General features: G+C 42.3%; 1 long non-coding RNA gene and 1 other non-coding gene across 2 annotated transcripts; both read right to left on the bottom strand.

The window, feature by feature from the left end:
- Nucleotides 1-47544: 47544 nt before the first annotated feature.
- LOC126481473 (uncharacterized) lies at nucleotides 47545-155153 on the bottom strand. The gene is made up of 3 exons (XR_007587574.1): nucleotides 155070-155153; nucleotides 51220-51453; nucleotides 47545-48199 (listed from the first exon to the last, which is right to left on the bottom strand). It is a non-coding gene; the product is annotated as an uncharacterized LOC126481473 (long non-coding RNA).
- Nucleotides 50599-50673, bottom strand: Trnas-cga (transfer RNA serine (anticodon CGA)). The gene has a single exon. It is a non-coding gene; the product is annotated as a tRNA-Ser (tRNA).
- Nucleotides 155154-288358: the final 133205 nt, after the last annotated feature.

Here is a 288358-nt window from a genome sequence, read left to right on the forward strand (position 1 = left end):
CCTCTCGAACAGACTCATCAGCGACATTTCAATATTTGTAAAGCTACCCAGACCCAGTGATTGTGAACTGGAAACGCGAAGAAACAATCATAGCTAAACCAAGACTGGATAGACCTCATATACTGACGGACAGGGACTTCCAAACACTGCCTGGCTGGTTGTAAATAATATCATGAAATAAATGGAAAAGATTACTCGTGAGTTCCAAAGTGCTACCAGCAGACGGTCAACGACTGTGAGTATGGAGTTAGAAGGAATGGGCTGCAGTGGTCGAGCAGCTCACCATGCCACGCATTGCTGCAGTCAGTGCCAAGCGACGTATGAGGTGATTTAAACGGCAACGCCACTAGACACTTGATAACTGGAATGACGAATAACGCTCTACCCTGTGGTTATCTGATCGAAGGGCTAACACTGAAGTACAGAAGAGATGGTATTACATTATGCAGGTGTTTTTCGTTTCGCGATTTGGGTGTGGCATCTTATTTCACTTAAGAAAATGCTAACCACAGAAGGATAATAAAATAGTTATGCAGTACCAATTCCATATATAAAGGGAGACTCATTCCAAGATAAGGGTATTTATAGGGACAGATATCGTGATTTAAACGGACAGTAGGATAGTAGGACGAGTTCTGGCTCAAATTACTGTGTCACTTCCAGTATGACGTCACCTCCAGTGGAGATTATGTAGTTGGGAGAGTTATATTCAAGACCATCCAGTGGAATTCCCATCCAATACATGCACTTCCAATGTCATATTACACAACTGTGCGACTCTGGAACACAGGATGCCGTCACCCTCTTCGCCTCTCCCCATCTGCACACCTGCTAAGGTCTTCAGATGTCAGCTAACACTTTGACCTAAAGATATGGGTATCATGTTACTGCTGAGGCAGTTAAGCGACTGATATTCAAGGTAACCCCTCCGCCCCCAGCCTTGACCATGCATCTGATAATGACTTCCGGCGTCACGTTAATCTTAGTCTTGAGTATCAGGTTTAACATCCTGCTCACGTACACTTCCTCCACCCCCTCACCCTGGACTAATAAGAATAAAGCTCCCACCTCTCTCCTTTTATTACTATAGCGGTCGTGTGGGATGCTCCTTTCAAAGTCTGTGCGCTACAGGGAGAGGACTACCAGGTTTGTTTGGGGGTCAGGATATTGACATTATAAGTTGTATTTATTCTTGTTATAGTAATGTAAGTTTAGAAATTTCTCGAAATTAGAGAGAGAGGACTACCAGGTTTGTTTGGGGTCAGGATATTGACATTATAAGTTGTATTTATTCTTGTTATAGTAATGTAAGTTTAGAAATTTCTCGAAATTAGAGATGGAAAGAAATATTTAATGATCAAGGTCGCCTTCAGTGCTATTTATTCCTGTACTATTTATTTCAACAGTCAAGGCTGAAATTTTCTGATCTTCAAAAAATTTTGTTGTTATACATCCTGTTCCATTATGACTGTATCACACATGTCATCTTGACGTACTCTTCTTTATAATGTCAACACGGCATGTGTTGAGTTCCGTAACTCATCTGGCACTTATCACTCCAAGTGCCATCTAATGGCATTTGGCAAAGCAGACATGTCATTCTGTCCAGTATATTCCGCTCCGTATCAGAAAATATTGTAACTTGGTGTGTGCAGAACTGGACTGTCCGGGCCCTTTGTACGCACAGGTACGACCAGGCATCTGTTGAGAGCGGGTACCTTAGGGTAGCCTGGAGACACTGCAGAGAGCAGACTTACGTCTCGGCCAGGTAAGGGTACTTGTAAGGTGGTACAAAATGAAGTTTTTTAGCGTAAAGGTTTTTCCGTCTCATCACTAGTGAGTGGCAATAAGGAAAGAGCAGTGAATCCTCTCATACTACACACTCCGGACTTAAATTTACATGTGCAGGACGAGAGGCCTGCATGTGAAATGCCTACATTGTTTCGTCGTCCAGGCTGGGAACTGTGAGCACGCGGAATAGTTACGTTCGAGCACGTGTTTGTTCCGGTATTTCTGAACGTTTAAAAAACCGCGAGAAACTACTACGTGTGAGTTGCACGCATTCTCGGTTTCGTCGGTAAGCGCTACCGAGTGTTCCAAGGCCTGTTCGGAACTTCGATAACAACAGCCTTAAAGCCAATGTTCGAAACATTTTTCGTCCATTTTAATGTGTATTCTCGAACGCAACCAATGAGGAATTCAGACACGGACAGCGCCAACCAGCTCCTGTGACGTCATCTGCTCCCACCGAAACTTCGCGCCAGCTGCTTGCGTCTGAAGCGCCACTGCTGTTCCACTTCGTGCCGACTGCAACCTGCTAAGTGCAGCTCTTGGCTTACTGTTTCCATCTGCCTCTTCCTGAATGGATTCATTTGAGAGAACACGGTTAGTCAAACGGAGAGGGACTGCTAAGGCCGCCCCTGAATGAATAAGGAGTTTCTTGCAGACTGCAGACAGTACTAGCATTGAAATTCTGGAAACAAAATTAAGAAGACTGACGTATATTAAGATTGATTTTGAGTCGTCTCAAGTTCGGCTGGAAATCGAAGACGAATCTGCGGATAATAGTGGAGACAGGGGAGAATTCAAGAGTTCCTCTGACCTCTTTGCCCCCACTATCAAAGGTTTAGTGAAGAGCGACGTACAGCTATCAAAGTATGTGGAACTGAATTCTTCAAGCAGTGTCAATATTTTGAAACTACATGCTGTTGTCAGATTTAGAAGGAGACAAACTTAAGTGGTCGCTGTATGGAGATGCCTTTCTCAGTCTAATTATGAGCAATAATTCAAGTAATGATGTGCAGATGCTTCACTAGCTCAGTTGTTCTTTGCGATGTGAACCAAGGGACCTGTCACGTCAGGAAATCTATCGATTGCTTGGGGGCGTATCATGCAGAGGTGTGACAACCCAAAATTAACTGCAGCCAGACATGCAAAGGCATTTTTGCCGTTACCCACAGTCGCCCATAGCACAGCAACCAATTATAGGCACTTAATTAATCATGTGTGTAGTCATTTGAAGGCCTTAGAAGCTCTTGAACCTGGCGTCCCATTTCACGAAGTGATTCTTTCGGAAGGAATTCTGTCTGGTTTACGAGCACAAATATATGAGTGCATGTTCACCACTCTAAAGTTCTTGGAAACAAAACGTCAGGCTGTCCAATGGGTTTGACTCAGGAAGAGCATTTCAGAATATTTTCAAGGCAGTTATGTTACAGCAAGTCAAATGAAACATATGGGGAAGTCACGCCTTGCTTATGCTGATACAAAAGAGAACCGCAAATTTTGTAACAACATCACACTGTCACCAAATGCAAGGCATTTCAAGAAATAAGCATCGACGACCGATGGCCGATTGTCACGAAAAATAAACTGTGTTTTTTATGCACCGGCCCTGATCACTTTGCTAGTAAGTGCAAGGCTCCTACTTGTAAGATCTGTAATTGAAGGCACAATAAATTGCTTCCCTAGTCAGCTGACACAAGATGTAGTCATTCTGATGGCTCTCGAGATTGCTCCTTGTCGCATCGGGTTATTAAGTGGAGACCGCATAGCAACTGTGGTGCATTGTTAGCAACAGCTGTTGTCAGTGTTAAAGACAGCGTGAGTTGACAGCAATCTTGTACGGTGCTTCTAGACAGTGCGAGCCAAAGGTGCTTTATTTCCAAGGACACGGCAGAGAAAGTGAACCTGAAACTGAGAAAACGCTCATTCGCAGTGAATAGCATAAACAATCGTGATGCCACTTTTGTGTCACATACTTGTAAGGTCGATGTGTTTCCAAGCTTAATGATTCTCGTATTATAACCACGTGTGCTGTCATGGACAGTGTCAACAGTGAGTTGCCATCTAGTTATACATACACAAAAAGCTGAAACATTCCATTTTGTCTACCTTTAGTTGATCACGGCTTCTATAAGCCTACTAGAATAGATATGGTTCTGGGGCAAGATGTTTTCTTCGATATCGGGCAGAACTCCATGCAAGGCTGCGTGCCAACAAAATAAACCGTCTGGGAAACACGTTCACCAAAATACAGCTATTATGCAAATCGGAGATTTTTAGGCCGGTTTGGCGAATCTCGACGACTGGAACATCTGGTATTTAATGGGTAACTCTCTTCAAGCCTATCCAGAATCGTCTATCCTTGAACCTTCTATCCTGGAGATTCCCATCACCGTGTTGCACAGGTGGCAACTTGAACAGCAGTTGTATCATTACTTTTGGAACAGGTGGTCCACTGAGTACGTGATCAGCTGCACTAACGCAGAAGATGGACATCGGAAAGAGCATAGCACCCCAGATTCGCGATCATGTTTTGGTTGAGGAGGATAACTTACCTCCCATGGTGTGGAGGCTCGACGAGCAACTGTTTCCAGGATCTGATAACGTGTGCGTGTGGTAACGTTCAAAACTGCTAATAGCCATACTAAGAGGCGTGTAGCAAAATTACGTCTCTTGCCTAAGCAGTGAATCAGTCACGTGTCCTCTCTTATACGTGTGGTGCCACGTACATGGTACAAGCCCATCGCCAAATTACTATTTGTAGCAACAAAATTTTAATTCGTAATATCAGCTTGAGAAGCTGTGTATGTTTTCTTGTGGACTGTCAGCATTGACTTCCTGAATTTCATACGCAGTGTGACAGTAACGTTTTGTTGGCATTGTGTATTCTAAATGTTAGTGTATTTCATTACTTTGTGCCTTGAAATTATGTCTAGTTGTATTTTTATTGTTTTGTTCTTTGGGATTTACTTTTTAATTTTGTTGCTTGTTAAATTCATGCGTATCTTGTAAAATGAGAACGCTCATTTTAGAGAGGGAGTATACTGAGTTCCGTAATTCACTTAGCACTCGCCACTGGAAGTGCCATCTTGTGGCATTTTGCACGCCAGACTTGTCAGTCTGTCCAGTATAATCTGCTCACCGTCAGATAATAACTGTAACTTTGTGTGTGCGGCAGTGGACTTTCAGGGTTCTTTGTCTATTCAGGTACTGCCAAGTATCCGTTGATAGCGGATGCCTCCTAGTAGCCTGGAGACACTACACTGGTAATAGAAAAAGGTAGTACGGAATAAAGTATTTTCACGTAAATGTCATATTCCATCTCACCATTGGGGAGTGGAAATATGGGGAGGACATGGAGTCCTCTCCACTACACACTTCAGATTTAAATGTACCAGTGCAGAACTATAGACCTGCGTGCATCATGTGTGATAGTCATAAAGGAACAGACATATAACAATAAAAAAATTTGTAGAACAGAAAACGACAATTTTCGCTGTTGAAACCAGTCATCAGGAGTAAATAATACTGAATGCGACCTTGGCCATTAAAAGTTTCTTCAACTACATAAGTTTAATCATTCGAGTTCTAGGTAGAGGATCAGGGTGTAGATTTTTGTTCTGAATTAATTTTCTCATTATTATAACTATGAAAGTTTCGTCATTCAAGTTTAGGAAGTGGGCCAGTGAACAGATGTTTAACAAAAAATTAAATTTAAAATTTTTAGAACTACATGAATGTTGTTACTCGACATGTCAATAGAAAACAACCACCCACCCTAGGAGGAAATATAAGTACACTCACTTTCCGTTTTGCCCACATGTTTCGTATTTTCCATGTTTTCCATAATTTCACCACTTTTACATACTTTTACATATTTTTACCGTTTTCCGTGTCTTTCCAAATTTTTCACAATATAATCATTATTTACATATTATTCCACCTTTTTCCCAGGCTATCCACGGTCTATACACTGTTCAGCCAGAAAATTATGATTGTAAGACGTCGTGGTCTCCTGACCTTCATTGCTTACATATTCAACACTCACAATTATATTCCGCACATCAAGACACATCATTCGAACCCAAACTCGATAAGATAAAGTCACTGTTGTATGAATTCGTGTAAACGTTAGGCAAATAACAAGTAAATCGCAAATGCGCACCGAGGTTGAAATACTCGAGGCTGGCGTACACACACACATTCAAGACACGACGGTCACAAAAGCTTTTAGTTTGGGAGAGGCAAACCACACTCCAGGAGGCCGGTCCTTTCAGAAGACGAGTCAATCTATCTACGTCGCCCGGCGACCGCCCATAAAGTAGACAGCGTTTGCCCAAGTGAAAGGAAGAACGACCACGTGTTCGGCTTAAAAGCAAATTCCGCTACATTGTGTGGGAGCGCCCAGCATACGCATTCTTTACATAGCATGCAGCTTCAGAGGTTTTCACAGGGAGACAGCAAACACCAAACGCCAATGCTACAGATTTCTGGATTGGTCGCCTTAAACGAAGCGTCATTCTCCCGTCTTAGAAGAGCAATGCTGATTGGCAAACGATATTCCTGATGCCTTGAGCTGAAGGAGTAATGGAAGAAACCGAAAGATATACCCCTTCACGTCTGGTGTGGAGAGGAGCCATTTCGTTGTCGCTCTTGGAGCGAGAACACGTAACAAGAGCGTGTGCGCTCGTACGTGTACTCAAAGAGTGTGGAACAAGTCTCTTCTCAGTACTTCACTGGGAGAGCACCTCTGTTGAGACCGAATCTGAGTGCGACTCTATATTAAGTCCAATTGGACATCGTAAACGTTGACAAAAAGGTGGAACGTTGTACGAAAAAAGCCATTCGAACAGCAATACAAATTTCGGGAGAACAAGCAATTCATAGCAAGGTCGCAAAGGTTGCACTGAAAAAATATGATCAGCGGATCAATAAAATAGAACTTAAAAACAAAGATCAGTTTGAAAAGCTTCGAACAGAGTTGATACAAACTATTGAAGAAAAGATTGAGACCGATTACACCTGTAGCGAAACAACTGAAACGTCAAGCATTAATTCAGTACACGAACACGCGCCGTCTAAAAAAGTTCAAGTAGAACCAAGGCTAGACGTAACACTCGTGAGGAAATCGAAACAGAAATCCCCGATTAAAGTAATATATGACATGCCACAGGACCAGGCACAGTATCTAGAAAAACTGGAACACATACATTCAGCTGATACCAATCGAAAGACAGGCAACTGAACCAGTAAATCCAATGACACAACATAACAGCAGCACAGGTAACAGTTACTATACCGCGAACGACGAGAGTAGAAACACACGAACAACACTTTTGTTCACCAATGATACGATATGACGCGGATATGAGTCAGGAAATTGAGAATAGGCAGACAGGCAGTAGATTACCAGAGAATAAACATGATGACACAAGCAATGGCAGATTATTTGAGTCCATGAATCAGCCACAAACCGGATTTATGAGTAGATATGATACAGAACACTTCCTTACAGTTAGAAAATTTCAACATTTCAAGGAAGAAGGCGGTAGCTTGCATGCACGCACATTCATCGATCAGTTTCAAGTAGGCTTACCAAACCACTGGAGCGTAGCTCACAAACTTGACTTCATTTGTGCACACATGTCATCGACAGTAGCAGAGGTGATGCAAAAGATCGCGGCTACCTGTACGTCTTACCTACAGTTCAGAACAGCATTTCTCGAAAGATATTGGTCTAAGGAGGCGCAAAACAAAATGAAATACTAGTTACTTCAGATGACACTATATGAAAACTCAGGAGAAAAGCGTGGTAAAATTATTTGATACAATGGACAAAAAGAATCAATGCCTAGACAAACCATACAGTAACGGAGAGCTGATACGTCTGTATAGAATGAAATTACCGGTAAAGTATCAACAGGCGACAGTAGGAAAAAATTAAAATACCGAAGAATTCAAAGAGGTTTTAAGGGAACTTCAATTTATGTTTAAAGAAGACGAGGTGAAAGGAAAAAGAAAGGAAAGGGAACAGCGCTACGGTCGCAGGTTCGAATCCTGCCTGGGGCATGGATGTGTGTATTGTCCTTAGGTTAGTTAGGTTTAATTAGTTCTAAGTTCTAGGCGACTAATGACCAAAATTCAAACAGAGACTTACGAAAATTTCCGATAAAGAGTCAGCACCAGATAAACTTGAATTACGCTACATAGCCTAGGAAAAGAGCATAAAATGGGAAAATTCTGAAAGCGTGGATAAACTGCCACCACTTCCGTGTATTAAAGAATGAAGCGATGAAGAACTGTTCACCGGATTTAACAATATATTTGACGAGAAGCAAGTAAATGAACGCGATAAAACAGAGCAGAGTATCCTAGATAAAACCAAAACACAGACGCCACGAACACAAAAGACGTATAATGTTTACAACATGGGCGATTATGAGGAGATAGAGAGAGAGTACATTCGGGAATGTTTGGAAATGAAGGAAAAGGAGAGACAGGAGCTCGAAAACAGACAAAAAGAGCTAGATAGGTCGCAAACGGTTTTTCTCACGGAGTTGACACCAAAGCAAACACAAACGGAAAGGGAAGGTGCAATTACCCACAGGTTAAGCTATGAATCTATAGCAGAGGATATGATGCAAGAAAAGGAAATCGTAACATCCACAACTGTACGACCCATATTAAAGATAAACATTTGTGAAATCACGACACAAGCAATCATAGATCATAGCAAGCCTATTTGAAAGGTGCAATAGAGAGAAAGAATTACCAATTTTAAGGACAAAAAGAATAAAAGTTTTTGGAGCCTTAGGAAAAAAGCAACAGAGGTGAAATACGAAACACGTCTTTCATTCAATTGCCAAGGTTATGAGTTTGAAAACAATTTTATAATCGTACCAAAACTTACGGCTTATATGATAATCGGTTTAGATTTCATTAATAAGCGTAAGGTTCACATTTGCGTACCATAAGGCTTCGTAACAATAGATGATGTAATACTATATTTTATTCAAACTTTGAACGATGAAAAAGAACAGGGAAAAGTAAAGCAATTGCATTTAAGTCAAGAAGGGAATGAAATAGAGGAGGAGAGACACCCTAGATATAAGTTTGAGGAAAACCTTGACCCACTCCCACCAGAAATAATAGAAGAAATTCATGAAGAGATTAGTAAGAAGATAGAGGAAATAGATGATATTTCGCTCCATGATAAAAAAAATTTAGAAGGCATATTGTGATCACATGCGGAGGTATTTGCACCAAAGACAGGTAGCATTAAAGATTTTCAATACAAATTTGAGCTCAAAGATCATAAACCCTTTGTGTTCCACCTTATTCCATACCATATAGTCATTAAGAGCAAGTATTTCTTGAAATCAGAAATATGTTGGATGATGACATAATTGAACCCTCCAAGTCACCATATAATTCACCCTTACACGTTGTAAGTAAGAAGGATGGGAGCATACGTTTAGAACTCGATTCAAGACAAATAAGTACAATTATAATTTCGGAAACAGATAGACCAGAGAAATTGGAAGAGTTCATTCAGAAGTTTCATGGAGTACAGATTTTTTCATCCATCGATTTGCGTTAAAGTTTTTGACAAATAGAATTGGAGCCTGCGTGTCGAAAATACACAGCCTTTATTGTCTTTGGTCGTTGCTACCAATTCAAACGTTTACCGTTTGGCCTCAAAATTTCGTCAGCTGCCTTTATTCGCGGTCTGAATTCTACACTGAATCTCGACATACTTCAGAAAATTACATGCTATGTGGACGACGTTCTTGTGGCGGAGGCAACTTGGGCAGAACATAATTATATACTGTATAATTTCCTACAAATTATGAAAAAACATGGGGTCACCGTCAACATTACTAAATCGCATTTTGGAAAAATCAGAAATTAAATTTTTAGGCCATAACATATCTGCAAAATGTATAACGCCAGACGAGAAGAAGATAGACGTTATTCGTAATATTCCTACTCCCTACAACAAGAAAAGTCTAAGGGGATTCTTGCGGTTGATAAATTTTTACAAAAAATTTATATGGATAGACACACTTGCAGCACCTAGACTGTGTGCACTGATAGGAAAAAACACACCCTGGATATGGGATAAACAAGCAGATGAAGAATTTCATAAGCTGAAGGAGGCATTGAATAATGCTCCAATTTTATCACACCCAGATTTAAGTCAGGAGTTCTGTTTCGTAACTGATAGTGCAAAGACGGGGCTAGGGGCAGTACTATTTCAACACATTGAGGAAAACGGTAAGAAAATACATAAAACAATAGCCTTTGCAAGTAGAGTACTATCGAAAGCAGAAAAGAATTACTCTATAACAGAATTAGAAGCTCCAGCAATAGTATGGGCGTTTCAAAAATATCGGCATTTTCTGTTTGGCAGAAAAACACAAGTATACACAGACCATAAAGCATTAGAGTCTTTAATCTCCTCCAAATTAACCCACGGACGTTTGGCAAGATGGATGCAAGTACTGCAGGAGTATGACTTTTCAATCACATACATACAAGGACCTGAAAATATTTTTGTTGCATTGTCTCGTTCACCACAGAGAATGGCAGAGGACCAGAAAATCAACATTGAAGATGAAGAACGGACTATCCATTATCTAAAAAACGTACCATTTGAAAATTTTATCACAAATGCGTCAAAAATTTTTTCTGAAGAACAAAATAAAGATCAGACCCTTCCTCAAGATTAAACACCAACTTACTGATAAAACCAACACAGAAATTAGAAAAAATTACATAGTAAAAGGTGATATCCTATTTTTCAAACGTAATGCTGATACTGTACAATGGTTAGCATGCTTCCTTGACGCAGTTATTAATAAATACATTTGGTATACCCACTTTAGCAGTGGATATTTTGGACCCAAGAATTGGTATCTAAAAATGAAACAAACAGTACACTTCTCAAATGTGGAGCGACATATTCGACACATTCTTAAAAGCTGCAAAAAAATGCATACAGTCAAAACATGTGACATATCAGACCACACCCCCAATGTTCCCAATTATCCCTAATAAATTAAGACAGATTGCTGCAACTGATATTTATGGTCGAATTCCATGAACAAGGAAAGGCTTCACCTACACATTTGTTGTAATTGAACTAGCATCAAAATACACTACACTTGCACCCTTAAAGAAAGCCACTGGATTTACAATTAGTAAAGCGCTTCAAAAGGGCTTTATACAACAAGTTGGGAGAGTGAAAAGAATCAACTCAGATAATGTGCACCAATACAGATCAGTGCATTGGAAAAACACATTAGGCAAATTAAAAATCAAACCCAACTTTATTTCCAAATATAAACAAAGTGGAAATCCAGTCGAAAGTACCGTGAAAGATTTGGGAACACTTTGTAGACTATTTTGTAGAAAGAACCATTGTACTTGGGACCTATATCTACAATACTTCCAAGAAGTAATTAATGAGACACGTAGTACCACAACTTATCCACCAATTACAGTATTAAAGAATATAGATCCACCAAAAAAATTAAAGGAATCATTAAATTTCCAGTTATTCCCCGAAAGCAACATAGACAAATCGTCGCTTCTGCCCTAAAAAACATTCGCTCAGCAGCAATGAGATGTAAGATCACTCAAGACAAATCTGCCACAAAGAAACGCTTCACACTGGGCCAAATGGTATTCATAAAAACTCATTACCTTTCACATAAAAGCCAAAATAAATGCAGAAAATTTTTTTCAGTATATAAAGGGCCAATGATAATGTCCAGGATCCCTCACGAAAATGCCGTAGAGCTAACGGACCAAAAAACATGTAAAAGTATTGGCATCTACCACTGAGCCACCTAAAAAAGAATGAGAATGAAAGAAATGGTAAAAGAGAAGAAAGGGAAGGAGACAGAAGGGCAATAGCAAATCGTGTACTAACCACTAAATAAATTAAGACTCAACAAAATAACACATTAATTAAAAGAAAAAAAGACGCAATACACACTAACAATCTCTTTCAGTATCAAGTACACTACACCATGCACACAAACAATAAATGGTACACAACAATTAAAAGAATGAAGAAGTGGTAGTAATTAAATTATCATATGAGAAATAAATAATAATTTTCTCCATTTTTATAAACATTGCATTGTATAGAATCTAAATCTCTTGTTGTTTGTATAAAACAAAACATTGTAAAAAATTTCTCTATACAAAAAAGGAACATCGCCACCAACACCAATCACCAGCTCCCTTAACACCAGACGCTTCGAGATAGCGACAGAGAGGGTACAGACATGTTGAGAAAGCACTGAGGGCAATAAAAACAACATGAACACCAACACCACACTGGAAATGAAGGTTGCAACCAGCTTAGACTTCAAGAGAACAACACGCAGCACGGACATTTCATATGTCACGACACTGCTACACAATGGAAGAATGTGAGGACAATCATAATACAATGAGACAATGAAGGTACAAAAAATTACTAAGATCTACAAACTCATCAAGTAACAGTTGGAAAGGCAGTCGGATCCTACAAATCCTACATCACTCCTACAATATAATTCACATATTCCTAGCCCAAGAAGAACAGAAGAATGCAAGAAAGAAGAGAAGAACAGAAGATGCAAGATGAAGAAGGGCAGAAGACAGCAAGATACCTTTCTTTCCTACCCTATGAAGCAAATTGCTGCAAACGTCTTTCCATGAACTTTGAGGTATAGCAACTACTACAATCACCTCTCCAAAAATAAACCTCGAATCGTCAAACAAATACAAGCGAACGGCAAACGGAATATTAAGTATCTAGAAATAGATTCAGCAAAATGAACAGTATTCTCCCCATCACATCATCAAATTGCCATACTGAAACAGGTGTGAAGTACCAAGGTGTCACAGCACAATATTGGGTGACGATCATCGGTAGTCAACTACAATCATCGAACTGCCATACCGTCCCAGGTGTGACAGCAAAGGAGTACCAAGACATCACTGTTTATGCAGTAAACCACAGTCATCATCACCGGTTAAAAGTACCACTCGATGATGACAGTGTCAACAAGACCCGGCATCGCACGTTAGAGTGCTTGTCTCATGATATGTGACACCCATACAAATGAGTCGACACCTTCCAGTATTTCAGTAGGGGCCGTCGAGCACAGATACTGACAGCACAAAACGAAAAGACTGATAAAATACAAATGTAGAGTTAATAAAATGATATATTTGTAAAAATATTTTTTCCTTTTTTGTAAAAGTAATTATTTCATCATATATGTAAAGCCCATAATGTGATAGAGACCTTAAAGTATTATGTAAAGAAAATTAATTAGTATAAGTAGATAATCTCAAAAATCCCTGTAAAGCCAAGTTAGTTTTTTATATAAAAAAAGTTTTGGTTAATCATAGGTTGAAAGAGGATAGAATAAAGAAAAAAACACTTCTTCACTCTTAAAACAGTGACACAAAACAAGAAAAAATAATGCCTAAATAAATAAAACAATCTCACACAACAGAGCTTTTGCAAATATTCACACGAAGCTTAACTAAAGCAAAGATATAACCACACTAAAACATGATACACTGTATGCTAACGAGTTTAGAATAATTAATATTGTAAACACAATTTTTGGTAATGAAAAAGAAAAACAGAGACACATACTAGCAATGACAAAGAATAACAACCTTTGTAAAGTCTATATTTGCCTAACAACAAAATATAAATCGTAGAATTAAAAAATGGAAACCATAGCTATAAAAAAAATTAGAAAAAATTGTTAAGAATTGCTGAGAAAAATTTATTGGAAAATCTAAAAGAACAATTTTTGCCTGACTTTGTCAATGTTTTCCTCTGCATTGACAAACCCCAGACAAAAATTTTGTCAGAAGGAGGGAGGTATGTAAGATGTCATGGTCTCCTGACCTTCATTGCTTACATATTCCGCCCTCACAATCATATTCCGCACATCAAGACACTTCATTCGAACCCAAACTCGATAAGATGAAGTCAACGTTACATGAATTCGAATTCATGTAAACAATAGGTTGAAATACTCGAGGCTGGCGTACACACACACATTCAAGACACGACGGTCACAAAAGCATTTAGTTCGGGAGCGGCAAACCACATGCCAGGAGGCCAATCCTTTCAGAGTACGAGTCAACCTATCTACGTCGGCCAGTGACCACCCATACAGCTGACAGCGTTTGCCCGAGTGAAAGGGAGAACGACCCTGTGTTCGGCTTGAAAGCAAATTCCGCTACATTGTGTGGGAGCGCCCAGCCTACGCATTCTTTACAAACATAGCACGCAGTTTCAGAGGTTTGCACAGGGAGACAGCAAAACGCCAAACGCCAATGCTACAGATTTCCGGATTGGTCGCCTTAAACGAAACATCATTCTCCCATTTTAGAAGAGCAATACTGATGGGCAGATGATATTCCTGACGCCTTGAGCTGAAGGAGTAATGGAAGAGACCAAAAGATATACCCCTTCATGTCTGGCGTGGAGAGGGGCCATTCCGTTGTCGCTCTTGGAGCGATAACACGTAACGAGAGCGTGTGCGCTCGTACGTGTACTCAAAGAGCGAGGAACAAGTCTCTCCTCAGTACTTCACTGGGATAGCACGTCTGTCGTGAGCGAATCAGAGTGCGACTGTATATTGAGTCCTTGCGATTAAGCGTTGTTCACTGTGTTGGCCGCCAAACTTATTGTGTGGTGTGAATAGACAGAGCTACAGTTAAACGCCTGCGAGCGAATTTTTGAGTGGCATCATGGTGAACTGGTTATCTGACCAGTGTACCATGCCAATTGTTAGACTAGGGGAGAATAGGAGTCCTTGACTTCAGCAAGGCGTAAGGAGAGTTTGATTGGCGAAGGTCAATCCAGATAGAACGAGAATTATCTTATTTGTCAGCAGCGAGCGGCGCAGACAGCAGTCGTAGCAGCTTACGATATTGTGCGCTACAGCTCTTGCGAGCCCCGTATTTCCTCCACAACAGTACGCTTCACTGCATTTCACATGCGACAGCCTCGACCGTACCTAGCAACATTCTAACAGATAATTATTCAAGTTGAGTAGGCGTGGCTCTCAGCCATTGTGCCAAGTCAATAACAATCTCAAACTTTGTGTAGAAACTTCATTAGCGAATCCTATCCTTAAGAGGTAACTTCACATTCTGAAAAGAACCCGGAAACAACTTGTTCAGTTCAAAACTAAAAGTGCCATTGTGATTTCTCAGAATTTTTTTCTTACACTAACTAGCACTACTCCAGCACCCAAGTATCCCACTAGTTAAATAAGAAATTTCGTGAATTTTTGTGTCATTTCTTTACAGCGTACGACTCCAGAAGATATTTATTGCTGAAAATTTTTCAGGCATTTCTCTTTAGAACGTTAGGAGCGTCTGTCTGACTTCTGTAGTAGTGTCGGGGTGGAAATTGCATCTTCCAGGAGCCACAGGGTAAAGGGTACATCACAGATTAATCCGTTGTGCAGAATGACAGAATAGCACCCTCACATGATCACCGACCTAATGTCGATATAAACCTGTCCAGGCGATAACAGGGTCACATGGAAAGTAATGACAGTCAGGCACATACACAGTGCATGTAATATCAGCAAGCATTGGCAACTAAGACTGAAATGGGCACATGACCATTGGCGCTGGATGTTGGTACAGTGCCACAGTAGTGCATGGTCTGATGAATCGTGATACCTTCATCATGCAGGTAGGATGACGCAAATCCGTGTCTTCCAGGGCAACAGCTCCTTGACACCTGTGCTGTGAGATGGAAACAATCTGGCAGTGGGTCCATGACACTATGGGGAACATTCACATGGGCGTCTATGGATCCAGTGGAGCTCATGCAAGGCACCATCAATGCCAAGGAGTATCACACACTGGTGGCAAACTATTTGCGCTTCTTCATGGCGATCATGTTTCCTGATGGAAGTGGCATATTTCAGCAAGTTAATGCGCCATGTCACAAGGCCAGGAGTGAGATGGAGTAGTTCGAGGAACACAATGACAAGCTGCAAGTGTCGTACTGGTGCCCCAGTTTGCCAAATCTGAATCCAATCGTACACATCTGGGATGTGATTGCATGACGTCAGAGCTCATCGCCCCCCTCCACGGAATTTAGGGGAATTAGATGACCTGTGTGTGCAGATGTGGTGCCAGCTCCCTCCAGCGACCTATGAAGGTCTCACTGCAACCATGCCATGATGCATTGCTGCTGTTATCCATGCCACAGGTGGACTTCCTAGCTATTAGGTAGGTTGTCATAATATTCTGGCTGATCAGTGTATGTAAATGTACAAAACCATATGCTCTTACTGTAACACATTATTTAACATTGAACACACTTTTGCAGAAAGTTTAAATGTTAAATAAATAACACATAGCACCAGATAAGCTAAATAAACACTTGCTATGTCATCCTAAAATTACTGATGTGTGTGACTTCATACTGTATGCGTTCTCATAACATTTACATCATGACAAAATCTCGTTAGATATAAACTAAATTTATGATAACACAGCAAAAATACTGAGGTTTACCGATGCCCAAGATACTTGAAGTATGGAATGTATAACGAATACTACAGTGCTACAAGTACACACCTATATTACAAAGAACTCGCAGATAAATGCAGATCATATGCCACCAGTGAGTTGCCTGTAAGATGGGAAACACTTCAAATGCCGATGCATAGAGTGATTGCAATGGACAGCAGACACACTGCACCAGCCCATCTCCCCATGAAATTTACGTTATTTTAACAATGTATGTGTAATCATCACTGACACAACCAATGTGGTTGCTAGTGGGAAAGATGTACAAATGCGTGCACTTAGGGAGAGTCATTCCACTCACATAAATATCGAGAAAACAGGGCTTGACAATCCAATGGAAATATTCTGGCGGCTTTATAGTTAAGTGCAATCCCCCACTTTCCATTCTGTGTGGACCAGTAAGAAATTAGCTCCCAAAAACAAACAACTTTAGTATCAGAGAAACTGTGTAAGAGAAATCAGTATTGGTCAGCTAATGCTCCCAGGGAAACTAAAACAGGATAAGAAGACAATTAAACTACCACAACACAATATTTCAAGCAAATAAACTATGTGTGTTATGTCATATAAGACTTGTAAGTAACTACGGAAAACAGACCTGCCAACAAAATGAGACAGAGCAATGACCATGGTGCAGCAAAAGTAAACTATTTCTGCACATCAACTCATCAATTCCCTGATATCACCACACTTCTTCCAAGATTGCAACTATAGGATAAATGCATATGCAGCATTCATGTACCATCTTTTGATAAGGAGTCATGGCATGCAGTCCACACAAAATCTCATATTGGTAATAAACGAGGTTTGCTTTGCTGTCAGTTACCTAGTTTCAATTACTTTCCAAGGTTACCCAACTATTCATTCCCCATACACATGATTCACCACAAACAGAATACTTCTTAGTGTTTTTGGCAGGGTAGAGAATGTTGTTGTTGTTGTTGTCTTCAGTCCTGAGACTGGTTTGATGCAGCCCTCCATGCCACTCTATCCTGTGCAAGCTTCTTCATCTCCCAGTACTTACTGCAACCAACATCCTTCTGAATCTGCTTAGTGTATTCATCTCTTGGTCTCCCTCTACGATTTTTACCCTCCACGGTGCCCTCCAATACTAAATTGGTGATCCCTCGATGTCTCAGAACATGTCCTACCAACCGATCCCTCTTCTAGTCAAGTTGTGCCACAAGCTCCTCTTCTCCCCAATACTATTCAATACCTCCTCATTAGTTATGTGATAAACCCATCTAATCTTCAGCATTCTTCTGTAGCACCACATTTCGAAAGCTACTATTCTCTTCTTGTCTAAGCTATTTATCGTCCACGTTTCACTTCCATAGATGGCTACACTCCATACAAATACTTTGAGAAACGACTTCCTGACACTTAAATCAATACTTGATGTTAACAAATTTCTCTTCTTAAGAAACGCTTTCCCTGCCATTGCCAGTCTACATTTTATATCCTCTCTACTTCGATCATCATCAGTTACTTCGCTCCCCAAATAGCAAAACTCCTTTACTACTTTAAGTGTCTCATTTCCTAATCTAATTCCCTCAGCATCACCTGACTTAATTCCGCTACATTCCAGAGCGAAAGCTCTTGTACGAAACCTTTGCTAGGTTGTATATATGCTTTTACACACAGAAAATAAATCATTCTTTATTTCTGTTTGGAATTGATCAAATAAAATCCACCTTAATTTTTAACTTGTAATTTAAATCACCGTTGTTCCTTCCACTAGTTCTTCTATGGTGAGAGACATTTGGGGATTTAAATTTTCCCTCTCATTTCCAGTACATCACTATTGCTATAACACACCTCATATCTCTGGTTGTACACTACCAACTCTTCTGCAGCACAATCTTGTGGAATTTCTATACAGAAATCCAGGTTTACAAATTTTGCAGACGAGTGGTTATTAAGTATTGTTATTCCATTGGTTTTAAGCTCTGCAAACAGTTGTTCTCTTGCTAAGTATACAACATTCAGTCCCCAAAATTTGATACAATGTAGCTATACTTTTTAAGCAGAGCTCAATGGGAATGGAGCTTTATAAACAAATCTTTAGTATGTCCTTTAATGTAGTAAACGTGATACAATACATTATTTTCGGACAGGAATCCTCCATATGGCCACTTACCATCTGTGCAGATATTTTATATTCTCCAGTTGTAGCCATATTTCACCATAAACCGTTTTAATGTAATATGTATCTTATCTGGACATCTGTAATAGCTTGCTCTTTTTCCCATTGTAGTTTATATTCTTCCATTATGGCAGTTGTCTTCACCATATGCTCCAGTGTTCGTCTCTAGACTTCCACCTGTTCAATTTGCTGTTTTCCTTTTCTTGAAGGTAAAACATTAAATACACTTAAAGGCTTAATTTCTATAATGGGGAATGGTTTAAGTCTGTTTTATACACTGGTTCTTTTTTTTAACACCTGTGGATAAAATTATTTATGGTTATCAATCCTAATTCAGCGATATCTGTATCTGTCAGCATCGTGGAGAACAGTGTCCTAGATTGAGAGAAATATGTCTCTCCTGCTTTTATATAGCACCTCTGAATAACACTAATATAGTCCTTTTGGAGTCAGTGATAAGAATCTCCATGTAGTTTACATGTAGATAATTAAAACTATATGCAGATAGAGCATAGTTTATAAACTTTTGTAGTCTTGAGCATCTGGTAGGTTACTTGTACACCAGTCAATTTGTGGGTATTCTTATTATCCCAGGAGTTAAACTGGAGAACAGTGCTCAACAATACACATCTGCTGTTCTGTAACTTGTTCATTGATTGGCACAAAATCGAAGCAGTTAGCAAGGGGTACAGTGAAGCATATTTTAGATACTGTTTGTTAGTGTTTAATACATTTCAAGTGTCTGTAGATTTATATTGTAGCCCTACCCTTGTAATACGACGTTCTTTAGTCACAAAGGGCATAAATATTTCTCACAGATGCATGTCTGGACACACTGTAAAATCGATAAAGTTATTACTGATAACGTTGTTCACTCCTGGGATTGTGATTTGACACATAAATTCGTTACATATTTTTACGCTACAATTGGCAGTCATCCACATCATCCACTGTGTACTGTGTACTGTACTGTGAGCTCGCCCACCTCCTTAAGGAGGACAATGATACTCGTAAGAAGAAGAGCGTTACTCAAATTTTGAGGAGAAATGGCATGTATCATGGGGTGTTTCAATTGCAGAGTGGTCTGAACTTCTGCAAAGAGTGTCATACTCGACAATTTTTCCAAACAACAAGAAAGATGGTCAGGTAAGGCACTCTGCTGTGAACACCAGATTGATGTAAGTAGTTGGGCACAGAGAGTCTGATATGCTAATTAATTAAATTGATGATATAATCCCCTTAACCTTTTCTTATGCTAATCAACTTAAGATAATAATAGGTTAAGGGGATTATATCATCAATTTAATTAATCAGCATATGAATTTTATTTCGAAAGTGGTGCAGAAAATCTCTTTGCCCTACTACTGATGTATACTCGTATGTCTTTCATCCACTTAATGGGGAATCCAGTTTCATCCTTCTTTTGAAAGGTATTGCTGATAAAACAGCATATATTAATGTCCAAATTCTAGATGAGTGGTATGAATATCGCTTTGCATAGTTAATTCTGGCTAGCAACAGAAATTACTCTACAAATACAGTGCTTCCTAGTACTTACAAGACACCTGATGTCAGCAAGCATTATAATTTCAAAGGCATCTCATTCTATGTAAAGCTCTAGGACCTAAATTCAAGAGCCAGAACTCTTATTATTTGTACAAATTTACGGTCTGAATGATGATGACAGCAAGTTAGAAGAAGAAGAAGATGACAACGAGCACACTGTGCAGAACAAAGAGGTCAAGTATAAAGTAGTTCGATTTTTCTACTTTTCAAGATTCGCCAGCTGGCGCCCAAAATATGTAAAATTTTTTGCTATTATCCAGGGGTGAGTAGCAACACTACATTTTGGCTGAAAACATGTCTAGCCTTTTTTTCCAGTTGAATAAAGACAGATCTAAACAACTCTTTTACAATGAGTAAGTCTCTTGAAATGCATCTGATAGATAGCTTGAATTAGGAACTGGTATGTGCGGAAATGACAACCAGGATAAAAAGTTCTTGAAGTTTAAGAATGCCCATGAGCAGGAGTTACCTACACAGACTTTGAATGCATCCTAAATCCTGTACTGCGATGTGAAAGCGATCCCAATGCCTCTATCTGAAAAAAATCTCGGTAATAAGACAATTTTTTACATTTGCTCATAAGTAGACATGAAGAAACACTAGGCATCTCCATTGTTAGTTAATCAAAACATTGTGATGTCATTATTGGTAAAGATTCTAATCACCCTACTCAGCATAAAATGGTCTCTTTCACTCCATGCTTATGCGACTTAATAGACTACTGCTAAGTAACGAGGAGAAAGTTAAGGAATTAAATATACTCATATTACAGGAGATATGTGTTGCTAATGGCTATAAGAAATCTGTTGTTACCCAGCTGTACAATAAGCAAAAGCAAGTTAAGAATCCGGGTGCAAACAAGGATAAAAAGCTTTAAATATGCAGTACTGGGCCTCAATGTTGTCTGAGTTAGCATCATGTTTTCCTAAGAGATTTTAGTATTGGCTTCCAGACCTCGGGTATATGTTGAGACATACTAGGGAAAAGGAGAGATGGATTGAATATGAGGAACATATAAACTAGTCAGGTATATATAAGCTGCAGTATGACACATGTAATTCCTTTTACATCGGTCAAAAGCGCGGAACATTTATCACCAGCTTAAGGCCAGCTAATAAGATGACATTTGGTCAGCAGCTAAGAGACAAAATTAATGTATCTGGTGCCACTGAATGAACGATGAAAGTACTACATCACACATCTGAAGGCTTGCATCTTAATGTATTGGAAGAGTCAGAGTTATATAGGAAAGAGATAAAAGAACCTGATAAGGTATTTAATGAGCAGGTTGGCTTTCGTTTCCACTGTTTTTCTTTTGCACTATTTAGAAATGAGATACAGTGCCTCCCTGTGCATTTGTCATTCTAAAATATTTTAGAATGAGTAACTTCTGATTTCTAACGGTCCCACTATACTTTGTGATGATGCACTTCTGATCATTACTCGACCATATGTACTCTACATAATCCTGTCTTCATCGCAACCTCCCTCTACATAGCACTCTTTTTGTATCCTATGTGACTATTTTCTCTTGTTGTTTTTATAAAAGCGTCTACAGGAATATTAAATGTGAAAGTAGTCAGAACAGGAATTAGGTAGTGAATAACTCATTTGAACAGCAATAAGATTTGCTTCTTGGAATGGTGTGTTCCAATGGTTAACTACACTTCTTTTTTACACTGCATAATCCTTCCTCCCACACCCCTAGTAACCCCTGTAGCCATGTATATTCCGGTCTTACACCCCCTTCCTACCCTCCCCTCCCCCTCAAACTCCATCTTTCCTAATACTCCTTTCACTGTGGACAGCTTTCTAGATTCATATTCCATTATGTTGCTTCTATCTTAAATAAATCACTTGCACTGGTTAACGAGGTAGAGGCCTGGATAGGTCTTTGGGTACAGATTCACCTAAGCCATTAAACATAAAAATTGCCAATTTGATTTATATACCCATTTTATGTTGTTTAAGTAACAAGTACAGAAAGAAAATAAATTAACCCATTAGCGCCATGCGTTGCATATGGCAACGTTTGTAACACTTTCTTAAAATCGTTGATTCCACGAGATAAACGAAGCAAGAGTGTTGGCAGCACTGGATTCCATTCTGCGAGACTGTAAAGATCACTACAATGCAACAGTTTTAACAATACATTTAAATTCTGCGGCGTAAGCAGTGTTGGAAATCGTTGTTTCCTGAATGATGAAGAAAAATGGAGTATAAGTTCGAGTAAGTATGTTTTACACAGTAACTTACCATATATAATTTGGTTTTGTAGTATGGTTGTGCTTTAAATACTCAAATATATATTCTTTGGAGGTTACTGCTTGCTGTGAAATGAATTACGTTCATTTAGACCGTTTGAACGTCGGTGTTGCCATATGGCAACGCTAGGCGCTTGTACTCAGTAAAAGGACGAATTTTCTCTTTTTTGTTTTAGAAGAGGTTTCTCGCTTGCTGAGGCGCTGGAGATTCTTTATAATGACGAATATTGAAGGTGATGTGTTTGTTGAGCCCCCAGATCCAAATAGAGAAGAATGATGGATTATTGTATGTGCGGTGGCTGGACAACTCAGTTGTCACAATGATCTCTTCTTCATTTGGTGCACAAGAAGTTGGCCAAGTCAAGAGATTCTCACAAATAAAAAAGCGAAATATAATGATTCCCAGACCAAAACTGGTAGCCAAATATAATACATATATGGGAGGTACTGATCAGATGGATCAGAATCTAGCATGCTATCACATTGCAATAAGAAGCAAGAAATGGTACTGGTGTTTCTTTACATGGATGTTAGATGTCGTCATAGAAAAAAGTTGGATTTTGTATAATATAGCAAGAAACCAAACTATTTCTCAGCTTGATTTCAAGAGAGAAGTAGCAACAGTGTACTTGCAAAGACAGCAAGCTTTACCAAAAGGCGCTGGGAGACCATCTGCATCAAGGGCATGTTCTGACAGCTGCGTGTCAGATTCCGTTAGGTTTGATAAGACTGACCACCTCGTCCAGCACACAAAAGGAAAGAAGAAGGAAAGGTGTGCACACAAGGACTGTAAATCTATTGTGAGAACAATGCATTCAAAGTGTAATGTGGGATTGTGTATTGACTGTTTTATTCCATTTCATGTAAAATAATGCTGAGTTCAAGGCTTGATTTTTGATTATTAATTGTACTGTGTTATAAAGTATCAATTGTATGATGAAGACTGAATAATAAATTTGAACAAAACTTGTATATGTAATAAGAAATTTCAATAACCTACTTATTTTAGTTGAAGTTGTAATCCATATAAATTTAGGTAGTGAAAGCGCCTAGCATTGCCATATGGCAACATCAAATATCTCGCTAATAGCGGTAATGACTTTCGTTGAAACAACTCTGTTGTGTAATTTATGCCTTTTACAGACATAATAACGCAAATATTTTAAAAAAATCATTAAATAATAAATTCCAGCGCTAATGGGTTAATATAATTATATGGAAACTTTCTACATATATTGCTTACATGGTCCAACATAGGAGTTCAATAACTCTGATTTTGTCTGATACTGAGAAACCATTATTTACAAGAATTAGATTAATCGTTTCGATGTATCTATTTTTATATTGTGCATATAAGGTTGCTTCATGTAGTACTGATATATTCTCTTTCCCCTTTCTCCCTCTGCCCCTAATTCCCCACCCATTTGTACCCTTTCCCCTGTTCCTCTCGCCTCCCTCTATCCCTTCAGCTGCCCTCATTTCCATTCTCCCCACCCCCTTCCCTAGAATGAAGTTCTAATTTTTGCATGTGACAGTTTTGGAATGACTTTGGAAGATGACAAGTTGCATGATCCCTTTGATCGTTAACAATAGCCATCAGTATCTTACCAGTGAGAGGTTTGTGTTCATTGTGAATAGACTCTACAGGCAATCTTGGTATGTATTTAATTCATGGTCTGCTCTATTCAGTTTTTGACAGTTGTTTTAAGATTATTAGTAGTTGTACCACTAGCGATACATTACTCACCAGTATGAATGGAATTTAAAGCATGACGTTATACATTTTATTGACGTAGTGCAATGCATGATGGAATATGATGTTCTATTATGTGCTATATTTGGCTCACTGAGTGATTATATATTGCAATATGTTTTATTGACACTAAAAATATATTGGAGCTATGTTGTGCCCTTGCTTAAGTGGTCTTAGACATTTTAGTGTATGTGTTTAAATAACTTGGATTGTGTACCAGTCTGTAAGGTACATTCATTTGCTGTTATACTGACTGATCACTAGTGATACTACAAGCTGTGACACATATGCATTTGCAAAATCCTTTCGGTACACACTACCTTTTGTATTGTGACTTGGGAATTTGTAGTTTTTATGTACAAAATTTTGACTTCTGTACCATTATGTATGGTACAATAATTTTATTGTTATATTGACCAGCCACTGATGGCAATAGGAGGTGTGACATGCATGCATTCTTGAGATCTCCTTTATACATGCATCTTACATATTTGACTGTGTTTTAACATGAAGCTAAAATGGATACTGTTTAAGGTCATATGTAACCACTGTGTTGCAGTTTTGTAAAATAAAATAACTGAACTCCAGTGACGCACTCCCTTCAGTGCCTCCCTACTTCAGTTTACTTTACGATGTTCAATGATCATGTAACACTGTTTTGCTGCATGCATCACTGGATGGTCATATGCAAGTACTATTTTGAATTCAGCCACTTATACAAGCAATGTGGTCAGTGTGCATATATTACAGTGTTATGGTAGGATCTAAAGTGATATGTGATCATCATGTCAAATTTATTTGTACTTTGGTAGACCTAATGTGTTGTAAATGTTATTTGTAACATGGTGCACTCTGTTCTACAGGATGGTTTGATAGTGCACAGTGACCGAAGCTAGTCACCATTTACATAAAAACGAAATTATGTTCAACTTTGACAGTTTTGTAATTTTTTTGAAATAGAAATACATTTTGCAGCAATGTCACAGGTAGGGGATGAAACTAGTTAGAATCACCCACAGTCACGCAGCTTGAAGAAATACATTGAATTAAACACTGAAATGACGGTACTGTGAAGTGTGATTTCAAAAATGATTTTTATAAATTAGTGAACGACCAGTTTTCAGGAAACCAATGGAAAATGAAAGGACTATGGTGAAAGTCATTTAGTTAACCATTTGGATAGGCATTATGGCGCAAAAGATTACATTGTCAGACCAAATTTCAACTGGGCCACTATCATCAATCAATCTTTAAACATAAAAATGATCAGAAACAAATAAATAAAATGTAAACAATGCGTATAGAAACAGAAAAAATTGTAAAAATTTATTGTTAACAAATTGTATAATAAAATTACTAATTAACCATAAGTTAATTTGCTATAAATTTGTTATTATTTTCTGACCATTTCTATTCAGAGAGAAAATTATTGTTTATAACAAACCTGATTCCCTAGTGTCCAACACTAGAATGATGTCACCCTCACACGAACGTCATTGATATAAAACTAGGAGATGACAAGAAGGGGGAGTTCGAATCCGATTGGTCCAGATGGTGGCCATTTTCCCACAGAGACACCATGTGGCTGGTTCCCAGAAGTCCTTATCAATGGATCGCACAGGCTCAAGGCAGTTTGTCAGGTAAGTTAGTGGTGACTTAGAATGTACCACATTCATATGCCTTCCCAGAATTCGTTATCAGGATCATGTGATACCTTTCAAGGTCATTTGCACCCAGGCTTATGACCAGACCTGTGGGGAATGGCAGTTACCCTGAATGTAAGTCATGCAACGGCCTCAGCTTTAACATGATACATACTCCCAATGCCAAGTGTAATGTGAGACCACAAGTCTTTGCCAAGTCCATGGACAGGTCTTGGGGGAAGTTGAAGGTGACAGCATCGTTTGTTTCTGAATTCGTGCAATTGTGTAACATGTCACTGTCAGTCCTTATCAGGTCTTTGGATACGATGGGGTTTCCCCTGGATGAACCTGAATATAACTCGTCGAATAGTGGAACCTGACACCTGAAATGATGTCATCAGTGACCTTGAATTTGTGCTGGTACTTGAGCTGCTATCCCACTCTTCCTTTAAGTCACGTTAGCTGTCCCTTTAAGTCCCATTATCTTAAGCCAATTATGCCCTTAAATCTAGAACTGGTGCTGAAAAACAACTTATGAACACATTTTACAACATCGTGTGCTGCACACAGTAGATGTACAGTTCATAGACGATAATCGTTCGTATCAGCATGACAACGCACTGTGTCATAATGCAGCATCTCTGAGACAGCTGTTCGTTGGCAAAAACATTCCTAAAATGGAGCCACCTGGTCAGAACACCGACCCCAACCCAATGTAACGTGTTTTGGATGAGAGAGCGTCGACGTCGGTCCAGAGCCCTGTGTCCATCATCACTAAGTTCTGTAGCTGTAGATCTTGAGGACGAACAAACTGCTATTCATCTGCAGACATTCAGACACCTCACTGAAATTAACCACAGTAGAATTCAAGCTGTCATGAAATTGAAGGGTGGACACACCCCATATTAACGTCCATTAATGGAAGTATGGATAATTTTGACCAGATTGTATTCAGGCATGACTCATGATGCGCACTGGCTTCTTTATTTCCGCCAGTAACTCTCCACAACCATCTAAAATTCGCAGAACCTCAGTACATATTAGCACTTACGAAAATATTGCGGAGAAGTGGCTTATCCACTGCGTAGGGGAATGTTATCAGAACGAATCTCTCACTCTGCAGCGGAGTGCGCTTTGCTCTGAAACTTCTGAATAAGATGTAAGGTGAAAGAGACAGACTGTTGGAAGTACAACTTGTGAGATTTACATGGATAACTGGCACTTGTTCCTTGCTTGAGGTTCTTGTGGTAAGACACATTGTTAAAAATGAAAGCTACTTGAAAGGTTTTCTGTAAGACTTATTATAAAACATCTGCAGCAGTCTTTATCGGCAGTCAAGACCAGTACAGTAATGATAGTGGTGACTCAGCGAAGAGGGGAGCTAAATAATGTGGTGGTGGTCTTGGAGGCGCCTTTGGGGAAGATGGAGAAGTTTTGGAAAGAAGGACGCAGCAAATGAAGAAGAATATTTCTATAGGAAGCGAAAAAAACCAACATCCAAAACTAAAGTTAGATCTTGATGATAACATTCCATGATGAATAAACAAAACGCCACCAGGGAGCAATTAGACATAAAAAGAGGAGATTTGAGGACGGCAGTTAGCTATCTTCATGCAAATGCCTGCCTACCTGGAATGGATGTTTTAAATTTTTTGCTCACTTGCGAGCCTCACGTAAAACTACAGATTTTTATGTACTTACCAGTTTTACTCTGTTGTACAATTGTGCCAAAGCCCAATATGGTGTGCAATTACCATTTTCGACTTACAATGGTGTACACTTGATTGCTGACTGATGGTAATAACTAATTAAATTTTGAATGGTGTATGAAACAAGTGTTGGTTGGATCATTGTCAGTGAAAGACAAGGATTCTGGTTCAAGTCCCTGTCGCACAACAGCTTTTTCTGCCACGATGTTTCAAAACACCTGTTCGTGTTATTACCTCTGTTCTTTTCCGCCTCATACAAGTAGAACCTTCAAGGAAACAGGGCACAAGAGTTACCTTTTAAGTTCTGACAAACAACCACTATATGGTGCTACTGCGATGTGACATTAATACGTTTAAAATTTACCAGCTAAGAAACTGTGCTTGTTTACAGTGAGCATTTAAAGAAACAGTGTCCTGGAAAATAAAATGAAATCTTCATGCAAGCACTTTCGTTGGACGATTGCTCAAGTTTCTCACCAGGCCTAACACATCAACAGTACTTTAGTAGTATACATATGAGACTATCAGACCAAATGCGACATTGTTTTCTGTAAGTAAACAAAGCAGCGGTTTTCGCTAGCCTAATTTAATGGTTCGTTTGGATTACTTAAGTCATAATTAATGGGCAGTTACTGTCATGAAAGTACCATAATCTATATGCAAGATAACTATTTTTACTCAGGTTTTCATTTAGCTTAAAGTGATACTGTCATTTCTAATTGTGCTAGTTTACAGCCCAAAGAAATTATGTTTTCTCACTCCCACTGCCTCCACTCCCACTGTACTGCTATTGGTCATACGACCAACCACACCCACTCTCCTCCTTAAAGTCTTTCCAGCATCCCAAGACTATTATTTTTAATCTGGACCTCACTGGAGTAGCAGCACAGCAACATAAGTAAAACAGACGATGTTGCAACTCTCCAACATAGTACAGCACCCAGCGGTATTGGCCACCGTTTCCCAAATGTTGGGCACTCAATGCTAGTTTCTGCAACATACAATGCTATTTACGATTTTGTGGCAAATTTTTAAGAACACTCATATTTTGTTGCTATTTTACTGATTTCCCAACTTTTTAAGAAAATACAGATAAATCTAGATTTCGTTGCTATTTTCCCACACTTTTTAAGAAGATACACTTAAATATCGGTCGCATAACTAATTTTACCGATTTTTAAGACGAGGCATATGATTTTAGTTTCGTTGCTGTACGTGGTTTTAAATGTTTACATAATTTTTTCCTGGTATTCAACAAATACTTACTTTTTTTCAGAAAGACGGATGTAAAAATATCGTTCAAACAATCATCACACCATGGAAATTAACAAATTACGTGGACATTCAGCTTTAAACAATTTCTATTTAATAACAAAATACACACCAAGCATACGAGTCACTAAAGACAAAGTTATCACACTGAGTGCACCTGGTTGGACGTAAACTACGTCATGTGTGTCTCCTCTAAACTGAAGCAGATTAGGCAATGCAGTTTCCTGCACTAACCTCTCTGTGACCACCTACCGCATCTAAGCGTCACTCCCAGTTCGCAATTTAGTACTGCCGCGAGATAACCGCCGGCATAGTATACAAATAATTACATTGTCGTCCGCCCCTGGTAGCTGAGTGGCCAGCGCGACGGAATGTCATACTTGACGGCCCGGGTTCGCTTCCCGGCTGAGTCGGAGATTTTCTCCGCTCAGGGACTGGGTGTTGTGTTGTCCTTATCATCATCATTTCATCCCCATCGCCACGCAAGTCGCCGAAGTGGCGTCAACTCGAAAGACTTGCATCAGGCGAACGGTCTACCTGACGGGAGGCCCTAGCCACACGGCATTTCCATTACGATGTCTACATGTAAACAAACACTGAGGAGCCAAGGGGAAGGCCTTGCGTGTAATGAGACGATGCCACTCGCAGCAGCCTCACCATTCCCCAACGCCTGCATGCATCAGGCGTAGAGACACAGGCGCTTTGTGCGACCAGCGGGGACTGGCCGCACCGCCCCCAGAAGCTGGCTGAGCTGCCCCCGGCCCCATTTCCACGAGACAGCACGCACCTATGTCCAGATCTGTGGTGGGGACTCCATCAGCGACGTCCGTCCATACATATCTCAATTAAAGATTAAGTGATGCACCTCCTTTCCACTAGCCCTAGTTACTCGGGCAGACATACGCGGATCTACATCTCTGCTAGTCGTTTGTAGATCCCCCACGCAATTGCCAGCCCATCATGTGCCTCAGTGCCTGTGGGTTGCTGCAGCACGCCATGGTCAGTCAGCCAACGACAGCCGCACTATTTGATTATGCACAAACACTCTAATAATTGTTAATGTAAAATACCTCGTAGTTACCTACCTCATCGCAGTGACACATTTTTCCTCTGTAACAAGACACGTACCATAGGCTTTGTTAAGTCATCTGTAATGGTTACGTCATTGTAGTAGTGCACAGCTTACACCTTATCAGTGCACTGGTATATCATATAAGTCGAATACAAGATAGTTTACGTGACATAAAGCTTGTATGCGTTTCCAGAGGTTTGTGGTTCAAATGGCTCTGTGCACTATGGGACTTAACATCTGTGGTCATCAGTCCCCTAGAACTTAGAACTACTTAAACCTAACTAACCTAAGGACATCACACACATCCATGCCCGAGGCAGGATTCGAACCTGCGGCCGTAGCAGTCGCGCGGTTCCGGACTGAGCGCCTAGAACCGCTAGACCACCGCGGACGGCCAGAGGTTTGTGACTCCATATGTTTTAGGAACTGCGGTTTGATAATTCCAATATTTATTTTCCCTCATTCCTGCATAATGTGTTTCAATTACGCTCAAGTTACTGCGTATAGCTCTCCGTTCGCCTCAGTTCCACTGTCGAAGCGATCAAATATACACTGCTTCACTTCTAGGAGTCATCAAACATATTTACTCTCCTTTGTAGTTAGAACCATTCAAGATTTGTGCATGGAAAGAATGTCTGTCTGCCGATCAAGTGTTTTGAGATGCAGGGCAAAGCTATAACTTCATTCACAGAACTGTGTTTTTAGATTTCCGGAAAGCGTTTATGCCCAAAAGCAGGCAACTAACGAAGGTAAGAGTGTGCAGAATAGGTCTCCAGAATGCGAGTGGCTCGAAGACTTCTTTAGTAACGGCACGCAGTACGTTGTTCTCAATGGCGAATGTTCATCAGAGGGACGGATAACGTCGGTAGTGCCCCAGGGAAGTGTGGTCATAGGCGGATAAAAGAAGAAATTGAAATGGCTCTGAGCACTATGGGACTTAACTGCTGAGGTCATCAGTCCCCTAGAACTTAGAACTACTTAAACCTAACTAATCTAAGGACGTCACACACATGCATGCCCGAGGCAGGATTCGAACCTGCGACCTTAGCGGTCGCGCGGTTCCAGACTGTAGCGCCTAGAATCGCTCGGCCACCCCGGCCGGCGATAAAAGAAGACTTAGGCAAAAATTTTAATTGGTAGCTACGTCTAAATGTAGAAAATATGTAAGATATGCAAAAGAGTAGGACAAACAAATCTGTAATACTCGGATACGGTATTATTTGTGTCCTCCTTGAGACAGCCACCTCATTTAAATATTTGGGCGTAATGTTGCAAAGCGATGTGAAGTGTGAAAGGGTAGGCGAGTGGACGACTTCAGTTTCTTCGATGAATCTTGGGAGAGTGTGGTTGATCTATAAAGGAAATGGGATGCCGCTCAGACCCATGAGTACTGCTTGAGTGTCTGAGGCCTGTACCAAGTCGTATTAAATGAAAACATCGAAGCAGTTTAGAGGTTAGCTGCTAGATTTGTTACTGGTATATTCGAACAAAATTCAAGTATTTTTAGCATATTACAGCCGCGTCAGCAACTTTGATAGACTAATATATTGAAAAATCCGCCTCAGTTGCAAAAATTTACTGGTCTTTACCCAGGTTTCGGCTAGAATAATCTAGTCTTCTTCAGAAGCATAAAATTACTATAACATGCCAGAGTAAGGCACAGTCAACATTAAAAATTAAAACCTATAGTACCGTGGTACCCTGTCCAATTAAAACTACTTAACTGAAGATCAGCCCCGGCATCACTTCACCACGCGGTCGGTTGGCACCGGCAACTACGTTGGCAGCATTCTTTATTCCACCCCCCACCACGCAATTTTCCATAGTGGACTTACCATTATAACCACATAGACAATATGCATATGGGTTGTTGTAGTTATTTATTCAGAAGCAAACCCAGCACTTACATGCTTATCCGACTATCGAACATCGAAAGCCAATCAACCAACAAGTACAACCCAGACCAAATCAATGTTTGTGATATTTCCAACAACAGTAGTCATCTTTGCGCCTCTTACACTTCGATTCTAACCGTAGTGCCACAATCTCTAGGTGACAAACCGACAGGATTTGCGACATCTTGCATCCTACTCTGCCACTTCTTAAAAATCCATGCAAATGAATTTGAGCCTGACCTATTCATGAATACGAGCCCAATATATGAATTCTTCTTCAGCTCGCTCCAGATGCTTACTGCTACTCACTTTACTGCAGTGAATGCTCCCGATGGCAGTGTACGGGATTTCTAGTCCTATTAATGTGCAATAGTTTTAGTTACGTTCAGGTTAAGTACCAGACCCACCACAGGTCTTTCCGATTTCTTTATAGACAACTCATCGCCATTGAAAATCCTGCATCTACAACAAATACGCCGCGAGCCGGTGCACTGTGTACGAGGAGAGTACATAACACAGGTACAATCTATTACCCTTCCATCGCAAACTCAATAGCTGGACGAGTAAAAACAGATTGTCTATATACCTGCGTACGTATCCTAATCGGTCCTTACACTTCCAGAAGCAATACGTCGCCTCTCCCAGAGATTTTTTCTTTTCGTAACATATTCTAGTGCAGTATGCCAACCTATATCATACTAGCCGCATCCAGATGATACATTTACTCCATGTTGTGTAACATTAACAGATGTTGACGCACATGGTTGGTAGACAGTGAGCCGCGCGGGATTCGCCGAGCGGCACTGCAGTCATGGGCTGTGCGGCTGGTCCCAGTGGAGGTTCGAGTCCTCCCTCGGGCATGGGTGTGTGTGTGTTTGTCCGTAGGATAATTTAGGTTAAGTAGTGTGTAAGCTTAGTGACTGATGAAATTAGCAGTTAAGTCTCATAAGATTTCACACACATTTGAACATTTTTTTTTTTTTTTTTTTTTTTTTTTTTTTTTTTTTTTTTTTTTTTTTTTTGGTAGACAGTGACTACGAAGTAGTGCACTGTAAAATCGATGGTACTGTTCACCAGTACGCATTATTTAACCACAAACGGGTCTATGCATGTCAATGTCGGATAGCAGCTGACAGTGACCTCAAAGTTATAGCGGAAATTGATGGTGGGGCTCGTTCAGATAGAGTGGGAAAAGCTGTGCGGCAGACTGGCATATATCGATACGCAGTTGAGGGCTAAGCACGACACATTCTGTAACGGCATTCCCTTCTTCGACAGCAGCAGCATCATTACACATTGTGCTTGGTACTGCTAAGTTAATGTTACTAGCTCAAGAGTGATCGCAGAGCGTACTTCTAAAGCGACAACGTGTCATAAACATACTTGGTCTGCAGGAAGCGGTATGTGCTGCAGTGAAACGAGAGTAGATTTGTGGTATTCTCTTGCTTAAGATAGTGAGAGCATTGAGATGAAGATATGCTTTTTTTGATTTCTGTCACTGAACGGTATACTTGCACCAACAGGATTTGTATGCAATAAATGTGGAATTCAAAGCATGTTGTTGTTGTTGTGGTCTTCAGTCCTGAGACTGGTTTGATGCAGCTCTCCATGCTACTCTATCCTGTGCAAGCTTCTTCATCTCCCAGTACCTACTGCAACCTACATCCTTCTGAATCTGCTTAGTGTATTCATCTCTTGGTCTCCCCCTACGATTTTTACCCTCCACGCTGCCCTCCAATACTAAATTGGTGATCCCTTGATGCCTCAGAACATGTCCTACCAACCGATCCCTTCTTCTGGTCAAGTTGTGCCACAAACTTCTCTTCTCCCCAATCTTATTCAATCCTTCCTCATTAGTTATGTGATCTAATCTTCAGCATTCTTCTGTAGCACCACATTTCGAAAGCTTCTATTCTCTTCTTGTACAAACTATTTATCGTCCATGTTTCACTTCCATACATGGCTACACCCCATACAAATACTTTCAGAAACGACTTCCTGACACTTAAATCTATACTCGATGTTAACAAATTTCTCTTCTTCAGAAACGCTTTCCTTGCCATTGCCAGTCTACATTTTATATCCTCTCTACTTCGACCATCATCAGTTATTTTGCTCCCCAAATAGCAAAACTCCTTTACTACTTTAAGTGTCTCATTTCCTAATCTAATACCCTCAGCATCACCCGACTTAACTCGACTACATTCCATTATCCTCGTTTTGCTTTTGTTGATGTTCATCTTATATCCTCCCTTCGAGACACCATCCATTCCGTTCAACTGCTCTTCCAAGTCCTTTGCTGTCTCTGACAGAATTACAATGTCATCGGCGAACCTCAAAGTTTTTATTTCTTCTCCATGGATTTTAATACCTACTCCAAATTTTTCTTTTGTTTCCTTTACTGCTTGCTCAATATAGAGATTGAATAACATCGGGAAGAGGCTACAACCCTGTCTCACTCCCTTCCCAACCACTGCTTCCCTTTCATGTCCCTCAACTCTTATAACTGCCATCTGGTTTCTGTACAAGTTGTAAATAGCCTTTCGCTCCCTGTATTTTACCCCTGCCACCTTTAGAATTTGAAAGAGAGTATTCCAGTCAACATTGTCAAAAGCTTTCTCTAAGTCTACAAATGCTAGAAACGTAGGTTTGCCTTTCCATAATCTTTCTTCTAAGATAAGTCGTAAGGTCAGTATTGCCTCACGTGTTCCAGTACTTCTACGGAATCCAAACTGATCTTCCCCGAGGTCGGCTTCTACTAGTTTCTCCATTCGTCTGTAAAGAATTCGTGTTAGTACTTTGCAGCTGTGGCTTATTAAACTGATTGTTCGGTAATTTTCACATCTGTCAACACCTGCTTTCTTTGGGATTGGAATTATTATTTTCTTCTTGAAGTCTGAGGGTATTTCGCCTGTTTCATACATCTTGCTCACCAGATGGTAGAGTTTTGTCAGGACTGGCTCTCCCAAGGCCGTCAGTAGTTCCAATGGAATGTTGTCTACTCCGGGGGCCTTGTTTCGACTCAGGTCCTTCAGTGCTCTGTCAAACTCTTCACGCAGTATCATATCTCCCATTTCATCTTCATCTACATCCTCTTCCATTTCCATAATATTGTCCTCAAGTGCATCGCCCTTGTATAGACCCTCTATATACTCCTTCCACCTTTCTGCTTTCCCTTCTTTGCTTAGAACTGGGTTTCCATCTGAGCTCTTGATATTCATACATGTGGTTCTCTTATCTCCAAAGGTCTCTTTAATTTTCCTGTAGGCAGTATCTATCTTACCCCTAGTGAGATAAGCCTCTACATCCTTACATTTGTCCTCTAGCCATCCCTGCTTAGCCATTTTGCACTTCCTGTCGATCTCATTTTTGAGGCGTTTGTATTCCTTTTTGCCTGTTTCATTTACTGCATTTTTATATTTTCTCCTTTCATCAATTAAATTCAATATTTCTTCTGTTACCCAAGGATTTCTACTAACCCTCTTCTTTTTACCTACTTGATCGTCTGCTGCCTTCACTACTTCATCCCTGAGAGCTACCCATTCTTCTTCTACTGTATTTCTTTCCCCCATTCCTTTCAATTGTTCCCTTATGCTCTCCCTGAAACTCTGTACAACCTCTGGTTCTTTCAGTTTATCCAGGTCCCATCTCCTTAAATTCCCACCTTTCTGCAGTTTCTTCAGTTTTAATCTACAGCTCATAACCAATAGATTGCGGTCAGAGTCCACATCTGCCCCTGGAAATGTCTTACAATTTAAAACCTGGTTCCTAAATCTCTGTCTTACCATTATATAATCTATCTGATACCTTTTAGTATCTCCAGGGTTCTTCCATGTATACAACCTTCTATCATGATTCTTAAACCAAGTGTTAGCTATGATTAAGTTGTGCTCTGTGCAAAATTCTATCAGGCGGCTTCCTCTTTCATTTCTTAACCCCAATCCATATTCACCTACTACGTTTCCTTCTCTCCCTTTTCCTACACTCGAATTCCAGTCACCCATGACTATTAAATTTTCGTCTCCCTTCACTATCTGAATAATTTCTTTTATTTCATCATACATTTCTTCAATTTCTTCGTGATCTGCAGAGCTAGTTGGCATATAAACTTGTACTACTGTAGTAGGTGTGGGCTTCGTATCTATCTTGGCCACAATAATGCGTTCACTATGCTGTTTGTAGTAGCTTACCCGCATTCCTATTTTCCTATTCATTATTAAACCTACTCCTGCATTACCCCTATTTGACTTTGTGTTTATAACCCTGTAGTCACCTGGCCAGAAGTCTTGTTCCTCCTGCCACCGAACTTCACTAATTCCCACTATATCTAACTTCAACCTATCCATTTCCCTTTTAAATTTTCTAACCTACCTGCTTAGTTAAGGGATCTGACATTCCACGCTCCGATCCGTAGAATGCCAGTTTTCTTTCTTCTGATAACGACATCCTCTTCAGTAGTCCCCGCCCGGAGATCCGAATGGGGGACTATTTTACCTCCGGAATATTTTACCCAAGAGGACGCCATCATCATTTAATCATACATTAAAGCTGCATGCCCTCGGGAAAAATTACGGCCGTAGTTTCCCCTTGCTTTCAGCCGTTCGCAGTACCAGCACAGCAAGGCCGTTTTGGTTATTGTTACAAGGCCAGATCAGTCAATCATCCAGACTGTTGCCCTTGCAACTTCTGAAAAGGCTGCTGCCCCTCTTCAGGGACCACACGTTTGTCTGGCCTCTCAACAGATACCCCTCCGTTGTGGTTGTACCTACGGTACGGCTATCTGTATCGCTGAGGCACGCAAGCCTCCCCACCAACGGCAAGGTCCATGGTTCATGGGGGGATTCAAAGCATACAAAAAACAATTATTTGCAAAATACTGACGCATATGTTCCAGACGTCTGTCAAGCTCTACTATGTGATCAAAAGTATCCGGACACTTGGCTGAAAAATGACTAACGATTTCGTGGCACCCTCCATCGGTAATGCTGGAATTCAATATGGTGTTGGCCCACCCTTAGCCTTGATGACAGCTTCCACTCTCTCAGGCATAGTTCAGTCAGGTACTGGAAGGTTTCTTGGGGAATAGCCAGCCACCCATTCTTCACGGACTGGCGTACTGAGGAGAGGTATCGATATAGGTCGGTGAGGCCTGGCACATAGTCGGCGCTCCAAAAAATCCCAAAGATGTTCTATAGGATTCAGGTCATGACTCTGTGCAGGCCAGTCCATTACAGGGATGTTATTGGCATCCAACCACTCCGCCACAGACCGTGCATTATGAACAGATGCTCGATCGTGTTGAAAGATGCAGTCGCCATCCCCGAATTGCTCTTCAACAGTGGGAAGCAAGAAGGTGCTTAAAACATCAATGCAGACCTGTGCTATGATAGTGCCACGCAAAACAACAAGAAGTTCAAGCCCCTTCCATGAAAAACACGAGCACACCATAATACCGTCGCCTCTGAATATTACTGTTGCCACTGTACACACTGGCAGATGGCGTTAACCGGGCGTTCACCATACCCACACCCTGACATCGGATCGCCATATTGTGTACCACCATTCGTCACTCCACGCAACGTTTTTCCACTGTTCAATCGTCCAATGTTTATGCTCCTTACACCAAGCCCGGCGTCGTTTAGCATTTACCGGCGTGATGTGTGACTTATGAGCAGCCGCTCGATCATGAAATCCAAGTTTTCTCACCTCCCGCCTAACTGTAATAGTACTTGTGGATCCTGATGCAGTTTGGCATTCCTGTGCGATGGTCTGGATAGATGTCTGCCTATTACATATTATGACCCTCTTCAACTGTCGGCGGTCTCTGTCAGTCAACAGACCAGGTCGGCTTTTGTGCTGTACGTGTCCCTTCACGTTTCCACTTCACCATCACATCGGAAACAGTGGACCTATGGATGTTTAGGAGTGTGTAAATCTCGCGTACAGACGTATGACACAAGTGACACCCAATCACTCTATCAAGTTGGAAGTCCGGAGTTCCGCGGAGCGCCCCATTCTGCTCTCTCACGATGTCCAATGACTACTGAGGTCGCTGATATGGAGTATCTGGCATTTCCATTGAAACTACAGTCTTCCGTGCCATATACGCGCGTGTAGACACCTAATTTGGAAATGTAATTTGCTTACGAGGAAAAAACTCATTCATCCAGTGGAGCAATAGAGTCAGATGTGTGTACAGTTTCCAAATTCCTTTCAGGAAGAATTTAAGGACAATGATGCTGTCTTGGGTACTCCTTGCCATCATTAAGAAATGTTCCATTAAAACTACAGTCTTCCGCACAATATACGACCCACATTGATTTTTGAAGTGTGCTTCCGTCTTGCTAGCATCTAGACAGAAACAAACTCGAACAGTCTACTTCAGTAGTTATTCATCAGAGCTTAAAAAACCTGGTTCTTTTTAGGAGAAGAAGATGTACACGTTTATGACAGACGGTAGGTCTGAAAAAAGTTGGGTTTAATCCGAATCCACATGCTCGTAGCGCTGCATCCATACCAATTTCGCCTAATATGCCTCCTGACTAGGAAATTGTGCAACGCCTCTAGAATGCATTGACTACCCAAATTAAATTACAATTTATGATATCGTCCTAACGTCCTCCATATAGTGTATGCATTAAGAAACTAAGTGCCTTCTACCGCCAATTCCGATTACGTCGGCTGCGTAGTGCTCTTTACTGAAGTAATATGACACGTGGTTGTAGGCAGCAGTCAGAGTTTCTTTTCCTACCTGTAATACACTCCAATATTGAATCTAGTTGCAACTAACTCAGTGGGATGTAGACGTCGCAAAGCAAGTGTAACCGGATCATGTGTAGCTGTGTAGCACATGTCTTAACAATAGTAACATGCTGGGGGATCAGCATGGGATGTATACTATACTTAAACAGGCACTGAAAGACGATTCGGAACTGTTACATGGATCTGATTCCATTGCTCCATCGTATGAATGGGTCTTTTGATCAAAGGCAAATTACATTTCGAAATCAGGAAATAGTCTATATGCACATACACAGGGTGGTCCATTGATCGTGACCGGGCCAAATATCTCACGAAATAAGCATCAAACGAAAAAACTACAAGGAACGAAACTTGTCTAGCTTGAAGGGGGAAACCAGATGGCGCTGTGATTGGCTCGCTAGATGGCGCTGCCATAGGTCAAACGGATATCAACTGCGTTTTTTAAAACAGGAACCCTCTTTTTTATCACATATTCGTGTAGTACGTAAAGAAATATGAATGTTTTAGTTGGACCACTTTTTTCGCTTTGTGATAGATGGCGCTGTAATAGCCACAAACGTATAAGTACGTGGTATCACGTAACATTCCGCCAGTGCGGACGGTATAATCTATCTGAAAGCGTTAAGTATCTCCAGGCCTCTGCCAAGTATACAACCTTCTTTCATGATTCTTGAACAAAGTGTTAGCTATGATTAAGTTAAGCTCTGTGCAAAATTCTACTAGGCGACTTCCTCTTTCATTCCTTACCCTCATTCCATATTCACCTACTGCGTTTCCTTCTCTTCCTTTTCCTACTATCGAATTCCAGTACCGCATGACAATTAAATTTTCGTCTCCCTTAACTATCTAAATAATTTCTTTTATCCCATCATACGTTTCACAATCTCTTCGTTATCTGCGGAGCTAGTTGGCATATAAACTTGTACTACTGTAGTAGGCGTGAGCTTCTTATCTGCCTTGGCTACAATAATGCGTTTACTATGCTGTTTGTAGTCGCTTACCCGCTTACTTCTACTTGTTTATTCATTAGGAAACCTACTCCTGCATTACCCCTGTTTGCAAGGGGAACGTTCACAATTAGCGCACATTAACATCACGTACAATCAGTGATGCGAAGAACCTTACATTCTATTTGGTGATGTATGTGGCCCTATGAGTCTGTCAGCGATAATTCGTGCCCATAAATTGACACTGAAGGGTTCCTGAAGCCTTACCCCTATGACTGGTCGAGGATTTACATCTGCCCTCACGAGCATATTGTGGTAATCTGCTATGCAATCACCTGTAAATCCTGTCCTATCTGCAAATATTGTACACTTCTCGTCACAAGAAAAGTGCCTCATTTCTCAACAAGTGGGATAGGTGGATGTAAAGCCCAAAATTACCAGTGTTTCTAATGGTGTGGTCGGTGAGGGGTAGGCTTTACAGCACTTTCAAATTGCAGTCATTGACTGAGTTGTTACCCATATCTCGCCCAAATTCCAGCTCATTCTGATAATTAATTACAGAGAAATTTGCAATTAGCAAAAAAGTGCAAGGCTGTACCTCACTTTTACTACAGCGGAGTCATTGAATGGAAGAGAAATCCCATTCTTCCTTGAAGTCCTATGCTCTTGTTCTTATTCTTCTGACAGTTCTTTGGCATAGTAACTCTACCTGAGCTAATGTTATAATGTCGGAAATCTGAATCTGGCTCTGAAGAATAGTCAACTGGCTGTTTGACCTGTTTTCTTTCTTTTTGGGTACTCATGTAATGGGATCTAGCTTATATCGTTTTCTTTCTATGGTACGCACGCTCTTCTTTGCCACGTCTTTCCTCCGCGGCAGCAAGCTATCCTTCTAGCATGCATTCTTCTTGCATTCGTTTATTGGGTATCGACCTTAGAAGCACAGATTTCAGTGCTTTGCTACAACATTTTTCTTAAACCTATATTTTAGACAGTGGAATTATATCTTCAGGTGAGACAGTATCACGCAGTGTGGGTTGAATGTCATCTTCTGTGGCGGTTATCATTGAAGAATTATGATCAGATTATTGAAGCTGCGGGGATTTGCCCCAAAACACGTGCGTGGATTTGCCTCATTTCCCCGTTTTCTGATAAACACGCCACTTTTTTATTTTGGTAATCGACGGGAACAATTTTTTTCTCGTGAAACTGAAGCTTAAATACGGTAGTATCAACGAGTAATTCGTTGATTCTTCTTCTCAAACCATACATTATAAAGTGTCCAAGTAAAGCATCAGAAAGTTACATGTAAGTAGTAAAAGACAGACTTACCTCATTTTCCCATCTCTGGAGCGACCTGCCGGGACGAACTTTCATGGAACAATGTGTTACAATAAGAGAAACCTGCCACCCGGTGGTCAACTCCTGAATCGATGGCGGTCAGTTCAGTCATGTGTTGTTTTACCTCCACCAACCCTATTGGTTTTCGAAACATTTAATTATCACAGTTTTTCTCCTAGACTTGACCAATACTATCTCCTGTAGCAATATGTGACACTTTTTTTAAAAACACCCTGTATGGTGTCTAATAACAGGTGGAGCATCTAGGAACAAGAATAATGTGTTAGGAAGATGTAGAACATGAGACTATCAGTTGGGAAAACGAGCGTACTGTGGTCTGATACCCGGATGACATAATAATTGTAATTTAGATTTAGATTAATTTGAAACTTATAATCAGTTTCTATTGCTAGAACTTATTTCGTTATGTGACCAATATAATTTTTCCTTTTCTGATTTTCGTTTATATAACTGTATTTTTGTTGTAAAGTTTGTTGTGTCTAACTAGCAAAACAGAGATATGACAACAAATAAGAAGAATAATGTAACAAAAATATACGCATTCATGAGTGTGTGAAAATATGCTTTTTTTTAATTTGTTTACAGCATGAGAAGTGAACAACGGAATCGTCCATGCTGTTCTTTACTTGGAGAATAGCTTCTGTCCGATTGCCAGTTTCAAGAAACGATCAAAAAACTTTCTTTGTTAATGTTACGTCTTGAAATCAACTGTTATGCCTGTACAGAATAGATACTGCAGCTTATCTGATACAAGCGCAAACGGAGATTTACCCAGATGCGGTCATGCACAGTAGTGACAGCTGGCTACGTTAAAAAAAGGGAAGTTGGCACATCACGGTTTCTTTCGCCCCGGCTGTATCACTGACTCGACGCCGTCAAGAGGCAAAACGTTAACGTAAGAGGAGCGGGGACTGCAGACGGCAGTGGTTAGCGTTACGTAAGCGGGAGGAGGCGCATGGCGGAGCTGCATTGAGCAGGGTCGGCGGCCGGCAGTGGGGCGCTCCAGTCACGCGGGGCCGCGCCGGTCACGACCACCGGCGCATTATCTCGGCCCGCTCCATTCACTGCGGCGCCGCAGTTAGCGCTGTAGATCCCGCTAACCGATTCCCCGCTGTCTCTCCACGTGCGTCCATAGCGCTGCGTTTTAAGAGACTGAAACCACCGCCTGATCAAAAGTATTAGGACACCTCTATACAATGCAGAATTCACCACTAGATAGCTCGGGAGTCCAGAGTATAAAGAGGCGAGGAGTACTGTGTTGCCAGTAGAGAGGCAGTAACAGCAGGATGGATCCGTCGTGAGAACTCAGTCACTGCAAACATGCAATGGTCACTGGATGTCAGTTGAGTAACATATTCAGCAGGAACTCTTCGATTCTTCTAAAGCTACCCAAGTCGACTGTTGGTCATGTAACTGTGAAACAGAAACGCGAAGAAACAATCGTAGCTAAACCAGGACTACGCAGACCTCATGTACTGACAACAGTGACAGTCGAGCATCGCAAAGAGTGGTTGTAAAAAACCACATTAAATTAGCTGATGGCATCAATCGTGAGTTGCAAGTTGTTACCAGCAATCCGCCTAGTACAGTAGCTGTGGGTGGAGAGTTAAAGTGAATGAGGTGCAATGGTCGGGCAGTTCCCCATGAGCCCCATTTCTGTTCTCAGTACTAAGCGACGCCTCAGGAGGTGTAAGCAGCCTCACCACTGCACACTGCACGACTGGAGAAAAAAAATTTGCGATGGTGAATCACACTACTTCCTGCAGAAATCCGATGGAAGGTTTGGGTTTCGTCGAATATCTCGACAACGATATCTGCGATTACGTGTATTAGCAACAGTGAAGTGGGGAGGCAGCTGTTTTACAGTATGCAGGTGTTTTCCGGGGTAGGGTTGTGGTCCCCTTACTGTGCTTACGAAAATGCTAAATGCGGAAGAATATGAGCACATTTTACAGCGCTGTGTACTGCGTGCGGCTGAGGAACAGTTTGGAGTCGATGACAGTATCAGCAAGATAATGTACTCCGTCATAAAGCAGCATGTGTGAGCCAATGGTTTGTGGACAGTAATATTCCTGCAGTGGATTTGTCTGCCCAGAGACCTGACATGAACCCAATGGAACGCCTCTGAGATGACTTAGATCGCCGACTTTGCTCCAGACCACAGCAAGCAACATCACTACTTTCTCTGATTTCGGCTCTTGATGAAGAATGGGCTACCATTCCTGCACCGACATTCAGACGCCTCACTGAAAATGTCCCAAACAGAACTCAAGTCGTCATAAACCTGAAGGGTGGAGACACATCATATTAATGTCAAAAATGTTCAAATGTATATGAAATCTTATAGGACTTAATGAGTCCCTAAGCTTACACACTACTTAACCTAAATTACCCTAAGGACAAATACACACACCCATGCCCGAGGGAGGACTCGAACCTCCGCCGGGATCAGCCGCACAGTCCATGACTGCAGCGCCCTAGACCGCTCGGCTAATCCCGCGCGGCATATTAATGTACACCAACAGATGACCGAATACCTTGGAGCAGGAAGTGCTTGCCGTACGCTGTATCACGATCCTCCTACCTCATACATCGCGACGAGACTTCGTGCGTCCATCACATGAACGTCCTCAGGACTTGAAAAGCGTGATTTTCTATTACGTATTCATAGTTGCCGAACAGTAGGACGCATAGAGCAGGACGGTTAGAACCAGAGTGCTGACAGAGCGCGGCAGTGTTCGTTACCGTGTCTCGTGCAATAGATACCGTGTTGCAGCATTCAACTGGCGCAGTCGAACTTCCCGCCCACCGATCCGAAGTCAGGCGTGGTTCTGCTGTTTCTGTGCCACAAAAATCAACAGCGAGGCGTGCCTTGCTCTGACAGAGCTGTACAAAACAAATGAGGTGTTGTGAAACCCAAACAACAGAGACCATAAAGAAAGAAAATCATGTGAGGAGGCATCAAAGCACATAAGCAGCGAAATGACTAGGCCAGTTCAGGAGCTGAAAAACAAAATGATATCTTTATTGACTTTCTACGGAAGAGAGAAGTGCCGAATGAAGAAATATCATCCAACAGGATCCTGTGTGAACGTCCAGAAGACATGGTCAAATGCCAGTGTCAAACATATACGCATCATTGGCGGGTATATAAATGATTACACTCGCAATTCTCTGTGAAATGTAAAACGCCCACCAGATTGCATTTGTGTTGCTTGTCTTTACTGTTGCTAACAGGCCCTTGTAAGAGTATATAAGGGCCGTGAACAGCGTTCGCTTCTGAGAGATCGCTATGAAGAACACGGATATTCCATGCACTCGTCTGAGACAGCATTATCAGCATTTAACACAGTGCGAAAGTGGCCTCATTGTGGGCCTCCATTTGGCCCGCTCGTCAAATTGCGCAGTATCCAGATATCTCGATATCACGGTGGCCCGACATTGTACAGCAGGTGAACGTGATGGCAGCCAGACTCGGCGTCAGCGTTCCGATCGGTCACCTCTGGCCTACTGGAAGGTAACTGTCATATTTGCAATTTAGATCTTCAAGAAGTTTTGAACGTAAATGTAAAGGAAGATGTGAATCTGACGAATGTACTCAACCTCCATAGTATCGATATGCCCATTTATTCTTTATAAGTCCCTTCTTGAGACGTTGGTCAGAGAGGTTGCTTCTTTTGAAGAGAGTAGCAGGCACTGTGTGCTCGTCTGGAAATGTACTTAGTGCGAAAAGGATGGAAGCCGGCCTGCCGTGCAGTGGAGGCAACAGTATTTAGAAAGATTTTGCAATAATACATTTTCATGAAAAAAAAACCTCAGTAAGTGGGATTGTACTAAAAGAGAAATTATGTAAGCCAACGTATACGGTAACCTAGTTTTTTTTAATATTTGTTATTATGCAGTTTCTTATTGTTAGAACATTGCGTATTATTGAAGTTTACTGTAGAAATGTCATAATTCAATATACAGTTTTGTCTTATAATTCAAACAAGGGTCAAGGAAAGTAATTGTACACAAGAAAATTATTAAGAAATTGAAACCTGGTTTCGCAGGACAGACCGAATCAGGTTGTGGAAAGGGGACAAGATCAGTTCCTGATAGTTATATAAGAACACACACAACTTTGTTCGTCAAGCCAATGCACAGTTTTCTCTTTAAAACAACAAAGATCAGTTCACGGCTGAGGGCCCAAGTAACTTCTCCAGAATAAGTTTAAAACATTGCTTTTAAAACACCAGGATTTAGAGTAATGGCTGAAGGCCTTACTTAAGTAAAATTTACAATATCTTCTCGGCTAAAGACCGAAATAATAGTTCAGATCAGCTAACGAAATTCCTTAAAGCCAAGCATTTACAAATTCCGGCTGAAGGCCATATTGAGGAAAATTTCAAGTTAATTCTTCGCCTAAAAGCCCAATTAAAAAAAAATCACTTTACATAATACAAGAGAGACTTTAAAGATAAGCCTTTAAACAGTACAACAGAAAAACATCTTAAGAAAACTTGAAGTATCTTGTCGGCTAAAGGTCCAAACAATTACTCAAAAATAATTACAGACAACCTTAAGATAAACATTTACAGAATACGGCTGAAGGCCGTTTCAAGAATTCAAGATAATTAAAGATAAACCTTATGGACAAGGATTTACATATTAAAGCCACAGATTCTGAAACAAATGCGGCTGAAGGTCTAAATGCAGAGCAACAAGAATTTTAAATGAAACACGGTTGATGGCCTAATCTTAAAGTTGAAGTTCGGCTGAAGGCCATATATTAAACATAAAACAGACAATATTAATACACAGCTGAAGGCCTGGTTCTCAGAAGTGTTTTAAGGGTCGGCCTGGGGAGGAAACTCTAACCACAGTTTAGGTGAGACAGGCAGCCAAGCATAACATTAAATAATCGGTTTGCACCACGACCAACGGATGGCTGACGAACCAACCAACCGCCTAATCAGTTCCCTTCCACCCGACCAACAGCACGACAACCAAAAGTACCAGCGAGGACGAGGATCGCAGCAGGATTTAGTCTTAATAATTGACGTATAAACACAGTCAAGGCACAATAAACACTCAAAGAGAAAATTATAGAACAACACCAATCTGTCGAACTACACGCCGTGCCGGACAGCATCAACACGGCGAGGAAAACACACTGCCACAAAACTACGCTAACGACCAGGGCAGGTAACTGGAACGTTAACGGCCGCAAGGCAGAAGATACCGCTGGGGCACTTCACTAATAAATTATAATCAGGTTGCAACAACCAGCAATCAATGAAGAGATGTCACAACGGTTGACCTTTCATGACAGGTTCACTGATTGCTCAACTCCAGTATGCAGGTGCGCTGGGCGAAGAACTTAGCAGTTTTTGCAGCTAGTGCCATACAACTCCGGCCGTGCATGCACGCCGCCAGCTGTCCCGGCCTGATTACGTGCTGCAGAGACTTCTTGTTGTGGAGTTGATTGTGTTTACTTAAACTTAAGGCTTGACTTTTTTCAGGTCCATAAACATTTTATTTTTATGTGTTATTACTGTTATGTTGTAATTTGATGCACTAACACGTTCCATGACCTTAGAGATTTGCTCTTTAATTACGCCCTACGGAACTTGATGTATAAATAAAACAAAAATAAAATTCATAAAAATTAAGAACCATAACATACCAAGGAACATACAGAAAAGGTAAGACATAAATATACCACCAGCGGCAAACCTCATGTTCTTTGACATCGCATCTATGTACACAAATGTGCCAATAGAAGAAAGATTTAGTGTTTTCAGAAACAACAACAGAAACAAGGAAACCCAACAGACGTGCATGTAGAAGGAACTGAAGCCATTCTCAAGCTTGTAACAGATCAGAACTGGTTCACTGTCAGCTGAGAGTTCTCAAGGTCCCTGCTAGGCTTGAAACATGGGTTACCTATGGAAGTGAGTCCGAATATGCCCTGAATTAAGTAAAAAATACCCTCTCACATACACTGTTTGGACCCATTAAAAGAAACTGATAAAGCAATATGAATGCAAAAATGTTACAGAATCTTACCTAGGTAGAGAATACTTACCTTGCCCAACAATTTTGTAATGGTCATAGCTAAACAGATTGAATTTATGTTAATGTAATCACAATCAACACTTCACTAAGCACGAAAATGTGTAATGCAGCATGGCTTATAGACCTGTTCAGTGTTGTGTGCATGTTGATCCATCCTATTATGATAGAATACGAATATAAGACACTGAATAAACACATTGTCTGTAGAATAAATACCTATGGCCTGCTGCATCAACATTGACACTTACCTTTCATGCTGAAAAATCATGCACGGAGTGTGAAGAATAACATCCACAGTAATTACTGGTAGTTTTGATGTAAATCATATTAAACAAATCCCTTAAGGCAAGTATTGCATTTCACATCAATTGATCGTATGCTGACCGCTGACTGCTGACTGCAAAATGGTTGGTTCAAATGGCTCTGAGCACTATGGGACTTAACATCTGAGGTCATCAGTCCACTAGAACTTAGAACTACTTAAACCTAACTAACCTAAGGACATCACACACATCCATGCCCGAGGCAGGATTCGAACTCATCTGGACAGGAAACTGGTTGACAAGGAGAAATTGATTTGGAAGAACGCTTGATCGTTTTATTCATACAACGACTTCAAAAAGGTAATTAAATCACAACAGCACATGTATTAATAATGCTCAGAAAACACATAACACTCAGTGTTTCATAACATCAGAAAGTCAAACAAAACAAAATCAGTACAAATAACGAATCAGTGACAGGAAAAGTGACGAAATTAACATTTCTACTGTTTGTCTGAATTAATAGCAAACAGATTCTCTACCAATCCCCAAAACATACTCTCCTCATGAAGATACAAAGACTGGATTTCCTTATGTGAAACATGCATCCACATCATGAAAGATTCAGTAATTTCGCTATGTAGATTGAGAAAATTACCATGCGTAATCCATACTTCACTGAAAATTATTATAAATATCATATTGCAAATGGACTCTTTCCGCACACAATCAAAATACATCTTAAAAAGCCTTCTATAGAAATAGTTTTCTCTCCTCATCACTGGATCTCTTCGCATTAGTGTCATTCAGCACATCACATACCAGAACATTAGACTACATCACAGGCAACACTGCAGGAAGTGCACTTCAAAAATCTGCATATTACATACTCTGCAAACTGCTATCAGTTTTCTGCATATGTTACTTCCAGTGTGTTAAATCATGTAAATTTTCAGTTAATGATTCTCAACAACAACAGATTACATGTGCACATATACATCCCACTGCACTCGCATCAGGATCGGAACAGTTTTTGCTGAAAGTGAAATTTTGTGAATATAGAACACTGAATAACATCGTAGTATCTGTCATGCCAAATATTCCTCCACCTCATCTGAAAAAAGAGAACAACATTGTTACATGTACAACTTCTCTAACCATCACTACTTTTGCATTGCTTATACATTAGAAAGGGTCATTTCACATGTTTAACACATTTAAATTCATACAGATTCCAACCAAGGAAACAAAAGGATTACATAAATACATGAATATAATGGCACATCTTAGTCATTTCAGTGGCATGTGCACAGACTCATCATCTATAATCAGCTTAACTTAATACAGCATTATACCAGACAAAATGTGCTATCTGCATAATCTAATATAGTAATAAATTGTACTAGTATATCTCAGAATCCGTGGCTAAAATAACACAATCATAAAGTGTCCATACGCATTGCCTCAGTAGATATAGTTATCATAATATATGGAGACATTCATTCTACCACTGAAACAAAACATCCATACAAAAACACTGATGTTGTTTCATCACATAATACTTATATCAAATCACACACTATTGCAAGGAAAAGAAAGGTACCCAGAATACACGAAATCTTTCTGATCAGTCACTTCACTACACATGTTACTTTCAACACTGAAGATTACCAAAGATTCTCAATGTCGAAAATGTGATTTGAAGTGTTTCACCTTTTATTTTACACTTTTACCAGTTCCTATCTCATTTTCAAAAAAAATTAGCGTTACTTCACAATAATTCAGGAGGAGAAGTTTCTTCATATACATCTGACCTGTTCCATTTCTTCAGTCAGTATTTGTCCCCCAGTTAACTGTCATATAAACAACCCTGTGGTTGCTACCCTTCAGTTTTCATCAGCACCTTTGTACACCAATATATTACATATATGTTGTGGTCTCTCATATTCTCTAAAATAAATTCTAATTAGAATACTTTCAAATGTACAGTCATGTTCACAGTTAATTAATGGAACAGGCACCATATCCTCCACATCGTACAGTCAGATCATGCAGACTAAAAGACACCCAGCTGTGAGGTCAAAATTCATTTGTTGACATAAAAGGAATGAAACAGAACTTCATCCAGATGACTATTTTGAATAGTGGAAATAGGAAATCAAATACTGAAAGTTGCAAATATGACAGCTTATTTTCAAGTGGTGTTTACAAAAAGATGACCTGCCAATGGATCAGTACATCAGTAGTGCATCGCCAAAATATTTCTGAAACACATCTAAAACAACATATCCAGTGGAATTATATATCCAATACAGTACAAAGTACTGCAATGTGAACGATATTATTTGTTTAGTAAACAAAACCGACACTGGATAAAACAAGTACACGGAGATATAAACACAGTTCACCCAAAACACACAATTGAGTCTGAAGTAGACAAAATTTCCTGGACATCACTGTATACAAAACCAACAAGTTTAAGAAGCAATAGATCCCTCCATGTCATAGATCAATTGAAATCAATGTTGCAGTGCAGGTTAGAGACGTTTTAACTAGTTTTGGTTTTCTTAACAAGTTTAGTATAAAAAACTTCCTGGCAGATTAAAACTGTGTGCCCGACCGAGACTCGAACTCGGGACCTTTGCCTTTCGCGGGCAAGTGCTCTACCAACTGAGCTACCAAAGCACGACTCACGCCCGGTACCCACAGCTTTACTTCTGCCAGTACCTCGTCTGCTACCTTCCAAACTTTACAGAAGCTCTCCTGCGAACCTTGCAGAACTAGCACTCCTGAAAGAAAGGATAATGCGGAGACATGGCTTAGCCACAGCCTGGGGGATGTTTCCAGAATGAGATTTTCACTCTGCAGCGGAGTGTGCGCTGATATGAAACTTCCTGGCAGATTAAAACCTCGTGCCCGACCGAGACTCGAAATCGGGACCTTTGCCTTTCGCGGGCAAGTGCTCTACCAACTGAGCTACCAAAGCACGACTCACGGCCGGTACCCACAGCTTTACTTCTGCCAGTACCTCGTCTCCTACCTTCCAAACTTTACAGAAGCTCTCCTGCGAACCTTGCAGAACTAGCACTCCTGAAAGAAAGGATAATGCGGAGACATGGCTTAGCCACAGCCTGGGGGATGTTTCCAGAATGAGATTTTCACTCTGCAGCGGAGTGTGCGCTGATATGAAACTTCCTGGCAGATTAAACCTGTGTGCCCGACCGAGACTCGAACTCGGGACCTTTGCCTTTCGCGGGGAAGTGCTCTACCAACTGAGCTACCGAAGCACGACTCACGCCCGGTACCCACAGCTTTACTTCTGCCAGTACCTCGTCTCCTACCTTCCAAACTTTACAGAAGCTCTCCTGCGAACCTTGCAGAACTAGCACTCCTGAAAGAAAGGATAATGCGGAGACATGGCTTAGCCACAGCCTGGGGGATGTTTCCAGAATGAGATTTTCACTCTGCAGCGGAGTGTGCGCTGATATGAAACTTCCTGGCAGATTAAAACTGTGTCCCCGACCGAGACTCGAACTCGGGACCTTTGCCTTTCGCGGGCAAGTGCTCTACCAACTGAGCTACCGAAGCACGACTCACGCCCGGTACCCACAGCTTTACTTCTGGCTAAGCCATGTCTCCGCATTATCCTTTCTTTCAGGAGTGCTAGTTCTGCAAGGTTCGCAGGAGAGCTTCTGTAAAGTTTGGAAGGTAGGAGACGAGGTACTGGCAGAAGTAAAGCTGTGGGTACCGGGCGTGAGTCGTGCTTTGGTAGCTCAGTTGGTAGAGCACTTGCCCGCGAAAGGCAAAGGTCCCGAGTGCGAGTCTCGGTCGGGCACACAGTTTTAATCTGCCAGGAAGTTTCATATCAGCGCACACTCCGCTGCAGAGTGAAAATCTCATTCTGGAAGTTTAGTATACTTATCAACAAAGAGATAATTGCTGCAACTTAGAATTTAGTTGTCACACATAACAATCACTCTGATGGTCATTCAGGAAATATTACAGTTCACTTCAAGAAGTTTTATCATGAGTTTAAAAAATGGTACTTAGTCAGAAGATGTAGATGTAAAAACTTCTAAAATAAGTTTCCTTTCCTCATATCGAGAACGCTCTAAGAATATACCTGTCACTTACGATAACAGACAGCAGCGGAGAAAGGTCTTCTTCTCGTTGCATTACAGCCCAGCGTAGATCTTAGCCTGTTCAACAATTTTCCTCCATTCTGGCCTCTGCGAACCGATTTTCCGCTTCACTTAGACTCTAAGAGGTTTTGTATCTTCTTCCACATTGTCTACCCATTTTACTCTCTGTTTTCTTTCAGTTATTCTAGATTCAGAAACCATTTTACTCGTTCTTCCAGTACCCATCCTAAAGACATGTTCAAGTATCAGAAGTGATAATTTTAAGATAACTAAGTTATGAAGACGGTGTAAGTAGCTTCGTTAGTTTTCAGTGTAGACGCAAACCAATAAAGCCAATAAGATTATTTGTAATTTCATTGTCAACGCTGATTCTTTCAGAATGAGATGTAAATAAAATTTCTTTGCTTGTTCAGTACTTTTGTTATCTTTTATCTGCCTAACAAACATGTTATCTTATACCTACAATATGTTGTTTTTACAAACTAAATAAGACTTTGGCATAGATATGAAGCTCAACTTTTTGTTCTTTGTTAATAAAAATATACTTGTGCATAACGATTTGATGAATGATGTTCAATACATTTATTATTTCAATTCTTTTCATTTATTATCTCATTAATTCATTAAATCATAAATTACATAGCAAAATTTTATGTAGTTTAATAATAAACCTTAAGTACGCTGTTAGAGGCTTAATCCGAAAATTGCTCTAAAATGATTTATTCGCAGCTTAGTTATCCCGACATTTTTCGGGGGTCAGCCCAGCTGTCTTTAGATTGCAAATACGGCGCTGATGGAGAGTGTCTTGTAAATGAAAATAAAACAAGCTTAAAAGAAAGTGCATAATTATGTCAAGAAGGGCTAGGGAGGTATATGTATGTGTGTGTGTGTGTGTGTGTGTGTGTGTGTGTGTGTGTGTCTGTGTGTGTTTGAGTGTGTAATAGATCATGAAACGAGACGCTGAATGCTCTTTGCTTTGGTTAGAAGTAAAACACTTGAAAAACATAGACAGACTGTAGCAAGAAAAAATTTCCTGAATAAATGAAACAGCTTAACATATAATATAAATTTAACTGGCTGAAAGCCTTTTCGAAAATATTTGTTTGGTATGCAGCCTGGTATGTAAATTAAGCATGGACGACAAGACGAGAATAGGAGCTTTTGAAATGTGGTGCTACAGAAGAACTTAAGTTTGAATTGTTATGTCGTATAACTAATGGAGAGGTACTGAATCGTGTTGGGCGAACAAGAGAATTACTGTAGTACTTCCCTAAAACAATCAGTAGGTTGACAGGACACGTCTTGAAGCATCAAGAAATCGTTAATTCGTTAAGCTATTGTAATATGTGTAGTTCTAATTTTCAGAGGGAGACCAAGCGTTAAATACCGAAGCCAGGATCAAATACGTACTTGTAGAATGCGATAGTTACGATCACAACAACAATTGCTTCAGATTTGAACTTTGGGTATGCCCACATCTCGTGGTCGTGCGGTAGCGTTCTCGCTTCCCACGCCCGGGTTCCCGGGTTCGATTCCCGGCGGGGTCAGGGATTTTCTCTGCCTCGTGATGGCTGGGTGTTGTGTGATGTCCTTAGGTTAGTTAGGTTTAAGTAGTTCTAAGTTCTAGGGGACTGATGACCATAGATGTTAAGTCCCATAGTGCTCAGAGCCATTTGAACCATTTGAACTTTGGGTATATTTTCTGTCTAATGTTCTCACATCGTAACAACGCAGTGTGCTCTGTAGGAATGAACAGATCGATGAACGTCGCAAGAAATTATTCTCGCGAAGCACGAAAGATCGTCATGGGTCATTCTACATATGCTTCCAGGTAAGTACATCACTGCGCGCTGGCGTGGATTCATTTCGGCAGGAAGGCACCGTAACACGTTCCGGCATCTCCTAGGGAAATTTTCTTGAACCCACTGCCACAAGTCGCCAGCGGAAATTTAAAAAGTACACATTTGTTAAATCACAAAGTAACTATAATTTGCCACTGCTCCCGCACCACCAGTAAAAGCGACGATGTTTGACACATTGTGACGTTCGCGTTCAATTGTGTTGCCTATTTGCAGTAATAAATATGACCTCAGATGAATTCAGTTGTAATACTGTATGAGACAGCAAGAACTAGTAAAGATCCAGAAGTAGTTTTATACTATTAAAGTTATTGTAACATACTGAGAAAAGTTGTGAGGAAATCAAGAAATATGTATGTTAGAGAAGAAATTAACAACTCTGGCCACAAAACAAAATCAGTATGGAATGTTATTAGAAGGAAGACAGGAAAAGTAACCACTGGGGTAGGAAGTATTACTGTTAAAGAGAACGAGACCATCCTAACCAACAGTACACAAGTAGCTAATGTATTTAACAACCATTTCGTAAGTGTAGGAGAAAAAAATTAGTGAGAACAGTTCAAAAGAAAAAGCTAGGCATTACATGGAAGAGCCTATTTTGAAAAAAATTAGTCAGATTAAGTTTCACCTAACAACCTCTTGTGAAATAAGTAAAATTATTAAATCTCTGAAAAATAAATGTTCTGTTGGAGTAGATGACATCTCTAATAACATATTAAAACAATGTGGAGAAATTACAGCTAGTGTTCTGAGTCACATATGTAATGCATCACTAACTCAAGGTATTTTCCCAGACAGGTTAAAATATGCCATTGTCAGGCCTCCCTACAAAAAGGGGGACACCACAGATGTCAATAATTATCGGCCAGTATCCTTGCTTACAGCATTCTCAAAAATCTTTGAGAAAGTAATGTACTCAAGAGTGGTTAGCCATCTCAACAGTAATGGGATACTTAGTAAATCACAGTTCGGATTTCAAAAATGCTGTTCCACTGATACAGTTTTACTGTCCACATAATAGAGTCTTTAAATAGTAAGATGTCACCAATAGGAATTTTCTGTGACTTCTCCAAAGCATTTGACTGTGTGAACCACGACATTATCTTACAGAAATTACAATTCTATGGTATAAATGGCATAGCTTATGAGTGGTTTAAGCAATACCTACAGAACAGGAAGCAAAAAGTTTCCTTATATAGGTCAAGTGATTTAAATAACTTTACCACTTCATCTAACTGGGGTGAAATTACATTAGCTGTTCCACGTGGTTCAATCATGGGTCCCCTTCTGTTCTTGATGATGTGAATGACCTCCCTTCCTATCTGAAACAGGAAGCTGAACTGACACTGTTTGCTGATGATACAAGCATCATTATTAATCCAGTAAAAGAAAGTCAAATTGAAAATGATACAAATAAGATCTTTGGAAAAGTCGTTAATTGGTTTTCTGCAAATGGGCTTGCTCTAAACTTTGAAAAAACACAGTACATCCAATTTTCTACTGCAAAAAGTGCAGTTCCTTCAATAAATATAACACATCAACAGAAGTCAGTAGACAGGATAGAGCATACTAAGTTTTTGGGTGTACATATAGATGAGAATCTTAATTGGAAAATTCATATTTTGGAACTCCTAATGCGACTAGGTTCAGCAACTTTTGCGATCAGAATAATTGCCAATTTTGAGGATATAGAAATTAGGAAGCTAACATACTTTGCATACTTTCACTCTCTGATGTCATACGGAATAATATTTTGGGGTAACTCAACATTTAGACAAAATGTATTCACTGCTCAAAAGAAAGTGGCTAGAATAATGTGTGGGGTTCATAGTCGTACATCTTGTAGGCATCTTTTTAAAATATTGGGAATTCTTACAACAACCTCACGCTACATCTATTCGCTAATGAAATTGGTTCTCAACAACATGGACCAGTTTAAAAACAACAGTGACATTTATGATTATAATACCATTAAAAGAAAGACTTACACTATCCTTTGCTCAACCTATCTATGGCACAGAAAGGGGAAAAATATGCTGCTACAAAAATTTTCGACAAATTACCAGATGAAATAACGTGTCTGACAGACAGCAGTAATAGCTTCAAAAATAAATTGAAATCATATCTCCTTCACAACTCCTTCTATACCATAGATGAATCCTTGAATAGGAATAAATAAATCTATAAATATAGTAGATGCTTCAACTCTGTATTGTAATATATATATATATATTAAAATATTTGTTTCATATGGGCATTTCTTGTGCACTTGAGGCGGTCCTCATCATAACGGCTTCCGTTCCGTGCTGTTTGTCAGTGGAACACGCAACCAACCAACTAACTAACTATACAACTCAACGAGTAGAAGGCAAGTGACATTTAAAGCATTTGCTACCTGCCTAGCTCTGTGTCCCATGTCACACCTAGTTTCTTTTTTCCTAACTTTTCCGGAAGTCGGAATTGTACCTGAGTCCGATGTGCTACGAATAACTTCATCGTCATTCATTGCTAAATGCTTTGTTAATTAATATTGGACTATTGGCGTCCACTAAAATTTTTCCAGAGGGGGAGAGGCCGAGACCTTAAAACTTCCATTTTAGATAGAAATTACTTGATCAGTTGACAGGTGACACAAAAAATTTATTACATTCCAGAGAATTGGTGGTTATCCACACGATATGTATATTTGTTATAACTCGATTATTAAAAGGTAAGCGCTATCTTCAAAGCAGACCTTTTTATGTTATTAAATTAATTATGGATGAGACTCATTTTTGAAGTTGACGATCTAATGTTTATTGGTACTGAATGCAAAAGTCTTAAGTAGGGTATCATCAGAAGTGGGAATACTGTTGGTTATAAACAAAAATTACCAGTCGTAAAGAGCTTTTGAACAACTCTTTCTCGGAAGTGATAACGCAAAAACAAATTTTAATCCATAGCGTAGTGTAACGGCTCCGCACGTGGCATTCTGTGAAACCAAACAATGCTCCAGGAAGCGCTGCGTTTAACTATTGTTAATTACGTTAAGGAGACAGTGACAGGGCATCTGATTCGACAATAGTTAGGAAGCGCCTCGTAACTAACTAGACAACAATACTTCGAAGATAAAGAGAGTCGGCACGGCAAAGAAGAGCTGCTTTTAGCGACTTCTTTCGATCCGTGGAACAGCTGTGATCATTCGTTCTGTTATACACTTGTTTGAAAATTCTGTGATGAATAAAAAATTTGTACTCTAGATTCTGGGGGGGGGGGCAGGGGGGGGGGGGAGGTGGAGGGGGTCAGAGACCCTTTTGCACACCCACTCACCCTCCACTCGGCGGACGCCTATGATTGTCGTAACTTCGAGTGAACATCTCCATCTCCATCAATACTGACATTACAGTACAGAGGCTTTTAGCAATTACCATGGCTAGTAGAAAGTAGTGAATCCGCTGCTATCACCATGAGAATGTCGTCCTATGGCATAACGTTTTCTTAGTTGGTCGAATCATCCAGAGGCTCCATTGGATTACTATTGGAGAACTAATATTGGTAGTAGTAACGTCCCTGCTCTTCCTTGACGAAGTTTAGTGTCTCTAGAGTTGTCTGAAGTTGTCAAAAGAGTGACAATTTGTTGTCCATTTATTCTATAAGAGCTCCAATTTTGCACTGGAACTGAAATTCCCCTCCTTTCAGCGCATATATCTACTTCATCACTGATGGCAGTTTTTCCAGTTTGTCTCGTAGTGCTTATAGAATAAATACATCGCTGTTTAACAGTATTTGCATTAGAGTCACAGTGGTGAAGAAGTTGTCAAATGCTGCCACAAAGTGTACAACAATACGAGAAACTTCGCTCATCACACAATAAAAAAAATAAGTTGATGGAAGTCGCAGTAGCACATACCGTATTTTACGGAATATAAGACGCTACGGACTTTAAGACGCACCTTAATTTCGAAGGTTGCCAAGCCAAACTAAAAAAAAATTCTTAGTTTATAAAATCGAACTTACCTTCTAAATCCATGAAAATCGACATCTGAGCTTTCTTCTTCTTCTTCTTCTTCTTCTTCCCCTTCGTCGTCATCGTTGCTCTCTTTTTATATAAGATGGTCTTCACTACCATCGAGAGAGTAACTTATACGGCACTTCTTGAAAGATTTAGCGGTAATGCTTCTCTCATTCTAGTCCATGATTGTTTTATCCGCTGACACACTTGTCGCTTTAAAACTCCCTTCGGCGTGCATTCGTGTTGGGTTTCATCCATTATACATTTGTTCTATTCCCCTCTCTTACATACTTTAAATGGTTTATCTATCGAGACATCAAGAGGTAGAAATTTTGAAGTAAGTCCTGCCGGAATAATAGAAAGCTGTGAATTTCCATGTCTCAGTTTCTTTTTTACAGAATTCTTGGAACGCCTACTAAACTGATCTAGCACAAGAAGAGACTTTAGCAGAGCACCTTTCCTTTTCTCGCACTGTCTGTTAATCCATAATTTCATAACGGGCTCGTCCATTCAACCCTTGTTATGTCCGTGAATAACACCTGGCGGTATTTCAGAAGGTTTTGGCATTGTTTTTCGATTGAAAATGATCGTTGGATTAAGTTTAGAAGCGTCAGCACAAAACAAAAGCACAACAGTGTAGTGCTTTTTTTCATGTCCACTTGTTTTTAAGGTTACAGTTTTAGCACCTTTCATAGTAACAGTTCTGTTACTCGGAACGTCAAATGTCAGAGGAGCTCCGTTCACATCCTCTATTTGGGTTAGTTACACACTGTTTTTTTTTTCAACTTTGAATAATATAGCGATGGAATGAACACTCTTGTGGCATTTTCGGAGATAAGCCTAATTCGGCTTTGGTTCGCATGACACTTCATAAACCTGCAGAGTCGTGTGAAGTTAGCACCCCTTTTTCGAGAAATATACATTTTTTTCAGAGTTCTTGATAGATATGGCATAGTTCTAGAGTTCTTTGTACAAAATTTCAATAGTTCTGCACAATTTAGCGACGAAAACAATATTCGAAAAAATTTTCGTATCGAAGACATTCTTCGTCAATTTTCGCAAGTTGTAAATAAGTACAACAGTTCTGAGCACAGTTCTGAACAAAACTCCAAGAGTTCTATCGAAAACCCAATTAACATTTTTTTGTGCAGCTAATAGTTTACGAAATAATTGCTATTTAAGGAGAAAATCTTTTCATTTACTGTGAAGTTGGCACCCTTTTCTTCAGAAATGTATATTTCTTTCACAGTTCTTGACAGGTATGCCATAGTTCTAGAGTTCTTTGTACAAAATTTCAATAGTTCTGCAGAATTTAGGGAAGAAAACAACAATACTCGAAAAAATTTTTCTATCGAAATCATTTTTTGTCAATTTTCGCAAAAATTAAACTGGTACAACAATTCTGAGGACAGTTCTGAACAGAACCCCAAGAGCTCTATCGAAAATCCTAATAACATTTTTCTATGGCGATAATAGTTTGTGATAAATTGATTTAATGTGGGACACACTTTCTCTACAGAAAATATAAATATATTCGTACAACAGTTCTGATGACAGTTCTGGACACCACGTGAAGAGTTCTATCGAAATTCCTAGTAGAATTTTTTAGTGCAGGTAATAGTTTAAGAGGTAATCGCAACTTAATTAAGAACCCCATAAGAGCTCCTACTGTGAAGCTGGCACTCTTTTTTTCAGAAATATATATTTTTTTCAGAGTTCTTGATAGATAAGTCATAGTTATAGAGTTCTTGGTACAAAATTTCAATAGTTATGCAGAATTTAGCGAAGAAAACAACATTGTATAACAAAACTGATTCAGGAACCCTTTCCTTTTGATACAATTCTTCCTGTTGCCACAATAAATCACTTGTGCATAGATTCCAACTGTACTGATCATTACAAAAATACAACCATTGACCAGCGGCGCACATTTCTTACAGCGTTGTACAAAGCATTCGGCTTATCCGCTGTGAAAATACTACACTTAACGCTATTTTAAAATTTACGGTGGATGGCTTCCGTTTATCTACAATGTCAGCATCTATCGAATTATCTTCATGCAAACGTGATGCCTGGATCACTCACTTCCCCTTTTAGGTACGGAGGAAACTAGAGTTCAGTCTTGTGGAAGTCAAAAAAGGAAATGTGGGCAGCCCTTCTTTTACTGATAGCAAACTCTAGAGAAATCTCCACACTTGTTTTTCTTCATCATGCCAACAAAAGAAAAACTCTCCCTTCATAGCTCTATTATCATTCCAGTACTAGTAAACCAGTTGTCCGCTTTCACATTTCGACCTGACTGATATATAGGTTTACACAGTCACAGAACAACATCAAATTGTTTATTGCTCAGTTGGTAAATCCTTCTGGTTGCAACACAGCGTATATTTCCAAATTGTACAGGTAAAATACTTAAGAATCCACACTTAAGAATCCATACTCGTTTGTTTTGATTGATACATATTGGCGAAAACTGTACCTTCCACAGAATCCTTCCAGCTTCTTGCCTACTGTAACATTTTCTCCAAGGGTGTAAGATTTGTGGTAGTTGCGTACAAACACAGTAAATATTTCCCGAATAGCTGTTAGCTTGTCTAATTGTCTCCTTTCATCACGAATAGCGCGACTGTAAAATCTAAGGCTCTCCAGAATAAATTTGAAACGTTTTATGTTCGTTTGCGAGGTGAAATTTTTCAATGCCATCACCATCAGTTCCACACAGATCTTCCAGGCTTTATCTGTTACTTTTGTTAACAACAATTAAAAACAAGAGACTGATGAAGGCTTTCAATTCAATATCATCTATTGATTTTACCCCTCTCTCACGCTGAAATGAGGCTTTGATGCTCTCAAAATTCTGATCGGAATACAAAACTACAATAGACAAATATCGTTATCTATAAGGTAATTACAGCATCACAAATGCTGCTTTGGCTGCACCTACTGGTACAGGTAAATTTCGAATAATATTATGCTCTTCGAACAATATGCTTCGAATTTCTTCAACATTATCTAGTACTTCCCACTTAAAATAATAAAATTCCTATAAAATAACGCAACCAGGCGCAGTGTATTAATCTGATATTTGACGTTCAGACAGCGGACACTGACTATTAAACAGTTCAAATAGAATTTAAGTGCAGTTTACATTCTGGATTAGCTTTGTACTACTTACTACGTTGATAAACAAATAAACTAATCGCTGAAATGAAATACGAAAGGGCACAGTGGATAAAAACGAGCAATCGGCTCATATCTCATCAAGAGAGCATTAGCGTCGATACTGAATCATACATACAACAATGAAAGGCACACATGAAGTGTATATTTTTAGAATCAGGAAGAACCAGATGAATTTTATCACGTAAAACAGTAATTGTTTTGAACTCTCATGACATCCAGGACCCACTAACAGCTAAAAATATGCCCAGGACCCTCATGGATGAAAGTTATATTGCAACATCACCAGCCGCTAGGATACATAAAAACATGTGCTGTGTGTAACAAATAAATTTGAAATTGATGTCGTTAATATTGTTGCAAACATTTGTTCTAGTTAGAAAGGAAGTGTGGAAGTTTGATGAGTTATACTACAGCGAGAGTTAAAAGTCTTTACAATGTATAGAAATGTAAGTATATTTACTGAATATATCGTACAAACGAAGTAAGTAGTATGCTTAAATCCTAATTCAATACATGACTGATAGAGGTGTTATAATGTTGAGGGGATACAGTATTAAAGTTAATAAGAAGTTCGAAATTTGTAAATAAGAACCTCGTTTATTTGGTCCTCAATAATCCGGATTTCCGGTTTATCCGGATTCATATTTTGTGTCCCTTGGTATTTTTCTCTTTTTTTTCTTATAACACGAAGATGTGTAGTCGGTGAGGTACATAGGCTGCTTATCACCAGGCCGGTAATTTAGTCTAGTACTGAGTGATAAGGAACTCAGAGTGTGTGAATGACATTGTTTCTCAAGTATTGTACATTAATATAACGGTGTATTGATGCCCATCAAGTAAGTTGCATAGTAACCACGCCAACAGCACTCCACCACAGCTCATTGTACCTCTGGTGCGATTCTCGACAGGTGTGACACCATCTGGTTAGTGGCGCGTGTGAATGTATCTGCTCTCTCAGCCATCTGTTTGTTTTGCACTGACGAGCCTTCTCTCCTTGAATCATCTAAGCGTGCACATCCCACGCTTCCACCTACAGTTACTACAGTCAGTCTTAAGAAGGTGTACTGGCATTTGTATAGTGCTGAACATTTAGACTTTTTGTATTTAGTAGAATATACATCCGGTTTTCGATTTTAGGTTTTCCAAAATAAAAGTGAGAATTTACGATCGTACTCATAGCTGTACTTCCAGCAGTACTTCATCTCCTGCGTTCCCAATTTCGTAGAAGTTGTCCTACGAAAATTGCAGAAGAAGCACTCCTGGACGAAAGGATATTGTGACGATATTCTTTGGTCACAGCCTGGGGTTAGAGACCCGGTCCGGCACACAGTTTTTATCTGCCAGTAAGTTTCACATCGGCGCACACCCACTGCAGAGTGAACACACAATCTATTTCATAATCTACTGGCACCATAAAAATGTTATGAGGGTTTTTAAAAGAACTCTTTCGGTGCTATCCAGAACTGGCAGCAAAAGGGTTGTGCCAATTTATTATAATGTAGACCAAGTGGGTCTCTCGAAAATGCTATTATCTCATTAACTGTTATCCCCACAAAAAATGTTATTACAGTTGTCGGTAGAACTCTTAGGGTCGTATTAAGAAATGCCGTCAGATCTTTTGTACGAATTTATCACTTTTACATGACAAAAGTGAGTCCCACATTAATTATCTCATATAATGTCATCGTCACAAATAATGTTATTATAGTTTTTGGTAGAACTCTGTGGGTGATATTCAGAACTGTCATCAGAACTATTCTACGAATTTTGCTATATTAGATAAAGTGAGTATCAGATTAAAACAATTATTGTATAAACTATTATCGCCACAAAAATGTTCTTATCATTTTCAATGCAACTCTTCCGGTGCTATCCAGAACTGCCAACAGAACTGTTATACAAATTTATTTTTTCCAAACTGACAAATAATTTTTTACCATACCAAAATTTTGCCGTGTTATTGTTTTCTTCCCGAAATTCTGTAGAACTATTCGTGTTTTGAGCAGGGAAATCTAGAACTATTGTATATATATCAAGAACTGTGAAAAAAATTTATGTTTATCGTAAAAGGGGTTCAAACTTCATGGGAAATGCTCATAAGCATTCCTTAATAATGGCAGTTACTACGTAAACAATTACCTGCACAGAATATGTTACTAGTTATTTCGATAGAACTCTTACAATGCTATCCAGAGCTGGCATCAGAGCATACGAACAGACATAATTTTTTTTTTTTTTTTTGAGTAAGAGTGCCCCACAATTAATCAATTACCATACAAACTATTACAACCACAAAAAATGTTATTATGATTATAGATAGAAGTCTTGACGTGTTAACCAGAACTGTTCATCAAAACTGTTGAACGAATTTACTTTTTCTGTGGAAAAAGTGTGTCTAACATCAAAGCAGTTACCGTATAAACTATCATCGCCACAAAAAGATGTTATTAGGATTTTCGATAGAGCTCTTGGTGTTCTGTTCAGAACTGTTGTACGAATTTACTTTTTGCGAAAATTGACAAAGAATGTATTCGATACGAACAATTTTTCGAGTATTGTTGTTTTTTCGCTAAATTATGCAGGACTATTCAAATTTTGTACAAATAACTCTAGAACTATGACATTTCTATCAAGAACTCTGAAAATATATATATATCTCTGAAGAAAAGGATTCCAACTTCACAGTAAGTGAAGAGGTTCCCTAATTAAATTGCAATTATATCGTAACGTGTTAGCTGCACAAAAAATTGTAATTAGGATATTCTATAGAACTATTGGGGTTCTGTTCAGAACTGCCCTCAGAACTGTTGTCCGAATTTACTTTTTGCGAAAATTAATAACGAATGTTTGCTATACGAAATTTTTTTCGAGTATTGTTGTTTTCTTCGTTAAATTCTGCAGAACTATTGAAATTTTGTACAAAGAACTCTAGAACTATGCCATATCTATCAAGAACTCTGAAAATAATATACATTTCTGAAAAAATGGGTGCCAACTTCACAGTAAGTGAAAAGATTTTCTCCTTAAATTGCAATTATCTCGTAAACTATTAGCTGCACAAAAAAATGTTACTTGGGTTTTCGATAGAACTCTTGGAGTTCTGTTCAGAACTGTGCTCATAACTGTTGTACTTATTTACAATTTGCGAAAATTGACGAAGAATGTTTTCGATACGAAAATTTTTTCGAATATTGTTTTCGTCGCTAAATTCTGCAGAACTATTGAAATTTTGTACAAAGAACTCTAGAACTATGGCATATCTATCAAGAAATCTGAAAAAAGTATACATTTCTGAAAAAAAGGGTGCCAGCTTCACAGTAGGTGCTCTTATGGAATTCTTAATTAAGTTGCAATTACCTCTTAAATTATTACCTGCACAAAAAAATTTCACTAGGATTTTCGATAGAACTCTTCACGTGGTGTCCAGAACTGTCATCAGAACTGTTGTACGAATATATTTATATTTTCCGTAAAGAAAGTGTGTCCCATATTAAATCAATTTATCTCAAACCATTATCGCCATAGAAAAATGTTGTTGGGATTTTCGATAGAGCTCTTGGGGTTCTGTTCAGAACTGTCCTCAGAACTGTTGTACCAGTTTAATTTTTACGAAAATTGACAAAAAATGATTTCGATACGAAAATTTTTTCGAATTTTGTTGTTTTCTTCGCTAAATTCTGCAGAACTATTGAAATTTTGTACAAAGAACTCTAGAACTATGCCATATCTATCAAGAACTCTGAAAAAATATATATTTCTAAAAAAAAGGGTGCCAACTTCACAGTAAGTGAAAAGATTTTCTCATTAATATGCAATTATCTCGTAAACTATTAGCTGCACAAAAAAATTTTACTGGGCTTTTCGATAGAACTCTTGGAGTTATGTTCAGAACTGTGCTCAGAACTGTTGTACTTATTTACAATTTGCGAAAATAGACGAAGAATGTTTTCGATACGAAAATTTTTTCGAATATTGTTTTCGTCGCTAAATTCTGTAGAACTATTGAAATTTTGTACAAAGAACTCTAGAACTATGGCATATCTATCAAGAAATCTGAAAAAAGTATACATTTGTGAAAAAAGGGTGCCAACTTCACAGTAAGTGAAAAGATTTTCTCCTTAAATTGCAATTATCTCGTAAACTATTAGCTGCACAAAAAAATGTTGCTTGGATTTTCGAAAGAACTCTTGGAGCTCTATTCAGAACTGTGCTCAGAACTCTTGTACTTATTTACATTTTGCGGAAATTGCCAAAGAACGTTTTCGATATGAAAATTTTTTCGAATATTGTTGTTTTCTTTGCTAAATTCTGCAGAACTATTGAAATTTTGTACAAAGAACTCTAGAATTATGCCATATCTATCAAGAACTCTGAAAAAAATGTATATTTCTCGAATAAGGGGTGCTAACTTCACACGACTAACCTGCAGCACCAAACAACTCCACGCTTAAGCCTGTAGAGACGAGGACACATCCTGCGCCACTACAGGTGCAATAAGATAGTACAACTTGGTGTTCCAAGCTATCTAGAAGCTGCGTTTATACGCACATTGGCTGGAGTTGGCGCAGCAGTATTTTAGAGAACATCTAATGAACTGTGAGTGGCAGCTGCTGCTTGTACAGTATTTATTGCAATAATATCTCGGCGACGAAGAAATTTACGTTGGCATAATAGAAGATGGTGGAGTAGACCTTGGATTTTAAGACGTGACGACGGCGGTCGGGAATTGCACAGTCTATTACACGATGAACTGAGGATGGAGGCCGGCCGAAGTGGCCGTGCGGTTAAAGGCGCTGCAGTCTGGAACCGCAAGATCGCTACGGTAGCAGGTTCGAATCCTGCCTCGGGCATGGATGTTTGTGATGTCCTTAGGTTAGTTAGGTTTAACTAGTTCTACGTTCTAGGGGACTAATGACCTCAGCAGTTGAGTCCCATAGTGCTCAGAGCCATTTGAACCATTTTTTGAGGATGGAGGATAGGGAATCGTACAGCAGTTTTCTGACAATGGGAGAGATGGAATTCCTGACATTGCTTCGTTTAGTAGATCCAATAATAACGAAGCAAGACGCAGTTATGTGAGAATGTATTTCAGCTTCAAATAGGTGAGTAAGTACCATGATATAAGACCAGTATTCTTAGACTGCTGCACATACAGTGCATGCTTGTAAGCTGTAACTAATTAAATAATTTTCTTAATGTTAGTTCTAATACTGAAGTTTCTAGCTACTGGAGAAAGCTACAGAAGCCCAATGTTTTCATTCAGAATACCTGGAGACACGATATCCTCAATTATTTCTTACACGCGTTTACCAGTGCTTGAAAGATTCATACATGAAGGCAGGTTGATTTTGTTAAATTTCACGAGAACATGAGTAAAATAAGTTAATGTAATAACACATTCAAATAAACTAAAAAGTACAGTATGGGAACCATTTTTGTTCAGATGTGTTAGTCTCAGCAAGAAACATATTTCGGGGTGGGGGTGTATTCTAGTGCCTCTGCCACAACTCTTTGGTTGACTGATTGACTGAGGGGATTTTACGGGACTAAGTAGTGAGGTTAACAGTCCCGCGTTTCCAAAGTTACTTGTGGAAGAGAGGTGATTTCCTAGAAGTGGAGGATCGATTCAGAGGAGTCAATCCATAAAACGAGAAAATTAACACACATAGTAGAAGGTATAAAAGGGTACATCAAATCTAGAAACTGGGAAAACAGAACGATAAAAGAGTGGTGTTTGTGCGGGGGAGCAGTCAATGGCTCACAGACCGAAAAATCATGAAGAGAGGCCACAAACACAATCGCTCTACCCCTGCTCCAGGAGTACAGCAAAACTTTATAGCTGAATATAAAAACCACTGTTACGTAGGAATCGTCTGCTAATATTAAAGACAAAGAATCTGTAAGGCAGTACTTAATGCGAACGCCCAAAAGAAGGGGACATTCCACCAATACATGAGATACTGTCAGTCTGGCTTCAAAGCCACATTGTGGGGGTGGATCGTTACGCCACAGAAAAGAATGGTTGGGCTTGGTATGACCAATGCGTGGACTCATTTCGATAGGAGCAGAAGGAAGAGTGCCAAACTGCAATAGTGTCTTTGACTGTACAGAGTTTATTACTGAGAGTAATAGAGAAACAGATGTCATTCCACTTTTGAGCAAAGGGAGAATTGATGTAATTCCACATATCTGCACCTGGAATCATTAAAGGGAATGGCAGATAAGAATTGGCCTCGCTAGAAAAACGGTCAGCTAGTTCATTCCCTAGGATGCCCACATGACATGGGATCAACAGAAAGACAACTGAGAAGGCGACACGGCCAAGGGCAGAAAGAAGGTCATGGATAGCCGATACCAAAGGGTGACTACAGTAGCATCGGTCTACAGGGTGATGTTTTTCCCTGTGTGCAAACTCTAGGGATTTATCGGTGAGGATACGGAACAAGAAAGGTCTAATGAACTTATGTCCGGAAATACATGGTTTCAGTGCTAGAGACCATTTATTCAATCATACATTGCTACAGAGACTGCGGTCTAATATACGCTGTATCATGCAGCCACAGTTCAGGGTGTGTTGTAAATGGTTTCCATGTGCCTCAACGCTTGCGTGTACGCGCCGTATCATGTTCTGTCTCTCACGTTCGCATCGACCAGTGTGCATGCAAACAGAGTCAAAGGCAGTATGAATACGCTGCTCCATCTGGAGTGGACTCTACATGCACGATACTTTTGAGATGGCCCCACAACCAGAAATTGCACCGGTTTAGATCCAGTGAAGAGCAGCCCATGCAGTTAGACCCCTTCTTCCGATCCATCGACCAGGGAAGACATGACAGAGTCATCCGAGTGTTAATGGCGAAGTAGGCTGGAGCACTATCATGTAGCAGCCACATAACCCTCGAATCATCAATAACCCTTCTTCCAGCAGGGAAGGCAAAGTCACCCACAAGGAACGCCGATAGTTCCAGCCTGTTAGGCGGGGTGGAAAGAAGACTGGTCCCAAAATATATTAGTCAGTTATCCTGGCTCACACATTCCAGCTGCTCCGATGCTGATGATTCGCTGTCACTATACCATGGGCTTTCTGCACACTGTCCCACAGATGGTTGTTACGAAAATTAAAGACACATTCCGCATAAAGGTGGCCTCATCTGTGTGTAGGATGGATGAACAAATGCCCAAATCGGGGTTGCCTGGTGAAGAAACCAGTGGCAAAATTGCTCCCAATGTGGAAATCCGTCGCTAGTAAGCACTGCACACGCTTTAAGTGATAACGGAAGTAACAATTGTCACGGACAATGTTGCACATGGTCGTCTGGCTTACTCTATACTGGCGGGACAACTGCCTGGTGCTGACACGGCGGTCGCCTTCCACAGTGTTTATCACATTTCCGCCACGTGTGGTGTGCGAACATTTCTGGTACGTCCTTCAAGACTTCCTGCTTGCTCAAACGACCATGTCTAAGAAAAAGGGTGAGGCAGTGTTGCAAACCTTGAATGCTGTGCTTGTTGTCGTCGGGGATAGGTTTCTTGATACAACCTTGCTGCCCACTGCCCATTGTCATTAGCCTTTCTGTAAGAAAACTCGGTGTCTGTAAGCTCTCGATTCGAATATAGAATCTTTGTTTACAACGCTGCATCACAATCACTAGAAGATGAGTCAGCAAGAGCAGTGAATTGGGCACAACATAGTCAATTATTATTGCAAGAGAGGGCTCTTGAGGAACAGTACCACCCTCTAAGAGGAAACCATGCATACTGCAGCTATGGCTGCATAGTACAGTGCATATTAGACTGCAGTCTCTGTAACAAAGTGTGATTGAATAAATGGTCTTTAGCATGGAAATCATGCATTTCCGGACATAAGGTCAATAGACCTTTTTTGTTTCGTATCCTTTCGTCGATCAATCCCTAGAGTTTGTTCATGACGGAAAAAACACCCCGTATAGCCTGCAGGCTGCTTATTGAGTCGGTACATATTAAAACACTGTAGAGGGAGGAGTAAACAATGAAGGGCACTCTTAATGGCTAGGAGCTCTTCTGTGAACGCACTACATGAACCCCATAGTAAATGGTATTCCATGCCAGTAGGAGATGAGAAAGCGTATCCTGTCTCTTATATCGTATTAGAGCCATCAGTATAGAAGATGGTAGAACCTCGAAACTCTGCAAGGATGGAACATACAAGGTGCTGGAGTCCAAAGGGGCGACAGAGACCTTAGGATCCTGAATAGGTCGGTCCTAATCCGCTGTCTAGGCACCATCCAATGGAACGGGGTAATGCGGGAGGAATTACACGGGATACATTCCAGTGAGTGGAGGTGGATATCCCGACAGAGGCAAGTGAGACGTGTTCCAACTGACAATTCCACCCAGGGGTGTGTATCAGGAAGGAGACATTCCTCATTTGCAAAAGAGATAGGGTACATGGGATGGTCAGAGAATCAGCGAATGGCGATTGCGTAAGAATCAAGAGTCGGCCCCATCGGATTTGTAGAGGGGGAAATCCCCACGTCTGCGAGGAGACTGTCAACGAGCACCAATAGCTAGATGCACTCCACAATGATGAACAGCGCTGAGTAGTTTCAGAGTGGAAGGAGCTGCTGAGCCATAAACCTGACTACCATAATCTAGTCTGGATAAAACAAGAGCACATACGGATGGAGAATGGTAGCATGGTCTGCACCCCAATATGTGCGGGCCAGGAGGCAGAGAGCATTAAGCTTCGGCATGCATGGGGTCTCAAGGTGGAGTATAAGGAGTAGCCACGTCAGCCTTTCATCAAAACGCCCAATAAACGGGACTGCTACATTATCTAGGCGCTGGTCGTCTAAAGCTGTGGATCGGTGTGTACTGTGGGTCGATGGCAAAAATGCACAACTGGCGTTGTGGAGGGAGAAAATTGGAAACCATAGGAGAGGGCCGTCACAGAGGCCCATCCGATGGTGCCTTGGAGCTGGCATTCAGCAGATGCTGCTGGGTGGGACCTGCACCAAATGCAAAGATCGTCGACATACAATGATGGGGTAGCAAGAGGCCCAACAGAGGTTACAAGACTTGATGGTTATGAGGGAGAGTTTGACACTCAACACAGAACCCTGTCGACACTGTTCTGAGCCCGAGGGGTGCTGAGTGAAGTGCCATCTGGAACCTGAATGAGCCAATGGAATAAAAACTCGTGAATAAAAATCTGAAGGGGGCCACGAAAGCCCCAGTCATGGAGGGTAAGTAAAATGTGGTGGCTCCAAGCCATGTCATATGCCTTATGCACGACAAAGAAGGCAGCAACAAGATGCCAGCGGTTAGTAAAAGCCTGTCGGATTCCAATCTGAGTAAATGATCGTTGAATATCGTTCTTCTTGGAAGCCACGCTGATATGGGGACTAAAGACCCCGAGATTCAAGTACTCAGAACAATAGAAAGCTAACCATCCTTTAGAGCAGCTTACAAGTACGTCGGTCAGGCTAATCTGGCAGTAGATGTCGAGAGATATTGGGTTCTTGCTGGACTTAACGACAGAGATAATTAAGCTGTCTCGCCATTGCGAGGAAAGGCACCCATGAGCTGAGGAGATGTTGCCTCTGGGTAACTTCTAATTGTTGGATCATTTAGTTGTAGATGGAATCTGGACCTGGGGCCATATCTTGCGAAAAGGTACGATCCCAAGAGTTCCCATTCACGGTTCAACTCGGTGGAGGTTGAAAAAAAAGGGGGGGGGGGGGGGGAGGGACTGTTCAAGTCAGCGTTTCTGCTGGAGAAAGGTAGCTGTAAAGGAAGAGGATGTCGATGCTGTCGCAAAGTGTGTCACGAGGTGTTCTTCAAGGACCGATGGATCGGTACACAGGGCACCCTGGAGGATAAGCTGATTATTGTCGGCAGCCCAGAAGGAGCTTGGATGAAACCGCAGATGAAGAGGCCTATGTTCCCAGGAAATAAACATGGCACTCCGAATGTTCCTATTTACTCTGCTTAATCAGACAGCGATCCGAAGCACTGATATGCTTAAAAGCGATAAGGCTGGTCTGTGAAGGGTGGCGTTTAAATCGCTGCAGTGTCCATCGACGGTCCTGGTTAGCGACTGCTACGTGCTTGGTCCAGTATTGTACCAGTCGAAGATGATGGAGACCGGTGGATAGAGGGATAAGAGTGCCAGCAGCATGGAAAATAGTGGCAGAGACTGCCTTGCACGACCGCATCAGTGCAGTCAGAGAGGTGTCAAAGTGCACAGCAGATGTATAAAAGTGCCAACTGGCTCTGCAGAATGCCCAGTGTGGGAGTCTATTTGCCTGATGGTTGCAGGGGAACGACAATTTCACTGGAAAGGGATCATTGTCACAAAGATCATCATGAGGTGACCAATGTAGGGATGTCATAAGAGCAGAGGAGGAGATCGTGAGACTGATAGCAGTAAAGTGAATAGAAGAGCTGTCATTGAGGAGACAAAGTCTGTAATGAGTTGGTCAATTAGAAGACTCCTGTCTGTCGAAGTGGCATTACCCCACAGGAAGTGGTGTGCATTGAAATCCCCAAGGAGGAGAAACAGGGGTGGGACTTGCTGTATTAAGGTGGACGGTTCAACATGAAGTGGCCTACCTGGAAGGAGGTAGAAATTGCAAACGATGACTGCTGGGATCGTTTGCACACAACTACTATTGCTTCCAGGTTGGTACAAAGGGGGAGCCAGTCACTAATGACATCAGTGCGAACCAAAGTGCAGACCCTCCAGATGCTATCCTGAAGCCGGCACACTTCCGACAGAACGTCCAATAACCATGAAACGTTGGAGAGTGGTCATCGCAGAAGTACGTTACTTGAAGAGCAAGACAGAATGTAGAATAAGGAAACAACGTGTTTTACTTCCAGTAGGTGATGATAATATCAGCTGCAATTCCACTGGATTAGTGTGTGGCGAGAGTCCAGGTTAGACACAAAGAAACCAAGAAGAGTTCACATCACCGGGTCAGTGGACATCACAGACAAGAACAAGGTGACATCCATAAATAAGAAGTCAGGTTGCAAGGTATGATATGGCACCTCCAGGGGATGTCAGGGTGGGGGGCCTTGTCCTGGGACTCACGTTTCTTCTTCTTCTCCTCTTTCAGAGGATGAGAAGGGCAGGACACAGAGGGAGAGCAGGCTTTCCAAGATTGGGACCAAAACAGAGGGAGCAACCTTTGGGAGCACAGACGATATGTCTCATGGCCGAGTTGTGGTAGCAGGTTTACAGCCTGAGAGACACTAGTGGGAAGGGGTTCAGGCGAACTGGGGAGCTCCATCACCAGTGGGTGCCGAAGAAGGGGCACTTCTCGACTGGGGAGGGATAGCAGCACCCAGAGGGGAAAGGCGTGGGAATTGCAGGGGAGGGGGAGGAAAGACAGGGATGGGGCTGGGGTAAGGAAGAGTGAGGAAGGGAAAAGGATAGTGAGGAGGGGGAAAGTATGTAACAGAGACAAAATTCGAAGAAAGTGACATCACATGGAGTCCATCATTTTTAGTGGGCCTCAGCATAAGTGGTCCAGGGACTTCTGCTCTTTGATCTTCTTTTCTCTCTTGTGAGCTGGGTTGAGCATGGAGTGTGGCGCGCATTGCACTTTACACACACACAGGTGGCGGAACACAGGGCTACCCTCATGGAGTGGGTGTCTACAGTCATGATGAAGGGGGTCCTCTGTACAGTGGGAAGACGCCACATCGCTCCATTCCTCATCAGTTTGTAGGATGAGGTCCAATGAATAATCACTCGCTAGACCATAGTCGGTGACGAGTGAGGGGTAGTAGACACCAGAACGCCGCCAAGACGATCACAAGCACAAAGAGCTGCAGATTGGGTGGCAGAAGAAGACCAATAGGGAATCGGTAGCATCTAAATGAGAGACTCCACTTGGCCAAACCTGTCCTCCATGTTCTCGACAAAAAACAACGGCGTTATGGAAGTGAATGCGATCCTGACCATCCTAGTACAAACCAGGTAGCGGGGAAAGTGTTTCATTCCAAGATGGCGAGCCTGACCCTCCTCCCAGGGGCTAGCCAGAGAAGGAAAGGCTGCAAGGTTATACGGAGCTGCATTCAATGAACATTTACCACTTAGAGAGACAGCCTTTTGAGAAGAGTCAGATTTTTGCATCTTGATATGCTTCATGTGCCAAGCATCCGACCTGATACCATCCACTCCGATCAGGAGCTCTCTCCTTGGGACCCAATGAGCCACAGCAATGGCTGTCTGGCACAGTGGTTGTTGCTAAGAGTTCCGATGCTACAGAAAGACAAGCTACCACTCATTGGCATACATGGGGAAGGAACAGCTGAGGTATCACAGTGTGATCCTTGTGTTGTCAAGGGGCTCAGCCAGATGCGTACTTAACAACCCCACCACACGGACTGGTTACACATGCTGGTAACCTAGCAGAGTGGAGGGGGGCTACAGTAGGGAAGGAAGAGGGGAAGGAAAGGGGAAGAGGAATCCAGGCTGTAAACGCTATGGAGGGTTCTTCCACAGATGGCTCACACTAAAAGCAGAAAATTGAGAAGTGGAGGTCAAACCCCAAATGGAGAGCAAAACACCAAACAGGAGAACCCTCTGCCAGGCACTTAAATGTGATTTGCAGACTATCCATGTAGATGTAGACGTGTAGATGAACGATAACAGCCAGGAGGAACAAAACTGCAGGCAGAGAACTGGGTGAATAGTCAGGTCGACATAAATCAGAAGACCAAGAGAAGGGAAGCAGGGGGCAATGGGGAAGGAGTGAGAATAGAGAGGGAGGAGCACAGTGAATGAAATGCAGCCAGGGAAGGGAAATGGGCTGCAATAGCTTGGAGCCCCATGTGCACCACACCTATTGTTGCGTTTTATTTGTTGCATTTTGTTAATTGGCAAAGCCAAGGAATTTCCTGTATTTTGCTAAATTCATTAGAAATAGCAAAAAATTCTTTAAAGTGGCATTCTTAGCAATTTTCGAAACATATTTTCGGGGAAGGATGTATCTCTGATCCACTCTTCAGCTATGGCTGTGTCCAGGCATTATCACATATTTTTATAGTTTGGTAATTATATTCGACATGTAGCCCTACATTGTAAAAGTTTATGTTAAGAATTAAACCTTACAATTTATAGGCCAAAACTGTTTCAAACAAAATCAGTGCACTTCATAATTCATCATTTTCAATTAGAGTAAAATGTGTCTCATACATAGTGATTTTGGACTTTAAGATAAACTTACTTTTCAGTTCGCCTCTATGAATGTCACATTGACATATTCACATTAGATTGTCTTTCAGATACCATCAACAGAAAAATAATGGTAACGTATCTCAAAACAGTTTCAAGATATGTAGAATTTTCCAAACTGTCTTGGCGCTTTAGACAGGAAGCATGCGGAATTATGAGCACCAAGATGTAAGGGATCATACTACCACAGTTACAAAGGAGGTAATAGCATTGTGTTACTGGCACTTGTTGATGTACAGTATAAATTTACATGTGTGGATGTAGGTTATAATGCGAAGATTAGTGATGGAGGAATGTTCCAGAACTTTCCGCCCTGCGAAATTCTTACTGGTGCTTAAAATTTAATGAACATTCCTACATCAGAGATATTATCAGGAGCTCAAACTGCAGTGTCTTCTATAGTTGTAGCTGATGATGCTTTTCCCTTATCAGAGCATATAATGAAGCCATATAAGGGAAATCTAATGCAGCAACGAAAATATTTCATTACTGTTTGAGCAGGGCAAGAAGAATTTCCGAAAACGCTTTTGGAATACTAAGCAATACATTCAGAATTCTTCTTGAGAAAAGGAGCTATCTGTTGAAACTGTGGAGAAAATTTCTACTTGTGTGCTACATAATTTTATTTCTGGGCCCATGTGGGAAGAGTTATGTCGAACAACTGTAAAGGAAAGGGACACAGATCACTGTGTTATCATTCCAGGAGAATGGCTGCAAAGTTATCTCTGAGACACCGGAAGATTAGGTAAACACAAATCAGTTAAAGAAGTTAGGAAAGTGATGGACACTCTTCAGTAATATTTTAACACCACTCTATATGTACAGTGGTAGTGGGAATCTGTAAAAAAAATCAGTACTGATACAGAGCCAAATCTTGAAAATAAGTAACGTAAATTATGACTAAAAAGTTAATACAGTACGCAGGAGAGTGTATGGTATTCATAAATTAATTTAGTTGATATTAGCAATAAATTTTGTAATTTGAATTTGCTATAATTACAATCCACATTCAAGATAAAGCACTACATTCAACTTGCATTTTATAGATATCAAGCAATTAAATTTTAATGGAAATAAACAAATAAACGGACTTGTTACTCAAAATAAAGAAGTAAACAGTCCTTTTACTCAAAATAAAGAAATAAACAGCTTTGTTACTCAAAATAAAGAAATAAACAGTCTTGCTACTCAAAATAAACAACTAAACAGTCTTGTTACTCAAAATAAACACCTAAACAGTCTTGTTACTCTAAATAAGCAAATAGACAGTCTTGTCACTCACTATTGCCCAGGTCTTCCTCTTATTCAGTACAAAGTATGTTAAACAGCTCTCTCTTAGCTTTCATCACCAGAGCTTGACTTTTTATTTGCTGTAGAGAAGCAGTTACATTTGAACCAAATATTTAAGTATCAGTTGGAGCAGTTTTAGGTTTATTTATGCTGGTCAGTATATTGTCAGCTCTTTTCAAAATAGCATTTTTTTCTTCATTGTAAGCTCTCTTCCTTTTTGTCCCCTTGGCCATACCACTTCCACATGGATCGCTGTTTGTTGATGACAATGATACTGTTTGAAATGGCTGGCCATCTTCTGCAACTTCATATTGCCTATAATTAAGAACTCCTCACTAACATCAACGAGAGACTCTGGGATCTCACTGACAAGACAGTCATCCTAAAAATTAATGATAACAATCGTGCACAACCTGCAGTACGTATCTTATACTTTCTGTGATTGGATATTTGTGGCCAATACAGGACACTGTACGAGATCATGAGTCACGAAATCAGCCTCACATCGTATTTAATTTTAAGTTACAAAGGGAAAAAAAGGTTCGATCCACAATCTTCGAATTATAAACTTAACACAATAGACAACCGAGCTAATGGTCAGCATATCTGCCTAGTAAGCAAAAAGACCCGGCTTCGAGTTACGGCCGCAGCACAACTTTTAATTCACTTCTTCAGCTTCCAACGTTATCGTAGATAAATTAGAGACTTAAATGTCTCAAGTGACAGTATAAGAGGGGATGTAAATTGGAGTATTTTTTTGATGTTTATATAAATTTATTCACCAACGGGTATCACAAAACTTTTGGATTGTATTTAAATTAGATGTATACATGGCAAAAACATTGCATATTTGTTAGTATAATGTATCTTGTGAAGGTCACCAAGAAAACGAGTTATCAGCTTAGTTTTTTCACTTACTTTACTAACTGCAGAGGAAACTGAACGGAAAAGTATTACTTACTGTGACGTTAGTGTTTTTAGTGTAGTCCATGCTTTCTTGTGTGGACTCTGCGCTGCAAATTCCTTTCCTTGCCTGAACGTGGTCTCGCAAGACCATAAGTTTCTTAAAATACCACAACGTCGGCTCATACACGTCAGCATATCCCATACCCCTTTTTGTCGGAGTTTTTATTTTACTAAGTTCCAACACCAAAGTCTTGCGTATACTTTTCATCTTAGCTATAATTTCATCATGAGATGAAAATGAATCAACTATTTTGTCGAGTGAGTATTTCCTGGCGTGTTTGTCTGAAATGCTGGTAATTTTGTGTCATGAAAACATGTTTCCTGTCTGTAAGCCTCAATAAGAATTGATATAGCTTTCTTAAACCACTCCATTATCACACAGTGCACTACTCATAACAAAAGGTAAAAAAGAAACAGACGTGTGCACTCAAATGGCAGCCATATGGCGCGGAATATAGCTTCGTTCGATTGCATGCCATTTACCAGCAAAGCGATGGCACGCAAGGAAACTGTTCACACGAAGCAATTTACTCGCTAGGCCAGTCATGACACAAGAAATATCTCCATCTGCACAGAGCTTTAAGGTCAATTAAATTCCACTGAAGCGCTAGATCAAGAGCACCTATTTGAATCATTTTTCTATTAATTCCATTGCCATTTTGACGGTGTTCTTGAATCGATCTTGAATCAGTCCAAACAGTGCTCGTCACGTCTTTCATACGAGGCCCAGCATCGACGGGAAGCGTCTGTTACTTGCCCATTACAAACAAAATGATTTTAAAATCGAAATTTTGCGTGCCGATTCGACAGAGTGGCCCCAAATTAGTCATGTGCGATATTCACTATATCGATATATATTAACAGGGACAGCAAAACACGAAGAATAACCAGTACCCCAGTAGCAACAGAGCAGAACCTCTGGACGGCGGCATCAACACGGGCCAAGGAGGTGCTGTCGCCGCTGGGAACTGGGTATTTTTCCTGTTTTGCTGTCCCTGTTGATACTTATCGACAAAGCGAATATCGCACTAGACTGATATGTGGCCGGTCTATCGAATGGGCACACGCAAAATTCCGATTTAAAAATCATCTTGTTTGTAACTGGAAACGAACCGATGCTATCCGTCGACGCTGGGCGTCGCGTGAGACACCAAATCAACAGGATTTCTTCGGGCTGGCTCCTGACACACGTTGCGAAAACTAAGCTACAAATATCCGCTGAAGTATGAGAGAAATGCGCCTGACGACCCAGGAGAGAAACACCCGGTATTTACAAAGCGGGTCATGTGTGAAGAATTAGACAATCCGATTGCTAAATAAAAACTGTTTGGGCACACTGATGGCGGTTATCTTTTTGACATAAAGTACCCGAATTTCGTAAAATCTAAGACTCATTCTCATCAGAACACCGGGTAGGAAAGTGTGACATTTACTAAGGCATTTACGACTAGCTTAATTGGCGCCAGCATATGCAGTAGAGGAAGTGAGGCTATTTGCAGATAGTGTTACTGCATTTGGGTTTGTGACAGTAGCAGGAAATTCTATAGAAACGCACGAAGATAAGAACTGCGGTTGAGCGACACTTAGTGAAGGGTCTATGCGCCCAGAGCTAGTAGTGAAATGACCACATAAACCTAGTTGTAGAGATGTCAGTTGTCAGACCGGAATCCATAAGAAGAGTCCAAACAGAATGTAATTCATCCACGAGGGGCGGTACTAGTCTGAGAAATTCTTGGTTTGCTCGTACATTTTCCGTCTAGGATTTATAGCTGAGTTGGGGAAAGTACAAACAAGAGCAGCGCGATTCGTCTCACATTTGTTTAGTCTGGGGGAGAATGAAACGGAGATGCACATCCAGCTCCAATTGCAGAGGTTTGAAGAGAACGGGGCTAAGCCATAAAGATGTATACTATTGAAATTCCGAGAACACGCCATAAAGAGTGAAGCATGTGTTCTTTCTACCGCAAACACCTCGTCGAATTACGATGGCAAAAAAATCATAGAAAGTAAAAAACTTACAAACCCTTACAGAGATTCGTTGTACACTACGCACCCTTCGCTAGTGGAAATGGTTAGGGGGAGAATGTGTAACGTGGGGCATATCATTTTTATTTTTTTGTAAGATATCGATGTGCATGTCAGAGAGAGCAAGTTATGTTACTGTTAATCTTTGGCCTTGTTGTGGCACATCTTGGCCTTTGCGCAATCTGTTACATTATTAGTTGAAGTGTCGTAGATGATACACCTATTCAGTAGTGCTATGTTGACTCGTGATTGTATCTGTTAGATGAAGAAAGATTTGTTGTAAAGGAAAGCAAGAATGAATATGATGTCGGTTCTGAAAGGCAAAAACAATATACATTTTTTAAAATATTTTTTAAGAGATAAAGTTTGAGGAAGGACTGCAGCACTGCGCATCTGGTTTGTCAGAAGGATTTCTGTAGCTGGTTAACTTTTTTCACTTGCTTAAGCCTCAGAGCTGAGGTAAAGGTTACCCCGCTGCCCTAAGCCATTCATTAACATATCAACTCATTAAGCTGTTTGGTTTGTTTAGAAATTCTCTGTTAAAATTGTACCCTATTTTATCATTGTTCACTTTATTAAGCGTAGTATTGTTCAGACAAATCTTATGTGTGAAGATCACGCCAAGTTTTACTCTGTCTTTTTGACTTCTTTCTAAAATTCTTGCCTTGGAATATCATTTTATACGAATAGTTACTGTCCGCATCCCGTTGTTTAAAAAACGTTCACCGTTACGCATTACCTCGTTGCACCATGTGGTATGCCACAGTTTGAATATTGTTTGGAAATTTTATTTAAAAATAAAACTCTAGCTTAGCCGCTGCCTGCTTACTGTCAGCTGTTGTGCTTTCGAGAGATCTGCAACAATGTTGTCAAGGCGCTAGGTAAGTGGAAATTTTGATTATGGCTACATAATTGTTCTACTTCAGTTGCGCATCTAATGTAAAGACAAGTTGTATTCAGACCAGTTACAGTTCATTTCAAAAGAGGTTCTGTTTAGTCAAAGGTTAGCATTCGAGTTTAAGTTGGATAACTATTTGTGGGCACATAGTTTTGGTAATACGTAGACTTTTCATAGAGAGGGAGATAAATTTGGGCTAAATGTCATACAGAAACACATAGTGGGGAACATACACATGTCGACCTTTTCTGCCACGATTGGTTCTTTTGGTAATACGTAGTCAGATGGTGTCGGATTTTTCGAAAGAAAAAGTACAGTTGCGCTAATTTTACTGATATGTTGTACTTCTTGTTTAGGCAATTCATTAAAAATTTCATGTTTAACTTGCAAAATTTTGTGTTGTGTGACGATTATCGATTACTTTATTACGTAAACAGTTGGCATAGTAGTACAGGTTCTGTGAGGGTTTCATTCACTGCTAAGTATTTGCGTGCATGATAGTACAGCTTTGTTTGTTTGTTTTTTCGTTACTGCAATTTTATTTTTTCAGGAAATAGTGTTTCATCATGTCTGGCACAACCAAAAACAATATGAAAGTCTGTCGTAGCACAAGATAACATAGTGTGTTACAAAATAACGAGTCGCTATAGAATGAAATAATCCACCTTGAGCAATTAGCAGCTATCAATATTTTACATGAGACTGCAGGATATTGCGCTGATCCCTAATTATTAACCAGTTTAGTTGACAATAAGGAAACCGAACAAACGATGGGTAATGAACACGCAAATTCTGAAGTTGAGTCGGTCGGCGATAAGTTGGCACAGTCTAGTGAAAGCGTACAAAAGTTGCCACAGTCGTGGGAAATATTACAACAGCTGGTAACAGAGACCCCAGAATCATGTTCTGCGGCAATGTCTTTTAAACGAACACAACTCACATCACCTTCACTGACCCCAGTTATATAGAACCGCACTCCGCGAATCTGACAAATTTTCTAGAATAAATTAGTCAGTTTCTTAAAGAAACAAAAGATGAAACGAGGGAGAAAATCGACAAGTCACAGGAAGTGAATAGAAAATCACAGGAAGAGAATAGAAAATCACGGAAAGAAATGAAACTAAACAACAGACTAAGCAAATGTGAGACGAATCGCGCTGCTCTTGTTTATATTTTCCCCAACTCAGCTATTAATCCTAGACGGAAAATGTACGAGCAAGCCAAGAATTTCAATACAAAATTTCTCAGTTGATATTAAGGAAGGTATTAAAAATGACATTCTGCCAACAATTATCAGTTTTGCAACTAGATTATTTAACCTTGAAACTGAACACGAAAATATAAAAACGAACCAGCGTTATGACAAGGACGAATTGTTAGCTAATATCAACATTATAGATACGAGTGCGATAGTTTCACTGATGAAAGAACAGAACGAACAGCTTAACAAAGCGGTGAAAGAAATTAGCGAATAAATGGAAACTTTGACATTAAATTCTGAAGAACAAAAAGAACAATTCAGCACAATTTAATAAAAAAAATCATTACCTGGCAATGACAATTGCAAATTTGTCAACCAGTATAGACAGAGATTCAAATGACACGATAACAGAATAATTTTCTGACACAACAGAATATTAGTAACTAATAAATTTTATAGACAAAATTAATTAGGAAAATAAGCGTTATAGGAACACAACGACTGAAAAAGTCGAGGATATTGAAAGAAAGCTTAACCACGAAGACGAATTTGACCGTTTACGTTCGTATTCAGAAAATTTTGGTGACCATACAAGTTTATGGCATTCCACGGGAACAGTACCACACACCCAGATACGACAATGAGTCGCTGACGTGGTGCAACAGAGGACAATCTGGTTCACACGAACACTTTTTGACACTACGTAGTTTTCAGGAATTACAGTAACGAAATTCGTCCCAAGTTTGGATTGATCAGCTCCTATATTCAGTACCACCAAACTGACCTCTTGAAAAATTATAATTTCTGTGCGTTTATTTAGAAAATGAACCTGCAGCAAGAATGCGCTCAATACTGCCAAAGCGTAAATGATTTCTACTAAGCATTTTTCTTAGCCTATTGGTTGGGGGCTACACAAGATCGGGTGAAACATAGCATTACAATGTTACGAAACTTTGAACAATCTGACCCCTCTAGTCCAGCAAAATACTTTGTAGACATAGTACGCAGAAATCAGTACTTATCAAACCTGTACAGCCCGTTAGCGCTAATTCTCATTTGTGTAACAAAGTTACGAGGGTCGATCAATAAGTAAAGCCCCGCATTTTTTTCTCAGAACATTTTTATTGTTAAGAGTCAGAGTTGGGTGACAATATACGTCATCATGTCTTATCCATGTCCTATTCTTCTACGTAGTTTCCATCACGTTCTATGGCCGTACGCCATCGTTGTGGAAGAGCGTGTATTCTCTGCTGGTAAAAGCTCTAGTGCCGTAGGTGTATACTTGTTTTCACTGCATGACTGGCACTCTCGTCATCTTCAAAGTGTGTTCCCTGTAGAGAATCTTTAAACGGCCAAAAGAGCTGGAAGTCCGAGCGTGACAGGTCTGGACTGTAAGGTGGATGAGGCAATGATTTCCAGCCCAATTTGGCAAATTGTTCCTGGGTTCTCAGACTTGCGTGTGGGCGTGCATTATCGTGTTGGTGCAGGATTTCTGGTGGATTCTTGTACGATCGAACACGTCGGAAACGGTTCTTGAGTTTATTCAGAGTTCTCACGTATGCCTCTGAATTGCCATCACATCCTAACTAAGATACGAGCATATGGGATTGGTTCCCAAGTATGTGAGTGGCTATAAGACTTCTTAAGTAATAGAACCCAGTACGTTGTCCTCGATGGTGAGTGTTCATCGGAGGTGAGGGTAACATCTGGAGTGGTCCAGGGAAGTGTGGTAGGTTCGCTGTTGTTTTCTATCTACATAAATGATCTTTTGGATAGGTTGAATAGCAATGTGCGGCTGTTTGCTGATGATGTTGTGGTGTACGGGAAGGTGTCGTCGTTGAGTGACTGTAGGAGAACACAAGATGACTCGGACAGGATTTGTGATTGGTGTAAAGAATGGCAGCTAACTCTAAATATAGATAAATGGAAATTAATGCAGATGAATAGGAAAAAGAATCCTGTAATGTTTGAATACGCCATTAGTAGTGTAGCGCTTGACACAGTCACGTCGATTAAATATTTGGGCGTAACATTGCAGAGCGAGATGAAGTGGGACAAGCATGTAAAGGCAGTTGTGGGGAAGGCGGATAGTCGTCTTCGGTTCACTGGTAGAATTTTGGGAAGATGTGGTTCATCTGTAAAGGAGATCGCTTATAAAACACTAATACGACCTATTCTTGAGTACTGCTCGAGCGTTTGGGATCGCTATCAGGTCGGATTGAGGGAGGACATAGAAGCAATTCAGAGGTGGGCTGCTAGATTTGTTACTGGTAGGTTTGATCATCACGCGAGTGTTACGGAAATGCTTCAGGAACTCGGGTGGGAGTCCTTTCGTGAATCGCTACTGAGGAAATTTAGAGAACCAGCATTTGAGGCTGACTGCAGTACAATTTTACTGCCGCCAACTTATATTTCGCGGAAAGACCACAAAGATAAGATAAGAGAGATTAGGGCTCGTACAGAGGCATATAGGCAGTCATTTGTCCCTCTTCTGTTTGGGAGTGGAACAGGGAGAGAAGATGCTAGTTGTGGTACAAGGTACCCTCCGCCACGCACCGTATGGTGGATTGTGGAGTATGTACGTAGACGTAGATGTAGATGTAGAAAATGACACCATCACAATCCCAGAAGACTGTCACCATGACTTTTCCGGCAGAAGGGGGTTGTCTTGAGCTTCTTATTTTGTGGTGAATGAGGATGATGCCACTCCATGAACTGGCATTTTGTTTCCGGCGCAAAGTGGTGCACCCAGCTTTCTCCCCCGTAACGATCCCTGACAGAAAGGCCTCTCCGTCGGTCTCAAAACGCTCCAACAATTCAGATGAAATGGCCTTTCTTTGAATCTTATGGTCCCCTGCTAGCATTCGGGGAATGTATCGTGAGCGCCTCTTTGAATATCCGACAACTGTAGAGCCAACTGTCGTGTTGTGATGCGCCGGTCGGTACGAATAATGGCATCCGCACGATTCAGCGTGTCTGCAGCAGTGGCTGTGACAGGACGTCCCGAGCGTGGCTGATCATGGTGCTCTGTTTCTGAATTTCTTGAGGCTGTAGCTTTCTTTACTCATCGCCCAACTGTACTCCCATCAACTACAGCATCGCCATACACTGCACACAAACGTTTATGGATGTTCACTACGGTTTCTTTTTCTGCACACAAGAATTCAATAACAGCACGTTGCTTGTAACGTGGGTCACATGTAGACATCATTTTGACGCTGTACTACGATTCTTCTGTCTGCCAAAACGCTTCGAAACTTCACCGGCGCACAGAACAAACATCAAATGTGAAGCACCAACAAGGGCGTTTGCCTATGTATATTAACGGCTTTTTTTAAAAATGTGGGGCATTATTTATTGAACGACCCCTGTAACTACACATTTGAGACACGTAAATTTGGACGGCAGATGTAAAGATGATTTAGAAGTATTTCAAACATTACTTCAGGAACTGAAATGGACTGTGACAACAGCTTAACGAGAAAACTCGGTAACAATCACAACAGAAACTATGACACAGAAGATGCCTTTGCACTGAGTGAAAACAAAAACTGTGGGAACTCGCATAACAAACACAACTATAGAAACAATTACAGACGGGTAAAACAACATTGTCTGTATGACATACAATTTCCGCAGTTGAATAATGATTATTGTGATAGAAGTTATTTCCGGAGCTCTGACCATAAACATAATAACAGACATCACAGTAATTACGGTTATGAGAACAGGTGTAATCATAATTATTATAACAATCAAAATAATCGCAGACAATATTCTAACTCAGATGGTCATCATGAAAATTCTCATGGGCACAGTTGAGGTAGATTAAATCCGCAAAATACATGGCACAACAATAATTAAGCAAACAGCAACAAACACAGTCACAGTAATCATCATCATGACTTACAGTGGCAAAATTCTGGAAGGGAAAGCCCGGGGCTACAGATAAAAATAATTGAAGTGAGATCATCATATCCACGAGATATACAGCGACAAGGAAACAATAATACATAGGATAATTCTATTTACTAAAGTTGTACCCAGATGATAGAATAACATGTCACCTAGTTTGAAAATATTTCTTGCGTTGCAGCGCACAGCAACAGTTGGCAATAAACAACGCCACTGCACCGCGTACCAGAGAGACTCCAGTCGCGTGGCAGGCAACTTTTGACAAAAGTCGGATGAGTCTTGTCGCGCAACAAATCGAGCGATTTGCTGTCACAAAGAGTACTCAATAACGTCATCTAAAATCCAAATAACAACAAATAATTTATAATGTAATGATTATTGACAGTATCTTTTAACCAGTTCTGAGGGGATAAACAGGTTATCAGCAATTTGTTCACTTGAGAAATATTTTTTGGCTTCATACACCGATGATAATACAGAAATGTATAACAATTTCTACCACTTTTGATGAGATATACAGGGTATTAGAATGGTAATCGTGTTATCTGGAAAGAAGAGTAATAGGTATATTCGCGTAAGAAGTTTTTCAGGCTATATTGTGAGGTAGTGAAGTTGTGTTTATTGAAGTGAAATATTTACAGTTATATCTATGCGATGTTGTTTGTGTGCAAATAAGAGGACGAAAAAAGAGCAGGGAATTGTTATTTGAAGTGTATATTGATGCGAAAACAGCGAATGTGATTAGTGTTGTAATAGGCTAATGAGCTTTACCTTTGTTAGGTACACAGAATGATACTTATGAGATTTATGATGAATACTGTAATAGAATGAGCCAATGATTCTGATGATTAATGTAGAGAAGAGTAAGTGAGTAATGGTTAGGGCATAGGGACCCTATTTCTGGTTATAGTCAATTTTTGTGTTATGTGGATGCGTTTCATATTTTGAAACGTAAAAGGTAAGTTTTTGAAAAGACGTGGCTAGATGGCAATAGCGAACGAAGGTAACTTGAGACACCATAGTTATTTCTTTGATGTGGAGTTTATGATTATGTGATGCAAATTATTCAACCTTTCACTAAAAATAAGTGTAATATTTTTCATCGGAACAATATAACGTGAAACAGTTAAGCAAATCGTACAGTAATTCGAGAAGTGTACGTTTTTGTGTCCATTTGTCCACAGAAAATGTTTTGCAAAGATTTGGTTCGGCACTGATTGCTACTCTGTACTGTGACACAATGTTTTAGCGTATGGTACCTCTCTGAACTTTTTGTGCCTTGTCCTTGTGGTAGTGTCTATTTTCTTGTTTATACAGATGAATGACATTTTTTTTCCTGGTTTGTGTACAGTTACATGCAACCAATATTTAACTTCTACTGAGTTCTGTAGATCCAATCTACATTTGCATTGTCTAACAGATAAAGTTTACATATGTGTGAAACGATATTGTGCATTAGTCTACGTGCTTGGGCAATTTTGGAAGTGAAGATGAAATTCATGATTCGCAGGGTCGGACTTGGATAGACAATATACTTAGAAGGAGAAAAAAGGCGATGAGCTGCAAAAAGTATGTGGGATGCTAATAACAATTTTTTTTAGCTTTCTTCTTTTTTCCATGGCATAGGATAAGATTCTTTTATACATACACTCCTGGAAATTGAAATAAGAACACCGTGAATTCATTGTCCCAGGAAGGGGAAACTTTATTGACACATTCCTGGGGTCAGATACATCACATGATCACACTGACTGAACCACAGGCACATAGACACAGGCAACAGAGCATGCACAATGTCGGCACTAGTACAGTGTATATCCACCTTTCGCAGCAATGCAGGCTGCTATTCTCCCATGGAGACGATCGTAGAGATGCTGGATGTAGTCCTGTGGAACGGCTTGCCATGCCATTTCCACCTGGCGCCACAGTTGGACCAGCGTTCGTGCTGGACGCGCAGACCGCGTGAGACGACGCTTCATCCAGTCCCAAACATGCTCAATGGGGGACAGATCCGGAGATCTTGCTGGCCAGGGTAGTTGACTTACACCTTCTAGAGCACGTTGGGTGGCACGGGATACATGCGGACGTGCATTGTCCTGTTGGAACAGCAAGTTCCCTTGCCGGTCTAGGAATGGTAGAACGATGGGTTCGATGACGGTTTGGATGTACCGTGCACTATTCAGTGTCCCCTCGACGATCACCAGTGGTGTACGGCCAGTGTAGGAGATCGCTCCCCACACCATGATGCCGGGTGTTGGCCCTGTGTGTCTCGGTCGTATGCAGTCCTGATTGTGGCGCTCACCTGCACGGCGCCAAACACGCATACGACCATCATTGGCACCAAGGCAGAAGCGACTCTCATCGCTGAAGACGACACGTCTCCATTCGTCCCTCCATTCACGCCTGTCGCGACACCACTGGAGGCGGGCTGCACGATGTTGGGGCGTGCCTAACGGTGTGCGGGACCGTAGCCCAGCTTCATGGAGACGGTTGCGAATGGTCCTCGCCGATACCCCAGGAGCAACAGTGTCCCTAATTTGCTGGGAAGTGGCGGTGCGGTCCCCTACGGCACTGCGTAGGATCCTACGGTCTTGGCGTGCATCCGTGCGTCGCTGCGGTCCGGTCCCAGGTCGACGGGCACGTGCACCTTCCGCCGACCACTGGCGACAACATCGATGTACTGTGGAGACCTCATACCCCACGTGTTGAGCAATTCGGCGGTACGTCCACCTGGCCTCCCGCATGCCCACTATACGCCCTCGCTCAAAGTCCGTCAACTGCACATACGGTTCACGTCCACGCTGTCGCGGCATGCTACCAGTGTTAAAGACTGCGATGGAGCTCCGTATGCCACGGCAAACTGGCTGACACTGACGGCGGCGGTGCACAAATGCTGCGCAGCTAGCGCCATTCGACGGCCAACACCGCGGTTCCTGGTGTGTTCGCTGTGCCGTGCGTGTGATCATTGCTTGTACAGCCCTCTCGCAGTGTCCGGAGCAAGTATGGTGGGTCTGACACACCGGTGTCAATGTGTTCTTTTTTCCATTTCCAGGAGTGTATTTTTCTACTAACATGTGTGACATTGCATATTAACTGTCTTCTTGTATTTATACATGATATACTTTTGTGTATTCTATTGATGACCATGCATACATATTTATTTGAATAGATTTAGAATTTTTTTAGGTCATTCTGCACACATACAATAATTGTTTCTTATCATGCCTATTACTGTACACTGTTTCATATTATTAATTCGTTTGACGTTTCTATAATTCAGTATTATAAAAACATGTTGCCAATTTTTATTGCTTTTTTTCATAGACATAGAAATCTGTTGTTACCATTATACTACATGTCAGCCCATACGTACAGCTAATAAAATATTATTACTCCCGTCTTAATGTAGGTAATTGTATGTTGTAAATGTAACAAATTGTAACTGATTGACTATTCAACACAAGTGACTGAGACTTGCGAAGTCAGAAGAGATATATCTACTTACTATGTACTGAAATATTCTCTGCCAAATGTTAGCACTTCTCACCGATACAAGCTGCAGCTGGTTTTTGTAAGGAACTCTTCGATACTACAAGATGGCTCTGGAGTTCTCAATGGATCTGCAGTCTGCCTCAAGGAAATACTACGGGTTGGTGCATGTGTAGGGTTGTCACCTGAGAACTACGCTTAGTCTCACTGAGTTTGCTTCCACATAATTTCCAAAACAGTGACATAATTACAACGAGCTAGAGAAAGTTGAATCGTTTGTGACAAGGACACTCTTCTCCCCACTTCTGTTGTGCAAGTCAATACTGCCATATGTGACTGTCCTACAGAAATGTAGGCCCTGTGTGATGTAGAAACTCTCTAATCTATTTCCTGTGCGCTACAAAAACAGGGTAGATCGCCAATACTACTTACTGCAATATAAAATGTGACATATAAACTTTCAAAAGAGCCCTGTGCAGAACGTTCCCAAAGATGTCATGAAACATGGTAAACTGGTTGACGTGAATTCTACTGCTTACTTCATTCACATGTTCTTGAACTATGTAAATATTTTTTACTTATAGTTCTTTAACTCATTTTCTTGTAAACCTATTTTTCTCTTTGAATTTGTAACATGTTTTGTGTATTCCTTCCCATGACGTTTAGAATTCTGTCGTCGTAACATTCCTGTCTGAAATTATCCTTATACAAAATTCTACTCGGAGAAGGTGGAGGATGTGTAAGGTGGGCATGTCATTTTGATTTTTTGGAACTTATCGATGTACACATCGGAGAGAGAGCAAGCTACGTTACTGTTAAACAATCTTTCGCCTTGTTGCGGCACAGTCTTTGCCTCTGTGCAGTCTGATACATTATTAGTTGAAGTGCGGTAGGTGATGGACGTATTCTGTAGTACTGTGTTGTCTTGTGATAGTATCTGCTAGATAAAGAAAGGTTTATTGTAAAGGACAGCAAGGATGAATACGATGTAGATATTGAAAGGCAAAAATAATATAAATTTTGAATAGTGTTTTTTTTAAGAGAAGAAGTTTGAGATAAGACTGTAACACTGCCCAACTAGATTTTTGGAAGGATTATTGTTAGCTGGTTAACTTTGTTCACTTGCTAAGAGCTGAGAGAAAGACCACCCCGCTTCCATGAGTCATGGATTAACATATCAACTGATTAAGCTGTTAGGTTTTTATAGAAATTCTGTACTTTCTTTAAATCATTTGTCACTTTGTTAAGCATAGTATTGTTCAGACCAATGTTATGTGTGAAGAACACGCGAAGTTTTACTGTGTCTTTTTGATTTCATTCGAAAATCGTTGTCTTGGAATACCATTTCATCCCACTGTTTAAAGAAGGTTTACCGTTACGCATTACCACATTGCACCATGTTGTCCGAATACTGTTTGGAACTTTTATTTAAAAACAGACGCCTAGCTTAGTCGCTGCTTGCTGTTTGCTGTTGTGCTTTCGAGACATCTGCGACTACGTTGTCAAGACGCGAGGTAGGTGGAAATTTTCATGAGGGCCAGATAATTGTTTTACTTCAGTTGCGCATTTACTTTAAAGAGTTGTATTCGGACCAATTACAGTTCAATTCAAATAAGGTTCTGTCTAGTCAAAGATTAGCATACGAGTTTAAGTTGGATGACAGTTTGCGGTTATATAGTTTCGGTAACACGTAGACTTTTTACAGAGAGGGAGGTAAATTTGAGCTACATTTTATACAGAAATAGCTTACAAATGATAGTGGCATCCAAAGTACATAAAGATTGCAGAGAATTCCATTCGCGTTTATGTGCTGCAATGCGTTGCAAAGCCAGTGATTATAAAACAAGTGGAATCACCAAATGTAACTGTGTACGCAATCATCGCTGCGTTTGCAAGCTCGACTCATCTTTCATCTTCCGCTGTCTGAGCGTCGTCTGCTGTCTTTGCTTATTGTTCTTAGTACTTTTTACGTGTCCGTCTGTTATGTATCAATGTAAATTTTAAATGCCATGTACTTATGTAATTTTTTTACTTTTAAAGCATTTTTATGTCACTATTATTATTTGTTTCCCTCTGTCCGCCTTGGCGGCTTTCTACAGGCTCCTGCAGTAACCTTCCCTTCACTTGTTTAAGCACTGCCCCTCCACATGTCTCAGAAGTCTATCTGTAAACTCTCACGACGATAGACATATTCGAATAAGTTCATATTACAATGGCCTATGTTACTTTCTTAAATAGTGGACGAGTTCCAACACGATTTACTTTGCTACGTCTTTTTTGTGATGTTTGTAGACGAGCTATTATACAACATCACTTACATTACTTCGCTTATTTTGACGATGTTTGCTGTTACATTCTTTTTCATATAATTATCGTACTGTGCTTTGTTTTTCAATTTTGTGCAGACAGAAACTGGAAAACGATATTGGTGCATGAATTCGGTCGTGGTAATCAAAAACAAAAATAAAAGTGCAGCTAGTGGTTGTTGTTATTTGATCTCAAATAATGTCGAATGGTTTCTGTCAGGTGTTGGGCACAGATCTATTAACAGCGAGAAACAGTGGAGGGCTGACAACTATATCACTGATGTGCAAACTGTGGCGTCCATTCTTACCGCAGGCAGTAAGACAAAGACTTTCTGCTTACGCCAGACGTTATTTTATGTAGTGTGTTCTTATGTTTTCTCGATTTTGTACGAGTATTAGTTCAGTAACTTATTTTTGATTGTTTTTAACTTTTAAAATTGTCAAACATATCTGCATTTTTTTTTTTTACTTTTATTCGTTATGGACACATAAATTAAACTACATTACCCGCGAGGCAAATGGGGCGTATCTCAACATTCATAAGTCTGCCGTTTACTCATTAAACCTCTACTCAACATGTGACAGATACCATTCGGTATTACCTCTGTAGTCACGTCTCTCCTGCCTCAAGTGTTAGATACATTGAACTTTTTTTCACTTTCTATTGTATTATGTCGTTATTATGTTCCTGTTTTTATGTATTACGACTCTTATTTATATTCTCATTCGTCTGGTGATGGTCTATGGACTGAAAGCGCTTACAAAGGTAAATAAACGCGGTTGAAGCTTTCTTTTTACAATCAGTAAAATCAGCAACTCCCCCAGAAATTATCTCTAAAACTATTATTTATTAGAAACTGGATTTACCTCTGGCAACGACACCTCAGTGTAAGAAAATGTCATTATCCACCCTGTTTTGGATTCTGTGTCAAACTATAGACCTTTGCGCAACACATGAGGGGTGGGGGGGGAGGAGGGGAGGGGAAGGAAGCAAAGGGCATACTACCTTCCATGCAACCATATCCAGTAGAGAACTCTTCGCTTGTTAGACAGCTCCCCTTTCAAAAAATCACTTCTGTTAGCTACTCAGAGCAGAACGAGGACATGTGGCCCAACTCACCCATTTCCTGACAAGACGTCATGAATGGCATGGAGCAAGACAGTAAGGTGAACACGGTATTTGTTGACTTCTGGAAGGTGCTTGGCTCCGTACACCATCGTTTAGTAACGAAAGTATGATCGATTGGAGCATCAGTAAGGTACTGGAAATGTGCAGTCAACCTGCAAAGTGTCTGCTTACACTAAAAAAAGCTTGTACGTCCCTTGTAATTGTATTGCTCAATCTGTGGGTCCTATACCGAATAGAACTAAAAAGAGATATTGAAGAAACGTAAATAACCGTAGCGTGAGTAGTTTCAGGTTTGTTTAAACTGATGACAGAGCGTTATGGAGACATTGAAAATCCTAACTTTCAGACCCATTACACCAAATACTGCGAGAAAATCGGCTAATAAAGTTCCAAACAGCCCCCTTGATATCGCTGCTGTACGGTTCGTGAAGATAAGATTACACCAAATACAGCGCACACAGAGAGAAACAGTTGTAATTTTCGTGTTACACCCGTATGTGAAAAGGGGATAAGCCTTAAGAAGGGTGCAACGGGTGCGCCTCATTACATGCAGATCGTGTTTCAGGAGAGGAACGTTGGAAAGTTTGTAGCCTACGTCAGTTTCTGCCTCCCACGTCACGTGGAGGCGGCGCTACCATATACGGTGCCCCGCAGTGTAAAGTGAACCGCGTATCCCCGCCTGCAGGAAATTCGAGAGCTCACTGCGACGCAGAAACTGCGGCCAAATTGAGGGAGCAAAACGTCTCAGCTGGCTGGCAGCCCACATCTGGCTCCGCAACTCATTGCGAACGCAACGCGGTCGGCGCGGCGAGGCGTGGCGCGTCGCAGATCGGTAGCCGGCGGTTGGTTGGCAGCGGTGCAGGCTCCGCCCCCTGCCGCGGCAGCGCGCGTGCGCGGCCCCGCCCCGTGCCTCGACCCGGCCCCTTGGCAGCCGGTAGAGCACGCCGCGCCGCGCTTCGCCGTGCGCCCCGACGCCCGCGCGCCGCGCACGCCCACGCCCACGCCCACGCCGCTGTTGCGTAACCCGCGCCGCGGAGCCCCGCCGACCTGCTAACCAATAGCGACCGCCACGCCCGCCACCTCGCTCCCGGTTGGCCGCGGCCCAGTGACAGCTGTCACTAACAGCTGTTTGCAACGGGCACGGCGCTGCGCAGCGCAAACAGGTACGCAACTGTATCGCTCCCTACTCGCGTGTGTAGACTGACGTCTTTCAAGATCGTTTTTGAAGTGTGAACAGGTAACTGTGTGACAACTGACAGTCGTATTCATTCAAGTGAACATGTCGTCCTACTTACCTTCCAACAAAAAAAGTTTCGTATAGTGAAATAGTGGTATTACATATTTAAGTCATAGTGGCTTACATCACGTGTCGACGTTAACGCATCTCTGGCCAGAGATTTAGGAGCTTTCCTCTGAGTGTACCGGAAGTGTTTCCAATAATTCCTATTTAGAAGAAGGATCCTCGTCTGGCAAGTTACAAACAACAAGAAATAAACAGCGACCCAACAGTATAAACTAGGAATAAAAGTGATTGTTCCAACATGTGCCCGTCTCCCCCCTCCAAAAAAGGAATGAAAAGAAAGGCCGCAAAACATCTGACGCAGGACAAGAATGAATATGCACTGCTGAAAATGATTGTTGAGTCGTTGTAGTGGTTAAACTATTTCATATTAGTATTTGACTGCAGTAAACGTCATTATTATTTAGGCATGTACCCCCTCCTCTCATTCAGTAACAAACTAAAAATGAATAAATTTTCCTACTTCGCCACGTTGAACAAATTTTTCATGATCATTAACTTGCGCAATAAATTCGTTTTATAATTAGTAGCTAAGTTGCTAAATTCGTTCTGCAAAGTCTGTTTTAGGAATCGATAAGCAGAGGGTTCTGCGAATTATCACTCGTTATCTTCTTTTTTAAAATTTACATTACAGAACTCTCAAATTTATTTGGAGAAACTAGTTGTTGAGGCTGGCCGCCTCTCTATCGATACGGTTTCGTCCTATGTTCGGAAAACTCGACCGAAAACAACGAATGTGATTTTTGCTTCCTATACAAACGACAACATGCAGGAACTTTAAAACAAGATACTCAGACCACCTCAGAGCCCTAAAAAGTGACAGCAACCACTGCACATTTGCGGACCACCTAACAGCCCGTACCGACCACCCAGCAACAACAGCAACATATTTAAAAATACTGAAATCCAACCACAGCCTGCGCCACAAACTGACAATAAAAGAGAACTTCCAAATAAAGAAGGAAACAGCAGAAGGCAAACAAATTTTAAATGAAAACCCTATACTCTGTAAAGGCACATTATTTAACACATTAAAGAAACTTTACGGAAAACGTAACAAAAACAGCTAAAGGAGCTTACGCACACACACACACACACACACACACACACACACACACAGAGAGAGAGAGAGAGAGAAAGAGAAAAGAAAAAATTCCAATTCGTCGCCAAACTCTCTCGGGAGCAAATGAACGCCGGCGAGGTTAGAAAACACAACAGCGCTCACCTCGTTTTGTGAAGTGAACGAGACGTTTGTAGAAACGAAATTGCAAAAAGTGTATCAATATGTGTGTGCAGTGCCCTCAGAATGAAAAAGGAGGAGGATCAATCACAAAAAACTTAAGTAATAACAAATATATACGAAAAACATTTTGCCACACCAAAACCAGGTTTTTAGGAATCAAGAGATGTGTTAACTCGCCGATGAAATTCATATTTATGTAGTCTTGTTTGCAGATGACAAGCTGTCGGTGAGTGCAGACACCATAGACACGGTCTTGCAAAACATGTAATGTAAAATCACGGTAAGAAGAAAAACGAACAAAAACTTTCTTTAGGCCTCACTCCGTTAAATCAGTTACAACCTAAAGTATGCTCGCTTTTTTTAGTTATGAGTAAACAAAACCCACTGATGATAGCACAGAGGTGCCAAGACGTGTTTGGGTAACAATAAAAAACTGTTTTCGTATAAAAGGCGGAATCTATAGCCAATAACTTAACTGGAGACACGGAAAATAATTCAAGAGCTGCAGATCCAAAAGATGAATACTTGGTTTAAGAATCATGGAAGAAGCAAAAGTCGTGGAAACATTTAAAAATTTAAAATATTTATCTAATGTGATGACAGAGGATTCGAAACTAGATTTTAAACTGCGTAACATGCAAATGCATATGAATTGCTGATTGAAATTGAAGAGACTGTAGAAAGGTAGAAAATTAAGGAGACGGGGCCCATATAAGTTCAAGGAAACCAAGATTTTTTGAGAGTTTCACAGGAAGTATTAGGTAACGATTGATTCACACAGCGCATAGAATACAACAGAAGATGAACAGCTAGCACTGCGAGTTGAAATAGCGCAGGCAATTGAGAAAAAAATTAGGCAAAACCTTCGCAGTATGTAACCTTGAATTAAACTGTTGAGAGGAGAAAACGCAAAAAAAAAGGGTTAAATGAAGAAGGTGAAAGTGAGTACAGACGTCTAAAAAATAAAATTGGTAGAAACTAGAAAATGGTAAAGCAAGAATGTCTGGGGAAGAAATGCCAAGCTATGGAAGTTCACACGGCAAGGACAGATATCGTATGTAGAAAAATTAAAGAGAAATATCTGTATGAACATCAAAAGCTCAGGCGACAAGACAGTACCAGTTATAGACGTAATGTGATGCAGACATTTTCAGCTGCTTTTCTGTCCCACCCTCTCACTGACCTGCCGCTCTCTGTCTGGTCCACACCCTCCACTTCTCGTCCCCCCCGACTCGTCGCTCAATCACCAGTCCGCGCCCAGGGACACGTGTTGGTAGCGCTGCAAATGATTCCTCCTCTCAGTCCGCAGGAATAAATCGATTTTCGTGTAGCTCCAGAGAAAAAAAGTCTAATTGGATGAGGTTCACGGATCCTGCGAGCCAAAATAAAGGTCTTTCCCCCCTGATCCACCGTTTGCTCAAAGGGGTGTTAATGCTTGCTGCAGATACCGGTTCTGGAAAGTGTGCCAGGTCGCACTATGCACAGATACTTCCTCGGATACGTAATGTTACCTCCTCCACTAACGTCAGCGAGTGCTCCTGCAAGAACAATGTGTATATTGGCCACCTGAGTAGAGGAAGGTACCCATATTTGTAGTTTTTCCTTTAGGAATGGTCAGTTTCCTGAGCGGTTAAAGTACTCTGTAGCAAAGAGGCTTTATAAAAAGGGAGAAAGGGATAATGTAGACAATTTTAAACCTGAATGAGATTTTCACTCTGCAGCGGAGGGTGCGCTGATATGAAACTTCCTGGCAGATTAAAACTGTGTGCCCGACCGAGACTCGAACTCGGGACCTTTGCCTTTCGCGGGCAAGTGTTCTACCAACTGAGCGGAGACATGGCTTAGCCACAGCCTGGGGGATGTTTCCAGAATGAGATTCTTTCAGGAGTGCTAGTTCTGCAAGGTTCGCAGGAGAGCTTCTGTAAACTTTGGAGGGTAGGAGACGAGGTACTGGCAGAAGTAAAGCTGTGAGTACCGGGCGTGAGTCGTGCTTCGGTAGCTCAGTTGGTAGAGCACTTGCCCGCGAAAGGCAAAGGTCCCGAGTTCGAGTCTCGGTCGGGCACACAGTTTTAATCTGCCAGGAAGTTTCAATTTTAAACCTATTTCTATGCCATCTGTGTTTGCTAAAGTTATCGAAAAGGCTGTGTATGTAAGGATAACTGATCATTTTATATCACGCGATTTGCTGTCAAATGTACAGTTTGGCTTCAAAAGTCGTTTAACAATTGAAAATGCTATATTCTCTTTTGACTGTGAGGTACTGGATGGGTTAAACAAAAGGTTTCGAACGCTAGGCATATTTTTTGATTTAACTAAAGCGTTTGTTTGTGTTGATCACAAAATATTGGTCCAGAAGTTGGACCATTACGGAATACGGGGAGTAGCTCACAATTGGTTCACCTCTTAGTTTAGCAACAGACAGCAAAAGGTCATTATTCACAGTGTTCAGAATGGCTGTGATGTGGGGTCTGAGTGGGGTACAGTCAAGTGGGGGGTGTCCCAGTGTTGGGGCCACTCCTGTTCCTTACTTATATAAATGATATGCGCTCTAGTATTACGGGTAACTCTAAAACATTTCTGTTGGCTGATAACACTAGCTCGGTAGTAAAGAATGTTGTGCACAACATTGGCTCGGTTTCAAATAGTGCAGTTCATGACATAAGTTCATGGCTTGTACAAACTGACGTTAAATCACAGTAAGACTCAGTTTTTACAGTATCTAACACACAGTTCAACAAAACCTGACGTTTTAATTTCACAGAATGGGCGTGTGATTAGTGAAACTGAACAGTTCAAATTTCTAGGTGTTCAGATAGACAGTAAACTGTCATGGAAAGCCCACGTTCAGGATGTTGCTCAACGATTTAATGCCGCCATTTTTACTATTCGAACGGTATCTGAAGTAAGAGATAGATCGACACGAAAATTAGTCTACTTTGCTTATTTTCATTGGCTTATGTCGTATGGTATTGTATTACGGGGTAACTCATCCCATCCTAAAAGGAGATTTTTGGCTCAGAAAAGGGCAGTTCCGCAATAAGTGGTATAAGTTCACGAACCTCTTTTCGACCCCTGCTCTCGAGTCTGGGTATTCTGACATTGGCCTCCCAATATATATATATAGCCTTACTGTTATTTCTTGTTAACAATATTAGCTTATTCCCAAGAATAAGCACCTTTCACTCAGTTAATACTCGGCAGAAATCAAACCTACATTTGGGTTGGACTTCCTTAACTCCTGTGCAGAAAGGTGTGCAGCATACTGCTGCATCCATGTCAATAAGCAACCACTTGAATTCAAAAATCTTAGCAGTAATCCATGTGCTTTTAAATCGAAACTGAAGAGTTTCCTCATGGGTCACTCCTTCTATTCTGTCGAGGAGTTCCTTGAAAAATTAAGCTCATTCTTGTTGTATTGTTGATTGCGTTTATTTAAGCTTATAGCTCGACTTTTTTTGGGTTGATAAACATTTTATTTTTATCTGTTATACTTTTATGTTGTAATTTCATATACTGACACGTTCCATGACCTTGGAGATTTGTTCCTCAATTTGGCCCTACGGAACTTGACGCGTAAATAAAATTAAAAAAAAATAGAGCTCAAGCAAGTAGTAGCCCGTGACACCGGCCCACATTATTAATGAAAACTGTCTCATAATTTTGCACAGCAGTTGTACATCGATCTACAATGCGGGGGCAGAGCGGTTTGTAGCACAATGTTGTTCTCCTTACGCAAGCCAACCGGCCACTTTGCCTGTGACCTTTATGTAAACAAACTAGTCACTTGTGATCTTAGGTTATACTTGTGTAAGTCTAATTTATAACCCAGTTATCTTCATGTTGTTAATTTATGGCCCAAAAAATGGTCATCATACTCCTTCCCCCTACCGCATTCCTCTAGACCAACTGGGTGAAGTAGGCCTATAAGTGGTTGGGTGTTATCCTATTGGTTGAATTATCTTAAGTACTATAATTTATAACCAAAAAATGACGTCTTACCTGCCCATAACCTTTGATATTACGGAGGATCGGTGAAACACAAGTGATATAGCAGGCATCTACCACAAAACACACCACCACTGTGCAACTGTACAATTATTTTATTTTACCTGATCTGATTAGGGACATCAGGGCTTTTCTTACACTGAACCAGATTTTCACGTATACAGTACTTTTTTACATCATAGTCACCTAGAAAATAGCGATTTTAATGCGACAAACATGATTAAAATGTCCATGGTGAAAATGTGAATAAATATGACTATGAACTAAGAAAGCTAATACTGGCAGTACTTCTACTACCTGCTGCCACTAATAATAATAATAATAACTACAATAATAGGCCCTAACCATATGGTGGTGGCAGATATATAAAGATTTTATAGGTGTGTAATATAGATGTTTTCTGCTATAGCGAGTTCTAGAGAAAGGAAATTTAAGGAGATTGCATCATCTAAGAATACTGGGAAATGAAAAAGATCTGGTTGGAAAGAAGGATGTACAGACAACGAGTGAGTACAAGGACAATGGTAATCATTGTTGTTGATTTAGTGCAAGTTGACGCAGTGGGATAGAAAGTGCTCTGATGGGAACCGTTGTTTCAGCCATCTTGTTCAGACACGAGTGTTAATATCGAGGAGACATATGAGCGACAGTGTAAGTAGATACGACAGCAGAGAAGACGGGGGTATGGAGATCTCTGAATTTGCCTGGACAGAGCCAGTATAGCTGTGCATATGACGGTGAAATATGATCAGAGTCGAACATCAGAGATATAACGAACACAGGCATTCGTAACAGTTCCAGGTGCCGTGAGCTTTCCAGAGAAAGACCTCGCAGGATAACATCGCTGTAATCAATAATTGCAAGTATAAGTCTTTGTACAAGCTTGATTTGCAGGTCAAGAGGTAAGAGTTTTTTATATTTTTGTATGGCATGGGGAGATGCTGATGCCTTTCTGCACATTGCAGTTATGTGTTCAGACCAATTTTGATTTTCATCTGTTATTACTCATAGACTCTTTGCTGAGGAAGAGAAGTTAGTATTTGTCCCATTTAGGGTAAAAGATGGTAGGGATTCCCGATATTTCGAGCTAATGAACCTAGAATATCAACCAGTACCGCTTGGCTTTTGGATGGGTTGACATTAACCCTACATCCTGCATCAGGACAAAAGTGGTGACACATCTTTGATATACAATGAAAAGAGTATAGGGCCTAACGCCAAACCCTGGGGGACGCCTGATACAACCGGCCTCCATCATCAATTTGTGGTGCTGGAAGTTCTGTACTGCTGGAGAGAGGTCATTGCACTGTACTTTGCGAAAAATTTGGACTAAAAAGGTTGGCAAATAAAATATCGAAGCTTATAAAGACTTTGCTGAAGCTTAAGAAGCAGATGATAGTCGACTCTTGTGCATCCATGGCAAGCTTCAGGACATTTGTTACCTTTATTAAGGCAGATATTGCAATGCGATTCTTGTGGAAACCTGATTGGTAACCGTCTGGTTTGAGGTTAGGTAGTTTGTTAGGTGATTATTGACTATATATTCTAAGGCCTTTGGCAGTGCAGGAAGAATGCAAACCGTTGGCTTAACTACTTCCTTTTTCCAGGCATCTGGGAAAACAGTTTTGGATAAGGAGTGGTAGGGGGCAGTAGTAGCTCAATAATAAGTTTCATTACTTTGGCTGTGATGCCATCATGTCCAGTAGATGCCGATTTGATATGCATGATGGTATTTTTGACGGTATTGCAAGTGGTATGCTTTAGATATAATTTTTCATGTTTACAGCTGTTTACTCCCATAAGTGATCCATGATTCACTATTTCGTTTGCGGTTCCATTGTGGTTCCAAGCTATGAGAAGCGCCGGTCCAACTCTTCGGCTGGGTCAATAATCAACTGCAGCTTTCACTTCGTCTATACCAAGACTGTGCAGCTGGACACACCTGAGTTTGGCGTTTCTCGCAGCTTGACTAATCCTGTCCGCTTCTGCTTGTAAGCAATATGATTTTCAGGCGTAGAGCGCAGCTTTTAAGCCCGATGTGCAGCATCTATGAGATTCGTGAGCTGTTTTAGTTCGTTGGTTAGGCAAAGTGCGGGTCTCCTTACTTTTCTGATTTTTAGGTCAGCATAACTTTGTAAAAAGACGTAAAGAACTCGTTTTCTCATTACAGGTTTGTTAAAATACGTTGCAGTGCAGTAATTGACATATTATAACTTTTTAAAAACATAAGGAACTCCTTCTCGTATTTTAGTTGTGTTAAACTACATTGCACTGCACTTTATAACTTTTTAAATAACTGAAGCCACTTCTTTTCACATTAGATGTGTGTTAAAATACGTCACGCTGCACTCACAGATGAGTTAAAAATTTTATATACACAAACCCGCAGTCATCAAATACTTCACACGTCAGGTGATGGACGTTGTACAGTGGAGCGGCTTCTACTGGACTGGCGACTCATGTGACCCACGCCCTGCAACTCCAGCTTCCACACATTTGCCCAGCACTGTACAGCAATCACTTGCCTATCGACACACTGGGCAGCAGGCTTCTGCGGGTTTATTCACAGTCCATTCATTCACTGTGTGGCAGATTGCTGCTTGTGTACGTGGCACGCACTCCATGGAGGTGAAGGCGCTGCTGACTCAGCATCACCAAGTGTCTGCAGCAGTGAGTGTACAGAGGTCCCAGTGCTAGTTAGCACTGAGTCTCTGCCACTGCAGCTGCTGACTCACAAGCGGTGTTTTGCCAAAATGCATGCAGTCTGTGCGTTAAACGAAGCCTGGACGATTCTTGAACGGTTGGTCAAATGAGAAGGGATGTGCATATTATGGCTGAGTGCAGTCCACTAACTGTGTGCTCCCAACACGTGGACACTACACGCAGGTAGCCGGCTCTGCATGCGGTTAGCTCCTGGGACATAGGCACTACACGCACCCCAGTCAAGACTAGTGTGTGTATGTTTGTGTCTGTACTCTAGATTTTTTTATTATTGTCTTGTTGAGCCTCTATGGACTGCGTGGTAACAACTAATTTCATTTTGGTGTCTAGGTCTTGTTCTTCTTCCAGCTTTGACTTCCTGCCAGTATCTTCTGAGCCCACCAACAAGTGCCTGTTTATGCTCTTCAGATAATGGTCCTCTCTGTCTGTTGGGCATTGATGCCATTTTAAAACCTTGGTAGTTGTTCACCAATCTTCTAAATTTGTTCCTGTCAGGAATTTCTCTCTCTGAGATACCAATCTGCTTAAGATCTTTTTAACATTCTTCGAACCATCTTGGCCTTGTTTTCTTAGAATGGAAGAAACTCCATTATCTTTTTGTTAGTCGGTCACCGTCCTTCCTCATGATATGACCGTAAAATAACAATCGTCTCTTCTTAATGGATGCTGTGACAGATTCTGTCTTGCTGTACAAGTCCTCATTTGCTGTCATTCCCCATTGTCCATCAATCCGTCTATTACCTACGATTTTTCTTAATATCCTATGCTCTCGCTTTTCCAGCCGCTCAGCTTGACCTTGTCTATTCGTGGTCAAAGTTTCGGATGCATATAAGCCTCAGGTCTTACAACTGTATTATAATGTCGGAACTTGGTCCCTATGCTCATAGACTTTTTGTTATAGGTATTCTTTGTCAGTTGGTATGCTTGGTCTAACTTCCTCATCCTGGCGTTAATTGCTTCTTCTTTTAATCCCTTCTCCTGGATGACTTCACCGAGATACCTGAAATTCTTGTCCGATTTTTCCCAGATTGGTGATCATCCATTCAGGTCCATCACAGATGTTCGTCATATATTTTGTCTTTTGAATAGAGATCTGGAGTCCAACTTTTTCAGCAATTTCTGACAGGCTATTGATCTTGTTGGCTGCTGACTCTATGTTGTTAGCAGAAATGGCCAGGTCGTCCCCAAAAATTTATGTTTTTACGGGATTTTTGAATCAACTCAGTCCCACGGAAATACATACGACAGAGCCCCTGGTTGCATATGCGTCTACCAGAGGGGGCCAGTCCACTAGCTGCTCATCACTATAAGTAATATGACCCTTTCTATCCATCTCTCTCTCTCTCTCTCTCTCTCTCTCTCTCTCTCTTTCTCTCTCATGTACGCCAGGTTCCTGAGGAGTATTTCCCGTCTCAAGCTATAACAGCATTTCCAGCCCTAAGTTCTCAGGACTGGGTTCTCATTGTTGATGAGCGGATATGTGAGAGTTTTCTAAAGTAATAATTTACGTTTGCACACATTAGCTGACAGATTTATTTATTTCGTTACCAACGATTTAAGGGGTAGATGCCACAGCCACTGGAACTAGAGTATGATGAGATTATCGAAACTCAAGCCATGACGCCATTTTCGGCCCTAAGTTATCAGGTCTGATTGTGAATCATCGGGTACATTAGTAGTAATTCACATAACAATGTTTTAAAATAATAATTTATGCTTGTATTCATTGCCTGCAGGACTGTTTTTTCTCTAAGTAGCTTAGGTAACGATGTTACGAAGACGAAATGTGTAGACACTACAGCCACTGAAACTGAGCACAAACAGATCTTCCCATTGCAAGCAATGACGCCATTTTCAGTCCTAAGCCCTCAGAGCTGAGGTCTGATTGTTTATGAGTCGATACGTGAATAGTAATTCATATTTCTACAACAATAACAATAACTTATGCCGGTGCAGGAGTTTCTGCAAGAACTAACCTCTCGATTATGCCTCATAAATGTTCGGTGGGATACACGCCGAGAGATACGGGTGACCTGATCATTCGCTCGAATTGTCCAAATGTTCTTCAAACAGATTGCGAACAGTTGTGGCCCAGCGACATTCCATCGTTATTTGGCATTCCGACGTTATTTGAAAACTTGAAGTCCAGGAGTGGCTGCAAATGGTCAAAAAGTAGACGAACATAACCATTTCCAGTCCTCGATCGGTTCAGTTGCACCAAGTCAATTCCATATAAACACAGCCTACACCATTATAAACCCCTACTAGCTCGCGCGCACAGTGCCTTGTCGACAACCTGGGCTTTGTGGGGCCTGCGCCACGTTTGGAACTTACCATCAGCTCTACCCAACTGAAATCGGGACTCATCTGACCACGCAACGGTTTTCCTGTCGGCTAGGGTCCAACCGATATGGCCAGGAGAGGCACTGCAGGCGATGTCTTGCTATTAGCAAAGACACTCGCGTCGGTCATCTGCTACCATAGCCCATGAACGCCCGATTTCACCGCACTGTCCTAACGGATACGTTCGTTGTACATTTCACATTGATTTCTGTGGTTATTTCGCGCAGTGTTGCTTATCTTTTAGTTCTGACAATGCGCAAACATCGCTGCTCTTGGTCCTTAGGTGAAGGCCCTCGGCTACTGCGTTCTCCGTGGTGAGAGGTAATGCCTGAAATTTGGTATTCTCGTCACACTCTTGGCGATGTGGCTCTCGGAGTACTGAATTCTTTAACGATTCCCGAAATGGAACGTCTCGCTTTCAGAGTCTGCTGATTCCCGTTGTGCGACCATAATCACGTTGAGCACCTTTTCACACTGAAAGGGTACAGTACCGCCCGACATTGAAAATAGGTACAACATTCTTCGTTATTCTTGTCAGAACAACATATTTTTTCTAATAATAACTCAATTTCAATTAATACAGCGAAGCTGGATACCAGTGTGGGAAAGAATGACAATTTATTTATTTAATTGATCACATGTGCACTCCCACAAAATGAATCCCTACATCCAGTTTGGTGAGATCTGTGAAATGAATGAATGTATGGTCGTCTGCTAACCGCAGATAGTGAATGTGAATATATGATCATCTTTGAGACGATCCTTTGGCCACCTTTGGTGGAACCAAAGAGATGAAACTTACTGGAGCTCTGAGCGCCTGAAATGTGGCTGACCAATACGGTAGCAAGATGCTCCCCCACTTCGGCAGAGGTGCGAGAGGACCTGAAGAACGGCCATGTTTCAGCACTCTGCCGCTGGATTTAGTGTTGGTAAGATCTGTCTTAGGCGTGCTCCGTAAGGCCAAAAGAGTGGAGACATGGTATGCATGTGAAATATTTAAGAGTAGTTTAGTATAATAATTTCTCTATTTCAGGAACTTTTGTGGGGAGAATTAAATGTCAGGCAGGTAATATTAATGGGATCGTAGTAATCTTCGGCAGTGACCAACGGTCACAATGAAACCACGTGTAGCAATAAGTTGAAATACTTCCGAGTGCTTAAGTTAAGCTGAAGTACTAGCGTATGTACTATAAGTTGGAAATATTTAAGAAATGGCGTGTGCAGGACTTGAAATTAGAGACGAGTACTTCCACGTGGTGAGTACTGTGTGAGTCTCAATCTGTGTATGAGACAAAGGATAAAGAGAACTACTCGCCCATGGTATCAGTTGAGGACTCGCGTGTGTGATGAATATGTTCTTAATATTACTGTGCGTGTTATGTTTCCGTGTGACGCTTGATTCAAACTATAATACTCTGAGAGAGAAGCAAGGTGAGTCAGCCGTCTATCCAGCAACGCCACTTGGCTTGCATTGCACAGGAAGACGTGCATACATCGTCCAGAGTTCGTAGTAGGAAAGAAAAGTTACGAAGTGGGGCAGTGTCGTGTGAAACTGGGATGAATACTAATTGAAGTGGGGAAGCTGCAAGTGATGTGATTATAATGTTGTGACTATTCCTTATGTTGTATTCCAAGTTGCAGTGTGGTGTATGTCATGTGATTTAAGTATGTGTGGTTTGCATGGGAGAGTAGCAAGGTAGTTTCAGAGGTAGTGGGTTATGCATGTTCCTTTTGTACCGCTCGGTCTGGAGGAAAGTTTCGTGATGATGGTTGTGAGAGTCGAAGTGTGAGAAATAATAAAAGATCCACCATCCTATCCAGAAAGTGCACTGTAGCATTAAATAATTACGAGACCATAAGATAGAGACTCACCAATGTAAAGCCATGGCCACTGGGCGGAATTTCTATTGTGTTATTGTTGTAGGTTATGGAATTTGTGTGTTTAGGTTATAGAATTTATCGGAATAAATAAGATAGTGAAAAGAAAAAGATTGGTGGCCTTTTCCTTCGAATTGTATGTTGTCATGATATCCAGAATTTGTAATGTGTGCGCCATTCATATTCAGTGCGATGGCCATGTGTTGATCAAAGCCGTTAAATAAGAAAGAAAATGTGGTATTGCCAGTGCGTAGTGAACAGTCAGAGTTCTGTAAATTACCGATAGTCAGACGTGCGTTTCCGTTGCGTAATATTCATACAGAAGAATAATTTGTAACTTAATTGTGAGTACTAGAGTTCATGTTATTCGATAAATAAGAATGAATCCACTCGCTTGGCAGACCACTCATCTTGCGGGCCTGATTGCTTGATGCCACAGTATGAGCAAGGCATGTGGGTGCCTCTCAACATGAATCGGCAGAGTATAAAGGCGAAGAAGGGCAGTCTGCAGACGAATAGTGTAACCCAGTTTACAGTGATCGCTGCCTTTTTTAATTCAGTTATCGGGAAGAGCAGGAGGCAGAAATGTCTACACAAATATGTATGTGAGTCTTGGTAATGTTGAAAATAGTTGGTAAAGTAACAGTGCAATGCTCTTGCGGGTATAAGTCTCCAAAAGAAACGCGAGTAGGACACGTTTCTTGGGTTCATTCTTAACATACGCAACCCAGCGAGCTCCAGGACCTCTACCAACATCTAAGCTTACAATTCCACATTCTTTAGATATCCACATAGTCTTAGGCGTCAAGGTTCTCCATAAACACTCCACAAAATCTGGGAATGCGAAGTTTTTTGAAGAATCAAAGAAGGTCAATGTTTGAAAGCGGCCTAACGGGGAGTATAGCAAGGAGATTTTTCTTATAAACAATTCAGGCCTTTTCCCGTGCGGTTTTAAATATAATCCTTTGCTATTGTCTCTTTTCGCCTCTCAAAATGTTCTTGACGCTCTGTGCATTTTTCACAGTTCGGATGATGCCTGATGCTCCTCCGGCTAACGATCCAACAGGCGAAAGCCTTGGAAGTACAGAAATTAGGAATGGATTAATTCCAACAAATTTCTTAGATATTGGTAGAAACCAAGGTGCTTTAACCCTCTTCTCTCTTCTTTTTCCATTCTACTTCAGGACACTTCTAGTTGATGACAGTGATGTTTGGAGGTAATTTAGTAAACATGCTACAGGTTTGTTCTTCCTCTTAAGAGAACGACTAGTGGCATTCATAACTTGTCAGAAATCTATCATAGCACCCAATTTAAATGTGGTATATTTTTTTATCAAATGCAAATTCTGCAATTTCTGTGTACCATCCTACATGCATTTGCTTGGTTTTATCAGCTAAAATACTATCTGCCAAACCTTTATGTGCGACATAAGCGACATCATGCTCTTTCCAAGCCTCATCCCGCAGATTAATTCTCTTCTCACAGTGTACTAACTACTTCGCCAGCTTTGTTCCCTGCCCACAGTAGTTATACGAGTGAATGTGTAATTCCACTGGTACTTTGTTGAGGATACTACCATTACAAGGAACAATGCACATCCTACAAGACTTATTATGCTGTCTTCACTGATGGAGTGTTTGCACGCCCTATTATGTACCATGTATATTGCATTCACACATCTGTTAAGAGATAGAGGGAAGCCAAGGCATTAAACGAAGACCTTATTCGACCACCATCTTATGACACACTATGAGAAAGAAGTCTGATTCACTCTTTCTCTGTAATTCTTCTATGTGAAAACTACTAGCTATTTCACTACCACCATCATTGCACTTTGGAAACTGTATATATCTCTGTTGACAAGTTGCGTAGGTATACTTTTTCAAATGCAGACTTGTATTTTGAAATACATAACACATCACCTACATTAAATTTCTGCTTGTCTGGATTACCATTTTAATGCAACTGTATGCCATATTTAGAAGCTCATTATTGTTGTTGTTGCTGTGGTTTTCAGTCCAAAGAAGGGTTTGATGCAGTCGGGCACGCTTCCTCATCTCTAAGTAACTACTGCAACCTACATCCTTCTGAATCTACTAACTGTATTCATCGCTTTGTCTCCTTCTCCAATTTTTACCCCCCATGCTACCCTCGAGCACTAAATTGGTGATCCTTTGATGTCTCAGAAAGTGTCTCACCAACCGATCCCTTCTTCTAATCGGACTGTGCCGCAAATTTCTTTTCTCCCCAGTTCTATTCAGTACCTCCTCATTAGTTATTTTATGTGATCTACCCATCTAACATTCAACATTCTCCTGTAGCACCACATTGCAAAAACTACTATTCTCTTTTTGTGTTAACCGTTTATCGTCCATGTGTCACTTACATGCGTGGCTACATTCCTTACAAATATTTTCAGAAAAGACTTCCTGACACTTAAATCTAAACTCGACATTAACAAATTTCTCTTCTTCAGAAACAACTTTTTTGTCATTGACAATCCACATTTTATGTCCTCTCTACTTCGACCATCATCAGTTATTTTACTGCCCTAGTAGCAAAACTCATCTACTACTTTAAGTGTCTCATTTCCTAACCTAGTTCGACCACATGCCATTATCCTTGTTTTGCTTGTGTTGATTTTCTTCTTGTATCCTCCTTTTAAGACACTGTCCATTCCATTCAACCGCTCTTCCCTTTGGTGTCTCTGACAGAATTACAATGGCACGGGCAAATTTGAAACTTTTTATTCCTTCTTCTTGGGCTTCATCTCCTACTCCATATTTTTCTTTGGTTTCCTTAATGCTTATTCAGTATACAGACTGAATAACATCAGGGATAGGCTACATCACTGTCTCACTCCCTTCTCAACCATTGCTTTCCTTTCATGACCCTCGATTCTTCTAACTGCCACCTGGTTTCTGTACAAATTGTAAATAGCTTTTCTCTCCCTCTATTTTACCCCTGCCACATTAAGAATTTGAAAGAAAGGATTCCAGTTAGCATTGTCAAAAACTTCCTCTGAGTCTACAACTGTTATAAATGTACGTTTGCCTTTCCTTATCCATCTTCTACGAGAAGTCATAGGGTCAGTATTGCCTAGTGTGTTCGTACATTTCTCTCTGGAATCCAAACTGATCTTCCCTGAGGTCGGCTTTTATCTGTCTTTCCATTCTTCTGTAAAGAATCCCTGTTAGTATTTTACAACCATAATGTATTAAACTGATAATTCGGTAATTTTCACACCTGTCAGTACATGCTTCTTTAGAATTGCAATTATAATATTCTTCTTGGAGTATGAGGGTATTTCATCTGTCTCATACATAGTACTCACCAAATGGAAGAGTTTTGTCGTGGCAGGCTCTCTCAGGGCTATCAATAGTTCTAACGGAATGTTGTCTACTCCCAGGGCCTTGTTTCGTCTTAGGTCTTTCAGTGTTCTCTCAGATTCTTCATACAATATCATATCTTCCATGTCATCTTCGTCTACGTCCTCTTACATTTCCATAATACTGCCCTTAAGCACATCTCCCTTGTACCCTCTGAATATTTCTACCACTTTCTTGCTTTCCTTTCTTTGCGTAGGACTGATTTTACATCTGAGTTCTTTATGCACGTGGTTCTCTTTTCTCCAGAGGTCTCTTTAATTTTCCTGTTGGCGCCATCTATACTTTCCCTAGTGATATATGTTTCTAAATCCTTACATTTGTCTTCTAGCCATTCCTGCTTAGCCATTCTGCAATTCTTGTCTATCTAATCTCTAGACGTTAATATTTCCGTTCACCTGCTTCATTTACTGGATTTTTATATTTTGTCCTTTCATCAATTAAATTTAACCAAGGATTTCAAGTAGCCATCGTGTTTTTCCATGCTTGATCCTCTGCTGACTTCACTATTTCATCTCCCAAAGCTGCCCATTCTTTTTCTTCTGCATTCCTGGCCTCTGTTCTTGTCAATCATTAGCTAATGCTCACTCCGAAACTCTCTACAGTCTCTGGTTGTTTCAGTTTGTCCACGTCCCATCTCTTTAAATTTCTACATTTTTGCAGTTTCTTAACTTTTAATATTCATAACCAATAAATTGTGATCATAGTTTTAATCTTCCCCTGAAAATGTCTTACAGTTTAAAATTTGGTTTCGAAATCTGTCTTACCATTATATAATAAATCTGCAACCTTGCAGTTGTCTCTGGGTCTCTTTCACATTTATCACCTTCTTTCATGATTAGCTATGATTAAATTATGCTCTGTGCAGAATTCTACCAGGTGGCTTCCTCTTTCACTCCTTTTCCCCAGTCCATATTCACATGCTGTTTTTCCTTCTCTTCCTTTTCCTACTATTGAATTCCATTCCCCTACGACTATTAAATTTTCGTCTCCCTTAAGTATCTGAATAATTTTTTTATTCAATCATACATTTCTTCAAATCTTCGTCATCTGTGGAGGTAGTTGGAATATGAACTTGTACTACTGTGGTAGGCGTGGTCTTATGGGGTTTCAAATAGAAAATGAAATGATGTGGTGGTGGCCCTCAACTACGTACCCACAGACTCAGAGATGAAATATTAAAAGTTTTGGCTGGTTTCGTTGTCTAGGGATTGGGATGCGTAGTTGCCGCATTACATGCCAAATACTGCTAAGTCTACAGTATACAATATGAATATACACATGAATCGAATGTTCGAACCTTCCTATCACTTTGCAATTGCGAATTTTGAACGTAATATAGACGTTTATAAATTAAAGACTGCAATTAAATAAATTCTGCAGGTACTATTTTAACGACATTAAATGATGAGTACAATAGCAGAAATACCTTTAAGAATGCTCTTTATTACTGTAAAAGACTTATTGGTGTCGATGGTCCAGCAATTAAATAAAATATAAGTTGAATAATAGGGAAACAACTGTTTCCTACTTCACGTAATTAGTTGTGGACAACAGCATAGCTCGCGAGATACTCACTTCTAAACGCATACTACGTCTTCAATGCATAAGCCACGGAAATCTCACAGGTACCCAAGTCTGTTCAGGTCTCTCCCGTGTCTTCTCCCATACTGTCCAGAACTCCCCTGTCCTCTCTCTGGAAACGATGCTGCTCCCCCACTTCCATACAGTCTCTCCACGTGTCCTTTTTGGAACGATCGCTGTGACTGGCTAGAGCGCTGCCGTACGGTCCCCAAGCCAACGCACACTCACAAACATATTAAAACACATACAAAATACTGGATTTACATTTAAATAACTTGAAATTAAATAAATATTCCTACGGCTGGACCATAAACACGCTCTAAGACACATTATTAAATTCAGAAACAAATTAAACAAACATATATCAAAGGAATAGAACGGAAGTAAGCCAGTAGCCTAATGTCTCTGTGCTTTCTAAAACACAGTAAAAAATTGACCAATTTCTTCATAAATAATATATAATGGATATAAACAAAGACACAGATGAATAAATATATTTATAAGCATGCTGCTACATAGATAGTGAGATAGATCGAACATATGACTAATATATAGTGTATCCTTCTTATTCTTCTCTTTTTTCTTCTTCTTCTTATCTTCCTCCTCCACTTATGCCTCCATCATCTGATCGGCTGTGTATGGAATCCAGTTAAGTGTTTAGTTATACGTCTGAACGCTTGATCTCACTGCAATTGTCCTTATTTTAGCAGCTTTAATTTATGCCAAACTACCTTCTGCACTTTGATAAAGTTGCGTTTTGTCGACTCGCTGTTGCAAACTAAGAAGGCTTTGAGACTGTAAACAGGGGGTCGTGAGAGACATTTTTCTCTGGTGGTTCAGCAGATATTTGCAATTACGTTCTTGCAATGTGTAGCTGGAATCAGGTTAAATAAATATTACTCATTAAGTGTCTCATGCGACGCCTAGTTTCGATGGAAAGCAAGGCTTGTTTCCTGTTACAAACAAAATGATTTTTAATTCGGAATTTTATGTGCCTATCGACAGAGCTGTCCCAAATTAGTTTAATGCGATATTCGTTTTATTGATAAGTGTTAACAGGAACAGTCAAACATGAAGAATAACCTAAAATTCCAGCAGCAACGGAGCAATGCTCCTGCCTGGAAGTGGCAGTCGGTGTGGGCCAGGGCGGTGGTGTCGCTGCTAGAGTATTCGTTATTCTTTTTGTTTTACTCTTCCTGTTAAGACATGTCGATAGAACGAGTATCGCACTATACTAGTTTGGGACAGCTCTGTCAAATGGGCACATAAAATTCCGACTTAAAAATACTTTTATTTGTAATTGGAAACAAACTGACGCTTTCCAACGAGTCTGGCCGACGCTTGAAGGGCGTGATGAACATTTGTTTGGGCTGACTCCCGCTACACTTTACAAAAACGAAAATGCAAATATCTGCTGAAATACCAGAGAAAATCGTCCTGATAACTCTTTGGTGGGTTCCCTGCATACTATGAGACTAGCTTTGTGGAAGGTCTTCCTTTATATTTTCCAGCATTTCTCGAATTTCACGAAACTTTGCAGTTCCCAAATTCAGTTAGCGATGATGCCCTGCAGTTATCGTTTTCTTGAACATTTATAATCTTCGGTGTTTCCATGATCAAATTAATCAACTTAGCATGTGTTTTACTTTTAGTGTTATGAGGCTGAACGTGTTTGTTAAAAGTTTTGATGCTATCAGTCAACATTGAAATTCTTGCAGACTACGTTTTCAGAAGTTCGTTGATCATTAACATTTCTGTAGAATGCTATTTAGGATTTTTGTTGATAGGTTCAATTTTTCCATCAACATAATGGCCTATGCAACATCCCCTTGGAATTAGCGCATGACATAAGTATGGTGTACACTATGGTGACACATTTACGTACTGGAACACTATCTCTTAAGAATAACCTCCAGGAAGTTTCGTCTACATTGCCTGCCATTCAATTTTTTGTCTTATCAATAACCGGAAATGTCAGTTTTTTGTCTTATCAATAGCCAGAAACCTATACCTGATCTGATCCCAGAAGTGTTCACATATGGTTAAAATTTCATTGAATGTATGTCAGTTCCTACATGCACCTGATAAATGAGTTTTAAATTCATATTACGTTGTTCGAAAGCTACAGTACAACAAGGTTTTCGCTGTCCCTTACTAACTGCTTTGGTTAAAATAAAAGACATCGTCCCTCCCTATGACGACCGAAACACAAATATTTCCGTATTTGATGCTGGTTTTCCACAGAAAATATTATCACGGTACTTGGGTCTTCTCTTTCAGGTGGCAGTATATCAATGCTTCCTTTGGATATCATATATGTTGCACCACCAATGCAATCCAATATCTTGTGTAACAGCTGGAATTTGGACTGAAACAATGTTTCGAATATAAATACACATCCTTGACATGAATGTTATATGGATGTGTTAGCAATGACAAAATAACATTTTTCTTGGTACAGTCTGATTGATCAGCAATTGTCACTAACATATTTTTGGGAATGTGCGATCCATTCTGCTTTTTCATCATCTTCTTGTTTTTAGTAGTACTGCAGGACCAGTCAGACGCTACTATATGTTTACATTAGCATACAGGGGATTTTAAAGAGAAAAAAAACATATATACGTGACTCTAATACTTTTTCATTTATAAACTTTTACATATAGTTGGACAAGTGTACATTACTTAAAAGAACATAGTTTAGTGCCTACATCCACCAGGGCTGGTTCATACATACTTCCACATATTTATGAACAGCATGTGTCATAGAGTTGAGCGATTATTCCTTCCAACAGATGCAGAGATTGGCATGCTAACTCCTTCAGATTGATCCGTATACTCTCCTAGATTATCTACGCATATGGCTGCCAGATTAGCCGCTTTTCTGTAGATTGCTGGATCACGTAACTGCCCATCATAAAATTTTTGAATATTTGCTTTTGTAGATGAGTGTTTAGCCATTCATAGGAAGTCTCCAGTGGAGAGCATATGATCACCTATTATCACTGAAGGAGCTTGAGCACTTCTGTGGAAAATGGCACCAAACACAGGCGAATCGACTCAACAAGGGATAATTATGCAGCCACTCGCTCGACGAAAGATCTGTGCCAAAATACTGGAAAGCTGAAAAGGTCACACCAATACTCAGGAAATGTAATAGGAGTAATATGATGACTTGCAATAAGAGTATGGATCATATTCTGTGTTGAAACAACGTTGTGAATTACATAGAAGAAAACAGTCTATTGACACATGTTCAGCACATATTCAGGAAATATCGTTCGTGTAAAACACAACTAGCTCTTTATTCCCTCTAAGTGATGAGTGCAATCGACAGGGGATCTCAAATTGGATTCACATCTCTAGATTTGCAGAAGGCTTTTGACACCGCTCCTCACAAGAGACTTCTAATCAAACTGTGTGCTTATAGAGTATCACTTAAGCTGTGCAACTGTATTCGTGATTTCCTGACAGAAAGGTCACAGTATGTAGTAATCTACAGAAAATCATTGAGTAAGACAGAAGTGATATCCGGGTGTTCTCCAAGGAAATCTTATAGGGCCTCTGCTGCTCCTACCCTACATAAACTATTTACGACAAAATCTGAGCAGCTCTCTTATATTGTTTGCAGATGATGCTGTCATGTACCATATAGTAAAGTCATCAGAAGATCAAAAACAATTGCAAAATGGTTTAGACAAGATATCTGTATGGTGTGAAGAGTGGCAGTTGACCCCAAACAAAGAAAAGTGAGAAGTCACGCACATGAGTACCGAAAGGTATCCGCTAAATTTCGGTTACACGATAAATCACACAAATCTAAAACCCGTGAATTCAGTTACTTATTTAGGATTACATTTGCAAATAAGTTAAATTGGAACGATCACAAAGATAATGTTGTGAGAAAAGCAAAACAAAGACTGCGATTTATGTGCAGAACACTTAGAAAATGTAGTAAGTCTGCTAAAGAGACTGCTTGGACTACGCTTGTCTGCCCTCTTCTAGAGTACTGCAGTGCAGCGTGCGACTCGCGTCAGACAGGATTGATGGAAGTGTTCGAATAGGTTCAGAGAAGGACAGCCCATTTTGTATTATCGCGAAAAAGGGTAGAGAGACGCACAGATATGATTCATCAATTGTGGTGGCTATCATTACAACAAAGGCGTTTTTCACTGCATCAAAATCTCCTCATGTAAATTCAGTCACCAACTTTCTCCTCTGAACATCAAAATGTTTTATTGGTACCATTCTACATAGGGAGAAATGATCGTCATAATAAAAGAAGAGAAATAAGATCTCGTACAGAAATATAGGGTGTACCTAAGTCCAGGAACACTTTCAATTATTTATTGCACGGGAAATAAACATTGTACAGATGTCATACATATTGTATTTTGAAAAGAAACTCTGAAAGGTTTTTTTTCACAAACATTCGAAATGCGAACCGGGCTGACGCCAATAGCGTAATCGAATTCTTACCATACCCGTTCCAGCATGGCATCATCGACTGTGGTAGTCGCTTCGCGCATTCTCTCCCGGAGCTCTGCTACATCACCTGATAGAGGCGGTACATACACCAGATGTTTTATGTGTCTCCACAGAAAAAAGTCACACGGAGTGAGATCTGGTGTTCTGGGAGGCCATTTCATGAAACAGCTGTCCCTTTCTGTAGCACGGCCGATCCATCGATGAGGCAGCTCTGTGTTATGCACTAGCTCCATTCTGAAAGGTTTCATAGACAGCTTCTGTCGCAGGACTTTCCACACTGTCATTGGAGCCATTTCGAGTTCACGGGATGCACGACTCACCGATTTCTTTGGACTCCTTATGAATGTCTCTCGTACGCGCTCCACATTCAGTTCACTCACAATGAGACGTCCGCTTCTTATTGCCGGGCAAAAGGAACCCGTCGTAACGAATTTGTTGTGCCAGTGGTAAATGGCCTTCCTTGTTCGTGGTTTCTTACCGTACTTGGTTCTAAACATCCGATGAACAGCTGTAGCACACTTGTTTTTGCCGAACTCCAACACACAAAAAAATGGCTCTGAGCAGTATGGGACTTAACTTCTGAGGTCATCAGTCCCCTAGAACTTAGAACTACTTAAACCTAACTAACCTAAGTACATCACACACATCCATGCCCGAGGCAGGATTCGAACCTGCGACCGTAGCGGTCGCGCGGTTCCAGACTGTAGCGCCTAGAACCGCTCGGCCATTAAGGCCGGCTCCAACACACAGAAAGCTCGCTCCGCACCCGAACTTACCACATTTGCGACTAGCACCAATGTAAATAGTCGTTTTGTTGCCACTTCCCCCAATGATTTTAGAAATTCTGATGGAACGCCCCTCATAGAGGCCTTGAATGTACTGTTTTACGTCTATCCGTTCTCTCCTCTGCATTTAACAGTGGAATTCCCATTGTACTCTTAATGTTACCGCCATTGCTTTTAGTGTCACCGAAGGTTGTTTTGACTTTCCTGCATGCTGAGTCAGTCCTTCCAACAATAATGCCTTTTTCGATTTCTTCACATTTTTCATGCAGTCATTTCGTCTTAGCTTCCCTGCACTTGCTATTTATTTCATTCCTCAGTGACTTGTATTTGTGTATTCCTGAATTTCCCTGAAAATTTTTGTACTTCCTTCTTTCATCGATCAAGTAACGTATTTCTTCTGTTACCTGTGGTTTCTTAGCAGTTACCTTCTTTGTACCTATGTTTTATCCGTGATTGCTCTTTTTAGAGATGTCCATTCAAAAAGATGTTCAAATGTGTGTGAAATCTTATGGGACTTAACTGCTAAGGTCATCAGTCCCTGAGCTTACACACTACTTAACCTAAATTATCCTAAGGACAAACACACACACCCATGCCCGAGGGCGGACTCGAACCTCCGCCGGGACCAGCCGCACAGTCCATGACTGCAGCGCCCCAGACCGATCGGCTAATCCCGCGCGGCAGAGATGTCCATTCCTCTTCAACTGTACTGCCTACTGAGCTATTCCTTATTCCTGTACCTATAGCCTTAGAGAACTTCAACCGTATCTCGTCAGTCCACTTCTTTGGGTGTTGATTATTCCTGACTAACCTATCAATCTTCAGCCTAGTCTTCACTACTACTACATTGTGATCTGAGTCTATATATGCTCCTGCTTACGCCTTACGATCCAGTATCTGATTTCAGAATTCCTGTCTGACCATGATGTAATCTAACTGAAATCTTCCCGTATCACACGGCTTTTCCAAGTCCTCCTCTTGTGATTCTTGAAGAGAGTATTCGCAGTTACTAATTGATATTTGTTACAGAACTCAATTAGTCCCTGTCCTCTCTCATTCTTTGACCTATATTCTGCTGTAACCATTTCGTTGCTCCTTCCCCTACAACTGTATTCCAGTTCCCCAAGAGTATTAGAGTTTCATCTCCCTTTAGGTTTTATATTTTCCTTTCAATATCCTCATATACTTTCTCTATCTCTTCATCTTGGTCATGTAAGCACCTGCAAATCTCAGTAGTCTATAACTTTGCCCACCACGTTGAGCTTGTTCAGATCGAAACATGGCTGCTCCCCGTGCGACATTGTCTTATATTACGCACACCCATGCGACAAATGAGGGTTACTTTTTTCCTTAGATAATCAGTTGCTGACCAATTCGTCTGCCAAAGAGATGTATCTTTCCACCTTCTTCGTCAAGTGAGTTTAAAGTAAAAGCTTGTATTGTGTGTTTCGGAATGGGCGCATTCAACACGTTGTTCCAAAGTATTAAATGGAATAGCTGCTTCTTTCGTGCATTCGAGTTGCATTTATGTTAGTGGAATTTTGCATATGGCTCAAGCTATGCTAAACCACACTATTTCTCAGGCCGGGCCATTCGATTTCCGAAGGAACTAAGCATTCTTTTGTGGTTCACTTACGTACGTGCAAGTCATTATCCTGTTTGAATACATCCACACGTAGATGCAGGTGACTTACTGTATCTCTCTCAATATTTCTATCTCTCTCTCGTAAAATCGTGGTATCCACTTTTTAATACTATTTTGAAGGTCTCTTGTGTGACGATATACGTCTGCGATGTTAAATTCCAAGGATCGCATGTCTTGTACACCCACGACGGGTAATTCATTCTCTGTAATTATTTGGATCTTTATAATTCTTATTCAGCACTCTTGGCGTTCGTGAATCCATTACTTTTTCATACATTCGTATGAATATGCTTCCGACCACATGCCGCTCACCTGATCAAATTTATACCGGAGTTGCTTCATGGCAATGAGTATCATTTATCTACATTGTGTTATTTTCAAGGACAACAGCATTTAATAGTACAGCACTTTTGACACTGCCTTCCTTAGAATTTTCACAGGATGGCACTTAAGGCTACGTGATACAGCTCTCCGAGGTATTTAATTGCGGAGACAGTATCACCAGTATTCTGTCATTCCACCAAGCCTCCTCACAGATTATCAGATTTTTTATGCGTTGAAGGTTACAGATGGCAAACACATTTGCCCTGCAAGATCTGAGTCTACAGAGTTATTTTTTCCACCGTATACATACTCTATGGATTGATCGATGAGAGGATACGGAACAAAAAGATCTAATGAACTTATATCAGGAAATGCATAGTTTCCATGCTATAGACCATTTATTCAATCATACATTGTTACAGAGACTGCAGTGTAATACGCGCCATACTACGCAGCTACGGTTACAGTACGTGTTGAAAATGGTTTCCATGTGTCTCAACGCATGCGTGTACGCGGCGTAGTATGTTCTGTCTCACACGTTCACATCGGCCAGGCTCCATCTGAACAGTGTCAAAGACAGCATGAATACGCTGCTCCATTGTCTCCACATCTGGAATGGACTCTGCATACACGATACTTTTGAGATGACCCCATAACCAGAAATCTCACGGGTTGAGATCCGGTGAACGAGAAGGCCATGCAACTGGATCTCCTCGTCCGTTCCATCGACCAGGGAAGACATGATTGAGATGCGTCCGGACGTTAACACCCAAGTGGGCTGCTGCAGCATCGTATAGTAGCCACATAACCCTTCGAATCATCAATGGCTCTTCCGCAGAAAACGCCGATAAGTCTGGCCTACTAGGCGATGTGGATGGAAGACTGGTCGCAAAATACGGTCGCCAATTACTCCCGACCCACACATTCCGGCTTTACCGATGCTGATGATTCGCTGTTACCATACCATGGAGTTTAGGCATACTATCCCACAGATGACGCTGTTCCATATGGACGTCTGACTTAGTCTCTAGTGGCAGGACAATTGTCTGCTACTGACATGGCGGTCGCCTTCCGCAGTGTCAATCACATTTTTCTCTAAGTCTGGTAACCGAACGTTTCGGATGCGTCCTTTACGACTTCCTGCTTCCAGAAACGACCCTGTCCAACACAAACGGCGAAACACAGTTGCAAATATTGAATGACGTAGTTGTTGGCAGGGATAGGGCCTCTGATGCAACCTTGCTGCCCGCCGCCCGTTGGCATTCGCCTTTCCGGAAGTAAACACCATGTTGGCAAGCTCTCGATTCGAATACGGAACCTTTGTGTACAACGCCTATCACATCCACTATAGTGTGAGTCAGCATGAGAAGTGAATCGGACACAAAATTACTAATTACTGTGGCAGGAGAGGGCGCTAGGGCATAACGTATGAGGGACAGTACCACCCTCTAGGAAGAAACCATGTATACTGCAACTGTGGCTGCATGGTACAGCGCGGATTATACAGCAGTCCTGTAACAATGTATGATTGAATAAATGGTCTCTAGCATGGAAACCACGCATTTCCGGACATAGTTCATTAGACTTTTTTTGGTGCGTATTCTTTCATCGATCTATCCCTAGACTTTGTACACGCTGGAAAAAAATCACCCTACACAAGGCATGGCTTAATATACGACGACATTTAATCATACAGTTTTTTTAGGCAATGTTCAGACCTAAATCTCCATGTTAAACCTAAATCTCCCAGAATCATTTCAGAACAGCCCTTTGTAACACTTTCTGCCGAATGTAAAATATTATTATTTGGATTAAATTGCATTTCCCGAAGACCTTGCGCAATAATTTTAGGGTAAATTTCGGAGTAAGCTATGTTCAGAATTTTTCATGAACACCCAGCCTTAAATTTTATGTTGTGCTAGGAATTAAATTGACCCCCTGCGCAAGGATACGTTTTTGGGAACTTTTGATCACTAATAGCTACATTAACCAGCTTCACTGGAGAGTTTGATAGTTATCTGTATAATGCTGATAATGTAAGCTTTCAAGGTCTAGTTAGTCTTGCCCCACGCATCCACAAACTAGCAGCGCAGACTGCAGTGGAGGGAAGTTAGCATCGCGACGCAGTCCCATGGTGTCTAGTGGTTGACCGAATTTACTTTGGACAGTCGTTGCAGATTCCTTCATGAGACTAACAGCTCCATGGCAGACACTTTCAATATGTGCATGGAAATTTTGCTTTTTGTTTATGTGAAGCCCCAAGTGCCTGGTTACCCCACATCCCTTAATCGAATTATTATTTATTCTCAGTGCCTGTTTTCTTATTCGTGACAAATTCCCTTGGAGCAATATGTAGACTATTTTGTAGCTGTTTTCGGACTCGTACATATTCTTGCTGACAGGCGTTCTTCCGCTACACAGATTCCGAATAGAGCAGTAAATATTCTCCCCTTTACACTGTAAGACTTCTTGTGGAGTCTAAAACTTACATTGCAGTATTGCCGAAATGGAAAGTGCGGTTTTCGCAGAATGGATTGGTAGTCAGGGGTTCATATTGTTAGCCAACAAACGGATTGTAATAATGCTTAGAAAACGTATTTTTCGTGCAAAAACACACTTTTTAAATGAAACTATGATTATTGACATTAACGAACTAAAAGTAGGGCAAATTAGAATGTCAGTGGTGTTTATTGCAGGATTTTAGTGCGAGTGGTTTACGAGACACTTCTTTGTGCCGTTCAACCTGCGTAGTTGCTAGGTACGATGTGGTTATGTTTACCGACAGTGTTCGTGTCTATTCCTGGGCTACAATGCGACTTGCTAGTCAGTTAGTGTGTGTGGCAGGCCAAGCAATAGGTCGCGAGTGGACGATGCGATCTGCCAATGCAGAAAAAGCCGACATACTCAAGGTGTATGGAGAGTGTAGGAGGAATACAGTTCACTTGTGTGCGGTACATGCGGCAACATATCCCAATAGACGTCAACCATCTCAGTTATTTATCAACCTCTTCAGTCAGTTACGTCAAAGTGGTAGTTTAACACTTGGACAACGTAACGGAAGGAAGCAAGTGACGACAGACGAGGGGGAAATTCATGTCCTTGCTGCTATTGCAGTTGATTTGCCCGTTAGCACCCTCGCATTCGTACGAGGAAATGGAATGACTCAGGCAAGTGTTCTATGCATTCTCCGTCGACATAGTTCCGTCCCTATCACATCTCTCTCTATCAAGAGCTGCACGGAAACGATTGTGAAAATCGTAGTAACTTCTGTATATGGGTATCAATACAGGATACTCCAGACGTATCTTGTTTAGAGCAGAAGTCATCTTTACCAATAAAGGCCAGGTAAAACGCTGTAACATGCACTATTTCTCTGTTGACAACCCTCGATAACTTCATCAGGTGGAATGTCACCGTCCAGGGAGTGTAAACGTATTACGTGGGATAGTGAACCATCAGCCCACGCTTCACAGACTATACACTGAACGCACACAGCTACCATAACCAACTTCCAGCTTCCACGGATGCTAGAAGACGTTCCTCTGCACGTTAGGAGGAACCTGTGCTACCAACACGATTGCTGTCCGACCCATAGTGCACAAGTACTACGGTATGTCTTCACAAACTCCAGAATGAGATTTTAACTCTGCAGCGGAGTGTGCGCTGATATGAAACTTCCTGGCATATTAAAACTGTGTGCCGGGCCGAGACTCGAACTCGGGATCTTTGCCTTTCGCGGGCATGTGCTCTACCAAATGAGCTATCCAAGTACGCCTCACGCCCCGTCGTCACAGCTTTACTTCCGCCAGTACCTTGCCTTCTACCTTCCAAACTTTACAGAAGCTCTCCTGCGAACCTCGCAGGACTAGCACTCCTGAAAGAAAGGATATTGCGGAGACATGGCTTAGCCACAGCCTGGGGGATGTTTCGAGAATGAGATTTTCACTCTGCAGAGGAGTGTGCGCAGATATGAAACTTCCTGACAGATTAAAACTGTGTGCCGGACCGAATCGATAGATTGGACGAAGAGGACCTTTACCTTGGCCAGCCCGTTCCCCGGATTTGACGCCTATAGACTTTTTGCTGTGGGGAAAGCTGGAGGACCCTGTCTACGAGGATATGGGTTGGGGTTGGGTTGTTTGGCGAATGAGACCAGACAGCGAGGTCATCGGTCTCATCGGATTAGGGAAGGATGGAGAAGGACGTCGGCCGTGCCCTTTCAAAGGAACCATCCCGGCATTTGCCTGGAGCGATTTAGGGAAATCACGGAAAACCTAAATCAGGATGGCCGGACGCGGGATTGAACCGTCGTCCTCCCGAATGCGAGTCCAGTGTCTAACCACTGCGCCACCTCGCTCAGTACAAGGATATACCATATGTTGTTGTTGTTGTGGTCTTCAGTCCTGAGACTGGTTTGATGCAGCTCCCCATGCTACTCTATCCTGTGCAAGCTTCTTCATCTCCTAGTACCTATTAAAACCTACATCCTTCTCAAACTGCTTAGCGTATTCATCTCTTGGTCTCCCTCTACGATTTTTACCCTCCACTCTGCCCTCCGGTACTAAATTGGTGATCCCTTGATGCCTCAGAACATGTCCTACCAACGGAGCCCTTCTTCTAGTCAAGTTGTGCCACAAACTCCTCCCCAATTCTATTCAACACCTCCTCATTAGTTATGTGATCTATCCATCTAATCTTCAGCATTCTTCTGTAGCACCACATTTCGAAAGCTTGTGTTCTCTTCTTGTCTAAACTATTTATCGTCCACGTTTCACTTCCATACATGGCTACACTCCATACAAATACTTTCAGAAACGACTTCCTGACACTTAAATCAATACTCGATGTTAACAAATTTCTCTTCTTCAGAAACGCTTTCCTTGCCATTGCCAGTCTACATTTTATATCCTCTCTACTTCGACCATCATCAGTTATTTTGCTCCCCAAATAGCAAAACTCCTTTACTACTTTAAGTGTCTCATTTCCTAATCTAATTTCCTCAGCATCTCCCGACTTAATTCGACTACATTCCATTATCCTCGTTTTGCTTTTGTTGATGTTCATCTTATACCCTCCTTTCAAGACACTGTCCATTCCGTTCAACTGCTCTTCCAAGTCATTTGCTGTCTCTGACAGAATTAAAATGTCATCGGCGAACCTCTACTCCATGGATTTTAATACCTACTCCGAACTTTTCTTTTGTTTCCTTTACTGCTTGCTCAATATAAGATTGAATAGCAGCGGGGAGAGGCTACAACCCTGTCTCATTCCCTTCCCAACCACTGCTTCCCTTTCATGTCTCTCGACTCTTATAACTGCCATCTGCTTTCTGTACAAATTGTAAATAGCATTTCGCTCCCTTCAGAATTTGAAAGAGAGTATTCCAGTCAACATTGTCAAAAGCTTTCCCTAAGTCTACAATTGCTAGAAATGTAGTTTTACTTTTCCTTAATCTTTCTTCTAAGATAAGTCGTAGGGTCAGTATTGCCTCACGTGTTCCAACATTTCTACGGAATGCAAACTGATCTTCCCCGAGGTCGGCTTCTACCAGTTTTTCCATTCGTCTGTACAAAATTCGCGTTAGTATTTTGCAGCTGTGACTTATTAAACTGATAGTTCGGTAATTTTCACATCTGTCAACACCCGCTTTCCTTGGGATTGAAATATACCGTATACACCCGATGATATGCGACGACGTATTACAGCAGTCTATTCGGACATCTCAGATGAAATGGTAGCCCGTGTGCAGCAGTCGTTCCATACCAGGCTGGGAGCGTGTGCTGCCGCTGCCGGTGGTCATTTTGAGCACAGCCTGTGATGGTCAGTTGTCTCGCCACTGGGCAGAATCCACATAACCAGTGCATGCACTGGTGTTGTTCTTTAGTGTGTGCTACCACCGATATTGTACAAGTGCCTGTGCGGGAACTTTTCAAAATACAATACCTCGTAAACGACTCGCACTTGCGACAATCACCACTGTCATTCTAACTCACCCTACTTTTAGTTTGTTAATGTCAATTGGTATTGTTCCACTTAAACAAGTGTACGTCTGCACTTCTAAGTATAATTAGAGTCTGTTTATTGGCTAACAATACGAACCCCTGACTACCAGTCCATTCTGTGAAAACAGCACTTTCCATTTCTGCAATATTTGCGGTGCCAGTTTTAGGTGATTCATCCTTTACATGTGGTTGTAGGACCGCGGTTTAAGCCTGAAACCTACCCTGGACTCCTGCCTTGCGTTTCTAGGTGGACGAGAAGCAGTTGTATTCTGAGTGACCAGCTGGGGCCCGTATAGGTAGAGGAAAAAACTGATATTTCCGTGGGAGTCGGCGGACATTTGTCAGCGCGTGCTGGGGCTGTGCCAGGGCGAATTGTGTGGCGACACAGAGGCAGCTGTCGCGACAGGGACGCGGACAGCTATATCTGTTCCCCGCACTCATTGTTCCGCGTGGACCCAGCTGGACTGTTCTCCAGTGTCGCCTGCGTTGATGTGCGCTGTTTCAGTTTTGTTGCCAACGCCACCTCTATGTAAGGGTTATCCTGCCGGTAGAAAAAGTTATTTTAGTGTTTTCAAGCGATGCAGTATCCTTCAACTTAGACTATCTTTGTTCTAGTGCATAACTTCCACTGTTATGCGTCTGACTTCCAGCTAGGTTCATAAGATACTGGTGCTATTTTTAAACTATGCGATGAGCATGGATGGGTATGGTCGTGTGAGGGATAAATAGAGGGTAGAGGGTAGAGCAAGAATTAACAGTTTCCAGATTGGACACACTGAGAATTAATTGACGCAAAGATATTGCAAATATATATATATATATATATATATATATATATATATATATATATATATATATATTTCTTCTTGGTGGAAGGACTGGAAAGGAGTGCACTGCGGAGCTGCTTGCATGGGAAGTAGCAGCTCTTAGGTGTAGAGCCGACAACAATGACGCGGCGGCCAGTGGTCATCGCGTGGTCTTAAGGCTCTGGCTGCGGAACTATTTTTGCTGTTCATATAAAATAAAATATTTTTAAATGAAAGATGTAATTCAAGCAGTTATATACAATCCATATTCGTCTGCTGGTTTGCTTCCGTAGACGAGTTGCCAGCTTAGATGGCCTACACGCGGAAGACCCGGGTTCGATTACCGGTATTGCCAAGGATTTTTCTTGATGCTAGGACTGATAAAGAGTGCAATCGACCGTGTAATACAATTTGATGTGCTACATGAATAGGAAGTAGCGGTTCCAATGCCTGGAAAGTCGACAAAACGGCCGGAAGAGCGGTGTGCTGACCTCATGCCCCTCCATCATTCCGCATCCGTGTGACGCCGAAAGGGAGAGGATGACACGGTGGTCGGTCAACATCCCTTGGGCGTTTAAAGCCTGAACGAAGTGCTCGTTTATTTTATTTTATTATTATTATTTTTTTTAAGATTCGTCTGTTGCTGGTTACAATTTGATCTGTAGCGTGCTCACGTCAGCTAGAATAAGTACATCAGTCATACGCAAAACAGTTGAATTATTTTCTGTCTAAATTTTGTTTTTCTACGAAAACCATATTTCAAACATTTCTAAACAAAAGAAAACAAACTGTTATACTTTTTAAAATAAAAAAGGCAAAATAAAAGCGTTACTAACACCAGATAACGTAATCCACAAAATTATGTTGTCTATACGACAAAGGATTTATATCTCATGAAATGTTTTTAAACTGACACGAGCCGGCCGAAGTGGCCGTGCGGTTAAAGGCGCTGCAGTCTGGAGCCGCAAGACCGCTACGGTCGCAGGTTCGAATCCTGCCTCGGGCATGGATGTTTGTGATGTCCTTAGGTTAGTTAGGTTTAACTAGTTCTAAGTTCTAGGGGACTAATGACCTCAGCAGTTGAGTCCCATAGTGCTCAGAGCCATTTGAACCATTTTTTTTAAACTGACACGTCCTCTTATTGACGTTGGCCAGACATCACTTTCGCCCAGTCACGCGTTGACTTTGCGCGAGAGCCACTGGTCATAAGCACTGCTACTGGAAACCGACAACGAACGATCTGATGGGAAAGTTACGATCCGGCGACTGCCACTAGGTCTCTACGATGCTTTTCTTTTTACTTGCTGCTTTATTTTTAATGACCCACCACTGATCTGTTAGGGTGGGTCTTGACTTGGCCACTTGGTCGCTATGTCAGGTTGAGAGTGTAAGGGGGGTGATTACAGCTGCCTCCAGCACCAACCTCCGCACATACTGTTGCGCAAGCCCCACTAAGCGGAGGCGAGGCTCTTATTGTTTTTTCAACAGAAATACTAAGTACTATGCTGCTTGGACTTCTTTGGCAAGAGGCAAGATATCGATTTTTTAAGCTGTAGTGCGGGGTCGATCCTTCGAATACTACCATTAAATTGCACTATGTTACTGTTCAGTATTCATGCCGGAGGGTACTTCGTACCAAAATTGCCGATTTTCTATCGTAGCCGGAGCCAACATGGCTGACTTACAAGTTTGTCATTTTCCATGATGGCCAGTATTTTCTCAAACGTACGCGGAGAATGTTCTACTAGCTACACCAGGAAACAGTGCCACTCAGAAGCACTGTAAGAGGAAGCAGGAAATAGACAACGAGAACGTCTACATTCTGCTCTTATTTTGATTGTCTGAAAGGCCTAAATGACTAATGATTTTGTGGAGCGGTTTGGAGTTCGCGAAATCGAAGGGTCGGCCGGCCGCCGTCGTGTTGTGTTGAAGACGAGTGCCCTCTGTGGCAGAGGTGGTGTCTTCGTAGTGTCGAGAGACACTTTTCAGGGGTTATTTCTTGCAGAGATTTTTAAAGTGCTTTTCCGTGTGCGTACGTGGATTCTGGATTGAACTTCGGACTGTGGAATGAACTTCCTTGTGTTCTAGACGGACGTAGCTTTTCTTCGTGTGTGCATGTGTCCGGTAGTTTTGAGGTAGCGTTTTAGTGAACGAGACGGGCTTGACGAGGTTTTAGAAGCCAATAATTTGCATTTGTTTCTGTGGAAATTTGGGAGTGATGTTTCTGTGGGACTTTTTGGCTAACCACTGTGAGTTGGATTCGCGTATTGTTGTGGTCAATAATGGCATTAGCTAGCTCAATGTGGTATAGTGAATGTTAGTGGTGAACATTTTCCAGTCCATTTGTCGGATTTAAGTATCTTTCCTGAAACTAGTAAACAGCAGATGCAGGTCAGGGCTTATAATTATTTTCTTTGGAATTCCGTGTCGCAGGGCAAATTGAGACTGGCGAACAGTATTTGACGTAACTGACTAGTGTACTAGCACAGGTAAACATTCCGAATCCGCCGTTAAACGTTTTGATTAAATCTACGGAGCAGTGCGTAGCGTAATTTGTCCTTCCCGCAGTTCATCGGACCCGGACGAAAGGAGCGTTTCAGCGCGTAGGATGCTTAACGACATTCTCCGACAAAAATCAAGAGTAGGACAGTTTCCAAAATGTGTTCACCCCATAGCCTTTTATCCCATGAACGCTGTGTTTACCACCTTGTTGATTTTTGCGTCAGTAATGGAAATTTTCATTGGCGCTGCGGCCTCACCTTCTAATAGCGTTTCTGTACACTTTTCTGCTCTCAATTACATCATAACTCTGAAAACTACCACTTTCGGTCTGGGAAACCCACCAGCCTTTTTCCAGTCTAGAAACCCGAGCTCTAAACTATTTCGAGTAGGAAAAGCTTAATCATTCCGTAAGTGATGAACTCACTAGTGAAGATGTTCGTCACTGAGAGCCTCCAGCGTCCCCTCTCACTAGACGGAAGTCCACGGAACGTCTGAAGTACTCTCAGTGGACATACATTTCTTCCAGACCAGTAGTATCTTGCGTCAAGTGACATAAGTCCCGAAAGTAAAGTCCACACCAGGTATTACACCGCTATAGCAATCTGCCTCTGCAAGCTCGGACATGTTTTGTTACTCACTATTCTCTAGGACGACAAACTTAATAATAATATTTCAACATGAAGACAGCACATTTTCATAAAAGCTTAACGATACTTCCAACGGCAGTTCCAGCCTACAGCTGATAGTCTCATAAAATCAAGTATGTTCAGTAGAAATATTGTTGTTCTTATATCATGTGTGATAGAGTGCTTGCTCTAGCACTTCTCACTAATCCCCAAATCTGAAACTATGCTCTCCACAAGACAGTTTGGACAATGACCTCTCCCGGCAGTTGTCAGATACTCTCCACGAAACGCATAAAGCGACGCACAGTTCCGTCTGGAGTTTACTCCCACTTCAAAAATCAAATGCTGAATCGCAGTTCAAATTCCATCTGTCATCGAGATCTCTCGGAAGTCCTCCCTCTCTGGAGACTCTGTCCCAGACCTCAGTCTCGCTACATTTTTTATTCAATTAGTATCGGTGTTATTGATTGATCCCGTGCTCTTTTCCTTTCGTATCAGTTTCGCTGTTATTGCATTCGAAGAGGAATCATAGTTACGGTGCTCATAGTCCTAAGGAGCTGCGAATTTGGATGACATCATGGACAAACCTTCAGTATCCATGTGGCTGTAGCATTCCCCGCGTACTCGGGACGTTTTGTGCATTTCCTAGCCGCACCGAAGACGGTCAAAGGTTTTTCCGTGGCATTATACGAACGATATCACCAAAGATAAAAATGTCATCAAGGATGCTAGGAGGGTATTTGAGTAAGGTCACACTGATCAATCACTAAAGATCTCCTTAACATACGAACCAAAAGCATTTAGTTTAGATCCGGTAAAAGCAGGACAGTAGTGACTAAAGATGAAAGATGTTACCAACAGCAGACTAGAAAAATGCATACCAAATGCGGTAATAAAAGACAACAAAGACCCATCTTACTATAATATAGTCATTTGGAGAAATGATAACAGAGACCAAAACCCTCTCGCTACAACACAGATTGCTGGAATACTAACTGAAAAATCTTAACATCAGCTGGTATATCCTTAAGACGAGCTGCTGCTAAAGCCTTCAGTAATTTCCATATCTTGGCGAAATTTCTAGTCATACGTAAACTCAATGAAACTATTCAAACCTCCAATCTCATCCCTCGTGGATCATTCTTACGTTGAAACTGAATACGTCAGCATTGAACATAAATATTAAATTCCGCATTTATAAATGTATTTATGCATTAGGATTCCACCGTACCAGTGTGCGGCCGCTGCAGACTCACAAATGAGAGAGAAGTATATAAGCAACTCCGTATTAGAAAACATTTAACACTACTCAAAGTGCATGAATCATAAGGCCCTGACAAATGTCCAGTTGGATTTTACATTGAATACACCATGGAATTAGCTCCTGTTGTAGCTAATATTAATCGAGAATCCGCTGTGCAGAGGGAAGTCCCGTTCGACTGGAAAATGGTGGAGGTCACTCCTTCTTTCAAAATATGTAAAAGAAACGATGCTCATAATCGTATACCAATATCGGTGCCACATCGCTGACGTCCATCCGATGCAGGATCCTATTCTAAACTAAAAAATTATGACGTTTCTTGAGGAAAACAATCTGCTCTCAAAGAATCAAAACGAATTCAGGAAAATACATATTACTGTATTTATAAGACGCGACCAAAAAGTTTTCCTTTAAGGACGTGGCTGCAACGTAAATGCAACGTAGCACGACTGCGATGCTAGTATGTAAGCACAGGCGTGTAGACACGGGATTAGTGTGGTATTCGTGGCTTTCAAATGTGTGTGCAGTAAATGTGGAAACGAGAATTTTGGCAGCGTTATTACTAAAAGCGTCCAAACAGGACCAGTGCACTGTTTTTCTTTTCTTGGCTGCACAATCACCGGTAGGCATCCATCGCAGAATAAAGAATGTGTGTGTGGAAGCTTGTCTGTCGAAAACCACCGTCGTGGAATGGTACGCCAAGTTCCATGCTGGTCGCGATTGGACACAAGACGCCGGTCGATCTGGGAGGCCAGCCTCATCAACGCCATCTCAAGTGTGAGGCATTCGAGCAGCCGCCCTATAGTTCTGATTTCTCCCCGGCGATTGTCACGCCTTCATTCCCTTAAAGGAAATGAAGGGTCGACGACTCCTGTGCGACGAGAATGTGCAACAGGCAGTTACGGGCTTCTTCACACAGCAGGACTCGGTGTTTTACCAAACAGGTATTATCATCCTGGTACGTTGGTGGGATTATTGTCTCAATGCTGTTGATTGTTTTGCCTGACTGGCATCCCAACTGGACTTTGATGCCCCTTAAAAGTACGATATCTTGTAAATAGAATACAGCAGGCCAATAGGTGGATTCTATATTCATAGAAGAAGCGTTCGACACAAAACTACATCGCCGTGATTGGCTCCCTTACTCTTGGGTTCTGCGCAAATGTAGGAACACCAGAGGCAATACCGACCCTTGGGCTTACCCTAGAACGTAGGTTGAAGGAAGGAAATCCTTACTTACTAGTATTTGTAGATTTATGGAGTGTTTTTGTCAGTGTTTGTTGGACTACACTCTAAAGGTAGCAGGGATAAAATATAGGGAGCGAAAGGTTATTTACAACTTGTACAGGAATCAGACGGCAGTTGTAATAATCGAGGAGCATAAATGGTAAGCTGTAATTGAGAAGAGAGAGAGACAGGATTGCACACCATCACCGATTTACTCAGCCTGTATATTGAGCAAGCAGTGCAGGAAACCAAGAGAGATTTGAAAAGGGAATTGAAGTTCATTGAGAAAAAATGAAAATTGTAAGGTTTGTCCATGAGAGTGTAATTCTGTTAGAGACATTAAAGGATTTGAAGGGAGTGCATGGCGTTGAACGGAGTGAATGGCGTCTTGAAAGGGCGACATAAGATTATAATTAATAAAACTAAAACAGAGGTAAAGGAATGTAATCGAATTAAAGTTACTTTGAGGGAAACGGATTAGAAAATGAGACTCTAAAAGAAGTAGATAAGATTTACTATTTGGGCAGTAAAATAACTGATTACAACGACGGGTTCCCGGGTTCGATTCCCGGCGGGGTCAGGGATTTTCTCTGCCTCGTGATGACTGGGTGTTGTGTGCTGTCCTTAGGTTAGTTAGGTTTAAGTAGTTCTAAGTTGTAGGGGACTGATGACCATAGATGTTAAGTCCCATAGCGCTCAGAGCCATTTGAACCATTTGATTACGACGGAAATAGAGACGATATAAAATGCAGACTGGCAATAGCAAGAAAAACATTTCTGAAAATGGGGAATTTGTTAACATCAAATATAAATTTTAAGTATTAAGAAGTGTATTCTGAAAGTATTTGTATGGGATATACCTTTGAACAGAAGTGACACTTGGACGATAAGCAGTTCAGGCAACAAGGGAACAGAAACTTTTGAAATGTGGCGCTATACAAGAATATGGTTGGATCGAATAACAAATAAGGAGATACTCAGCTGACCTGGGGAGAAATTATGGCACAGCTTAACTAAAAGGAGAAATCAGTTGATAAAACATCATGAGACATCAAGGAATTGTGAAATTGTTAATGGATGGAAGTTTTGGTGGCAAAAATATAAAGGGTGGCCAAGGTTAGAATAAAATACGCAGGTTCAGAGGGATGTAGGTTTGCAGTAGTTGTGCAAAAATGAACAGGCTTGCACAGGATAGGCTAGCATGCAGAGCAGCATCAAACCAGACTGATGGCGATAACACCTCTTGAATTATTATCAAACGCGTTTTATTTTCTGAGATTGGGAGAATGTTGCATGCATCCAATTGGGGTTTGTGAGCATTTAATGCCGCATTGTATGATTTCCATCCCAGGCGGTTGACCTTGGAGTTTAAGCACCATTAGATAATTGTAAGGTCCATTTGAATGATTTGGATTTAAGAATATCGTTTCACAAGTCAAATCGAGGCTGGCGACCCTTACCTAAACAGTTTAACGCAGACTCACAGGTAGTCGCCTCACATCGGTAGCAACATGTGTACACTGCACTGTTGAGACTTTCCTTCCTACACGCACAAAGAAATACAGCTTCACATACATCAAACTTTAAACTTTTTTGCTTGAGACAAAGAATTTAATCAAAAATAGTTCCCAACGCCTGGTTCTAACCAAAGGGTTTCGGATGGTTTCCCTCGGTTGTAGGGCAAGTGTCGGAACTGTCTCGGCCCAAATATTATCAGTTGTGGCTCTCTCTGCCCCAATACCAGTTTACATAGTGTTTGCCTGAGGTGTCCCTACTCTATCAAGGACCATTACTAAAAAAGCCCGGTCTGCAAAAAACCACACATTTGTGAGGGTGAAAGGCTTCTGGTATTCGCATCGAGTCTTTTAATAAGTTCGCATCTTGTTACTCTGTTATTTTCCAAGTAGGGGGATACTTCTAGACGCGCTGTCATGTGCTGGCTGCTCGTGGCATCCCTGAACGTGTGTGACGTATTTTGGCTAGCAGGAGCTAACGAGGCGTGTGGTCGCGGGGTTACGTAGTGAGGAAGCACGGTCAGGCGGAAGCTTCACACTGGCGCTGAATTTTGTTACGTTCGCACCTATCTTGGGGCCGAATTCGGAGCTGTTTTCACCATCCTGCATCATACTTGCTGGACGAGATCGCAAGGCACTCTTAGATTAAGCAACGATTTTCGTGTGTCTCTCACTACGTTCATGTCGATCGCATTTGCTTATAGAGTATGGTTAGCCGAAATAAATTTTCGTGTCGGCGAGCTCGCTCAAACTGAAATGGAAACTTATGTGTCCTTTGTGATGAATTCAGAAACCCGTGTCCACGTGGTCAGTTATCCACTCGTACTTCAAAATGGTTCAAATGGCTCTGAGCACTATGGGACTCAACTGCTGAGGTCATTAGTCCCCTAGAACTTAGAACTAGTTAAACCTAACTAACCTAAGGACATCACAAACATCCATGCCCGAGGCAGGATTCGAACCTGCGACCGTAGTGGTCTTCCGGTTCCAGACTGCAGCGCCTTTAACCGCACGGCCACTTCGGCCGGCCACTCGTACTTCATTCACCTATAAACATTCGTGGCATTCACTCCATCTCTCATACCGCTGTAAGTGACCAAACTGCCGTAATGAGATTATTTTATAAATACTCTAAAAACTTGCTATACTACACCCCATCGTGTAATATCTGAGACTGATTGTAGTCGCCTGTATAAAGCTGCTTGTTATGTATTAGTGGACGTTAGATTAATTTTGCAACAGTATCTGCAATCGAGTTGTATCTCCCTTTGTGTGTTCTTGTTCACGACCAGTCCTGTTTAAACAAGCAACACACTCACTTCTTAGAGTCACATATTGTTCACTTGTTCCACGTAATGTTTCATTTATAGGAGACATGTTTGTTGTTTGCTGGAAAATGCAGTTCCACGGGCAGCTCTGTTTTTTCAGATCAAATATCTCAATAGATTCGTTTAACATCGCCAGAACTCAAAGATGAAAATTTTGAAGATATAAGCTCAGATTTCGTTGCTGTTTTAGATCTCACAGATGGCATATGCATATGCGTTCTACGATTGTTTGTCTCTAAGACGAAACTCTATAGTCTGGGAATGTATTACCTTTGCAGATCTCCTGTGCTAATAAATTGGTTCAAATGGCTCTGAGCACTATGAGACTTAACATCTGAGGTCATCAGTCCCCTAGTACTTAGAACTACTTAAACCTAACGACATCACACACATCCATGCACGAGGCAGGATTCGAACCTACGACAGTAGCAGTCACGCGGTTCCGGACTGAAGCGCCTAGAACCGCTCGGCCACCAAGGCCGGCCTACAGAATGCTGAAGTGTACTAGTGTACCAGTATGACACTGATGTACTGAGCTAATTTGATCAGGATTTTTTTCAATATTATGTTAAACACTTTTCTATACCAGCAGCCTTATTTGTGTGACTTACGATTTTGTATCGTAGTTATGCTCCCGCGAGACACTGCTGACAAGAGCTCAGTATATGGCGATTCTTGATGGTTAATGGAAAGTTGGAGGTTGAAAATCGTGTGATAAAATTCGATCTAGTGTTCGTATTTACTGGAAGTAAATAGATAAGCTCAGGCTTCCAGAAACGTGTGTAGGAACAGATTTTTATACCTCTCTCATGGGTCATAGTGAGTCTCGTAGTCCTAATTGTAAACTAAGTAGGGAAGGCAGGTGTAGTGAAGCTTATTTGTACTGGCTAACTATTTTTCTTTCATTGTAGTGTAGCAAAGAGACACATCATAACAGAGCATGTTGTGGTATAGCCAAACCGCATGCGAGATTACAGTGGCAAAGCAGTTTTGGATGGTCATAAAAAGAAGGAACACTTTAGCTGCTGCCTAGTGTTTCCGCTGTTGGTGCTACTTCCGCTCCTTGGTGTTAGCCAGTGATAGTCAGCTGAAGAAATTGCTAGTTAGTGTAATATCCGCGATTCTGGATAAATAGCACAGTCTTATCAAATGTGCTAATGCCAGTTGTGGGGAGTTTGGTTTCTTAATTCCAATGACTGGAAGAACTGCTTCGTCAATGAGCAGTGCCAGAATTATCTTGCAAATAACCGCACTTGCACTCTGGTCTTCATGATTTTCAAACCCCACGCGACTCGTAAAATGTACAATTTCTGTACTCGTCACGGATACCACTGGACCTATTACAGTGGCTCGGGGAAACCAAACACGGCCCCTCTATGTCAAACCCTTGATGACCCACTGCAGGCACAGTCCCTTCCAGGGCACTGCACCCACATGTCGAAGCCCACGCAGACACACAGAGTTATGTTCTGAGAGGGATCATAGTGTATTACTTTCTCCCGCTCCTCGTAGCCTCCCACCTCCCTCCTCCTCCTCTAATATACACTGAGGTGACAAAAAGTCATGGGATAGCGATATGCACATATAAAGATGGCGATAGTACCGCGTACACAAGGCATAAAGGGCAATGCATTGGCGGACTTATCATTTGTACTCAGATGATTCGTGTGAAAATGTTTCCCACTTGAATATGGCCGCACAATTGGAAATAACAACTGTGAACGCGGAATGGTAGTAGGGACATTCCATTTCGGAAATCGATAGGGAATTCAATATTCCGAGATCCACAGTATTAAGAGTTTGCCGAGAATACAAAATTTCAGGCATTACTTCTCACCATGGAGAATGCAGTGGCGGACGACCTTCACTTACCAACCGAGAGCAGCAACGTTTGCTTCGCGGTGTCAGTGCTGACAGAGAAGCAACACTGTGTGGAATAACCACACAAATCAGTGTGGGACGTACGATGAACGTATCCGTTAGGACAGTGCGGCGAAATTTAACGTTAATGGACTATGGCAGCAGACGATCGACGCGAATGCGTTTGCTAATAGCACGTGAAACGTCCCCTTTGAACAATTATACATGACTGTGCTTAAACTGACATACAATATTTTTAGCGCAACGCAATCTGACTTTCAAAAATCCCTACAAAAGAATGGCCCTGACTAACATTAACCTATACGTTTCACAAATCACTCACCTCACAAAAATCTTGGTTACTCGAACTACTGAAATACAGCGAGCACCACTACTGCCAGCTAAATAAAAGATTCAAACTACGGAAGGCACTAACTACTGATAGGGATAGTTAGCAAATGAAAGATATTAATAGAGAACAAACAATGTATTTACCTTAATATCATCAAAAGTCATAATATATATAGGAGTTCATAACATCCATTCTTACAAATATCAAAACTCCGCCATTTCTCTCTCCACATCCACCACTGCTGGCGGCTCACCTCCAACTGCGCAACGCTACGCGCTGTTAACATCCAGCTGCCGCTGCCCAACACTACAATGGCAGACAACAATGCAAACTAGACACAGACTGCACACAGCACAGCCAGTGATTTTCATACAGAGCGCTACGTAACGTTGCCAACAAGAAAATATAAACAGCCTACTTACACACGACATTGCATGCATCGCCTCTTGTGAGCTCGTGACCACATTGGTTGGAGCCCAGACTACTGGAAAACAGTAGGCTGGTCAGATGAGTCCCGATATCAGTTGGTAAGAGCTAATGGTAGGGCTCGAGAGTGGCGCAGACCCTACGAAGCCATGAACCAAATTTGTCAACAAGGCACTGTGCAAGCTGGCGGTAACTCTATAATGGTGTGGGCTGTGTTTACATGCAGTGGACTGGGTCCTCTGGATATTCGGCTACGTAGAGACCATTTGCAGCCATTCATGGACGTCATGTTCTCAAACAAGGTTGGAATTTGTATAGATAACAGAGCGCCATGTCATCGGGTCACCATTGTTCGCAACTGACTTGAAGAACATTCTGCACAATTCTAGCGAATGATTTGCCCACCGAGATCGCCTGACATGAATGCCCGAACATTTACAGGACGTAATCGAGAGGCCAATTCGTGCACAAAATCCTGCACCGGCAACAATTTCGCAATTATTGGCGGCTATAGAGGCAGCATGGGTCAGTATTTCTTCAGGGGACTTCCAACGACTTTTTGGGTCCATACCACGTCGATTTGCTGCTCTACGTAGGGCAAAAGGAGTTCGAACATAATGTTAGGAGGTATTCCACGACTTCCGTAATCTCGGTGCAATTTACTGTCACTCCCCCTTTCAATGACTTAGAGCTGGCTAGGGCTCGATAATACGATACACCAAATAAAGTTGTCATCAATCCGGAGACAGTTTTGAATACGCCAGTGCTTTATTAGGCATGGTCCTGTTGTAGATGGTATGTCGTTTCCTTCCTCCTACGTTTGTACTGACTTCATAGACAGATTTAGGGGTGTCTATTGCTTAAAGTTGATTCCGAACCACGGTGCAACTCGGTATTTTACACTGTCAGAGGTGAAAGAATGATAAGTGATAGATAAAAAAGACTGAAAGGGGATCGAACGCGAGACCTCTCGATATGCCGCCTAGGACTTCAACAGTGAGACACCGAGTCAAATGTTCTAAGGTAATAAGAGTAACTTGCTTACAGTAATGCTTAGTATATCACTTTAGCGTATATCACTTTTTATCAGCCTTCTTATTAGTTTGACGCGGCCCGTCACGAATTCCACTTCATCTCAGAGTATCACTTGCACCCATCGCCCCCAGTTATTTGTTGGATACACTCCAATCTCTGCTTCCCTTGCAGTTTTTACCCTCTACAACTCCTTCAAGTACCATGAGTTCCTCCTTCTCACCGATTCTGTCGAAAAGCTCCTCATTTCTTTTACAGCAACACGTCTCAATCGCTTCGATTCTCATCTTTCCCACTTTGCGATAATAATAATTTAGACCATACAAACTGGAAATGCGCACTCGCCATTAATTGAAATTTCGTTATCTTACGTCTTCCAAATCTGTGGCATTGACATTATTCAACCATCCACTGCTTCCCTTGGAATCACTGTACTCTATGTCACGCGCAGTCTGATGTTCTTAACGTAGTAGGTAACTATCTTGCACATCCTGTAAATTGTATCGAGCATCCTTGAAAAGCGCAAGCATGTTTTTGTAACAAGTGCACCTTATCTTCCCTCGAATATCCGTACTATTTCTTATACACTACACGGTCATATAGCTGTGGGTTTATTCGAAATCTTTTCATATTTTTTCTTTTCTTACTGCGCTGCGGATGATCGTCCAAGTACGTAATTATCTTTAGTATCCACTCCTTGGACAACGGTTCTCCGTTACCCTATTTCACTGGAGACGAAATTTGTGCCTCCCTCTCCGACAAGGATGACGACTTTCGTGGCTCGACACCAGTTTCAGTTCACTTTCACTTGTTAAGCACGTATCGTCATCACTGGACTCCTTATATACATTGTCCGCACAGTCGAACGTATACGACACCACACATTCCACTGATGTAGCGCTGTTGTGAGTCACTCGTCGATTAAGCAGTTCAACTATGCTTCGTAGCCTCTAGCTGTGTTCACCATAGGTGTACCTCCAGTCCTACCCGCTGTTGTCATTAGCACCCAATATTGTGGTGCATGGTAGACAGTATGTGGGGCATCGAATGCCGTAAACATCATCGACCTTTTGCGACCTCACACTCAAGAGATTCCTTGTAACACGTGAGCTACACATGTGTCCTAATTAGGCAATGTTGTCTGATCAGAGGTCACGAACTGGAGCCGAGCTTTCCTTTTCCCGGCTGTAGATCGGCATCCGTGCGGTGGCACTGCGGCCTGGGAGCAAGTGCGTGGCTTCACCAACGCCTCGTATTCGTCGTTTCGGAATGCAGCGAGACATTTTTAACTTCTGTGGTTTCGATGCGAGGTACCGACTTTGTTACGGCACAGCGACCTTTGGGCAATACCACACTTTATTCTCGAATGTAGGCGGACGCGATTGAATGAAACAGCGGTCCTCCCATTTGCACATTCACGTAACCTTAGTCTGCAGGTCTGTAGTCGTAGTGCTAAGTGAAATCTTGATAATGGTGAGTGCGTATTTCCATTTTATATGGTCTAAATTATTATTATGTTAAAGTGGAAAAGGTGAGAATCGAAGCGATTGAGTATGGTTCAGATGGCTCTGAGCACTATGGGACTTAACATCCGAGGTCATCAGTCCCCTAGAAAGAACTACTTGAACCTAACTAAACTAAGGACATCACACATATCCATGCCTGAGGCAGGATTCGAACCTGCGATCGTAGCAGCAGCGCGGTTCCGGACTGAAGCGCCTAGAACCGCTCGGCGACAGAGTCCGGCGAAGCGATTGTGACGTGTTGCTGTAAAAGAGTGTTGAAAGTTAGGAGGACTCGTAACGTAAGAAGTGAGGAGATTCTCGACAGAATCAGTGACAAGGGGGACTCATAGTACTTGAAGGAGTTGTAGAGGGTAGCAAACCGCAAGAAAAGCAGAGATTGGAGTGGATCCAACAAATAACTGGGGGCGATGGGTGCAAGTGATACTCTGAGATGAAGAGGAGTTCGTGGCGGGCCGCGTCAAACTAATAAGAAGGCTGACAAAAAGTTACGCTAAAGTGATATACTAAGCATTACTGTAAGCAAGCTGCTCTTATACACAGGGAACTTCGGAATCGACCCGAAAATTTGTAGATGAGATAAACAAACTTATCCCATCATTCAGTAAGGAATTTGTTCATCTCCGACCTATCGGGAGTTGAAGAGAAAGTGCATGTGAAAGGAACTCTGGAAATTAGAGGTACCAAGAGAGTTGTTCAAGATCAACTAACATCAATGCCTTAACACATTCGTATTCATTTATGTCGAATGTTAATCTGGATGGTAAATTGGCTGAAAAGTTATTTATTGTGCAGCGAGAAGTTGGGGATGCTCCACCTGCTACGAGTCTTTCTTGTGTGCGTGATCTTGCAAGAGCAGTAGGGAATATTTACGTCACAATAAGTAAGAGTGGGAAAATGGGCACTGCTTTTGGCCAATATCTGGTCAAAATAATTGCTTTTGCTTGATTTCTGGTCCTTTATAGCAAACTTTTCCTCCTGAAAAGTGTGTGACATTGCAGTTTGTACAACCTGGAACCACTAGACAAATTCAGCCTCCAGATGTTTGTTTTTTCCTTGTCTATAAAACATAATATCGCACTATCTGCAGCTACGCCTTCAACGATAGTCAGTTCCACGGTAAGCTCCACGACAGACTGTTTCGCGTTCGGTTGCATGCTATCACATTCCATCGGCTATCACCACCCTGTTACACCAATATGATTATATATGCATTCTTTAAGAGTGGATACCTAGCTGAAAGTCTTGCACGGTTTGTAACTCCCGAAGGGTTCTAGGCGCTTCAGTCTGGAACCGCGCAACCGCTACGGTCGCAGGTTCGAATCCTGCCTTGGGCATGGATGTGCGTGATGTCCTTAGTTAGGTTTAAGTAGTTCTAAGTTCTAGGGGACTGATGACCTCAGATGTTAAGTCCCATAATGCTCAGAGCCATTTGAACCATTTTTGTAACTCCCAAGGGGCTCGCGTTCGATTTTGAAAATGCGAATCTTTGTGATCACTGTGCCCAGCGTTCGAGTTAAAGGTTTGTTTCGAACTTTTCTTGAATGTCGACGATGCCCATTTTATGAAGTGTAGACATGCATCCCATAGAAGGTTTATCTCTGTATCTTCCTTACTTTCATTTTCTGTCGCCCTCCTGATGCACATGGTGAGTCGTTAGCAGCAAATATTTTTCCTGTAGTAATTGTTAACACAACACTTTGAAACGAACCTTACTACAGACTGAACTTGCGACCACTCACTGAACGTGTTCCTAGTTAGACTGAACTGTCATTCTGAAATTTGTACTTCAAGAGAAAAGTTTGATAAATGTGTGCGACAAGTGATGCTTTAATATTCAAAGAGAGGTGTAAATATTTGGCACATTCTTGTGGCAATGGATTGTATGAAGATAAGTATACCTTTTTATCATTCTTGTAACAAGTAACTTATTCCATGTGTTACAGTTCCACTCCATATTCCAGAGAAGTCAAAGAGCTCACAGTTATACTGGACGACTGTAGATTCGTCAGGTCATTACACGTAGTGCTTCTGTTCTTTCTTTTCCTTACTGGAGGACCTGCCCCTTTCCTTCTCGCTTCACTCAACCTCCTCTCGTTTACTGAATCTATCTGTGCACTCGAGGACTTTGCCGGGTTTGTTGTTGGCAGCACCTACGGCCAGGCTATGGATGGGCGCTTTTATCAGACTGGAATGGTCTTTGCTGCGTCCCATCCCGCTGGCGAATCCATGTGGGCAGGCCCTCAGGTGTCCTGTGCCTTTATTTTAACTTATTCAGAGAAAAATCATTTATATTTATCTTCTCTTACTTACGGAAACAACCCAACTCTAGCTCATATTTTAAGAAGAATAAAGCGCACTTCCAAGACGTCAGACCCAGAAATCGAAGCCGTCGATAATTTGGGTCATGTTTCTGATAGTAGTCATTTATGACCTTCCGAATTTACTGGTTTTAAACATGCATGCGCACTACATATCTCTCGCCCCGCCCCACTGCAGCCGCCTAATGCTCGTACGGGAACTACTGTACAACGGAGTGAATAAGATGTTTAAGAAGTACTGTTTTGGCGTGGGTGACATTCTTTGTTCACCGAGTCAAAGTGCGCGGTTTCTAGCCTCCAGCTGGTGCCAGAGGTACACTACTGGCCATTAAAATTGCTACACCACGAAGATGACGTGCTACAGACGCGAAATTTCACCGACAGGAAGAAGATGCTCTGATATGCAAATGATTAGCTTTTCAGAGCATTCACACAAGGTTGGCGCCGGTGGCGACACCTATAACGTCCTGACATGAGGAAAGTTTCCAACCGATTTCTCATACACAAACAGCAGTTGACCGGCGTTGCCTGGTGAAACGTTGTTGTGATACCTCGTGTATGGAGAAGTGCGTACCACCACGTTCCCGACTTTGATAAAGGTCGGATTGTAGCCTATCGCGATCACGGTTTATCGTATCGCGACATTGCTGCTCGCGTTGGTCGAGATCCAATGACTGTTAGCAAAATATGGAATCGGTGGGTTCACGAGGGTAATACAAAACGCCGTGCTGGATCCCAACGGCCTCGCATCACTAGCAGTCGAGATGACAGGTATCTTATCTGCATGCCTGTAACGGATCGTGCAGCCACGTCTCGATCCCTGAATCAACAGATGGGGACGTTTGCAAGACAACAACCATGTGTACGAACAGTTCGACGATGTCTGCAGCAGTATGGACCATCAGCTCGGAGACCATGGCTGCGGTTACCCTTGATACTGTATCACAGACAGGAGCGCCTGCGATGGTGTACTCGACGACGAACCTGGGTGCACGAATGAATCCAGGTTCTCTTTACAGCATCATGATGGTCGCATCCGTGTTTGACGACATCACGGTGAACGCATATTGGAAGCGTGTATTCGTCATCGCCATACTGGCGTATCACCCGGCGTGATGGTATGGGGTGCCATTGGTTACACGTTTCGGTCACCTCTTGTTCACATTGACGGCACCTTGAACAGTGGACGTTATATTTGAGATGTGTTACGACCCGTGGCTCTACGCTTCATCGATCCCTACGAAACCCTAATTTCAGAAGGATAATGCACGACAGCATGTTGCAGGTCCTGTACGGGCCTTTGTGGATACAGAAAATGTTCGACTGCCGCCCTAGCCAGCTCATTCTCCAGATCTCTCACCAATTGAAAACGTCTGGTCAATGGTGGCCGAGCAATTGGCTCGTCACAATACGCCAGTCACTACTCTTGATGAACTGTGGTATGGTGTTGAAGCTGCACGGGCAGCTGTACCTGTACACTTCATCCAAGCTCTGTTTGACTCAATGCCCAGGCGTATCAAGGCCGTTATTACGGCCGGAGGTGGTTGTTCTGGGTACTGATTTCTCAGGATCTATGCACCCAAATTGCGTGAAAATATAATCACATGTCAGTTCTAGTATAATATATTGGTGCAATGAATACCCGTTTATCATCTGCATTTCTTCTTGGTGTAGCAATTTTAATGGCCAGTAGTGTATTTTTGTTTGAAACACTTTCATGTTGTGATTCTCAAATGTAGTGTAAATGAATAAAAAGAACGAATCTGTCATTAAAGAAGTAGCGTAGAAGTATTCAGCTTTTAACAGCGATGTTGTGCACTATTTTCTTTGGATTTTAAAGCTGATACTGTTAACGTGAAGCAAACTTGCAGGACATTTGCTACTCTTCAACGTGATTGGCGTGATTAAATTGTTAATAAAAACTCATTACCTACACGTCATGACAGTTCTGCGTTTGGCTAGGTCAGGAGTGGGCAAGTAGCGGCCCATAGGCCACATGCCGCCTACCCTCGGTTTCTGTGTGGCCTGCCAGGACCGCCAGAAAAATCCATCTTGAATCAAGATTTCCTTCCCGTGCGCGACTGAAAATTTCTACTAGGACGTCCACGTCAATACGTATGTGTTGTGTAGAGGTTTCCCGGTTGACCCGATTTATTGTCCGTGCAACAATAAATATGTAAATTTCCAACTTCAGCGAAACCATGAACCCTCCGAAAAAACAAAAAATCAGTGATGGATGACAACTGTTTGGTGAAGATATGCATGTACACATCATGCTGAGAAAGTGTTTGAGACCAAACAGCTAAGGTATCAGTTTTCTGCTTGCCCCTGACGACAGAAGCAGTGTACCCAGTCTGACTCCATACAGAGTAAATTCGGCGTGTAACTATGATAAAATGTCCTAAATGTTAGCAGAGTGTGTATCTGAGGCGGAACAGGGGAACCAGCCCGGCATTCACCTATTGGGATGTAGAAAACCGCCTAAAAATGACACCCAGGTTGGTCGGCACAGCGATCCTTCGTCGTTGATCCGCCAGGCGGATTTGATCTGAGCTTAGCATGCCACTCTAGCTCGAAAGCGGTCGCGTTAACACAAACGGCTACCCAGACGAATAACGCACACGTTTTATTTGTTAATATAGGCAATAAAGCGATGTGTTTATTTTATTATGAAACGATAGCCCTACTTAAGGAGTGCAACCTGAAACGACATAGTAATGCAAAATATAGTGAATTTCGCTACAAATGACGCAAAATAAAAGCTACGGAGTATGTGAAAATCCGGAAGAAGCGACAATCTTTATTTACAAAGCAATCAACACTTCAAAATAGCACTACAGAAGCAAGTTTTATGGTAGCCTGTAATCTTGATAAACGAAAGGCATTTGATGAGAGCACAGGTAACGAAGACGTTGCACAATTACTCATCTTTATCCATGCATTTAATGAAAATTTCGTCATCACACAGAAATTACTTGGTGTAGAATCGGTGAAAAATAAAACCAGTAGTCAGGACCTGTTTGAGTATACTGTCAATTGTATGTAAAAAGGTGGTCTGTCCTGAAACAAAATAGCAAGTACTATTACAGATAGGGACAGAGCTTTCAGTGGGAAAAATATAGCTATGTTTCAACTTTTTTTGAAAAAAAAAGAAAGAAAAGAGAAAAAACAAGTTACAAGCACAAGGCACAGATAATGATGTCTTGTCTTTTCATTGCATTTTGCATCATGAGAGCGTTTGTAAACCTGTACTGGACGGAAAGCAAGTGGCAGATTGTATTGTTGATGTCGTGAACACAACCAGAACAATGGCACTCCACCACTGACATTTCGAAACTTTTCTTGAGGGTGTGCAGACAGAGTGTTAAGACGTAATTTATAACAACAGTGTTGGTGTTGTGAAGAGTCTGGGTATTTCAGAATGATATTCTGTTGTTTCTCAAAGCGAAGGAGACATCTAATGATTTTCTTACAAATATGGGATATGAGGAATGGAGATATGAGAGATGATGTTTGCAGTTGATATATTTGAGAAATTGAATGACCTGGATGTAAAATTGCATGGAAAGTAATCGTTTGCACATGAAATGGGGAAGCACGTAAAATCCTTCAAAGCAAAAGTAGGTCTATTTGCAAGGCAAGCAGGGGAATATATTTTTGTCATTTCCGTTTCTTAGTGTAATAGAAAGGGCTTTTGCTGATATTAGAGATCGTTGCAGAGTTTGAAGGAAGAGGTAGCAAGAAGATTTCAAGGCTTAAGAAAAATTACGTCTCAATTCAATTTTCTCTCCTATCCGATCACTGCTGATATTTCCAAGTGCCGCCTGAACTTACTGACATGCAGTCCGACTGCATTGTGAAATAAAAATTAAATCTGTGACGTAAGCTCACTTTTACAAATCTTTACCTGCTGAAAAATTTTCGTGTACGAAGAAATTTGCTGTAAAAATATTCTCTATATTTGGGTCATTAAATTAAATGTATTTGAATCTGTAAATAGTATGAAATTAACACGATATATAAACCGAATAAAATTTCCAATATTTATTTTATTTATATTTATTGATTTTTATGGTAGAATTTATACCTTTTCTAATATGCGAACGCAACCATTTTAAAAAGGCGGCCCACATCTAACCTCCGCTTCTTCCACAAAATGGCCCTCAAACCAAAAGAAGCAAAAGCAAAAGCTTTACCTCCGATTGATACATTTACCCTTCTCCCTCATCCCTGAAAGTTTATAACATCATCACGGAACCACCCTATATATGTGCGTGAGGTTGGCATATTACGTGCTCACGTTAGTTACCAATTTTTCGCATAAAATAACATGTGTTGTCAACAAGATTTCAGAACTGTTTGGGTAGGTGTATCCACCTTCCCCCAGTTTTTACGTATATTATTTTCCAAGTTTCTTAGATACCGTTTGGAAAGTAAGGTAGCGTGAAAATTGTCTAAAAATGCCAAGGATTTCTAGAAAAGTACACGCTAACTGGATCTCAAAGGCACGTCACTCAAAAGTGAATTAAGTAAAATGCTAGTTCTGTTATGTGTTGCTCTGTAAAGTTTCATCATAGAAAACAGCCTCCAAGCGACATATACAATAAGAAGAACGATATGTGCACTGGGCGATACATCTCTCTGAAAGCTGGCTCGAGGACATCGTGATTTATGACTGGTCCCATGTGGTCTCTGCTTGGCAGTGTCACTGGCAGTATACCCGAGTTAAGTAACTTGAAAAATATTTCTCGGGACTGCTATCGTAAAAATAAATACTCACTGATGACTACTACTTGCAGACGGGGACATTCCAATACTGGGTTCGATACGATGCTTGATTTCGATACTAATGCTTAAAATCCCATTAAAACCTTTCTGATATCGGTACCGAAGCCATCGCTAGTTTTAATTGTTTATGTGTCTTTAAACCTGTCTACAATACAACAGCAAGTATTTGGAATAAAAGGCAAAGTATGAAAACTATACTACGTTTCCATAAACCAACAAGCCTTGATAAAATTTATGCTAATTTTACTGCAGTGTATGAGGAAGTGTTAATTTTTAAGACAAAAGCACTCATTTCAGAAATATTTTTAAAACAAAGCATTCATTTTCAATATGAGGAAAAATATGGGAATTAAGCTACATTTACATGAATGAAATGAAATATAAAATCAATACTCGAATCACATTTCCATGGTAGTTGAATACGTTGGTGAAATTTGGTATGTTCAAAATGGCTCTGAGCACTATGGGACTTAACATCTGAGGTCATCAGTCCCCTAGAACTTAGAACTACTTAAACCGAACTAACCTAATGACATCACACACATCCATGCCCGAGGCAGGATTCGAACCTGCGACCGTAGCGGTCGCGCGGTTCCAGACTGAAGCGCCTAGAACCTCTCGGCCACACCGGCCGGCATTTGGTATGTTATAGACTGTATGTTATAGACTGTAACCGGTATGTAAATTTTACGACTGCATTTGTTTCCTGTATGGCACAAGTATACGGCACAGATTTTAATTCTCTTTAAATTAGCGATAAAAGGTTATTATTTGCTCTAACGCCATGCAGTTCTTCTGACACCGATACATGATTTTTCCTATGATCTATGTAATGACCGAATACTTCGAACTGGTACTGTTATCATAGATATCGATACAAAAGTAATGGTACTTACTCATATCGGTAATATCGGAATGTCTGTAGATGCAGGCGTAAATCGGCCAATGTCGGAAATTTGTCGAATGGAGAAAACGTTTTCGGTTAACTTGCCGCATCAAATTCGATTAAAATCCCAAGCTTTCGATGACTGCTTCCATCATTATCATCAGGGACTAAGTCTGTCATGAAAATGGCGAAGCTTCCACTTTTATGTCCGATTGGTTAGGTGGCGTCCTCTCCAGCCCCAGATTATGTTTGCACTCGCTGTCCTCCCTGACTTGCACCGCCAACACTTACATCAGGCGACGAACTATGAGAAATCTTGTTCTGAGATTTTTTTTTATAAAAAGTGCACTTTCACATTTTGTCAACTACAGATACCGTCCTCGGGGTAAAAAAGTACGAACCTCGCCAATTTCACGATACACTTACGAGGACAACACGGCAAGTGCCAAACCTGATTTCCCTGATTCGGTAAAAGAGGGGTCAAAATACGCGAACATGTGTCTCAGCTTATCCATAGATACTCGATCTTATCCGAGAAAATGAAGGTCAAAGTTTATGACATAATTTAGATGCCTTTTAGCGAGCACGTATTTAACTGAAGCGATAGTACGGTGGCTAGTGTTGCGCTTTACACTTTGGCGGCCCATGTTCGAAACTCGATTATTATTTTTCTTTTCGTTTTTCTTTTATCTACCCATCTCCGTAGAAGATTACTACACTAACGTTTTCCAACGTATATTGAAATAACATTGTCCTTATACGCCTACAAATTGTGTGTCTAATGATTAAGCAAAAAACAATAAGTGAATGAAAATATTATTTGAAATAGTTTTCCGCGAAATTCTTGTATTGTATCTTGATTCATAACCAGCTGCAAGCACAAGTTTTCGGAAAAGTGATCTGTAAAGCGTTAGTTGCCCCGAAATTATTGCCAACGCTTGAAGTGTTCAGCAATGTTAAAATTTATTTCCCGAGTGTGATTCATACGAAGAAATGTTACTGCGGAAAACCTGCCTCTGCTCGTGGTGTTCGAAACTTCTATGTTTCGAATGTTTCTTCGATCGGTATACTCCAAAGGAATGTACCTGATATTCCTGAACAATTAACATAAGAATGAATTATAAGAATTAATATAAGAATTGATTTAAGAATGAAGTGTAAGAATACGATAATTGAAAAAGATTGTATTCCTTGATAATACCGTACTCGTACACACATATATTTTATAATAAATGTAATTTTGCAGCTAATACAATGCCGTTGTATCCCATAACGTGATGAGAAATATTCGTGCAGTAACCGCCTACGAGCATGGGTAGAAAATGGGAAAGAAATAAAGTGAAACCTTTCGAACGCTAGCCACTGCGCCGCCATTTCCGCTCAGAGTATCGCGGGCTAAAAGGCTGCTAAATTACGTTGAAAACATTGACTGCCTTTTTCTCAAAAATGTTGGAGTATCTACGTGTAAGCCGAGACACGTGTTCGCTTTTTTTGAAACTTCTTCGACTGAGTGAATTCTCTGAGAAATCGGGTTATGACCCTTGCCGTGTTCTCCTCGTTAAGCCCTAACGACGATGATGGTGACAACATCGAAAGCTTGCGCTTTATTTCGAATACGACGCGGAAAGTTAACGGAGAATTTTTTACTCAAGACCTCCATCACGAAAGGCCTCATAATCATACGATCTTTCCCTACAGGCAGGACATAGCGTGCAGCGCCATTCGGCTGCAGAAGCTGCGTCTTAGTCACAGCTGCTCAGTAATCTGGCTTTAGTACAACGCTGTCGTGATGAGATTTTGCCAAGGTTCTCAGTGGTCAAATACCAAATAAGAACTGCTGCAGTGAATAGAATTTTACGGAAAGCGGTCATGATACCGTCAAGGAAAGGATGCATTACACGAGATATAAACTTAATGCAAACGCACACTTATTATTTGGTTGCCATCTGTTTCCGTCGGCAGCTCTCTCACCATGGGACTGGGAATGGGTAGAAACGACTCTGGCAGTACATCAACGAGCTAATTTAAACAAGACAACGGCGAAACAGGCTGTTATATTTGAGCGCCTTACCCATGAGCAAGGGAATGGTGGGTGCAGTGGCGTTGACAAAATTGTCATCTTCTTCTTCGAGAACCTTCTCGCAGCAACCGCCGCAATTCTGAGTAAAGGCCTGAACTTTGCTCGAGCTCCACGAATGCTGCAACTTGCCTAGATGATCAGTGTAGTGGCACAGGAAGCAAGAGCGGAGGTAAGGCTCGCTGCCATCCTTATTTTAGTGGTAATCAAGCCCCTCTAAGTTTTATATTGGTAGGGTGAAAAACAAGAACTGAAATTGTTGGAGGGGGATGAAGAGTCAGTAGTCTTACTGGCGGACAAAATAATGCTACAGTTATTCTCAAAGCTCCAGATTATCATAGGGCAGTGTGTCTATTATTGGAAGATAGCTCATATCAGATTCTTTAAACGGGAACACATGGGAGCTACTAAAGAACGCTGTGTCTAAATTGAAATTTTCACTCTGCAGTGGAGTGTGCGCTGATATGAAACTTCCTGGCAGGTTAAAACGACGTGTTGTGAGTCGTGCTTGGGTAGCTCAGTTGGTAGAGCACTTGCCCGCAAAAGACAAAGGTCCTGATTTAGAGTCTCGGTCCGGCACACAGTTTTAATCTGCCAGGAAGTTTCAACGCTGTGTCTCTCTGACAAACCTGTGGTTAACTTAACGCCAAGAGCACCTGCCCACCCACGATGTACAGTCTGACGAAAAGATACAAAGATGCATACCACTGAGACCAATTATCTGTGCCACTGGCTCTCCTACACACCGTCTGGAATGGTATTTAACTAAGTTTTTGACACCTGTAGTTGGCCACTGGAGACATTGTATCAAGAACTCACAAATGTTTATAGATATCATGAAGCAGGCGATTATAACCCAAGAGAATTTATAATCAGCCTTGACATGATCTCCCTTTTCATGAAGATATCAGTGAAAGATACATTTAAACTACTGGTGCTAATTTCTCCCCTGAGATTTTAAAATTGTTTGAACACACCTTGATAACCACATTTTTTCGACAGTGGAAAGTATTATAAAATGATTGATGGAACAGGCGTGGATTCGGCACTGTCAGAAGCCATTTCTAATTTTTTCATGGCGTTTTCGAAGAACAAGCGTTGAACATTGTCCCCCTATGTCCTGCTGCTTCTTCAGATATGTTGACGATACTTTTTTAATCTCGTCATGTGGTAGTGACGCGCTGCAGCAGTTCGGCGACCAGACGAACAGCATACATCCAAACGTAAGACTCACGGGCGAGATGGTGGAGGAAGCCAAGCTGCCTTCCTTAGATGTATTGCTCGAACGGAAAGCAGATAAACTTTGCCATTCTGTGTATCGAAATCGAAGTATATAGATCTATATATCTGCAGACGTAGCTAACGAGAGAGATATGCTAAACATCCTAATATCCATGGCTAGGATTACTTCACACAAGGGCCACCTCGGCTCCGAATTAATCATATCCATGATATTAGATCAACACTCTTGAAGAATCCATGGTGTGATGCCATTCATCAAAGCCAGGAGGACCAACACATGATGCACTTTCCATTCTATGGTGAGCAACTAGTAAAACACGCAAGCAATCTGCCCAGTCTTCCACCCACCAACGAAAAATTAAAGAAACGTAGCGACCTGTTATCGCTAATCTCAGCTTGGGAGTACCAGAGATTTATAACATCCCTTGCGAGTACCAATATGACAGTAGTTACATGGTGCATGACATATCGAATACTGCCGATCGCTGCGTTGAACATCAACGTCACCTTAAATACAGGAATTTAGAGACATCAAAGGTGGCTGAGGATAGCCTGTTAAATAAACACAGGGTTATGTTTGAACACACGAGAATTCCAGCTCACACTTAGAACTATTGGCTCTTTTTGATGAGGCATGTAATGTGAATTACACTATGTGATAAATCCATACGTGTTATAAAAATGGCTGTATGTTCCACAGATCTTACTAAATCACTGGCCAATTTCAACCGCACGTGGTACACATGTCACTCACTTATGCGACTGTAGGCTTTCCCGGCGTAAACTATTGATGAAGGTTTCTCGGGTCTCCAGCCGGGTGGTAGCGTTGGTTCAAATGGCTCTGAGCACTATGGGACTCAACTGCTGAAGTCATTAGTCCCCTAGAACTTAGAACTAGTTAAACCTAACTAACCTAAGGACATCACACACATCCATGCCCGAGGCAGGATTCGAACCTGCGACCGTAGCGGTCTCGCGGTTCCAGACTGAAGCGCCAGAACCGCGCGGCCACTTCGGCCGGGTGGTAGCGTTGATATCTCGCGACGTTTCGGGAAGTGTCATACTAGCCATCTTCGGAGACCCGAGAAACCTTCATCAATGTCACTCACTGTCTGCAAAGACAGGGAGGGAGGGGATGTAGTGTAGCACAAGATCCGCGAATAACCAAAATTTATTCATACAGCACTTAAGAATGAGAGCACTTAATGACTTATAACAAGCTTTACATGTAATTTCACACCTTTACGAAACTTTTTCTTGCTGACAACCCACACTAAATAGTGAAACGATAAAAGTTTATCGCTTACTGCATTTTCACTGTTCATGCAGTACAGCCTGAAGCACGACGTTTTAATTTCTTACTTCTTTTCTACTAACGCTATTCGCAACAGATTATGCAGACCGTATTCAAATGGTTCAAATGGCTCTGAGCACTATGCGACTTAACTTCTGAGGTGGCTCTGAGCACTATGGGACTTAACATCTATGGTCATCAGTCCACTTCTGAGGTCATCAGTCGCCTAGAACTTAGAACTAATTAAACCTAACTAACCTAAGGACATCACACACATCCATGCTCGAGGCAGAATTCGAACCTGCGACCGTAGCGGACGCTCGGTTCCAGACTGTAGGGCCCAGAACCGCACGGCCATTCTGGCCGGCCGCAGACCGTATTCTCATATACCACTGGATGTACCAGAAAAATTACATTATTGTACGACACATAGATCATATGTATTCATAAACACAGAGGTGCATGAAAAAACTGCCCCATCATGCATGACATTTAAATTTATTACTTCTTTGCTACTAACTCTATCCGCAACGCATTTCACAGGCAGTATACACATATGCCCTTGTATGTACCTACAAAAATACATAGTTTTACGGCATACAGTTCAGGGGATATGACATCAAATTCTGAGATGCGTGGAAAACTGCTGCATCGTGCATAACGTTTTAATTTGTTACTTCCTTAGTACACGTTTCGTATGCGGTATACACAGAAGCCGCCGAAAATAACACCATTTTACAGCACATAGTTCAGGAGATATGAAGTCATAAAAACTAAACTGCACGAAATCGAAACCACAAGGCAAAATTCGCTAGGGATACAGTAGAAACATGTGTGCATGTATGTGTGAAATATGTGTGACATGTAAGCGGACATTGGCGCAGGTAAAAATCTCCTCTTGACGATCTGGACAGAGAGAGGGGCATGTGGTGATAGAGAGAGGAGGGGTGAGGCGGAGGAAGTGGACAAGTATGGAAATGGAAATGGACAGAGAGAAGGGGAAGCACAGGACTGACCAATATAATTTGAATAAATACATACTGGGGCAATGCCAGGTGCTCAGCTAGAACACTGGTTATGCCCTAAACAACGCATCGAAACGTGCACTTGATAAAGAAAGAGCACAGAGGAAGACTGCCTGATTTTATAGCCGAATATAAATGGTGGCCCTATAAGCGAGAAAGGACAGCGAGTGCATATGCAATCTATGGACGTAGAGGGAGGGAGCCACCTCGGCATGCGCTATTCCCCATGACGTAATGTTGCCTGCCAGACGCCTTCCCCTGGATATAAAAATTAGAGCCTTGCAAGTTTTGTGATAGCCAGACTTACTGCCTGATGACGGAAGGGACGGCTATCATCTACCGCTGACGCGACAAGTTATCCAATGATTCTGCCGCAAAAGGCGCAGCAGATTTGTCAATTGTAATATTAGCTAACATATCTAAAACGCATGTTTGTAAGTCGGCCGTAGTTGCTAATTCGATTTCCATTCCTTTACATCCACTCGCGAGACACGCCTAACTAAGCTTTTTAACTGTCACCACACGAAAATAAAGTTACATACCTAATTTTTTGTTTGTTTGCAGGTGACAAAAATCATGGAATACCGATATGCACATATACAGATGGCGGTAGTACCGCGACACAAGGTATGAAAAGGCAGTGCATTGCTGGAGCTGTCATTTGTATTCAGGTGATTCACGTGAACAGGTTTCCGACATGATTATGGCCGCACGACGGGAATTAACAGACTTAGAACGTGGAATGGTAGTTAGACGCATGAGACATTGTTAGGAAATCCAATATTCCGAGATCCACAGTGTCAAGAGTGTGACGAGAGTACCAAATTTCAAGTATTATCTCGCACGGACAACGCAGTGGCCGACAGCCTTAACTCAACGTGCGAGAGCAGTGGCGTTTGCGAAGAGGTGTCAGCGCTAACGCACAAGCAACCGCAGAAATCGATGTCCACCGTACGACGAACGTATCCCTTAGGACAGTGTAGTGCATGGCAGCAGACGACCGGCGCGAGTGTCTTTGCTAACAGCACGACATCATCTGCAGTGCCACTTCTGGGCTCGTGATATCAGTAGGACCCTAGACGACTGGAAAACCGTAGCCTCGTCAGATGAGTCCCGATTTCAGTTGGTGAGAGCTGGTGGTAGCATTTGAGTGTGGCGCAGGCTCCACCAAGCCATGGACCCAAGTTGTCAAATGTGTGTTCAAATGTGTGTGAAATCGTATGGGACCTAACTGCGAAGGTCATCAGTCCCAAAGCTTACATACTACTTAACCTAAATTGTCCTAAGAACAAACACACACACCCATGCCCGAGGGACGGCTCGAACCTCCGCCGGGACCAGCCGCACAGCCATGACTGAAGCGCCCTAGACCGCTCGGCTAATCCCGCGCGGCCCCAACTTGTCAACAAGGCACTGCACAAGCTAGTGGTGGCTCCACAAAAGTTTGGACTGTGGAATGGACTGGGTCCTGTGGTGCAAATGAAACGATCATTGGCCGGAAATGGTTATGTTAGAATACTTAGAGACCACTTACAGTCATTCATGGACTTCGTATTCCCAAACAACGATGGAATTTTTATGGATGACAGTGCGCCGTGTCCAAGGACCAAAGTTGTCACGACTGGTTTGAAGAACATTCTGGACAATTCGAGCGAATAATCTGGTCACCCAAATCGCCCGATATGAATCCCACCGTGCAACTGTGGGACATATTCGAGAGGTTAGTTCGTGCACAAAATCCTGCTTCGGCAACGCTTTCGCAATTATGGACAAATATAAGATACTAGAGATATCCCAAGAATTTGGTCCCCTCAGTTTATCAGCAGTCCGGATACACACTGGTGTACCCCTGCCAAAGTTTCGTAACAGGCCTCTAGAGCAGCCAAAGTAAAACGGAGCTGAACACAGACATTCGAAGGGTAATACCGTTTTAATAACTAAATATACTGAAATCGTATGGCATGAACAGCTGGGAGACCCCGAAGGCGCCATGTCACGGATTGCGTGGTCGCTTCCGCCGGAGGTTCGAGTCCTCCCTCGGGCATGAGTGTGTGTGTCGCTCTTAGCATAAGTTAGTTTACGTTAGTCTGAGTAGTGTGTAAGTCTAGGGACCGATGACCTGAGTAATTTGGTCCCTTAGGAATTCACATACATTTGAACATTTGAGACCCCGGAGGGCGGGTTCGGTTCAAATGGCTCTGAGCACTATGGGACTTAACATCTGAAGTCATCAGTCCTCTAGAACTTAGAACTACTTAAACCTAACCAACCTAAGGACATCACACACATCCATGCCCGAGGCAGGATTCGAACCTGCGACCGTAGCAGTCGCACGGTTCCAGACTGAAACGCCGAGAACCGCTCGGCCACCGACGCCGTCGGCGGGTTCGGTAATCCACGCTGAGGTTCAGATAAATCTGAGTAACCTGAATGAGGAAGAACGAAGTGGACGACCGTCTCTCCGTGAAGAATTGGGATTCGTAAGGCAAGTGGAGGCCTTGCTGCCGGAATACAGGGTTACCTCAGTCGAGGCGACCGTGGAAAAAGTAACTTTAGTACAATTAAACATTACGTAGGTCGCCACCTGCTGGGCTTTGCGACTGCTCACACATATTGAAAAAGCCGGCCGAAATAAGGCAGCATCGGAAATGTTGTATCAAGCTAATCAAGACGAGTTTTTCATCCACCTAATCACCTTGAGCGAATGCTGGGTGAGTCAAAGAAGCAAAGGAAGCAGTAGTCGTTTCACCATCGGCGGAAGAAGTAGAGACCCAACCATCATCGGACAAGGTGATGCTGAGCATTTTTGTAACTGTCATGCTGTGGTGCTAATAGATTTTGCTCACAAGGAGCAAACTGTCACAGGAGTAAATTGCCGAAATTCCCTGAACAAGTTACACTGAGGTGACAAAAGTCACTGAATACCTCCTAATATTGTGTCGGACCTCCTTTTGCCCGGAGTAGTGCAGCTACTCGATGTGGCATGGACTCCACAAGTCGTTGTAAGCCCCTGCAGAAATACTGAACCATACTGTCTGCAGCCGTCCATAATTGCGAAAGTGTGGCCAGCGCAGGTTTATGTGCACTAGCTGACTTCTAAATTACTGTATATCGCATAAATGTTCGGCGGGACTCATGTCGGGTGGCCTGGGAGGCCAAATCACTCACTCGAATTGTCGAGAACGTTCCTCAAACCAATCGCGAACAATTGTGGCCTGGTGACATGGCGCATTGCCATCCAAAAAATTCCATCGTTGTTTGGGAACAAATGGTCTCCTAGTAGCCAAATACAACCATTATCGTCAACGATCGGTTCAGTTGGAGCAGAGGACCTAGACCGTTCCATGTAATCACAGCGCACACCACTAAGAAGTCACCACCAGCTTGCACAGTGCGTTATTGAACCCATACCTTTGTGGGGTCGGCGCCACACTCGAACCCTACTACCACTTTTTACCAACTGAAATCGGGAAGAACAGGCCACGGTTTTCTAAGGTCCAACCAATATGGCCAAGAGTCTAGGAGAGGCGCTGAAGGCGATGTCGTGCTGTTAGCATAGGCACTAGCGTCAATCGTCTGCTACCATAGCCCATTAACGTCAAATTTCGCCTCACCACCCAAGCGGATACGTTCGTCGTACGTCCAACATTGATTTCCGCAGTTATTTCACGCACTGTTGCCTGTCTGTTAGCACTAACAATTCTACGCCAACGCCACTGCTCTCGGTCGTTAAGTGAGGGCCGCCGTCCACTGCGCTGTCCATGGTGAGAGGTAATGCCTGAAATTTGGTATCCTCGGCACACCCTTGACACTGTGGATCTCGGAATGTTGAATTCCCGGACGACCTCCGAAATGGAATGTCGCATACGTTTAGCTCCACCTACCATTGTCTGTTAATCGCCGCCGTGCTGCGGGAATCATGTCGGAACACTTTTCCCATGGATCACCCGAGTACAAATGGTTTCAAATGGCTCTGAGCACTATGGGACTTAACGACCCGAGTACAAATGACAGGTCCGTCAATACCTTGTGTTCGTGATACTACCGCCGTACCGCATAGCATATCACAATCCCATTACTTTTGTCACCTCAGTCAACATGAAGGGACGCTCGAAGCGGTCCAAGGTAGTGTTTATGCATCACGACGACTCCCCAACTCATTCTCGATAGGGCATAGTCAGACATGCTGCTTCTTTGCCTCACCAACCGTATTTACCTGACATGGAAAGGCAGAGATGTCATCACTCGGATGAAGACACCATTGCGTGGCAGACATTTCCAGAATGACGACGAGCTGATGTACTTCGTGAATCACATCCTGAACAGCCGAAATGCAGACATGTGCAAGCGAGGTCTGCAACAAATTATCCAACGCTGGAAAATGCGTCTCACTGAACGCTGAGTGTGTAGAGAAGGGCTAACATCAACATCGAATTTCATGTAAGCAGGATGATGTTCTGCAGGAGAGTACTCTCTAGCCCCCACCGCCCGGTACTTTCCTCCGCGACGTCGGCAACCGAGCATCCAGCGCAACAGGTAGAGCAGTGCGTCAGAGTACGTGACTCACCTTACACGGCCTGGCAGCGCTTGCGGCTGCCACCGCCCGCCGCGCCGGCAGCGGACACGGCAACTGGTCGCCCGCGGCCGCGCCCGCGTGTCGTGTGCGTGGCAGCCCCGCCGCGTGGGTGGCCACCTGGCGGCTGCGAGCCATTGTGCGGCGTGGCGCGGCGCGGCGCAGCTGGCGGCCATCTTTTAGGCGGCGTCGCGGCACGCGCCAAGTATTTTGAAGCGGCGTCTGCGCCAGCTGCTGCTGCCGCTGCGACGCCCACCGCCCGGGGTGCCCGCTGGAAGAACGAGTCCGTCTCAGTAAACGACTCATCCCGGCAGGTGCGCCGTACAAAGAGCCCACTCATCACAAATACCAGCGACACCCAGGCGGGGCAGGTACAGCTCGGTTACTCACACGTATAGTAAACACACTGTCGGAAAAAATATAAAATGCTCAAGGACAAGGTACACTACTGGCCATTAAAATTGCTACACCAAGAAGAAATGCAGATGATAAACGGGTATTCATTGCACCAACATATTATACTAGAACTGACATGTGATTACGTTTTGCCGGCCGCGGTGGTCTAGCGGTTCTAGGCGCGCAGTCCGGAACCGCGCGACTGCTATGGTCGCAGGTTCGAATCCTGCCTCGGGCATGGATGTGTGTGATGTCCTTAGGTTAGTTAGGGTTAAGTAGTTCTAAGTTCTAGGGGACTGATGACCTCTGATGTTAAGTCCCATAGTGCTCAGAGCCACTTGATTACATTTTCACACAATTTGGGTGCATAGATCCTGAGAAATCAGTACCCAGAACAACCAGCTCTGGCCGTAATAAAGGTCTTGATACGCCTGAGCATTGAGTCAAACAGAGCTTGGCTGCCCGTGCAGCTTCAACACGATACCACAGTTCATCAAGAGTAGTGACTGGCGTATTGTGACGAGCCAGTTGCTCGGCCACCATTGACCAGACGTTTTCAATTGGTGAGAGATCTGGAGAATGTGCTGGCTAGGCCAGCAGTCGAACATTTTCTGTATCCAGAAAGGCCCGTACAGGACCTGCAACATGCGTTCGTGCATTATCATGCTGAAGTGTAGGGTTTCGCAGGGATCGAATGAAGGGTAGAGCCACGAGTCGTAACACATCTGAAATGTAACGTCCACTGCTCAACTTGCCGTCAATGCGAACAAGAGGTGACCGAGACGTGTAACCAATGGCACCCCATACCATCACGCCAGGTGATACCCTGTATGGCGATGACGAATACACGCTTCCAATGTGCGTTCACCGCGATGTCGCCAAACACGGATGCGACCATCGTGATGCTGTAAACAGAACCTGGATTCATCCGAAAAAATGACGTTTTGCCATTCGTGCACCATCGCAGGCGCTCCTGTCTATGATGCAGCGCCAAGGGTAACCGCAGCCATGGTCTCCGAGCTGATAGTCCATGCTGCTGCAAACGTTCGTGGAACTGTTCGTTCAGATGGTTGTTGTCTTGCAAACGTCCCCATCTGTTGACTCAGAGATCGAGACGTGGCTGCACGATCCGTTACAGCCATGCGGATAAGTTACCTGTCATCTCGACTGCTAGTTATACGAGGCCGTTGGGATCCAGCACGACCTTCCGTATTACCCTCCTGAACCCACTGATTCCATATTCTGCTAACAGTCATTGGACCTCGATCAACGCGAGCAGCAATGTCGCGATACGATAAACCACAATCGCGATCGGCTACAATCCGACTTTTATCAAAGTCGGAAACGTGATGGCACGCATTTTCCCTCCTTACACGAGGTATCACAACAACGTTTCACCAGGCAACGCCGGTCAACTGCTGTTTGTGTATGAGAAATCGGTTGGAAACTTTCCTCATGTCAGCACGTTGTAGGTGTCGCCACCGGCGCCAACCTTGTGTGAATGCTCTGAAAAGCTAATCATTTGCATATCAGTGCGTCTTCTTCCTGTCGGTTTGATTTCGCGTCTGTAGCACGTCATCTTCGTGGTGTAGCAATTTTAATGGCCAGTAGTGTAATTTTACCATTAAGTCTGGTGACAGATTGTTCGTTATAGTAGGAGAATGATAACAAATTCAGACCAAATGAAACAGATATGTGACAGTAAAGCCGCGCGGGATACCTGCACAGTCTCAGGCGTCTTGTCACGGTCCGCGCGGCTCCCCCAGTAGGAGGTTCGAGTCCTCCCTCGGGCATGGGTGTGTGTGTCGTCCTTAGATTAAGTTAGTTTAAGTTGTGTGTAATCTTACGGACCGATGATCTTACCATAAACTTCCAATTTTTCACGTTAACGGGTGCCCAAACTGCCACATTGACTAACAGCTGTCGTCCCCCCACACCCACCTGGCGGGGCAACGCTGGTTTCCACGACCACAAAAGGTGCCGAATGGCATCCTGCGATAGACTGCCGAAACACCATCCTCCTTTTGTTGCAATTCGTCAATAGTTCTTGCAGGCCCTAGAGAGCGAGTGAGTTTCCGCTCATCACGTCCCATGCGTGTTCAGTTGTTGTGAGGTCGAGTGATCTTGCTGGCCAGGACTGTTGTTCACCACGAAGAGCCCGCTGCGTCGCAACAACCACACGTGTACGTACAATTTTCTGCTGAAGAAGCACATCACGTTGATCTCGAGGAAATGGTAACAGCACGGGGATAACCGCCGGTCTAATGTTGCGGACACATGTTACTTTACCCTGCAGAAACATCAAATGTGACTGCGAGTTGTAACTGTCGTCCCCCCACACCATGAAGCATGTGATGGGACCTGTGTGTCGTGAGCGAATGCACTCTGCTACAGGCAGTTCACCAGGTTCACGTCATACACGTGTGCTTCTATCACTTGCATACAGACAGAACATACTCTCATCACTGAAGACAGCACAGCGCCGTTCAACTCTCTCTTCGATCCTTTACATCAGAGTACCCACGCTTGGAAGTGTACTGATGCCAGTGGTAACATGTTCAAAGGCGCATTTGATCTTAATGCTGCTGCAAGCAGACGGTTTACAGTTGTTCTTAGTGACCCAGCAGGCACCTTATGCGTCGGAATTTCGTCGCTGGATGGCGCTCGGTTGGCCACATTTGCTTGCACAGTGCGGCGATTTTGACGTGCGTCTTCTCTTCGCGGACGCTCAGAACCTAGCCTACATGTGTGAGAATGTTCCACGGACCACTATTGACAACAACTACACGTGACCGATGTATTGTGCGAAAATGTGCAGCAGTCCTTCCCTACACCCATCCAGCTTGGCACGGGTCCACAATACGACCCCGTTCAAGTGGCTGAAGCTGTTCAACGGGACTACGTACTAGTCAGCGCAGCGTGGTTGTGACCTACAATGAATGCTGCGACCACTGTTGACCTCTGAACTCAGCACAGTTACTGTATCGAGAGTGAAAACAGAGGGAGCTTAGCCAAGCCTCCTCAGCGCTGTCAGGTCGACGAATGAATCACCAACACTACAAACCCATAGTATGCACACATTACACTGAGGTGACAAAACTCATTGGATACCTCGTAATATCGTGCTGACCTGCTCTTGCTCGGCTTAGTGAAGCTTCTCGACGTGGCATGGTCTCAACAAGTCGTTGGAAGTTCCCTGCAGCAATACTAAACCTTATTGCCTCTATAGCCTACCATAATTGCCAAAGTGCTGCCAGTGAAAGATTTTGTGCACGAAGTGAACTCTCGATTGCGTCCCATAAATGTTCGATTGGATTCAGATAGGGCGATCTGGGTGGTCAACTCATTGGCTCTAACTGTCCAGAATCTTCTTAAAACCAGTCCCGAAGAACTATGGTCCAGCGACATGCCACATAGTCATCCATAAAAATCCTATCTTGTTTGGAAATATGAAGTGCATGAATGGTTGAAAATGAGCCTCGTACAGCCGAACATAACCACTTCTAGTCAATGATGGGTTCAGCTGGACCAGGGGATCCAGTCCATTCCATGTGAACACAGCCCGCACTACTGTGGAGCCATCACCAGCTTTGACTGTGCCTTGTTGACAGGTGTCCGTCACACTCGAACCCTGCCATCAGCTCTTACCAACTGAAATCGAGACTCATCTGACCAGGACACGGTTTTCCAGTCGTCTAGGGCCCAATCGATTGGCCCACGAGGCCAGGAGAGGCGTTGAAGGCGATGTCGTGCTGTTAACAAAGACACTAGCGCCGATCGTCTGCTGACATATGCAATTAACGCCAAATGTCACCGCGCTGACCTAACGGATTCGTTCGTCCTACGTTCTAAATTGATTTCTGTCGTTTTTTTCACGAAATGTTGCTTGTCTGTTAGCACTGACAACTCTACACAAACGCCGCCAATCTCGATTGCTAAGTGAAAGCCAGCGACCACTGCGTTGTCCGTGGTGAGAGATCATGCCTGAAATTTGGTGTCCTCCGCACACTCTTGATACTGTGGTCCTCGGAATATTGGATTCCCTAACGATTTCCGAAATGGAAAGTCCCATGCTTCTAACTACCATTCCGCGTTCAAAGTCTGTTAATTTCCGTTGTGCAGCCATAAGCAAGTTGGAAACCTTTTCACATGAATAACCTGAGTACAAATGACAGCTCCGCCAATGCGCTCTGACCTTTTATACGTTATGTAAGCAACACTACCGCCATCTGTATATGTGCACATCACTATCTCATGACTTTTTGTCATCTCAGTGTACACACTATGCTACTAAACACAGTCGTTGAGGGTGTTCCACTTGTTTTCCTTGCAGTGTATGAGCGTCAGTGAACACAGCTCAGTGGCATGTTCCATACTATATTATCAAATAATGGAGTGTTTACAAACTGTACCTGAGTTTACGATTATTTCTACACACTCACATGGAGATCCATACCCTTTCTTAAAGAATAAATAAAGAAAAATAATAAATAAAAACCACTTGAGCTTCCACCTCGCCTACTCCGACGACATTGTTGGACGGTAGAACTGAAAGTTAAACATGACATCAAATTAATAAATGGTTCAAATGGCTCTGAGTACTATGGGACTTAACTTCTAAGGTCATCAGTCTCCTAGAACTTAGAACTACTTAAACCTAACTAACCTAAGGACATCACACACATCCATGCCCGAGGCAGGATTCGAACCTGCGACCGTAGCGGTTGCGTGGTTCCAGACTGAAGCGCCCAGAACCGCTCGGCCACTCTGGCCGGCTCTAAAATCTAAGAATTCCGATAAAAACGAAGTAATTAGCCTTTCCAGTGTTCTCCAAAATATTAGACTACTGATTTTTATTTTAACCTGAAGAAGCGGTTGGAGAAAGCACGCGACTGTAAAAACAATGAGGGCAAACAACTTATAGGAATGCGGTCAGATGACGTCTTCGACATCCACCGATGTTTCGACACGCGCACACTCCGCCTCTTTAAAAGGACAGATACTACGGGAGAGGGCTGTGCTAGGAAATTAAAACCTCTGTATGCCGGGCAAATGCAGAAAGACAACACAGACTGTTAACAACATGTTCTGTTAACACTAGCGTCACCGAAGATGATCAACGTCAGCAGTTATCGATAGTGAACATTAACTATCAACCAGTGTGCGATTTGCAGGGGGGGATGGGGGGATTTCACCCCCTCTGCATCAGACCATCCCCTCCTCTGGTTTTAGTTTATGCATCCCAACCTGGGATGTTTATTTCCCACGCACTGGAGTAAAACTTTACATATAATTTAAATTCGTGGAGCCGAACACTGAAAGTTCACTATTAATACTATTAATATGTTTGCTTATTAATTTTGAAGAAGTGTTATGTAGTAGTTAAGCATTTCAAAACCTTTAGAACTAAATGACAAGACGACGCACGCCACATTTCCGTAGCATGCCACAATGTTGCAAGACGTCGCCCCAGCGTAAACGAGGCTTTACAGCCAGGTCTGTATTGTATGGTGGATGTGATGTGTTGCGTACGAAACTAAAACCTGCAATCAGATCCAAACGTCGTGGAAAACTGTGAAGAGGTGTCATCCTGCAGCAAGATAACGCTCGCCCACATTCTGCCAAACGGACAGCCGACGCAATAACGGAGTTCAGGTTCGAGGTGCTGGAACATCCACCATACAGTCCAGACCTGGCTCCAAGCGATTTTCCCGTGTTTCGATCGTTAACGGAAGCACTACAGGGAAGAAGATTTGAAAGTGATGAAGACGTCATTGCTGCGGTGCAAAATTGGTTACAGATGCAACCGATAAACGTATTATCTGATGAAATAAAAAAACTCGTAAAACGTTGGGAAAACTGCATTGAAGTCCAGGGAGGTCACGTAGAAAAATAATGCATGTTTCAGTTTTCTATCATCAGAATAAATACAGCTTTTCACAAATGTGCCTTTACTTTTCTAATTCCTCTCGTATACCTGTATGTAGATGATTTTGTAAATAAGCTTTACCTATAACGTACTTTTAAAGATACAACAAGGGATGGCTTTTCTGATAGTGCATACGCGTGAATAGTGAGTTTCGGCATAAAATCTATTTATAAATAACTATTTAACCCGCGTGACCGCTACGGTCGCAGGTTCGAATCCTGCCTCGGGCATGGATGTGTGTGATGTCCTTAGGTTAGTTAGGTTTAAGTAGTTCTAAGTTCTAGGGGACTGATGACCTAAGATGTTGAGTCCCATAGTGCTCAGAGCCAACTATTTAACCATGGGTAACGCCACGGTCCACGCTAGTAACATATATAATTATACTAACTGCTATCAACGGCGAGTTAGCACTGCGTCTGGTTCTCTGTGGTTTGACCAGAGAGAGAATAGGATTCCAAGTGGAATTTAAGCAAAAACCTCAACCTCTATCTGTAAGATTACTTGCTAATTATTTATTCTCAACTGCTTCCTCAGAAACACGTTCCCAACAGTTCGAGGTACATTCCAGAATCTTCGCGTTGTTATATTGCTTAGCAAACCGGTGCCTAGACAAAGACCTGCAATACCAGATTTCCCCTGTTGTTAGAAGTGTGTGTGACGCTTGTGTTAAATACACCAGACCTACACGGTCCTGATGATCTGACAAATATATGACGTGACTCAACTGGAAAGGTTACGATAAACACTCGCCTTACGCAAAGCAAGAGCGTCCTTCACAGACTCTAAATGGGCCCTAATCTTAGATAGTGGTCGAAACACACATTTCACACAATTTTCTCACGGAATATGACTAATACTAGTGGTAATACAAATCATAGGCTCTTTGTGCTGCTGGCCAGCCATGCATAGGGTGGGCGATGAAAATAACGAGGTGGCGCGCAGGTAGCATTTTCAAAAGGAAATTCCCTGCATACCGAGGTTTTTGACTTTCCGTGTACACTGCTTCTCTCGTTGCATATTTTCATTGAAAATAACGGAGTGAGCACCTGCCGAAATATTGATGGTTGTGGAAGGCGTCACTTAGCTGCCTCCATGTAAGTTATTTGAATATTTTTTCGCGTCGGAAGAAACTTACGTTCAACAATATGTTTGTTTATGCATTAACTTTATTTGCTCCCAGTCACGATTTGCTTTTTATTTACACTTTGCGCGATGCAGTTCACTTTTAAGTGCGTTCCTAGTGTGTTATGTCATTTATGCGCGATGTTTACAATGTGTGACGTGCTGCATTGTTGTGTTCCCTTCATGTTTTCTTGGAGTCCATTTACGCAGAAATACCAAGACCTTTGGTTTTTGCAACGTGTGCTGTGCACTTTAAACTTGTGAGCGATGTGTAATATGTTAAACTTCCTGCATAAATGGGCTACAAAAAGGCAATAGAACAGTACAGCACGTCACACATCGAAAACATCTCTCAGTTATGTCTACGAGTATACCGATAATGAAACGGTAAAACCATCGCGTCCGTCTGTTTTGTTTGAACACCCTAATTTCCAAACCCAGGTTTTCTTGAGGTTTTCGCAGATAACCTCAGCGTATCTGGGGGCAACGTATTTGCTTAATTTATTCAAAATCGGATCACGAAAGAAGAAGATATCGTGATTTAAAATTCTATCTAAAACCGTTGTGTCTGTCTGTCTTGTTAGAACACATTGATCTGCAAAACTACCAGACGAATTTTGCTTTGGATTTTCACAGGTAGGCCTAACTTGAACTTAACGCGGGGCAACATCTGGGCTGTATCTCATCGGAAAACGAAAAAATGAAATCGTAATTTAAAGTTTTATCTAAAATCGTCTGCTCATCTTAGCAGTCCCGACGTTTACCCCAGCGACGCGATCATAACGGGGTAGTGCATAGAAGAACAAATAGATGGCGCTGTTAGCTTTTTAACCCAGTGGCGGATGTATTAAATATAGTGCGAATTATGGAAACATACTTACTCTTTGAAGAAGATGTTTGCTCTTTGAGTTTTGAACTTTATCATATTTGTGAAAAAGCTGCTATTGGTTGACATGTTCTACGCAATACGATTCAACACAATGAACACATATATGAGACAAAGTACCACCCAGCTGTATCTTCAGAATGTCGTTATCATCTCACACAACTCGTTTCCGAGGCACATTACCGCCATCCTCCGGCCCCACCACTGCCAAAGGGATATTAAATTTCCTTGGCGCATTTATTGTGAAGTCCTTGTTACTAGCACACGTGTGTTAGCTTTCCTCAGGAGTCTCTTCTCGACACCATGTTGTCTCCAAGGCAATCACATGTACCAATCATGCTCTTTGTGGGCACGTTAGGTCCTCGTACACTCCGCTCGGCTACGCTACTGCACATATTGCTGCGTCGTGCGTTTGGGAGTTGGAGAGGAGCGTAGTCCACGAGCCACGTCTGCCAGAACTTGCAGGCCCGTGATGACAGCTGACGTTAGTTAATGTACAATAACTTACTTACGTCATTCTAATGATATGCGAGAACAGCCGCAGGTAACAGCTAGCAAGTGACGTAATACATAGGGTACGAAAAGTGCCACCCACAGGCCATAGCATTACACACGTCACCAGTCACAGTATGCAGCAACACAGAAACTTTACGTCGAGATCAATATCACCACCTCAACAAGCAATTTCTATATTAGTACTACCAGGTCACCAGGTAACTTTATTTAATTCTTGATAAAAATATACTTCGTCTTTTTTTATCAGTATTTTCCCTCTTACTAATTATTTTCAAAATAGTCCTATATAATCACATCCTCGCTTCCATGGTTCCTCAATAGCGAGTTAAATGAAAAATGAAGGAGAAACTTCTATTAGGTAAACGTGATCACTTCCTGCTAACGCAAAATGAGGACTGTAGGATGAAAGTACGATTTGGTTAATATGCCGTTATAGAGAGTATCGCAGTAGGGTTGGTGACTGGTTTTAGCTTTTGTACTATGAACAATGCCGCTCCTCCTACCGATAGCTGATGGTCAGACTTCCAGACATTCATGGCAGATGACAGTGAAAGGAATGTGGCTACTGCGGACGTGAGGACAGTTCCTGGTGTCCTGGAGATGCAGGGCTTTCGTTCATCCTGGGGATGATTTCCCTCTCTTTTCCTAATCATTTTAAATGGGTTGTGATCCGCGCAGACTATGCTGCTTTGAGTGGCGAGTAATTTTTCCATAACGGGAAAATGTTTTTCCAGCCCCTGGTGGAAGTAAACATCTATAGATCCTTGCGGCATCAGCGCCTTCGTGAGAATTTCTAGTAGCGAGAGAAGGAAATGGCAACGAAAGTGCATACATTCTGCTCCGGAGGTTAAATGTTGAAACAATTACGTTGAGCAGGTTAGAGCGTGTGAGATCGCAACTGTAAACGATGGCCCTCGTTGGATTAGGAATATATATATATAAATAAAAACTTCAACATCCATGCCCTTGTTATAAGACAAATCAGTAAAGGCGTCAGCTTATAAAACTTTACAAAATCGGACAAACTAACTGCTGATAGAGAGCGCACATATATTTAACAATGTCCTTTTATTTTAGGATCCTATAAAGCCTTTAACCGCCGATATGCTGTTAACTGACATTTAATTATAACAAATACTAGCAAGAACGACGTGGTTTTGATACATCTTCAATGTACCGTTGCCTTAGAAAGACGTACGAAAATAACTACAAATGAATATTCCTTGACTATCAACATGACGTTTCCCTGCATTTTATTACCATAAATGGTAGCAGTAACGACGTGTTTTCGGAAGATGCTCAGTGTGCTGGTGCTTAAAGACAGCATATCTCTTCATAGGGTGTAAATTATAATATTAAATTCTAAACATGTGGGCTGCAACTGAGAACAACGAAATCTAACATGGTGTCTTCCACGTTCTGTAGAGCGCGGTCTTGGTTCGCATTCGTTACATGCTGCAATGAAATTTACCGAAATATCGTAGAACTTATTTTGAGTTTCACATGACGAAATGGCGTCTCAACGTGAAATAGCATGAAGTGACGTCACAAAACTCGTAGAGCTCGGCGTCAATGTTACCCAACGCGTGCCGTGTGAGGATGGATTAAAGGAGTATATCCCTCTTCGAGTGCACGAAAAGTGAGTGAATTTCGTGACTTTTTTCCAGGTAAAACAAAAAATTATCCTATGTCTCATGATATAGTTCTATTCCTTACACCTTTGTCTTTAAGAAATCATTTTTGTGACATCGGGCGCTCCCTGTAGCCGCTGCATCAGTTGGAAGGAACTCTTGCAGCCAGAACATTGGTCTTCGAAGGGAATTCCCGAAGCCCTGCTACTGGACCTGTACCAAATTAACTTTGTATCAGTCATTTTTAATGAGTATTCTACCAACATATACAGGATAAATGAAAAATATTAGGTTATAACAAAATGATGACGTGTTGAAACAAATGTCATGTTTTTCGCCCAAAACATCGAAAACAGAATTTTGAAGATATCGGAAGATGGCTAAGTACGCTGATAGATAATTCCATGTAGCATTAAATTCCAATCAAGGTCGTATGTACCGTTCTCCAGTTGTGTTTCCCATCTTCTTAGTGGCCTGGGGGTCTGTCTGGCAGCTTCTGTAATCCGCTGCTCGGCTCGCTCGATACGCTTTTCGTCCGCTTTTGAGCAGAAGTTGTAACAGGCTGGTCCGATCTCAAGTGCGAGCACATTCATAATTTCCGCAATGCATGTTCGGTCGTCGTTGAAATTACATGCGGCCGCGATATCGACTTTTCTCCCACGTTGTGAAAGGTTTTCGATTTTTTCATAAATCGTCTTGTAAGTCGACAGCGGAGTTTCTGGCAAACTTGGGATGAATACTGCAATAAATCAGACACCCTAGATAGCATTTTAAATCCAGAAATCTATTTTCTGAAATTTTCGAAGAGGACTGCCGCCTTAAATGTGTATGGTTTCTGCCCATGGCCGCCTGCGGACCTCCGCGCAACTCCACAGAAGCTTCGACGACGCACGAAACGTTTCACTCGGAAGTGGTGATATGGTTGGTGTGCTTCAGGGATGGAGATAACCTAATCCTAGGTAGAATCATATCGAATGGATACCGTGCAGAGGCTAGGGTAAAGTATGGTTCCTGAAGAGGTGCAGCAGCCCTTTCACTAGGTGTGAGTCTTAAGTGACTAACCCTATAACACTAGCTAAAATGACCCTTCTATGCTGGCACGGCAAGCACATCAGAAAGCAAGGATAAATTACAGTCGGTATGTTTCCTGAGGATATGCCGCACAACCGTAAGTCTTAATGATTAATGACACTCTTATAAGAAAAGTATTCTGTGAGTAAAATAGTCATGTCGGTAGACTAGAAAACTAAAAATAAAAATACATAGGTTGATATTAGATATAATGAGAGTTAAAGAAGTGCGGTAGCAAAAAAAAAAAAAAAAAAAAAAAAAAAGAAGTCTTGACTTGTCAGTATAGGAGTTGTAACGTCAGCTCTGGGCTTATCCTCTTGGCTATTGTAGACAACAGGGACAGTTTTCCATATCTATAGGGATTTGTCTAGCCTGGAAATGTCGTATCCATCTTACCGTCAGAGCTTGCTGTGCTGGCTTCAGCGTTAGTGACTTTCTTGTGATGGCATCACCTGGCAGGAAATAGCATCCTGCAGAGGAATGTCATGAACCATGTTGGTTGGATGTGCTGTTTTGAGTGTGATGCGTATATCAACTCGGAAATGAGCGATTCTTACTGACTGATACCCGTATTCCGCTGGTGCGACAAGTTTAAAAGAATTTGCGAGGTCCTTACCGTGCGTGCGCAAGGCTTATTACCGATAGCTCATTGGCGCTTCTATTGCCGTGTGTTGCAACTTATTGCGAGCTCATGAGATTAGTTGGAAAAAATTGCGCACCGAGTTGTTCAACAATTTCGGTAAGTGGAGGTGGAACTGAGTAAAAGAGGCGGCCTTGGCGACATTTAATTGAAGCCAATAAAGGTTATTTATTTCTATGCAGACTTGAAGAGTGATGTATCAGCTTTTGAACTGTGGACGATGAACGTTTACGTTGGTCGTTTGGGTGCAGTTTATTGATGGGTCCATCAGGTAGGCGTGTATAAACGACACAGGAGGAATGTTTCACGTGCCAACCGTGACAGCATCGGGCCCAAAATACACAATTTTGTCTTCACTAACACTGTGCGTCGGCCGTAGTGCTTATAACGTAAACAACCTTGCACCGTCAGTTCTACGGCTTCGCGCAACCCATTTCTGAGGTATCTGTAGGTGCGAGTGCTCAGTTTTGTGCTCGGGCCAACCCTTTTCTCTTGAGCTGCTGCAATTTGTGCCGAGGATCTGCCATGTCGGAATTACATTGAAATTGAAAGGAAGAAGTTATGAAATAGATACGGGGTTGCACAAGAGGTCAAGCGAGACGAAGAAAGAAGAAAAAACAGAGAAAGAGAAGAAAGGGAACAGAGGTACAGGAAGGAAGAAAACTGACCAAAGGTGGTGCTGAAAAAATGGTAATGATGAGTTTGGTTTATGGGGCGCTCAACGGCTTGGTTATCAGCGCCCGTACAAATTCCCAATCTTTTCACTGTCCAGTCTCACCATTTTCCCGAATGATGATGAAATGAGGAGGGCAACACAAACACCCAGTCCCCGGGCGGAGAAAACCCCCGAACGACCTGGAAGCGAACCCGGGACACCGTGATCCAGATGCAGCAACGCTAGCCACTGCTATTAATCTCGTTTTGTTCGTTGCATTTATTCGGGGTTGACGTCCCAAGACACTCGTTCAAGTTCATCGATGATCCATTCACTCTTTTTTTTTTTCTAACCCTCTGACTGAACACGCTGGGCTACCGTGCCGGCAACCACTAGACCACGAGCTGCGGTCTGCTGATAAAATGGTACAAACAAGAAAGTTCCTAGCTCACTTGAATATGGTTACGAAAGAAAGGAGTGGAGAAAAAGAAAGCAATATTACCTAGTAATGCACAGGAGGAGGCCAACCAGGAAAGAACGAGAGAAAAATGGACTGAGATAGAATATGTGAAGAAGGTACGGGAGGAAGAACGAAGTGGCTAGAAGATCTTTCTGAGCTATTTATATTACGGTAGCAAGCACATGAAAAGAACTCAGTGACCAAGAACGTCGGGAAATAGAGAAATTATTTTCCAAAATAATCTGAAGGATGCAATACTTTTAATGTATAAGAAAGGAATTAAGTTCCCTCTCATGCCTTTAATCTTAAATTTTTGGCAACGGAGTATGACAGAGATCGACAAGAATCAGAGAATATAATAGGAGATTTAGCATGAGAAAACTGTTAACCAGTTGTTTTGCGTGGAAAGCTTCCAAATCGAAAGACAAGCAGGAAAAACAAAAGGAGAAAGTCGAAGAAACGTGTTAAAAATTTTATTCGAGAAATGCAAAATGAACTTCGGAAATCGGTACTATTCCGAAGGGATAGAGCTACTGAGAGCCGCTGACAACTAACACATTCCGAGGCATCAGTTTTGGATACCGAAGAGTAAGCCACATAGGCGATATACGGGGTTAGGATTGTGGCTACAACATATTGCTAATGAAACAAGCTGTAAGAGATCCAAATTTTCTTCGGCGCCTCATTGATTAAATAAACTGCGGTATGAGCATTCAAACCATCTCGAATGCCTCCGGATGCAACAGACATGACACCCTCCTAAACACTCTCAGCTATACCACTAAGAGTTTTAAATGTGATCCGAATGTGCAGTGATGTTAGCAAAGCAGGGCAGCTAAAGAGATCAGTGTCTTATTTAATTTTTTTTAGAGAAATTGCACGGGAATTACGAACATTGTGTTTGTAGGTCTGATGTCCCACGACTACCTATATGTCCATCTTGAAAAGCTACCTTCCGAGTGATATTCACTAATGAGCGGGTTTTTTCGTTTGCGTTCATACCTTTATTTCGTGTTATATGTGCCAACACCACAGATACACTTACGCAGTTGACTTAGATTTTGACTAACTAGATATGATAGTTATACATGAATTTTACGTAGAAAATTGATTTTGCAAAGATGGTCTGTAACACAGAAAGCTGGAAACTGTTATGCTGTAGTAATAATCGTCTATTTTATAAAACATTTGAGATGCTAATTTATTTTGGATTGAGTGAGATATAAAAAAAACAATTTTCTTTTAGGTTTCGGAAATTATTTATTTATTATTTTTGTTTAGTAATGTTCACGCTGAGAATTGCACGTATTTTAAGATTTGAAAGATGTAGAACGAATTATGTCAGAGGTAGCAATGTTGAAGCTCGTGAAAAGTGTCTTGAAAGAAGGATATAAGATGAACATTATCAAAAGCAAAACTAGGGTAATGGAATGTAGTCGAATTAAATCAGTCGATGCTGAGTGAATTAGATTAGGAAATAAGACACTGGAAGTAGTTGAACAGATTTGCTAACCGGGCAGTGCAACAGCTGATGATGGCCGAAGCAGAGAGGATGTAAATATAGACCGACAATGGTAAGAAAAGCATTTCTGAAGAAAATACATTTGTTAATGTCGACTATAAGCTTAAATATAAGGAAGTCTTTTCTGAAGGTGTTTGTCTGGAGTGTAGCCCGGTATGGAAGTGAAAGTTAGACGACAAGCAGCTAAAACAAAACAAAAGAATAGAAACTTTGTGCTGCTACAGATGAATTTGAAGATTAGAATGGTACATCACGTAAGTAATGACGAGGTACTGAATAGAATGGGAAGTAAAGATTGCAGAGAGACCAAGAGATGACTACAGTAAGCAGGCTCAAATGGATGTAGATTGTAGCAGCTATTCGGAGATGAAGAGGCTTGCACAGATTAAAGTAGTGTGGAGAGCTGCGTCAAACCAATCTTTGGACTGAAACCCAGAAGAACAACAACAAAATTAACAGAACAAATTCTTTTATTACTGGGCTTTTGGATTCTTTTCACTTTATGAACCTTTTGTTTAAATTTTCTCAATTTCATTAATGCATTATTGTTAACTAATACAGTAGTGGTCAGCTGTGCTGCACAGCTCAGCTCTGTTTTCTTTGGTTTTCTGTGTGATAATTTTTATGAATAAACTTACATATTGTTTCTTTTTTCAGTATCTTATCCATTTATTTTCTTTGCTTTTGGATTGCGTGTTGAACGACACTTTTGACCAGTGCTTGTTTCAGTCTTCGTTCCACTGTGTTATGTACTTTTTATACAATCCAGCTGTGTAAAATGAATGTGTCTTCAGAACTCCCCACGATTTTGTAAGTTTACGGCTAGTACTCCGAAATACGCGATTCGCATCCCTTACTAGTGATGATCACGACAAATATTTTCTTACACTTGACATTAATGTTCTTGAAACCAAAAATTAAATGGAATTGTTTCTTCAAATACAGCGCAGTTGAAAATAAGTACAGCGATTACAAACGGCCATAACTTTGTAATTCATAACTATACATTTATAAGATTTTTTAAAAGTACTGTGTAGGTGCTCCGATTGGTTACAGGAACAACATGTAAGCGACAGTTCATTACACGCTACTCATTCTGAAGCATGTGTGGAGTCGCCATAGCAAGTGGATCAACCTTGTCACTTTAGGAAAGTTATCCCACCTCTATGGCTTCCATCATTGCTATAGCATAATTCGTACGATTTACATAGTCTTCCTGTTTTCTTTTCTGTAAAATTTGAATTACGTACGATTTAATTTTCATTTTTGTTTTGAGAACACGCCAGACACAGTTTGTGGCATTTGTAGCTCCATAATGACCTTGCACGTCGTTTTCCGTGCACTACGTTCAAATGAAACGTGAAATATTCCAACGTTTTGTCCCGTTACACGTGGTGGATCTGTACCTCATCCTTTGCAACAGCAACAGTTTCTTCAGAATGCCGATGACATATGAGAATGTTGTTGGGATATGGAGGTGCCTGCTTCTATCTCTGACTAAATCTTATCTGCATTGTGCTGAAAGGACGACGATTGCTAAATTCTAACAATCAATGCGATCTCTACGGGAGACTTTTTTTTTATTATTGTTATTACACGGAACTTTTCACTTACGCCTCACTGCGCATGCAGCGGCTTCGGATTCACGGCACTGGCGCAACTATCGAACTTTTGACCTTCTTTTACATTCTCTGTAGTTCTTACCTATGTATCGCTCGCTATGTACGAGTGTTAGATGGTTATAGACGTGTGTAGCCGCTATGTTCGTTTTCATCTGTGAATTGTTGTACAAAACGGTTCAATATGTGATGGAAAAGCTGCGAGGACGACTTGCGGAAGAAACTAAGTTTATGCGTTTCACATCTCATCGATGTTGAATCACTGAAGGCCTGCAACATTCCAGGTGGAATGGTGACGGCAGAATGAAGCGGCCGATTGCAGAACCATTAAGGTATCTGCATATTCTGACATAGGGAAACCTTTTTCTTTCTTGGGTTATCAGTCTTCTGACTGGTTTGATGCAGCACGCCAAGAACCCCTTTCCTTTGCCAACTTTTCTATCTCAGAGTAGCACTTGCAACCTACGTCCTCAATTATTTGCTGGATGTATTCCAGTTTTTGTGCCCCTCTACCAGAATGGAAATTATTCCCTGATGTCTTAACAGATGTGCTATCTTTCTGTCCCTTCTTCTTGTAATGTTTTCCATATATTCCTTTCCTCGTCGATACTGTGGAGAGCCTCTTCATTGCTTGCTTTATCAGTCCACCTAATTTTCAACATTTTTCTGTATTACCACATCCCAATGCTCTATTCTCTTCTGTTCCCGTCATCCCACAGCCCATGTTTCGCTACTAAAGGTACATTCTCAGTAACTTCCTTCTCAAATCAAGTTCTATTTTTGATATTAGCATACTTCTCTTGGCCTGGAATGCCCTTTTTGGCAATGCTAGTCTGCTTTTTACGCCCTCATTTTTCCGTCCGTCACGGGTTGTTTTGCTGCAGAATTCCTTAACTTCATCTACCTCGTGATCACCATCTCTGATGTTAAGTTTCTCGCTGTTTCTGCTACTTCTCACTAATTTCGCCTTTCGTCGATTTACTCTCAGTCCATACTCTGTACTCATTACACTGTTCATCTCATTCAACACATCTTGTAATTCTTCTTCTCTTTCACTGAGAATAGCAATGTCATCATGTAATCGCGCTCTTGAACCCAAATTTTATTTCCATCATCGCTTTTTCGGTGTATAGATTGAACAGTAGGAGCGAGAGACTAAATCCCTGTCTTAAACCCTCTTTAATTCGAGCACTTCGTTCTTGCTCTTCCACTCTTATTTCTCGCTCTTGGCTCTTATACATATTATACAGGGTGATTCAAAAAGAATACCACAACTTTAAAAATGTGTATTTAATGAAAGAAACATAATATAACCTTCTGTTATACATAATTACAAAGAGTATTTAAAAAGGTTTTTTTTTCACTCAAAAACAAGTTCAGAGATGTTCAATATGGCCCCCTCCAGACACACGAGCAATATCAACCCGATACTCCAACTCGTTCCAAACTCTCTGTAGCATATCAGGCGTAACAGTTTGGATAGCTGCTGTTATTTCTCGTTTCAAATCATCAATGGTGGCTGGGAGAGGTGGCCGAAACACCATATCCTTAACATACCCCCATAAGAAAAAATCGCAGGGGGTAAGATCAGGGCTTCTTGGAGGCCAGTGATGACGTGCTCTGTCACGGGCTGCCTGGCGGCCGATCCATCGCCTCGGGTAGTTGACGTTCAGGTAGTTACGGACAGATAAGTGCCAATGTGGTGGCGCTCCATCCTGCTGAAATATGAATTGTTGTGCTTCTTGTTCGAGCTGAGGGAACAGCCAATTCTCTAACATCTCCAGATACTGTAGTCCAGTTACAGTAGCACCTTCGAAGAAAAAGGGACCAAAAACTTTATTGGCTGAAATGGCGAACAAATGTACAACTAAATGAAACTTTATAGCTCCCTCAATTCGCCGACAGATAGTGCTTAGCTCTGCCTTTTGTCGTTGCAGAGTTTTAAATTCCTAAAGTTGTGGTATTCTTTTTGAATCACCCTGTATGTTACCCGTCTTTCCCTACAGCTTACCCCTATTTTTCTCAGGCTTTGGAACATCTTGCACTATTATACTTTTTCGAATGCATTTTCCAGGTCGACAAATCCTATGAACGTCTCTTGATTTTTGTTTAGTCTTGTTTCCACTATGAAGCGCAATGTAAGAACTGGTGCATGTACCTTTCCTAAAATCAAACTGATCACAAAACCAGAAAGTCCTGGGGGGGGGGGGGGGGGGGGGGGATCCTTGCCCTCTCGAAAAGAACCCAGTTGCTTAGCACAGTGTTTGTTATGAAAGTTCTTAGTCGGTGTTTACGAACTGGAAATAGTTTCCTAATTCAGATACCGTCTATGCAAATACTGAGCATTTCGTTAAGCAAAAATATTTGTCTGGAGCCCAAACATTATCTAATTAATAAATCCGTATAGTTTCGGAGAAATGCGGTTAAGTAACCACGAAGTCAGTACGTGAATTTTAAGAAAGCATTTATATGAAACAGAGAAATTAGTGTGCTGAGGCATCACAGATGAAGAATTTAACTTAGGGATGATTTATACCTGATGAGTAAACAGACGTCATTATAAATCGAAATGTCAAAACAACAATGAGCCAATGTGTCAAGTGCCCCGACGGGAATAACAATCAAACTGTTTCTTTCCCTAGAAGAAAGCTACTGTATTTATTTGCCGAAGGAGCTGCCAGCGGTAAACAGGAATTAATTCAGTCCTGCAGCCGGATCTTATAAGAACGTGGAGCAGCGCCAGGTCAGGCCGCTGGCGCCACACCAAGGTAAATGGAAAGTGATCAGTATCCCTCCCAAACTCTGTCGGCGGCGCGATTAGCGTTAACCTTCTTGTGAATATCACTCACAGGAACATTTCGTACAGCAGTTTTTAGAGGACGAAGAAACTTTAGTAAAGCATTCATAAACTGTAATTGTGAAAGTTTTTATTTATTGTTGTAGGTTACAGTGTATAATAAACTAATTTTTGTCGTTTAATTAAGTTCTGTGTAGAGGTATTTATATAGCCTTGATCGAGATGTATTGGGTTAATTTGGTTCCTCTTTTATATGAAAGTACTTCTGTCTCGGTACACAGAGGAACGCCTTATTTATGGCTTTAAGCTAATTATGAATAATGAACTTATTCGTTAGCTAAAACGACTTACTATTTATTAAATATGTACCTTAAATATCACTAATTGTCTGTACAAGTTTTGAAACGTCCCCTTAGAAAAATTAATGAATTACTGTGCTGATAAACCTCTTACATTATTTAATTTTCAAACAGCTGAGCACAACTGAACGTACTCAGACATTTCGCTCTTTACCTATTCTGATGAACACTAAACTGACACACAATGTTTTTAGCGCAACGCAATCTGACTTTCAATAACCCCTACAAAATAATGGCCCTGACTAACATTATTAACCTACACCTTTCACAAATCACTTACCTCACAAAAATCTTGGTTACTCGAACTACTGCAATACAGCGAGCGCCAATACTGCCAGCTAAATTAAAGATTCAAACTACTGAAGGCACTAACTACTGATAGGCATAGTTAGCAAATGAAAGATTTTGATAGACAACAAACAATGTATTTACCTTAATAGTGTTCAAAAGTCATAATATACACTCCTGGAAATGGAAAAAAGAACACATTGACACCGGTGTGTCAGACCCACCATACTTGCTCCGGACACTGCGAGAGGGCTGTACAAGCAATGATCACACGCACGGCACAGCGGACATACCAGGAACCGCGGTGTTGGCCGTCGAATGGCGCTAGCTGCGCAGCATTTGTGCACCGCCGCCGTCAGTGTCAGCCAGCTTGCCGTGGCATACGGAGCTCCATCGCAGTCTTTAACACTGGTAGCATGCCGCGACAGCGTGGACGTGAACCGTATGTGCAGTTGACGGACTTTGAGCGAGGGCGTATAGTGGGCATGCGGGAGGCCGGGTGGACGTACCGCCGAATTGCTCAACACGTGGGGCGTGAGGTCTCCACAGTACATCGATGTTGTCGCCAGTGGTCGGCGGAAGGTGCACGTGCCCGTCGACCTGGGACCGGACCGCAGCGACGCACGGATGCACGCCAAGACCGTAGGATCCTACGCAGTGCCGTAGGGGACCGCACCGCCACTTCCCAGCAAATTAGGGACACTGTTGCTCCTGGGGTATCAGCGAGGACCATTCGCAACCGTCTCCATGAAGCTGGGCTACGGTCCCGCACACCGTTAGGCCGTCTTCCACTCACGCCCCAACATCGTGCAGCCCGCCTCCAGTTGTGTCGCGACAGGCGTGAATGGAGGGAAGAATGGAGACGTGTCGTCTTCAGCGATGAGAGTCGCTTCTGCCTTGGTGCCAATGATGGTCGTATGCGTGTTTGGCGCCGTGCAGGTGAGCGCCACAATCAGGACTGCATACGACCGAGGCACACAGGGCCAACACCCGGCATCATGGTGTGAGGAGCGATCTCCTACACTGGCCGTACACCACTGGTGATCGTCGAGGGGACACTGAATAGTGCACGGTACATCCAAACCGTCATCGAACCCATCGTTCTACCATTCCTAGACCGGCAAGGGAACTTGCTGTTCCAACAGGACAATGCACGTCCGCATGTATCCCGTGCCACCCAACGTGCTCTAGAAGGTGTAAGTCAACTACCCTGGCCAGCAAGATCTCCGGATCTGTCCCCCATTGAGCATGTTTGGGACTGGATGAAGCGTCGTCTCACGCGGTCTGCACGTCCAGCACGAACGCTGGTCCAACTGAGGCGCCAGGTGGAAATGGCATGGCAAGCCGTTCCACAGGACTACATCCAGCATCTCTACGATCGTCTCCATGGGAGAATAGCAGCCTGCATTGCTGCGAAAGGTGGATATACACTGTACTAGTGCCGACATTGTGCATGCTCTGTTGCCTGTGTCTATGTGCCTGTGGTTCTGTCAGTGTGATCATGTGATGTATCTGACCCCAGGAATGTGTCAATAAAGTTTCCCCTTCCTGGGACAATGAATTCACGGTGTTCTTATTTCAATTTCCAGTAGTGTATATAGCAGTTCATGGCATCCAGTCTTACAAATTTACTGTCTCTGATGGACACACGTCCAGTTCATCCGCTCTCAAAACTCGGCCATTTATCTCCCCACATCCACCACTGCTGGCGGCTCACCTCCAACTGCGCAACGCTACGTGCTGTTAACAGCCAACTGCCCAACACTACAATAGCATATACTCCAACAATGCAAACCAACCACAGCCTTCACACAGCGCAGTCAGTGATTTCCATTTAGAGCGCTACGTGGCGTTACCAACATAAAAACCTAAACAACCTACTTACAGTTTGTTACGTGTTTCAGCAGCTTAAGTGCGCTGGGAAGCGAAAGTTCGGTGAAGTGACGATTACGCACTATCAGCGTGGTACCGTATGCATATCTGTATTCTTTTCCTTACAACCTGGTGTCTAAAGTATTCTTGGTGCACACTGCGACATATTTCATCGCATTGTGCTACTTTTTAACATGGTCAACTACCACCCAGTTTATCACTTCCCTACAGCGACTTCTGCATCTCGTTTCATCACAAGGAGAAGAAGAAGAAGAAGAAGAAAAAGAATAGTGATACGAGCAGAGCCAGCTACAGCGGGAGCTTGTTCAAATCTTATCTTAAGTAAAAGCTGACTGAATACAGTCATTGTCGCTCCCACTGCAGCCCTTTCGATCACAAGTGACAAACATTAGATCAGCTTTATTAATTTTATTTTAAAAGGGACAAGGTATGTAAATAATTGCCCAGTACATTAAACAGTGCTTGGCCTGGGTGGAGGATTTATTGTATATTAATTATTCCACGTCGGACTCTGAATGATGCAGCGCTAGTACTTGGACCACTGGTTGATAACAATTTTACGTCTGCCATGTTGAAGGATTTATGTGGAGGGATTTATGGCTGTACTGCTTAAAGCAGGCTTCAGACAATAATACAGGTATCACAATATGTGCATCAAATATTCACAGGTCTATCACTTTTTCCAGAGATTCTGATGCAGCGCTTGTAAAATTAAAAGACTGAAACCTGTCAGTAAAACATACTGAATGCGACTTTTGGCTGTCCTGTAAAACGAATTTTATAATTTGCTCATTAATGCTTACTTTCACTTCACGTACAGGATGATTATATTTAAACTTTCGCTACGTGAACCAGCGTAGGCGGGAAACATCTTTTTATATTGTCTTTCAGGAAGTGCCCATACAGCCATCTCAATAGTGTAATGTCTCAGTTATGACGATGCTAAGGTAAGAACACAGCACACAGTCCCCGAGAGGACAAAATCTCCGACGCGGACGGGAATCGCACCCCGGGTCCCTTCGGTTAGCAATCCACAGCGATGGCCGCGGAGATACCGAGGCGGACGACAAAAAATGCCTTCCTCACGGGTCCCCAACTTTATAGGAATATAGGAATGATATTCAGTGTGTGCGCTGTAGGATTTGCGTTGTTCATAGTGTTAGTGTCATGAATTGCCGTTAGGTGCTGGTACTGGTACGGCGACGTAGACCTGAAACACAAACATCAGTGTGCATTATATTTGCAGACATACAACATAGGTCTGGAGAGGATAAGCAGAGCTTTACTCGTGAAGCTGTTTATCAAGACAGCAGCAATAGTGGTGCTGCTCTGCGCGAGTATCGACGCATTAAATGAACATGGATAGTTCCTCGTTCCGCTCCACGATTGGAGAACATGACTCGGAAGTTCGAATTAACCTTCTCAATTGGAGAGAGATCCGGCGATCTACCTGGCCAAGGTAGGGGGGTTTGACAAGTACGAAGACAAGCAGTAGTAATATCGTTGACGTACCACAGTGCTGTAAGGTTGCCGTGGATGACAACCAAAGAGGTTCTTGTATAACAAAAATGGCACCCCAGGCCACCACTCCAGGTTGTCGGGCCGTTTAGCGGGCGACAGTCAGGTTGGCATGCCATTACTGTCCAGATCGTCTCCAGACACATATTCTCTGGTCATTGGGGTTAAATTCGAAGTGAGACGATATTCCACACCCCATTTTGTTGCCCTTCATGGCAAACCATCATGTGTTTACAATTCAGCAGCCGAGCGCGGTGGCCGAGCGGTTCTGGGCGCTTCAGTCTGGAACCGCGCGACCGCTACGGTCGCAGGTTCGATTCCTGCCTCGGGTATGGATGTTTGTGATGTCCTTAGTTAGGTTTAAGTAGTTCTAAATTCTAGAGAATGATGAGCTCAGATGTTAAGTCCCATAGTGCTCAGAGCCATTTGAACCATTTGAACGATTCAGCAAGATAATGTTTGCCCGCACACGGTGAGAGTTTCTAATGCTTGTCTTCGTACTTGCCACACCCTCGCTTGGAGAGCTAGGTCGTTGGATCTTTCTCCAATTTAGATCGCTTGGAGCATTATCTGTCGGGTCTTCCAATCATCTCCGGATTACGACTATCTAACGAGCCAATTGGATGGAATTTGGCACGCTGTATCTCAGGGGGACGTCTAACAATTCTATCAGTCAGTGTCAAGACGGATAACTTCTTGCATAAGGGGCAGAGTTCTTTTGAATAAGTCATCCAGTTTATCTGAAATTATAATCATTTGTTTGTCTGTAGATGTACATCACATCTGCCAGTTTCCGTCTCCTAAGGCTAATTCCTTCGCGGTGCGTCGTTTTTTGTCTTAAAGTGTACTTTCGACACTTCTGATAAATCTCAGTCCCTCATCTGTCTTCCCACAGCACTATTTATATGGTCGGCCCACCTGAAAAAACGCTCAACAAATACTGCTATATACTTAATGCTCGTAACTATCATCTGTGTCTCCATACATCCATTATTTTAATAGATAATAGAATAGTAGCTGTTTAGATTTCTGTGTAGAAATAGTAACACCTTCAGCTGTGTGTACCAGTTTTACTTAAGTGGTTTCGGTAATACAATCCAACGTCTTCAGACCCCTCTCCAATGTAAGGTGATCATCCTTTCAATGAGTATTACCTGAGTATCGCATAAAGGGAGCAAAACCCACCGGCGTCTGCGGAATTACCGTTTATGGTGCATCGGAGTGCAGCACATCTACGCAGTCCATTCTGGTTGCAGCTGTAACCAGACACACCATAAACCGTAATTCCACGGACGCCGGTGGTTTATGCCTCTTTTATGGAAAAGGAAATTTGTGGTAAGATCTTATGGTACTGCTGAGGTCATCGGTCCCTAAGCTTACACACTACTTAATCTAACTTAAACTAAGTTACACTAAGGACAACACACACACCCGTGCCCGAGGGAGGACTCGAACCTCCGACGGGGGTTAACGCGCGAACCGTGGCAGTACCCCTGAGACCACGCGGCTACCCCGTGCGGCTCCTCTTTTATGAGATAACGTGATGATACCCGTTGAAAGTGTGGCACTCTTTGGTGCAAAGGGGCTTGAAGATTGTGGATTGTATCACCGAAACGTTTTGATTCCGATTAAATAAAACTTACTCTAACAGCTGATGGTGTTATTGTTTCGACACATACGAGGGCTATTCGGAAAGTAAGGAACGATAGGTCGCGAAATGGAAACCACAGTGAAAATCAAAACAATTAGCTACAACTTCCAGCTACTTATCTCCACAGTCGCCGATCCGACTTAGACGTTTGTCGTAGCGTTGTACCAACTTTCCAATACCCTCGTTATAGAAGGCAGCCACCAGTGCTTTCCGCCAATTCTCTACGCTGGCCTACAGCTCGTTGTCTGTGCCAAAATGGCTAAAATGTTGTCTTCATCGCCAGCGGTTCTTGTGAGCAGAGATGAAAATCAGTGGGAGACAGTTACGGGCTGTATTGTGGGTAATCAAACATTTCCAATTGAAAACGATGCAGGAGCATCTTCATTGCCCCTGCAGATTGCGACTGAGAATTGTCTTGAAGAAGGAAGCGCACGACAGTTATGTAATGTTGGCTGCATAGCTTTAAGCGAAATTTCTCACTGGGCCCTTGTACTTGGCGGGAGACAGTATTGTTCTAGGTATCTTTATGTGTTCCCTGTGTGCTCAGAACTAAAAAGAACGACGTAACGCGATCGACGGGCATACTAGAGACACTTCCCAACACACCTGTGCGAAACTTCATCGGATTTTCACTGTGGTTTCCATTTCGCGACCCATCGTTCCTTACTTTCCGAATAACCCTAGTATAACATCAGGGCCTGGTTATCAGTTGTGTAGTCATACGATGAAGTCTTTTTGTTTTTAATTGTTGATTTGAGGCAAAGCCCGTTTCATAAGATGTAGTGTTAAATTATCTCCTGAGTTCGATTTAGATTGTCAGCCACAAATTGTGTAAAACTATGTGATTTGATGGCAAACTAAAAGCAGACATTTGTATGCACACACTACAAGAAAATAAGGTATAATTTATAACTTAAAAGATAATTATAAACGCAAAAGTATACGTATTATACGTAAGAAAACTATTATTGAAATTTAAGTTGCTTTTTAGAGAGATGAAAACACACTTAGCAACAGAGAATCGATAGAGCTAATAATCGTCTACGATAAATACAACCTGTGATTTTTAAGATATTGTACGGTTTACTCGATATTGAGTGATTTTACTACTAAAACATGTGCAGGGTGCGCTTCAGCGAGATATTTGTCTGTTAATAATAACAGTTTCTTTTGTCTTGAGGTCATAGTTGAAAGGCCGAGGATGGCGTGAAACCAGTTGGTGTATTGCCCGACACTATGTCCCTTCGAAATTATGGTCCTAGTACACTAACATTGTCCATTCCATCTTAGCTTTGTCGAAAAGTATAGTACGAAAACTTCTTTTTGGTAGGGGTATTCCGCAAGGAATTATATAGATGCGATCTATGTAATGACTACCACTGACATGAAAGAAACCTTGAAGGTCCTATTACGATCTGGTTAACTAAACAAATAATTTGAAATGAAGCTTTGTTGTATGTGTTTAGTGACAGGTAAGATAAAAGTAAGTGCAACATGCCTATTGAAATACCTTGGTCTGTAAAGAAACTGAAGAAAAGTTTTACCATGAGTTTAGATAAACTGAAGAGATTCGAATCAAGGGCGAAGTTTTCAGTAATGGTCAAGATTCTTGCTGCCTAAACAGCTGTCTGTGAAATTCAGTCATAGTCACCCTATTCACAGAGAACGGTTCGAGTTCCTCGTTGACGCCATAAAACGAACACCGCGCCCGCCTGGTAACTCTTAACGCCAGCAGTATACGTGATTTACGTTGTCTTTTGTATGACGCTGCCTGGCTCACACAAACGGTCGTATTGTTTCTAGCAATGCGTCACAGTGCACATCTTTCTTTATGCAGCAATTATAGCTCTCGGCATAACTTCGTCTCGCTCGTTATAGAGCAATAGCCACGGTCGATAAACAGAACACAACAAACAAATGTGCCTACCACGAAGATTACAATAAATTTTGCGTCGCCAACTTTCGCGAAGTTTGTGCATGTCTGAATTCCTCTACAAGACATCGCTTTTCTAACTGGACACAGAAACGCTGCAACACTGGTTTTATCTATTAATAAAAATCATTGATCGTGTAAATATACTCATGTCTCTGTGCCTGCCTTACGATGCTGAAAGCTCTTTACGAAATTTAATGTGAAATTATCTCTTTGGCTCAGTTTCCTAACGAAAATACATTCATGAATTTAAGTCTTTATGGCCTCCATCAGGAACGCCATCTCCCTGCTGTCACTGTAAATACACGTAAAACAACAGTAACTCTTTTGTCTCTCTTCCTCATGACAATATTTTTACGTTTGGTCTCGCCAGTTGCAGAACTTCCACGTGTTTTACGAGGCAATGCACACTCTGCTATCAAACGTTTCCGGACACCGTTGTGTAATGCGTAATTGACCATCAGACGTCACGAGAGGCGGACCGACCAGTATACAAGGAAGCGAGGAGGACTACAGAGAAGCAGAATGGGTCGGACGGGAGAGGACAGTGATTTTGAGCGTCGACCTGTCATTGTATATCAGCTGAGTAACAAGTCCATCAAGGTTATTTCAACGCTTTTGAAGCTGCCGAAGACAATTGTTCGTGATTTGATTATGAAGTGAAAACGCGAAAGAATAACCGCAGCGAAACTTAGCCCAGGCAGACCTCATGATCTAGCGCATAGGGACCGTCGAACATTGCAGAGGGTAGATATAAAAAAACGCACGAAAACAACGAAAAGAATCGCTCCTCAGCTCCGGAACACAATCACCATTCCAGCTAGCATAAAGACCTTGCCTGGGGTATTAAAAGCAATGGAGTACAATGGGCGAGCAGCTCCTCAAAAGCCACACATATACACTACTGGCCATTAAAATTGCTACACCAAGAAGAAATGCAGATGATAAACGGGTATTCATTGGACAAATATACTAGAACTGACATATGATTACATTGTCACGTGCCCGCATCTCGTGGTCGTGCGGTAGCGTTCTCGCTTCCCACGCACGGGTTCCCGGGTTCGATTCCCGGCGGGGTCAGGCATTTTCTCTGCCTCGTGATGGCTGGTTGTTGTGTGCTGTCCTTAGGTTAGTTAGGTTTAAGTAGTTCTAAGTTCTAGGGGACTGATGACCATGGATGTTAAGTCCCATAGTGCTCAGAGCCAGCCATTGTCACGCAATTTGGGTACATAGATCCAGAACAACCACCTCTGGCCGTAATAACCGCCTTGATACGCCTGGGCATTGAGTCAAACAGAGCTTGGATGGCGTGTACAGGTACAGCTGCCCACGCAGCTTCAACACAATACCACATTCATCAAGAGTAGTGACTGGCGTATTGTGACGAGCCAGTTGCTCGGCCACCATTGACCAGACGTTTTCAATTGGTGAGAGATCTGGAGAATGTGCTGGCCAGGGCTTCAGTCGAACATTTTCTGTATCTAGAAAGGCCCGTACAGGACCTTCAACATGCGGTCGTGCATTATCCTGCTGAAATGTAGAGTTTCGCAGGGATCGAATGAAGGGTAGAGCTACGGGTCGTAACACATCTGAAATGCAACGTCCACTGTTCAAAGTACCGTCAATGCCAACAAGAGGTGACACAGACGTGTAACCAATGGCACTACATAACATCACGCCGGGTGATATGCCAGTATGGCGATGACGAATACACGCTTCCAATGTGCGTTCACCGTGATGTCGCCAAACACGGATGCGACCATCATGATGCAGAAACTGGATTCATCCTAAAAATTAACGTTTTGCCATTCGTGCACGCAGGTTCTTCGTTGAGTACACCATCGCAGGCGCTCCTGTCTGTGATGCAGCGTCAAGGGTAACCGCAGCCATGGTCTCCGAGCTGATAGTCCATGCTGCTGCAGACATCGTCGAAGTGTTCGTGCAGACGGTTGTTGTCTTGCAAACATCCCCATCTGTTGACTCAGGGATCCAGACGTGGCTGCACGATCCGTTACAGCCATGCGGATAAGATGCTTGTCATGTCGACTGCTCGACTGCTAGTGATACGAGGCCGTTGGAATCCAGTACGGCGTTCCGTATTACCCTCCTGAACCCAACGATTCCACATTCTGCTAACAGTCACTCGATCTCGGCCAACGCGAACAGCAATGTCGCGATACGATAAACCGCAATCGCGTTAGGGTACAATCCGACTTTTATCAAAGTCGGAAACGTGATGGTACGCATTTCTCCTCCTTACACGAGGCATCACAACAACGCTTCACCAGGCAACACCGGTCATCTGCTGTTTGTGTATGAGAAATCGGTTGGAAACTTTTCTCATGTCAGCACGTTGTAGGTGCCGCCACCGGCGCCAACCTTGTGTGAATGCTCTGAAAAGCTAAGCATTTGCATATCACAGCATCGTCTTCCTATCGGTTAAATTTCGCGTCTGTAGCACGTCATCTTCGTGGTGTATCAATTTTAATGGCCAGTAGTGTATGTAGTCAACACTAAGCGGCGTTTGAGGTGGTGTAAAGCGTGTACGCGCTGAACCGTGGATGAGTGGAAACGAATCATTTGGCGTGATGTGTCTCGTCATACCACGTGGCAAACCAATGGCAGGGCTTAGGTTTGGCGAATGCTCGAAGACAGTTCAATGTCATCGTGTGTAGTGCCAACACTAAAGTAAGAAGGAGGTGGTGTTACATTATGGGAGTCTTTTCGTGGTCAGTTTCTGGTCCCTTCAGTGTGCTTAAGAAAATGTATAAGAGTATGAATATATTTTACAGCAATGTGTAAAGCGTGCATTAGACGAATAGTTCGGAAACAATGATTTTGCAGTGGTGCCAGTTCAGTCTATCAGTAGATCGGGTTTCACTAGGCATGGCCTGCACCTCTGTGGGTATGGGAAGGGGAGGCTGGCAAACCTTATAGGTGACAGTGTGGTGGGTGGTGGTGGAATCACCCATGGAAAAATTCGTGTAGTAGTTGGAGTTGCACCTTTTTTTTATTGAGGTCAGCTGATAGGTATACCTGCTTAAAGGTAGTCCCTCTAACTAAAGAATCACTTTCAGAGAACGTCACGTTTCCAAGTAGAGAAGTAATTAATATATTTCATCAAAATATAAGAAATACTAGAGATACAGTTAGTGAACTGCTTATAGATGTTGACTGTGAAATTAATGGATAATATCGGAGCACCACTTAAATGATTTGACAGTTCAGAGCCTTTCTTTGCCAGGATACAGATTAGCTGACTGTTTTTCAACGAGCTCCTTGCGGGGTGGGAGAGTGGCCATGTATTTCATTTGAGGCCATAGATGTATCACGGCACTGCACTGAACAGATATTTGAATGTTGTGCAGGGGCAGTTGAATTTAGTGAAACTAAAATTATAATTTTTGTTGTTTATAGGTCCCCTAACTTTGACACCAGAGCATTTCTGCTGAAACTAGAGGGGTTCTCGATGCACTTTATAGCAAGTACCGGAAATTAATTACACGTGGTGACTTCAGTATCAATGTTGTATATGATTATGCAAGAAAAAGGATGTTGGTAGATCTCCTAAGGTCATATGATCTGATGCAGACTGTGTTTTTTCAACTAGGGTGCAGGGGAACAGTAGCACAGACATAGACAATTTTTTTTTCGTTCTTCATTACTAGGTGGGCATTCTGTTAGCAAAAGGGTGAATGGCCTTCCAGACCATGATGCACAAAATTTAACTCTAAAAGGCTTTTGTACTCAAACAAATGTCACATGTAATTACAAACAATGTAGGAAAGTTAATCCAATGGCAATAGAGAGTTTCTTAAACCTCGTCAAGGAATAAGAGTGGCAAGATGTTTATAGTGCCGGTAACACAAATGACAAATATAATGCTTTCCTTAACAAATTTCTCATGCTCTTTGAGAGTCGCTTTCCAGTAGAACGTTCTAAACAGGGTGCTAGCAGCAGAAGGGAGCCTGGGTGGCTGACTATTGTGGTAAAGATATCATGTAGAACAAAGCGGGAATTATGTCAAAATGTTAGAAGTAGCCCATTACAAACATTACTGTAAGGTGCTTAAAAATGTTATTAGGAAGGCGAACAGTATTTGGCACGCAAACAGAATCGATAATTCACAGGATAAAATTAAGACCATATGATTAGTTGTGAAGGAAGTGTCTGGTCAGCTCCACAAGGTCGACGATGTAAAATCTGTTCGTAGTAAAAATATTTCTGTTACTGATAAATCAGATATATGTACAATATTTAACAATCATTGTCTAAGCATTGCTGGTGAATTAAATAAAAATTTAGTTTCTACTGCCTGGCAAATGCCTTTCCGAGACTGACGTCTGAAACACTCCTCTGTGATACAGACAAGGGGGAGATTGAGTCAGTAATTAAATCACTAAAGACTAAGGACTCTCATGGATATGATGGAATGCCTAGCAGAATATTAAAGTACTGTGCTGCACATGGTAGCCCTGTACTTAACCATATTTGAAATCTTTTCTTTAGGAATGGTCAGTTTCCTGAAAGATTAAAGTACACAATAATAAATTCGCTTTGTAAAAAGGGAGAAAGCGATGATGTAGACGTTTTTAGACCCATTTCTATGCTATCAGTGTCTCCTACAGTTATTGAAAAGGCTGTGTATAAGGATAATTGATCATTTTATATCACACGATTTGCTATCAAATGTACAGTTCCGCTTTAGAAGTCGTTCAGCAACTAAAAATGCTATATTCTCTTTTGTCTGTGAGGTACTGGTTGGGTCAAACAAAAGGTTTCGAACGCTAGGCGTATTTTTGATTTAACTAAGGCGATTGATTGTGTTGATCAGAAAATATTGGTCCAGAAGTTGGACCATTACGGAATACAGGGAGTAGCTCACAACTGGTTCACCTGTTACTTTAACAACAGACAGCAAAAGGCCATTATTTACAGTGTTGAGAATGGCTGTGATGTGGGGTCTGAGTGAGGTACAGTCAAGTGGGGGGGTGTCCCAGTGTTGGGGCCACTCCTGTTTCTTATTTATGTAAATGATATGCGCTCTAGTATTACGGGTAACTCTAAAACATTTCTGTTTGCTGATGACACTATCTCGGCAGTAAAGAATGTTGTGTGTAACATTGACTTGATTTCAAATAGTGCAGTTCATAACATAATTTCATGGCTTGTAGAAAATAAACCAACGCTAAATCACAGAAAGACTCAGTCTTTTTACAGTTTCTAACACCCAATCCGACAAAACCCGACGTTTTAATTTCACAGAATGGGCATATGGTTAGTGAAACTGAACAGTTCAAATTTCTAGGTGTTCAGACAGACAGTAAACTGTCATGGAAAGCCCACGTTCAGCATCTTGTTCAAAGACTTAATGCTGCCATTTTTACTATTCGAACGGTATCTGAAGTAAGTGATCGTTCGGCACGAAAGTTAGTCTGCTTCGCCTATTTTCATTCGCTTATGTCTTATGGTATATTTTTGGGGGCAGCTCTTCCAACGATATTTTTGGCTCAGAAACGGGCGGTTCGGGCAATAAGTGGAGTAAGTTCGCGAACCTCTTGTCGACCCCTGTTCACGGGTCTGGGTATTTTGACATTGGCCTCTCAATACATATATGTTCTTTGCTGTCGTTTTTTGTTAATAATTACAGCTTATTCGCAAGAATAAGCAGCTTTCATTCATTTAATACCCGGCACAAATCCAACCTGCATTTAAATCGTATTTCCTTAACTCTTATGCGGAAAGGTCTACAGTATACTGCTGCATCCATTTTCAGTAAGGTACTACAAGAATTCAAAAATCTTGGCAGTAATCCACGCACTTTCAAATCGAAACTGAACTGTTTCCTCAGGGGTCACTCCTACTTTGTTGGAAAATTAATCTCATTTTGTGTTACATTGTCGATTGCGTGTACTTAAACTTATGGTCTGACTTTTTTTGGGTTCATAAACATTTTAGTTTTATCTGTTATTACTTTTACAACGCAATTTAAAGTACTGGCATGTTCCATGACCTTGGAGATTTTGTTCTCAGTTTGGTCCTACGGAACTTGAATTGTAAATAAATAAATAATAATAACAATCAGCGTGACAGTGCGCTCTGCCTTAAAGCAGCATCTTTGAGGCGTGGTTCGTGTATGATAATGTTTTTAAATAAGATTGGACTGCCCAGAGTCCCGGCCTGAACCCAGTGCGACACGTCTGGGATGAGTTAGAACGTCGACCTCGCTCCACAGCCCGGCGTTCAACATCACTACCTTCTCTCGTGTTGGCTCGTGAGGAAGAATGGGCTGCCATCCCTCCACAAATACTCACAAACCTCATTGAAAGTGTCATCAGCACAGCTCAAGCCGTCATAAAGGCGAAGTGTGGACACACCCCGTGTTAACGTCCACTTAGTAGCTGCCCAAATACTTTATATCATGTTGCGTATATTTGTAGAAACTTCGTAATCGAAGTACGAAGGGTTTTATTTCACTTCTATTTGTAACGCGTGGAAATATTGTGAATGATTTTTTCTGGTGTTTAGGACTTAATAAAAACAATCAGCATCCAGTTGTGTTCCCTCAGCATTGAATTCCAACATCACACTACAACCCATCTCCTTGAGAATCCCTTTCTGCTTCTGCACTGCTTTAGCAAATCCTATCTTGTTTACATCCCGACACACTTTGTGTCTTTTCCTAGGGTAATTTGAACCGCCTCCCGCTCGTTCCTGTGATCTACCTACCCTATCAATTATAATTTTTTAACATAGCTGCAAAACAGCAACTGTTCCACGTAATAAAATTATAAACAGCCGACCAGTTGCAATGGATAAAGAATTCTTTACCTAGGTTTCGACAAATATAAACTTGTCTTCTTCAGAAGGTGGCAATTTTACATTAGTAAGGACTAATGTACCATCGCCGTTTTTACAAATGACGGCATAGATCCATTTGTCAAAAATGAAATATAGCCCTATTTTATATTTACGTGACAAACCATAATTCTAGGGCTATATTTCATTTTTGACAAATGGATCTATGGCGACATTTGTAAAAACGGCGATGGTACATTAGTCCTTACTAATGTAAAATTGCCACCTTCTGAAGAAGACAACTTTATATTTGTCGAAACCTAGGTAAAGTATTCTTTATCCATTGCAACTGGTCGGCTGCTTATAATTTTATTACTATCAATTATAACTTATCTTACCTCTTCCTATTTGAAATGAAGGCACCAACCCACATTTTTCCTCCATAACCGCAATTTTACCCGCCTCTTGCCACCTTCATAACGCTAACTTACCGTTCCTAATACTCTTTATTATATCACACCCCTTACAGTCCATCTTCATCCAAATTCTTCACCTAGGGAATGTCTAACATTCTGCGTGGTGTCTGTTTGTTCTAAGTCGTGTCTCCCTACCACTTTCGCGCAACGACGCTCTGAGCGTGTTTTTTAGGGAATTGACCAGTTTGAACCTGGGACCTGTTGCTGGTAAGGAGACGCCAGACCACACATGGCATGTAGAGTTCAGAAGAGTTCAGTGAGACTAGCGATTATATAACCAAATACTTAATGATTTCAGCGTCAGCTCCACTGCACTCCCTGTAAAAGAATCTTAATACTAACTAAATTTAGTGAAAGGGGTTCAAGGCTTTCCTATTTTTAGTTAGCTGGTAAAATAACGTCGAAAAAGCAGTTAAGTTTACCATTGGAAATTTTATTCTACTCATAAAAAATTGTTTATAAATTGCACTATTGATAAAAGGAAATGTTTTAATACAGGATGATAAAAACCAACTGCGTTCAACAAGAATGTGAACGAATATTCCGAATGGGTTTCCAAGTTCTACAATGGATCGAAGGATGACCTATGCCATATCACATCTATAATCTAGATTTATATTAAGTATCACAAAAGAGAAAACTATCAAACTGGACTACAGTGACCCTCGATTATCTTTAATTACTTATCTATCTTGTCGTAAATTACAGTGGCTGATGTGGCTTCTCAATAACTATATAACAGAAAAATCATCGCGTTTCAGATTTTTACTTCAAGTGGCAAATGTGAACACCATGAGCTTTAATTGACGATCGACACTAGTATTACGCAAAATGGGGGTGTAACAGATGAGACTTCTGCAGTTCTGAGTGAAGCTTTATGCGCTGTTATGCGGCATCGCGTGCGTTCATTACCTTGTTGGTGTTCGTCAGGGGGCGGCGGACAGCACAGCTCCGCTCACCTCGCCGTCTCGGAAGCAACTCTTGCCTAACTTCTCTTTACTACAATTTACCGAAGTTGGTTTAAAAAAACTATCTGGCTGTATTTTCATCTGACCAATCAGGGTCTCAATGTTAACCTTAAGCTCTGCCTACAAAAATTCTGTCGGTCCAATGAGAAACGTTATACTTTTCGTGGTGGGGCAATATTTTTAAAGTTTGCAACGTAACAGAGACGCGAAAAAGGCTCACGCTAAAAACTTGCAGCTGGTGTGGCCCTTTTAGTGTTATCGTAAGATCTATACTGATCTTCTGGAGGGCTCTATCTTTTAACATGGGCTGGGGGGTGTCCTGACGTAACAGAGACGCGAAAAATTCTCACGCTAAAACTTGCGGCTGGGGTGGCCCGTTTAGTGTTGTCATAAGATCTATACTGTTCTTCTGGAGGGGTCTAGCTTTTAACATGGGCTGGGGGGTGGTCCTAGCGGTTAGCTGGCGACGTGGATGTCTGTCCCTTATGGTAGGGCCTTCTTGCTTAACACAGTTCTGCTCTCAGCTTCTTTTCTCGTTTCTCCCCTCGGAACTGCGTCTGTCTCACGGTGGGAAGGTATGACATGCATTTAGGCATTCTTGTGTTAGTCTGTGGTATTCCATTTGCTCACTCGTTACTCGTATTGCTTTGGTTAATTTAATGTCACGATTTATTCGGAGCTATGTGACATACTACAGGATTTTCTTATCATGTCAGAGTTTTCATGGATGGTGCTGGATTTGCCTGACACCTTACATATCACCACCCTTCAAAGTTAATTTTTGCACTGAAGTTAGGCAATGATTGAATCGTTGTCTAAGTCAGTCAAAAATTATTCTGTTATCTAAATTTTGTTGCCTACTGTTCAGCCACGTTATTCTGTTCTATGCTAGTTTGTATTATTAATTTATATTTTTACATTCTTCCACATTATTATCAAAAATATGTTTATATTGACAAGGGAAGAATATTTTTATTCTATTATAATTATTATTTTTTAATTATTTTCTTTCTTTATTTAATCACGAAGTTTGTTTTTTAAGAAGTTTTTTATTGAAAGTGAGGAGAATTTCTCATCGATTTTCTTAGAAATATTGTTTTTATAAATGTAGTAATTAAGTGAAATCTATTCCTAAAACATTTTCTAAATATAATGTACAAGTAAAATGTTTTTGTTTCTAGACACTCATTTCAACATTGTTACACTAACAAATAAGAATTTTTTCCAAGAATTGCTTTGACAAAGAAATATACATACACAAGTATTGAGATATTATCCTAACAAATGGTACAAATACTAAAAAAAAGGGAAAACATCCAACAAAATAATTTTTTATTCTTTGATTTATAAGGAGAAAATAAGTAAAATATAGTTATTCTTTTATTTTTATGAGGAGAAAACAAGTGGCATATAGTTTTAATATTTATTATGCCTTACTTTTGTTCTTTATATACTGTCCATTTCAGAACTAATTACTTATTTTTATCGATAGTCTACTTTTTACTTAAGTCCATACTCAGTGACTGTTATTTTGTAGTTTATTAGCTGTCTGGTGTGCTTAACTTATTTAGTTTTTCACATGTTTCTTTTGCACAATTCCTACATCACATAATTTGATTTCACACATTCACACAATTCTATGAATGTTTAAACATGAGGTTGGCGAATGTTTTTGCACGAAGGTGATGCACTTGAGCGAGATGGATGTGGGCAAGTATTTGATGTACAGCTTCGTTCGTCGTTCCTTGTTGGCTTAGCAAGTGTGTGTTGCTGTTGTGGAGGTCCCATAATGGAATGGAGTTGTGAGTGCAAAATCTCGTGATTTACTGGCTTTGTATGCATGAAAGTCATCGTTATGTGTCGCTGAAAGCGGTCGTTTTTCGTTGTAATACTTCGCAGATGACTAGCTTACAACAGGATAGGGATTTGGGAAGGTATGTCGTCTATTCTTCATCCATCTTCTTTCTTGGTCTCAATCTTGCGAATCTTCAACTTCTGTTCTTCCTGCTTTTTCTCTGCTTCTTACTTGCTTCTTGGTTCTTCTCTGGGCAGCATATGAAAATATTCATTGATAACTAGTCACTTTGAAGTTCTCCTCTTAGTTACAGTTTAATAAATTGTTTGGGCATGTCATTTTTACTTTGTGGAGGTTTTCTTCTGTTTCGTGCATCAGTGTGCTGTTTAGTAGCAGTAGTGTGACTTTTGCACATATTTTTTTGCCAGTGGTGGCTTGCCCAAGCAGTCTTCTCGTCGGGCCGTTTTTTGCTCACTCCACTGAGTCGGGGCATTTGGAGACCCTTCTGGCGTTCGGTGTCCTGTCATGTCCCTGCAGGGTTCCGACACTGTGTGGTTCCCTGTTCTGTCCCAGCAGGGTTCCGCCACCCTGTGGTTCAGCTTGGCAGCAGATTTATTTACTGCCCACTTCGGCTACAAGGGCCTTCTGTTGGTCTCACTGTCCTTTCCCTTCTCTCAACACTTCTGCCTTGTAGGAATCATGTCTTGCTAATTATGTCCTTTCCTTTCTTGATACTTCCCGCGTTGCAACTTGTGGGTCGTTGCATCTCGTCCTTGCTGGAGTTTTTACAATGGTTCTTACAAAAAGTTTTACTTATAATCATCTAACATACGTCTAGTACCTACATTGTTTTATGCCTTTTTAAAAAGCTTTACAAATTTCGGCGTCCTTTCCATGTTACACTTCTAAGATATTTTGAGTCTTAACTTCAAGAATCCTCAAATTCGTTTTTTATTTTTGTGTAGTGTCATGGTATAGCATTTTAGTATTTCATGCTGTTAGACTATCTACACTTTGTCCCTTCACCTTAATCTATGGTACTATTGGTGTTATTTTTGTTTTTGTTTTTATTGAAACTACTTTCTTTTTCCCACCTTCCTCTCTCTTCATTCTTCATACTCATGACGATCTTATCTGTAACATAATCTTGAAATATTGTGCTGATTATTTACCAGTAATAAAATTAATCTTCAAACTTGTACTGAAAGTGTTTAATACTGCCAGTCTTAGGTAAAAATACCTCTGCTTTATCTCGTAAAATACCCTCTAATTCTCTTTTACTGTGTTCCGAAATACCTTGAATTTCTTGCAATTTTTCGTCGATTTCTTTATGAACTTCTAACATAAGATGAGGCGATTCCCCCTTTTGCGCATACCATTCTAATTCTTCATCCTATTTATCTCACATCATTCTTAATTGTTTGTTTATAACTGGTATTTCTTCTAATTTTAGCTTTTGCTCAAAGAGAAGTGTGACATTCCCGAATGTTATGCTACCTTTCCCCATATCTATTATTGCTCATCTCTCATCTAAAAAATCTGCACCTATAATCAAATCTACAGTTAGTTTAGGTATAATCACAAAGTTGGCTTCGATCTTTTGACCTTGTCACGAAAGAGTTAACCTTGTTTGTCTCATAACTTCCGCAGCATTGTTTCTAATAGGACCTCTTACTTTAATCTTATGTGTTTTCAGAGCTGGCAATTCCTCATTGGCATTACACTGCATGAATAAATTTTCTGAGATTGCACTCAGTTCACTTCCGCTATCAATTACAATATTGACTGGGATATGCTTTACCATGGCCTTCACAAATGGTTGAATTTGAAAAGGTTGGTTCTGTTTTTCTTCTTCTTGCATCAACGAATCCTCCACTGAATCATACATGAGTCTTTTTAGGAATTTCCCTTGTGAATTCGAACTTTCTGTAGGATAAGCTTCGACTGCTACTTCTCTCTCTTTTATTTCCTCTTCTCTATTTCTTCCTTCATTTACGCTTTCTTCAATATCCTCTACTTTTTTCTCATCCTCGTCTATCTTCTCCTTCTTCGTCGCTACTTCCACATAATCGCATCTAAATACTCTAATTATCCCTTCATAACTTCCTTCATTATATATGTTGGGTTGTGTGCCCACTCGTAACTTATTTTCAACTTCCGTCGACTGAGCATTATCCTCATTGAATTCGCTTTCCCTGGTTTCCATCTCAAATAGCTCTGCAATGCTCATTACTTCGTCTTTTCCTCCTACATTCGTTGTGCATGCCTCTGGTAATTCATCTTCCTCGTCAGTATTCTCCCAATTAATTTCGTCCCAACACAATATTGTTATTTTCTTGTCTTCGTTTTCATCTGGTACCTGCGGATTTGTTTCTTCCTTCTTCTCTTCTCGTGATAAGATTTTTACTTCTCTGTTCAAGGTGCTGCAATTGTCCTGGATCGGTGCGTCATTCTCTTTGGCATGGGCGCTTAGCTGTCAATTCGAACGTTTATCGGGGTTTGGTGGTCTTACCTCCACCGCTTCTATCTGTATTCTCTTTTCTTGTTCAGGTTGTTGATAGTGGTTTCTTTGTTGATAATTTGTCGGTCTATTGGTTCTCCAGTACCCGTTCCGGTTGCCGTTATTCCCTCTGTAATAGTTGTTGCCGTTCCTGGGTGAATTATAGTTATTGCCATATTCTCTTCTAAATCCATAACCGGTTCTTTGTTGAAATCTATTGTCGTTTCTTGGTGCGAAGTTATCACATGGTTTGTAATTATTGTTTCTTCGTACCGTGTCTTGTGGATTCCACTGCTTTTTTGCTTTCGTTTTGACGTACGCTTCGTCTTTTTCTTGCGTCATCTTCCGAAAATATGAACTCTGGTTCCCTTAGAATACCTTTAAATGCTTCGACGTCATTGCCTCCGCGACCTACTAATGATTGCTGGTATTTCAATGGTAGCTTCATCGCGCATAATTTAATCAACTCTCCGTCACTGTATGGTACATCTAAGCATTGATTTTTCTTTGCCGTTACTTGGAAAAATTTCACGGGACTCTCCTCTCCTGAATTTTCAACATATGGGTTCTGTAATAATTCGTACTTCACTCTGTTCTATGCTTCGCTGGACCAATATCGTGAGAGAAACTTCTCTCTGAAATCTTCGTACTATCGGCATGTCGCTGCAACATTCTGCATGGTTTCTGCGACTGTTCCTGACATGTGTGCACATATAAAGTCTAATTTGTGTGCTAGCGTCCAGTGTTCTGGTAATCCTACTCGGAATTGATCAATAAAAGTTCGTGGATGTAATGAGTTTCCTTCTCGAAATTGTTGAAATCTTCTGACTGTGAGGAAATGATCGTTGTCGTACTTCGTCATAGTTCCATATGAAATTCGCGATTCTTCGCCACTTTTGTTTCTGATCATTTCTCCCGTCGTTCATTCCAGTTGTGGTAGATTCATTGGATATTGTCCACTGTAACTTTCGTCTACCCTTGCGTAGTATCGTTGGAGTGGTATGCAATAATTTTCTTCCATCGGTTGTGAACGTGTAGCTGAATGCATTGCACTGTACTCTTCGCGACCTGGCTTTCCATTGTCAGGTATTGGTTCGGTATCTTGTCTGGCTAACCTTGCTGCTTCATTGCACGATCCAAACTGTCTTGAAACATACATTTGTGGTTCCGCATGTGTTTGTGATGACGTTTGTTCATCAAGAATTTCGAATCGTGTTTGTTGCTGTGCAGGCTGTCTTGATTTCACGTATGTTACTTTCCGCCTGTGATTGGAACCACAAATGCGTAATATCTTTGTCAATTGCTTGTTTCTCCGGTGCTGTTACAGATACGGATGTGGTTGCAGACTCTGTGCTTGTACAATCCTGTTCACTACGCTCTTCAATGGTTTGCAACAACTCTGTTCGCAATTTCTGAAATTGTCGCTTCGTTTGCGCTTCTATTTTGACTATGCGGTTATCATATCTTTTCAGCGCTGCTTTTGTGATACGTTTGTGTAACACACTGTTTTCAACAACTTCACGCGCTATACCTGCTGCTTGTCTAGTAATTTCGTTTATCTGTTTCTCTAGTTTCTTGACTTCTCCCTAGGTGTTGCTACGTAATGTTTTGATCTCGTCCTGAATGCCATTACGCAATGTTTGTACGTCCGCTTGTACCTTGTCAATGTTTGTTCTTAATTGATTGTGACCTGTTATTAAGTTTCCTATCACTTCTCGAGATTCTTTTGCTTCGTCTTCAATATGACTTAGGTGTAACTGATTTTTTTTGTTTTGTTCTTTAATCGCACGCATTTGTCTCGTGGTTTCTGCATTCTGAATTTGAATTTGGTTCGCTATGTCTTTATTTTGCCTTGTCATGGTATCCGTAATTTGTTGTAATAATTCTGCCAGGGTGGTGGGTCCTATTGCGTTTTCTTCCGACGTCCTACGCTCTGTGTTTTCGCCCAAGTGTTGGTTCGCAACCGATTGCATTGAACTGTGCTGTGACACGTTTCAGCTCGCATTCCTTGTACTCTGTGGTGAGGGAGCTCTGATTACTTGTACTATGGCTTCTACGTATTCAAGACGCAAGTTAGAATCCTCATCGACTGTCTCTCTACTTTCCTGTTCCTCTTCGTACGCTGACTTACGTTTTCTATGCCTTGACGTACATTATCCTCGTTATGGTGCGTTAAATGTCCTATTTCTCGCGATACTGCATCGTCTGTTGTACTGTCCCCTATTCTCTGTCCATTTTCATGCTGGGTCTCTACCTCAATTCGGTCAAGGTCTCGATTTGCCATTGCTAATCTTTCCGAATCCCTTATTTTCTGTTTTAAAAGCAATTCACGCGCCCTACTTCGAGTCAACATGCGCTCATACGATCTCACGCGTTTCATAAACTTTTTGCACACACGACTTGACACGTATTATACCCAAGAGTGACAATCCATTCACTTACTTGTTGGGTCAGAACCAACTTGTCAACGATGTATCCGCCACCTGTGCGCTTGCATTGGAGAGAAAACTTAATTCTAACAATTTTTAAAATTCATAACTTAATTATGCTATTGTCTCTGCTAGAATGTCTCACTATCTCTCGCTGCAGCTATTGTTTTCAACTATTTATGCCTTTCAAAAAAAAATTTTTTTTGTTATGAAAATTTTTAACAGGATATTTTTCTGACCTAGTTAGGCATGTGGTCGACCTTCAATCATGGTATTTTACCATCCTGGCAGGGTCGCCATTTTCTAACATTCTGTGTGGTGTCTGTTTGTTCTAAGTCGTGTCTCCCTACCAATTTCGCGCAACGACGCTCTGAGCGTGTTTTTTTAGGGAACTGACTAGTTTGAACCAGGGACCTGTTGCTGGTAAGGAGACGCCAGACCACACATGGCATGTAGAGTTCAGAAGAGTTCAGTGAGACTAGCGATTATATAACCAAATACTTAATGATTTCAGCGTCAGCTCCACTGCACTCCCTGTAAAAGAATCTTAATACTAACTAAATTTAGTGGAAGGGATTCAAGGCTTTCCTATTTATAGTTTTCTCATTAACAAAATCTGAGATATAACCCTCTGTAATAGCATCACATTCTCTTATTGTCTGTACTGTTATTGTCCATGTTTCACTTCCGTACAAGGCTTCACTCTTGACAAATACACTCAGGAAAGAGTTTCCGAAATTCAAATTTAGTTATCATGTTAAGAAATTACTCTTTTTAGGAACGCTTTTCTTCCTGTTGTCAATGTGCAGTTTGTATTCTCCCTACTTTTGTGATCGCCAGTTACTTTGTTGCGCAAATAGCAAAACTCGTCTACTGATTTTAGTGGCTCATTCAAATGGTGCAAATGGCTCTGAGCACTACGGGACTTAACTTCTGAGGTCATCAGCCCCTAGAACTTAGAACTACTTAAACCTAACTAACCTAAGGACATCACACACACCCATGCCCGAGGCAGGATTCGAACATGCGACGTAGCGGTCGCGCGGTTCCAGACTGTAGCGCCTAGAACCGCTCGGCCACCCCGGCCGGCTAGTGGCTCATTTCCTAATCTAATTCCTTCAGCAGCGCGTGATTTAATTCAACTACATACCGTTACCCTCGTTTACTTTTGTTGACGTTCACCTCATAGCCCCGTTTCATTTAACTCATTTTCTAAGTCCTTTGCTGTCACTGACAGAATTACAATGTCACCGGCAGACCTCATACTTATAGTTATTTCTCCCTGGACATTAAATTATTATCCCAATTTTTTTCTTAGTTTCTTTTACTACTTTCTCTAACCCTGACTATCCTCAGCCACTGCTTTCCTTTCATTTCATTCGACTCTTGTAACTGTAGTGTGCGTTCTGTACAAGTTTTAAATAACTTTTCGCTATCTGTATTTTATCCCTGCTGCCTACAGGTTTCCGAAGAATATGTTCAGGAGAACTTCGTCAAAAACTTCCTCTAAATGCCGGCCGCTGTGACCAAGCGGTTGTAGGCGCTTCAGCCTGGAACCGCGCTGCTGCTACGGTCGCAGGTTCGAATCCTACCTCGGGCATGGATGTGTGTGATGTCCTTAGTTTAGTTAGGTTTAAATAGGATAAGTTCTAGGGTACTGATGACCTCAGATGTTAAGTCCCAGAGTGGTTAGAGCCATTTGAATCTACCTCTAAAAATATAAATTTTGTAGACCTAGGTTTGCCTTTCTTTAACCCGTCTTCTTAGATAAGTCGTAGAGTCAGTACTGCCTGCATGTTCCTACTATTCTCTAGAACCGAAACTTACCTTCCCCAATGTTGGCTTATACCAGTGTTTCGTTGTACCGTATATAGTTAGTGTCACTATCAGCCACCATGACTTTTTAGACTGATAACTCGTTAATATTAATGCCTATCAGCACCTGCATTCTTCGTAATGAGAATATTTTCAGTTAATTCTACTCTCAGCATCGCAGTAGACAAAAAAGTGAGCATGGAGAAACGGAAATACGAGTATAAGGGACGATCAAAAAGTTGCCGTTCGAAGCCCTTACAGTCCAGAATCGGTATGCCAATCAGGTAGAATCGACGTGAGCTTTGACCCCCTCGTACCACAGACGCGCCAGGTTGAAGATATCCGTTTTCTAAAATACCGTATCCTGCTACGTGAAGAAATCCGTAACTGGCTGCTGCACATCTTCGTCCGACAGGAATCGACGATTCCTCAGGGCCTTTTTTAAGGGACAGATGGCGTGATAATCGTACGAATTTCTAGCGACACCGTAGTAAGACCACTTGATGCGTGAATTATGTAACTATTGCATTCAGGACCCCCTTACGTTTATTGTCAGTGTTTGAGAATAAACCAATCAGGAAAATAACTGTGAATGGTGGCTACACTGCGGCACAGCGCCAGAGATTGTGCCAAAGATTATTATTCCGCCGCCTCCAATCGGGCAGCAGTAGTTCAGAGGTTGCCGTGGGCAGTACTTGTTGAGAGGATGTCGAGAGCAGCACTAGTTCAGAGGATGTCGTGTGCAGTTGCTGTTCTGTTGGGCGAGAGAGTAGATGCTGTTCGGTTGGTGTAATGTATAGATGGAAGATTTTGCAATGATCACAGTGTATTTTTCGTCAATATATATGGAGGTAACAAAAAAAATTATTTCACATTTCCTTAATGACAATGCCTCTTGGTCACAGGTTCAGACAACAAAGCATCTGGCTCGTGTTCATGTATCAGACTTGTAATTCTGGTTTCTATGTGCTATTATAGTATTTCTGGTTTTTCAATTAGTTCATTATAAATGCTGTTTAAAATTTCTTGTCGTATTGAGGAAGAACCGTGCCAGATACATGTACGCTGAATCACACTACCACACACAGAACAGTTACACTTGTGCTTTGTTGTTTCGTAGCTTTTATAGTTGCATGGGACTTAATTAATCAATTGTGTTAACGGAAATTTCCCTTCATTCTTTATTGTTATTTTATGCAGTCAGATTGTGTACTAATACTACTCAGGGCCAACCGGTTTCGAGACTTCGTAACCGGACATACAGCGACTAAAATTATCGCATTTTAATTAAGCCCCCATGCAACTGGTCTAAGGAAAACTCAGTTATAAATTGAACCCATGCAGTTTCTGGAAGACTATTTCGTCCCTGATTCCAGATCTAATTTCAGAATTTCTGTATTGGCGTCACTTTCTATGTGATACTGGTTTCTGTAACTGCTTACGTCAGCATATGTATTACGGCGTTATATGTGTCTGCCAAAACGAAAACAGAAAAACCTGTGTTAATCAAAGAAATTAGCAACACAAAGAGTAAAGAAAAGTGAATAAACAGACGTAATAATATTTTCTTCCTGATTTACTGCGATACTTTGCCTCAGGAACGTGTCTTTGTAAGAACCAATTGCCTTGATAACGCTTTTCCAGGTGAGAAATTTCCGGGTGGAAATTCAATTTTCTTCAACAAATCAAGGAAAAGTTCATCTCCCTTTAATTCCATTATTTGCTGTCCTACAAATATACCACGCTTATTTTTTGCTTCATTAATAGTTAGCAACTTATGTCGCAAACACATAGGGTGGGTGCTCGAGAGTCTCCACTCTGAGTCGGCGTAATGTCTGCGTTACGACATTTGCGGTATGGGAACGTACGTTATCATGAAGCAGCAGTACCCCTCGCACAGTTCCGGAACGGTATTTTTCGGCAGACATGCTGCTAAAAGAAAACAGCACGCTGTTCCTGGTTCGACGCATCTGGTAATAATTCTTCACAGTTCACGTTTCCGCGTTTACCATAAATACGTCGGAAAGACACAAAAATAAAGTGCTAGTACCATGCCTGCATGTAGGTGCTCATATACGCGCACCGGAGTCACTCTGCCTTGCACCTCATTTTGCTACTTCCTTCAGTGACTGCTGAAGGAATCTAACGTAACATTTTGCATCACGACACACAAAGCAGGGCCGTGCAAGATGAGGTAGCAGCGTAATTTCTCCTTGGTGAAAAACAACATTTTCTCAGAGGTAAAACCAAAAAGATGTGATTATATTTAAATTAGTGATTAAAACTATTTTAAGAGAGTATTTCAATCATTACTATTACTTTAGACTCTAATGTTACTTATCTAAAATTTTCAGATACCATCTCTGGAGGTGATGCATCGAGAGAAAAGCCACAACTTGTGGAACGAATGTACACTATTGGCCATTAAAATTGCTACACCACGAAGAATGACGTACTACAGACGCGAAATTTAACCTACAGGAAGAAGATGCTGTGATATGCAAATGATTAGCTTTTCAGAGCATTCACACAAGGTTGGCGCCGGTGGCGACACCTACAACGTGCTGACATGAGGAAAGTTTCCAACCGATTTCTCATACACAAACAGCAGTTGACCGGCGTTGCCTGGTGGAACGTTGTTGTGATGCCTCGCGTAAGGAGCAGAAATGCGTACCATCACGTTTCCGACTTTGATAAATGTCGGATTATAGCCTATCGTGATTGCGGTTTATCGTATCGCGACATTGCTGGTCGGTTGGTCGAGATCGAATGACTGTTAGCAGAATATGGAATCGTTGGGCTCAGGAGGGTAATACGGAACGCCGTGCTGGATCCCAGCGGCCTCGTATCACTAGCAGTCGACATGACAAGCATCTTATCCGCATGGCTGTAATGGATCGTGCAGCCGCGTCTCGATCCCTGAGTCAACAGGTGAGGACGTCTGCAAGACAACAACCATCTGCACGAACAGTTCGACGACGTTTGCAGCAGCATGGAGTATCAACTCAGAGACCATGGCTGCGGTTATCCTTGACGCTGCATCACAGACAGGAGCGCGTGCGATGGTGTACTCAACGACGAACCCAGGCCCATGAATGGCAAAACATAATTTTTTCGGATGAATCCGGGTTCTGTTTACAGCATCGTGATGGTCGCATCCGTGTTTGGCGACATCGCGGTGAATGCACATAGGAAGCATTTTGAGCAGTGGACTTTACATTTCAGATGTGTTATGACCCGTGGCTCTACCCTTCATTCGATCCCTGCGAAACCCTACACTTCAGCAGGATAATGCACGACCGCATGTTGCAGGTCCTGTACGGGCCTTTCTGGATACAGAAAATGTTCGACTGCCACCCTAGCCAGCACATTCTCCAGATCTCTCACCAATTGAAAACGTCTTGTCAATGGTGACCGAGCAACTGGCTCGTCGCAATACGCCAGTCACTACTGTTGACGAAGTGTGGTATCGTGTTGAAGCTGCATGGGCAGTTGTACCTGTACACGGCATCCAAGCTCTGTTTGACTCAATGCCCAGGCATATCAAGGCGTTATTACGGCCGGAGGTGGTTGTTCTGGGTACTGATTTCTCAGGATCTATGCACCCAAATTGTGGGAAAATGTAATCACATGTCAGTTCTAGTATAATATATTGGTGCAATGAATACCCGTTTATCATCTGCATTTCTTCTTGGTGTAGCAATTTTAATGGCCAGTAGTGTATGATTGAGATTACTTGAAACTTTCTGGGTGATGAAAACTGCTCCGGATGTGGACTCGGTCCTGCCGGTACCTTTGCCTTTGCTCTATCAATTGGGCAATCCAAGTGCCACTCACGACCCTCCCTCATAGCCTTACTTCCAGCAGTACCTCATCTCCTACCATTCAAACTCCAAATACGTGCTCCTGGAGGACACACTGCATCCATGTCTGACTCCCTGGCTTATGCCTGCTTCTTTCAAAAAATAATTTTATTTACGATTTGAATATTCGTTTACAACAGAGATAACCTCTTCTTCGATAGACATTTCTTGCATGCAACACCTTTACTGACGTCAGCAGCCGAACAAGGTGACGTGGCGCTAAATCTGCAATGTAAGGTGGATGTGGAATTATTTTGAAGCCCAGATCGGGTACTTGAGCCAGCGCATTGTCCTGGAGCTAGAGCACACTCTCGTGATCGTATCCCATTCACTTCGGATTTATCTCAAAGCGTCCAGTAACGCTGCATAAAAAGTGCGAGGCCCTGTATTATTCTATTCCAGTCACTGAATCATCGCGCATCGAAAACCTGACGGAGGGAGACAGCACATCGCCAGACAGTGACACTGCCACCGACCTTCCCGAGCCATTGTACTTGTGGGACAGACGTCATCCTTTTTGGCCAGCAGTTGTGCAACGATAAACCCTACTGTCGCGAAATCACAGAGCTGGTTGGGGATTGATGTGGAGGGAAAAAGGCAAGTCCATATGGACTGGGAGTGTTAGAGCTCGCGCAAAATGACGTGGCATCGGCGCAGAAGCAGACTCTCATTCTGAGTGCTGTTCGTTCTCGTTTCTCGTTGCTACATAGCACGTGCCTGTGCAGCCGAGGTCGCTAAGGCATGTCTGTGCAGTGGCGCTCGCCTCGGAGGGTAAGCAGGTTCCAATCCTGATTGTGGAAGAATTTTCGCAGCCAGTATTTGGTCGGCAAGGTGAGGCGAGGTAGTGGTGTGATATCCCTGATCATCAGACTTTATGTCAATATCTTAAATTCCAACGCTCTCCACTGTGTCTTGTGGAGCGATCCATCCGTCGGTCAGGTGAGGACAATGGGCTCGACAGCCCTCTTGCTGCCATTCGAGAGTAGGAAGCTATGTGCCAGTACCAGGTTTCACCCTCTACCTTTCTCTCGTCATCATCATAGGACACAAACATACTACTACAGTATAAAAGCGTCCATTACAATAATGTGCAAATACACATACGGAACAACTCTCATTTGTCCACAGGGAAACCGGCCACTGTACATGCATGAATCCTCTAAGTTCCCCAGCCAGAAATGGCATGTAGGAAGGTAGATTTAATGTTCTGCGCCGTTATCGTCAATGTTCTAGACTTGCACGATTGGCACAGAGTATTTGATTTTGTGCGACAATCGGACCTTCACATCATTTAAATGTTATCCCGAGAACTTTCGTCTGTGCTGAGATTGTAGAGTTCGGTGCAAAGAGACAGTTCCCGTTTAGGCAGAGACTGTTAGCGTTTTGTGATTCCAGTATATTGGTAATCAGCTGATTCCACTAGAACCGGTATAGACCAGTGACCAGCTGTGTCAGAACAGCATCTTTTTGTGCGGCGGGCTACAGCACGCCTGGTGAGTCTATCACTGACATAGGCAGGCATAGAGTTGTTGCGGATCCGCCACTTCCAATCCTTCCTTCACCTCATCTTTTTGTATAGATAGTGATTTGAACCTGGTTAAATTGTAGCACAAACTGAAGGTCCTAACAAATATTATCATTATTCACAAGTTTGCATTCAGTGTGAGAATGCAATCTCTTGAGTTTATCAACTTATAATTTCACTGGTCACAGAGGGACATTTTGGGTTCAAAAATGGTTCAAATGGCTCTGAGCACTACGCTACTTAACTTCTGAGGTCATCAGTCGCCTAGAACGTAGAACTAATTAAACCTAACTAACCTAAGGACATCACACACATCTATGCCCGAGGCAGGATTCGAACCTGCGACCGGAGCGGTCGCTCGGCTCCAGACTGTAGCGCCTAGGACATTTTGGGAACTTAGATATGTAATTCTTACATTGCTTACAAAGTCAGTAATGAAACGAACCGCCGTGAGGACGAAATATTCAGATACAACTTCCTAAACGCCACTGACCATGAGAATGGATCCAGTGCGTCACTTAAGAGTAGCGCAAGCAATGCCACTATCGATATTTGAATAGGAGGAGTGGTGAAGCTCGTCGCATAATACAGAACTCGGGTGGTATAGGTAGAGCTATTGGATACCTGTCGAAGGGTTTTACGTGTTTTGTGTCGACAATAAAATTTGGCGGAGGTGTTGTAATGATGTGAAGCCCTGTTTCTTGGCTTGGATTAGGAATATTGATTTTGCTCGAAACCAAAGTGAATGCAAGAGTCTGTGAAGACTTTACAAATAGTAGCATTTTCCTCCTCTTTTGAGGCAACCGGTTGGCATCGAATCTTTTTTGTGTCAAGGTTCTGTTCATAAAATAACCACTGGACTAACACTGCATCTCGAAGGAAATAAGGTAGATATGCGGAACAGACTTGCTCCTAGACCTGATCTTGATGGCACTGAATTTATCTTTGGGATTGATTAGGTCACTGATTACTTGGTGGATTATTACACAGAATAACTTAACTATAGCTGCTTATTAAATTTCAGAAAGCATGGAAACAATTCTGTATGTAGCGTATCTGTACTTAAAGGATTGCCTTCCAAGAAAATTAAACAGTGTAACAGCAGGTACAAAAACTACTACATGCGATTAATTATATGGTACAAGTCTTAAGCACGTCGCATAATACAGAACGCGGGTGGTGTAGGTAGAGCTATTGGATACCTGTCGAAGGGTTTTACGTGTTTTGTGTCGACAATAAAATTTGGCGGAGGTGTTGTAATGATGTGAAGCCCTGTTTCTTGGCTTGGATTAGGAATATTGATTTTGCTCGAAACCAAAGTGAATGCAAGAGTTTGTGAAGAGGGTTGGGTTGTATTGGGGAAGGAGACCAGACAGCGAGGTCATCGGTCTCATCGGGTTAGGGAAAGAAGTCGGCCCTGCCCTTTCAAAGGAACCATCACGGCATTTGCCTGGAGCGATTTAGGAAAATCACGGAAAACCTAAATCTGGATGGTCGGACGCGGGATTGAACCGTCGTCCTCCCGAATGCAAGTCCAGTGTGTAACCACTGCGCCACCTCGCTCGGTAGTCTGTGAAGACTTTACAAATAGTAGCATTTTCCTCCTCTTTTGAGGCAACCGTTTGGCATCGAATCTTGTTTGTGTCAGAGCGGTAAAGGTTCTGTTTATAAAATGCCAACCACTGGACCTAACACTGCATCTCGAAGGAAACAAGGTAGATATGCGGAACAGACTTGCTCCTAGACCTGATCTTGATGACACTGAATTTATCTTTGGGATTGATTAGGTCACTGATTGCTTGGTGGATTATTACACAGAATAACTTAACTATAGCTACTTATTAAATTTCAGAAAGCATGGAAACAATTCTATATGTAGCGTTTCTGTACTTAGTGAATTACCTTCCAAGAAAATTAAACGGTGTAACAGCAGCTGCAAAAACTACTACATTGCGATTAATTATATGGTACAAGTCTTTTTAACCAACAGAAATGGGTTTGCGAAGGGTGGCCAGATAGTGTGTGTGTATAAATACTACGAGGATTACGTAACACAAGACAGCTGCAGAGAGAGGGGGGGGGGGGGGGAGAAACAAGGTGAATATTTATTTCGAGTGGCTTGTTAAGAGAACTGATGAATAATGAGGCTCTCCGTTACGCTTTGGGGAACTGTATTTAAAACTTGCATAAGTAGGCTTCAGCGAGCTTAGTGAATTATGTCGCTGAAAGAATTTACCTTCTATTCGTATTATTTCTTTGTCTCAGCACAGGATCAAAGGGACAAACACATACAACGCACACTTACACCTAAAGACACACACACACACACACACACACACACACACGCGCGCGCGCGCGCGCGCGCGCTCGCACGTACACACACAAGTTCGAATATACCGGGTGATCAAAAAGTCAGTATAAATTTGAAAACTGAATAAATCACGGAATAATGAAGATAAGAGGTACAAATTCACACACATTCTTTGAATGACATGGGGTTTTATCAGAACCAAAAAAAAAAAAAAAAAATACAAAAGTTCAAATTAGCATAATTAGCATAACAAAGTAAGACAAAGCAAAGATCATGTTCTTTACAGGAAATGCTCAATATGTCCACCATCATTCCTCAATAATAGCTGTAGTCGAGGAATAATGTTGTGAACAGCACTAAAGCATGTCCGGAGTTATGGTGAGGCATTGGCGTCGGATGTTGTCTTTCAGCATCCCTAGAGATGTCGGTCGATCACGATACACTTGCGACTTCAGGTAAACCCAAAGCGAATAATCACACGGACTGAGGTCTGGGGACCTGGGAGGCCACGCATGACGAAAGTGGCGGCTGAGCACACGATCATCACCAAACGACGCGCAAGAGAACTTTCACGCGCCATCTGTCTGACATTTTGTAAAGTTTGTCTTTTTTTGGTTCTAATAAAACCCCATGTCATTCCAAGCATGTGTCTCAATTTTTACCTCTCTATGGTTTATTAAGTTTTCAAATTTATACTGACTTTTTGATCACCCGGTAGATACTCATACGCCATACATCATCATCTTCATTGTTAACAACGACAAGAAGTCATCGCACCGTCGATGCTTGGGTGGTTGCATAAGAGACTCTTCAGTGTTTTTGGTTTCGAACGAAAGTTTTTTGTTTACTTTATTGTTCGCATTAGTGCACCCCTTACAATTTCTTTCTGCCAAACATTTCCAAGACAAATGGTTCAAATGGCTCTGAGCACTATGAGACTTAACATCTGAGGTCATCAGTACCCTAGAACTTAGAACTACTTAAACCTAACTAACCTAAGGACATCACACACACCCATGCCCGAGGCAGGATTCGAACCTGCGACCATAGCGGTAGCGCGGTTCCAGACTGAAGCACCTAGAACCGCTCGGCCACAGCGACCGGCATTTCCAAGACATTCTGTAAATTGTTGGACACTTATAGCGTCTTCGAAATATTCCACTGGAACCGTATTGAAACCGTATTTGTCTAATACGACGGAACGATAGCACTTTCTGAGATCTACAACGCCTGTCAGCCTCTATTCCCAGTTCACCACCACAAGCTTCTTTCGTTGTGCTCACTAGTGTTGCTGTGACAAGGGGGGAGTTTTACTGTAATTGTCGTACCTAAAAGACAAAAAATTCATCACTGAACGTTGAAGATTTGAAAGGTGTTTGGTGAACCAAAAGTGTGAGCTAACTCAGCCGCGAACGGCAGCTTATTTCCAGAGGTTAAATGAGCCCGCTGTACTGAAAACACGCTAAAAATGTCTCCACTTATAGTTAAGAGGGAGTTCTTGACAGCAGTTGCATAGTTAAATGCTCGCAACTCTATCCCCGGCGGCTGCTAAGAAACATTACATCATTACATCGTGATGACACATCGTTTTCAGCAGACAACAGTCGTTCTCTCGATGAAATATGTGCAGAGAGTATTACATAACATTCCTGATATGGGAGGTTACAGACCAAAGTCACACATCTAGAAAAAGCGATCTATTCTTAGTTTTGTTGTATCAACAACCAGTGTCCCGTCTAGACTTTTGTCTGGGTAATTAGGATCGAAGCTAAAGCTCGGATTAAACAAGGCTGGAGAAAGAAATCGCCGGCGGTTTTTCTGCATCTACATCTACACCTGTTCTCCGGAAGTCATCTTAAGCAAGAGGCGGAGGGTACTTCTGGTACAAACTTTTTCTGTTCTATTCGCACGAATTGTGAGGGAGAAGAACGACTTACGAGTTTTCGTTGATGTTTTTGTTGTTGCGATCTTGAGTCCGAACAGGGATATGATGCAGTTCTCCTCGCTAGTCTGTTTTCCACAAAACTTTTCATGAAACTTCCTGGCAGATTAAAACTGTGTGCCGGACCGAGACTCGAACTCGGGACATTTGCCATTCGCGGGCAAGTGCTCTGTGGTAGAGCACTTGCCCGCGAAAGGCAAAGGTCCCGAGTTCGAGTCTCGGTCCGGCACACAGTTTTAATCTGCCAGGAAGTTTCATATCAGCGCACACTTCGCTGCAGAGTGAAAATCTCATTCTGAAGACTTTTCATCTCCGGATAACTACTACAACCTACACCCATCTGAACCTAATTAGTGTATTCATCTCTTGGTCTCCTCCTACGAATTTTACTCGTCACCCAGCCGTTCCTTCAATATTAAATTAATGATACCTTGATGTCTCACAAAGTGTCCCATCAACCGATCACCTCTTTTAGTCGACTTGTGCCTCACCTTTTCTCCACGGTTCTGTTCAGTAACTCGCAATTAGTTACACCGTCAATCCATCTTCAACATTCCTCTGTATCAGAAGAACCTCCGTATGATATCTAATTTCTTTTATTTTCTTTCACTGGTCACTGAGCGAGGCGTAGTTGGGAGGAAATAACACGTTGCTAGACTCTTCTTAGAATACACCGTCTTGGACTTTCAAGAGCAGATGTCTCCGTGATGAACAACGCTTCTCTTTTCAGTGGAGGCTTTTGATCTTTAGTCTTAAGTAATTTACGGAAACCTTAATGTCGCTGACTTGCCATGGACTGGAACCGTACAGTCCAATGTGCTGTCGCTAAAGCATTGGGTTCCAGTCTGCAAGGCCGTGAGTCTAATTGCCGTCCGATTATCCACATCCAAGTGAAAGAAAAACGCGAGTTGTCATGAAACGAAGTTTCAGGGCTGATGAGAACTAGGGTGAATTAACGAAGCTACTCCACCCCTACAATCAGTCAACCTATGGGAGTGTGAAGGCAGGGCTCATCGTGGTATTAAAATATCGAAAACGATAAACCTAGGACTTTAGATTAACTTAGCTTCTTAGACTGTTGGAACAGTAAAAAGTAACGGGAAAAAACTATTTTAGCGGGGAGTATACAAAACTGTTGTCGTCTGGTATTGTGCAATACGAGGGGCGCTCAATAAATAATACAACACTTTTTTTTCTGAACGCTCGTTGGTATTATTCAGGATTCCAATACACCATATTGTTTCTCACTTGTTTGGCTATAAAACACTGTACTCCAACGTTCTGTCCTTTTTGCATCCAAAGTAATTATTTTTGATGCAAGTACAGTTTACATGTAAAGGTTTTTTTTTTTTTTTAAATTACCGCTACCAGTCACAAACCAGTTTGTGACTGGTAGCGGTAATTTAAAAAAACTTTTACATATTTCTTGAGACAGCCACTGTCGAAAAATAGTCAAAACGGCTTCAAATACAGTTACATGCACGAATATAAATAATATACATAATAATTGTTGTTATTTTGTACTCAGTAAGACGTTTTTCATTATGTTCAAATGCAAGAGTTTCCTGTTATTATTTATAAATAACAGGAACATGTTTTATGTAACTTCGAGGAAGTATTAAAGCGATGTCTTTTTTTTACCTTTTTGTTGAAGAAATTTCGTTTTATAGCGCTGTATGGTAAATCTACGTTGTTTTCTCGATTTTTATTACAGTATCCCTCTCTCTCACGGTACAAGTCAACGATTTTCGGATAAAGCCTGAATTAAGCATTTGACAGTTTCAATTTTGCTGTAAATACCATTTACCTTTATGTGACAGACAGTAGGATAGCTACGCAAAAAAAAAAAAGTTTCCTAAGTTACTTGGCACTTTATACATCCTCACTCAGTTTCCACACGGTTCACCACTTCCGGTTTTTAGGGGAATTTAGTAGGACGCTCACCGCATACGCAAAGAAAGCGATTGTTGTGAGGTGACGTCAGATAGACATGCAACACACCTAAGATCCAGGTAACGCAGGTACGACCTTAACTCATCAATGTTAGTAGGAAAACTATCGTAGTCTGCGCTTTCTTACGATAGTCTACAGTCGCCTAGGGTAGTTTTACAACTCTACTCACAGCAGTTGAGACCTATTCTGTGGAACATGTTATTTATTGTCGGGCTCTCCCACAATTTGTTTCGCGTTTTATTAATTCTTGAGTTTGTTTTGCATATAAAGTTTCTACTCGGCGTTCTGTAAACTGTATCCTAACTTGTTGCAAGACCAAGAGGCAGTGGCTCGTATGGTCTCACAGTACATGATAAATAATAAATAAATAAAAGACAGCAGTCACCTCCTTCTACGACAGTCTACTTTGAAGGGGCGCTCCATCACACTATTCCAAAGCACAGAGGTCTGTGACTATTTTTTATAATTTTGTTTGAAATGCGACTGTCTACAAGACACACTTTTGGAGTAGTACAATATACTACACAAAGACATATCCTTAAACAAAGTAAAGACCTACGATTGGTTGTGAGGGCCCAAGAACATTATTCATCACTACCTCGACGTTGTCGGATACTTCTCCTCCGTCTTCTGGAGGAAGATCAGTTAATGCTGTCCACTTAATCTGCACCCCAGCATCTCCAGTTATTCGTTAAAAAGTACTCCTGAACGTGGATTGGGCTGTTGAATCTGACATTTCTGTCAATTTTCTGAGTGATTCTGCGTGTGCGTGGCTTATCATTTCATCGACAGCGGGAAGTACGATGCTTACCAGATATTCTGTCGAGCTTCACCATCCCCGTAGCATTATAGTTCTCATGCAATGAAACTAAATTCTCGCGAAAATACAAAACTTTTATAAGTAAAAGTCATATCACACCGCTTTCTAGCAAAATAATATTTTAAACTTACTGTGGATCTTAGAAACTTCCTCAGGACCGAAAAGATCCATAATGTTGATGTCAGATCAAGAAGGCAGAAAGAATATTCTGAGTACAGTCAGAAGTCTCTGAAGGCCATTACGCGAGAAAAATTTCCTGTCACCCGTCTTGAGAGGGTTCGCGCACCCCCTACCGGGGCTTGCCAGCTCGCAGAGGTTGGCAACCCACTTGTTGGCTCACGTGGTACATTCGCCCGCCCATAGATGTCTCTCGCAGCGCGAGAGCCACCCTCACTCGGGGCGGAGCATATCAGCGCGGGTTGTTCATCTTACACAGCTCACTACCCATGACTTATTACCAAACGTCAGCTGACAGGTTTCCATAGAGAACTGATGTATAAGCTTTAATTGAGACATTCATATTCGGTGACTATCATACGAGACAACGTTTCGTAATAGCTTTCCAATAAAGACGGTTTTAACATTGAAGGTGCACGACCAATTGCCCTTAGTAGTAAAATCACTGAAAGACAACGAGTGCGAGATGTCTCATTTAACCCTAGCTGTTTTCTGTTTTGAACTTATATTTCTGAACAAGTAAAATCAATTATTAAGGAAGGCGAATGCAAGAAATAGGTTGTTCGAAGGACACTCGGAAAATGCAAAGTGCAGAAATAGCATGTAAGACGGTAGAGCGACCAATTATGTTATTGCTCCAGTCATCAAGTAGGCTTGACGCAACATATTCAGAATCGCGCTCCTAGGATCAGAGCAGGTGGGAGTAGTCCATACGAAAGTTTAAGGAAGTGCTCGGGGAACTTCAGTGGAAATTCATGGAATGAAGACGGCATACTTCACGTGAAACCCTGCTGGATGCAAAACCTGTATACGAAGAAGACTGTCTGACCATTATAAGCCAATACAGTATATTTCCTGTAGGAATCATGAGAATAAGCTAAGAGAGATCATGACGGTATATTGATAATTTTTACTTATGGACCGTCGGACAGCAACTGAATAAATTAGTTATTTATTAGTTACTTATTCAGTTGCTGTCAGACGGTCCATAAGTAAAAATTATCAATATATCGTAATATTACGCGCAACTGAGGAAGACAGGACTACAAAAGTTGAAGATGGTAAGACAGATTACGTCAGGCACATAGGTACATAGTCATTCTCCCCCTCGCTAAACTGGCCAATGGAATGGGATAGATAATCGATATTATTGGTACTTCGTACCCTTTCCCATGCAGTGTACAGTAGCTTGCGGTAGCGCTGTAACAAATATGTGTGAAAAGGCAGCGCGCAGAATCTTGGTGGGGTGGGGGGGGCCTTGGTGCTCGATTTCTGTTTGAACTAGCAACGTGGGGTAAAATTTTTTAACCTAGCCCTGACCAGAGACCATTTGTATACCCATTCAAACATCTCTCTTGATGTAGCTACGTTATGTTATATTATATTAAGAAATGTTTGAACGACAAACCGGAGCTGGGGTCCAGGCAAATTTTGGGAATAGATTAATTCCTTTTGTAAGTGATTTTAATAGGTCTGAAGTTAATGGTCAGTTAATTGAACCATTTGTATGTGCACCGATAAGATTTCACATGCAAATACGTGCGAAAACACAGATAAATGAATGAAGTCAAAGCGAAATTTTGTTGTCTACTATTCTTTATCGGTTGTCGAAATACTATGGTTTAAAATTGATTTCAAATGTCTCTGAGCACTATGGGACTTAGAACTTAGAACTACTTAAACCTAAGTAACCTAAGGACATCACACACATCCATGCCCGAGGCAAGATTCGAATCTGCGAGCGTAGCGGTCGCGCGGTTCCAAACTGAAGCGCCTAGAACCGCTCGGCCACAACGGCCGGCTAAAATTGATTTAAATGTGGCATGTAAAAGTCATTCTTACGTGATCTGATTGCACGGAGACAGTTTAAAGTGATTCAGATAAATAAAAAACTCATTCTTACGATAGAATTGTAAATTGGCTTTCAAAAATCAATCTTGATTGGGATTTTAGTGCAAAAAATACGTTTCTTGTGAGTCTTTTTACGTACGTCACTTCCATGTCGAGGGACATGAAAGGGCAGCAGTGGTTGGGAAGGGAGTGAGACAGGGTTGTAGCCTATCCCCGATGTTATTCAATCTGCATATTGAGCAAGCAGTAAAGAAAACAAAAGAAAAGTTCGGAGTAGGTATTAAAATCCATGGAGAAGAAATAAAAACTTTGAGGTTTGCCGATGACATTGTAATTCTGTCAGAGACAGCAAAGGACTTGGCAGAGCAGTAAACGGAATGGACAGTGTCTTGAAAGGAGGGTGTAAGATGAACATCAACAAAAGCAAAACGAGGATAATGGAATGTAGTCGAATTAAGTCGGGTGATGATGAGGGAATTAGATTAGGAAATGAGTCACTTAAAGTAGTAAAGGAGTTTTGCTAATTGGGGATCAAATAACTGATGATGGTCGAAGTAGAGAGGATATAAAATGTAGACTGGCAATGGCAAGGAAAGCGTTTCTGAAGAAGAGAAATTTGTTAAAATCGAGTATAGATTTAAGTGTCAGGAAGTCATTTCTGAAAGTATTTGTATGGAGTGTAGCCATGTATGGAAGTGAAACATGGACGATAAATAGTTTGGACAAGAAGAGAATAGAAGCTTTCGAAGTGTGGTGCTACAGAAGAATGCTGAAGATTAGATGGGTAGATCACGTAACTAATGAGGAGGTATTGAATAGGGTTGGGGAGAAGAGGAGTTTGTGGCACAACTTGACTAGTAGAAGGTTGGTAGGACATGTTCTGAGGCATCAAGGGATCACCAATTTAGTACTGGAGGGCAGCGTGGAGGGTAAAAATCGTAGAGGGAGACCAAGAGATGGATACACTAAGCAGATTCAGAAGGATGTGGGTTGCAGTAGGTACTTGGGGATGAAGAAGCTTGCACAGGATAGAGTAGCATGGAGAGTTGCATCAAACCAGTCTCAGGACTGAAGACCACAACAACAACTTCCATGTTTCAGACTTATGCAAACCGATTCTAATTTTGTAAGGAGGTAGACAAACACATTTAATGAATGGTCAGTGAGCCATGCGGGCTTGTATCGATACCTGCTCCGCGGCCTTCCGGCGTTGCTCCACTGTTCCGATGTGGCACGAAGTGGCGCGACGGCGCGCCGTTGCGAGTTTTGCAGTGACCTCTGCATCGAGTGCAAGACCGGGGCTCTTCAGGGGGAGGAGGAGGGGAAGAGGTGGCCGTTGAGGCACGAGACGGTGCCCGTGTAGAAACAGTGTACTGCATTGCACGCGGGAACCATAACTGTGGAAGGTTGATCTATGGGGAACCTAGAAAGCTCGGCGTCTGGAAAGGTGTTTTCCTGGTGCATTCCATTCGTGAGCTAAGTGGTTCAGCCCACCGCATTTCGTGCTGTTTATGACGCATCAACTTCGGTACAGTGCGTCCGCCTGCGACAGTCTACAGTTTCCTCGCCCCATTTGGCGAGACGCTCAATCGCACGGTTGCTGAAAAAAAGTGGTTCAAATGGCTCTGAGTACTATGGGACTTAACATCTGATGTCATCAGTCCCCTAGACTTAGAACTGCTTAAACCTAACTAACCTAAGCACATGTGTGTGCACATCCATGCCCGAGGCAGGATTCGAACCTGCGACCGTAGCAGCAGCGTGGTTCCGGACTGAAGCGCCTGGAACCGCTCGGCCACAGCGCATGGTTGCTGATGCCGCGGGTGATTTTGTGTGGGCCGCCTCTGCCTTCTTCTTGCGTCGTATTGCTCTCCGGCACTTTATTAATGGTACTGTAAGTGTATTTGTTTCGATATAGCCTTAAGCTTTTTCCCTATTAACCAGCCATCTAATTCGTAAAAATTCCTCTGCAAGTCTTGATCAGTGCCCTATATAGTGACCTTATCCTATAGTGTGTTTAAGGTTAGTGTACGCAGCTGAAGGTTTCGGGGCACGTCACTGTTGTTTAATATTCTCCCCTTCCGGCGTGCTGGTATCATAATACTTTCTACTCATTTGTACTTAATTCTGGTTATTCATTTAATGTGTGCTCGTGTTTTAATATGTATTGGTTTCAGTTGTCTATTAGACTCGTGCCCTGACCAGGTACTCCAATTGTTTATTGAGGTCGTTATAAGGAGAAATTGGTTAGCTGCTCACCATTTCCCTGACTGATTCTGAGGTAAGACCTTGTTTGGTTTTTCTTATGTGGCTGCATCCAACTCATTCCTCAACACCCAAAAATTTTGGGGGGGGGGGGGGGGGGAGGTGCTATTTGACATTCCTCATTCGTTCTCGCTTCCCACGCACGGGTTCCCGGGTTCGATTCGCGGCGGGGTCAGGGATTTTCTCTGCCTCGTGATGACTGGGTGTTGTGTGATGTCCTTAGGTTAGTTAGGTTTAAGTAGTTCTAAGTTCTAGGGGACTGATGACCATAGATGTTAAGTCCCATAGTGCTCAGAGCCATTTGAACCATTTTGAACCTTCCTCATTATCCCTCAGGGCAATTAATTGTAATCGTTTTCAATTTAATTAACTGGTCTTGCGAATTGTTTTAAGCTTGGCTTCTCTCTTTTAGAGCTTTTACTGAATGGATTTGTTTAATACATAACCTGCGTCCGAGGTTCGAATCCTAAACTCGGGCATGGGTGTTTGTGTTGTCCTTAGCGTAAGTTAGTTTAAGTTAGATTAAGCAGTGTGTAAGCCTAGGGACCGATGACCTTAACAGTTTGGTCCTGTAGGAACTTACCATACATTTTTTTAAATACATAATCTAATGGATACTTACAGACTAGTGCGTTGAATCAGCTTGTTCAAATGGTTCAAATGGCTCTAAACACTATGGGACTTAACATCTGAGGTCATCAGTCCCCTAGAACTTAGAACTAAAACCTAACTAACCTAAGGACATCACACACATCCATTCCCGAGGCAGGATTCGAACCTGCGACAGTAGCAGCAGCGCGGTTCCGGACTGAAACACCTAGAAGCACTCGACCACAGCGGCCGGCAATCAGCTTGTTCTTTTTTTTTTTATAGGCATGTAATTGAAGGGTATTAGGTGTCGCCGGCCGTTGTGACCGAGCGGTTCTAGGCACTTCAGTCTGGAACCGTGCGACCGCTACGGTCGCAGTATCGAATCCTGCCTCGGGCATGGATGTGTGTGATGTCCTTAGGTTAATAGGTTTAAGCAGTCCTAAGTACTAGGGGACTGATGACCTCAGATGTTAAGTCCCATAGTGCTCAGAGCGATTTGAACCATTTTTGATTAGGTGTCTATTTATGTAGCGCTTTATTTGGTGAAGGATTATTGAACCTGTAATACTGTTTGATTTGGAACTGCCTCTCTTAGGCGATTCCTTCGCTGCGCGGTCCTTACCTGGCAGCGCTTCTCGCCTTGGTTGCGGGACCTGTACACTGCCGCGAGCGTCTGCTGGGCGCGGAGCGGCGCGACTGCGGCTTGCTGTTTGTCGGGCAGCGCGAGGTCTGACGCAATCACTTACCTCTGCGGGCAGCATCCATGCCGCTTCGTCAGTTCTCTAAGTTGTTTGACCTTAAGCCGCTTGTCCCTCAGTGTCTCAACTAGTGAGAGTCTGTCTAGCCTCTTGATCGTTAGTGCCGGTGCAATCCTGGGATATTAAGGACTTACTGCCCTTGACTCAAACGCTTGTTATTCAGTTGTATTTTTGCTAATTAATTCATCCTTTTAAAAGACCTTTCTTAAAAATTGTTGTTCTGAAATTGTTTCGGGGCCTACTGCTAGCTTGGTACTGCTTTAAATACAGTTGTAAATTTTGTGTACCTGTTTGGTTTTGTTAAATTCACAAGTTATTTAGTGTTGAATATTTGTCCAGCAGCCTATATGGCAATTCTGTAGTTGTTGTAATTGTAATTCTGCACCGTCTCAATTAAGAATTTTAATTTTTGGTGCTCCTCTTTAAAAAATAAAAACAAAAAATATGGATTGTGAAGCACAATATTTGAACTTGTATTGGGATTAACTGTTTTACAATGATTCGAATTCTATAGGCAAGTTACCCCTTTTTGAGCTGTGACTATCTCCTTAAAAAAAAAAAACAACAAATTCAAGCTGTGAGAAATGTTGAATGGTGTCATAATTGGGGCTTAGCCTTCCACGATGAGTCCCGAATCTTGTCCTGTTCCTGGGGATTTCAGTCGTCCTGTTGTTTCTTGAAAGCCTTATCCGTTGTCACAATGTAAGAACATAGTTCTAAAGACAACAAAGAAACTTATATCTGACCAGTCGTCCACCGAGTCAGCAAAAATCTCTATCATTGCCAAGCTATGACGACCTTATGTCAAAGTTATGGCAGAATAAAAGCTGGAAGCCCGAAAAAAATGCTGCTTTCATAGCACAAAAAAGGCGAATATGTCCTGAGCAGGGCTAGGGATGTAAAAGTTGGGAACTAGCTTTTCCATTTATTTGGCAGCTTCAAAGACATTTAAATCAATCTCGACAAATTCGCACTTTAACTCTACTTCCCCAGCGCAGTGAGCTTTATTAGTTGCAAGATACTGACACATCTGCATCTTGCAATTTATTGGCAAAATTTCCTGATTCTGTGCCCAAAATCCAGAAAATTCTGCAGCCACAGTAAACAATATGGAATATCACATGGCTGAAGAGCATATATGTTTCACAGCTAAAAAGTTTTTCTGAGGCTATAAAATTTCTGGGGATTGACTTCTTCCTGTGGGCATGACATCATCCATCATGTTACTTTACTTTACACGATGTATTGTACACTGAAGAGTGAAAGAAACTGATACACTTGCCTAATATCGCGTAGGGCCCCCGCGAGCATCCAGAACTGCCGCAGCCCGACGTCACATGGACTCGACTAATGCCTGAAGTAGTGCTGGAGGGAAGCGACACCACGAATCCTGCAGGGCTGTCCATAAATCCGTAAGAGTACGAGGGGATGGAGATCTCTTCTGTACAGCACGTTGCAAGGCATCCCAGATTTGTTCACTAACGTTCATGTCTGAGGAGTTTGGTGGCTAGCGGAAGTGGTTAAACTCAGAAGAGTGTTCCTGAAGCCGCTCTGTTGCAATTCTGGACGTGTGGGGTGTCGTATTGTACTGCTGAAAATGCCCAAGTCAGTCGGAATGCACGACGGACATGAATGGATGCAGGTGATCAGACAGGATGCTTCGTACGTTTCGCCTGTCAGAGTCGTATCTCGACATATCGGGGGTCCCATACCACTCCAACTGCTCACTCCTCATACCATCACAGAGCCTTCCCCAGCTTGAACAGTTCCCTAATGACATTCAGGGTCCGTGGATTCATGAGGTTCTCTCCATACCCGTACACACATCCGCTGCTCCGACCAGGCAACATGTTTCCAGTAATCAACAGTCCAGTGTCGGTGTTGAAGGGCCCAGGCGAGGCGTAAAGCTTTGTGGCGTGCAGGCATCAAGCTTAAATGAGCGGTCCTTCGGCTCCGGAAGCCCATATCGATGAAGTTTCGTGAAATGGTTCGCACTCTGACATTTGTTGGTCGCCCAGCATTGAAATCTGCAGCAATTTGCGGAAGGATTGCACTTCTGTCACATTGAACGATTCCCTTCAGTCGTCGTTGGCCCCGTTCTTGCAGGATCTTTCTCCGGTCGCCTCAGTGTCGGAGATTTGATGTTAAATGGCCGCACGGGAAAATCACTACTTCATCGTTACCTCGGAGATGCTGTGCCCCATAGTCCATGTGCCGACTGTAACACCACGTTCAAACTCACTTAAATCTTGATAACCTGCCATTGTAGCAGCAATAACCGATCTGACAACTGCGCCAGCACTTTTTGTCTTATATAGGCGTATTCTGCCTGTTTACAATCTGTATTTGAATACGCATGCCTATATCAGTCTCTTTGGGGCTTCAGTTTATTAGACCTACATGACAGGGGTACTAATGGTAACACGAAAAAAAGCACAAATAAGCCAAGAAGTTTTGATTTAAATGTCTTTGAAGCAGGCAGGTAAGTCGAAACACTGCTTCCCTTCTTCTACATTCCTATCTCTTCACAGGATAATTCGCCTTTTTTGGGCTATATACGAGCATTTTTCATTCTGGTATACAGGGTGGTTGCAATTATACTTTCGCTACGTGAGCCAGTGTAAACTGAAAACTATTTACCGTATGGGTAAATAGGAATGATTTTCAGACTCTGCGGTGCAGGATTTGCGTTGTTAGTGGTATCAGTGACTCGGCTCGCTCTTAGGCGCCGGTACTGGTACGGCGACGTACGGTTGAAACACAAGCATCAGTGTGCCTTACAGCTGCAGACAGTCAACATGGATCTGGACAAGGTGGACAGGGCTTTTACTCTTAAAACTGTTTCATCAAAACAACAGTAATAGTGCTGATGCTCTTCCCGAGTATCTACCCACTAAAGGCATACGGAGAGGTCCTCTTTCCGCACCGGGGTTGAAGAACATGATTCGGAAGTTCAAATTAAATGGCGATTCGGGAATTACTTCTGGCAGAGGCCGACGGCCAGTTGTACTGTTGTCATGACTGAGAGTGCTGGACGCAATGTGCGATCTTTAAGCACTGCACGAGCTGTGTCATGACAGCTGAACATTCCACGGCCTACCGTTCTGAAAGTGCTGCTAACAACTGTGAAATGGTATCTCCAGTGCGGTTTCAAGCTGTCGTGGATGCAGGTGGTCGTCACATTGAACAACGGTTGTAACCTGGAAGGTAAACATGGTACGCAGTTAACAAATGACACCTTCTCTTATGGAAATTAAAATGTGTTTCTTTCAATGGTTTGTTCGTTATTTCTTTTCCCCACGTCCTTACAACTGTTTCCACAAACTTTCATTGTCCTACGATCACTCGTTTTTCTTGTGATCCCCCTCAAGCAGCCAAAGTTTAATTATAACCACCCTGTATAACCATCCGGAGCGACCTTAAGTGGAATGATCATATAAAACAGATAGTAGGAAATGCAGATGTCAGATTTAGATTCATCTGGAGAATCTTAAGGAACTGTAATTAACCCACGAAAGACGTGGCTTACAAAGGACTCGTTTGATTCTTGAGTACTGTTCATCAGCCTGAGACCCTTACCAGTTAGCGTTAATAGAAGAGATAGACAAGATCCGACAAGGGCAGCGCGTTTGGTCACGGGCCCATTCACATAGCACGAGAGCGTTACGAAGGCGCACAATAAACTGCAGTGGCAGACGTCACAAGAGAGGCGTCGAGCTTCACTATTGTACTTTCGAGAGCTTACTTTCCAGAAGGAGTCGGGCATAATATTACTTCCTGTCACACTTGGTGTCGCGAAATGATCACGACCGGAAAATTAGAGAAACAGGATGTCGTAAGGAGCTTTATCAACAATCACTTTCTCCAAGCGCCGTTCGTGAATGGAAAAGGGGAGGGGGCAAAAAATTAGTTGCACCAGAAGTACCTTCTGCCACACACCGTAAGCTGGTTTGCGGAATATAGCTGTAGATGCAGATATGGATGTAGAGACAGATCACTAAGATCATAAACCATGATGGCACGCGGAGCAAGGAAGTCCCAGTCGATGTAAATGCGGAAGCAAGTAGCCTACTCTTGCATGGAAATATATTATTTTTTAAGAACTGACGATGACGTTACTGCAGACAGAATACTAACGTAGTTATGAAGTACAATCGAACTGACGATATGGACTTCTTGAAAGCAACGGTCCATCATTTGCCGAAACACGTAAAAGAACTAGAAACTTAAACTAGAACATGCGGAATATATTCCGTAATCGTCGCTACAATACAATAGTTTTCGTATACGTTCTATTCATGAGTATGACCTAGAGAAAGTGTCACACATTGGACTCCTGTTCTGGAGAAGCAGGATTCAAATCCTCGCCCCTTCACCCAGATGCTGAATTTCCTTGGTTTCGATAAATCATTTTGTTTCAGTTAAACTGCGGCCTCCCAAATGTTGTCTAGCTGAGTAAGTTCTCAGATTTTCATGACGTCGATGACCTCAGGAAGTGCAACTCGGATCATCTCTCGTTTGTATCTCTAATAAGTACTACATTATTATCCATCCTGCTGACTGCCAGCAGTGACGGCAGTGGTGCAATTCCGATTATCCGCATTTGCTCCTCAGCATGCCTGTCCATCTTTTATTATTTGCTTCAGACGCCGAGCGGTTCTAGGCGCTTCAGTCCGGAACCGCGCTGCTGCTACGGTCGCAGGTTCGAATCCTGCCTCGGGCATGGATGTGTATGATGTCCTTAGGTTATTTAGGTTTAAGTAGTTCTAAGTCTAGGGGACTGATGACCTCAGATGTTAAGTTCCATTTGAACAATTTGAGCCTCAGACACGAAGATATATTTTGCTACTATCTACGTTATTTTATTGCTGGTATCAGTATATGCAGAGATCTCACAAGGAATTGGATTCATTTCCATCGATTTAATTCACGCTGTAGCTTCTGCCGTTGACTTCCCCGACGGGCTTACTTATACCTTCAAATAGACGGTAAAAGATCTAATGGGAGCACTACAATTTCCGTAAAGATCGTTAGTAATACCCCTGTATGTAGGCGTAGAGCACTGCGAAGCCAAGGGAGGTTACTAAGTGAAACGACCAGGTTACAGTCCACAGCTGGTCTTCAGGGAACTCAGTAATGTGCTGTAATGGATAAAATACTACTCACAGTGACATCGTGGTAAGTAGCAGGAAATGTCACATGTTGTGGAAATGAGCGTTTGGCGTCATTGGCCGGGAGGCCCCTTGAAGGGCAGGTCCGGTCGTCTTGGTGCAGGCCTTATTACATTCGACGCTACAGTGGGCGACCTGCGCGCCGGATGGGGATGAAATGACGATGAAAACAACACAACACCCAGTCCCAGAGCGGAGAAAATCCCCGACCCAGTCGGGAATTGAACCCGGGCCCGTGGGACGGCAATCCGTCGCGCTGACCACTCAGCCATCGGGGCGGACATCACATGTTAATACGATCAGAATCTGAATACGGACGCGTGTCTGAAGCAGTACGACATCTGTTCAAAAAATTCCGGAACTTCGTGCACAAATTTTTTTTACGTTTACCTTTTACTAATTGTACATGGTATCCGCCGAAATACTCTCCTCCACAATTGATACACGGCTCCCAACGCTGTTTACACTTCCGGAAGCAGTCTTGGTATGCCTCTTGTTGGATGGCGCGAAGTTTCGTCTGCGAATTGTCTTTTCTTTTGTCTATCGTTGCAAATCTTCGTCCTTTCAACAGGGTTTTCAACTTTGGAAATAAAAAAATGTCCATAGAGGCCAGGTCTGGAGAGTACCAAGCACGAGGCAGCACAGTGATTTCGGATTTTATGCAATAGTCAAACGCACCAACAGCGATGAATGTGTGGATGCGTTATTGTGATGCGAGGATGCAAGACAGCAGCCATGAATTGTCTCGCCGCATTCCAGGCCGTTTCCTTCTCACATTTTCTCGAAGACGTCACAACATGTCCCGATAGTGCCATCGAGTAACAGTTTGTCCCTGTGGCACGAATTCAGTAGACGTCTAAGGGCGTCCGGAACGAATCTGTAACTTCCGTCCGGCCATTTTTAAAGCTTGTGATCCATTTGTAACAACGAGTACGACTTAACCATTCGTCACCGTAGGTTTCCTGCATCATTTGGTGCATCTCTGTAAAGGTTTTCTTGAGTTTCACGCAAAATTTAATGCAGACGCGTTGCTCGTCTAGCTCTTCCATCTCGAAATTTGCAAACCGTGCGACACAACGTTCTACTCAATACAGCACAGAAAATAACAGACATACAACTGTGCAGTGATGCCAACCACATTTCGCTCCAACACACCATTGGCCGAAATTACGAATGTTTCGCTTTTTTTTTTTAACGTAACTCATATTAGAAGTCTTCCGTGTTTTTGCAACGTTAAGTATCTTCAGATAGCTCCTTGGAGTCGAAGAGAAGATAGCCGGCAGTGTAGAGATAGGAAACATTAGCATTACCGAACCTTGTGTCGTTTAGTTTTCTCCTCCATAGGGCTCCTCTCCAGGTGGCAGATATGGAAATACCTCCCAGATAGGCTTAGCACCGAGGAAATCAAATACTCGGACCGAACATAGCAACAGTACTTGTAGTATTGATTGTAGATTCAAAAAAGATAAGTGTTTCACAGTGCGAAGATGAACAAATGCTCAGAATTCTCAATGCAAACATTTCAGAGCGGATGTTTACTAGAATTTTTTTTGTTTTTGTGTAACGATCATGTCCCCAAAGTTTGGAAAAGTGTTTTTGCAGCAAAAATGGTTCAAATGGCTCTGAGCACTATGGGACTTAACTTCTAAGGTCATCAGTCCCCTAGAACTTAGAACTACTTAAACCTAACTAACCTAAGGACATCACACACATCCATGCCCGAGGCAGGATTTGAACCTGCGACCGTAGCGGTCGCGCGGTTCCATACTGTAGAGCCTAGAACCGCTCGGCCACTCCGGGCGGCGTTTTTGCAACACCCTGTGTTTTAAGAATGAGCAAAATTAACTGATAAGATGAAGAGGATTTCTGGAGCGACAATTTCCATGTAATGTACTTAGGCGATGAAAACAAAATAACACTAGTTAGTGCAGTATTGTCCAAGATTTGGAAAAAATAGTCAAAACATACTTCCTGTGTAGTGACAGAATAATGCTAATGAAACTGAAAGCACAACCAACAAATTTAGCTGTTATCCAAGTATATATGCCAACAACTGAGCGTAGTGCACAGACAGGTAAAGAAAGCTTTACAGTGTGTGGAAGACAGAATCTTATTATTATGGCTCACTGAAATATTTTGGCTATAATTCCTGACATGCTGGCACCCATATTTAGCCCATTTGTTTGTTTGTTGATTTTTCCGTTGAAAGGGAAGTAATTATGTTTCAGTACCAGTTCCAGAATGTTAATGAATTCTGTGATTTCTGCCACGGAGAGCTTCGTGTATTTTATTAGGTTCTGTTTAACAACAGCCATAGCACCCTGAATAGGAATGTTAGCAAACAAATTTCTTACTTCTGGAGATATCATTTGGCGTTTGTTAGTACTGTGCACGTGTTTCAGATCACTGGCAAATCACAGGCTATTTTTTATTGAGTAGTTACTTTGAAAAACATAGTTTTCCTGCAAGATATTGTTGAGTTTCTGTAGAATTTTATTCCCAAGATAATTTATTGAGTTTGGGATCGACATAATGGAGACCGTCTATTTGTGAGCTTTTAATTGAGGTCTTAGGCATGGTGCTGTTGGCTTCATGTACAGAGAGTGGGGCGTCTCTCTTTCAGTAAGCAAAAAGTTAGTAGTTTTGAGGAGGGCCTTAAGTATTTAACTTAAATATTACCTTTCCTGAAAATAAAAAAAAATCATCAGTAAATTACACATCATAACCTACATTGCCCTCAGTCTGCTGCTGTAAAAAGGCATCTGTTCTTCACTAATACCAGCTATGTAACTAAATAATTATCTACCTGAAGATGATGGTGTGAATCATCGAAACGCGTAGTGGAAAAATAAACAAGTGACTGAAGCAGAAACAGTTTTATTTGTATTTTACAACAGTAATGAAGAAGAAGATCATTAAACTCTTTGTTGCGCCGGAAGGTTCGTTTTTTCACTAGCTGAAAGTGTTCATGCGTAGTTTATTTGGCCGAAAGTTTCCCAACAATCCTGTGCAAGACTCACGTACGGCTCGAGTCTGCCAAGAAGGTCGAATGCTCCTGTCATAGACGTGTTTTCTGTCAGGAAGGATAACTCGAGAACCGAGTACGAACGATAAATGACTTTAAACACCTACAAGTCCAAAAGTCTGTCAGAGGTATTTCACAGGAACTGAAAAGAAAAATTTATCCAGCTGTCGTTCACTTTAGTAAAGCATTCGGCACTTTATGGGGCGGATGCAATAGATAATAGTTATTAGGCGAACTGTTTATGCATCAATTGTGTATTGCATGCGTCTCATGCAATGCACCCCTATCGATCAGACCGACAACAAAGCGAACTGATTCTGCATTGTCATCCTGTTCTGAGATATGTGTAAAATTTCAAGTCACTAGCTCATAGGGAAGTTGGTTAAAATTAACTACAAAATTTGTACCAAGCAGACATGTAGGCAAGAAAGCGACTTAATAAAAACGTGTTACAGTATCCACAATGATTCTATTCAATAAATTTATTTCCTTCGTCAGTAGGGTATCGGGGGACATGCAGTTTCGTACGGACTCCGAACTTCAAAGCATATTGGCTGTTTTCACATATAAAAAACATCGTAAGGGTTAAACGAAGTCATGTGACAGAAAATACTCACCGGAACGACTAGGCTTTGAAAACGTGATCTTAGAATTTATAGTTTAAAATTCACGTAAACACAGCCAGACATATCCTGTGGCATCACGCCATGTCCCTCGAATACAGGGCAGAGATTATTGCACCATAATATGAAGAAAAGGAATTGACTTTTCTAAACGTCCTCGTGATTTCAGCATGAATACCTTCGGATATCTTTGCAATGGCCTAGTAACGTGCAACCACATTGACTATGGCAACAAATTCCCCTTCCTTTCTGAGCGCATTGTGGATAGTTTTCTTTTCCCTTCTTTTTTGCGAGCTTTGTAAATAGTCTGCTTCAGACAGAAGCAGAAATACATGTTTCGTGACTAACAGAAAAATCTCTCTGAAGCCTTTTGGTTTTACAATATGTGGTTAATACACGACTACTTTGGAGTCTAAGCAGTAACATCACTTCTCTAAAATCGCTGGACCGTTTTTATATTCTTTTCCTTTTTATTGTCCGTAAGCAAAAAACCAATATTTTTTAAAACTGATACATCAAGAAGGATGCATGAGAGTGAAATAAGCTTTAAATCACGTTCTAAGTACGAGACCAATGACTCTGGTATGAGATACTATAGGTTAAAGGTAGTCATCGGTTAACCATGGAGCAGGTTGGCTTGGATACAGGGTTCCTTGAGAAGTAAGCCACTGAGCCTTTTGTTAAACATTTATTCTGGCAAACAGACACGGTTACAATTTTTGCATATAATGGTACTGGAACAACCGTCCCACTGGTCGTTAATATATCCAAAACAAACCCTGCAATAGGATAATGGGCTTAGGCCCTCAGACAAATAATAAGTTAATACTTGCAAACAAACAGCAAGCCTTAACAGTTCAGAATTTAAACAGCAGATCGCAACAAATCAGGCATACAGTTAGAAAGCTCTTAGACACATTATGAAAATTCCAATTATTTGAACTGTACCCGAGAAGGCATGCAGTTACTTATAATCGAAACACAAATTTTAAATTAAAAGGACGCACAGTAGAGAAATTAGAGAAATAGTGCACGGCCCACGGACATAATTTACTTTCTGCTTTATAACAAAGTTTTGCGTTACAGATGAAATTAACAGTATTAATAAAAAAAGTACGGTACACAGTATAAAAACAATATTTATAAGTACAATCTTTCCTGAATTGACATCCGACGCTACGTTTTACCCAGCAGTACTAATAATCATTCGGGACACACGTTCAGGAAAATGCTCTATCAAGCCTGGCCGAAGAAACAATTTCCGACCACCACTTGTGTCGTCCATCAGTGTGTTACGCTCCGTGCCAAATTAGTTTAATGCTCACAAATACTAGAGGGATTCTACAACAGAGAGAGGAGCTCAATTAATTTTCACATAAAAAGCAGGTTAATTACAGAAGGATTAACATTATCGCGTCGCCCAGGCGAGCAAATGGCGGCGACTGGCAATGAGAAGGATTGACAGTTAAATCACGATCACATTGGTCAACAGCTCGTCACTACAAATAGAATGGGTATTTACAGTTCAGCAGTGAGTTCAACGTGCAACACCGTGCTCTTTAATCTCTCTCTCTGTCTCTGTCTCTCCCTCTCTCTCTCTCTTTCTCGTATGTCCAGTCAGCGACAAATGTAACGAGGAGAACACATCAAGTGCCATAACCCGATTTCCCAGAAACTTCGCTCAGTGGAAGAGGAGCCAAAATAAGCAAACGTATGTCTCGTCTTATACGTTGATAATCGACACTTTCTGAGAAAACGACGGTCAAAATTTTTTAGGTAGTTTAGCTGCCTTTTAGGGAGTAAACAGCTCAGCAAAAGCGGTGGGACAAAAAAAATGGCTCTGAGCACTATGGGACTCAACTGCTGAGGTCATTAGTCCCCTAGAACTTAGAACTAGTTAAACCTAACTAACCTAAGGACAACACAAACATCCATGCCCGAGGCAGGATTCGAACCTGCGACCGTAGCGGTCTTGCGGTTCCAGACTGCAGCGCCTTTAACCGCACGGCCACTTCGGCCGGCTCGGTGGGACAGTGGCTAGCGTCACGGCTTTACACTTCTGCGTTCCTTCTTAGGAACCCGATTATTATTTTTATTTTCCATTTATCTTCCCATGTCCATCGAAGATTATTACAAGAATTTCAAAATCTTAAACATAGTTTCGAAACAGCTACTGTGTGAATCTGAAGAGATTGAAAAATCAGCCAAGCAGTTGCAAATAAAGGTTTGTTAGCCCTTGACCTTGGTTTCGATATTTGTAAAAATATCTTCTTAAGAAGGAGTGGGTCTTGTTACATCACATGGTGGTACATTAGATTAGATTCAGCCGAGCGGCTCTTGTCATATACAAAATTGACAATTGCAACTGGTTGGCTGATTTTTCAACCTCACCTTATTACACGATTGCTTTACGATTTATATTGAAATAACGTTGTCCTGATTCGTCTACTAATGTATGTCTGGTGAATGAACTAAAAAAATATCTGAAATCGCTTTCTATACTTCCTGTAGTTTATCTCGAGTCATAATCAAATGCAAGTGCTAGTTTTCGGAGAAATGATCCGTTGTGCTTGGTTTGTCGCGAAATTATTGCCTACTTCTTAAATCTTCAGCAACGTTAACGACGTTTCTTACACGAGTGAGATTTATACGAAGAAATGACTGTGGCAAATCTCCCTTGGCACGATGATCATATGTTCAGAATTTCTATGTTTCGAATGTTTCTACAATCGGTGTCATCCAAGGAAATGCATACAATCTTCTTATGTTTATAAGAATGAAATATAAAAATGAGTAGAGGAATTGATTTAAGAATGAAGTATAACAATACAAGAATTTAAAAAGAATGTAACCCCTGCAAATACCATACACACATATATGCATTTTGTAGTAAATGTATGACATTATGAAACGCAATTGTAATTTTACAATTAATGTAACGCCCTTGGATCCAGTAACTTGATAAGAAAGCTTCGTGTAGTAAGCTTCTACAGACATGGGTAGATAGATGAAAAAATAAAAAATAAAATAAAAAAGAACAATAGTCGGGTTTCGAACATGGAGCGCGAAAGTGAAAGGCGGCAGCGCTCGCCACTGCATCACCATTTCGGCTAACGTAACCGCGCCCTAAATGGCACCTAAATTACATCTAAAACTATGGCCGTCGTTTTCTCAGAAATGGTCCAGTCTCTACCGATAAGTCGAGACACGTGTTCGCATATTTTTGACTCTTCTTCGACTGATGTTCTGGAAAACCGGGGAATGGCACTTGCCGTGTTCTCGTAGTAGGTCAGCCTGGCCCGCTTGCTATCGGCCTCATGTGTGGACTCCAACACGTGTCCTAGAGCGAATTAAATACTGGAGTGTCAGAGAAAGCTCCGATCACTATTTTGGTGTATATTATGTTCACTGGCGCGCAAAACTAAAAGAAGAAAGTAACTTTTGCATGATGTGACTCTGCGCTCGATGAAATTTGGACTGTACATAGAGAGAAGTATTGCTATATAATACAGAAGGTAAATGAAGTGAGACGGACAGAAATGATACTTTTGTTCAACGACAACAACGACCAAAATCACTGCGATTCATGAGGGCCCCATGGACACTACAGATGGTGGGAGTCAGTTCTCAACAGGGTGTGCCGTCACTCTGTACGTGAACCCATGCCAGCCACAAGGCTCGTAAGAAGTTCTTGTGGTAAGGCGTTCTATAATAACCTCCACCAGCTCGTTTGATAGCTGCTGGATGGCCGTTGGTGCATATGGAGCGCTGCAGTACGTCTTCCCTATGCATCACACACGTGTTCGGTGGGATTTAAGACGGGCAGGTGGGCACGTCAGTCCATTCGCCGAATACGCTCTCGTCCGAAAAGCTCCTCCACGGCTGTGCTGTTCCATGCAGTCATGGATTGTCATCCATAAAAATGAAGTCAGAACCGAATGCACCGCTCAGAAGACGACCATGGAGACGGAGAACAGAGTCGCAATAACGTAGATCGGCGAGTGTTCCGTGTTCAATGATACGACTGTCATTAAGCTCAGGCAGCGTTATACCTTCCCACACCATAATACCTGGAGAACCAAAACGATAATTTTCGACAGTACTGAACGTACCCTTGTAAGACGTGTATATTTCTATTGTCTATTGTCAAAACACAATTTATGAAAGATGTTTATGTTTTATTAATAGGATTAAGTAGGATTAATTAATATTTGTCATGTTGGAAATAATTGTGGTGGCAGGGAATGTCTGCACCGAAGTATTGTTGGCAAGAGAGACCGCACATTGATATAATTTTTAAAAGAGCGGGAGAGACAGCGTATGGATACATTTTAAGAAAAGAGCGGGAAAGACCGCGCATTGATACATTTTGTAACGGTAGCAGGGATTGTCTGCACCAGAAAGAATTGTTGGCGGGAGAGACCTCACTTTAGCGTTCGTAGGAAGTCAGTAGTAACCGAGACGTGAAGCGAGTCGGTAGCACGTCTGAAGCGAGAGGTTGAGAGGAGCGGTGTGCCTGCCAGCCACTAGCTATGATTTACAAGAGATTATAAACGGATGTACAGAGACATCAGCTAACTATTATCATAAGAGGAACTAATATTATTGAATTAATTTTTTGAGAAACTCAAGACTACTCAAGGTACGTTTGCGCATTGCTAGTTGTAAGATTATTGTAAAAAGTAGGTCCCATTTGAACGTTTGTAAAATCATTTCATTCAGAATATAATTAATTTTTACCAGCAATATTGCATTACTGATTATAATCCATCTCAAAAATCATCAACGTAAAACTTCGCAAAATTTTATTGTTGTCAAGAAAAAGTTTAATTATGAATTATGTAACTTCAGGCAAATTAATTAAAGAATAACGTCAGCTTTGCTATTAAAGAATAACGTCAGCTTTGATAATAAATACAGCCACTTATTATGACAACCCACCAGCAGCTAATAGAGTATAGTAAAAAGAGTAAGTACATTCATGTGGCACTTCGATGTAGCAGTCAGATGGCGATCCAGTAACAGTAAAAAAGGTAAGGAACAGTTTTGGGTTATTGCAGGTAACGACTGAGGGCCACGACGACGACACATTCTATGTTTCGTCGAAATAATCAGAAAATAACTTTTAATAAGCAGCATTTAAATTTGTATGAGAAGATTGAGAAAGAGAATTAATTTCAAAGGGAAGATTTCATTTGTTATTATTAAGCAAGAGGTAGAAATCCTAAGGGAAGGTTTCATAGGTTATTGTAAAAGGGAAGGTTGCGGAACAAAGGAGATATAGAGGAGACGGTTATTGCGTAACAAAAGATATATAGAGGAGACGGGAAGGTTTCACCCTCATATGGCAAGAGGAGGGAACATATAATGCACCCAGGAAAATTATCGAACCTATCTTGCCTTGTGTTAATCATAGGATCACGTCGCACATTATGCATTACCATCTGAGGCGATCAGGCAACCTGTTTGTAACCATGACTCGCCTGTTTTAATGTCCAGGGGAATATTACGAATCTCCGTAACTACAGTGTAATTATTGTCTTCGAACAAAAGTGTTATCTTCGTTCGTCTCATTGCGTATTTCTTTCAGTACTGTACTATAATTACTGTAGCAGTTACTTCGATGTGCGATCCAACTTTCGTTGATCTATGTTACTTCTCAGGACACGTCATACAAAATTTACTTTCGTCCTTAAGTTTTCCACACAAGTGCACATACGGTATAGCATATATAGCCCACCCAAGTCCACCCCAATAGCTGAATGGTCAGCGCGTTGGAATGCCACGCACGGGGGCCCGGGTTCGATTCCTGGCTGGGGTGGTAGAGTTTCTCCCCTCAGGGACTGGGTGTTGTGCTGTCCTCATCATCATTTCATTCCCATTGTGGACGCGCAAGTCGCCCAATGTGGCGACGCACTCAGTAAGACTTGCACTTGGCGGCCGAACTTCCCGCCTGGGAACTCCCGGTCACTGACTGACGCCATACGATCGTTTCATTTCATTTCAGCCCATCCAAGAGGCAAGGGTGGAGGTCCATTAAGCAAATCTTACCAAATTTATTCTGCAGCGAATCAATACAGTTTCAAATAAGTCCCACTGCTAATCAGGCCTATGAATTATAATTAACGACCAGCACTATTTTTCTGGCTCTTGCACAGGACATAACCTAACTGAATCAAAATAAACCCTCTCCAACATCATATGCAATACGTGTCCCACATTTTGGATATAAAGAACGCATTACTCGCCACAATAAGCTGCTTATGTTAATGAATATGACGTCCTCTACAACACGATTCAGAAACTTTTGCAACACTGCAGCAGAAAGACTCACACAATATACAGTAGTATATTACGAATAGCACTTTAATTAATACGCTGACTACGAGACGAAAAGAACGTACAACTAACCTGAATAACTTCATTTTGAAACGCGGTAATTAACATAGTCCTGACAGTGCAATGATACATTATTCATATACGTAAACCACAGACCATAGTAACAGTGATCATTTCTAAATCTGCTACGATAGTGCAAAGAGTCGTTACAAGTTCGTTCTGACCGTTCAGATAAGCTGCTCAGTACAAAGCTGAATGAAGCACATTTAGAAAATAGCGAAATCAGTGTAAAGGCAGTTCTGGTTAACATTCTGCTATTCCAAAATTAGAATTTATGGCACGGGTTACTACTATTGCTAACTTTCGCTATAATTACTCAGCATAGAGAAACTAAAATTACCAATCGCGAAATCAGCGAGGATCGCCCAGTAGGTAATGCACCACATGTTTTTCCTCAACCATTATTTACTGAACACAATGAAATGTAGACAAGAAGGGATGATGTTTCTTCTATATTCACTATCTTCCCACGTCATCCCCTTCCCGTTCTATGGGCTTCCTCCAGCGAAACACAAGAGCTTGTATGCCGTTTCGGTATCAAGCATTGTTTCTTCGTCGTACGAATCACCTCTTCGTCATCCTCAAAATGTCTTCCACTAATGTCATCCTTTAATAGCCCAAACAACTGGAAGTCTGAGAGAGCTAGGTCAAGGCTGTAGGGAGGGTAGGGTATCATTGTCCAACCCTGTTCAGTGACGTGTTCCGAAGTCCTCAAACTTGTGTAAACTCGAGCCTAATGGTGAATAAAACAATCACCTTGGTTGCTATTGGGCCGAAGTCACTGAAAGTGCTTCTTCTATTTGGTTAATGTGTCAGCTTATGCCTCTTGGCATCACGAATAAGCGTACCAGCAAGCTGCATCCTTCATGTGTGACAGCCATAGAACGCCTCACTGAAAGCTATGCCAAACCGCCTTCTCGTAATCACTTCTTTCTCTGCCCGGGGACTGGGTGTTAGTGTTGCCCTCATCATTTTCATCGTCATCATCATCATTCGTGACAATTAGATTGGACTGTGTAAAAAAACTGGACTGTGTAAAAACTGAGGCTTTTACGGGCCCTGATGGCCGCGCAGTTGTCCGCCCCACAAATGGCTTCACTCTCTTTGTCCGCCGACTAGCCTTATTCCTGTTGACAGATGATACTCCACATACTGCACACAAACTTTTGTGAATATTCTCCGCAGTGAGAAATCCAGTGACGACACGCCATTTTGAAACATTGCTGAAGCAACGCTATTTCCTGTCGGAGTAAACGAAGAATTCGCAAGCGCACTACGAAAACTTCAGATACTGCGTACCTAAAGTATGCATGTAACGTTACATTCATTTTCGTTCAGGCTGAGCTGCTAGATCCTGAACCAATCACCGCAGCTTATTCTTAAGATATTGCGGAAGCTGGGGCTCAGAAGAAACTAACTATATTTCGTATTCTTCGATTTTCGAATAACTTCAAATTCATTATCGGCTACTGTCTTGTATAGAAATTATGAATTAATGTTTATCTTTCTCAGTAGAAGAAGACTTTCTAAGAAAAAAAACTGAGGCAATGCTGGTTGACAAGACGTCATAAATTGCTTGGAAAGATCATCACGCCGGCTGCTGTGGGCGAGAGGTTCTAGGCGCTTCAGTCAGGAACAGCGAATGTTACGGTCGCAGGTTCGAATCCTGCCTCCGGCATGGATGTGTGTGATGTCCTTAGGTTAGTTAGGTTTAAGTAGTTCTAAGTTCTAGGGGACTGATGACCTCCGATGTTAAGTCCTATAGTGCTCAGAACCATTTGAACCAAGATCATCACGCTAAAGTATGACTATATACGTGGATATTTTCTTCTGATTTTTGAGTGCTCTAAAAACGGATGGTGTCTTCCTTAACCAAAGTCCTACCGCAGAACATGTTTTGCAGTCATCATAAACAGCTGCGAGTTCCTCTGTCTGGTTGCAGGAAGTACAAAAGACATTGCATTATGGAACTGTTAATCAGGGATTTAATTGAGTCGCAAAATTTCATAAACACCAGCTGAGAGAGTTCACAGTGGGTTAGTTAATCATGAAGTTAATTCAGTAGTAGATTTAATACCAGACACGAGATAAATTCTGTCAGCTGCACACGCATCGTGCGTATTCGATCGTGCAGTGTGCCCGGAAGTACGAGGATTTAGTAAGATGTGAACAATCTGTCTAACGTATTATCAGATACTACTGTCAAAAATTTTAGTCGTTCGCGGACGCTTACTTATCTATAAAGTCCCGACAAAGTGAACTGAAGTAAAAAGGGAACCTATATGGAAACAGAGCAATATTTTCTATGAAGTCTTAAAGAGATTCCATTGACTGATCTGACACCTTGCAGGTAGACCAAGGGAAGTGTTTCACTCCCTCACGGAGGCCAGTGGATACAACAAAATTTGAAAGCGGTGGCATATCTTACGACTGTTATATCTCTTCCTTTGTTAGTATACTTGTAAGCAATATTAAACTTATATAATCCGTACGAACAAAAATGTAAATGTTCGTTTGTTCAAAATCGAATACCTCCGATATTTCTTTACCGATTGCTTTCAAATTGCGACACAACGTTGCATTCGAATATGGGCATGTTTTTCTGTCTGGAGCACCATATGTTACACAATATATATATGTAGTAATTATAGGGGAAAATCAATAAAAATGTAAATGTTCCTGTGTACAAAACCGTAAATCTCCAAAGTTCTTCACCGATTCGTTTGAAATTTTTACACTGGAATACGCGCGTGTTCTGTATAACTATTTTTATTATACAGGGTGACAATTATTGAACTATATGAAATAAAATTGTCGCAAATTATGAACGGTTTGCGTTAGGACGTTCAAACTGCATGATTGGCCGTGGAGCATGACGGGAATTGGTGTGGTTAGTTAATCATGAAGTTAATTCAGTAGCAGATTTAATACCAGACACGAGATAAATTCTGTCAGCTGCACACGCATCGTGCTTTCATTTGGATGGGTTTGTCAATAAGCAAAATTGGCGCATTTGGGGGATTGAGAATCAACATATCGCGACCGAGACGTCTCTTCACCCTCAACGGGTGTCTGTGTGCTGTGCAGTATCCAGTCACGGAATAATCCTGGATGGCACGGTGACTACCGAACGGTACGTGAAGGTTTCAGAACATGATTTCATCCCCTTCATCCAAAGTGACCCTGATTTCGACAAGATGTGGTTCATGCAAGACGGACCTCGACACCATCGAAGCAGAAGAGTGTTTGATGTCCTGGAGGAGCACTTTGAGAACCGCATTCTGGCTATGCGGTAACTACAGGCAATCACCCATCAGATATCTTTCTGCCGGGCTATATTAAAGACAAAGCGTACAGCAATAACTCCAGAAAAATTGCTGAGCTGAAAACATCCATTCAGGAGGTCATCGACAGCATCGATGTTCCGCCACATCAGCGAGTCATGCAGAATTTCGCTGTTTGATTGCGCCATATCATCGCCAATGAAGGCAGGCATATCGAACATAACATAACATAAATCCGAATATCTGTAATGACGTTTACATGTTGAATACAGTGTGTGTACGCCGTAGTTTGAAACTAATTTATGTTTCTTTTCATATAGTTCAGTAACTGTCACACTGTATGTAATATGTAAGGAAGTGGGTCATATATGAAAGGGCAACGTTATTACCAAAAATCTTGATAAGTGCTTGACCGATTTCTTTTAAATTTTTATGCAGTACGCTAATGAACATTCGGACATCGGATAGACATAGGGTATACACAAGGTGTCTCATTTTGATCTATACCGGCCGATATCTCTGGAGTGGCACAATTCTGCAAAAAAGTCTCCAGTAAAAGTTGCAAGGTTTGAAGGTCATGGAATGGTTACCTCGAAATGACCCTGAACCCTGATTTCAAGGCCAAAGCAAGTTCATTTTTGCAAATGGTAACCCCTATTTTTGTTCCTTATTCGTAGTCTACGCGAAAAAATACGCATTGTTTGAAGGGAACATTTTTTTCAAAAAACCAATGGTTTTTCGCCAGAGGGCACACAATTATAACTTTCCCAGGTTACCAGTATCTCGAGAACGAAGCAAGATCGGGAACAATTTTCAATGAAAATCTTGCTTGGTTTCTGAACTCTGTCCACTGGTGAAATTTTCATGAACTTGAAATGGCCTTGAAATTATTCAGTAGGGATTAACCCGAAAGCAAGTACCGTCGGCTTCAGTGGAACCCCAAGTTTGCAACACGTGGGGGTTGCCCAACGGACTTCGCACATCGTTAGCCCTGAAAAGGCCTGATTAAAATGGTTCTCTCTGGAAATTTATGATCTCAGACGTTCGATCAACTGACCATTTTGCTTAATGGACATTTGCACTTTCTATCGGCAACTGGTCTCGACCTCATTCAATGTCTGATGGGTGATTGCCCGCAAAGCTGCCACAGTCCTTTCTCTGACATCTTCCGGTGTCGTCGGGGAAGTGGAGCAAACCTTCTGCTTCACAGTTCCCCATAAGAAGAAGTCCATTGGTGTTAAGCCTGGCGATCTCGGCGGGAATTCGCGAATTGCACTACCGATATCAATCCATCGATTTGAGGAAGTTGCATTAATGTACCTTCTGATAGGTGTTCGTATGTCTAGGGGGATATTTTCTAATAAAGGAAGTACTAAATTCTGGGGAAATATGAAGACAGCGCAAGCCGTTCAACGTTACTCCGTAAAAAACAGGACCTATCACGTAATCTCCAACTATGCCCGCCCAGACGTTGATTGACCACCTTCTCTGTGTTCGGTGATCTCGTTGCTAGCGAGGATTAGCTTCCGCCCTGTAGTGTGCGTTGTGGAGATGGGTTCCTCCCGCGTTGTCGAAGTTTGCCTCGCCTGTAAAGAGAGTGCGTGCGAAGAAAAAAGGATCACGACGTATTTGCGTATCGGCCCATCGACAAAATGCCAGGCTCAGGACCTCAGGCTCAATTGCTTGGGTGATACGTAAGCGATATGGGTTGAATTTAAAGTATCTTAAAACATGGAATACCGTTGATCGACGCACGCCATGCATTCGATGAATCTGACGAGTCGAAAGGTGTGGATCGTCAGCGACGATAGCACGAACTCCCATCGGAATCGCCTGTCTCGGGCCCGTCTTTCGTCTGCCTTTTCAATGTCCTTCTTTCAGCTCCTCTTAGCAGAGGCCTAATTGAAACCTTCGTGTGATCACGGGCATCGGGATACCTTTCGGCATACAATCGTTGCGCGGCTGCATAATTATCGCGGCACTCGACAACAATTTTTATCATTCTCACTATGTAAGTAGGCTGTTTACGTTCTTATGTTGGTTACGCCACGTAGCGCTCTGTATGAAAATCACTGACTGTGCTGTGTGCGGTCTGTGGCTGGTTGGCGTTGTTGGAATATTCGCTTGTGCAGTGTTGGGCAGTTGGATGTGAACAGCGCGTAGCGTTGCGCAGTTGGAGGTGAACCGCCAGCAGTGGTGGATGTGGGGAGAGAGATAGCAGAGTTTTGAGAGGTTGCTATAAGCGGACGTGTGTCCGTCAGAAAAAGGAAATTTGTAAAGATGGATGTCATGAATTGATAGATGTATGCATGATGACTTTTGAACACTATTAAGGTAAATACATTGTTTGCTCTCTATCAAAATCTTTCATTTGCTAACTATTAGTTAGTGCCTTCAGTAGTTAGAATCTTTTATTTAGCTGGCAGTATTGGCGCTCGCTGTATTGCAGTTGTTCGAGTAACGAAGATTTTTGTGAGGTAAGTGATTCATGAAAGGTATAGGTTACTGTTAGTCAGGGCCATTCTTTTGTGGGGATTATTGAAAGTCAGTTTGCGTTGCGCTAAAAAATATAATGTGTCAGTTTAGTGATGATCAGAATAAGTAAAGGGAGAAATCTCTGAGTACGTTCAGTTTTGATCAGCTGTTTGAAAGTCAAATAACGTAAGAGGTTTACCAGCACAGTGATTCATAATTTTTCTAAGGGGACGTTTTAACTATTTCTAACGGCGTGTAACCATCCGTTTCGGATTGATTAGAGTCGAAAAATAAGTTGTTCTGATCACTTTTACTGTTATTGGTTTTCTTAGGTTTTTCCTTTAATGAAACATCCAGCAAGAGTGTTGCATAACAACTGACTTATTACAGCGTACACTACCCGTTTGTTTACTCATGCTCTCTGTCGTTAACGCCACAACGTGTAGCCGAAACATACAGTTGAGCTCTTTCAGAAAATTAGTTAGGTGCCTAACGGATGTGTGTTTTCAAGAGGGCACCTTTACATATCTCGAAATTGATGTAAATAATAAAAAAAGGAAATAGCGCATGGTAACCCGTCCATTCCATATGGGGAGAGAAGGTAGAAACAAAAGACGGGCCCGAGAAAGTCGATTGCGAAACAAGGTGACTCAGATAAATTTTTCTCTTATGGGCTCCAAACATTCGTGTTGAGATTAATTTTGCTTGTACGGATTTGGAAAAATTTAACTTCGCAGGAACTCATTAGAGTCTTGCGAGACGAAATTGGAAATTTGCGGTAAGGTCTTATGGGACCAAATTGCTGATGTCATCGGTCCCTAAGCTTACACACTACTTAATCCAACTTAAACTAACATAAACTAAGGACAACACACACACACACACACCCATGCCCGAGGGAGGACTCGAACCTCGGACGGGAAGGGCCGCGCGAACCGTGCAAGACGCCCTAGACCATGCAGATACTCAACGGGGCAGACGAGATTGTTCCACGAGGCGAAATTCATCAAAGTTCGACAAGGTGGAATTTGTCCAATTCCCTTAACAAACATTCTTTCTCTGTCCATATCATGCCAGTCAAGAATCATTGTAAGTAAACACAGCCGAGAAATTCTGAGAGTCTCCAAAGGTGAAAATTTCTTTGAACGCCAGTCATGATATCAAATTCCCCGATAATGACGCTTATTAGCTAGCCTCAAAGCTCCACCCTTCTCTTCTCTGATTGTGCCGGCACAAGCACAATGCTGGTGTCTGATTCGGCAGCTTCCAAGTGGTGTACATTGGGTTCCGCTCATGTTGACGGTATTTACTTTTAGGTTAACCCTACTGAAGAATTTCAAGGCCATTTCAAGTTCATGAAAATTTCACCAGTGGACAGAGTTCAGAAAACATACAAGACTTTCATTGAAAATTTTTCCCTATTTCGCTTCGTCCTAGAGATAATGGTAACCTGGGAAAGTTACAATGAAGTGGCCCCTGGTGACAAACCATTGGCTTTTCGGAAAAATTTCCCTACGAGCAATTAATATTTTTTCACGTGGAATACGAATTGGGAATAAAAAATATGGGCTACCATGCTAAATAACTCGGAAACGGAGCAACGTATCGAATTTCTTTCTTAACATTTATGTCTCAGTAGAACCTGCCCTCCAACATCTCTACAAGCGTTTCAGACATTTTCTGACCGCCCTGTACATATATATATATATAAGAGGAAACAGCAAAATTGAATGATTAGAGTACTACTACACAATCTGAATATGCAATAACAATAAATACGGTTCAGAAAGAAGGGGAAGGGGAGAAGGACAGAGGAATGGGAGGAAACGGAGATAGAAAGTGGATAGAGAGTGAGGACAGGAGAAGATGGAGAGAGAGGGGAGGAGAAGATGGAGATGGAAAGGGGGTGAGGTGACTGACAGAGAGAGGGGAAGAGAGTAGGGTAGGAGGAGATGGAGAAAGTTGGGAGATGAGAAAATGGACAGTTGGAGAGGGGAGAAAAGAGGTTATGTACAGAGAGAAGGGAAGGAGGAGGAGAGATGGGCAAAGAGAGGGAAGGAGGGATATTGGGTGAGGGGGGGAGAAGTAGATTAGGACGTTTATCCATTCCCTATACGTATTACAAACGTGCGGTTTCTCTTTTCCTTCTTTTCCATTTAATGAGACTGATCCACAGCAACGTGTGGCCTGGAACAGCTAGTAAAATATGATATCTGGCATACACTAATCGTCTTGTGCTGGTTTTCTCCAAAAAAATCTCAATATTTGTGTCCGCTTTTGCTTGAGCAATGAATGTAAGCTCACTGGACGAAATATTAGTAATTCCCTTAAGAGACACACTGGTCGCTTTGGAATGCTGACGTAAGTCACGGCTATGAAGTGTTGTGTATGTCCCAGTTGGTTGTATGAAATCAGCGCTGTAAGACTGGACAGAATGGCAAAAACGAGCTGTTGTTGAATGTGCCCGAGGTCACACAGCGAGCGAAGTCGTCCGACTTGTCGGTGTATCAACGCGGACTGTCCAAAGTTTCCACGAGGAATGGTGTACCACTCGCAATAAGATCCTACCCGACAAGGAACGCAAACGAGTGTCACGTCTAGTAAATGGCAATCGTTTTCGAACTCCACCGTAATTTCTACAGTGATTTTGTGATCTATACCCATCATGCCTGTTTGCACCTGTGTAACAGACGCAGAATTCCATCTCGTTCATCATGTGTACAATTGCCTTTTTATAACTTGTGATAACTTTCATGAAATGGCTAATTTCGCATTCCGCGCTGTATAAAGACTTGGCAGTGTGTAGACAAGCGAAATATATGATTCAAATGAAACCTGGTCAGCGCACGTAAGGTGGCACCACGTAGCTGACGGTATGGTGATGCCATCTATTGGTACAGAGACTGACGCGTGCCCACCGTTTCATGTTGCATAGCACCAGTGTGGTTTCACGCCGAAGAGAAGATGGTCACACAAGTTGCCGTTCACTACCGAACATGCTGGCGAGTAAGCAGGAACAACGTGGAGTGATTAGATTTTTGGCAACGGAGGGAGTTGGAGGTCGTGAAATGTATCGACGGATGAAGTCTGTGTACGGTGAGTACAGTCTGAGTCGCTCAAGTCTTGTGGAATGGCGCAAACGATTCCTTGAGGGGCGCGGGTCACTGGAAGACGATGCTCGACCTGGACAGGCTCATTGTGTCATCAAACCGGAAATGGTTGCGGAAATGCTTTCGTCTTGGACAACCGCAGAATCACCGTGGACGAGATCCATCGGTTACTAGGTATTAGCTTGGGCACGGCCCACACCATAAGGCATCAACACCTGAATTTTCTACAAATCTGTGCGCCGTCGGTTTCCCACCAACTGACCGCCGAACAGCGCAATACTCGAATGGCTCTGTCTTTGAGTCATCTGCAACGTTATCATGAGGAGGAATACGGCTTTCTGTCACGTATTGTCACCGGTGACGAAACACGGTGTCATCATTTTGAACCGGAAGGCAAGCGTCAGAGGAAGCAGTAGAAACATGCGACTTCACCACCTCCAAAGAAATCAAAGGCCACGCACACCATTTCTGGTGTCCTTTTTTTGACCACAAGGGCCACTGCTTGTCGAATTCCTCGAACAGGGAACCACAATCAATGTCCAGCGTTATTAAGCCTCTTTACTGAACCTTGGATGAGCCATCAAGTCGAAACGCCGAGGCACGTTGTCCAATGGCGTTATCCTCCTGCAAGATAATGCCCGCCCACACACGGCCAATGCGGTGAAGACGACATTGCAGCAGTTTCGGTGGCAAACGCTGGAACATCCACCGTAAAGTCCCGACCTTTCACTGTGTGACTTTCATGTGTTTGGACCTCTAAAACAAACTATTCGCGGACATCGATCCGTAACGGACGACGAAATGTGTGACTGGGTCCAGGCCTGGATCCTACAGCAGCCTGCTAGCTTCTTCAAAGATGGAATCGACCGGCTAGCGTCGCAATGGGACATTTTTGAGTTAGTAAAATCGTTACCGTTATATATCCCCAAGTGTCCCAATGTTCGTAGTGGACAATTTGCAGAGAAAGTATTTAAACACGTGTACGTGTTACACAGTTGCCAACTTCAGTGCAAGAAAATAATGTTATACCCTCATTGTAGGGAGCTCTCTGATCGGCTGTTTCATTTTTATGGTAGTAAAATAGTGAGCTGGTAATTGGGAGAGCTAAATAAGTGTAACACAATTCTCTTAGAAGCTCTCTGATTGACCTATATCCAAGAAAGTAGCGTGGCTTAAGAAGAAGTTGAGAAATGTGTATAACCTACCTGATATAGCAGTAAAATATTGAACTATGAATTGGCAGAACTAAATATGTGTGTTGGTTTAGAATCTCTCTAATTGACCCGCTTCCAAAAAAAATTAAGACGTCATGCGCTTGCAGCACACCTTAATGTTGGCAACCCGACGGCTAAATATGAAAGACGGTGCAAAGACGCTGTTGCCTACCTACTAATTTATCTTGTTGTTCAATTAGTATAAAAACTTTCCCATTCCTATGTCTGTGATAAAGGCAGTATATTGTACTCAGCATGGTTTGTGTAAAAAATAAACTTGGAATGCGTTTAAACTAGCAACATATGACACAGGGAGGCGAGGATGTGAGTACTGAGGACCGCTCCTGAAAAGACAACGATGGGATGATGAGTTGAAAAAGGTTGAGAACTACTGGCCTGCAGCACCCTAGCACCGAAATGAAACACTGCATTAAGCAACGTTGGCTATAGCGTCAGGTGCATTGCGCACAGTATCATGCGATAGCCAAAGCTGGTAGCAGAAGACTCGTCATAGTAGCTGCTCGAGTTCCAGCGACGTCTTCCGTTCCAGTAATATTGAAACGAGAAACCAAGTAAATGTATTAGTACTGAGGATACGAACAGCAACGGCACAAAGGTGAAAACTGGTCCACATTACCTACGAGTGGACTTCGAAAAGTAAGTTATTCTCATGACCGGCCAACTAACATTCACTTAAAAGTGACAAGATATCTGACATTATTTTTTCAACATAGACAGCAGCTCTCAGTAAATGACAGTCTGAACGTTATACCAATCGTTCACTTCCTCGACGATAAAAATTCGCTTCTTGGTTACGGAGCCCTTCGAGAATCGCTGTGTGAACGTCATCTTCGTTGAACAATCTCTTCCCCCCACCCCCAGATATCCTTTCAGATTGCCGAGAAGATGGAAACAGCACGGTGCAAGATCTTCACTTCCCGATCAGCACTATCCACGTATGTTAGGCTTTGATCAAATTCTAAGAACTTCAGCTTTGAAGCAGTCTTGTTGTACAGTGGTCTTAGCACGGGACGACATTTAAGTTACTTTCTGAAGTCCCTACGTAATTGTACAACACTTTCAAATCGTAGGTCATCTCGTTTATAAGACACCTATGGTTTAAAAGACAGATTAGATTTCGGACAGAAATGCAGCTTAATGTTTGAAATCGATCTAAAGTCGGCATAAATTGTTGCAAAAATATGTTATTTCCTATTATATGTGCATGGAAAACGTGTGTTTCATAACACTCCGGTGGCACACTTTACTTGTCGAACAGTGTTGAAACGTCCCCTTAGAAAAATTATAAATGACTGTGCTTAAACTGACACACAATATTTTTAGCGCAACGCAATCTGACTTTCAAAAATCCCTACAAAAGAATGGCCCTGACTAACAATAACATGTACCTTTCATGAATCACTTACCTCACAAAAATCTTCGTTACTCAAACTACTGCAATACAGCGGGCGCCAATACTGCCAGCTGAATAAAAGATTCCAACTACTGACGGCACTAACTACTGATAGGCATAGTTAACAAATTAAAGATTTTGATAGAGAACAAACAATGTATTTACCTTAATAGTGTTCAAAACTCATAATATGTATAACAGTTCGTGACATCCAGTCTTACAAATGTACTGTCTCTGATGGACACACGTCCAGATCATCCGCTCTCAAAACTCCGCCATCTCTCTCCCCACATCCACCACTACTGGTGGCTCACCTCCAACTGCGCAACGCTACGCGCTCTTAACAGCCAACAACCCAACACTACAATAGCAAATTCCAACAGTGCAAACCAGCCACAGACTGCACACAGCACAGTCAGTGATTTTCATATAGAGCGCTGAGAGGTCTCTGCTGGATTCCTTTAATGTTAATTTCTTAAATCTGTTGTCATTTACGGCATAAATTCCTCTTCTAAATTTACTGTGGCGTTTTTCTGACTAACTGGGAGGAGACTGAGCAGTGGAACGTGTTACTTTTACACATAAACAAGAACGATCTGTCACACTACTACACTTTAAAACACAGTTTATATGTACTTCATGTCACACAGTCTCATACGGAACCTACATCCGCTTTCTTTTATATACTGTATATGATAAGATACTGTCATCCCCCTTCCCTTCTGTGTGAGAGGATGAATGAGTAAATGTATTTCTAGTTGCATGCTTGAGGGTAGCAGACAAGCCTGTCTGCTAGAGAACAGTAGGACCAACGTCGGAACAGGTAGCTACGCTTTCCAAAAGCAGAGAGGTTTCTATTCTTAGTATGGACCTGTCTGTCCCTTGTCATGTTGGTATAGGAAGCTGCCCCTCTGGCCACTTCCGTTTGTATTTGTGAGCCACCCTCAGGAAGGGACCACGGCAGTCTGTCCACGGCGAGCGTCTGAAGTGGTAAGATCTCCGGCTAAGTGCGTGTCTGCTAAGTACGTAGGACAATGGATTTCTTAAGTTCAGCCTAACCTAAAATTTAATCACCTTTATTTCAGGTTTAGCTCTAAAATATCTAATGTTATCTTAAATTTCAACGCATTGTAATTCGAGTGTGAAGTGCAGAATATATTCCGGTAGTTGCTTTGTCACTACTTTGTGAGTAAAGTGGAACCACGTGTTGATCAGTAACTCTAACTAAGTTCATCAATCTTAAATGCGATTGTGCGTGAGATTATAACGTCTCGTCTTGGCAATATTTTTCAATATAGCAACTTTTCTTTATGTTCAACCCACGTCGGGTGTACTTTGTGAGACCAGTACCACGTGCTTATACAATTGTTTGACCCATCAGGTTAATAGTAAGACGATAGTAAGGCACCAGCTTAGTTATAACTCAAGTTTAATATGCTGAAATTTCAATGATCAATGTTAAAATAAATTTCCAAATATAAACTGATTTATTTCTTTTTACTTAAATTCTCATTTATATGTATATATCACCGGTGGTCGTATGACTATTAAAAGATTATAATTAATGTTAGTCTGGTTGGGAATCTGGTAAGCTAGACTGGATACCTGGTGAAACAGTTGCTCAGCAATGCAAGGTTAACTTCCCCAGACAGCTCACAGCTTTTAACCCGCTTTTATTATCTTGAATATTAGGACCGCTTACACCTCAAATTAAGCAACAACGTTACAGCGCTACATGGTGTTACCAACATAAAAACCTAAATAGCCTACTTACAGTGTCTATATGAGTGAACACAGAGATCACTGGGTACGGGAATTCATGATCCTCCAGCACAAACAGTCTTAGAGAAACCTTGATAAACAGTCTGGATGACTGGTTTGCAAAATCAAGTTACCCTGAATAGAACTGCATCGTCGCAGATCTCCACATTCATTAAACGTTGAGGGTGACAATTATTAAATTATGGAAAAAAAGGAAGCTAGTTTTAAACTACTGCGCGCACACACTTCATGCAACATGTAAATGTCATTACAAATATTCAGATTTAGGTTATGACATGTTCGATATGCCTGCCTTCATTGGCGATGATGTGTTTAAAGTAGGTCGGCTTGAGTGGCCGAGCGGTTCTAGGCGCTACAGTCTGGAACCGCGCGACCGCTATGGTCGCAGATTCGAATGCTGCCTCGGGCATGGATGTGTGTGATGTCCTTAGGTTAGTTAGGTTTAAGTAGTTCTACGTTCTAGAGGACTGATGACCTCAGAAGTTAAGTCCCATAATGCTCAGAGCAATTTTTTGTTTAAAGTAACATTTGCATGCTGAGCTTTTATTAGCAGAAAACGTAATTTGTTAGTAATTAAATAAAGAAACAATATGAGCCGTAGATATAGTCCACGGCTGTATAAATATTGTATGCAGCCGCTGGAAACATTTGAAGATTTTTGATCGTCAGGTCATTTGCAGAATAAGAGGCACCTTTTGTTTTCTAGGTCTTGTCCAGATCGGACGTATTTTGGCACACCGCCATTAATACTACGTTATTTTATTAATACATTCACGAGTTGCAACCAAACGGCACTCGTAATTGCATAATGCAAGTCTCAATGTAAGTGTCTTAATTTAATTGTGTTTTATTTCAGAATATACTGTTATTACTATGTTTTATTTTGTATCTTTAGTCATTGTAAGATTGTTGCGTGACTTGGCATGGCAAAAGGTTCCGTACTTTTAAGCAAAATGTCGTCCAGCTCGATCCACCCTCGTCTTCTGTGGCTGTCTTATTACGAAGTCCGATTGTAGTAAAACACAGAAAGAAGAAACACAGTTTAAAAAATACATGAACTGACATTTAACAAAAAAAAAAGCCACGCTCAAGCGCCGAGAGCTTGTATGACATTTAATACTCATTACTGTAATGCATTGTCTTATCTTGATCCAGGTACGAACGGTTCAGCTAAAATTAAATTAGCGACTTCGTGTCTGGAAGCAATGTTATATGTACTAAATTGTCTTCCTTTTGTTACATGTTTATTGGATACTACAAACTGGATACGAGACCATTGGAATACGTTGAAGTAAGGCGAATTGTATGTCGTCACCTGAAATTACGCTGCAATCGCGGGTACAAGGTAAGGCACCGCATCTTTACATCAGCAATCTTCCCCAAGCGCTTTGTATTATCGCAACTTGCTTGGTAGATCTATCACAATTTTCCGCTACATCGCGGTTTCCAAAATTATTTTTATTATTCATACGGTGCAACAATACAGTTTTATCAGTTCACAATATGGCCGACTTTAGTTCTGTGCGACGTAATACGGCCTGCAGCCAATAGTGTTCAAAATTCCACCATTACTTACGACAGTGATTTTCTTGTTCAGACATTGTCGCACAGCGAGATTAATTTTTACATTTATTCTAATTACACATAAGAGTTTAAATTTTTATTATGTCATACATTACGTGTGGCATGGTATTGACCAGAAAACAATTAGCAAAGATGGAGAACCAGAGACTGCAAACACAGACGCAATCCGATTTTGACATGCCATTAATAATGATAGTGACGTTACGGTTGACTCGAATACTAACGAGCGACATATTATTGACTATTTTGGTGACGTAAATTCAGAAAATAGGCCGGCCTCCAGTAATATGCCTAAATCTAGTTTCGAACCATTTTAGTGTCTGACGTCAGGTCTAACGACGTGGCGCGGGCGGAACAGTTGCGCTTCACTACTATTACCAGTATGTTCGATGCTATTATGAAACAGATAAATGAACAGAAACACATCATGACTGACAACTTAAATCACATGGAATCCATTCAAAATCAAATGACACAACATAAACAGGACATTGACGCACATATCGACCAACAGATGACGACTATACGCGCCACTTTGAAAACAGCTCATGACGAGATGAAAACACAAGATGAAATTAAATCAGATTTAGCGGCAGTTGAAACGTCAAGCGACACTTTGTGTAGCCGTGTTGAGGAGATAAATAACAGACTGACTGGACAAGTGTCCGACCTCAACGCAAAATTTTCAGAGTTTACATTACAACAAGAAAACACAAATAAATATGTGGACCACAAGTAAACAATCTCAGTAAAACATGCGAGTCTGTAGTTACTCAGATTAAATCTTATCCGGCAGTGCATGATGATATAAAAACGCGTATTGCCGATGAAGAAACCAAGGTTGACACAATTGACAAACAGCTTTCTGATAATGTAAGACTACGCATGACAACCATTTCTCATGCATCAATAGAGAATTACACAGTTGGATAGAGCAAAAAGACAAATATTTTGACGAGCGCTTACAAGAAAAATTTGCCTGTTGTCCACGACACTGTCGCGGAATTTATAAATAACAAGAAACACGTAATCAGGTTTGAAAATTACGTACAACTAGTGCGCAATGACGGTAATAGAAACCAAAACACACCGTTTGGCAATGAACACAAGAACATGTGAAAATTATTGGTTTTGCGAACCGTACACTTAGTGAATGTGAACGCACTTACTCTACCACAGAACTTAAAACACTCTCTATTGTGTGGGCCTTTAAATATTCCTCACGTGGGAAAACCAAAAACTATTTATCTGACAATGCTGCATTCCATACTGCTACAAATGGCGTAAATTTCTCAAAGACAATAATATTAAGAGCATTTTTATCTCAAGGTATGTTCCCCAGTGCAATTCCACTGAATCCGTGAGATTAACAGATTTATGAGAACCTACAAATCTACCAGACATACCAGTTGGGTAACATATTTGTCTTTATTTGAAGAGGTACACAACAACCTCAATGCTTGTGAAACTCCGTATACTTCTAATGAGCCCACGTTCGATCGCAAAGAAGACAACGATTGGACAACGCCGTTACCAAAACTTTCTTTTCAGCAAACAACACACGACGAAAAGGTAAGGGAAGTCTGTGCAATGTTGTCTGCAAAAGCCAAAATTACGAACAAAACTTGTGCGCGCACTGTCAAGAGTAAGCAGGAATTTAAAGCTGGTATGTTATTGCTTTTGCTTACTTACTCTAAGTCGTCTGCTCTTCAGTGGCGCAACGCGAAGTGGCGTCTGCTGTACGACGGTCTTTATGTTGTTGTAAGCATTCCGCATCCTGGTACATATCTGCTGCAGCATCCTGAAACCAACAGAATTATTGGACTATATTCTCACCGTGATCTTAGAGTATACCATGCTCAACAGTAAACACATCTATGTTTCTAATGGCTCTGAGAACTATGGGACTTAACATCTGTCGTCGTCAGTCCCCTAGACTTAGAACTACGTAAACCTAACTAACCTAAGGACAACACACACATCCATGCCCGAGGCAGGATTCGAACCTGCGACCGTAGCAGTCACGCAGTTCCGGACTGAAGCGCCTAGAACCGCTCCGCACCGCGGCCGGAAAACACTTCTATGGATCATGCATGTTATACACAACTATTAAATACACGTACCTCACAGTACTTCTACAGAGAAGCTACGTAGTATAAGAGTTTTATTTCAGCTGTTCATTTCAGCACCAGAAGGGGAAAGAAGAGATTCGTCTGCGCCGAATACTTACACCAGTTACGTAAAATTTAAAGCAATTTTCATATTAACTTTCATACAGTTGTGAAGTAGATATGTTCTCAACCTACGAGATTGACTATCTGCACCGTCAGTCACCGACTACTAACGACTGATTGACGTGAATACTTAATCATTCTACATCCTTACACTTTCACCTTAAAACTGATTGAATACGCATCTATCCATTGAACTCACAGACTTACGAGTAGCTAAAGCCATGCTTGCACTGCACACTTTCTCTCGTGTCGCGAGTATTTTTTGTGTTTGATGTTAGTTCATTGCTTTTGTTATTTGGTTATTTGTAGTTTGTGCGCTTGGTCTTATTGCTGGTGTAGGAAGTTGGGCTTGCTGCACCCCTGAAAAGACGCACATGGGAAAGGAGTACAGAGTATCAATAACGCTGACCAGTGAGAATACCGTGTTCAAAAATATGGAGGTCAGTACAGCCATGCAACATTATGCCTCCGCGCACCATAGCACCTGGACCACCAAAGATCATATTCGACAATGTGCCTCGCTGCATTACGTGGCTCGACCTCTCATCATATGAGAGTACGTCCAAAATAACTACTCAGGCTGAATCTGCTCTCATCGGAGAAGGGGCACGCGACCCGACTCCTCGTTGGTCTTGTCGCTACGCTTTTGGCACCATCGCAAAGAGTGCAGCCGCGGTGCGAGATTCAAAGGAACACAACATAACATACTGATCGTTGGGCAAAGAGAGTACCCAATGCAGCCGCCACGCCATGGAGGGGCGTGTGGAGCGTGAGATTGCGTGTCCGGCATTCCTGCTAAATTTGGTTGCAATTGCATCCGCTGTTTGACATGGGTCCCTTGTCGCCTGTTGCGCAATGTAGCGGTCATCTGCTACTGTAGCTGACCGTAGTCTACCATCTCTCCTCTGCATAGCAGTGATTGTGGCTCTGAACGCTCCCCATGCAACTGAAACAATGCTGTGAGTAATCATCGTATGTGTTAAGGCATTTATCCCACTACGATACAAGGCGATCGATTCCTGTTTTATGGCAACAGTAGGTCACTGATGGGTCCACAACCCCACCCATTCTTGCACATCCACATCCAACTGAAACCGACGTTCACATATGTCTTTCTTCAGGTCGCCAAAGATGTGAAAATCACACGGTGAAGGATCCGAGTTGTACGGTGGATGCTGCCAAATCGCTGAAGCGTAACCTTCGTCCGATTGGCAATGTGGGAGCGGGTGCTATTGTGCAACAGTATGCTTCCGTTCGACAGCCCAAGAGCTAACGGCAAACAGTGGAAACATTCCATATTTCCCCGCCAGAGAAATTCAAAGCTGTTCACACAAATTCCGGCAGGTCGTAATGACCTTATTCGACGGCAAGGGCCCACTGCTCGTAGAGTTCCTCGAATGTGCAACCACAGTCAGTGCACAGTGCTACGAAGACAGTTTGCAGAAACGCACATGAATGCTGACTGACGGTATCACTCTGTTGCACGTTAACGCCTGTCCCCACACTGCTAATCGGACAAAGACTATTCTTCAATAATTTAAGTGGGAAGCTCTGCAACATCCCCGACATTTTTGCATCTTTAGCGACCTGAAGAAAAATGTGCGTGGACGTCGGTTTCAATCGGACAAGGCTGTGCAGGAGTAAATGCGGTTTTGGATTCATCAGCGTCCGACCGCCTTTTATAAAACAGGAATGGATCAACTCGTCTTTTGAATGGAACCGTTCCATGGTCCCGTTGTGCTGGATGTTCTGTTTTTTTGACTGCCTCGTACACAAGTGTTGATGTAAAGTGTATGGGTATGAAAAAGAGCTGACAAGACGATAGAATTTTGATATCTGACTTCAGAAGAGGAGCTGTGTTTACGAAAATGCTCGAAGAATTTGTAGAGAGAAGGGAATTTAATTAACAAATCAATATGCTCGCTCCGCTGCTGCACGCATATTGCTTACAGAGTTTGACGGGCTACTTTTTTAACGGACATATTCAGATCTGAAGATGATCAAATGGAAACGAAACCGATCACAATATTTGAAATAGAAGCAATCTAGACGAAAAATAAATTTTTTTGTTCAACCATTAATTGCAGATTTTCTCCAAAATAGACAATATGTGCATTTTTAGGAAATTTAATCAGCTGGTAGATTTCTTGTGTAGAAGAAGGAAAAATGAAAGTAAAATTGAGAGCATGGCGTTTAAGGATCTGTAAGGAGCGCTAAATTTTTGGGTGCAAAGAGCTTAGCTACGTGGGAGAGAATGGTTCAAAGAAAGCTTTTGTAGATCTGCAGGATCGTGGGAGGGTGAGATTCCCATATTTAGCCTGTTGTGGGCCTTTTATCTACGATTGTTAGATGCAGACATTAGTTTCGAACGCAGTCGAGAATTAGGCCAAAATGTTTTAGTTTGGTAGTAGGGTGGGTCGACTGGTTACGGATTGCGTTGTGGAATTCCAATTGAGTGATTGTTGCATGGGGTTCGGTGGGAGTGATTTAAATTCATTTAGACGCCGCTCGATGAAGTGAAATTATTGAGGCGGATATGAAGAGGCAACTGGGAAGCCTGGAGAGTAGATGGCGGGCAATGAAGGTGGTGTCAGCGGCATACTCTGACAAGTGAATGGGAGAAAATTACGCTTCCGCAAAGTAAAGGAGATGAGTTGACACATCAGAAACTCGAGGCACGTGGGCATAACGATGGAATGGTTGCTCAGGGAAGTGAATGCTGGTCTACGCGCTTGGAAGGAAGTAGCTGCCGGAAATGCGGGGCAAACAGCATGGTCGATCTCTGAGTCAATCGATGCATTGTGCTCTTTAAATAGCAGAATGTTAAAAGCGCGGACATTCTTAATTTTCCGCTTTCTTGCAAATCCTCAGCACAATACACATTATCGCCCGCATCTCGTGGTCGTGCGGTAGCGTTCTTGCTTCCCACGCGCGGGTTCCCGGGTTCGATTCCCGGCGGGGTCAGGGATTTTCTCTGCCTCGTGATGGCTGGGTGTTGTGTGCTGTCCTTAGGTTAGTTAGGTTTAAGTAGTTCTAAGTTCTAGGGGACTGATGACCATAGATGTTAAGTCCCATAGTGCTCAGAGCCATTTGAACCAATATACATTATCGGACATACCACTGAAATAATACTTTTCTCGTGGATTAATATAGTCAAAGTTGAACAAACTCTCAACACGTTGCATTGTTGGATGATCGTTGTTTATCGTGGACGGGAATGACTGACATTAACATTCAGTTGTAGCAAGATATCCGCACACATTTTTTTATGTCACACTGAATCACTGACAAACTGAACGGAGCGAGTACTAGAAATTGCGGACATTTTCCAAAAGCCGTTATTGATTTTCTGAAGTTATTGATACTATCATATCTTACCTTCAGTAGACGTGTGGGCCCTTCTTTGGACTAAGCGTGAGTTTGGCGCATACAGGTAAGCAGCTGTACCTTAAGTGTTTTCCAGAGGTTTGTTCGAAAGAATTGCAAAGTCCTATGTAAGTAACTTGCAGGGAGATACTTCACAAGCATGTGAAGTGCCTCCACGTCATTAGATGTCTCGATTCTATATAGGATGTAACGGAAATAATTGCAGATGTTTCTATTGATGACCGAGGGCTTTGTGCTAAACGACATTACATCAATATCTACGTCATGTGCACATTAATAATTATACCTATTACAAGTCGTATGTTTTTACTTTGTTTGGTACCTCCAACTACATATGGCAAGAGCAATCCATTAATGCGTATTTTCCCCTGGGCAGCAGGTCAGGTGTTGAAGCATGGATGCATGGGTGAAAAACAGTTAGTCTATACTGACTGACGTAGTCCACTTAGTGGTGCAATTATGACTGCGCAGAAAACATCAGGTAGTGAATTATGTGACGTGTTTGGAGAACACTCATCACTGAATTCAGTAGGAAGATATTTATTTCCCTCTTCTGACAGCTGTGGAACGATGATATCAAGGAATTTAAGGGACTCTTCACATCTCTGACCTGCAGAATAGAGATTTTCTCTTTCGGAGTTGTGAGGACCGTACCATTCTTAGTTCGGAGTTCATCAATGAAGGTTCGTAGTGTATTCTTGGCGTGCCTCACGAGAGGACACAGAGAAGCAGTTTCATCCTCCAGTAATGTCTTTACCTCGGATTTTCATCTAAGCCCTTCCTTCTTCTTCCTCTTAACGCTTAGCAATTTGGCCTTGATTTTTTAAGTATCTTCTACGCGGGTTTGTCTGATGGAAAAGTTCCTCAACAGTGTGTAATGAAAATTCTATAATATTTTTCATGGCCGTATTGGATAATAACTTTCCTCAACTTTGGCTTCGCATTGTTGAACCACCAATCTATCATCACGCCTATCAGTCAAGCGCAGGCACAATGCCCTTGCGTCTTCCAGACTTTCTTCTAAGTATCTTTCATGTAACAATGATAGATTAGGTTCCACTGGTTCCTGAACCGTCGAGTCGATTGTGTCGCAAGATTGATGCGAAGCCAACATGCTGCAGTAGTCAGTGTAATTCACGGGATCAGTTTCACCTTCAATCAGAGATATTTCCAGACGCTGTGACACACAGACCCTGTCGATTCTACTACAAGACTGTGGAGCCACGTATGTGAACTCAAAAAAAAAAGAGATATCTGATTTCCCACGCGTCCTTAAGTTGTAAGTCAGGGGCTAGGCTCTTTAATTCACTAGAGACATTAAAATTCGAAATCCGATCATTGTTGTTTAAACGCAGTTAAAATCACCTCCAATTAAGAGGTCTTTCGGATTTCTTCGTGATATATTAATAATTTCTCCTTTAAAAAAAATTTCCCTGTCCGTTTTATTGGAGTTTCCTGACGGAGCATACCGATTAATAAGAGTGAAGTCAAACATTTTTGTACCTATTGCTCTGCCGGATTCTAATCTTTCAATTCCATATACAGTTATCCCTTCTCTGCTTAAAATGGCAGTCCCAACATTTGTTTCGAGAGAAACATTTAGTATTTCAGCGGTTCCTGCCGTCTTAAAATCAGACAGCGCAACTGCTTGCAACAAGGCTGTATCTGTCACTGATTGATATAAATATTCTTTTACGGCAGCAACTCTTGATTCTGACCTTATCCTGCCAATATTTAAAGTTTTAAACGGATAGAATTTCATCATTTTTATTTCGTTTTAAAGAAGAAAAATATAAAAATCATAAGAAAATAGATTAATAACAAGTTCAGTAATAAAGCAATAAATGAATACATGAACAAATAAATGGAACAGTTAATAAATCACCAGGCCTGCTGTCATTAAAATTTACTCTGCAGTGAATGATCTTATTTTTTATGTTACCGTCTTCTACATCCTCTAATCGCCGAAATGTAATTAATTGACATAATTATAACAAAGCCTAACAAGAACGACACGTTTTTTGTGAATCTTCCATGTACGTTGCCTTAAAACGGTTTACTGCCGTAACACGCGAGTCATATCACGAAAGCAACTGAATACGAAAATTGTTTAACTGTCATTATCACGTTTTACGTCATTTTATTACAACATATCGTACCAGTAACGATCCGTTCTCGAGACGTTCAATGTGTTAGTGCTTAGAATCAGCATATATTTGTACAGTGTAAGGAATATCATAAAACCTACCGAATATGGGCCACTACTGAAAACGCCAAATACGAGGAGCGTTCAATAATTAACGCAAGAGTTTTTCCTCGGGCAATTTCTGTTGAAAAAACGCGTAATTTGTTGTGGGAGGTGGTGGAATATTCCCGCCTTAGCCCCTATTGTTCCGATAGGTGGCGGAGCTATACGAAGCCTTCAAAATGGCGCCTGTAAAGGAGATGCGTTCCAAGCAGAGAGCTGTCTTTCAGTTCCTTTTGGCGAAGAACCAGAGTATTACAAATATTCATAGGCGCTTGCAGAATGTCTATGGTGACCTGTAGTGAACAAAAGCGCGGTGAGTCGTTTGGCAAGGCGTCTATCATCATCGCAACGAGGTCGCGCAAACTTGTACGATCATCCTCGTGCCGGCCGACTGCATACAGCTGTGACTTCTGAAAATGTTGGAACGTGCAGACACTCTCATTCGAGGCGATCGACAGATCACTGCGAAACGCATCGACGCTCAACGTCTCCTTCCCCATGACAACGCAAGGCCTCACACATGCCTGTTAACCCAAGAGGAGCTCACAAAACTTTATTGAACTGTTCTTCCTCATAGTCTCTACAGCCTGGATATCGTACCTTCTGACTTCCACCTGTTTGGCCCAATGAAGGAGGCACTCCGCAGAAAGAAGCAAGAAGTTGGATTGGAATGTATACCGCAGAGACAGGCTGGGCAGTGAAGGGGCAGGAGTGTTTATAGCGATAAAAAATGCAATAGTATCGAAGGAAATTGACGGAGATCCGAAATGTGAAATAATTTGAGTGAAGGTCACGGTTAAAGCAGGCTCAAACATGGTAATTGGATGTCTCTATAGGCCCCTTGGCTCAGCAGCTGTTGTGGCAGAGCACCTGAAGGAAAATTTGGAAAATATTTCGAGTAGATATCCCGACCATGTTATAGTTATGGGTGGAGATTTTAATTTGCCGGATATAGACTGGGAGACTTAAACATTTATAACGGGTGGCAGGGACAAAGAATCCAGTTAAATTTTTTAAGTGCATTATCTGAAAACTACCTTGAGCAGTTAAACAGAGAACCGACTCGTGGCGATAACATATTAGACCCTCTGGTGACAAACAGACCCGAACTATTTGAAACAGTTAACGCAGAACAGGGAATCAGCGATCATAAAGCGGTTACTGCATCGATGATTTCAGCCGTAAATAGAAATATTAAAAAAGGTAGGAAGGTTTTTCTGTTTAGCAAAAGTGACAAAAAGTAGATTTCAGAGTACTTGACGTCTCAACACAAAAGTTTTGTCTCAATTACAGATAGTGTTGAGGATCAGTGGACAAAGTTCACTTTCATCGTACAATATGCATTAGATAAGTATGTGCGAAGCTAGATCGTAAGAGATGGAAAAGAGCCACCGTGGTACAACAACCGAGTTAGAAAACTGCTGCGGAAGCAAAGGGAACTTCACAGCAAATATAAACACAGCCAAATCCTTGCAGACAAACTAAAATTACGTGAAGCGAAATGTAGTGTGAGGAGGGCTATGCGAGAGGCGTTCAATGAATACGAAAGTAAAGTTCTATGTACTGACGTGACAGAAAATCCTAAGTAATTTTGGTCTTATGTCAAAGCGATAAGTGGATCAAAACAAAATATGCAGACACTCTGTGACCAAAATGATACTGAATCAGAGGATGACAGACTAAAGGCCGAAATACTAAAAGTCTTTTTCCAAAGCTGTTTCACAGAGGAAGACTGCACAGAAGTTCCTTCTCTAGATTGTCGCACAGATGACAAAATGGTAGATATCGAAATAGATGACAGAGGGATAGAAAAACAATTAAAATCGCTCAAAAGAGGAAAGGCCGCTGGACCTGATGGGATATCATTTCGATTTTACACAGAGTACGCGAAGGAACTTGCCCCCCCCCCCCCCCCCCTTCTTGCAGCGGTGTACCGTAGGTCTCTAGAAGAGCGTAGCGTTCCAAAGGATTGGAAAAGGGCACAGGTCATCCCCGTTTTCAAGAAGGGACTCTGAACAGATGTGCAGAACTATAGACCTGTATCTCTAATGTCGGCAGCTCGTGGCCGCGCGGTAGCGTTCTCGCTTCCCACACCGGGTTCCCGGGTTCGATTCCCGGCGGGGTCAGGGATTTTCTCTCCCTCTTGATGACTGGGTGTTGTGTGATGTCCTTAGGTTAGTTAAGTTTAAGTAGTTCTAAGTTCTAGGGGACTGATGACCATAGATGTTAAGTCCCATAGTGCTCAGAGCCATTTGAACCATATCTCTAACGTCGATCAGTTATAGAATTTTGGAACACGTATTATGTTCGAGTGTAATGACTTTTCTGGACACTAGAAATCTACTGTGTAGGAATCGGTTTCGAAAAAGACGATCGTTTGAAACCCAGCTCGCGCTATTCGTCCACGAGACTCAGAGGCCCTGGCAGATGCCGTGTTTCTTGACTCCCGCAAGGCGTTCGATACAGTTCCCCACCGTCGTTTAATGAACAAAGTAAGAGCATATGGACTATCAGACCAATTGTGTGATTGGATTGAAGAGTTTCTAGGTAACAGAATGCAGCATGACATTCTCAATCGAGAGAAGTCTTCCGAAGTAAGAGTTATTTCAGGTGTGCCGCAGGGGAGTGTCGTAGGACCGTTGCTACTCCCAATATACATAAATGACCTTGTGGATAACATCGGAAGTGCACTGAGGCTTTTTGCGGATGATGCTGTAGTATATCGAGATGTTGTAACAATGGAAAATTGTACTGAAATGCAGGAGGATCTGCAACGAATTGACGCATGGTGCAGGGAATGGCAATTGAATCTCAATGTAGGCAAGTGTAATGTGCTGCGAATACATAGAAAGAAAGATCCTTTATCATTTAGCTAGAATATAGCAGATCAGCAACTGGAAGCAGTTAATTCCATAAATTATCTGGGAGTAGGCATTAGGAGTGATTTAAAATAGAAAGACCATATAAAATTAATCGTCGGTAAAGCAGATGCCAGACTGAGATTCATTGGAAGAATCCTAAGGAAATGCAATCCGAAAACAAAGGAAGTAGGTTACAGTACACTTGTTCGGCCACTGCTTGAATACTGCTCTCCAGTGTGGGATCCGTACCAGATAGGGTTGACAAAAGAGATCGAGAAGATCCAACGGAGAGCAGCGCGCTTCGTTACAGGATCATATAGTAATCGCGAAAGCGTTACTGAGATGATAGATAAACTCCAGTGGAAGACTCTGCAAGAGAGACGTTCAGTAGCTCGGTAGGGGCTTTTGTTGGAGTTTCGAGAACATACCTTCACTGAGGAGTCAAGCAGTATATTGCTCCCTCCTACGTATATCTCGCGAAGAGACCATGAGGATAAAATCAGAGAGATTAGAGCCCACATAGAGGCATACCGACAATCTTTCTTTCCACGAACAATACGAGACTGGAATAGAAGGAAGAACCGATAGAGGTACTCAGGGTACCCTCCGCCACACACCGTCAGGTGGCTTGCGGAGTGTGGATGTAGATGTAGATGCAGATGTAGATGTTTGGCCCAATGAAGGAGGCACTCAACAGGAAGGAGCACGTGGATGGTGGGGAGGTTATTGATGTAGCAAGACGTTGGCTCCGACGTCTACCAGTAGAAAGGTACCTTGCGGGCGTATAGGGTCTCCCAGCAAGATGAAGTAAGGCCGTCGCATCGAACGGAGAACGTGTTGAAAAACAGGATTTTGTAGCCAGAGGAGAGGGGAATAAGATGCTGTACTGGAATCCTGAATAAAACCAAACTCCTTTCAGAAAAGAATGTGTTGCATTAATTTCTGGACGCCCCTTGTACAGTATGGAGTCTAGCTTTCTGCTTGTGGACGTAGGGAGCGTTCTTGCTTCCTGTTGGTTCTAATTTACAAGGCACGTTGCCGAAATATCGCAGAACCTATTTTGTCTTTCACGTGACGAAATGGCTCCTTAACGTGAAATAGCAGGAAGTGACACCGAAAATCTCGTACAACGCCACGTCAGCGTTAGCTAAATCCCTTGTGACGACGGCATAACAGCTAACGACGCACTGAGCACCGGAACGGCAAATGCAATGGCGATGATTCCGGGAGGAATGTCGAGGTAGGATCTTCAGCCGCGATGAGCGTCGCATCGCATCCCGTAAGCCGCATGTCCGCGGCGCGTAACCGTTCGGACGACAGCGCGCGGCGGGCAGCGGGCGCGAGATCAAAGCGGCTGGCCGCGCGCGGAGGTCGCGGCTCGAGGCTGCTCCCGGTGTCTCGAGCTCGCTTCTGTGAACTGCGCCGGACGTACGGCGCGTCGCACCGAGACTGCATTCTTTACGCTCGACGAGGCCTCTAGAGAGCGTGGACAGATCTCCCGCAGCCTGCAGTCTGATGCACGCCACCAGGGAAAGTAACGGCGGACGGTCCGCGTCGGCGGTCTCGATCGGCGTTCCGGGTCTTTCACCTCTCTCTAATAGTTCTGCTGGCATTTCTTGAGCTTCGACCTCGATAACTACCGGAGCACAACAATCACCATCAGGTCGCAGTCTCGCTCCTTACCTCTCTCTCGGTACTCGTCAGTCTTTACGATACTTCCTGCTGGATAGACGCTGCCTATGAACTTCCATCGTTTACGCTCTTGAGCAACACACATCCACATTATACTAAAATGTAGACTTTCACGGCCGGAAATGTCATGTCCATTATAACTATCCGGGCTGTTATGCCGTGGTCGGTTGATGAAAAAAATGGTTCAAATGGCTCTGAGCACTATGGGACTCAACTGCTGTGGTCATAAGTCCCCTAGAACTTAGAACTACTTAAACCTAACTAACCTAAGGACATCACACACATCCATGCCCGAGGTAGGATTCGAACCTGCGACCGTAGCGGTCGTGCGGTTCCAGACTGTAGCGCCTTTAACCGCTCGGCCACTCCGGCCGGCTGTCGGTTGATGAATTCTGTGTCAATTCCCAACGTTTCGTCCCCGTCTGCGGAGGATATCTTCAAGGGGGTCTGTAGCTCGATGGAAGGTCCAACACACCCACTGGCTCGCTACAGTCATAACATGCGATTACGTAGGCTTTCTCGGTGTAATAAGTCTTGAAAGTCTTTTCGGGTTTGCTGCCGGATCCTAAAATCAACTTGACTCGATAATTCGGCGATCCAACTGGTCACCATCTTCAGGAAAATGCTGCTTCTGCTGATGAGTCCCTCTGAGAACTGACGCCAGGTTGCAAATCGACGTCCTATATAGGCCACGTTCAGTACACGGCGCATGCGCCGCCCATCACGGTTTCTGCCTCCCTAGACAGGGAGGTGGCGCCGCCCTTAGTGAAACACTGCTGACAACGATATATCGCAATCAAGGCCGCACCGAAGAAAGTTCAGTTTTGATGCGAGATAATACAGGATTCCACGTCTTGCTAAGGGGAAACCCATTGTCTCTGTTGATTAAATTATCAGCCAACCTAATTTCAATCGCCTCTTTATAGACACTGTTCCAAAAACCGGAAATGTTGGCAACAAGCACAGTTTCATCAAATTTCATACTGTGTCCCTCATTTAGGCAGTGTTCTGCTACTGCAGATTTTTCCGGCTGTTGTAGCCTCGTATGACGGCGATGTTCCACACACCTGTCATGCACTGTGCGAATCGAACGGCCAATGTAAGCTTTCCCACATTGACACGGAATTTTGTACACACCAGGTTTCCTAGGCCCCAAATCATCTTTCACAGAGCCGAGCAGAACCCTAATCTTAGAAGGTGGACGGAACACATTCTTAATGTTAAAATTCCTTAAAATTCGTCCAATCTTAAACGATAAGCCTCCAGCATAAGGAAGAAAGGCCACAGATCTATGTTCCTCTTCATACACCTCCGGAGATGGTCCAAACTCCATAGCCTGACGAATCTGCTTCTCGGTGTATCCAATTTCCTTAAAAACAGCGATCAAATGCTCAAATTCTTGGGTTCAGCTGTCTGCATCGGAAATGGCATATACTCTCCGTACCAAAGTCCTAAGGCCACTGCGTTGGTGTGGCCTATACAGGACGTCGATTTGCAACCTGGCGTCAGTTCTCAGCGGGACTCACCAGCATAAACAGCATTTTCCTGAAGATGACGACCAGTTGGATCGCCGAAATATCGAGTCAAGTTGATTTTAGGATCCGGCAGCAAACCCGAAGAGACTTTCAACACGGCATAACAGCCCGTATAATCATAATGGACATGACACATCCACATTGCTCCTCCAGTTTTTCTAATATCTACTCTAGACCGTCCCAGCGCCCTTTTCTTTGTCTCTTGAATCACCGATCACTGCAAAGAACGTCCTTGTAGGCTATTCAGTCCTTTCGTCAGGTTATACAGGGTGGATAGAGACAGTCTGGAAAGGTTAAAAGGCTGTTGCAGTGTCGGCTGTGCTGAGAAATAACTGTTAACAGAAACAATCGATACATTACGCCGTTTAATTAGCATTAAAGTTAGCCAATAAAGCCGTACGCGAGCAAATTCAAACGCTGCCAGATACAGTTAGTATCAGTTTTTGCCATAGCGTAGATGATGGCGCACGAGACTGCTCAGCCTTTTGCTCGAGTTCAATCCTTGCTACAGTCCTACGTCCACTTTTGTGTCCCGCTCTTGTTCGGTTTTGGGAAGTCAAACGAAGAAAATGTTTGGCGACACGGTCTCTGGCGGTTCGCTTGAGTTTGCATGTCCAATGGTCTGATGGGTTAACGTCAGTGTTAATTAACTTCGAAACGGCGCAACGTATCGAACTTTTTATTAATAATTAATAATCTACACAACCTACCTGCAACACCATTATAATGTTTTCAAACCGTTTCTGACTACCATACTGTGTCTCCCTCTTCCATTTCATGAACAGTATAACCATAATTACTGTTGTACAATACTTTCGCGAATGACACTCTTCATCCAGTCAGAACCAAAACAAAGCTCGCATGTCTCTACTTACTGTTAAATATTCAGTTCTTAAGTATAGTAGAAAATTTAGCCACAAACAAAGAGAATAATCAGATCAGTGTGTTGAAAGAGCAACTACCATGAAGTTGCTACATCTCGAAAAAAATCGGCGAGGAAATTCCTGCAGCTGTCAGGCTCTAGACGCCATGTCTGCCCGATGTGCTTTACAACTATGCCACTGAGTAGTACTGCTCACATTACGTCAAACATTCTGGCTAGACTGACATACGACACCACACACTGCTAAAGCGCATAGCTAACGCTGCAACACAGTGTTAGCGGCCGCCCAGAGTGGCCGAGCGTTTCTAAGCACTTCAGTCTGGAACCAAGCGACCGCTACGGTCGCAGGATCGAATCCTGCCTCGGGCATGGATGTGTGCGATGTACTTAGGTTAGTTAGGTTTAAATAGTTCTAAGTTCTAGGGGACTAATGACCTCAGCAGTTGAGTCCCATAGTGCTCAGAGCCATTTGAACCATTTAAATAGTTCTAAGTTCTAGGGGACTGATGACCTCAGAAGTTAAGCCCCATAGTGCTCAGAGCCATTTGAACCATTTTTTTGTTAGCGAGACTGAAGTAACACCTTGTAACTCGGAGTACTTGTGTGTTGCCGACGACTCACAAAATGCAAGTATGACAGCTCCTAGCAAACCGTACTAGATGCACAGCCCTGGAGCGAGCCCGGAAAAGCAGATGGAGTGAGTAATGTGGAACAAACCCACTCGTCCTCCTCGCCTCCAGTAAGCCTACGTCAGAAGTGTAGCAAAAAGCTTCTAAATAAGCGAGACTAGCGACTGGATATTAACCCATGCCGCCATTCCGTCTGCGGCTTCAACTGGAGAGAACGAAAGTCTGTTGAGTTTCAGAGAAATTGCGACCAACGATTTAGTGATGAAGCTGCCTGTCCGGTGATCAACTTGTCAAGTTCCGGCCCGAAGAGCGCCACAACCGTGACGTAGCAGCTGCTGGACTTGGAAACCTCACCGATGCAAGAAGCTGGTGTGCGACCTGCCTCCGCTCTCTGAGGGTCCTCCGGCGACGGACTGCAAGCTGTCTACAACCCGGTTAGGGTAGGGGCGTCCTCCGGCCGCGTGGCCACTAAGACTTCATCAGCCACCATCCTGGTAGACCTCTGATTGGTGACTCAGGCCACTGCTGCTCGGCTTCAACCATTCTAGTGTTGGCTACAGCGCCCAAGGGCACGACGCGGGGACCACAATTAAGCGCGTGGGTGCATAGGCAACCAAACTATGGAGCCCCTCTGTCGGCTGAGCCCGTTTCTCTCCCTGCTTGCAAGCCATGTGGCGCCGCGGGATCGTCAACAACCCAGACCAACGGACGCTACAGGCACTATCGGCATCAGCGCATTCCGCAACCGGCTGTGCTGGTACATGCACTGCGCAGCTTAGACGACGGCCGTCGTGCTGTAGATTTCACGTAGATACAAACACTTGTTAATGCTACCACTGTTTCATTGTGTGCCTCTCTCTCGTATTTCTCCCATCCTCCTGCATAGCGGCCATGAATTGGTCGGACTGCAAAAATGGTTCAAACGGCTCTGAGCACTATGGGACTTAACATCTACAGTCATCAGTCCCCTAGAACTTAGAACTACTTAAACCTAACTAACCTAAGGACATCACACAACACCCAGTCATCACGAGGCAGAGAAAATCCCTGACCCCGCCGGGAATCGAACTCGGGAACCCGGGCGTGGGTCGGACTGCTAGAAAACTCAATCATGTCAATGTATCACCATCATCGTCTGAAATTAGTATTATGATACAATGAAGAACCAAAGAAACTGGTGCAACTGCCAATTACCGTTTAGCGCCCCAGCGAGCACGCAGAAGTGCTGCAACACGACGTGGCATGGACGTGACTAATGTCTGAAGCAGTGTTGGAGGGAATTGATACCATGAGTCCTGCAGGGCTGTCCATACGAAGGGGTGGAGATCTTCTGAATAGCACGTTGCAAGTCATCCCAGATGTGTACAATAATGTTCAAGTCTGGGAGTTTGATGGCCAGCGGAAGTGTTTAAAGTAAGAAGAATGTTCCTGGAGCCATTCTGTGGTAATTCTGGACTTGTATGGTGCCGCATTGTCCTGCTGGAATTGCCCAGGTTCATCGGAATAAATAATGGACATGAATGGATGCACGTGTCCAAACAGGTTGCTTACGAACGTGTCACCTGTCAGAGTCGTATCTAGACGTATCAGGGAACTAATATCTCTCCCACTGCACACGCCCCACACCACTACAGAGCCTCCACCAGCTTGAACAGTCCCCTGTTGACATGCAGCGTCCATGGTTCAAATGGCTCTGAGCACTATGGGACTTAACATCTGAGGTCATCAGTCCCCTAGAAATTAGAACTACTTAAACCTAACTAACCTAAGGACATCACACACATCCATGCCCGAGGCAGGATTCGAACCTGCGACCGCAGTGGTCGCGCGGTTCCAGACTGTAGCGCCTAGAACCGCTCGGCCACCCCGGCCGGCCCAGTGCTGTGGCCAGCTGCGCTAGGTCTCTCGGTTGAGGATCCATGGTGCGAACATCCCGGTCGAGGTGATTCCACAGATTCTAGACGAGGTGGTTCCACACATTCTCGACTGAGTTTAAACCCGGTGGGTTTGGTGGCCAGGAGAGCACGGTATACTCGTCGAACCAAGCACATACACTGCGAGCTTTGTGACACGTTGCAATGTCCTGCTGGACCGAGGAAAAGCAAACTGCTTGTAGGGGTGGACATGGTCCCCAAGGATACATGCATATTTCTGTTGATACATCGTGTCTTCCAGAATGACGAGATCACCCAGGGAATGCCACGGAAATAATCCCTACATCAAAACGCTCCCTCTTGCGGGCTGGACTCTTCCGACGATTGAAACTTCCTGGCAGATTAAAACTGTGTGCCCGACCGAGACTCGAACTCGGGACCTTCGCCTTTCGCGCTCTACCATCTGAGCTACCCAAGCACGACTCACGCCCCGTCCTCACAGCTTTACTTGTGCCAGTACCTGGTCTCCTACCTTCCAAACTTTACAGAAATTCTGGAAACATCTTCTGATTGTTGTAGGATGTTGTTTTCAGACGTTTTACGTCGACGGAGCAGAAAACGTGATTCGTCTGAAAGGCCACCTCTTGCCACTCAGTGGCGTGCTAAATCCAGCCTTCGTCGCCAGTGAACAGCAGTCAACATGGGTGCATGCAACAGGCACCAGTTGCGGAGGCCCATACACAGCAACGTTCTCTGAAGAGACACTGCTGGTAGTCCCTTGGATCACCTAGGCTGTTAGTGGCCAAACAGTTGCACATTTATTCGCCTTCACACATCTCCGTAGCCATCGTTCCCTCCTGTCGCCGAGCGGTTCTAGGCGTTTCAGTACGGGACCGCGCTGCTGCTACAGTCGCAGGTTCGAACCCTGCCTCGGGCGTGGATGTTTGTCATGTACAGGGTTATTACAAATGATTGAAGCGATTTCACAGCTCTACAATAACTTTATTATTTGAGATATTTTCACAATGCTTTGCACACACATATAAAAACTCAAAAAGTTTTTTTAGGCATTCACAAATGTTCGATATGTGCCCCTTTAGTGATTCGGCAGACATCAAGCCGATAATCAAGTTCCTCCCACACTCGGCGCAGCATGTCCCCATCAATGAGTTCGAAAGCATCGTTGATGCGAGCTCGCAGTTCTGGCACGTTTCTTGGTAGAGGAGATTTAAACACTGAATCTTTCACATAACCCCACAGAAAGAAATTGCATGGGGTTAAGTCGGGAGAGCGTGGAGGCCATGACATGAAATGCTGATCATGATCTCCACCACGACCGATCCATCGGTTTTCCAATCTCCTGTTTAAGAAATGCCGAACATCATGATGGAAGTGCGGTGGAGCACCATCCTGTGGTACGTTTAGCTCCCTGCTTGCTTTATTCGTCGACTTCCGCGGGCTACGCGTGAAACTTGCCCGCACGCATTCAACCGTTTCTTCGCTCACTGCAGGCCGATCCGTTGATTTCCCCTTACAGAGGCATCCAGAAGCTTTAAACTGCGCATACCATCGCCGAATGGAGTTAGCAGTCGGTGGATCTTTGTTGAACTTCATCCTGAAGTGTCGTTGCACTGTTATGACTGACTGATGTGAGTGCATTTCAAGCATGACATACGCTTTCTCGGCTCCTGTCGCCATTTTGTCTCACTGCGCTCTCGAGCGCTCTGGCGGCAGAAACCTGAAGTGCGGCTTCAGCCGCACAAAACTTTATGAGTTTTTCTACGTATCTGTAGTGTGTTGTGACCATATGTCAATGAATGGAGTTACAGTGAATTTATGAAATCGCTTCAATCATTTGTAATAGCACCGTACTTAGGTTAGTTAGGTTTAAGTAGTTCTGAGTGTAGGGGTATGATGTTCTCAGATGTTAAGTCTCATAGTGCTCAGAGTCATCTGAACCATTTTTTGAGCCTATGGCCCTTGGTGCACTGCAGTTGCCTCGGCGCCGGTTTTGAAAAGTGTCATTCTGCAATGCACGGTATGTTTTAACTACAGTAGCACGCGAACGGTTTACAAATTAGCAATCCTGGAAATGCTTCCACCGTTGGTCCGAAAGCCGATGGGCAGTTTCCTTTCGATGCCAGATAAACCGCTCAGTTCCCGCATTACCACAACGGCTTCAATGTTTTCCTCATCCCCTGTACTCGCTTTATATACCGCCCTTGCTAGTGCTGCCTGCCTTCTGTGAGTGGTTATCGCAAGCTGACGTCGAACATAGGTGGTGGTCACAGTAATGTGACTGCATCGTGTAGTACACTTGTGCGGGTCAAAAGCTCTCATCTGTAGGTTTAAGCACAACTAAACTGCGCCAGCCGCGATGAGTGGTCACGTGGTTTGAGGCGCCATGTCACGGACTGCGCGGCCCCTCCCGCTGGAGGTTCGAGTCCTCCCTCGGACATGGGTTCAAATGGCTCTGAGCACTATGCGACTTAACTTCTGAGGTCATCAGTCGACTAGAACTTTGAACTAATTAAACCTAACTAACCTAAGGACATCACACACAGCCATGCCCGAGGCAGGATTCGAACCTGCAACCGGAGAGGTCGCTCGGTTCCAGACTGTAGCGCCTAGAACCCCACGGCCACTCTGGCCGGCTCGGACATGGGTGTGTGTGTCGTTCTTAGCATAAGTTAGATTAAGTTAGTATAAGTGGTGTCTAAGTCTAGGGACCGATGACCTCAGCAGTTTGGTCCCTTCGGCATTCACACACATTTGAACATTTGAAACTGCGCCATACGGATATTGCTTAGAACGATAACATAGCGTAGGAATACTAACTATGGCTCCCTACACTCAGCCACATTGACTTCCACGAAATACAGCTAGTCAGACTGAAAGACAAAATAAGCCTATCTACAGTCCGAGGAGTAGAGATCGACTGACTGCACTCCTGTGACCCTTTTTGCTTATAAACGATTTAGCTATACCACCAGTTTCAATAGCACCGAAGAATGGTACAAACAGTGGTAAGAGACATTTCGACCTTTCCGTAATACAGAAAAAACCCAGTTTTCGACTTACATCAGAAGATATGGACCAAACGGTCTTTGTCGGTGTTTTATTGTCTCCAGTTCGAGGACTGGTTTGACGTAGCTTTCCACCTTGGTTTACCCTGTGCAAATCTCATCATTTCCATATAACTATTGTAATCTTTAACCTGGTTACTGTGTTCGAGCCTTGATCTCCCTCTATAAAGCATATATTTTAAAGCCCGTGCTTCCTAGACGATTTTTTTCTTGTTTTGTTCGATATAACCTCCTACCAAAACATAAAAAGCAAGTTATGCCATAAATTTCTTTTCGTCCCAAAACTAATCAGCGCCTGCTCCTGACTATCTCTTGTAGGGTCACATTTCAAACGCCTCTATTCTTTTCTTGTCTGAACTATCATTTTCTTAGGTGTAAGGCTACACCCCAAACAAATACCTTCAGAAAACACGTATCTTTATATTCGATATTAACAAATTTTCTTGCTATTGTCAGTCTTCATTACTTATACTCCCACTTTGGCCGTTGTTACTTATTTTGCTGCTCAAATAACAAAACTCTTTCAATACTTGTGACGTCTCGTTCGCTAATTTAATCCTCTCAGCTTCAACTGACTTAATTTTAGTACACTTCATTATCTTCATCATACTTCTATTGATGTTCATCTTATAATCTCTTTTTTCTTCCCTGATTACATCCTCCTGAGCAGTCTCGTCCCCTCTTCGAAATATTCTAAGTGGATACTATCATCATTAAGCCAAATAGTAGAGCTGCGCGTCCTAGGGAACTATCGGAGCTGTAGGTTTCCTTTCGCAATAGCAACATAGCAAGCTCATAATGTTCACTGTTTGGGGGAAGGCCAGATCAGTCAGTCATCTAGACTGTTGCCACTGTAGCTACTGGGGAGGCCGCTGCCCTCTTCATGAACAATATCTTACTTGCTCTGGAATCTCGACAGTACGCCTTCGATGTTATTACACCTGCGGCATGTCTATCTGTACCGTTGAGGCATAAAAGCAACCCCACAGCTGCAATATCAATGGTTCGTGAAGGCTTCTCAACGCTGGATAAAGGGTTTCTGTAGACTTACATGTTTTACGCTTTATAGCGATACAAATCCACTTTGCCCCTCCACATTTACTAATATATATACCCACTTTTCATTTGTCTGTTTTTGAATCCAGCAAAGAATTGCCTTAGAGTATCTACCATCTTTCTGACTGGCTATGTGGCCCTTCCATACCTGTTTCATCATCGTTACAGTCATAATTGCTCTTACAAGATACTTTCGCACATGGAGACTTGAAACCAGTCTAGCCAAAACCGAGATCACGTTTCCACTCAAATAACCGTCTGGCCAACCACATTAAGTACATTTAGAGAACAGTTCTTCCCTACAATGAAACGCCAGCATATCTCAGTGTGACCCTGAACAGAACTTTAAGCTACAAGCAACATCTAAAAAGGACCTCTGCAAAGTTTTGAACCACGAACAATATTTGTACCACCACATGTGAATCCTCGGCTTCTACTCTCCGAATTTCACTTCTGAGTCTGGTGTGCTCTGCTGCGGGATACAGGGTAAAATGGGTATACTGCAAATATTTTTATTTGTGGTACCTTAATATTTACACACATTACTCTATTTGTTGTTTTTTCTCTGTATCGAATAGTGTTCCCACAGACATGTCACCTACTTTACGACCTGATGTTTTCTGCATGGCCATAATGCCTCACTAAGTGGACTACACCTGCCAGTACAGACTAATCATTTTGCGCCCACATATTTAGACTTCAACACCTGACCAGCTACATGGGGGAAAATAAGCATTAATTGCTTGTTCTTGTCACATGTACTTGAAGATACTATCCAACCTGAAAACATATGACTTCTAAAAGCTACAGTTATTAGTCTGGAAATGATGTTGTTCAGTACACCATCTTCAATCACCAATAGAAATATCTGCATTTATACTTGTTACACCCTGTACAATATGTGAGGTTCAATATTTTCTATCTAAAGAATGTTGATGGAGAATTAACGGTAGCATGAAAATTATATTTAGAAAGTTAAGTTCTGTGCCTACCCATTGGCTCCCTAGTTCAGTAACACTCCCCATGCCAATACGATGAGACCATCTTCCTGCCAGAAAAAGAGACTAAGCAATGATTTGCTTGAGCAAGAAATTTCTCGTAATGTACGACTGGAACACAGCACTGTATGTTCGTAGATCATACGAAACAAATCAGAAAAAAAGAACAGAAGTTTCTGAGACATGCTGCTATGTAAGGATGTTGAAAATTAGGTGGATTGACAAGTTAAGGAAAGAGATTGTTCATAAAATCGGCGAGGAGAGGATCAGGTGGGAAACACCACAAGAAGAAGGGATAGGATGTTAAGACATGTGATATGACATCAGGGAATAACTTCCATGGTAGTTGAAATGGGTTGTAAAGCATAAAAACTGTAGGAGACGACAGGGACTGGAATACATTCAACATTCCAAAAAATAATAGTGGATGTGAGTGCAAGTGTTACTCTGAAATGACGAGGTTGGCACAGGAGAGCAATTCGTGGTGGGTCGCATCAAACTGGTCAGAAGATGGATGATCCAAAACAGATCAGTTGCCCACAATTCGCCAGCTGTCTGAAGGAGTGGAAAGAAGCTGTGGAAATCACTCCACAGCCCCTCAATACTCAAACGCCGGGAAATTACTAACTGACAATTTTTAAATCATCAAAGCGCGGCATAAAAACTGAGAGTGGTCCTCGTTATTATGTGCCTACAGCTTTCCTTGCGCCGCAGAAAAACTCCCGGACTTCGACTTACGCAGGAAAATACTGAACAGTCATGCTTCGACTTACATTGGAAAATATTGAGAAGTCTCAACAGGATAAGAATATAGCCGGCCGGAGTGGCCGAGCGGTTAAAGGCGCTACAGTCTGGAACCGCACGACCGCTACGGTCGCAGGTTCGAATCCTGCCTCGGGCATGGATGTGGTGATGTCCTTAGGTTAGTTAGGTTTAAGTAGTTCTAAGTTCTAGGGGACTTATGACCACAGCAGTTGAGTCCCATAGTGCTCAGAGCCATTTGAACCATAAGAATATAACATAGCAGGTGTGTAGACTCGTTATACTGATGGAGTGGCAACGTCACCAAAACGTCAACAGACAAACCATCTACCACAATAGACAAACGATCTACCACTATACAGGAGAATGTCATTTACTTTCTTACCTTAATCAGTGATCTGATTTCTTCATTGTGAGCCAAGATGTAAGATGTAATCAAATACATAAAAAATCTGACTGTTTATTTCTTTCTGTGGTAATTTATGTCATTTCATTTTTCCATTTTTCCTGTTACTTTTTTTTAAATCTTATGTGTATGATAATATTTGATTTGTTATGTCAGCTTGTTCCTTGATTCATTTGTTTGTGTTCTTGTCTCTCTTACTCACTTGCTTCTCATCGCTACTTGCTGAATCACTCCAGTAAAGACATACACTTGTATCTGCGGTGAGAGATTCTAGATAAGGGAGGAGCCATAATGTTAGCAGCTAACGATTTTGGAAGTTAGTGAAAGTAGGCATTGCTTTCAGAGAAACAGCACTTATTGAAATTAAGTTTTTCAGGACAGAAACAAGTCGTACTCAGTGCCTTTTATGGGCTGGAGTCGCAAAACCGATCAATAATAAAAAAAAAAAAAAAAACTGAATGCGAGTCGTGGCTGTCTTGAAAAACTTAATATTGGAAGTCATGGTGTAGCTTTAACTATTTTCGTTCACACTGTGATTATAATATTTAAATCAACAGATTGTAAATGAAGATGAGCTTGAAATATATGTACTTCTGTGGAGCACATTATTTTTTCCTATTTAAATAATTTCTTCCCAGCTTCTTGTGCTTGGATCTTAGGTGCTTTGTATCAGAGCCTGGGCGACAGTCAGTAGCGCAGACAGTCAGTAGTTGTTGCCCGTTTGCTTTGTTGTGACGAAACTGACACAAAACAAGAATACTTCGGTAATTCCATCTCTGCCTCTGACCTCTTTCCAACCCAACTTATAGGGCAGGCGCGATGCCGAGGGCTTTTCGACCGAGGGCTTTGCAACCTGTAACGTCAACGCGGTGTTTCTGAACACAAATATTTTTGTCAGTGGGAGAGGCGAACGTTTTGTAATGAGAATACCCCTTCACATGTTTTCCCAGCAGTGGACAAAGTAAATAAGCATGTTTAAATACTTTAATTTATTTCTTTTGAATTTTTATTTTTTTTTACTTCCTTTTCTTTCATCAACATTACGGCAGAAAACTATATTATTTTATGACTTTTAATTTCTCACACAATTTCCTGTAGGAAAGGCAGAGATCTTTAACTTCTTTTTTTAAATCCCCCCCCAGTTGTTACACACTCTTATAATGTCTTTTAACCTTTTCTCCAGGTCTATGTATCTTTTTCTTCATTTTTGAAGTGGCAAGTCAATAAAATTGTCTTAAATTTCAAATATAGCATTTACTGCTTCCTCTCTCAACTAATTTATCGAAAGTACAATATATTGGGATTTTCCATACATTGATTGACCACACTGTCTGCGAATTTAATGTTTTCGTCACTGAGCATTTCCTCCATTATTACAGTCCTCGCTCCATCAACACTGTTTGGTAGAAGCTGTGCCACTGTATCCACAGATAAGGCAAAACAAACGAATTTCCTCTCTGTCCCTGTGTTCCTCCACTAATCGCTGTTCTTATATTTGCCGGCCGAAGTGGCCGTGTGGTTAAAGGTGCTGCAGTCTGGAACCGCAAGACCGCTACGGTCGCAGGTTCGAATCCTGCCTCGAGCATGGATGTTTGTGATATCCTTAGGTTAGTTAGGTTTAACTAGTTCTGCGTTCTAGGGGACTAATGACCTCAGCAGTTGAGTCCCATAGTGCTCAGAGCCATTTGTTCTTATATTTTCTGCTACAGACGCTGGTTGAAGTAACAACTGCAATGGGGAAGGGATGTTTGGGAAACATTATTTTCCTAACTTTAATTGTAGTCATTACAGAGTCTAGAACTGCAGTTTTCAGTGATCATCCAGGCATCTCATTTTTAAATCCAGAAAAAAGGTCTTTAATATGAAGTGTGACTCTTTGTTCCGGAATAAAGGAAATAAAACGGAAAATACCTTCATCTCTTCATCTTTGCTACCGATGTCAATTTGCATTGGTGTTCAGCTATTTAAACTGTTTTGAGCAACCATCAAATATCCCATCCATTTCAGTTAATTTCAAAATGTATTCGTTTTAGTTGAATCTCTGAACTAATGCAAGAATTCTGGGTTGTCCTGTAAGATAGCAATAACTATGCCCCTTACATGAAGTCGTTAAAGATCACCGAACTCACTTTGAGCGAACAGCAGGGCTGAACAAAAATGACTGACAAGGCACAATGCGTCTTGTAGAGGGTATAGTATGGATGTATTGGAATAATTAATGTTGGGTGATGGATTTAAAGTAATTCACGCAACATGAAAACTTTGTGGAAATGCGTCGATTTACTGGAGGCTAGTTTATCCCAGGGAAGTATTCAGAGTTGACCGTGGCTGGGCGGCAGTGCGCAGCTGGGGAGCGGTGAAGGGAAGCGACAATAGCCAGCTTAGGGCAGCTCAAACTCTGAGAAAGTGGTAACGGGGCGCAGCCTCCAGCTGCCTTAAGATGAGTGACAGTGAGGGGGTGCTTTACCCCATGCTGGTGTACCAGGAAGCAGATAGAAAACTTGTACACTTGTTGATAGATGTCTGTCGTCCTGTTTTCAGTGAAACATGCGAGAAAGCCGCGCAAAGCTACGGTGGAGCGGTGAACAGAGGCCATTATATGCATGTTTGTGACTATAGCAACTTCACGCTGAATTCATGGTCCGCAGAGTCTGAAGTAAATCATGTGAAGAGCGACAGAATGAAATCAGGTGAAGAGCAACAGAATGAAATACGCCGGCCTCTGATGGGAACGTTGGACCAAGGAATTTGAAGTACTCTCCTGGGAGTCGGAATGTCGGAAAAATTGGTGTTTTATGCAGACGCTAACCTTGATGGGTGGTCTGGGAGGAGCTAAATAGCAGAAGTTGAGAGGAAGGAAAATTTTGTGGGAATTTGTTTACTTCCCAGAGCAGGCATTGGTTGGCGCTGGGAAGTGATGCATAATTAACGCGACTGGTGCTGTATTTGGCGTAAGTGATTTTGCTGGAGGGGAAACCGAGGTGAAGACCGGACTGGCAGAAGTCTCCATAGAGATTTTCCATTCCCAGTTTGCCTAGAGTGCGGACATGGCGTTCTTTACTCAGCTTGCCTGAGAGAGAGTGAGCATCTCTGCAGTTTATGACTTAGCAAATGGAACGATTGAGCTTGGAGATAGAAAGTTTTCGTTCAGATATGTACTGAGCAAGATAGCTAGGAGTGAATAGACGAGCACAGCCTTGCAGCACCACGAGGCCGGCCGACGTCCGCACAACGACGACGCCCCGCCACGCTGAATTCGGTGGCATTGCACCCACTGTGGCTTGAGTTAGGCCACTGATTAATTTGTTGGATCATACCGGCAAAGTTTCCACGAGGGTTTCATGGGCTGTGTATTGTAGAATTCTTGCACTTCGCATTATGCCTGGGTCAGTCGATAGGAATTAATTTTGATTTATCGCGGTTTACACCACATAAACGCAATTTATTCCCACTGCCTGTGAGGAGAGTCATGTAATGTGATGATTGAAGGTCGTGAGTTAAAATAAATTTGTGCTAATCGACTGCATCTGTTTTCAATCAAGTAATTGAAATCCCAAATCACTTTCTTAATTAATTTTATGTTCAACATTTGCATCTGGCGTTCAATAGCTGAATATAACATCAATGTGCACCCCTTTTTAATTAAAAAGGGATCAATTCTGAATCAATCAATGTCAACACTGCCACTGCAGTTCAATCAGGAGTCACAGGGCCTTATTACTTTCTTTGTGTTATCCGATACTGCAGCAGTTTTGCACACTCTGTTGATCTGTTAGTCAATTACCTGGGGTGAACACACGCCAAAACCAGATAAGTGACAGGTGGGGTGTTACAGTCTCAATAGCTTGCTTTATAAAATACAGTCATGAAGGTCTCAAAATTTGACATATGAGAGACATAATCTAAATCTTTATCTTTCAGATCTTGAAATTCCTGCTTATAAATATAGAAAACAGGACCTGTCTTTTCCTTATGTATTCTGTTGTGTACCCATCTCTTAATCTGCATATCTGCTTTGCCAGGTGGGCATGAATGTTGCCCTTCAGCCATGATTCTGCCATTTGCAATTTTTAAACCACTTCAGCACTTGCTGTGTTCGGAATTTACACACAACCAATTTGTGTAGTTATCACATTTTCTGGGCATCTGGTAGCGATGACCATCCTTGAGGAGGGATGGCTTCCCTTTCATTGCTGTAATTACTACCATTACTCACAGTGAATACTGTGCTGGCATAAACTGGCGCCAACACAACAGGCAGAAAAGAGGTTGTGAGAAGATGGATGGAGGCCAACGACGGACTCACAGGAAATGGGCCGCCAACACCCTCCGGTCACCAGTATTTAAGACTGCCGCCACGGACCGGAGGGTCAGTCTGTCGCTGTCTGTCGCGCTGAGTGAGTTCGAGGCTGTCATCAGTCACAGTCCAGTCGGAGCCGCAGTCACAGCCTCTAGCTCAGTGTCAGGCAGCCCGTAGCGACCAGAGTGGTGTACATAGCGGACTTTGTACTTAAACAGCAGTGAGGCTAATGTGAACTATTACAGAGAGCTTGTATCACAACGGCTACCTTGAGATAAGTAATTTACTATTCTTATGAGTAAACAACCCAGTTAATATATGGATGTAGTCTGTGTTAGAGAAAGAGAATACTGTCCACCACTCAACATCCTCTCCTTGCTTCCCTTGGTACAAGCCTACAAATGATAATGAGATGACATAAAAAATACAAGTAGCTTAGGCATACTAAACTAAATGGAAACAAAGTCAGTGGGCGACAGCACTGTCTGACGGTGGCAATATATCATCTACTGGTCAATGAAGCTTGAATCAGCAATGGTGGACCTGCAAAAGGGTCGGAAACACCACAGTCGGAGAGCCCACTTATCCAGAAGCCAGCGATGCAAAGGTAGCGAGACAGATAAACAATAGGTAGCGAAATTCTTCCTGTCGAAAAGTAACTCATAGGGGAAAATATTCTAATGTCATATTTTGCTGTACGGTTTTCTGAATTGTTAGACAGGAAATATAGAGTTGCATGATACACTGTAGAAAATTTCCAATAGCGTTTTGCTGTACGAAGTACAGTGGCGTACATTTAGAGTGCTGTAAGAAAATTACAACAAACTAGTTCATGAATTGTGTCCGACTCCTTTGCATGTATGACGCTGCTGTCGATCAACTGGACGCTAATAACACCTGACTGTAGGATTGAGAATACGTTTTTCAGCTGAATCTAGTGCAGTTCAGCCTCTTACGTAGTAAGCAGACATGAAAATTTATTCCTATGCTCTTTAACTTGCTCGAACACTAAACTGGATTAGCTCTTCTGCCTGAGACACAAACTGTCGAAGACGTCCGAAGATAAGGCATGGTATCAGTAGACGTTCACGCGATGTCAATCCCAGCAACTTCCAGCTAATTTAACTGTTCATCTTCGTAACAGTTTTCACAGGGTACCATAATCTTCACAGTGATGATTAAAGTTGCTGAAACGTTCTAAACGTCGCTGTGAGTTCATCAAATAACTGAAGGCTGACATTAACACACCAGTTATTGCGACCACAGCGTCGTCGAATTTGTCAGTGAAGATTAACATTTAAATACTAATTACGTCCTTGAATACTCATTTACCATGAAAGTGTAATTATCAATCTTACAGTCCACGAAACAAGCTCATAGGCGAAGTTGCCTAGCTTTAATAAGCCACTATGCCGGCGTTCAGTAGCATACACCATCATTTGATACTCATATATTAATTCATTTGTTTATTTTTACCCCAGAGTAATACGATTTACAAAAGACGAATCAAGTTTTCAGAGATGTCTGTCCGAATGGCAAGTGCTTCTCAACACACGAAAATTAATAATGAATGCATTTATCATTTCTCGTGAAACGTACAACTTCGCGCAGTTGGTTTTTAAGTGTCATCTAACGCACGCCAAGTTCTTGCTGGACAGCATGGGAACTCGGCTTGCCGCTTTCCCGTCCACACAATGCGCAACACACGCGCATAAGACGGTAAACACAGATAACACAGTAAACCAGAAAATGTCTCAAAAGATGGAAGCAGAGAAACAAATAAGTTTATTTACTTGATGATGAATATACTTTATGCGGCAAGATTAGATCATACAGGCTACCTTTTACATTCAACTAATATTCCTTTTCAATATGTTTTTGCGAGTATGTCTACCTTTAAAAACGTAATGCGCATGATAGGAAAAGAGATGGAAGGAACAAAAAAAGAAAAATAAATGCAAAACAAAAAAACTAATAGGAATGGGGAAGTTGGAGAGTACGGACAGCGGTATTCCTCGACAGTAGGAAGGCAGCTGTTCTAAGCCATAAGGGAAGCTACGCCAATGCTAATAGCAAAAGCAAAAGAACGATACTTCCATTATACAGGGTGAAAAGTATTTAAACCGACGAACCCTGGGAGGTCGTAGGGGACATCAAAACAAATATTTTTCTCTAATGTCATTTTTTTCCTATGAGGAGTATTTAAACCGGTAGAAGAAGATTTCTCTGGTCCTAAATTAATTAAACCAACAAACACTTTTCCATTTTTTTATGACCAAGAGACAACACATTGACACAACCCAATTTCAATTACATTAGATTTTTAAAAATGCCTCCATTGGCACGTAAACAAAGGTTATACCGTAGGATCATGTTCTGTCTGACACGGGCAAAAGCCCCAGGAGTATCCTGAATTGTTCCTGCTGCTGCTACTATCCGGGAAACCAGAGCCTCTTCTGGTGCAATAGGAGTTGCGTAAACAGGATTGCGCATCTAGTCCCACACAAAAAAGTCCAGAGGGGACATATCTGGGGATCGAGCAGGCCATGGTACAGGACCGCCTCTGCCAACCCACGTTTCTGGGAACCGTCGGTCCAGGAATCGACGCACACGACGACCGAAATGTGCCGGCGCCCCGTCATGTTGGAACCACATGCGTTGTCTTGTAGGGAGCGGGACGTCTTCCAGCAATTCTGGCAATGCTCTGGCGAGAAGATTTTAATAGCGCCTGCCATTTAAGGGCCTAGGTAGCAGATACGGCCCAATTAAACAGTCCCCAACAACACCTACCCACACATTAACGAAGAACCGCACTGATTGAAGGATCCCGCTCCACATGCTGCAAGACAGCTTCCTCAAATTGCAGCGTTCTTACCGTGCAACGGCGTCCCTGTCCAGGTAATCTGCTAAATGACCCGGTCTCACGCAGACGTTGGTACACAGCAGCAAAGGTCATATGATGCGGGATACGGCGATTAGGGTATTGTTGTTGATAAACCCGCTGTGTAGCTCGTCCGTTGTGGTGCGCTGCGTAGTACGCACCAACCATATCAGTGTACTCACTCCAGGTGTATCGCTCCATTAGTAAACAGAGACAATGCACTACTACACTGGTGGACAGCAATTGCCTACAAGTTAAGAGCGTAATACGCCCTCTAACAACTGAAGATCGTAATAGGGCCTCTAACAACTGACGAGCGTAGTACGGCCTCGACTGGTTTAAATTATCCTCATAGGAAAAAATGACATTAGGGAAAAATATTTGTTTTGATGTCCCCTACAACCTCCCAGAGTTTGTCGGTTTAAATACTTTTCACCCTATATACACGGCCCAATCATACACTCCTGGAAATTGAAATAAGAACACCGTGAATTCATTGTCCCAGGAAGGGGAAACTTTATTGACACATTCCTGGGGTCAGATACATCACATGATCACACTGACAGAACCACAGGCACATAGACGCAGGCAACAGAGCATGCACAATGTCAGCACTAGTATAGTGTATATCCATCTTTCGCAGCAATGCAGGCTGCTATTCTCCCATTGAGACGATCGTAGAGATGCTGGATGTAGTCCTGTGGAACGGCTTGCCATGCCATTTCCACCTGGCGCCTCAGTTGGCTCAGCGTTCGTGCTGGACGTGCAGACCGCGTGAGACGACGCTTCATCCAGTCCCAAACATGCTCAATGGGGGACAGATCCGGAGATCTTGCTGGCCAGGGTAGTTGACTTACACCTTCTAGAGCACGTTGGGTGGCACGGGATACATGCGGACGTGCATTGTCCTGTTGGAACAGCAAGTTCCCTTGCCGGTCTAGGAATGGTAGAACGATGGGTTCGATGACGGTTTGGATGTACCGTGCACTATTCAGTGTCCCCTCGACGATCACCAGTGGTGTACGGCCAGTGTAGGAGATCGCTCCCCACACCATGATGCCGGGTGTTGGCCCTGTGTGCCTCGGTCGTATGCAGCCCTGATTGTGGCGCTCACCTGCACGGCGCCAAACACGCATACGGCCATCATTGGCACCAAGGCAGAAGCGACTCTCATCGCTGAAGACGACACGTCTCCATTCGTCCCTCCATTCACGCCTGTCTCGACACCACTGGAGGCGGGCTGCACGATGTTGGGGCGTGGGCGGAAGACGGCCTAACGGTGTGCGGGACCGTAGCCCAGCTTCATGGAGACGGTTGCGAATGGTCCTCGCCGATACCCCAGGAGCAACAGTGTCCCTAATTTGCTGGGAAGTGGCGGTGCGGTCCCCTACGGCACTGCGTAGGATCCTACGGTCTTGGCGTGCATCCGTGCGTTGCTGCGGTCCGGTCCCAGGTCGACGGGCACGTGCACCTTCCGCCGACCACTGGCGACAACATCGATGTACTGTGGAGACCTCACGCCCCACGTGTTGAGCAATTCGGCGGTACGTCCACCCGGCCTCCCGCATGCCCACTATACGCCCTCGCTCAAAGTCCGTCAACTGCACATACGGTTCACGTCGACGCTGTCGCGGCATGCTACCAGTGTTAAAGACTGCGATGGAGCTCCGTATGCCACGGCAAACTGGCTGACACTGACGGCGGCGGTGCACAAATGCTGCGCAGGTAGCGCCATTCGACGGCCAACACCGCGGTTCCTGGTGTGTCCGCTGTGCCGTGCGTGTGATCATTGCTTGTACAGCCCTCTCGCAGTGTCCGGAGCAAGTATGGTGGGTCTGACACACCGGTGTCAATGTGTTCTTTTTTCCATTTCCAGGAGTGTATTAATGTGAGCACAGCCTACGTTCGACGTCAGTGTGCAATAACTACTAACAGACGGCAGGAGGCAGCACTAGCAGTGGAGGGTATATAAAGCATGTGCAGGTGGGAGGGAGGGAGGTCAGACGCGGAAAAATACTGCAGTCGTTATCATAATGCGGAAACGGAGCGATTTATCTGACGTCCAAAAGGGCATGATCTGTGCCTTTCGGACTGAGGGTGGAAGAAATTCCGTAACGGCTAAATTTTTATTCATGTACAACCATGGCTAAAGTATACCGTGCATGGCAAAATGGCGCTATCCAATACCGGCACCGAGCTACCTGTGGTGCACCACAGGCCATAGATGACAGGGGTGAACGCAATATACAGCTTTTATAATGTATAGCTAGGTAATTCAATAGCAAGATGCATAGAGGTGCACTGTAACCCATGGTTCTGAGGGGGCGGAGGGGGAGGGAGAGGGAGAACAATAGCTCTACATCTACATTTATACTCCGCAAGCCACCCAACGGTGTGTGGCGGAGGGCACTTTACGTGGCAGTGTCACTACCTCCCTTTCCTGTTCCAGTCGCGTATGGTTCCCGGGAAGAACGACTGCCGGAAAGCCTCCGTGCGCGCTCGAATCCCTCTAATTTTGCATTCGTGATCTCCTCGGGAGGTATAAGTAAGGGGAAGCAATATATTCGATACCTCATCCAGAAACGCACCCTCTCGAAACCTGGACAGCAAGCTACACCGCGATGCAGAGCGCCTCTCTTGCAGAGTCTGCCACTTGAGTTTGTTAAACACATTCGTAACGCTATCACGGTTACCAAATAACCCTGTGACGAAACGCGCCGCTCTTCTTTGGATCTTCTCTATCTCCTCCGTCAACCCGATCTGATACGGATCCCACACTGATGAGCAATACTCAAGTATAGGTCGAACGAGTGTTTTGTAAGCCACCTCCTTTGTTGATGGACTACACTTTCTAAGCACTCTCCCAATGAATCTCAACCTGGTACCCGCCTTACCAACAATTAATTTTATATGATCATTCCACTTCAAATCGTTCCGCACGCATACTCCCAGATATTTTACAGAAGTAAATGCTACCAGTGTTTGTTCCGCTATCATATAATCATACAATAAATGATCCTTCTTTCTATGTATTCGCAATACATTACATTTGTCTATGTTAAGGATCAGTTGTCACTCCCTACACCAAGTGCCTATCCGCTGCAGATCTTCCTGCATTTCGCTACAATTTTCTAACGCTGCAACTTCTCTGTATACTACAGCATCATCCGCGAAAAGCCGCATGGAACTTCCGACACTATCTACTAGGTCATTTATATATATTGTGAAAACCAATGGTCCCATAACACTCCCCTGTGGCACGCCAGAGGTTACTTTAACGTCTGTAGACGTCTCTCCATTGATAACAACATGCTGTGTTCTGTTTGCTAAAAACTCTTCAATCCAGCCACACACCTGGTCTGATATTCCGTAGGCTCTTACTTTGTTTATCAGGTGACAGTGCGTAAATGTATCGAACGCCTTCCGGAAGGCAAGAAAAATAGCATCTACCTGGGAGCCTGTATCTAATATTTTCTGGGTCTCATGAACAAATAAAGCGAGTTGTGTCTCACACGATCGCTTTTTCCGGAATCCATGTTGATTCCTACATCGTAGATTCTGGGTTTCCAAAAACGACATGATACTCGAGCAAAAAACATGTTCTAAAATTCTACAACAGATCGACGCCAGAGATATAGGTCTATAGTTTTGCGCATCTCCTCGACGACCCTTCTTGAAAACTGGGACTAGCTGTGCTCTTTTCCAATCATTTGGAACCTTCCGTTCCTCTAGAGACTTGCGGTACACGACTGTTAGAAGGGGGGCAAGCTCTTTCGCGTACTCTGTGTAGAATCGAATTGGTATCCCGTCAGGTCCAGTGGACTTTCCTCTGTTGAGTGATTCCAGTTGCTTTTCTATTCCTTGGACACTTATTTCGATGTCAGCCATTTTTTCGTTTGTGCGAGGATTTAGAGAAGGAACTGCAGTGCGGTCTTCCTCTGTGAAACAGCTTTGGAAAAAGGTGTTTAGTATTTCAGCTTTACACGTGTCATCCTCTGTTTCAATGCCATCATCATCCCGGAGTGTCTGGATATGCTGTTTCGAGCCACTTACTGATTTAACGTAAGACCAGAACTTCCTAGGATTTTCTGTCTAGTCGGTGCATAGGATTTTACTTTCGAATTCACTGAACGCTTCACGCATAGCCCTCCTTACGCTAACTTTGACATCGTTTAGCTTCTGTTTGTCTGAGAGGTTTTGGCTGCGTTTAAACTTGGAGTGAAGCTCTCTTTGCTTTCGCAGTAGTTTCCTAACTTTATTGTTGTACCACGGTGGATTTTTCCCGTCCCTCACAGTTTTACTCGGCACGTACCTGTCTAAAACGCATTTTACGATTGCCTTGAACTTTTTCAATAAACACTCAACATTGTCAGTGTCGGAACAGAAATTTTCGTTTTGATCTGTTAGGTAGTCTGAAATCTGCCTTCTATTACTCTTGCTAAACAGATAAACCTTCCTCCCTTTTTTTATATCCTATTAACTTTCATATTCAGGGATGCTGCAACGGCCTTATGATCGCTGATTCCCTGTTCTGCACATACAGAGTCGAAAAGTTCGGGTCTGTTTGTTATCAGTAGGTCCAAGATGTTATCTGCACAAGTCGGTTCTCTGTTTAATTGCTCGAGGTAATTTTCGGATAGTGCACTCAGTATAATGTAACTCGATGCTCTGTCCCTACCACTCGTCCTAAACATCTGAGTGTCCCAGTCTATATCTGGTAAATTGAAATCTCCACCTAAGACTATAACATGCTGAGAAAATTTATGTGAAATGTATTCCAAATTTTCTCTCAGTTGTTCTGCCACTAATGCTGCTAAGTCGGGAGTTTGGTAAAAGGAGCCAATTATTAACCTAGCTCAGTTGTTGAGTGTAACCTCCACCCACAATAATTCACAGGAACTATCCACTTCTACTTCACTGCAGGATAAACTACTACTAACAGCGACGAACACTCCATCACCGGTTGCATGCAATCTATCCTTTCTAAACACCGTCTGTACCTTTGTAAAAATTTCGGCAGAATTTATCTCTGGCTTCAGCCAGCTTTCTGTACCTATAACGATTTCAGCTTCGGTGCTTTCTATCAGCGCTTGAAGTTCCGATACTTTACCAACGCAGCTTCGACAGTTCACAATTTCAATACTGATTGCTGCTTGGTCCCCGCATGTCCTGACTTTGCCCCGCACCCGTTGAGGCTGTTGCCCTTTCTGTACTTGCCCAAGGCCATCTAACCTAAAAAACCGCCCAGCCCACGCCACACATCCCCTCCTACCCGTGTAGCCGCTTGTTGCGTGTAGTGGACTTATGACCTATCCAGCGGAACCCAAAACCCCACCACCCTATGGCGCAAGTCGAGGAATCTGCAGCCCACACGGTCGCAGAACCGTCTCAGCCTCTGATTCAGACCCTCCACTCGGCTCTGGACCAAAGGTCCGCAGTCAGTCCTGTCGACGATGCTGCAGATGGTGAGCTCTCCTTTCATCCCGCTAGCGAGACTGGCAGTCTTCACCAAATCAGATAGCCGCCGGAAGCCAGAGAGGATTTCCTCCGATCCATAGCGACACACATCATTGGTGCCGACATGAGCGACCACCTGCAGATGGGTGCACCCTGTACCCTTCATGGCATCCGGAAGGACCCTTTCCACATCTGGAATGACTCCCCCCGGTATGCACACGGAGTGCACATTGGTTTTCTTCCCCTCTCTTGCTGCCATATCCCTACGGTGCCCCATTACGCGCCTGACGTTGGAGCTCCCAACTACCAGTAAGCCCACCCTCTGCGACCGGCCGGATCTTGCAGACTGAGGGGCAACCTCTGGAACAGGACAAGCAGCCATGTCAGGCCGAATATCAGTATCAGCCTGAGACAGAGCCTGAAACCGGTTCGCCAGACAAACTGGAGAGGCCTTCCGTTCAGCCCTCCGGAATGTCTTTCGCCCCCTGCCACACCTTGAGACGACCTCCCACTCTACCATGGGTGAGGGGTCAGCCTCAATGTGAGCAGTATCCTGGGCAGCCACAGCCGTAGTCCGATCGGGGGATGCGTGGGACGAGCTGACCGTCCCCGACAAACCCCCATCCGGACCCCCACAGTGATGCCCATTGGCAACAGCCTCAAGCTGTGTGACCGAAGCCAACACTGTCTGAAGCTGGGAGCGAAGGGATGCCAACTCAGCCTGCATCCGAACACAGCAGTTGCAGTCCCTATCCATGCTAAAAACTGTTGTGCAAAGAACGTCTGAACTAATCTACAGAGAGCGCAAACAAATGGACACAAAATTTAAACGGTTATTAAAATACAAGATTGCCTAGTAAATGCAGTAATGCTGCTACTTGCGCACTGCTGACACACTGCTCGGCGACGGAAGGAGACTACACGATTTTACACTATTCAGGTACTAAAACGCGATGCTACAACTCTCAAATACTATAATATGCCCGAAATTTATGAATTAATTAATGCAAGTACCAAAAACACGCAAAGAAATTAGGAATTAAACTATGTAACAAATGAGTGAGCTAGGAGTATACGACTTGCTGCTGCAGCTGCTTATCCAACGGCGGCAGGGAGCACACTCCCCAGATATCTTTGTCAGATATCGAAATAAGTGACTGTGGAATAGCAAATATAATAAAATCGTTCAGCAGAGGACCCTGAAAAGATACCTATAGGACTGTACACACAAGAAAGAACTTGCAGCCGGCCGCTGTGGTCGAGTGGTTCTAAGCGCTTCAGTCCGGAACCGCGCTGCTACTACGGCCGCAGGATCGAATCCTGCCTCGGTCACGGATGTGTGTGATGTCCTTAGGTTAGTTAGGTTTAAGTAGTTCTAAGTCTAGGGGACTGATGACCTCACATGTTAAGTTCCATAGTGCTCAGAGCCATTTGAACCATTTGAAATAACTTACATCTCTTCCGTCAAAAGTCTGCAGCACGGAATGATTTACGGAATTAGCAAAAAGCGGAAGTCATTACCGCTTTCAGTAGAGGTCGTCGGGGCTCTCTGCCGACTGTTGTAGAATTTTGGAAAATGTTTCACGCTCGCGTATTACGACCTTTCTGCATACCGAAAAATTTCATCCGTGGGAGTCAACATGAATTTCGCGAGCAACTATGTGTGAAGCACAACTCGCGGTATTCGTCCACGACGCGTACAAGGCAGCAGGTACCGGTGCTCTGGTTGATGGCGTGTGCCTCGATTGCCACAAGGCGCTCGATACTGTTCCGCGCTGTCGAATAACTAACGGAATACGAGAGTATGAAATATCATACCAGCTTTGTAGCTTGATTGAAGAGTTCCTAGAAAACAAAACACGTTATTCTTAATGGAGGGAAATTTTCAGACTTAAAAGAACCATCGCTTATAATGCCGTTGCATCCAGGGTAGTCACAACAATAGAATATTGTAGTAAAATGCAGAGGATAGACGCTTAGTGCAGGGATTTGAGCGGACCCCAAAAATATACAAACGTAACATAATGCGCATAAATAACGGTAAAGAATGTTTAGTGTGTGGATACACGATTGCCGAGCTGTCACCGGAAGCAGTCATATCCGTTAAATATCTGGGATTATGTGAACAGAGCTATTGAAATCAGAGCGAAAACATAAAACTAATCCAAGGAAAGGCTGATGGCAGGCTGAGTTTCCTTGGAGGAATCATCAGGATGTCTGGTCCATCCGCGATGAACGTAGCTTGCAAAACCCTTGTTCGACCAGTATTTCAGTATTTCATGTCAGTCTGGGACCCCTGACGAATAGCACTGATAGAAAAAAAAGAGACGATTCAAAGAAGAGCAGCATGTTTTGCCACAGGTTCGTTTAATAAGTGTGAAATAGTCACGGGAATTTTCATCAAATGCCAGCGACAGATGCTACGAGAGAGGCGTTCTGCGTCATGGTCTGCTTTACTGTCAAAAGCCCACGAGCTTACATGCCTAGACGATTCAACGAATATATCCCTACCTCCGAAGTATATTTCGCGAAAAGGCCATGAATTACAGAGATCAGAGCTCACACGAATACTTACAATCAATCGTACTTCCCGTATACCATTCGCGGCTGGAAGAGGAAGTGTCTGTGATATGCAAATTACCGTCTGCCGCGCACCGTAAAGTGGCTACAGGTCTAGGTAACATATTATAAAGGATGTTAGATGTAGTTCTCACAGAGAGATGAAAAAAGGCTATAAATGGTGTTCCAAAACTGTCTATTCAAATTAATACAGGGGATAGAAAACATCAAAACGACGTTATTTCAATAGGGAACACATGATCTCTGAAGTCATCTTGTAATATTAGGGAACATTTTGTTAGTGGTGCTGAAGTAAGCTGTTGTGTTGGTGCCGCTGACTGGGAATGTGCACTGAGATTCAAATATCCACAACTCACATGTTTGGGCACATGTGAATCCAGTATGTACTTGACCTCATGTTCGTCAACAGCGATTCAGTGTTAATGTGTGGATGAGCTTCATTGGTGATAGATTGATTAGACCATATATTCTTCCACTACACCTCAACGGTCAGAAATATTCCACTTTCGTGGAACATGTGCTGGCAGAACTGCTGGATGACGTAGCTCTGAATGTTAGAGAACGGATGTTCTTGCACCGAGATGGGGCGCCAGCCCATTTCAGCACTGCTGTGAGGAATCATCTGAGGTTGGCCGAGGTAGCCCTGTAGCCTGGCCAGCCAGGTCACCTGACATCAAGTGTCTGTATTTCTTACTCTGGAGACATATGAAGCAGCTGGTGTATGGATCCGTTGTGGTAGCAGAAGAGGACCTCGTCGCTAGAATTTTCGTCGCATCTGGTACCACCGTGGACATGCCCAGAGTCTTCGAACGGGCACGACAATCAACGGCCCGACGATGTCTGCGTGCATACAGGCCAATGGTCGCGCATTCGAGCAATTCCTGTGAATACCACTGCTGTAATCATCATGATAAACTACCTTCCGCGTACATTGCCGTCAGGGACCATATGTACCGTAACTAATTATATTTGTGTTGATGTTCTCTATCGCCTGTATTAATTTTAACGGTTAGTTTCGGAACACCCTGTATAAACAGATAGGAACCAATGGATGAATACAGACGAACACGCAGTAGGTAGAACACTCCGCAAGCAACCATATGGTGTGTGGTGGAGGGTACTTCGTGTACCACTGTCACACTTGCTCCTTTTGCTGTTCCAGTCGTATGTGGTTCGCGGAAAGAACGACTACTGAAAAGTTTCCGTGTGGGCTCGAATATGTCTAATTTTATTTTCATCGTGTTTTCAAGGGATGTACGTAGGAGGAAGCAATACACTGAATGACTCTTCGAGGAAAGAACGCTCTCGGGATGCTAACAGTAGACCATACCGTAATGCAGAACGCCCGTCTTGCAGCGTCTGCCACTGGAGTTGGCTCAGCAGCTCTGTGACGCCACCGCGTGTACTAAATAAACCTGTAACGAAACGTGCTGCTCTTCTTTGGATCTTCTCTATTTCTTCCATTAATCTCAGCTGGTGCAGTTCCTAGACTGACGAGCAATATTCAGATATTGGTCGAACGAGTGTTTTGTATTCTACGTCCTTTGTTAATGAACAACATTTCCTGAGGATTCTTCCAACGAATCTCAGCCTGGCATCTGCCTTACCCTCAGTAACTTTTATGTGGTCGTTCCACTTCAAATCCCTCCATACGCGGACTCCTAGACATTTTACGGAAGTAACTGCTCCCAGTGATTGTTCTGCAATCGTGTAATCATATAATGAAAGGTTTTTCTTTTTATTAGTGCAAAGTGTGTTACATTTGTTTATAGTGAGGGTCAGCTGCTACTCCCTGCATGAACTGTAGATCCTCTGCTGGTCTCCCAGTATTTCCCCACAATTTTTTAGCTTCTTGACTTTTCTGTATACAACAGCATCCTCCGCGAAAAGCCTGATGGAACTTCCGGCGTTATCTACTCGGTTATTTATATTCATTGTGAAAAGTTATGATCCTACGACACTCCCTTGGGGGGCGACCGAAGTCACTTTTATATCAGGAACTTTTTCTCCGTTCAGAATGACGTGCTGTGTTCCGTTTTGTAGAAACTTTCCAGTCCAGTCACACAGTTGATCTGATATTCCATACGTTAGTATTTTGTTCATTAGGCAGCAGTGTATCGCACGCCTTTCGGAAATCAAGTAACAGGCTGTCTACCTAGATGGCCGTATTTAAAATCCTTTCGAGCCTTGTGGACGAACAGAGTGAGCTGGGTTTTACGCGAGTGTTATTTTCGGAATCGATGTTGATTCCTGCAGAGGAGATTTTGGGTCTCCTGAAATTTCGTAATACACGAGCATAAAACATGTTCCAAAATTCTGCAACAGAAGACGTCAGAGATAAGGGCCTATAGTTTTGCGCATCTGTACGATGACCCTTCTTGGAAACAGGAATGACCTGTGTTTTTTTCCAGTTATTAGGAACGCTTCGATCCGCTATAGATATGCGATACACTGCTGGTAAAGGACGGGCAAGCTCTTTGGCATACTCTGTATATTATCTAACTGATATTGTGTCAGGTCCATACCGTTGCTTTTCTATTCCCTGGACACTTCTTTCGACTTATGTCAATTGTGGTCTTAGACTGGTTGTCATATGGGAAGGCAGAATTT

The sequence above is a fragment of the Schistocerca serialis genome, chromosome 5 (genome assembly GCF_023864345.2).
Source record: "Schistocerca serialis cubense isolate TAMUIC-IGC-003099 chromosome 5, iqSchSeri2.2, whole genome shotgun sequence".
Classification (NCBI taxonomy): Eukaryota; Metazoa; Arthropoda; class Insecta; order Orthoptera; family Acrididae; genus Schistocerca; species Schistocerca serialis.